The 288,358-nt window shown below is 41.0% G+C and overlaps 5 protein-coding genes, 2 long non-coding RNA genes and 1 pseudogene across 42 annotated transcripts in view; 3 read left to right on the forward strand and 5 right to left on the reverse strand.

The window, feature by feature from the left end:
- Nucleotides 1-4,515: 4,515 nt before the first annotated feature.
- NAP1L1 (nucleosome assembly protein 1 like 1) lies at nucleotides 4,516-32,374 on the reverse strand. 22 transcript variants are annotated; one of them, XM_088676847.1, is made up of 16 exons: nucleotides 31,753-31,805; nucleotides 30,611-30,769; nucleotides 22,134-22,172; nucleotides 19,349-19,437; nucleotides 18,294-18,348; nucleotides 12,786-12,927; nucleotides 12,507-12,587; nucleotides 11,166-11,291; nucleotides 9,984-10,055; nucleotides 8,578-8,717; nucleotides 6,542-6,687; nucleotides 6,413-6,432; nucleotides 5,927-6,049; nucleotides 5,345-5,377; nucleotides 5,193-5,243; nucleotides 4,516-5,070 (listed from the first exon to the last, which is right to left on the reverse strand). In XM_088676847.1, the coding sequence occupies exons 2-16, from the start codon at nucleotides 30,643-30,645 to the stop codon at nucleotides 5,035-5,037; spliced, it is 1,188 nt and encodes a 395-aa protein (XP_088532973.1). In that variant the 5' UTR covers nucleotides 30,646-30,769; nucleotides 31,753-31,805; the 3' UTR covers nucleotides 4,516-5,034. The 22 variants fall into 22 exon arrangements, with proteins under 22 accessions (XP_088532973.1, XP_060135656.1, XP_034983062.1 ...); XM_060279673.2 differs by having other exon boundaries at nucleotides 11,166-11,294; XM_035127171.3 differs by having other exon boundaries at nucleotides 18,294-18,396.
- Nucleotides 32,375-50,283: 17,909 nt separating this feature from the next.
- LOC148684584 (uncharacterized) lies at nucleotides 50,284-56,352 on the forward strand. The gene is made up of 3 exons (XR_015951762.1): nucleotides 50,284-51,032; nucleotides 53,568-53,716; nucleotides 55,800-56,352. It is a non-coding gene; the product is annotated as an uncharacterized LOC148684584 (long non-coding RNA).
- Nucleotides 56,353-69,950: 13,598 nt separating this feature from the next.
- Nucleotides 69,951-142,135, reverse strand: OSBPL8 (oxysterol binding protein like 8). 12 transcript variants are annotated; one of them, XM_088676866.1, is made up of 26 exons: nucleotides 141,744-142,098; nucleotides 129,690-129,764; nucleotides 127,320-127,407; nucleotides 123,293-123,329; nucleotides 117,508-117,645; nucleotides 103,282-103,721; nucleotides 100,869-100,939; nucleotides 98,659-98,754; nucleotides 96,477-96,578; nucleotides 94,388-94,591; nucleotides 92,304-92,388; nucleotides 91,355-91,523; nucleotides 87,525-87,750; nucleotides 86,248-86,432; nucleotides 85,373-85,454; nucleotides 83,679-83,777; nucleotides 82,123-82,219; nucleotides 81,780-81,878; nucleotides 80,531-80,628; nucleotides 78,312-78,401; nucleotides 77,680-77,816; nucleotides 77,204-77,389; nucleotides 76,813-76,900; nucleotides 75,913-76,012; nucleotides 75,545-75,647; nucleotides 69,951-73,976 (listed from the first exon to the last, which is right to left on the reverse strand). In XM_088676866.1, exons 6-26 carry the CDS (start codon nucleotides 103,415-103,417, stop codon nucleotides 73,841-73,843), a joined length of 2,589 nt encoding a protein of 862 aa, XP_088532992.1. In that variant the 5' UTR covers nucleotides 103,418-103,721; nucleotides 117,508-117,645; nucleotides 123,293-123,329; nucleotides 127,320-127,407; nucleotides 129,690-129,764; nucleotides 141,744-142,098; the 3' UTR covers nucleotides 69,951-73,840. The 12 variants fall into 12 exon arrangements, with proteins under 12 accessions (XP_088532992.1, XP_088532994.1, XP_088532990.1 ...); XM_088676868.1 differs by lacking the exon at nucleotides 129,690-129,764 and adding an exon at nucleotides 124,457-124,513 and having other exon boundaries at nucleotides 141,744-142,042; XM_088676864.1 differs by lacking the exon at nucleotides 129,690-129,764 and having other exon boundaries at nucleotides 141,744-142,102.
- A 17,228-nt stretch (nucleotides 142,136-159,363) lies between these two features.
- Nucleotides 159,364-207,607, forward strand: ZDHHC17 (zDHHC palmitoyltransferase 17). Its single transcript, XM_035126738.3, has 17 exons — nucleotides 159,364-159,452; nucleotides 169,751-169,854; nucleotides 172,261-172,383; nucleotides 174,307-174,384; nucleotides 176,965-177,109; nucleotides 179,705-179,769; nucleotides 181,190-181,352; nucleotides 190,150-190,275; nucleotides 190,631-190,773; nucleotides 192,331-192,431; nucleotides 195,082-195,206; nucleotides 197,654-197,716; nucleotides 199,241-199,334; nucleotides 200,216-200,299; nucleotides 200,518-200,675; nucleotides 202,444-202,538; nucleotides 204,572-207,607. Exons 1-17 carry the CDS (start codon nucleotides 159,390-159,392, stop codon nucleotides 204,708-204,710), a joined length of 1,869 nt encoding a protein of 622 aa, XP_034982629.3. The 5' UTR covers nucleotides 159,364-159,389; the 3' UTR covers nucleotides 204,711-207,607.
- On the forward strand, nucleotides 161,895-163,796 carry LOC118077747 (pancreatic progenitor cell differentiation and proliferation factor A pseudogene; annotated as a pseudogene). Its single transcript, XR_015951763.1, has one exon. The product of XR_015951763.1 is annotated as a pancreatic progenitor cell differentiation and proliferation factor A pseudogene (transcript).
- A 937-nt stretch (nucleotides 207,608-208,544) lies between the features above and the next one.
- On the reverse strand, nucleotides 208,545-226,525 carry CSRP2 (cysteine and glycine rich protein 2). Of its 2 annotated transcripts, none has more exons than XM_035126739.3 (6): nucleotides 226,456-226,525; nucleotides 216,219-216,337; nucleotides 212,800-212,968; nucleotides 211,100-211,229; nucleotides 210,645-210,738; nucleotides 208,545-209,920 (listed from the first exon to the last, which is right to left on the reverse strand). In XM_035126739.3, the coding sequence occupies exons 2-6, from the start codon at nucleotides 216,328-216,330 to the stop codon at nucleotides 209,844-209,846; spliced, it is 582 nt and encodes a 193-aa protein (XP_034982630.3). In that variant the 5' UTR covers nucleotides 216,331-216,337; nucleotides 226,456-226,525; the 3' UTR covers nucleotides 208,545-209,843. The 2 variants fall into 2 exon arrangements, with proteins under 2 accessions (XP_034982630.3, XP_088532997.1); XM_088676871.1 differs by lacking the exon at nucleotides 226,456-226,525 and adding an exon at nucleotides 224,675-224,741.
- A 12,197-nt stretch (nucleotides 226,526-238,722) lies between these two features.
- Nucleotides 238,723-250,358, reverse strand: LOC148684585 (uncharacterized). The gene is made up of 3 exons (XR_015951764.1): nucleotides 250,126-250,358; nucleotides 239,876-239,989; nucleotides 238,723-238,858 (listed from the first exon to the last, which is right to left on the reverse strand). It is a non-coding gene; the product is annotated as an uncharacterized LOC148684585 (long non-coding RNA).
- Nucleotides 250,359-278,294: 27,936 nt separating this feature from the next.
- Nucleotides 278,295-288,358, reverse strand: part of E2F7 (E2F transcription factor 7) — a 24,615-nt gene continuing 14,551 nt past the window's right edge. Inside the window, exons 9-13 of one of the 2 annotated variants that reach the window (XM_088676873.1) lie at nucleotides 287,015-287,081; nucleotides 285,419-285,899; nucleotides 284,188-284,425; nucleotides 283,125-283,552; nucleotides 278,295-281,877 (exon numbers count right to left, since the gene is read on the reverse strand). In XM_088676873.1, coding sequence (XP_088532999.1) covers nucleotides 281,701-281,877; nucleotides 283,125-283,552; nucleotides 284,188-284,425; nucleotides 285,419-285,899; nucleotides 287,015-287,081 — 1,391 coding nt within the window. In that variant the 3' untranslated portion in view covers nucleotides 278,295-281,700. Of the gene's footprint in view, nucleotides 281,878-283,124; nucleotides 283,553-284,187; nucleotides 284,429-285,418; nucleotides 285,900-287,014; nucleotides 287,082-288,358 lie in introns of both variants that reach the window. The other variant, XM_035128547.3, reaches the window with a different exon arrangement.

The following is a 288,358-nucleotide window of genomic DNA, read 5'->3' on the forward strand; positions in this document are numbered from 1 at the left end:
CCAAACTTCGGACCTCCAGATGTTTTGGACTACAATTCCCATCTTCCCCGACCACTGGTCCTGTTAGCTAGGGATCATGGGAGTTGTAGACCAAAACATCTGGAGGGCCGCAGTTTGGGGATGCCTGCTCTAGATGCTGGAGGACTCCAACTCCCATCAGCCTACAGCCACCATGGCTAATGGCCAGGGATTATAGCAGAGGTCCCCAAACTAAGGCCCAGGGGGCAGATGCGGCCCAATCACCTTCTAAATCTGGCCCGCAGACGGTCCAGGAATCAGCATGTTTTTACATGAGTAGAATGTGTCCTTTTATTAAAAAATTCATCTCTGTGTTATTTGTGGGGCATAGGAATTCCTTTTTTTTTGTTTGTTTTTTCAAAATATTGTTCGGCCCCTCACAAGGTCTGAGGGACAGTGGACCGGCCCCCTACTGAAAAAGTTTGCTGACCCCTGGATTATAGGCACTGCTCCAAATAGTAAGAGAATGAGTTATTTTAGCAGGAGTGCTGGAAAAAGCCTTTTAGAGGTATCTTTTTCAGAGACTCAAAGTGGAAGTAGTCAAGATTCCTCTGAATCTATTTCAGAGGAAGGCTGCATTCTTCTACTTTGCACCAAGTGATAGACCAACAACAGGAAAATCAAAGAAAGAATTGGATACAAGCCACCACTTTGTGACTGAAAAAATACAGAAGAAAAAAAAACAGAATTGTTGCTTGCACCCAAGTTATATCTGTCAATGGTCAAGGAAGTGTACAAATCTACGTAATCATGTGAACACAGCAGCTGAGACTTGGATCAAAACACCCTTTGCGCAACTCATGCTTTCTGAAGCCTCTAAATACCTTTGCTAAAATAGCTCTAAAATATATGTTGAAGGAAGCTACAGCATAATCCTTGCTAGTGAAGGAAGCTATTTCATAATGCCTTCTTAAAAATATAGAGTACCAGGATTTCCAAATGCATCAAATCCTTTTGCAGACCCTTTTTATAACTTGAGAGCCTACATTGTTTATAAGCAGCAAAGCTTTTTAGTTAAAATTGTAAAACCCGCTCAAATTTACCCTCTCCCTCTGCCCATCTCATAGCTCACCCCTTATTTCCACTCCCATTTCTCTTTTTAGTCCACAGATCTTTCTGATTTTAAAGCATGGTTAAATCCCCTTTTCCTCGTGCATCTTATGTCAGCCTCGTTTTGCTGTTCTGCTCATCTTACATAGCCTTGTTTCTATTACTTATAGCAGAGTTCAGCAGCAACATCTGGCTGCAAAAATGGGTGTCAACTCCCTCATACACTTCTGAATGCATGTATTAGCATTCTGCCACTCCAAGCTATCAACATTTATTTAATTTCCTCTGTGGGGGAAGGCTTTATGATATGCAGGTCTAATATAACGAATTCTTCCTGTACAAGGAAACAGCACCACTCTAGCTACCCATGGCAATCCTATATAAAATGTCTTAACATTCATAAAGCAGAATACATTTGGTAGGGATACTTATTCAATACCATTTTAAAATTCAACACATCCATGAGCATAGCATATATTCCTAAAAAATATGTTCGGGTTCCATGTTAATGGAAGTAAATGATGTTTAGACACACGGATACCTCATTATTTGAATTTGTGGCTGGCTAAATTCTGCTAGATTAGCACTTTCAAAAACCATAGTTCAACCAGCTTTGTCTGCATCTTCATATCAGATGCATTACCAAAACAAGCAGCAAGCCTAAGTAATTTGGCCTTGGATACTGTAGCACACAGACGCCCTCTAGTGTCAAACTAAATTTTGTGTGTGTTTATGCTCAACATAAAAATGTGGTACACCTATAGCTCTCACTTTAACTGTTGTGTGCCATAGTAAAAGTGTTTCCCCTCCACTTCCCAAAAAGTCTTCCGTACTCAATGTACATATAACCCAGACATCAAATCGTTTTGGCCAATGAAGGCTTATGCTAGAATAATTTATTTTTCACAGAGGAACGTAATTTGGCTGTTTTTCCTGCAGCAGATACAGCCACTTGTCTGAAAACTAAACATAGCACCAACAAACCCCAACAATCTCTAGGATCCTGTAAAAGCCCCTGCTTCAGCAGTATGCAAATTGTGATACTTACTGCACTTTCCATTCACTTGTCAGGTAACCCAAAGGGCTCATTTGTCAGTGATCAAATACGAGCGGTATGTACAAAACATTCTTAAATGTCACACTTGAAATATTTCATCTGTTAGGAATGTTGCAAAATGTAATTGCTCATATTAATCTGTGCAAAATGAATTCCTTTAAAAGCAACTCAAAGTGCATGGAAGTTGCCAAACCTGTATTGGGAAATGTTGAACTTAAAACGAACTGTAATTTCAAAGGCGTGGCTGCTTGTCTTTATCCTTTCCTGCAAACTTGCCTATTTTGTTCCTTGTGGAAAAGCATAGCTACCAGAAATACACAAACAGAACATGTTACTTGGAACATATTTACCTTGGGCCAGATGTACAGGGAATGGAGCCTTGACGAATGCCGCTACATGGAGTTAAAACTGAATTTGTTCAGTTAAGAGCCTTTTTAGTGACTGCAGTTGAACTTGTGCCTACAATCTGTTGCACTGCATCAGACCACCCCAGCAGCCACCCTGTAACCAGCTGAAAGTTATTGAGCTAATGGGTTCACAGCTGGTACTTGAGGGAGTACTAACAGAAGGCACCTCCCATCCTCCTCTGAAAGAGGGAACATTTCTAAGGAAGCTGCAGGTTCTGAGACTCATTTTTTCCACTGAATCTGCTTTGACACAGGATCAATACGCTCTCTAATAAGAATCTAAAACTCGTCTAAACAGTGATGGTACTGCCTTTGAATAAACAATGTTTCAATCTTTTCCACACATAAACTGTGCACAGCCTTTGGGGAATTCCCCCTCCCATGCTTGTTTGCTTCTCACATACTCTTCCCCCCCCCCAAAAAAAAACCAATGAAGGGTAAGATATAGTTGGGAGCTTTTTGTAGGGATTTTCATGCTTTTAAGAGTTTGGCTCCTGCACCCACTTTTCTTTATGCTGCATTTCTTCTTGGGAGCCCAAGGTCTATTTCTGGGATTCTTGTATTAAGAGTAGGCCTCCCAGTAAACAGGAAAAGATATATATTCAGCAGTGTGGGAGTAAAATATGTATGTAGTATGAAAATACATTTGTTCCGTAAGTGGTGAAATATAACTTGCTGTTCTGGCAATTGTGATATTGGTGTGAAAAACCTGCCATGTACTAAAGACAGGGCTGGCCCAAGACATTTTGGCACCTGAGGCAATCCACAAAATGGTGGCTCCCTTCCTGCCAGGGAAGAAGGGGTGAGCAAAGATCGACATTGAGGGGGGAAGAGAAAGTTCAATATCAGGATCTGCTGCCCATGTGGACCCTGCCACCTGAAGCAGTTGCTTCATCTTGCCACATAGGTGGGCTGGCCCTGGTTTTGCAGAAAGGATTATGTTGTAAGGCTTAGGACTCCTATTCAGTTTCTCCTGACTGTGGTTCCTCTTGCTGTATCAGGTGCCAGGCAAAAGGGTTTTTCCATCTTTCAGAAACATCTTTTTAGGTGGCACTAGAATTACAATAGAAAGTAGGGCATCAATAGCCTCAGAGCATTCACCAAAACTCTGCATCTCTGAGTTTGCCCAATTATCCTGAGTCTGACTAGTTTTGACACACTACTTCTAAAAAAAAGTAGTCCTGGACAAATTGTAAAGTTTGGAAAGTTTCAAGCTGACTGGATGTTTATTACTTTGGGTGTGAGAGTTTACTTCTCCCCAACGCATATCCAGATGGAATGTAAGTAAGTAGTGAAGGAAAAATCAAATGGTATACCTAAATTGGCCAACCTTCCAGGTGGATCTTCTGATAAACATTGGATAGTACAGCCGAGAAGTTTGTCAGACAATCACCAAATTAATTCAAAACTGGACGTACAAAATGTATTTACTGTCTGGGGCACACTGGAGATTTAGATAGGATGAATCTCAATTCAGCTACAAGTAAAGACCATGTTAAACTTTAAAGAAAGGAGTAATTGAAGAGGTCTACCCTCTGTGAAACATGCCAGAGAGAAGTACCTAATCCTATAACCTTATTTCAACAAACCGGGAATGGGGAACCTATAGCCTTCCAGATGTTAAACTACAATTCCCATCATTCTTGATCACTGATCATGCTAGTTGGGATAGAAGTCCAAAAACATATGGATGGTCAGAGGTTCTCCTGTTCTACTTTTAAGGGAACAAGGCAGTTAAAAAGTTATATATTATTACTGGAGCTTCAAAGTTTCTAGGCAGGAAAGTGCTACAGGTGTGGTGCAAAAGTCCTTTGAGATAAGTTTATGCAAGCATAATGAAACAAACTTGTGCAGGAGTACAACCCTGGAGGCATTTCAATGGTTCTTGTGCACATAACCCTTGGGGCTGGTCCTGTTCAGCAAAAACATCCTAGTGATACACTTGTAAGATTTTTTTTTTAAAGTACACAGGCACACAACTAATTTCTGAAAATACTAGGTTTATTCACACCCCAGTGGTAAACAACCTTAATATGATGTCTCTAGTTTTTTTTCCTGTAGGTCACCATCACAAAATACAAAAACCTAGAGCATAAACAAGCAGACAGTTATGAACGTCCAATGTGGTCTTGATGGAAATTGACAGATTTGGTTGGTTCTTCAGGAAAGGAGGCAAAGATTGGTCTCCATCAACAGTTCTGGTATCTTCACAGCTGCAGTCTAATAGCTACATGACAACAGACTTCACAAGAACCAAACTATATATAGCAATGAATTAACTATTCATGCTTTAGGGATTTACTGCATTCTACATTTTGGCAGAAAAGTACTATTAAAATGCTAGGTACAAGGAACCTACATTTTAAACTGGTTCTGTCAGTTTGTTTTAACAAATTGTTTACTTAATTCTACCAAGATACAAAACATAAGGCTGTAAGTAACTAATAGTTGTGTTTAGGCTATTACAGTGCAGATAATCCTCAAGGCCACATACACACTGTTTCACTGCTGCTTGCATTCTGCTGGGTTTTGATCCTTCTGTTGAAGAAAAAAACACACCAACAAATATATCAGTGTGAAGACCACAGCTGTGCTACAGGACTTTGATAACATTATTGGAGGGAAATGATTTACAAAGATCATACGTATCAATTACTTACCTTGGGGTCATAATCTGGATCATTTTCCTCATCCGCTTCTTCTTCCCCTTCCTGAAATATACAAGATATACATTGAATGCACACTTGGTGTCATAAAGAGCAAAGTGCTACGTTTTAGCTACTGAAACCAGTTAAGCCACCATGAAACTCACCTCATCATCGGCCTCCTCACCCTCTTCGTCATACTGGGGGGGAGAAGGAGGGAGACAAAAATGAAGATAAGAGGACATTAGTACAATAGCTTTATGGACATTACTCTGCAAATTAGAGCTTTTGAGTTGCAGGTATTTCCAGACATACAATGTTAATTTACATTGCACAGGAGCACTTTGCAAAGCATGGGAACTTTTAGCAAAAACCAAATTAATGCCACAATTCTACATACACTTAAACCTTAGCATGAAAACGAAATCTGCACTCTAAACCCAAATTTCCTTGACAGCTAGTTATTGTGCGTGCTTAGGGGGGAAACTCATTCTGATTGTGTCCCAATTCGTACTTTATGTGTTCTAAAAACAAGCTCTTGCATGAAGAACATAAAGCACCCAGCCTGAAATTCAGCCCTACGTGTAACCGTACAATCTAGCACCGTAACACAACATGCACTTTGTTCTATGTCTAATTCTATTAAAATTAATGAAATCTGCGTGGTAAGTTATAGCTCTGTTTAAGCCCTTAGGTACATCTACTGTTCCAAGATAATTTTGGCACAGCTGAAAACAAGCACCACTTACATCATCATCATCATCCTCAATGGCTTCTCCTGTGAAATACAATACTGATCGTGGAACTATGCGCTCCCGTAGAAAGTGACCAATTTCAAAATCAGCTGCCAGAATTGCTTCAGCATCATCATCCTGCACAGGTAATATGAAATCAAAGCTCTATGAATTTGCATTTAGGAAAGAAAATGATACCATTCTATGACACAAAATTTGTCTAAAGCCATATTCTCCCCAATTATTTATAACAGATTGCAAAATTAATTCATTATCTGCAAAAAAATTAAACAAATCTTTATTTGTACCCCGACTGAGTGATGAATTCTCAATTTTGGTCACTAGAAATAACACATTTAATTTGGGTCTGAAAACTTGAAATATTGCTTAAATCATTTCAAATTATGTTAAAGAAGCCTTAAAAATGTTCTCTTGCTACTGCTTTTATCTTAAATATTATCCAAGTTATATTTATTAGGAAATTAAACTAGAGGGACTTACCAAGTCTCCACTTTCAGGAACTGCAAAGGAAAAGTAGTAAGATATAGGATTATACTTATTTTTAAAAATCCACAATATTCAGATTTTACTGTAGTAATAATAATTAAAAAAACATCAGAAACCATTTACCTTCAGGAGGACTGAAAAAATTGAAGAAAGAATCGTTGGAAACTGTTTTTGTCACTGTTCTAACTGTTCCACGCCCCTTGTGCTTCTGTTTCTTTTTGATAGTTTTCAAAGTAACATTTTTTCCCTTTTTCCAATCTATTTGGCACCTATGAGAAAAGTAAATGAATAAATCAAGGATATCCTTATACAAGTACTGGTATTTCAGCTAGTTTAGAACACTGGTAGTTAAGTACTTGTGGGGCTGGAGTCCAATTCAATCCTATGAATAACAAGCCAGTGTTAGGCCTGTTCTTATGCTATTTTTTCCAGAGCTGTCTAGTACGAGGAAGAAAGTAACACCTGAATTAAATGAATCAATTACATTTTTCTTTCCCTCTGAACATTATTAATATTTATTGAATTTATATACCGCCCTATACCTGCAGGTCTCAGGGTGGTTCACTGGGGGGGGGGGGAATCATAAAACCGCAAAATATGTGGTTTGAAAATGAGTTCTCTCATCATACAGTATTTCAACACATATCCCACCTGCAATACATCTGAGCTGAAAGGCTGCAGGGTCTCTCTTGTTCCAGGACATTCAGTCCTCCAACAGGGTGTCCTGATCCCTTACCCTTAAACCCCCTATTTGAATCTTCTCCAAAAAACCTCTCAAGTGTATTGTAGGCAGCACTGTAGTATCAAAGTTCGAAACTCTGCCTCTAATTACTTCAAGTAATGCTGAACATGCTGGGGCGGGGGGGATTCCTCTGCCTATGCAGAGAAGGTCTGGATGTTTTTAAGTAACCATCTTTGAACATACAGATGTTTTTAAGTAACTTCCTTTGAACATGTTGCAATACAAGTTAGTTTGTCTTTAGGTTGGCAAGACAAAGCTGGGTGGATTAGTATCTAGGCAATCTTCACTGAAGTGATGATCGTGCACAGGCAGGATAACAAGCGCCATTCAACTACCAGAAATTAGGTTCATAACGCTGGTTCAAATACCAGGATCAGAAGAACCCGACTTCAAAGCAATGCACAAGACCCTAAATCAAAAAGTGAGCAATCTCAAGCTGAACCCCAGCATCCTTCCCAACATGCATATTACACAAGGAATTCAGCATATAGGCAAGGCATTAATGCTCCTAGAGGTTAGGAGAGATAAAATTGCTAATTAAAATGTAATGGTGAATACTGCAAGGCCTTTAATTTGGGCTGGACTTTGGTCATGAGTAAGAGTCAGGAAATATCTGTGAATTTAATTACACTTAAGTGAAATGGTTTGTACCAGGTTTAAATGTTTGTCATTTTCTTCACTGTGATTGCTGGGTGTAGAACATGCACATATAATTCATATCTATCTCTCTTTAGAGTAAGGGGTATATCACTCACAAGTGAAAACATTTTGTGTCCATTAAAATATCATCGATTGTACTAAAGCAAATTTACATTGTGAAGTAAGCAGGCACACATTTATAAATACCCATACTGACTTCTACAGAGGCCCTGATTTATGTGCCTCCACCTTCAGAGGCAAGATGGGTGACAACAAGTGAAAGTTCTTTTCATGTGATAGCACATTGCCTATGTAAAACTCTATGTTTATTTGTCAAGCACCTACTTGCTAGCCTTTAGGTTGACAGCTAAAATCTTCTTTTACTTGAGAACTTAATAGCAGCTGCTATTAGTGGAATTTATGTTACTCTTTGTTTTACTTTGCCTCACTTTTTAATTTACTGGATTGTCATAGTTAACTTGTATATATTCTTACAATATCAGATTTTGACCTCATTTGCAAACGTGCCGGTAAGCCAAGCAGCTAAACTTTGGTTATAGCTCTTGGTTTGCCTGGAGAGAGCTAAACTATGAATGTGAACTTGAACAAGATGCTAAGCAAAACTACAGCTTGGCTCAGCAAAGTAGCAAAATGACTGGGCTGCTTTCTCCTTTTGAGGAGCCTGCAAAGAGTTTGGCTTAGAATTACATGCAAACTGGGCCAGTCTCATGTTATGGAAGACTGTCAACCACTTCTTTCAAGAGAACATCACACTTACCCTGTGCAACCCATAATTTCTGGTCCATCGAAGGAGAAAGGATCAGAATCATCAGGTTCTGACCTCATTCTGTATGTTTTTGTCACCACGTCATTTGTGAAATATTCATTGGGTTCAAAGTGGAACTCTAATGTGAAAGTCTTTTAAATAAATAAATAAATATTAAGACAGTGTTAGAAAGAAGTGAATGATGCATCATTAAGCACCACAGGCCAGCTATCCAGTACAGTGGTACCTCGACTTACGAACGACTCAACAACTGAATTTTTCGACTTACAAATGGGGCAAATGGCCGCACGCTTACAAATTCCTCGACATCCGAACGGAAACCGCAGCAGTTTTAGATAGGGTTTTTTTGACTTACGAATTTTTAGATGGGGCTGCTTCGAATTACGGTTTTTTCCATCTCCAATGCATTCCTATGGGAAATCGCGTTTCCAATGGCGCTTTTCGACTTACGAATTTTTCGACCTATGAAGGTGCCTTCGGAACGGATTAAATTCGTAAGTCGAGGCACCAGTGTATGTCTAAACAATGGAATTCTTTAGTACAATGAATCAGCAAACAGTGCTGCTTAAGTTCTATTTCTTGCTCAAATGGATACATTGAATAGAGCAGCCTTCTACAACTTCAATGTCCTCCAGATGCTTTGGACACATCAGCTGACTGGCTCAGTTGGTCAGAGTGTGGTGCTGATAACGCCAAGGTTGCAGGTTCAGTCCCCATAAGGGATGGCTGCATATTCCTGTAATGCAGAGGGCTGGACTAGAGAATTTTCAGGGTTCCTTCCAACTCTATGATTCTATGACTGTAACTTCCATCAGTCTCAGCCAGCAGGCCCATAGGTTAGGAGTTGGAGTCTAAAACATCAGGAGGGTATCAAGTTGGGGAGAGCATGTCTACACAATGTTTTGTTATACTTCAAAAGTATAGCAAAACCGTTATACTTAAATTTTGCAAAACAAACACGTAAATGTACATTTCATTTTCTGTATGGCATTCATTTGTGTTCCCCATTTTTTCAGGGAACTTACACTGATGGGATCTCATTTTCAGTAAAGTTCTCATTTAGCAATGCCCAACTGAAAACACAGATCTTTATAAAGTTCTTATGTAATCTTCACATTTCCCTATTCATAATACAGTATATCTTTTTCAATCGAGCCAGTCCACACATTCAGCTGCAAATCAGATAAATCTTTGCATGATTAAGTATCGAAATCCTACATATGTAACTCAACCCTTAGTTTCAGTTAACAAGTCATGTGGACCATAAAGTTTATGGCTACTACAAGCGTAGAATAGATTGCAAAATATTCAAGTGTTGCAGTTGATTACTGAACAGTACTGAACAGAAGCATAATTTATGTATCTCAATATTCAATGCACTCTCATCAAGAACTTACCATAGGCTGCCCAGCCTCTGAAAACTTCACTTTAATATCTTTCAAGTGTTTCAGAATTGGTTCATCATGTTCCTACAAAAAACATGACAATTATCATGTAGCTACAAAAGAGGAAAAAGCAGTGTAAAATAGCAAAAGGAAGCAAATACCAATAATCTGGGGTGAACATTTGATTCATAAATCTGTATTTCAATCCTAAAGCTAGTTCTCCAGGTAGTGGCAACCATTGAACAAGTATTCTCATAAAACACAAGCTTCTGAAAAATGAAAAGGCATACCACATGCCCAGGGCTGTATGTACTTTGCAATGTGATGCAAATGTGGAATGTGATATTGAGTGAGGTATCCAGCTTTTCAAGAAGCATAGTGTTTGTTGTATGACATGTTAATTTTAGCTCTTATGACAGCTTCTAATGTAGACTCATGTTCAGCAATGGCAGCTGAATAACATTCAACATAGATGGTAGAAAGTTCAGAAACTTAAGAGGAATTCACTGCCACAGCATGTAGCTAGGACCACTAGTTTAAAAAGCTTTTAGATTGGAACTTGATGTCCATGAAATTAACTGGGTCATCCATGTTCAGAGGCAATATGCCACCAAATATGAGATACCAGAGACAAACTTTAAATAGCTGCACCCTTCACCCCCTACTTGTGGGTTTCCCAAAAGGCATTGCTGAAACACTGTTAGGAAAAAAATATTGTACGAGATTCCACTGTAAACTGATCTAAGACACCTATGTCATGTTCTTATGGTGTAGAATTTTGAGTACATAAAGGCAAGACAAAAGAGCTATTCCAGGCCCGTCCAACAGATAGATCATGAAAACAGGGCTTTCGTTCCTAAAAAAAGCTCAACAACTTTGACCTGAACCACAAAAAAAGGGGTAGACCACTGCCAGTTTTTAACTCTGAGTTGGCTACCCCTGATCTATTCTTTCTTAATGTTTTTCAGAAAAAATGGATTACTGGATTACTAGAAACTAAAGCTGAATTCCAGAAAAGAAACCAGGCTCCTTAGAGTCTGGAACTAAATTCTACTGTAAGTGGACCCACTTAAATCAGTGAACCTGGGTTGTCATGCCCATAATTTTCAGTGGGTCTGCTCTAAGCAGGACAACATTGGATGCAACCCTTAGCTTACCAGCAAAATTGCAAGAAGTTAAAAGTCATTCTTTTACCTGAACCATATCACTGAGTAAGTCAACGTTCTTGAACACAGTCAGCCAAAATTCAGGAATTCCTTTAGGGTCATCTTTTTCTTCGTCTTTTTTCTCCTCTTCAAGCTTGGCTTTCTCTTTCATTTCCTCCTTGTTAAAATTAAGAAGTTACTCTTTCTAAAATTTGAGTGCTGCACACTAACCAAGAGATTTAGTGTTATACTAGTAACCACAACAAACAGGAAAACCTTCAAATAAATACTATCAGATTAGTGGCTGTATACTCCAATATTTATGCAAGACTATTACTATTTAAAGCTACACAGAACCTCTCAAGGCACAGATAGGATATAAGAACACTTTAACTGTTTTAAATATGAGTTGTAAAATGTTTTATGTTGCATCTGTACAGGAAGATTTCTGGCTGTCTTGTTTAAATTACATACATACATATATATATATATATATATATATATATATATATATATATATATATATATAAATAAAATATGGTTCAGTATGCATATAATAGTAAGCCTAATCATGGCTTACTATGGACCATAGCTTGGCGTGCTATGGTCCATGGGGTCACGAAGAGTCGGACACGACTAAACGACAACAAAACAACAAATCAGGGCTTAGTGTGAATGCGCTCTCCACTGGTCCTTTTGCTACTGTACTGATGTGCGCTAAACCATGGTACGATGTGCTGACCGAACCGAGGCTCTTTGTTTGTTCCCATGAGTTATAAACCCCCAAACAAAATTTGGTTACAAGCACATGGTTTCTCTGGAGGAGGCAAACCATGAATCCTGGTTCACACAGCACACTAAGATGAAGCATGGTTCTCCCTGGAGACCTAGAGATGTGACGATAGACTGCTTTGCCTCTTTTCTTTTGGCAAATGTTTTGTGCCACTGGGGAGGTGGTAATTCTGTATTGGTTTGTTATGGATGTTTATATGTGATACCAATAAAAGGTTTGATGGTGAAGCATGGCTTAGCTCCTGGCAGCAGCAGAACTAAGGAAGAGTGCAGCAGCTGCAATCTGCTCTTTGGGAATCCACATGTTTGCACTAAGCCATGTCTTATCTTAGAGCCACATGTGAACTGGGTCACTGTGTTTAATTGTTATAAAACACCCAGGAAATATTTATTGGTGGGCTGCTATATAAATCCAATACAAAACAACATCAACCAGATAAAAATGTTTACTAGCCATCAAGGGGGCAAACAAAGACTACTTTACAGAGTTATAAATTGAATGATGTGTCTGCATTTACTACTAGAATACGTCTACAGTACTTCAAACTTGTAAAGCACAAATACACAATCCTGCCCCCAATCATATTTATGTACTCACTGAAATTTCTTCTTCAACATCTGTTTTCCATTCACATTCTTCTTCAGTAGGTTCATAAACTGCATTGATGATTTCACTCCTCTGGAAGAGTAAATTGTTTATTCAGGTAGCCAGGATTTAGTTTGACCCAATACCCAACAAAAGCAACAAACAAGTGGTGGTTTGTTTGTTTGTTTTGCAAATAAAAGGTTGCAGAATTACTGAACCAGTGGGAATTTGGTCCCATTTGACTCTGCACAATTAAACTCTCATCCCTAGAGGTAAAAGTATAAAGATTACCTTGTCAAACAAGGGCTGATAAAGAGCAGCATATTTCCTTTCCAATTCATGAACTTCTTCATAGAACTTTGCTTCTATCTGTGCACATTTAACTTGAAGATTCTTGAGTGCATTTACACGTCTCTTAACTACTTTAGGCAAGCTGAGGGGGGAAATAATACTGCATTGTTACATCAATGACACTCATGTGGCTTCATTCTCCTAATAGAAAGTTTCCTTTAAACAGGTTGGATTATGCTGTTAACTTTTATTTCCAAGAGCAATAGCAGAGCAAAATTGTGAAATTAACACAAGACTGATTTGTAATTTTGAAAGTTTTATGGATATTAACATATACAATATCAATTCTGAATCACTTCCATATAGAACGAGATAGACCCCATAATCGCCCCTCCCAGGAAATTCCTTAAGTGTTTCAGACATACTTGAAGGTCAACCATATTTCTTTGTAAAAATATTATTCAATTTGAACACAATTGTTAATATCAATTATCAACTGAAATTTCAGAATTCAAGGCATATTTATGTTTTAGAAACTAACTTTTAAAATAACTTAATTTAGCACCAGAAAAGACAGGTTTAACAACTATCTGTGACTTCTTTGCAAGTAGTATATTAGGTGCACTCCATGCAGTTCAAAAGTTAAAGTGACATGACACTAACTCAACTGAAAAGTTGAGTAAACACAGTAAAAGTGCCGCTCAGGTCAGCTCATTTTAGGATAAAGAATTCAGCTGAGTGTTGAACATTGAGAGAATTTTGGAATTCTCTGGATTCTAAGAACCCACTGTTTTCTTTAATAATTCAGCACATACTGAAGTAAAAGTGAATTCTGGCAACGACCAGGCACAGACAAAGATCTATTACAGTATTCTGAGCTGGTAATTTTAATTTGTGACAAGGATAACAATTTAACAGGGTCAATCCCAGATATTGAAGTATCCTGGATGGAGTCCAGCCTGGGCCACCTTTAACCGACTCATCATGCCCCCTAGCCTTACACTGATTAAGTAACTTCAGGCTTCAGGTGTGCTTTGCACATGTCAACTTTCCAAAGATCACTAGTCAAGACTTAAGCATGCCTCTGGCGCCTCGTCATATACAAGCAGAAGACACAGAAGTACAGCATGATCATTTCCTTAACTTCTCCAATACTGCTGTCTCACCAAGCATGTCCAATAGCCAATTGCTTAAACCCTGCAGCACCAATGCTTAGGACAAAATTTTCTTGAATAGATGAGACGTGTTTAAAAAGAACATCTATACATACATACATACATACATACATACATACATACATACATGCATGGACACACACACACATATGCAATGATAGTGATAGAAGTTCCTGCAATGTTATTTCATTCAAAATATTAACATTATACACCTACTTTTTTCTCCACCCCCACCCCCCATTTTCAGATTTTAAGTTAGTCTTGGGTGGACTTAAGGACAGGTAGTATGCAAAAGCTCCAAATTCAAACGCTATCTAGGATTTATTTATATAGAGAGAGTTCACTGTAGTCAAAGTTAGATAAAAACAATCTGTTACATGATCCCCAGGATTGATATACCAGCACACAACTGCTTTACATTACAAGCTATGTCAGTATTAGGTAGAATTTGGAAGCAAAACCTTATAAAGCTGCAAGCCAGTAAAATTCAAGGTTAATTTTATATTGTTGTATCTGTTCACACCAAGTTGATACATAGTATGAAAGTTGCATATTTCAATATTGCTGCCAAAACTACAGCTTCTTACAGAAACCCATTCATATAACTTCATTTGAGTAATAAATGTGAGTGGACATGTGCCTTCTTTCATATTCAGGCCACTACTCACCTTCCTGGATGTCCAACACCAGACATCCAGGAGAGGGCTCCAGTTCTTAATGAGACAAGGTGGTCAACGGGTGGGGAATTTTAGATAGGAAATGATTTGGCTCAGAAGTCTACGAAATTGAAAATCTAGTAATTATTTCTAAATTTGATCACTATATATAGCTTAGCATTTGCATATTATCCTTGCTTTCAGTTATTCATATCCTATTTTTGGTAATGTGAAAATGTTTTGAAGCACTACCAAAACCAGAAAAGAAAAAAAGATTGCAACACATTACTAAAGCAATTTTACAAGCTGCAGAAGTGAGAACCAGGTTTGCTGTGAAGGCTATTTTAAAAAGGGGTAAGCAATACTCTTACAGAAACCTGGGGGGGGGGGGGAGTACCACATGGCGATATCTCCTGCTCCAATCAATGGGACACTCTACTGTGTCTATCTTTTTTCAAAATTGGGTAACTTTGCTGCCTACTCTGTTTGGGCTAATGTGGCCTATACTGGTCAATCACAAAAGCAGGGGGAATTAGTAAACACACACAAAAAGGGGGGAAATACAAAAATTCCTCTTTACATAACAAGAAATCAGGTTCTTAATAACTGCTCCATATTAAATCATACAAAAGTAGGGCTGTATTGATGGGTATTTTTTATCTATATGTGTATGTGATACTCTTTTTCCAGAAATCCAATACCAATCATTTTTGCTTCTGAGGCACTGTGGAGTAATTAAACTACTGAAGAGCCTTTTTTACAACAGGGATTCCAAAGCAGCAACTCACAGCTGGTCATAGGATGGGTTTAGGGAGTGGGAGCATCCAGATTTTGCGTGACTTTAACTTTCATCGGATATGATTTGCAGCCAAACAACACCTGAAAGTTACGATGTTTGTTACCTTTAGTTTATGGTCAAGAGAAAAACATTTAAATATTTGTAAAGAATATTAAAAGCAGAAGCTGTGTTTCCCTACAATTTTTAATGAGATACCTGTTTTTGTTTGGCTTCAGTTAAATTTCTTTAGGTTATGTTGAAAAAACAGAGACCAACAAATAATGACATAGAGAACTTCTTGTTCCTTTGCATTTTTCATACTGCACACCAACTAAGAGCCCCTGTTTGCATGAGTAAGCTGTTACAAATCAAAGGTAAGTGACATTTGTCCTCTGAAGACTCTCTTTGCAGACAGGTTTGCAGTGGGGGGAAATGTCCTATTTCCAGACATAGTTTGAATCCAAACACTGCCTGTAAATGGACCAAATGGGGTTCACTATCAGTGCCAATAAGCAAATCAATGCTGATAGTGAGCCCATTTTATGCTGTCACCTGATGGCTTAATGACAACAGGTGATTGACAGGTGGGCGCCCCATTAACTGAGTAGCAGTTGGGCCAGCCTAAGGGTAGTTAACACTGTGCCCTCAGATACTTGGACTACAGCTACCACCAGTTCTAGCCAGTATGGTAAATGGTCAGGGATTATGGGGCACCAGCCAGTTATATCAGCTGGCCAGGGGACAGTGGATGACTACTTACAAACGGGAAATGACATAGCTGAGCTTGATATGGGAGACTATATTTCAGTGTACTAGATCAAGTTAAAGATTGACAAAGGAGTAAAAGTTACAGTAATAAATTAAAAATCTGATGAAGATGAATTTCCTTTAACTTGCTACCTGGGACTTATCAAGGAGTTATTATTAGATGGTTATAATTATTGTGTGTGGTTTCTCTTTTTTGTTATACAAGATAAATGAGCATGTATAGGGAAAAAAAGGAGAACAGAAAAAGGGCTCCCAATTCTCCATCTTTCAGTTTGTGTAACAGAGAGTAGCTTCTCTTGAATCAATTTAGGCAAGGAATACATTGCATATTCTATAGATTTAGTAGTCCAAACCTGCCCTTCTAGTTCATATTCAGAGGAGATCTCAAATATGAAATGCAAAAGACATCTACAAAACATTTTAAGATCAAGCGTACATGCAAGTATTAGACAAAGCTCAAACACAGTACCCCTGTTAATTTCTTTTGCCTCAAATGCTTTAGTTGACATGCTATATAAGCTTTAGGGATGAGCTACTGTACTTGAAGTGATGAAGAGCTGGCTTTTTGAAAACTCTCTCAAAAAGGTATAGTATCTCAGTGAAAGCACAGCATGAAACTCAGTAAGGACTTGCTGATCTTGGATCAAGGACCTTGCAGGTTACTTAAATATGCTACGAGAGAAAAGAAAGCAAGTTCATAGCAGATGTGAGATTGTGGCCAGATATTAGATGGTGTGGGGACTTTTTTATTCACAGCAGCAGCTCTAGGGTGCTTGACCTTTTCTTTGCCTGCCATTTCTGCTCCAAACTGTCTGCCCAGTTGCTTCCCTCCTCCACTTCTACGCTTGCATAGAAGTAAAATGCTTATGTGGCACCTCGGGATGGGACACCTAAGAGGCTTTTTGGAACAGAAAAAGCCTGGAAGTAACAAACCAAACATGCCTCATTCTGTGGTCAAAATTGCAGCTTCCCATTACATTTTTAATTCAGAAAAACAGTTATCAGAGAATTATAGACACTTGCATGTAAAAAGGAAAAGAAAGGGGGGAAGAAAAGAAAATTGCTGGTGCTTCTTGGGGACAACACTTGTACAGATGTCTTCCCAAAAAGTGAGAAATTTTCTTTATTGAAGCTCTATTCAAATGCATACCTGCTTTTTCCTTTTTTTAAAGCAATTCTCACATTTTGGATTTATCTAAAGGACATATAATTTGAAACTCGTTTCCTTCCTCCAACCTAAAAGCAGTATATTCTACCCAGCATCCACCAGTCCAATCTTGCAGATGAGCTCAAGGTAGTGTTAACTACATTAATACTTTCCTGAAGCAGCCCACAAAATGCAAGTGATGGAGATCACTGCCCACTCAGCCGTGAGGATTGTTACTACGTGCACTACCTACCTACCAAAAACTTGTGGCTCTCCATTGTGTGGAAAGCAGTAGACTTAGGGCCTATTACACTGGCACAACGTTCACTTTTATACCTGAAGCATGAAATAGTACATGGGTGGTGAATTTTCAGCAGTATGGTCAACTGGTTTCAGTCTTCCATCCACACTCTTACAAAATGCACACCAATAAAATTTTATCACTTTATTACAATGATTTTTTTTCAGGAGTCAGTGTAACCTGAGATAAATCAGAAGATACTCAAGAGGGGCAGAATGTGCAATATGGAGCTCACACGTATGCTCTGCTAATTTCAAAGGAAACAACCTCTGTATATGTCTCAAAAATGAAATACCTGTACAGTAAATGCTGCTCAAATATACAACACCCACAAAACAGATGTGATTCAGCAACCACATTCTGATCTTCACTACTAAAAGTGCAATTGTTTCCATGTCCAACAGAGTTCAGTTAGACTTATTCTCAAGCTATATATATAACTGCAGCCTTAATTACTGTACTTAAGTTTTCTAAAGCATCAGACACTATTACTCTCTCAAGCAGATTGTTATGTCCTGATTTTAGACTACCATCCAACATCACTATTTCTAACCTGTAGGTCATACTTCTGTACTTAATATTGCAGAACAATGACCATCTAACATAATGCAAACAATTTTATCTAGTAAAGAGGTAAGAACAAACAAAGAGAAATTAATATAGGTAACTGCAGAACACTCTACCTCTCTATATATCCTGTAGGTGTTCCAACCAGACCGTCAAGTCTTTCCTGAAGGGCTGCAAGAATTTGAGGATTCTGCATCATTTGTACAGTCAGCTGGCGTGCTTAACAAAACAAAACAAGTTTTAAAAACCACTATTATACTACCCCATTATGAAATTTTAGCCCAGCGTTTGCAATTCAGATTTTACCAAGAGATATAGCATAAAATATCAAGATTTTGCATCTAGAAGTCAGGCATCAAAAGAAACCTGCCTGAACAAATCTAATGTAATAGCAGAAGGATAAAAGGTAAAGGTAAAGGACCCCTGACAGTTAAGTCCAGTCGCAGACGACTCTGGGGTTGGCAGCACATATCTTGCTTTACAGGCCGAGGGAGCCGGCGTTTGTCCGCAGACAGTTTTCCGGGTCACGTGGCCAGCATGACTAAGCCGCTTCTGGAAGCCAGAGCAGCGCACGGAAATGCCGTTTACCTTCCTGTTGGAGCGGTACCTATTTATCTACTTGCACTTTTTGGTGTGCTTTCGAACTGCTAGGTTGGCAGGAGCTGGGACCGAGCAATAGGAGCTCAGCCTGCCGACCTTCTGATCGGCAAGCCCAAGATGCTCAGCGGTTAGACCACAGCGCCACCTATTTTTAAATGTCTACCTCCCATGTTAAGTAACCAAAAGAGGCAGCACATATAATTAGGATACATAAGGTTAAACACACACCTCAAGAGCTGCAAAATTAAAAGCTAAATATCTATGTTTATAAAGACAGCAATCCTATACACTCTACTTGGGCACCAATACTTGCCTCCAAGTAAGCATGCACAGGAAAAGCTAGATTATAAGATGGGAAACAAAAATCACACTAGCATTTAATACAATGACAATTTTGCCTAAAGCATTTAAGGTAAGCATTGCACTAAACAATCAATTTGTTTTCCCTCTGAATGACAAGATCTGCTGAAGGTGAATATTTAACTAGCAGGTATCAGACTGAACCAAGAAAAGCACTTTTTCCCTTATGCCTACAGGAGAAAACCTTTGCCTGGGCTCATTTCCCCCTTACCTTTACTGTTAGCATCTTCTCCAGTTTCTTCCTCTTCTACCTCTTCAACATCTTCCATATCTTGCTGGTCCAGCTCAGCCTGTTCTTTGCTATTAAATTCCAAGTTGAAACAGGAATTTTAATCTCTTTAACCCAAAAAATGTAGTATGAAAGTACATCTAGCAAGTTACCAATTCAGATTTGATCTAGCATATTAAAGTTCAGAAAATGCCCAGAAGCTAGTGTCTTTCAAACCATTTCCCTAATGCACACCCTATATGTTATCCCTAAGTTGGCATGGACTTGAGTTTTTTAAGGCTCTCATTGCAAAAGCACATGCAACCTGCAAAAAGCCAGTATAATCAGAGACAAACACTGTTCTATTAAGGTGTATATTAATGACCCATAAGAGGCACTCTGCATGACAGATATGGCCAATGATTTCTTCTCATCCCCAATATCCTAACTTTCCCTCCAGTTTGATTTAAAAAGCAATTATCACTGGAGGAAGAGGAGAGATGCACACTTACTCCAGAGAACCTTTGGATAGTTTGCAATTGCATGTATGTTACTGGAAGGTGTTAGGTGCAGTGTAAAGCAGATAAATTATGTGACCTTTTGCAAAAAAGAAAAATCTAGTGAAAAGTATTTTAAGCTATTATTTACACCAGAGATCTATCACAAGCAGAAGGAAGGATATAACTTTTCAAACCCTTTGGCATCAGGAGATTGAGCATAACTGTATAATGGTCACATCCTGACAATAAGCCACACTAATACTTCTGGACTGAGAGCCACAGCACAGCTTAACTCAGGCATCCCCAAACTTCGGCCCTCCAGATGTTTTGGACTACAGTTCCCATCATCCCTGACCACTGATCCTGTTAGCTAGGGATCATGGGAGTTGTAGGCCAAAACATCTGGAGGGCCGCAGTTTGGGGGTGCCTGCCTAGGACAATTCAAGAAAGCAAAATATTTTTTCTTGTTTTCCTCCTCTAAAAACTAGGTGTGTCCTATGGTCAGGTGCGTCCTAAGGAGCGAAAACCGTGGTACTTACTCCACACCTGATATACAACATCAGGTGTGGGGCACATGGCGTGGCTAGGAGAAAATGGCTTCGTGGGTCAACTTAGGACTCCTAGCAAACACAATCTGCCCAGCAGGCAGAGGGAGGGCTCCTTCTCCTCTAGCCTGGACAAAAGCAAATGTCAGTGTAAAAGAGCATGAATCTAAACATTTTAATTAAAGGGAGTATCTGCACAAAGTTCGAAGCTTGTCAAATTCTTCTACATAAGGCAGGCCCACCAAGAGAAATAAATTCAATTACATGCTGCAGAGGTTTTATAAACACACAAAGGGAGTGACTTGCATTCAGAGTTCATAAAGGGGATGCCTGGCTTAACTGGTGGGCAACAGAACAAAGATTTGTCAAGACCCTCCAAGAGTGATAAATAATTATTAGAATCTGACTTCTACAAGTTGACTGTTTGATTTTTTTTAACTTTATTGAGGGAGGGGATAAAGTAAAATTTGTACCGTTATTCACAACTTACAATCAATGTTCTACATAGACATACTGAAAATTAATTGATGTTCTACCTTCCTTGCATAAATGTTTCTACTTGCATCTTTCCCCAACTGTGCACTACCTTGCCTTTAGCATCAAAAGCAACTGTAACTGACATTTTCAGAAGGAGGTAAGACAACACTGTCTTTCTGATTTAACATTATTGTCCTAACTGAAGAGAAAACAGACAGGTCCAAAAGCAACACTGCTGGCTTTAGACATGTTAAACATCCCAAATGCACACTAGAATGGGAGTTCTGACACCCTGTCCTCACTGTGACAGAACTGAAGGCATGCAATGTTCTCTAGTTTGCACCTGATATGCGCGTCTATTGGGTAAACCACAAGCCTGCTTGCAAACAGCTACATAAGAAATGACCAGCACTTTCTGAGTCCTTTCTGAGTATGTGGTTTATAATTACTGCCAACCTTTTAAGGGACCAGGAACCATATGTACAATTAAATTGCTATGACTCAGTCAAACCTGCTGGATATGACCCTAAGTCCCAAGTAAAGTTTACTATGAATATAGTATACACTTTGCATAAATGTGCAATAACATTTAATCTGTTTTGCCATAGGAAAAGCACCAAGAGAGCCCTTACATGCAGGTCTGATACACAGGAAAAAGTGAGTAAAAACTGTGCAGTTCAGGTATGTCCCTCTACGTCAGGCATCCCCAAATTGCGGCCCTCCAGATGTTTTGGCCTACAACTCCCATGATCCCTAGCTAACAGGACCAGTGGTCAGGGATGATGGGAATTGTAGTGCAAAACATCTGGAGGGTCGAAGTTTGGGGATGCCTGCTCTACGTGGACTGCCTAATGTTGCATCATGTGCATGGTCAAAATAAGTGGTATGTATTTGCTCCTCCAACATAAACACTGTTGGTCCTTGGATAAGTATCTGAACTAAGTCTAGGATTAAAAAGTATTGCCTATAAATTTACAAATTTGTATTAACAACTGTAAGACCTAGAACAGGCATGTCAAACTTGCGGCCCTCCAGATGTTTTGGACTACAATTCCCATCTTCCCCAACCACTGGTCCTGCTAGCTAGGGATCATGGGAGTTGTAGGCCAAAACATCTGGAGGGCCGCAAGTTTGACATGCCTGACCTAGAACATTGTTTTCTACTAACTATATATGCCCTTGTAAGAAAGAACACAATTGCAGATTTCACACAATAGAACCTTTTAAAGCTAGAACGACACATTAGCCAAAATTAAGCATGCTTACTTGTCAATATCTGCCATTTTCCCAGACCTCAGAAAACCTCTAGAAAAAAACAGAAAACATTATTTTACATTTAGTTGCAGCTTAAAAAATAAACAGAATAAAATAATAAAACAGGATTGGACCCTTTTATAACGCCTGTGGGAAACAGATATTCAGTCTGAAGTTTTGTCATACTGTCAATCATTTCATATTCTAACATTACAACTAACGCCAGAGACTGCTTGAAAAAGCTAATGATTGTACAACATTACTACTACTTAAGTCCAATGTGTCTAAACTTTGTATTCCCACCCCAAAATCATATACAAAAGGTTTTAGCATTGCCAGGTTTGTGCACATTCTGAATTACAGGACTATTTGTCAGTCAAGAGACAGTACTATTTAAGGCAAATTCTTCCACTGCAGCCATCAGATGGGAGACCACTTAAAAGGCTTCTGCATGGAAGACTTAACATTGTAGTCTCACCAGGGCTGATCACTCAACCAGCCACCATTTATTGTAAGGTCTCCAACTTCCAGCCGTTTTGGGCTATGTGAGGCATGTCCCATTTCAATTCCTTCTCTGCTGTTGTTTTCCTTCTTTTCACAAACCCCTCTCACCCAGATCACCTATTTGGTCACATCCTTTCATACTCATATGAAATAATCCTGTACCTAGTGTCACAGGCCTAAGATTCAGCAGATGAAGATACAAGATTTGAAGGCTTCTGCATGATACAAAACCTTTTATATGGCAGTATTTCATGTTATCTGGAAGCACAACTTTAAACACTATGTTTAAATACTATTTTAAATACTATTTTCATTTCATAATCTTAGGGTGTTTCTTCTCACATCTCATGATATATACATTTTGGAGGATAAATTGCAGCATTGTGCATTATCAGCATGAGAAAAATTATGGTGACTCTAAGAAATTCAGGTGTGAACTGCATGGATATAACTACAGGATCCCTGTGGCTATGCTGGCAAAAGAAAAATGTATTGTTAAGGAAGTTGCTGTCAGCAATTTCCATCTACAAATTGATAAAATGCTTTCTTACAGCAGAAGTGTGGAAATTTTCCAGGTCCGTGGACCAAAATAAAGGGACCCCTGACCATTAGGTCCAGTCGTGACCGACTCTGGGGTTGCGCGCTCATCTCGCATTATTGGCCGAGGGAGCTGGCGTATAGCTTCCAGGTCATGTGGCCAGCATGACAAAGCCGCTTCTGGCAAACCAGAGCAGCACATGGAAACGCCGTTTACCTTCCCGCTGTAGCGGTTCCTATTTATCTACGTGCATTTTTGACGTGCTTTCGAACTGCTAGGTTGGCAGGAGCTGGGACCAAGCAACGGGAGCTCACCCCGTCACAGAGATTCGAACCGCCGACCTTCTGATCAGCAAGCCCTAGGCTCAGTGGGGTCAAAAATTATGTCAGGTGATTTGATGTTTGGTGCTTTGAGGTCCTGAAGTTGGACTTCAAAGCACCTTGCAGACAAGCAACACACTGATTAAAGGGGAAGTTCCAATCTCCCAGCACATTGCTGACTTCAGGACTCCAATGCCCAGCATAACCTTTTTTCCCTTAATGAATGGTGACATGGACCATTCATAACGTAGGGACATTCTTCACAACTGTAAGCAGGGCAATGGGGCGGAATAAGTGAAGACAAGCTACAACATTTAACTAACGTTCACTGCTCCTGCTCAAGCTGCACAGAAAAAGCATTTTGGTTCCTGAATTTTTTTCCAACTGTGCAGATAAAATAGAATTGATAGAACTCTAGGCATGGGCTTCCAGGTGGTGAAGATATCAGTCAGCCCAGGCATCTTCATGTGGTTACAAGTGGTCAATGGCCCGGTGCAAATTGAGCTTGGTGAATTTCGAACACTGCTCTTCACTCTGAGTAGATGCTCTGCAAGCCAAGCCATCAGATGCATCTTAAATGGGAGTAACAAAGGCCATGGAAGAACTTCAACTGAGCCCCCTGGAGCACAGGAGTAACTGTTCTTATGGTTGGAGTACAAGTATAGAAGCAACAGTGGCATGGCATAGGATTTATCAAGAGTGCCTGAGTCTTCACTACCTCATCAATGATTGCATCCCCAGAGATGAGTTGCACCCAGCAACTTCCATTTTATTTTAAAAATAAAAATATGTAAGGATAAAAAAGAAGAGTGAATAAGAGATGGGAAAGAGAGCATATTCATAAAGTATGTACAACTGAGCCTTGCATGCTAGCATAGCTGCCAAGTTTTCCCTTTTCTCGCGAGGAAGCCTATTCAGCATAAGGGAAAATCCCTTTTAAAAAGGGATAACTTGGCAGCTATGCATGCTAGGGGGTTAAAAGCATGTGGAAATTATTGAAAGTTCTCATTTATTCTTGACAAACTTATGTATCTGCAAGGATGTGACCTTACCACATTTTCAACAGTGGTATTCAAGAAATGATTCTGCCCCTCATCAAAAACCCTAATATCCACGAATCTTCCAGAACTACAGTTTCTCCGTCATTCATTCCTTCTGCACTGCAGAGCAAGTCATTTAATCTCTCATTGGAATTCTCTATCAGAATTCTCTATCAAGTATTTTCACCCCAGCACTAGGACAAAAGCAGCAGTGATATTCAAGAGACCTTCAACTGAGATTCCAGAACAGTTTTCTGCCTTGCCAGAGTTGCTGGCACAAAGTAGCAAGACATGCTGACAATGCCAGGGTTCACTCTGAAGCCTTGCTTGGTAGTGTCATCAGGCTTTACCAATGATGATCAGAACAGCTGCTTATAAAGACCAAACCCGAAGTTCAAACTCTCATTTCTTAAGCACAGTTAAATACACTTAAGTTAAACTTGGAGGACAACTAAAATATTGATATGAGGAATTAAGTTACAAAAGCACTTCTATATTAATGGAAGAAGTGAAAATAGATGCAATACAATAGAAGCAGGTTCTCAGCCCAATGAGCAGCTCGTTTCATCCTAAAAAATTTCTTGGGGGTAAAATTATGTGTGTCAGCCAATCTGCACAATGCTCAAGTCTACCAAGACTTGTGGTAAAGGAAGACATAACACTGATTCCCCCCTCCCCTTCCTTGAAATTCTCCTCACTGCCTTCAACTGGACTGTACGTTTCCTCTTTGAACTCTTGGGTGGATGGGGAATAAGTTTCAAGTTTGTGACAGTAGCTGTCTTACTTAGTGAAAACTTTGTAGTTTGATGGCCTTCTATAAAACTATTCCTGGTACAAGTTTATTCTTTAGAAAGCAATCTGCAGAAGTCAATGTATTTCAAACAAAAGTCAAATAATAACATTCAGACTTTGTCATTGCTCTTGCTAGAAAAGGATAATTAACACCAGCATGGTACCTTCTCTTTAGCTTTGAAGCAAATCTTATCTGTGATGTTCTTGGGCAGAGAGGGAGAAAAAGTATTGTTATATATACCTTATGGTTTGAAGTCTAAAGGCAGCTTAAGAAATGAAAATTGAAGCTGAATGGAAGACAGCATATTCAGCTAAACACAAAGGATTGCCAGATCCAGTTGCTTCAAATGCTAATTCTATCTACACTTTTCATATGAATTTCTCTTTTTAAAGTAAACATATACATATTTGACAAGGCAATTTGCTAAGATGATATGTCAACCAAAATGTACTAAAGAACACCATTCAAACATTAAATGGTGTAGAAATATTAGTTTCTGAAATCATGGGGGGTGGATGGGGGGGGAAGATAAAATGCATTTCCTAAAAGAGACTTTAAAATATTTAGAACAATTTCCCCCAAATATTTTATGTACATGTTAAGATGGTCTCCCTCTGCAGTCCCCTACTATCCTCCCATTGGCTCTTGAGGGTTACCCAACACCCAGAGCAGATTTTGGGGGCACATGGGGTCTGCAGGAGACCAAAAGGAAGGGTAAGTCCCACTTGAATGAGCAGAAATCAATTTACAAGCATGCTGATGCTACTAGATTCATATCTAGTTTATGTATAAAATAGTACTTGGATATACTTATGGGGGAAAAATACTAAAAATTACAACAACATGCCAGAGTCAAGATTTGTATGCTGCTGTACCCCAACATAAACAAGACTAATATTCCCAGTTAGTAAATAGAAAGTAAATCAATAAAATGAAAATTAAAAACCATCAGTTACGGTGAGCAACTAATATATGTATTATTGAGAAATAGAAATAGTATGCAGATCTCAAGATAAAACACCCTGAAAATTAATATTTCTATGATGTAACAAGCAGGTCCGATTAAGAAAAAATCAGTAATGATCCAAACTTTATTACTGCCATTACACCCTTTTAAGATGACAGTATCTCACACAGAAAATTATTTCAGTGGATGCCCCATAGAATACACAGCTCATATACTACACTACCCAAAATCCAAAACTTGTACAGTGGTACCTCGGGTTACAAACTTAATTCGTTCTGGAAGTCAATTCTTAACCAAAGATGCACATTCCCTACATAGACCTCCCGGGGCCCCAGAAGCAGATTACTTTCGTATCCAGGGGCAAAGTTCGCAACCTGGAAAACCTACTTCCAGGTTTGCAGAGTTCGTAACCCAAAGCATTCGTAAGCAGGATGGTTCGTAACAAGAGGTACCACTGTATTCCAATTCACTTGCACCAGGAAATCAAAATGACCATAACTTTGTTTTTTCACCTAGGTGCTTGAAATCTGGAGATAGAATAGCTGCTCAAAAGGATAAGATTAACCCTGCCAAATTTAAGACTAGTAGCTCTAGGGGTTTTGTGCTAGCAACCTTTGAAAGTTTGCTTTTTTGAAAAAAATTAAAATGCTGGTGTATGCACTATTATACTATATGTGTGCTCCTTGTGCACCAACTGTACACAATGTACTTACAAGACTTACCGACACAAAAGCACAAATAAAGAGACAGAAAACAGAACACCGATGTAAATAAAATGCAAACCTAACCTTAAAAAACTATGGTCCAAATGGGAGGGGTGTATGACACTGCTTAAGTAGCTAAGACAAAGACAGTGGTACCTCAGGTTAAGTACTTAATTGGTTCTGGAAGGCCGTACTTAACCTGAAGCGAACTTAACCTGAAGCGAACTTAACCTGAAGCGAACTTTCCCACTGAAAGTGGATTAATCCGTTCCAGACGGGTCCACAGAGTACTTAAATTGAAAGTATTCAACCTGAAGCGTACTTAACCCGAAGTATGACTGACTGTATGTTTAAGTTATTGTGTAGGTATGGGACTGGGATTGATCAAGAAAGAATGGGAAATGAATAAGCCTAAGGATATGTAGAGTACTGTGCAGGAAAAAGAATATAAATGCCACCAAACGACATCTAAGAGTCTGAACTCCTAAGAGACAATGCTGGATGAGATTCTGACCCTTAATGAGCAATGTCCTGCTCCTCTCCCGCTCCTACCTCACCTGGATGTTCTCCTTATATGATGTAATAATTGCACCACTTTGGACAGAGTCTATCTGGAATTTTGTGAAACTGTTTTGAGCTCCAGATCAGCACATATCACTACAAATCAATTTGGGTCTACCTGACATGTTCTATAGCTGCCATGACCCTATCCAGATTCAGCACAAATCAGTCTGATTCAGTTTGGGATTCAAACAAGTCTGTTGTTCAATCCTAGCTGGGAATGTTACAAGTTGTAGTCTATATATCTGACAACCACTATGTTTGCTACCCCTGTTAAGAATAAGAACTATTTCTTATAGCTATTTGTTGCATATTTGTTAATAATTTTATGGCATAAATTGTAAAAATCTAAAAAATCAATAAATATGTATTGGTAAAAAAAGAAGAACTATTTCCTAGGGCTTCCAAAGGGACTGCTGCCAATCATTGAGAAGTAACAAAGTATATTCAAGAATACACTAAAACCCTCAGATACATTCAATCAACATGCACTAGGTTAAATGTTCCAACAGACATTTCAGTGTAAAGGGGGATAGCCTCTAGAAGTGGACGAAGGCAAAGGACAACCTGAGGTGCAGTATGCAACTAATTCCTCCACCTCAAACTTTCACACATTATATTCTCTTCCTGATATTCAAGGCATCCAAGTGCCCCCTCCTTGTTTTCTGAGACTTTCCCCAAACATTTTAGTCACAGCTCACACAATCCTTACTACAACATAAAGATAGAATTCCTGCCAATATAATCAATAGAGAAGTATCAAGTTGTAAGGGAAATAATTTTATACTTAATTGAACTATGAAAACAAACTCATATCAGGAGACCTTACTGGTGAATAGAACAAGCTGTGACATTGTAGTGTGCTACCAGTATGTTAAAAAGACTAGCGGAAATACTTACACTGGTCATCAAAGTGTAAAAAAAAGTGCTGCTTTCAAGATGGTAAAAAGAGACCTGGAGTTACTTTGTCAACAAAAAAGAACTGCTAAAGAACAAATAAGAGTTCAAACATAAAAGAGTTACTGTATACTGTATGAACTAAAGGCAGAACAGCATCATAGCAGGTGTGGCTGTATTTTGGTTTCAGTGTTTGGCCAGTTCTCTCTGTCAATCTCTGTCAACATTATCCATAGTTTGCTGCTGTGACACCTTCTTTCAACTACTGTATTTTCCCCTATATTAAGCAGTTTTATAGTAGATAGGGATGCACTAGAGCAGGCATGGGCAACCTTGGCTCTCCAGGTGTTTTGGAACTACAATTCCCATGCTCCCTAGCTAACATGGCCAGTGGTATGGGATCATGGGAGCTGTAGTTCTAAAACATCTGGAGAGCCAAGGTTGCCTATGCCTGCACTAGAGCCACATACCCCTTTTCTCTACTGGGATGGATAAAATTATTACATCCCTGTCACTGTACTAAATCACTGTACTAAGGTAAACTAGGATTGTCATTCATTTAAAGGTACATGCATGGTGCCATTTGCAATCTTCTGAGACAGGGTAAGTAGACCACAAGCACATGCAGAGGGATTCCCCCCCCCCATGCACAAGTGCCCTGCATCCTCATGGCACACATGCATGGGGACAAAGAAAATGGAGGTCTGTGCAGAACTCAAATACTCCTGTTCAGCTCCCGTCACCCATAGGTTAAGGAATGTAAACAGCTGAACAAGATAAAAATCATACAGGGCTCCTCCATTCCCTTTTGCACCTACACACACAGCATCTGTGCATGCACTGTCACAGAGGAAGGGGAACAGGGATCTTCCATGCCATATTGTGATACCTCTTTCTTATGGGCAGAGCACCTACATAGGACTACCAATCTCAAACAAATTTCAATGCACACAGCATTGTTGAAATACACATTTCACATACACATACACATCTTGAGGGGCCTAAGAAATAACCACCATCACTTTAAACATAACCCCATTACCTAGTCCTGAAGAGCAACTCTTTATCTTAAGTGTGAATGTTTATTATTTACTTTATTAAATCATACTTTATTAAATCCTGAAGCACAGGAACACCTGAAGGGTCACTTTTGCAATTCTTATTTGAACTACACAGTGGTAAGTAATATCAATTGTATACCCCTTCCAGTTTCGAGCCTTAAAAGATATGCAAGCAAAGCATGGTTAATCCTATGCAGACCTATGTAGAATTAAGCCACAATGCATTCACTAACAGCACAATCCTATATATGTCTACTCAGAAGCCCAGCCAACTGCACCAGGGCTTGCTCCTAATTAACTGCTAAAAGAATTCCAGCTTTAGTGTTAAAACACACAAAATGGGAATCTGTTAAACTGATTAAACTGAGACTTTGTTATTCTGAATGTTTTATCATGGCCTGCTATGAATATCTGAATAACATGGGGAACAAAGTGCTTTACAATTCTGCAAATCCATCCTCAAACACCTTAATATTCCCATCTTACAGAAGAGTAACTGAAGCAGAGACTGGTGACTTGCTTGAGGTTACCAAGAAATCTACAGCATGTTTTTACACTGCCTATACTGCTGTAGCAATTATACTAAGGCCACAAAAATTGATATTAGCGTTACTACACAAAATTTAAGATTTGGTCGGGCACACAACATGGAGCCCAGAAAGGCCACTTTTGATCTTTAAATCCCTTGTTTGTGAAAAACTCAATATCCATTGTTCAATGAGATCTTCAAAGTAAATACGAACCTTGAAACCCACTGTTTGGAATCAAAGCCAATTTTAAAGCCCGATTTGCTTGGTATTTACAATTTAATAAAAGCTACCAACTCCAGCTGAGTGTCAGGCCTTCTCAGCACTTATCTGACCATCTCTACAGGCTGTTGCTGGATGTTAAACAAAGCCTACAGAAAACAACCATGTCTTGAAGGTCTTCCTTCCAACAACAAGTTTTTCCACTTTGCCAGCCTATCATTACAGAGACAAATCCGTCTTTTGCTGCCTTTTCAGACCCACTTTTAACCTAACCCACAACACGGACCCTTTTTAAAATATTTTACGTGGCACGTTTCTCCGTGCCCATAACCCACCGCTTCAAGAAGAGACCCACCTCGGATCAGACGCAACCCACGTGCGATGATCCATCTGCCAGTTGAAAACCAAGGCGGCAGTGGGCAGTACCTTCAAGACCCTAAGCCGCCGTGCCTCCGCCCAGCGTCATTCCCCGGGCCCTCTCGTCTTCAGTGCAACCCACCCAGGCGACTGTAAACTAACGATATAAAAAGAAAACCTCGGGTTTTGTGGCACATTAAAAAAACACCTAATAAAGGACGTTTGGAATAATTTAAAGGCAGCACAACTACCCCCCCCCCCGAGCCCAAAACGGACGGTATTTGTTACACTTCTCAAAAAGAGCAAAACGTCCATTTTTATTCCCACGCACTCACCCTGCAACCTTTCAATCTTCAAGAGTGATAAGAAAAGCACAAAAAATGCGGGAAACCGAGGCCCGCGGTTGTTTACTACCCGGTGAACGCAGCCTGGCCGGGCTCCGCCGGTGGGCAAGCCTTTCCTCGAGCAGCACCCAGCACTCCCGGAGCTGCTTTGGCCGGTCTCGCCTCTCCTCCGAACAGAAGGAAGCGTGGAGTGACTCTCAGCCTTCCCGCCACAAGCGCCCCCTCCCTCCAGGCCCGGCCCAGGCGCGGTGCCTCCCCTTCCCCATCGGGCCCTCCGCTTCCCTCCCGCTCCTGCGCCCTTCCAACTCGCCACAGTCGCCGCGAGGCTTATTTACGTTTCGGCACGACAGCGCCGCGACTCCTTTCTCCTCAACATGCCTGAGGCAGGCAGGCGGGCGGGGAGCCGGAGGCCGCCCAGCCAGAGCCCCGTCTTGTCCCCACGTGCTCGCCTGTGGCTCAGCCGGCCAGACTAGGCCAAGCCGGGGCGGCCCGCTTGACCGCAACCTCGCCCCGAGGGAGAAGCGGAGGCGGGCGGCCCTTTCCCCGCACGTACTGCCCCCCCCCCACCGAGAACGGCCACGATGGGTGAAGGTTCCCCGCCAGCGGAGGGGCCGCCAGAGAAGGGGGCCGCCTCCGCTCCCTTCCTGACTATTTTCTCTCCCTTCCTCCGCCTCGGAGCAGAGCGCGAGATCCCCTCCAAGCCAGGGCAGAGGCTTCCCCTTCCCTCCCTACCAACCGCCTCCTATTGTAACAGGCGGCCCCCACCCTCCGAGCCCACGCGCTCCGCTTTACCTACCTGCGCGAGGCCGGGTCTCGCAGTGACTCAGGAGCGAGGGAGAAGCGCCGCGCGGTTGGCGGTAAAAAGACCCGAGCTCCCGCCGCTCGCGCTCATATAGAATTAACGTCACCACGTAACATCCCCCCCCTCCTCCTCCTTCCCCTCCTCCTCTCTGTCCTTCCCCCTCCCCTTCCTCTTCCCGCGCGCCCCTGTCTCCAGGCAACCCCGTGCGTGCGCGCGCCTTGGAACGGCGAGCCTTGCTGCCTAGTGACAAGCAACGGACTCTTCTTACTCTCACCTCTTTCTTTCTTTCTCTCTCTCGCCCGCCAATCAGCCCGCCAACCAAAGTCCCAGCCAACCACCGAGCCCGGGCGCGAGCCAGCAGGCCTTGGGCACGCCACAGGCAGGCCACGTGGTCCCAGGTTCCCTGAGACAAACAACAGAGCGCGAGCGCGCTTGGGTGTGTGGAGCGTGTGCGTGGAGTTGAGGGGGGGGGAATTGAAAGGGGAGGGAGGATTGCAGCGCCGCGAGCCCGGGCTGACGGGCAGTTGGCAAGGAAGGGAGAGCTGAGAGCTTGGGGCGCGCCTTGGGTGGTTCCATCCGGCCCTGCGTGACGGCCAGCCTGGCTAATCCTGGCCACAGACTGAGCAGCGCTTCAAACACATCCTGCCTGCGTTTCTTCTGTGCGCTTGCATCCATCGTGTGTACAGACAGGAGGTGGGAAGGGGTCACATGCACACGCGCTGTACACAGTATATACACACACACTCTCTCTCTCTCTCTCTCTCTCTGTGTGTGTGTGTGTTATAGAGAGAGATCTTCCATTCTGTCCCATTTTGGCGCTGACCTGGTCAATATTGCCATGTTGGCCTGTTCACCATTATCAAAGTCATCATTGGTACCATCCACAGACACAGTGCATTACAAAGTGTGAGAAGACAGATCTCTGCTCCAAAGAGTTTCCAGTTTGATACAGTGCAGGCAGCAGAGGAACACGGAGCCAGGAGCAGAAATTGTGTTTATTTTAGTACTTAAGCTTGATTTCAGGTCAGTGTGAAATTAATTGTCCAGGCTTCACTCAAAAAAGTGGGTTTTGAGAGAGATTTCAAGGAAATAATGCAGATGTCCTTCTGGGTGTCTGTTCTAGGCCAAAGGGTCAGCAAGGGACAAAGGATGGACTCATTTGAGGAAGCTGGAGACTTGGGACAATTGAGGATTATGGAGATGGATGAGTGAAGGTCATAGGGCGCCATTTTATCGCCAATGCTTTTAAATAGCTATATAAATCTGTTTTCGGGTGGGAAATCATCAGTATGCTGAGGACACTCAGCTCTACTTCTCTATTACATCTGAATCAGGTGAGACTGTGCAAGTCCTGAACCAATGCCAGGATGCAGTGGTGAGATGGATGGGGGCCAATAAACAGAGTTTGAGTCCCGGTAAGATGGAGGCACAGTGGGTGAGTGGTTTCTGTGTTTAGGAGACAGGTAAAGTGCCTGTCCTCAATGGGGTTATGCTAAGGAAACAGGTCTGAAGTGTGGAGGTCCTGCATCCATCTTTATCACTAGAGGCCCAAGTGGTCTCGTTGGCTAGGAGCACCTTCTATAAACTTCATCTGGTAAGATAACTGCAGCCATTCCTGGATCAAGATAGCTTGGTCTCTGTGCTTCATGCATTGGTAATCTCGAAATTACACTACTTTATGTGGGACTTCCCTTGTGGGGAAGTCACAATTTGTGTAAAATGCAACGGTCTGGCGGCTAGTGTGGGATTCCCATCATCAGTATATAGCACTTCTGCATAAGGATCTGCATTGGTTGTCTAAATGTTAATGGACCAAATTCCAGGTATTGCTAGAAGTATATAACACCCTGAACAGGTTGGGACCAGTTAATTGAGGCACTGCATTGCCCCATATAAATCTGCTCCATCATTACATTCAGCCAGAGAGGCACAGTTAAGGGTGCCACGTGATGTTTTCCTTGCTTCTACAAAGCAGAGGACATTTAGTGTCTGCACACACTAAACTTCTTGCCTATTACTCTTTAGCAAGAATCATTTCATTTCAGATGGCTACTTAAGTCTACTTAAGGATTTTTAAGATGTGTAGCTCAATTCATCAGTTATTGTGCATCATTGTCCAGGTATTGGCCAAGTATTTTTCCAGTTTTATGGATATGTTATGTTCACCTAGATACTTTGTCCTGGACTTAAGTAAATAGGCAGGGATGTACAGGATTCAAAAGCAGAGCAATCAGAAAGGGGCGAGGCCATGAAGATTCTAAGCAGAGGTGTTGCATGTCAAAGCAGAGTGCTGAATAGACAGGAGGGGACCAAGGTGAGAACAGAAGACAGGAGAAATTTGCAGTGCTCCGTCTTAACATCTTGATTTTTTAGTGTTAGGTATTGTGGGGAGTCTCATATTCAGACATTTCTTCTGATCAGTTTCCTGAACTGCATATGCACTATGTCCAGCTTTTTATCTGCTGTATAAATGTCTTGAGAAAGCTAGAGAGTTCCAGAAAAACGTCTACTTCTGCTTCATTGACTATGCAAAAGCCTTTGACTGTGTCGACCACAGCAAATTATGGCAAGTTCTTAAAGAAATGGGAGTGCCTGATCACCTCATCTGTCTCCTGAGAAATCTCTATGTGGGACAAGAAGCTACAGTTAGAACTGGATATGGAACAACTGAGTGGTTCAAAATTGGGAAAGGAGTACGACAAGGTTGTATATTGTCTCCCTGCTTATTTAACTTATATGCAGAATTCATCATGCGAAAGGCTGGACTAGATGAATCCCAAGCTGGAATTAAGATTGCCGGAAGAAATATCAACAACCTCAGATATGCAGATGACACAACCTTGATGGCAGAAAGCGAGGAGGAATTAAAGAACCTTTTAATGAGGGTGAAAGAGGAGAGCGCAAAATGTGGTCTGAAGCTCAACATCAAAAAAACCAAGATCATGGCCACTGGTCCCATCACCTCCTGGCAAATAGAAGGGGAAGAAATGGAGGCAGTGAGAGATTTTACCTTCTTGGGCTCCTTGATCACTGCAGATGGTGACAGCAGTCACGAAATTAAAAGACGCCTGCTTCTTGGGAGAAAAGCAATGACAAACCTAGACAGCATCTTAAAAAGCAGAGACATCACCTTGCCGACAAAGGTCCGTATAGTTAAAGCTATGGTTTTCCCAGTAGTGATGTATGGAAGTGAGAGCTGGACCATAAAGAAGGCTGATTGCCAAAGAATTGATGCTTTTGAATTATGGTGCTGGAGGAGACTCTTGAGAGTCCCATGGACTGCAAGAAGATCAAACCTATCCATTCTGAAGGAAATCAGCCCTGAGTGCTCCCTGGAAGGACAGATCGTGAAGCTGAGGCTCCAATACTTTGGCCACCTCATGAGAAGAGAAGAATCCTTGGAAAAGACCCTGATGTTGGGAAAGATTGAGGGCACTAGGAGAAGGGGACGTCAGAGGACAAGATGGTTGGACAGTGTTCTCGAAGCTACGAACATGAGTTTGACGAAACTGCGGGAGGCAGTGCAAGACAGGAGTGCCTGGCGTGCTATGGTCCATGGGGTCACGAAGAGTCGGACACGACTAAACGACTAAACAACAACAACATAAATGTCTTAACAATGCTGATACCACCATCACAGAGTGCTTATGAACCCAAAGAGTGCATTCCCTTCACGCCCTTGAACAGCCACAGCCTAATTCACATCTGGTGAATCAGGAGTAATAACCCCCTAGATGATTTCAAAGCAAGCTTGAGCCCTGCTGCTTTCTACTACTGAGCTGCTGTTGTTGTTTAGTCGTGTCCGACTCTTCGTGACCCCATGGACCATAGCACACCAGGCACTCCTGTCTTCCACTGCCTCCCGCAGTTTGGTCAAACTCATGTTCGTAGCTTCGAGAACACTGTCCAACCATCTCGTCCTCTGTCGTCCCCTTCTCCTAGTGCCCTCAATCTTTCCCAACATCAGGGTCTTTTCCAGGGAGTCTTCTCTTCTCATAAGGTGGCCAAAGTATTGGAGCCTCAGCTTCACAATCTGTCCTTCCAGTGAGCACTCAGGGCTGATTACTGAGCAGTTACGCTCAAAATACTCCTGACATACTCCATCAAGCCTTAATTTGCAGTAAGACTCAGCATCCACATTGCCTTTGTTTCAGGACTCAGCCCTTCCGCTTTGTGAAGCAGTAATTATTAAAGGTACTTCTACACAGAAGCCTTCTGCCAGTTTCTTTCTCCCCTTATTCTGCTTTAATCTGGATCGGGAATGGCACACAGCTTTTTGAATTTTAAGTACAGTATTCACGGCTGCTGTACCCTGTCCCCACTAGTGCATGACTCAATGTGCCTGTTTTGCATATGTCTACCGTCCCCCTTTCTTAATGCTTCCCACTGACTATCTGCTTCACCTCATTGAGCGTATGTACAAATCACAAAGCACAGCAGGAACTTTGGAATTGTATGCCCACATGAAGTTCACTGTTGTACAGTTGTCGCTGTCTGCCCACACTTATAACTCATGCAGCACCTATGGTAGCGGATGGAGGTGACAGCTGGACCTGAATGTTTTTTCATGGTGGAGTAGAACTTACGCTTCATTGAAAAGCCTGGCGTGCCTCTATTATTGGCGGCACAATAACTCACAGGACTGTGGAAGATGGTTCAGTAAATAGTCTGTGGCAGTTGTGGGGCATCAAACATGCTCACTTTTTCTTGGCAATGAAAATGTTACATATATAATCAAGATAGTAATTCAGTGAAGGACTCACAGCACCTTCCCGATTGTTCTTTACTTCCCGACTGATATTTTTAGAGCAGAGGCAGATTAGTGATTCATCAGGAAACAAGCTACATTATAGTTTAATAGAGCCCCAGTGATGCTATCACATTGCAGGGGATTCAGTTCCCCATGTAAGTTTAAATGAGATTCCCACCCATCTTTCTTTTTTCACTTGTTTCTTTTGTGTTGGCAAAAAAAGAGTAGTTTTCCACACAAGGGGACACAACAGTCAAGTAGAGAAATATAGGTGGAACCTCTTGGAACATCATGAGAAGAAAAGAAAAGGGAACAAGAATGTGGTATGGAGGGATGAAAAGTTGAAATGTGATTATACATATATATTTTTTGACATAAATACGAGTTTCTTTAAAATATCTATCTCTCACTAGTTTTTCAACTCTTCAGGGACAAACCATGATTCTTGCCTTAACACCACGAGGATTAATTATTCACACAGGGCGTACAGTGCATAGAGAAAATCAGAAAGTGGCATAAGATGCAAAACAGTGCGTTTTAGTAGCTTTGGATAACAATACTAAAGTGTGACACAGTCCTCCTCTGGGTCAAACTGCATGTTTTATGCAAATACCTCTGATGAAGCTTGACAGGGTTTGTTTGTTTCTTTAATGAAAAGAAGCATTGGAAGGATGCATTTTTGAATGAAGGCGTGGGGGTAGCCAGCGAGCCTGGCACTAGCATGGTCTCTGGGTGTTAGCGGAAACCAAGTCGAAACAGATTTGCCTTGGGATGACCACAGGGCTACAAGCAACTGTTCTAGTCAGGTTTGGGGATAGTAATATGAGAGGAGGATAAAGGGTAACTGGAGAGATACAGTAGATGTTAGAGAAATAGACCTTGAACAGTTATTACAAGATAGAATCATAGAGTTGGAAGAGAACACAAGGGCCATCCAGTCCATCCCCATCCAGACCAACAAAAGATGCTACAGTATAAATTGGTAGCAGACATCATAGAAATAGGACTGGGAGACTTCCATGTCAGACTGAGCTGAAGGTCGTGGGTTAGATATGAGTCACTTCTAGATGACAAAGTATTGATTGAAAGAAAATTGCTGCATAAATTTGTTTTCTCGGTGTCTACAGTGCTATTCAGTCTGAGTAAAACAGACTCATCTAAACCATATGATACAAAATATTTACTGTGTTTCAGGATCAATACCTATATCATCCTAGTACTGTCCAAATTACTGCAATTGGAACTGCAGATATTACACAATAAAATGAAAGTGGTTCATAAAAAATAAATAAGATCAATGTGCTGGTGAGGCATGTATAATATAGAAACATGCTCAGTGTTTATGTGTACAGTTTAAATGCTAGAGAGCAAGGGAAAGGGGTAATGCCTTACATTTTGTCACAAGCTGACTTAAGAAACTCTCTATTTTATGTATTATTGGTTTTGGGGGGGGGTTTTGTTTTGTTTTTTTCTTTTGCTGGTCTACGACCGTAATAAAGATATTATTATTATTGTCGCAAGCTGTTAAGAATCTGACATATAAGATGAACTGGCCTGCAGTAACTTACCCACAACAATTGTTTCACATATTTCCATTTGCAAGTTGTGCAGAATCATGAATTTATCAAACTGAACATATTTGTATGATTAGCGTTACATTTTGTCAGGTTTTCAAATTCAGAGTCTAATGGGCTGAGTTTTGGGACTGGGTTGCAATATTCTTCTCCTTAGTAAACTTACTTTATGATGCACAGCAGGTGTGAGAAACATTTGGACCTCCAGATGTTATTGAAAACGCTAATGGCATGGGATGATGGGAGCTATAGTTCAGCAACTACTGGGAGCCCAAAGATTCACACACCTGGCATACAGCTTGCAGCTAGTTAGAAAAGAAAGCTCAGATGATGATAAGCAGCACCTTGTCAAGTTCCCTTGACTGTAAACTTTTCCAGATATCGTGCAGAGTTATGTCATCATAGACAGTATTAGTTAAATGGCATGCCAAGTGTGCAACAGCATTCCAGCGATGGATGCACTGTCTAAGCCAGCAAAGCATCACATTTCATCAGCTACGAAATACAGCTCATCTGTCACTCAGAAAATGCAATAACTCTGCAACAGAAGAATGACCTCAAGATAGAAGGCACTAGACTATGCACAGCAAAATGAGTAAGCAGATTTGCATTTGTTGTGCTAAAATCCGATTGATAATGCTTCGATATATATCTACAAAAGACAGACATATCCTTGTGCAAGAACCTCCCTGTGCTTGCATTGACCTTGTCTCAATTATATCGGGTTCAGTGGTAATATTAGGGGTGGGATGAATGTGATATGATGTCATAAAACTCTCTCCATGTCAAATAGGTTTTTACAGTCTCAAAACCTTGCCACTTGCAGCATGTCTCAGAAGAAAGAGGTGGAAAGCATATATGGCTTGTTGGGCTCAATCAGCAGCTGTGGTTCCTGCTTTGGCCATCCACTACCAATAGGGTGTTTTTTCCAGCAGAAGGTGAAGAAGGGGAGCATTTTGAGAGGAGGCACATGCCCACCTTTAGTAACACTAGTAACACTACCAAAGTTTTGATGGACAGGTTCAAGACTTGAATGCTTAATGGCAGACAATAAACTCTGCAACTTCAAATACACCAAAAGAAGTACAGTAGCTACATTTTCATATACGTACTCCTATGGAGTCCTGAAAAGAGATTGAATAAGAGCAATGGATGAGCTCTACCTTTCTTTCACTGTCTTTGAAACATCCAACCTTCTCTTGGCTGCAAACTACTAAGAAGCCACTGGCTGAAATGTAGATCCTTAAGATTTCCTCAGGAAGAAAGCTCAGTTGGCTCTGCGGCTCTTACTCAGCAAAAAAACACACCCCTACTTGATATTGTGTAGAAAGTTCACCTTTTAAAACTTGCTGGTTCAGTTTCTATCTTTATCCAAAGCTTATCAAATGCCTCTTCTTTTCGTTGGTCTCTCTGATCTGGGAACTGTCGTATCGTGTGCTGCTATCATAAATTATTAATTGGTGTTATAATTCAGTAGGCTCTATTTTTGAAGTTTGATTAATTCACTGCCTTTTTGCTTTATTATTTTAACTGCAGTGCGCCATGCTCAGATTAATATTTAGCATTGGAATCTCAGCCCTCTGGCATCGCATCTCAAACTGAGTTCAAAGATTTATTGTTTATTTTAAAGATTTATATCCCATCTTTTCATTTAAGTGGTCCTTAAGGTGGCTTACAACTGAAGAAACTACACAGTGGAATAAAAAGCTTTTTAACTCCTCTCTTGGTGGTAGAAAATTTGTTTTGTAGTCTTACAGAACGGTATATAAGTAAAAGGCAGTCTGGAGGGTTTCCTAAAATAGTTCACCGTCCAAAATTTAAATGCTAATTTTCTCTGAATATTCTCTGAGTATTCAGTTTGAAATACTGTAGTCTTTCATATTGAAGTTTATTCTCAAATGGAGCTTTGTATTAAAGTCAAATTTCATTTCACATAGTTAAGAATAAAAAGATTATATTTCTATGCATTATTGCCCAATTCATGTAATTGACTGGTGAAGCCAGGAGACACACAACATGATATGTCTTACTCCATAAAATTCAGAAGTGAGGGGGTTTTGGCCTTCCAAATGTTGCTGAATTATTATTATTAATTATTATTATTATTATTATTATTCCGCCCATCTGCCTGGGTTTCCCCAGCCACTCTGGGTGGCTTCCAACAGAAAAATAAAATACAATAATCTATTAAACATTAAAAGCCTCCCTAAACAGGGCTGCCTTCAGATGTCTTCTAAAAATCTGGTAGCTGTTTTTATCTTTGACATCTGATGGGAGGGCGTTCCCCAGGGCGGGCCCTCCACTACTGAGAAGGCCCTCCGCTTGGTTCCCTGCAACTTGGCTTCTTGCAACGAGGGAACCGCCAGAAGGCCCTCGGTACTGGACCTCAGTGTCCGGGCAGAACGATGAGGGTGGAGACGCTCCTTCAGGTATACTGAACCAAGGCCATTTAGGGCTTTAAAGGTCAGCACCAACACTCTTCTCAGCCCCAGAACTCTTATCATCCCCAGAAAGTATGACCAGTGGCCAGAGATGAAGGGAGTTGTAATTCATTAACATCTGGAGGACAAAAGGTTCCCCACACATTGCATACATGATTCTCTCCAGCATACATGGTTCTCTCCAGCCCTTTTTTAGCACAACAATCTATGTGGTTGGTTAAGCTGAGATAGGGTAGGTTAGTTAGAGTCTCCCCAGATGTGCTCACTTAGTAAGTTATTATCATCCTATGCATACCCCAAGGTCCATACAGAAGGGGTGCAGGAAAATGACTGCACAACAATTCCAACAGCAACAATCCAGCGAGACACTCAAACTCGTAGCTGAACAGGATCTGTGCCATATTCAGGTGTACACCTTGCACCTGAAGCAATGGTCTCCTTTGTGTACATTAGTATACTTGAATAAAATAGCTGTTGCATTAAGATTCACCTTATCCTAATGCATTTTTAAGGTGTATCGTCTGCCTGTAATAAAGCTAATTGATGTTACTCAGCATCCTTATGTCAAGGATGGCATTTCTTTCTGACTCACTCTGGCTATCAGATACCTAGGCTGATAGAAAATAACCCTGCAGGAATCTATTTTTGTAGCCATGAAGAGAAGCAAAATAAGCTGGAAGGGGCCAAGCTAGTACACACCATGGAAGAGCCTTCCTCATCCTCATGCACTCAAGATGTGCTGGACTACAACTGTAGCCCTAACTACTGTGCAAGCAAGCCACTTTCTGCCCATTGTGACCACACATATCTAGAGAGCCAGGGAGGCTGTTTGGCAGGACAAAATCAAAGCGAGGGGTTCAGTCGCTTAACCTCTAGTGCGCACAATATTTGCTCTGCAAATGTATTATTGTGGGATGGATGTGTGAACCCTATTGGTTCCAGTCTATCATCCATTTGGATTTGCCAGTTACTTTTTTTGGACCTCTACTGGTCCTCAGTTTGTTATTATGGATCTGGGTATGTATTCTGCAAGGGTGAAGGGGGGGGGGAAGTAAGGAGAAACCAATATTACTATCTACCTTCATTGACCCATATGATTAAAATAACAAACTACAGCTCACATTTTAAGTGTTTGGAGGTTTCAGAAATCACCAAAGAAAAGTCAAAAGCAAGCAAACTCTGGGATCACACAGGGAAGATTGGGTACAATTCAACGTTAGGAGATTGTTCCATCAGTGAAAGCATTTCTGCTTGCCCAATAGACAAAGAATATATTTGAAATAAGATGCTTAAATCATTACTGAAATAAATACCTGAATGTGTTGGGTACTGTCAAAGGTGCAAATTGAGGGGAAAGGGAGGAGCCAGAGCTGGCCAAGGTATTTTGCTGCCCAAGGCAGAGTAGCAACTGGCAAAATGTCCCCCCAACAAATGAAGTTGCATACTACCTCAGCCCAGACCAAGTTATTTGGGCACCTGTGACAGAAAACCCCACAGGCATCTCTCCTACTCCCTGGCAATAAAGTACAATAATTACAGTTTAAGGAGCTTGACATTTTGATATCCTTTCATGTCGTCCAAAATCATCTGCTCACCTTACCTCATAGTAGGGCCAGTGAGGATTACATACCGCTATGCCTATTTGGTCCCTCCTTGCATCTCTCTTAGGGGAAAGCCTCAATTTTCTCCCCCAAAAGAGCTTCCAAGGCAGCCATTTAAATAAATAAATGAATGGTTTCCAGGCAAGTCGAAATGGGTGCACTGTCGCTGTTCACCAGTCAGCCTGCGAATTGTGGACTTATGTTTCTTTTTGACAAATATCTGGAAATGAGAAGAAAGAAGGTGTTTTGTTTTCTGAGAATTGTCTTAAAAAAGAACTGAGATCCCACAGTGTGTGTGAAGAGAAAGCTTACGCTGAAAATAGTATTTAGAGACAGTGGTTGTGTCTCTAAATCAGGCATCCCCAAACTTCGGCCCTCCAGATGTTTTGGACTACAATTCCCATCATCCCCGACCACTGGTCCTGTTAGCTAGGGATCATGGGAGTTGTAGACCAAAACATCTGGAGGGCTGCAGTTTGGGGATGCCTGCTCTAAATCAATCAATCAATGATACACACACAGTCCCTGGCCTAGGAAGTGTTTCTCTTCTTCCACCCCTGCGGGTACAATACCACACAGCCTTAAGGTTTTTAGAAGAACTGGTGGTACTCCAGTATGGGTCAAAATTGGGTGGGAGAGGGAGAGAGGTGACACTGTAGGGCCTCCTCTGCTTCAAGACCAGCAATTTTTGGCTTCTCTCCTTGAAATCACTTAGTTCTACCTGGTCAAACTCTGAAATGTAAGGAACATTGTCTTGAGTTTGCCTATTTTCTCCTCCTGCTCAATCCCTTTTCCTTTTGTGCCATGTCTGTTAGATTGTCACTCTGAGGGCAGGGACTGTCTCATGACTGCCATTTATAAACCACATTGGGATTCCTTATTCCAGAATAAATAAATAAGTAAATAAAATCTGACAAACCACTGAGACAAAGCCACAAGGCAGGGCATTACATCTTCATGGTCTCTGTAAAAGGCAGATTTTGTATTTATTTGTTTTACAGACAGTGCCTCTGGAGGTATTCTGTGCATTGGGCTACCTAAGCCACAGGTTGCAAGGAGTTTGCACACCTGGGGAGACAATTTATAAGTGATAAAACAGAAGACTATGCAATTAATGCCTTCAGTAAAGCTATGCTATTATGTTTACTAAAATCATCAAATGGCCTATAAAGGAAATCAAGCATCTGTCAAATGGCCATATTTTAAAATCCAGGTATGTTCTTACAACAACCAAGGAAGCAACAGATGGATGAAAGACTTGACTTTCCTGCACAGCATTATAAAAAGCTTGAATTCTTAGTGATAGGACTCAAGAATAGGTATATTTGCATTTAGCATAGCTTTTGAGTTTAAATATGAAAGAATGATGATCCTATAGTAATATGCTATTCATCCAGCTGTGATATTAGTTTCTGAAATGAATTCATAGTGTGGTGGCAAAATGTAACTGTTCCTTTTGAATGCATTACTAATCATTATGAGAGAGAAGAACTTACTATTAGGATCTCGCACAATGATGAATTTTTTTAATAAAAAAACACGAGTTCACAGCAACACAACCATATTATTATATGTATTTCCTATTGTTTTATAGCAGTTATTTGCTGATTGCATTAAATATACACACACACCCACACACCCCTTTTGTTTCTTCTTTTACAGATAACCCCAATTATAAAACACTCTTTTTAGGCAAGAATATACAGAATACATTATTTTGGAATTCCTCTGTCTTGGCCTACTTAGCAGGCATATGAATAATAACTGCCTTTCTCTCTAGAACTATCCTTTGTAACTGAGCATTCTGAGAACTAGTATTAAACTTAGCAACCCACAAGCGCCATAAAAGCCTCACACACCGCAACAGACCTTTCTCTCTGAAAGTGGGTGCATCAAACAATCTTACAACTAGAGTTGCTTCCACAGATTCCTTCTCGAAAGTTGCCATGTTTAGCTCATTCACTTTTTATGGAGTATGCAAACATTGCTATCAAACCATTACAGTCCAGTGGTTTCTGTGTTGCACTCCCGTGTTATTTGTATGTGCAATATAACACAATTGCAGCATCAGCCTGTCCAGTGCAGGCAGCAACCTGTTAGTTTCAGAGCACCTGTAACTTTCAGAGCTCCTGTACCTTAGATTAGAAGTCTCCTGTTTGCAGGTTCAGCCCATTCTAATGATCAAACAAACAAATTCTTGGCGATGGCTGGTGGATTACTGATGAATAGTCTTTTTATTGTCAACTGAATAATTTCTCTCAATTGTCGTAGCGTAAAAACCTAAGGTCATCTCAAGGAAGCTGAATGGTGTTGAATGTTGTGAGTTTCAGGACAGCCAGAATTGAGTACTGTACTTTTTCTCACAGCACATAGTTAGACTGTGATTCACTACCACATGATGTGCTGAGGGCAATCACATTAGATAGCTGTAAAGGTGGATTAGGGCAATTAAAAGGCTATATCTATCGCTGCTATACGCTATATATCACTACCCCAACCATGATCAACAGAAATAAAAACAGAATAGGCAAGAACTGCACAGAGAAAACTTAGAAATGATTGTTAGAAAGGACTTTTGCTGAATGGGACTTACTTTATTTTAGAAAGCTCTTGAACATGGGGAAATGAATCATTAGATAATACAATCCTTATTAAGTGCTGTGTTGAATGCTCGTATTATGTATTTATAATATTTCCTACCTGCCTTTCAAGATCCTTATAGCATAGGCCCATTCCAGCTAATTGAAGCAAAGCAATGCTTCAGCAGTGCTAAAGGTCTCCACTGTGGAAGAACAATCGACTTTTATCACTTCTGATCAGAAGAAACCTGATAAGAAAAATGCCCAGTCATCTGAAGCAGCTGAGAAATAAAATAATACGTGGGTGCACTTCTAGCAAGCATTATATAAACTGCTCTTGCACCTGCAGTCATACAGTATTAGGTAAAGAAGAGGGATCAAAGCATAAAATAAAACAGTTACTATAATTACAGCACAGTTCTCTCTGCAGGGTTGTCCCACACTGGTGAGGTAATATCAGGAGGGGCTATGGGGCGAGCAAGTGATGCCTTCAGGTGTTGTGGAGCAAAACTCCCACCAGCCCCAGCCAAGATGGTGAAGGGTCAGGGATAACAGGGTAGCTGTAGCACAACAGCATTTGAAGGGCAGCACATTGATTATCACATCACTGGAGTCTCGCCATCACTTCAGAGGACAAATCCTCTTTGGAGCAGTGGTAGATTCTGAAGTGCTGTTACTCTTCATGGCAATCCCCACAGCTACACCCCTACTAAGAATATATAACAAAAAATGAACTTTTGACCAATGCAGACATGATGGCTTCAATACCAAGTAAGGTGTCTTTTTGTTTATAGGTTTTATAGCCCCCTCCCGATTCTACACACATGGGCTCTTGTAGCAGGTCGGCACAAAGGCAACAAACAGATATAACAAATACATTTTAAAACCAATAGTCACAAAACATTACAATCGTTCATTCTGAGCACACTGTTTCCCAAAGGCCTGCTAAGACAGAGGCCTTCAGCTGCCACCAAAAAATATTCAGAGTCCGAGACAACCAAAGCTTATAGGGGGGAGTTTTCCAGATTTGGAAATGTAATACTGCTAAGAAGGCAGTAGAAGGGGTTGGGGAGGGAATGAGTTATTTGATCAATGCTGTTCAACAGCAATAGACACCAACGAAGAAACAGGAGTATGCTGAATCCCATTTGTCTAGGGTTGCCAGACTCAATAGAGGACAGGACTTCTGTGCCTTTAATTGCCCTGCTCTCTTTTGAGTTTGGAAACCTTAAAGAGAAAGCAGCGGACCCTTTGTTTAATTTCCAAGCAAAGGGGCTGCTGGTTTCTCTTTAAGGTTTCCAGACTCAAAAGAGAGCAGGGCAATTAAACGCACAGAAGTCCTGTTCTCTACTGAGTCTGGCAACCCTACATTTGTCTTGAGCATAGCTTCCAAGTTTTCCCTTTTCTCGCGAGGAAGCCTATTCAGCATAAGGGAATTTCCCTTTAAAAAAAAGGGAGAACTTGGCAGCTATGGTCTTGAGACACATTTTCAGATACTTTCCTGTTCTTTGTTAGGCATCCAGCCCTTTTCAGTTATAATGAACATAGAGCAGCTGACTGTATTGAACACTTCACTGGCTAGTTAAGCATGCAGTTAATTGTGGGATTTTAAACACCACCACCCCATATGTGCTGCAGGTAAATCCTACGAAAGCCCATTTAATTAAGTGATTGTAGCAAATCATGTAAAAGACTTTTTGTTGTATTTTAAGCAAACATTACATCCTTAATGCTTAAGAACTGAACATGTAATCCCTCATTACACAAACACTGCCTTTAGTTACTCAGATATTAAAATTTAATTTTCGTATAAAATCCTTCATTATTCATTTGCAAAGAGGCATTTGCTTAATTAGAGCGAGTTGGTTCAGTCACAGCAAGTGTAAGGATTCAAGTTGAAGATCTTCAGAATATTCAGCTATTGCTGAATCTCCCTCCCTTGCATTAGACTAGAGCAATAGAGGCAAAATTAGTTTGTTTATGCTGCATGCAAATCTGTTACAATCTCCATTTAAAAAGCAATATACATAGATACAGGGAAAAGTAGTACAGAGCAATTAAGTCCCAAATAGTGGCTGAAACCTGAGACCTAAACAAGATTTTATAAGGTCTGAACTAGCGCCCTAAAACTAGAGGTTAAGAGAGCAATAGCTCCTTATCTCCTACCCATATTTCCCCAAGAATGTTTAGTTGAAGAAGATTCATGTTATGGTGACATCATTGTACTCAGAGCTCCCTGCGCAAGTAGCAGCCAGTGAGGTGGAGTGGGAGAATTTTGAATGTAATGACATGCTATGTTAATGGGGAAGCATTCTATCAGGCTGTGCAGCAAGGGAGAGAGTGGAAGCAGAGCTATTCCATCGACTTGGGAGGTGGCTTTTCCTCAATGGTCACCTGGCTACAGACATTCCATCAGGCTGCAGACATATTTCTGTACACATTTCTTGGCTGGAGAACGGAATTGCAGAATTCATATAAGAATAAATTTCGAAAAATGGTTGTGTTTTGGTTCACATATTGTTTCCAAAAATGAGAATTGGGTAGATTTGCCTTTATATGTTACCTGAATGGAATTTCTCCCCTCACATCCCTAAGTGTAAAGGTAAAGGTAAAGGGACCCCTGACCATTAGGTCCAGTCGTGACCGACTCTGGGGTTGCGCGCTCATCTCGCATTATTGGCCGAGGGAGCCGGCGTATAGCTTCCAGGTCATGTGGCCAGCATGACAAAGCTGCTTCTGGAGAACCAGAGAAGCACATGGAAACGCCGTTTACCTTCCCGCTGTAGCGGTTCCTATTTATCTACTTGCATTTTGACGTGCTTTCGAACTGCTAGGTTGGCAGGAGCTGGGACCAAGCAACGGGAGCTCACCCCGTCACAGGGATTCGAACCGCCGACCTTCTGATCAGCAAGCCCTAGGCTCAGTGGTTTAACCACAGTGCCACCTGACACCTGTAAAAATACCATATATATACCTATATGCTGAAGAATTATCTTATCATACTTTGCAATGCAGAGCAGCTGGTATTTGATCCCAGCTCCCCCTCCCCAACCCATTCCTGCTTAACTGAGAAGCAGAAACTCACACAAGCTAGGCAAAGGGAGAGGATTGTGGGGAGCAAAAATGCAGTTGGACACTCTGCACACCCAAGTGAGCAATGAAAAGGCCAATGGAGCATTTTAGGTAGACTTTTGGATGTGAGTATATTGCCATTAGCATTTAATTCCTGTTGTTGTTTTTTTAAGTTCAGAATATTTACAGAGTATCATAGTGACTTAGGGGGAACTGCCACCAGGACTTATTAAACCAATCATCTGGAAATCCCTCTGATGAGTTCCATTTGGGAGGAACACGGCCTACTTTTCTAGCAGGATAGCCAAGGATTCTGGGAGCTGGGTGGGCAAAGAGTAAAATGAACCCAGATCTATTACAAACAGGGGTGGGGGTGGGGAAATTGGATTCAGTTAGCATTTAAAGGAGAATGTATTTAATTTGCCTTTCTCAAAACAGTATGTGAACTGAAACAAAGTTATCTTTCCAAAGTTGTACATGTCTGAATTTCTTAATTCAGTTCTCCTGCCTATGGGTTCAAAAATGCACATGCTAAGGCAAAGTGTGCGTAAAAATGCATGTATTGGTGAAAATGATTTGCAAAAATGTGTACATTAGGCCAAGTCACATACAAATATGAGTATATTAGAAATTTGCATTAAAATGCTGAGTATTTTTTAGAAACAAAATAATAATAATGAATGAATCACAATTGGATATGCAAACATGGAGAGCCAAAACTTCAGATTGGAAAAGTGAGAAACAAAGAGAAACCAAAATTGGCAGATTCACCCATCCTTAACTACCAATCACCCGTAGGGTGCCTTCATGATGAAACCTGTAGCCCAAAGTTTGAGAACCATTGTTCTAATGCAATCTAATGAATTTCACAGGGGAAACTAAGCTCACATCTCCTCTCACTAGGATAACTCTCATGGGTTTCTGAAATGGTTGTTGCCGTATGTGGAAAATTGCTGGGTTATTTGTGTTCTAAGAGGCCTCTTCTTACAATTCCAGAATTATGAGGAGCTTTGCAAAATCACCATACATTAATCTTACTTTTATCTCATTGAAAATGCATTTAGCATGAAAGGCTTTACCAGCTGCACAGTTCCCCTTCCAACTGTTAACATTAAAAGATTTTGACAGAGCCCTGTCATGGACACAGTTCAGCCTGAAGCATCTTTCAGCAGCCACATCCTCTATGGGCTCCTGTTAAACATTTGCATAGCTTTTTTTGGTAGAGGAAAAATAAGTGTTGCTCCATCGACACTGGAAGCACAGCTAGGTAGTTTTAGACCCTGGATTTACTTGGCGTTGAAGGGGAGGCCCCTTAGACAGCCATCTGTATTACCAATTTTGAAGTGCACGGTTAATGTTAGTTTTGTTCCATTGTTGCCCAACAAAGAAGAGTTGAGCCCAAGGCGTTCAGTACCTCAGAATTAGGTGTTCTTCTTTCCTTCCTTATTCAGATATCAATTAACAGACCATCAGGGGTGAGCAACATAGCACAGCATTTATTTACAAATGCTGGGTGTGGTGTTTTTTATAAAACATATGTGTATTTTTTTCAAGTATAAACAACCATGTACAACCATGGAAAATGGCAACAAAACTTGTCGTCTCACCAGTAGTAGCCATTACACCCCACCCCAATTTTCCTAGTGAGAGACTCCAGAAGTTCTGGGCATAGCTGCCAAGTTTTCCCTTTTCTCGCGAGGAAGCCTATTCAGCATAAGAGAATTTCCCTTAAAAAAAGGGAGAACTTGGCAGCTATGGTTCTGGGTGCTTTACCCAGCATTCAGCTTCCTTGGAATGAAGGTCAGTGGAGACTGTGGTGTCTTCAGGATATATGGTTTTATCACATATATACGAAGTGAGCATCAGATGGGAGTATTAACACAGCATTAACACCCCAAAGGATCTTGCTTCTCCATTCACTACTGCTTTGGACCCAGAACAGAGCAAGGCACGTGTCTTATGTCTGCAGCTCCTAGCATTCAGCTTTTCAAGTGAACGCTGAGAAAAGAGGGAGCTGTGGACCTCTAGGGCAGCTGAGAAGGAATTATAAGACTACAGGGTCCTTTGTTTCAGCCTTTGTTAGACTGCAGGAATAATTCAGCCAGAGAGTAAAATTAAAGGCTTCCTTAACTGGAGTGTCACACTTGCACAACAAGCCTACTTCCCCAAAAGAATTGGGCATTTTCAGGTGGGGAAAGGTTGGAAATGCACTGAACAAATTGTGCATAACACTTGCTTGACGCCATGTCATCTAACCTTCCTACAGACAGGAATAAACAAGTCATCTGGACATGACCAGAGAGAGAGAGAGAGAGATTCCTGATATGTGGGCCATTAACAAAAAGCTGCTTATGGGATGCTTTTGCTTTTGCATCTGCCATGGAAAGATCCTGGAATTCATGCTTTAAATTTTGACGTCACATGTTGTGAATAAAGCCGATGGTGGAGAGGGGGGGGGAGCTATCCTGGACCACAGGTCAGTCTCTCTTGTTTTAAATGTCAGGACTTAGTAATAAAAATGTATAAATAGAATTCACCCGGATAGATCACAGAGGAGAGCAAAGAGATGGTTGCTATTTGCTTGAATTCTCATATTCAGCTAAGTGATGTTGCCATTCACTCCCGAGACATCCAGAAGGCAGCACAATCCCATATTATATTTCCATACATGTTGAATATTCACTGCCCAACAGGATAAATCCCAAATGGGCAAGACTGACCATACATTGTTCTGATCATCTTGACGGAACCAAGAGTTGAAATCTCTTGCCACATAGCAGTCCCAATCACTGTGAGGTTATACTGTTCTATTTAGAGAAGGAGCGACTGATTACATATATTGCATAAGCAACCCCTGATGCAAAGCAATAGCCTTGGAAATTAATGCTCAGTGTGGGTGGTGTGTCATGACAACAGCTGCATGGATCACTAGGTCTCACCTTCCGTGTATTAGCATATCCACAGATCTCAGGGACAAAGTGCCTTTTGCACACAAATGCATGCTTCCGTTTTTTGTTTAAATGGAAAAAAGCAGCTTTGGTAAGGCGCCTTTCTTAAATAAAGGAAGAGAAGGGAAACAGGAGAGTGTAACCCTTTCCCCACCAATCATTGATCAAAGCCATTCTAGGTTGACCAAGTGTTTTTGCCAGAACAGTCACACTTTTGGGGCTCTGCATTTGGTGATAAGACCCTGCCAGATCCAAAATTTTGAATTGCTTCTCTCTGGCAAAATGAAAGGGGAAAGTTCTCAATGTGAGGTAAGCAATATACCGTACTTTCTTCTCAGCTCTGTTATGATCACCTTGAAAACACCACAGACCCACTTTTTCTTCATAACAGGAATAATAGGTGTTGCCCAATCACTCCTATCAATCTTTGTTGTCAATCCACTGGCGAGAGCCAGTGTGGTGTAGTGGTTAAGAGCGGTAGCCTCGGTTGGGCTAGTCACACTTCTTTGAAGTCTCTCAGCCCCACCCACCTCACAGAGTGTTTGTTGTGGGGGAGGAGGGGAAAGGAGATTGTTAGCTGCTTTGAGACTCCTTCGGGTAGTGATAAAGCGGGATATCAAATCCAAACTCCTCCTCTTCTTCTTCTTCTTCTTCTTCTTCTTCTTCTTCTTCTTCTTCTTCTTCTTCTTCTTCTTCTTCTTCTTCTTCTTCTTCTTCGTCACTGCCACTCTGAGAGCAAGAGGTACCTGTCAGGTTTTCAAAAGCTTGAGTTTTTGCTCTGATTGTCAAAGTGATGCTAGCTTAATCTCCTTAAGGTGTCTAAATGTCCCTTTGAAAAACTGGTGCAGCTCCAGGTAAAAAGCTATTTCAGCTGCTTTGTGAATTGACTTCCCAGTGAAACTGGAAATCCTTGATACACGGCCAGTCCAATCTAATATAATATTTAACCAGTTTTGTCCAAACAGCACTAGTCTCCTTGTCAAACACGGAGATCTTGATTGTGACTACAGGTGCTTTCAAATGAGTGCCAATTATGGGATTGGTGTTTTTCACACATGAAAGGTTTTTTGCTTTTATTTTTTGCAGAGTCCACACAACGTCATTGGCATCAAAATGCCAGCCACTATTTCCCTCCATTTAATTCGGATTAACCCTTTTCGAGAAAAATCCATGCAATGGGAGGAGGAAACAGAAGAAAAGGGGTGAAAGAGGAATGTGTGGCCATGGTGCTTGTTTGCGAAGCCATAATTTGGGAAACCATAGACAACTATTTGTATGGAGAGACAAACAGGATCCTTCTTGAGGCTTGTCAACCACTGGTAGTTAGAAAGGATGGTCATATTTCATCACTTATTTTTAATGAGGGCTTTTTTGTTTTTGTTTTGGGCCATGGCACCCGTCAGCAAAAATGGCTTGGAAGGTGGGAAGTTCAAAGCTCATCAGTTTGCATTGTCACCATTCTGAGCATGAGTTCATGTAAGAGATTGTGTCAACAGTTGATGACTCTAATTAAAACTGATTACAATCAGAGCATGTTTGATGGGGTTATAATGTCCAGCATGTATGTACATCTCTGAAATCATATACCAATGAAAAAGAAAAAAATGTCACTTGTGCCATTCAATTAGTCTTAGCATCAGTTGCATTTAGTTATGTATTCTCTCACCTACAACTCGAATCTGAGACTATTAATGTAGAGGCTGAGCAATAAAGTAGGACATATCTGCAATCATGACTCTGCTTTTTGTTGTCAAAGTGGTTGTTTTGCTCTCTACTTGATGGATGGGAAAGTAGATCAAACTTTACTGATTCATCTTCCTGGGAGCATTAAGACTGCTGGGCCAAGTTGTTTGCCGATACTTAACTGATTAGCCTACTTTCCCCTCCATGAGCTGGAAACGGTTCCTTTGATTTAAAAATGCAGTCTTCTTTTATTTGACATCTGCCAAAAAAAACCCAACACAAACCCCTCCTTGCTACAAAAGCTGAAAGCACTCACCACAGAGTTGTCTTCCTAAAAGCATGAGCAATAATAGTGCTTTGAAGTCAACTCACACAGTTCATCCTCTGTAACAGTATGGATCAAATGCTAAGTCCAAGTGCTTGGCTGTGGTCTGTTTTAAAGTGTCCTGTGCCTTTGGATCAATTGCATTTTGTGTAAGAGCATCCCTTTCCCCTCTGATCCATTTTTAGCCCAATTAAGGATATGGATTAGGCAAAAGTTAGCATTCATACAGTTCTTTGAATATTCATAGCATTTCATGTGTATCATCTACGACGTAATCCTTTCAACAACCTTATATGGTAGGTCAATATTATGCTCCCAGTATTGCAGGTTCAGTGGTGGGATTCTGAGGCTGAGATGGTGAATTGCATATGGCTACTTACTCGTCCAAGCTTTGAACTGGGAACTCCTCAGCTCATACTTTTAAATACTTCTTAAGCCCATTTAATGCACCAGATGTGTGATGGAGTACAGGATGTGTCCTAGTTGCATGGAAGTCTAGGCATGAGCAGTTCATGCCTATCCAGGCGGCATGGCCCTACCACCTGGTCATCACATGAGCACTCCTTTAAGCAGGTAAATGAGGCGTTCATTTCTTTAAAACTGCTTCTCTTCTCTGTAAGAAACTGCTAGCTATACACTAACAAAACCACGAGGCACATTGGTGTTGAAAACGTCACTAGAAGGTGCATATACCAGTACTTGTACAGTGAACCTAGAGAATGGGCAAATACTGAGAATTTGGGATATGGTAACTTAACATGATGCATGCATACCTTGGTAAACTCTATTGGCCATATGTCACTGTCATCATGATGCCTTCTGCTTTGGGATTTTAGGAAGAAGAAGCGGGAAGTGGGCAGATCTCCCAGAGACCAGGGAGCATGGCTAGCTTCTCCTCTGAACCCAAGCTTGCTGAGGCTATGGGAGACGCAACAAGAGACACTATTGGGATGCAGTATTCTGAACACTCTCCATCAAAGCTAAGGTGTATATATGTGTAAATAAAACTATATAATCTTAAAGACACTGTAGTCTCCTCTGTGCCTCATTTCTCCCAAAGGAAACACAAAACCTGGTTAAGTGCCAAGACCCCTGGAATCTGACACCGCTTGGAGATTGGTGTGTCCCATAACAAAGCTGCGTGCATGTATGCTCTTTATACAATCTAGCACATTCCTGCCATGAAACTGGAGGGTGACAGGAGTGAGGGTTGAACTGGGACACTCAGCATTTGGCACCTTGCCTCCTACACCACCAGTACTCTGGCCATTCTGCAAACCTATATACTGTAGAGGGTCACCTAGGCAGCAGTAATCATCAGATGACATCCCCACCCCCCAAAAGGCCAATCTTGACCCACTTTGGCCTATGAAGCCCTGGCTTCAGGGCTTGGTCCATCAGTCCAACAGCAACTTATTGTTATGAATAGCTTCATACTCCTAGTGCCCTGCCTCATTTGGGACTCAACTTTTGACTATGCCTGTTTGGATTACATCTGCCTTTGCCCTTTGGCCCCTGTCTTGCTGCTTCGGGCCTCAGCCTTGCCTTTTTGGACTGCACCCATGTCTTGTCATCTGACAACCAGAAGCATACTCTTGATGACAGAAATGTTATGACTGCATAACAAAAGTTGCCCATTCTGCTTCCCCGGCCATCTTGACCATCTGAAAGCAGCAGTAAATAAAAGCACCACAGATTCAACTCAGAGAGAGAGTCAGGATATTGGCTTTCAGTTTTTAAGGACCTTGCTATCAGAATCCTTCATGCCTTTAGATTCTCCAGAAATTATTGCGGCTACAGGTGTGGTTCAGGGACACGGGTGGCACTGTGGGTTAAACCACTGAGCCTAGGGCTTGCCAATCAAAAGGTCAGCGGGTTGAATCTCCGCGACGGGGTGAGCTCCCGTTGTTCGGTCCCAGCTCCTGCCCACCTAGCAGTTCAAAAGCACATCAAAGCGCAAGTAGATCAATAGGTACTGCTCCGGTGGGAGGGTAAACGGCGTTTCTGTGCGCTGCTCTGGTTCGCCAGAAGCAGCTTAGTCACACTGGCCACATGACCCGGAAAAACTGTCTGTGGACAAACGCCGTCTCCCTTGGCCAGTAAAGCGAGATGAGCACCACAACTCCAGAGTCGTCGGCGACTGGACCTAATGGTCAGGGGTACCTTTACCTTTACCTTTAGAGGTGTGGTTGCCCTCGAAATCTGTTCAGAGACTTCAACTAGTGTGTCAGTCCAATTTTTAACAAGGCAGATTTAAGAGGCATATTACTTTGCAGTAGTGTTCCAGTCACCATTCTGATTTTACCTTATAGATTCCCAGATGGCTTCGCCATGCGGCAACTTTCCTTTCTCTCAGTGTCATGCCTGCGGTTAGTGGAGGGTAGCTTCTCAATGGCACCTTCTGTGTGCTCACTCTCAACTGAGAATTGAGGTGCCACCACTACCCACACACCTCTCCTTTAGAATTACCTTTAAAAGCCAGGTAAAATGAGGCAGCACAGTACCACTTGAGGGCTCCCTGTCTTTTGCATGCATGTACTGTATGCTTTACAGCGAAGATATTTAAAGGCTAGTATACTTTTTGAATTGTTAGCCTTCTCTGAAGTTTGAGAGATAGCATGGGTAAAACAAAAACAAGATCAAGAAAGAGAATATATGGCCATATGTGCCACCCACATCATTACACGAAATTTGGCAGATTTAGTTAGAGTAGTGGACTGAGGGCAGCTGTGCCTCTAGATCAGCCTTGCCCAGCTTGCTGCCATCCATATATTTTCAGCTACAACTACCATCAGTCATTGCCTGCACAGCTACGCTGGTTGGGGTATTGCAATCAGAAACATCTGGAGGGCATCTGGAAGGCTTAGTCAGATCCTGAAATCTGAAATAGTGCCTGGGTAGGCTTGTGAGCCATGTGGCTCACGCCTTGAGAAATGCTCTTCTAGAAAATTAAATAAATTGGACCCCTTGCATATTCAAGCCTACCTGGTTTCAGAAATCCTTTCCAGACTTCAGAGTTGGTGCAGATTATGTCATCACTGCTAAATTAGGTATTTTCTTTGTTGCAGGCTGGAAACCGGAATCATCTTTCTGCTGGGTCAGGCAAGTGAGGCAAGTCCAATTACATTTATCTTGCTGAAAAGTTTCCTTTGTCCTCAGGAGCAACAAGGTGACGAGAAACTAAAGCTGAAGAAGTCATAGGAATATACTTGGCATAACAGTGATAATATATTTGTGGGTTGAAGAAACAACGCATGATAGCACAATATTCACGATTCCTACCAGGCTAATGTACAACCTTTATGGCCTTTTAAATAAGAGAATAGAAATAAGAGGAAAGATAAATGCATGCTTATTGAGAATGCAGTCCTTGCAAACAAACCTGCCGGCACCATCAGTTTCTTGAGAATTGGGACGCTTTCTCTAATGCCTCAGTGCAAAGCAATGTTCTCTTGCCAAAGCATTTCAACATAAATATTTTAACAGTAGCTGGATGGATAGGAAAATAAACCATGAAGTTCCCACCTCTGGTTTCCTGCGTCCCCTTTCCTCTGTATCACCTGGATTCTCTACAGCCCAGACAAGCCTGGATTGGACACACTCAATCAACCCAAGGTCCTTGACCTTCTGGAGAACCTGAGCCTGTTAATCCTTATTATTCCATGCTACTATACCACCACATACCCAAATCTCTGTACCCAGGTCAAAGAAAGGCAGGAACATAAAGTGTACCATAAAACAGAGAGCATTCTGTTAAAAAGGGCACACTGCTACTTAACTAAATAAATAGAAGACCTTTAAAACTATCGATACAGAGACAAACGACAGTAAGCTAGTCAGTAAGCTTTAAGCATCTCAGTTGCATCTGGGAAGAAGCTGAAATAGAATATTTGCTGTGCATGTAAAAAGCTATTGTACTAGAGCCCATTTTAGGTTGGATTCCGACTTAGTCAGAACAGATCCACTGATAACTATGGGACATAAGCTAGTTGTGATTAGCCTAAATCCCGTTGATTTCAATAGGCCCACTCTAAACAGGACTAGGCCTGAATCCAACCCATTGTCTAAGTGGTTTGCCTCTAGGGAAAGGGTAGCAGAAGTGGTTCCCTTCAGGTGTTGCTGGACTACAGCTCCCGTCACCCCCAACCCTTGGCTGGGGCTTCTGGGTGCTGGAGGCCAGCAACATCTGGAAGGCACAACATTGACCACTCCTGCTCCAGAGGGTTGCTAGAGCTTTGCAGGGCAGTGGCAACAGGAGCTGACTACAGTCTCCATCTTTAGCTCAGGAGGTAGACTTGCCTGAAAATGCAGAGGCCCCACCCTCATTTGTATTAGCCAGCACGGGGCTCAAATCCACAACCTTTGGTACTCTGAGCACCACGTTCTGAGCCAGTCAGCTGCAGGAGGGAAGAAAGTGTGGGTGTTCTATTATCTATCCCTACTGTTTCCAGATAAGGATGATGAAAATGCCTGTCTGTCCTGGAGAGCTGTTTCCAGTCAATATCAATACTGAGCTAGATCGCTCAATGGCATAAGGCAGCTTTCTCTCTTGGGCTTCTTGTGTTTCTATTCAAATAGGCCTGAGCAGCTTTATGGGATCAAATGGGACATGGTTGACACAGTGTCTATCCTAGTTGAGCAGGTAGATGCAATTGTACCCTCTTGCCACCTGCAGTGGCAGCACTGAAACATGGGAAAGAGCAGACCAACAGCTCCCTCCACTGGCAAACTAGCATTGTTGCGGAGATTAAGGCTCCTGTGTAGGAATGGACAAACCTATGGTATGTTTCTATTTTCCATGGTTCCTCATTTTTCCAAACTTAAGTTCAATTCTCTACATCTGTTTGTTATCTTTTCAAAAAGTAATAATGAAAATGCATTTGAATTTTAGTGTGAATCTCTCTTAATATACGCTTTGGAGTGCAATTTTGCCTAATACACAGTTTTGCAAGCAATTTCCCTAAAGTGATGCATTTTGTATGTTGTTTCTATCCAGTGTGCACATTTTTATACACACTTCCCCAGGGAATTCATTTCTCTACATATAACTTGGCTGCAGAACTGCACTGCAAAATTTGGAGAAGCGTGAATTTTGAAGAGCAGTGGCGTTTTGGTTGGCATCATGTTTCAGGAAGAGCAGGTGAATTCAATTTTACTTTAAATGCAAACTGAATTGAGTTTCTTCTCCCTCCCTACTCTTGTGTCTGTGCGGAGCAAAAATGTGAGGACGTCTTGTTCATTGCAGCATTCTGAAGCAGCACTCTGTGGCCAACCACAAAAGCATCACCGTGTACCATACAGAGTTTTCATTTATTTTGAGAGACATGCAAAACAATTTCTACTTCCACAAAATGACATTGTGAGGCATTAGAGGAAACAGTTTTACAACCCGCTATTTTATTTGTTTTGGCAGTCAATGTTCCTAAAGCATTTCCAATATAGAATTTTTCTAGTTTATATCTGCATAAACAAATTGTTCATAATAGAAACTTATGAAAGACATTTAAAAAAATCTCCCAGGGGCTGGCTAGTCCTGTACTTTTCTCCTTCATGTCCTGTTCTTATCGTCTGATCAACCTCATTGTGGTGGTCATATACACTTTTATATTCTGGAAACTTTATAGCAGAGATAGCATTACTACCGGTAGTTTCATTCAGTTAAACTCATATCTCTCACAGCCCTTCTTTTTATGCTTCTGCCCTAAACTTGCTATTCTGGGGGACTTGAAATCATACTAGACATAAAATCACAATGTGCCATTTGTTGTTGTTGTTTAGTCGTTTAGTCATGTCCGACTCTTCGTGACCCCATGGACCAGAGCACTCCAGGCACTCCTGTCTTGTACTGCCTCCCGCAGTTTGGTCAAACTCATGTTCGTAGCTTCAAGAACACTGTCCAACCACCTCGTTCTCTGTCGTCCCCTTCTCCTAGTGCCCTCCATCTTTCCCAACATCAGGGTCTTTTCCAGGGAGTCTTCTCTTCTCATGAGGTGGCCAAAGTATTGGAGCCTCAGCTTCACGATCTGTCCTTCCAATGAGCACTCAGGGCTGATTCCCTTCAGAATGGATAGGTTTGATCTGCTTGCAGTCCATGGGACTCTCAAGAGTCTCCTCGAGCACCATAATTCAAAAGCATCAATTCTTCGGCGATCAGCCTTCTTTATGGTCCAGCTCTCACTTCCATACATCACTGGGCATCAATGTGCCATTTAATTTACCACAATTCTTTTAATTTCCCTTAAAATTCCTACACATGTTCTGTCTACGTGGGACCCTCCAAATGAGCTTGTCTTTGGACAAAACCCAGTAGTAACTCTGATGGTAATCTACCCAGAAGAGATAATGAAAGACAGGGTTGTGATTTGTGGGGTTTTGTGTCTCCCAAAAGGCAGGAGATGGAGGATGGTGCCTGAAGGGAGGAGGCCATAAGATTCCCCTCTGTCTCCCCCCCCCACTGCCCCCCAGGACCAGGAGGGGACTTGAAAAGGGGCATCAGAGGAGGGAGGGAAGGAAAGAAAGAGGGACAGAGGCCAGTGTTGCCCGCAGGACCCATGACCATCATTCAAGGCACCCCAGGGTGCCACGGCACACTGGTTGAAAGCCACTGGTCTAGACCAAGGATGCCTAACCTGCGGCCCTCCAGGTGTTGCTAGATTCCAACTCCCATCAACCCCAGCTAGCATGGTCTAAAAATAAAGGGGCGTATGAAATCCAGCAACATCTGGAGGTCCAGAGATAGGGGGGCACCCCTGCGCTAACTGAAGATTTTTTTTTGTGGGGGATGCAGAATCAACACTAGAGCATTTTCTTCCCCTGTGGATATTGTTCAGGGCAATTATTGTAAGCACTGGATAATATTTAGCATTCAGTAATAATGACAAAATAACATAGAACATGGCTTCAGTTTCATTTATATTTTTCAATTTAAGCTGTACCAGACAGGAATTCTTTCTCTCGGCAAATTAGCTAAAAAAGAATGCTTAGCTGGTGAAATTGGTGCCTCATAAATTTATTAAGCAATATAAAATCAGATCAGGCTCGATGGCTTTAGAGATGCATTCCCCTGGAACTTGTCTTACTTCCTATCCAATTATTAGCATTTCAAAGCTCCCGATCTCCCTTTTGAGCTTCGTAGGAAAGGTTTTTATCTGTATATTAACTTTCTCTACTTTGTAGCTGTGGGATCTCTCTATTTTAGCTGCTAGAAACAGCAACACTGTGTCCTAAACTGGGGTTGGAAAGCAGGCTAGCTCTTTCAAAATGGCTCCATGACCTAACAGATATCATTACAGTAAACCTAAACTGTGCAGGGAAAAGAAATCCCCACATGAGGGATACATGTTCAATGTGCTTTGCTTAATTTGGGCTTGGGAGATTTACTTGGGCTGTGCACTGGATTTGGCTGAAACCCAAATCTTGAATCTGGGGCTGCCAGGAGATGGGGTGTCAAGTGGGGAAGCGCTTGAGAAGGGGCACCCTACAAGACTGAATATAGCTGAATCTAGCCTGCACATATCAGACTTATTCCCCATCAGCTGATGTCAGTGTTGCATTTCATATGGAACCTGCTGGATTGTGGTTTCATCCACCCTACTCTGTAATGGTTAAAGGCCACACCTGCCAATGGCCTGGGGACTTTCTAGCCAATGGTTGCCTCCAATCCAGGTTCAGTGATAGTTGATGGGTGGTGCAGCCTGAAACCTTGTGGAAACACCATGGAATGAGTCCATGGCTAAGCGAGTCCCATGTCATAGCAAAGTCCAGTTCTCAAATTTCAAGGGGCTCATAGGGTCCCTTGTTCCCTTTACATTTGTTGTGGCTCCACTGACTACTCTTGCTAGAAGGTTGTGAGGAGCACAATCCAAAGCTACTCTCCGTTAACGTTTTTTCAGGTGGGAACGGAACCACTAAAGTTCAGTGCCACCAATTCCCATCCTACAGAGTCAGTCCAGGAGAATGTTGGTATTGAACACCACCGAGAAGTCAAGCATTATCAACGGGGTTGCAGTAACACTCTCTTGATAAAAGCCATTCATCACGGTGACCAAGACTGATTGGGTCCCAAAGCCAGACCTGAATTTGGACTGAAATGGTTCAAGATCATCAATGTCTTCCAAGAATGTCTGTGGTTGTACTGCCACCATCACTATTAGCAGCTGGCCGATAAATGTGCAGCACAGTTTTTCAATTGTCCAGAACAGGTTTTCTTCTTTAGGCATGGATATATAACAGCCTCTTTTACAGTCATTTAGAGAAAAGATCCTGTCTACTGTATCAAGGGTTGCCAGTTATAGTTTACTTCTGTCAGCCTCTCTGTATCTAATAGTGGGGTGGGAGAGCTGGAAAAAAAATCACCTACCTATGTACTATCTGAAACCAAAGCGGTGCATTGGTTGCCAGATGTGAAATATATTGGCATTATTTTCAGCAATCCCACCCCACTATAAGGAATGTGACTAAATAAACATGTGGTTAACTCTGATAACAGCCACAGGGTGATTATATCAAGCAATTGGAAGATACATATCTAGTTTCAGTGCTTCTCAAATAGTTTAGATCAGTGGTTCCCAACCTTTTTTTGGCCATGCCCCACCTAAGCATCTCTAAAATCCTGATGCTCTCCCTCTGTGACATATAATTCTTATTGTTCAAAAAGTGAACTCCTATTCACATGGAGGAAGCCTAAAACGCTATTAACTTGGTCTAACTCATTCTCAAATTGCCCCCCGTGTAACCTCCCTGAAAACTTTATAAATCAGGATGAGTGCTGAGTAAACAGGTTGTCTAGAAGTGAGTTTCATCTATGCACCTTCAAGAAAACACAAATATATACTGTATAAGGAATTTGGATCTTCTTCTTTCTTATTGGAAGCATGACTTAATCAAGATGAATGGGTTAGCTTTAGAGTGCTATCATACTACAGCCATCTATTAAACAGATGTTGTTGTGACTCTGCTGTCAGATTTATTTATTTTTTAATGCAGCTAAGGAGATAAATACTGTGTTGTTGTGCTGGAGTGGGATTGCTAGTAAAAAATCTGGATGAGGACAGAACTTACGCACATACTGCTAAGGAGAGGTCATTAGGAGGACTCCAGTGATCATTAGCAAAATTAGGCTGTAGCTTTTTCATTGCTCACAATTCTTTTACAGTAGCCTTGCTGCATAGCAACAAGAAAGATCACACCATTAAGTTTGGTGGGAGGGAGGGATTTTGAAAGCATTGCTCTTAGCAAATCGCAGCATCGTTACATAACTGATTTCACTTTCAGCTGTTGCAACCAATCCTTTTACGATCGCTCCTTCCACAATCATCATTCAGTTTAATGCCTGGCAAATATCGAGCCTTTTCATCTCTGTTCTCAAAACCGTAATGGATATTTGTATTCTGCACTCGGTCTTTGTTTCCTCCCTTGTTTGAATTGCGAATACTTGCCGGGATATTTTGTTTTTGTTTGCCATACTATTATGAATTCCATGTCTCAAGCTGGTTATTGGAGTGCACACAATAGTGAATTGCTAATATTTCCCCTCTGATGCATATTTTGCATTGAATTCAAAATATTATTAATCTCTAGAATAAGAAGTAAGTACCTGCAAGCAGGACCTGAGCACAAGATCACTCCTCCTCCTGCGGTTTCCAGCAACTGGTATTGAGAAGCCTTCCTGCCTCCGACCATGGAGGCAGAGCATAGCCATCACGGGTTGCTTGTGGTTGATAGCCTATCATCTACGAATTTGTCTCATTCTCTTTGAAAGCCATCCAAGTCAGTGGTTATTGATTTGTTTGCATTAGTGGATTTTGCAACACAGTCCTGGGGAGGATCCCTTAGAAATAAGTCCTACAGTGTAGAAAGGAGCTTGCTCACCTCTCGGTAGGTGTGCATAGGATTGGAATCTTGCACACATACCTGGGAATAAGTCCCACTTTTTACCCATTTCCTTGCTGTTCATTCACCCCATACTTTCCAAACTGCAAAAAGATCTTTAATAATAATATTAAAAAGTGCTTTAACTTTAAATGTGCTTAAAGTTCCGGTATATGCTTGAATCCCTCCTGCAAAATACTGACAAGTTGAACTTGCAGGGGGGAAACTTCCCTAAGAGCATTTCTTTTAGATGCATCTCCCAGCCACCTATACTCAGACAGGGAATTCTGGTATCTCTTCTGCCCCAGGAATATTTGCTTCTAATAGATCTCAATGACAGGGGAGATCTCAAATCTCATTCCAGGACCTACACTTAGAGCTCTTTATTGCACTAAAATGGCAGGTGCAAATCATGCTGCATTGATCCTGCTAACTCCTAATGACCTAGCCAGTCTCCATCAACTTCATCATTTCAAAGAGAGATTTGTTATCTGCTCTTAAGCTTCGTGCAAGTACTTTGTGAAGCAATGGGGATAATTTCCCATCTCTTGCTACAGTGCCTCTAACCCTCAGTTTGCTCTAAATAGTAGAAGTAAACATGCAATGATGGAGGAGAACAGGGGCCATGTTATGCTGTGGTCCAGTGCTCTCAAAACCCAGATCTTTTTTGCTAGACCTGGGGTCTCCTGACCCTTCCTGTTTTCCAAAAAAAATATTGCTTATAGGCAATCTGAGTGCACTACTAACTGCTGTGTCAGTGAAACGACAGCCACTCTCCATCTTAATTGACCCAGAAGCCTTTGCTTTAGTTTTAACATGTGCATTAGCAGCAGTTCTTGCTAATAGACTGAGAGGTCATGTGGAGGGCTCAATCCTCTCCTTTCCCTTCCTAGGAAGTGTGGGATAACACTCGTTCTGGCGTAACATCACGTAACATCCCTTAAATCAAATAAGAATGATGCTCCATAAATAGATTGCCTTAGAAACCAACTTAGTTTGTTCTTGGTATAAGCTTTCGTGTGCATGCACACTTCTTCAGATAAAAACCCCACCCCACCCTCCCACTACCGGTATATATAAAGGTCTGGTGACTTCTGTTTCAGTGTATCTGAAGAAGAGTGCATGCACACGAAAGCTTATACCCGGAACAAACTTACAGTAGTTGGTCTCTAAGGTGCTACTGGACAATTTTTTTATTTTTATATATATTTCGAATGTGTCAGACCAACACAACTACCTACCTGAAGCTAGATTGCCTGGAAACACCCAAAGTGTACCAGGCCCAGAAAAACCTGCAGGTACTCATAGCTCAGAGTACATCCTACAGTGGACTCCCCTGCCACCCACTCAGAAAACCAGCTTACATTCGCATCTATACATACAAATGGATACATGAAAATTTATGTCATGATCTGTGCCCCAAATATTTTAACTACTGTATCCCTGGAGAGGGAGGTATTCTCCCTCCCTCCCTCCCTCCCTCCCTCCCTCCCTCCCTCCCTCCCTCTCTCTCTCTCTCTCTCTCTGTTATCTCTTTTATTTTATTTTCTTAATCCCATGTGATGTTTGATCTAGAGCTGGAGAAGAGGAATACACTCTAAGTTGAAATAGCTTTTAATATGTTTAGTATTGGTAGCCTTGCACTCTTCCTTTTTCTTCTTCTAGGGAACAACTCTTACCTATCTTTCCAAATATGGTGAAATTTAACCTATGAAACACCACAAGGAATCCCCCAACATCCATCAATAGATGTTGTGTCAGCAGAATAAATACATTTTTGGAGAAATTCAGAACACCTATAACATGCCATTGACTTGGTATGTGTTGTTTTGAACACAGGGAATTGGGTATTCATTGAAGTTTTCTGTACCCAAGAAGGCAGTCAAACTTTTCTTTCCTGGGACTGATTCAAGTAATTTAAAAGGAGAAAACTGTTTTTGATCCAACTGTGTGATGGAAAGCAGACTTACTTGCATCCTTGTTTCATTCCCATGTTATGATTCTGCTAGGATGAAGCTCATAGAATTTTGATTATATCCACATTGTTGGAGTTTCATATATCAGTGTGCAATGGTCCCCTGACTTATATTGCTCATTTCAGAACTGAGGCAGAAGATTTAACACCGCCGCGGTTTCCGCTTCAAAACAATTGTGAATGTAGATGATAACAGATGGGAGTGTTCCTCCCGAGTGCATGTTTGTGCCAGATATCCTCTTTACAGCTTGTTCTGAATTGCCTAGATTACAAGAGCTGCTTAATTCCAGTGAAGGTGAAGAAACAAATAGGATGCAACATGAAAGGCAGATTCTGTGCATCCTAATGAATTTGCTCTGCTTATGTAGAGAAGAAGGATAAGTGACAGCTCAGATGGGCAGGCAAAGAGGCTGCTTGGTAAGGAGAATGAAAATTTTCTAAAGGCTGCTCTTCTCTTGAGAGTAATAAAGAAAAGAGAGGGGCTGCAGAATTTAATGAGAGGCTTCCCTTCTTAGATCTGATAACTGGGAGGAAGGGATGTAACACATTTGCCACTGGGGCTGGGGCTGGGGCTGTGAGAGATATCAGCACCAGCGACCCAGTGAAGAAGGCATGGCCTATGTGGGGCTAACACCTATCTGCTTCAAAAGCCAGGAGATTCAGCTGCAGAATGCAATTTTCTGGGGCACTGGGAAACAACGGGAAGGGGAACTTACGTACACCCAGTGCTTTTTTTCTGGGGGGATGTAGGAGTACGCATACCCTTAAGCATTTTGTGAACCTAGGTTTAGCCTTGTTGAGGGGCAGTATTTCAATATGAGTAGGAAAATGAGAGTACCACTTAACTTTTTTTAAAAAAGAAAAAAAGCACTGCATACACCTTTGCCCTGCTGTGGTGACTACTGCACAGTTGTCTGTTTTATTGTGTATTAAATATATTGTAAGCTGCCTCAATAAACTTTCGTTAGTAGGCAGGGCATAAAGGTAAAGGGACCCCTGACCATTAGGTCCAGTCATGACCGACTCTGGGGTTGCGGCACTCATCTCACGTTATTGGCCGGGGGAGCCGACTTATAGCTTCCAGGTCATGTGGCCAGCATGACAAAGCCGCTTCTGGCGAACCAGAGCAGCACACGGAAACGCCGTTTACCTTCCCGCTGTAGTGGTTCCTATTTATCTACTTGCATTTTGACGTGCTTTCGAACTGCTAGGTTGGCAGGAGCTGGGACCGAGCAACGGGAGCTCACCCCGTCACAGGGATTCGAACTACCGACCTTCTGTCCAGCAAGCCCTAGGCTCAGTGGTTTAACCCACAGCGCCACCTGGGTCCCTGGCGGGGCATAAATACACCAAAAGTTGGGTTTTTATTGTATAGTTTTACATTTTTTTATTGCTGTGAACCGCTTTGATATACATTTTAATGGCACAGCAGTACACAATTTTTTAAAATGAATAAATAATAAACTACTGCTGAATCTTCATTGCTCAGCTCCATAGACCACCAGTATATATAGAAATGCAAAATAAATGGGGAAATCCACATCAGTTTAACACAGGCATCCCCAAACTGTGGCCCTCCAGATGTTTTGGCCTACAACTCCCATGATCCCTAGCTAACAGGACCAGTGGTGAGGGATGATGGGAACTGTAGTCCAAAACATCTGGAGGGCCGAAGTTTGGGGATGCTTGGTTTAACATATTTCATCAAATAACATGCCTTCAAAAAGGAAATACTGTATTTTTCATTCTAAAAGATGCACTTTTCCCCTCCTAAAAAGTAAGTGGAAGTGTCTGTGCGTATTATGGAGCTAATGTGTGGTCCCTAGAGCCAAATTGCCCAGGGGCAAAAAGCAGATCGTGCTTTTTTTTTTTTAAAGAAAGCGCTAAAGGCTAACAAGAGGGAAAGAGGGGTGTTGAAAAGAAGCTGCTCAGCAGCTGATTGCAAGAGATTGGGGAGGGAGATAAGGGACGCTAGCTCCCTTCCAGCCACCCCCTTGCCCAGGCCTCCAATGTTGAATGTTCTGCAGAGTGAGGCTGTTTCTTTCCCCAGCAACATGTGACTGGCTGATTATCTGGCTGATTAGATTATCAGAAGCTGCAGAACTGTGAGTTGAACAGGATTTTTTCCCTTTGCAAAGTAAATTCAACAACTTTGAGCTGATCCTTTAAAAATGGGGCTTTTCCTCTTTGCAAAAGAAGCTGCACAACTGTGAGCTGATCCCCAAAAAACAGGGATTTCCCCCTTTCCTCCTCTGAAAACTAAGTGCGTCTTATGGTCAGGTGCGTCTTATGGAGTGAAAAATACTGTACATTATGTCCCCTCTCCTGAACAAAAGGGACACTGATGCCTGCCATTAATTAGCAGATAGGTACTGCAGGTATGATAGGGGTTCTGTACCCCCTTTAATGCCTGTCAGAGACTGGCTGGATACTGAGTAGTGGGCTGGATCCTGACTTGGAAGAAGGGATCAGTGATCTCGGAGAGCCTGTGACAGCCAGGAGACAAGAGTCAGAGGCAGGAGAAGCTGCAGGATTGGAGAGTGAAGAATGGGTGCAGAAGTAGGGAGAGATAGGTCAGGCTGGTGTAAAGGCTTCCACACCTGCTCCTGCTCCTGCTGCTGCCCCCACCTCCACTGCTTTACTGTCTCCTAGGGCCAGGCATATTTGGTTGGTGTGAGGGTCTTGGCGGCGAGCCCTTTAGGCTCAATTGGCCGTTAGGCATTGGAAATTGCATTAGAGCTGAGGCGAGTAGGTAGTGCCATCACCTGTCCTGCAAATGGATGAGTATTCTGTTAAATGATTTAGGGGATGTGGCCTGGTCTGAAGCCTGGGGAGGTTAGGGACATAAGGCACGCCCCTAACGGTGATCACAGGAGGAGTTCCAGTTGATGTACATCACTGCGCTCCTTACTGGTGGTTAACTCTTCCCAGACGTCCAACACATGGGTTGGAGTCGGACATAGACGGTTAGGGTCCAATGAGCTTCTCCCCCAGCCGCCTCGCACACGGCCGGCATCGGACGGGGCTTCGGAGACCTTCTCCAAAGCCCCGCCGCATGCCGCCGCCAGTCCCCCAGAGCCTATAGGAACACATTGATTAAGTTTCAATGCATTCCTATGGGAAACTGGGACTCGCTAGACGAAAAATTCGTTACACGAATTGACCCGTGGAACGGATTAATTTTGTCTAGCGAGGCACCACTGTATTCACGCTTCAAGATAGCATGGTAAGCCTTCCAAACACTGCCATTTTCAGTTATTTTAGCACTGAGTAGGTACATAGGATCATGTTGTAAATCTGCAAAGAACAGAGCAATAGAGAACTTCCGATTATCTGTGTATGCACAGACTATTTTCCTAGCAGATTTAACTCTCCCAGATTGGTTTTTTGTTAACACAACAGTGACTCACTGCAGAATGTGCTTGAACACCAATTAGAAGCATTGTGTGTCTCACTAAATGCTGCTGCGCAACTATCATGCATACCTTGCGATTTTCAGACCTTCTCCTTACAACCCTGAGTGAGAGTCATATCTTTCTGACCATTTACTGTAGCATTTTCAGTGCTCTGGAAAGCACAAGTACTTTGCTCAAGAACACTAAATACCAACCCAAAGCAAGTAACAGAGTGCAGCTGAAGAGCAGGCCGCTTCATCAAACCAACCCAAAAACTTCTCTTGGCAGCAGGCAGTAGAAGCTGGCAGAATCCTGAGGTAGCTCCATAGTAAACATTGCCCTAATAATAATAATTTATTATTTGAACCACAACCATCTGACTGAGTTGCCCCAGCCACTAAGAAGCCTAGGAAGGCCTGAACAATTGATTTCATGTGACTTGCAAAAAGCTCTCCTCTACAGTGGTACCTCGGGTTACAAACGCTTCAGGTTACAAACGCTTCAGGTTACAAACTCTGCTAACCCAGAAATAGTACCTCAGGTTAAGAACTTTGCGGCAGCAGGAGGCCCCATTAGCTATAAGAACAGTTTCAGGTTAAGAACGGACCTCCGGACCTCCGGAACAAATTAAGTTCTTAACCAGAGGTACCTACCACTGTACTGACAAACACTCTTAACTTTTTTTTTTAACAGTCATTAACATTTTCCTGTCGCTTCACACTTCATAGTACTATTTTGATGTTATTGTCCTTCGTGTGTTTCACTGGTTTCTGCAGTCCAGATCTTGAAAAGCCTAAGATTGATTTTGAGGGGGGCAAATCTCCCCCAGAAAGAGCAGGCTAGATAAGGTTTTGCTCAAGTGGGCACATTTTCATCAGTTGGACTAAGACCTGAGAGACTAGGGTTCAAATCCCAATGAAACTCACTGTGTGACCCTGGGCTAGTCACTGCCTCTCAGCCTAACCTACCTGGTTGTGGTGGTGGTGGTGGTTGTTTATTAGATTTATATACCACCCTTTATCAAAAGCTCCCAGGGAGCATAATAATAGAGCATAATCATAACATAATCATAACAGTCACCCCCCCCCACCTTAAATAGACCATAGATTATGCAATGGCCGAAAGTCTGGGTAAAGAGGAATGTGTTTTCCTGGCACCTAAAGACATGTAATGGAGCCAGGCGATCCTCTCTGCAAAGAGCATTCCACATATGGGGAGCCACCACACAAAAGGCCTGTTCTCATGTTGTAACCCTCCAAAATGCCAGGCAGGGTTCAAGGATCCTTTCAATTGCAGCAAATTAAATCAGCCCTGAGTGCTCACTGGAAGGACAGATCATGAAGCTGAGGCTCCAATACTTTGGCCACCTCATGAGAAGAGAAGACTCCCTGGAAAAGACCCTGATGTTGGGAAAGATTGAGGGCACTAGGAGAAGGGGACGACAGAGGACGAGATGGTTGGACAGTGTTCTCGAAGATACAAACATGAGTTTGACCAAACTGCGGGAGGCGGTGCAAGACAGGAGTGCCTGGCGTGCTATGGTCCATGGGGTCACGAAGAGTCAGACACGACTAAACGACTAAACAACAACAACAAAATTAATGTCATCTGCCCTTCACAATGAGGGGTGGGGATGGAAAGAAAGGCAAGCATGAAACTTTACCCCCACACCCTTTTGCAGGATTCCTATACCTTTAAAAGCCTGATGATGACAAGACTCCCACCCTGACAATGGGGAGTCTCTTCAGGATTTGTACCCCAGGCCTTCGCTTTGAAAGCCTGCTGGTTGGATAGCAGCACTGCAGCACTTGGGTTGAAAAACATGCATAGAGGCGACTTCTGGCGCTGCTGACATTTTGGAAATGGGCACAGCGGCATCGGAAGTCGCTTCTACGCATGTTTAATATTATAAATGAGTCTTCTCAAGTGTAGCAACGAGTTTTAGGTGCTGGTTTCAGCCATACAAAACAACTCAAGTGTACTGTTCTTGATCACAGCTCTTTATTTTATTTCTTCAAGTGTACAAAACTATTGACCAATGGTAGAGCTTTAAATTTACAAATGGCCTTTTAAACAAGTTGGAACTCAGCTGTACATTTAAGCATGCAACACACAATTTCCACTTCTTTCAAAGGAATTACTTGCTTCTCTTATCACACTGCATGCAGCATGATTTTTTTAAAAAAGAAAACAGTGCAATAATAATGCTACTTTACATGATATGTAGAAACAAAAAACTTTCATGAATAGGGTTTTCTTCTCTCTATATATAAAATATGTGCATTAACATTCACATTGTCTGACATAACTTCTTACTTTTCCTTACATATATTGTATGCACTGGATTAACCACTGGTCTGTACAGCTTTAGTAAAACAGCCCATTTTCAGTTAAAAAAGTGTAACAGTATAAAAATCCAAGCAATGTGTTAAAGTAAAAAAAAAATGTGGTGGGAACTGTGTGAAGCTCAAAAACTAAAGAATGTGAACAAGAGTTCAAGAATAGCAGAAGGCTTTATATTTAAAAGTGCTTTCCAGATTTGAGCCAAAGTTTAAATCCACTAAAAGTGATTTTTGGTTCACACAAGGAAGCTATTTGATTAGAAGTGTTCTTTTCCACAAGCTCCATCAAGAACTGGATACCGAATTTTCTTTCAATTCTTAGTAATTTTCCTCCTCACATCCCACACACACTTTTGTTCACAAAAGTTTGTTTTCTCAGAATGTTTTGACCCATGAAAACCAAAGTGAAGCCAAAATAATCTGTCTGTGATGTTATGATTTTTATTATGGCTATTTTTGTAGTATCACAAACAAAGCATTGCAGCTTCATTGTACAAGAAGACACACTCCAAAATATGGAGGTCTTGTTGGGTCCTAGTCATTACTAGTTATTCAAAGAAAAAAAAATCTGATGTGTTCTTCAATAAATGTGCCATATCTTTTTCAAATTGTTTGTCTGAAAGTTAATATTGGAAATATAGCAACTTCCAAGTTTAATGAATAGATATGGCACAACCTTGACAACATTGTTATCATAAACACACCTCATCTCTGTTTGAATTTCCATCAAGGCACTATTACAATACTCAAGTTTCTGATGGCCTGCTCTCAAAAGATGCCCAAAAATTGAGGATACAGTAGAAACATAGCAGTCACAAGAGTTTAGCAGTTAAGTATTCTATTTACAATAGGATAAAAACCATGAAGAGTTGTTAAAGCAAGTAACTACCATCGTGGTAGATGAGATGAATGTATTTAACTCTCATTCCATTTCATTAACATTGAATTGGCAAGAAGTTTTTCCTCAAAGGCACAGGAGGGCAGTGAACTGTAACATCCTTTGATACACACAGGTTAGCTGTTAGAATGAACTTTTCATGAAAAGGAAGCATGCTGTACTCCTATAAGGGATGCTTAATAGCTAAAAACTAACCTAACACGTGAGTTACAAGTTTTTGTGTATTGCCAGAACTCTATTTACTACTTACACCCAACACATTTAGTTTCTTTTTAGGTATGTGAATGGTTACATGGCATATTAAAGGCTTATAGTGCATTTCTTTTAAACAAACAGCCATAAATATGGCAGTAACAAGCAATTCTGAATATTTTCTACTTCTGTACATAAAATATACACAATCAAGTGAGAAATCAAGTGCTCTGCTTTAAATACTAAAAATTAACAGGGACGTCATTGCCTTCAGAGTTCTACAAACTGTACAATCAGGGTTTTTATAACTATGTGCAGAAAACAGTCGGTCTGAAGGAATTTAAGGTCATATACACATAGCTAAATATTATATACGAACAAACTAGGCCTATAATCAACCACATTGTATAAAAAAATTAATCAGGCAATAAATTCCTTTGTTTTGCTCACCCAAGGAATTCTGTAAAGGAGCAAAGCAGGAATTTAAATTTTAAGAGCTGTGCTTTTTATATTTGAGACAGGAGAAGACAGGACTCTTGTGATGTAACTTTGCCACAGAAAGTTTTCTTAAAAGCAAATAAATAAAGAAATGCTCCAAAGAATAAAGCAATTGAATACAATTTCCAGCTCTACAAAAGAAATGCACGAACAGAACATATGAGCAAGCAGGCAGGCGTGGAATATATTAGGTATGCACATTAAGCAGACAGGGGCCGAAGTCCAGTGAAAGCAAGTTAACATAACAGTGTTGACCACTGGGTATTGCAGTGTATGAACAGCTGGTTGTCCCAAATGCTCACTAATACATATAGATCATCAACCTCAGCAAAAATATTTGGTCGTGCTACTGTCACCGGAGATCTTTTACCAACTTGTATTTGTGACTATGACAGCATCCCAGGCAATCTGTAAAGCATCCAGCTATGCAGACTAAACCATCTGCTACAACCACATTAAATCTTAACTTTTGATTTGCAGCAATAGAAACCTGTTAATACACTGTTATGGAATTGTGTGTTAAAGGTGCACTATTTGATGCGTATTTAAAGATGATATTTTAAATTTGGATTTGGCAAAAAGTCCACAAGGCAGAACAAAAGGGAAAGACCTGAAAGACAGGAAAGACCAGGATGAGAAGCCTGTCCAAATATTTCTGGACTCCGAACTCTTCACTTTTACAGCCAGAAATGATGGGAGTTAAGAGTCCAACAACATCTGGAGGGCCATAGGTTCTCCATCCTATATAGGTCATATAAACAAGCAGAATAGCAGGACTAAAAATTGGTTTTGAACAGATTTGTCTTTTGGAAATTTATTTGAAAGAATCCAGTAAGACTTGAAGACTGGGTCTTTTCATTTACAGTGAGCGCAAGGATCTAGGCAAATGTTTATAAACAGCACTGTGTGGGAATTACCTGGCTCCAGGGATTTATTATTGAAACTCTGAGGTTGCTAGCAAAGACTGTATATTATAGCATAACTGTTCAGACACAATTACATTCAGATGGCTCAAATGGCTCCATTAAACCCAATGTTTGTTGAAAACCATGCTGGTGCTTCATTACCCTAGAAAGTCTTTTCTGGTATCCAACAGAACCGTTTTTCTACCCCAACAGTAACCATGGCTTCCACTGTCTGCACCTCAACATAATGAGTTTCTGAAACTGTTCACTGTATAATATACAGCACCTTGAAATTTGCCAACAGACAATGCTGTTTGGGAAGATATGAATTAAATGCTGTTGAGCACACAAAGCTCTCTCTTTGGACTGCTGTAATGGTATTTCTCCTAAATTCACTAATGCGATCAATGGAATTCCATTTTCATAAACTAAGGAAAACAGCAGATAATTAACAATCACAGAAATGTGCGATTAATGAAATGTTGGACTAACTGCGTAAACATCTTTTAATGGCAATGAACAACTGAGTAGTTTAATCTTTTTCCCACTATTAAGTTTCCAAATGAGTATCACTGGATATAATTTTCCTAATGAATGTATGAAGACCATAATTCCCACTAAACTCTGAAGACGTTTTAGGTTAGAATTCACTTGTTTTGTTAATATGACCACTGAAGATTATATGATTACAGTGAAAAAAGATATGTGTTTTTGAATTCCCAGACTGCTATATTCTGTACTGGTATTTATCAGAGCAGTCTACAACACTTTAGAATATGGAAGGCAGTTATCCAGCATTTTAAAGATGCAAAGAGAAAGGTACTGGTATGTAAGCATTGTCCATGTCATCTGGATAGGACGGAATATAACGGACATTGCTCCATGTGAGCACAGCCTTTTAAGGCCAAGACTTAAATCTTCTGTGTCCCCGTGTTTTAGATAATATTGCCTTATTTGTCGCCAAACCAAGATGAAAATATGGTCCCACGAAGAACATGATATTTCCACTTCATATATTCATCTGTCCAGTCATTCTATTTAAACCAGTAATTGATTGCAAGCTGCAAGAGAATCATCAGTAAAATGAAGACATAGTGCTTGAAGTTAAAGAAGTTATTATCTGGAGTCTGTGAGCTTGAAGTCATTCTGGTTCTTAGAGCTGTGATGTCCCTGCAAAAATTATGAACAAAGGAGGTGAATTCAAAAGGTTGCTAATTCTGAAATCAGCACCATAGAAGTTATTAAAATGTCACATACAGTCGTACCTCGGTTTATAAACACAATTGGTTCCGGAAGTCTGTTCATAAACTGAAGCGTTCATAAACTGAAGCGAACTTTCCCATTGAAAGTAATGGAAAGTGGATTAATCTGTTCCAGACGGTCCACGGAGTACTTAAACTGAAGCGTTCATAAACTGAAGCGAACTTTCCCATTGAAAGTAATGGAAAGTGGATTAATCCGTTCCAGATGGGTCCGCGGAGTACTCAACCTGAAGCGTACTTAGCCTGAAGCATGGGTGTAATTGGTTCCGGAAGTCTGTTCATAAACTGAAGCGTTCATAAACAGAAGCGAACTTTCCCATTGAAAGTAATGGAAAGTGAATTAATCCGTTCCAGATGGGTCTGCGGCGTTCGTAAACCGAAAATTCATAAACCGAGGTGTTCATAAACCGAGGTTGCACTGTACTGAATACATGGCAATTAGATCAGGATTTGTTCCAGCTATTTTAGAAATTCCTACAGTACTGGTTTTCACCAGCATCAGAGGCCACAATTAGAGCCTCGGAATGAAACCCCACGTTCTAAAAATGGGGGACCAGAGGGGGTGGGATTCACTTTAGAGCTGGCAGAAATATGTGGGCTCAACTTCTACAAGCTCCAACAGTGTAATATTTGGAAATTTCTGCTCCAAAGTAACTTTTTCAAAAGCATGTATTTGGCTATTTTGGGCATGAGTAAAGCAAAAGACATCTGTTTTAGGGATGGTAAAAACAGAACAAAAAGAAATACCAAGTGACTATCCTCTAAGCAATGCTCCTATACAGTTGCCATTAATTTCAAAGGGATTTGGCAAGAAACACACGTCAGATCGACTCCTTATTTAGAAAGCTAAAACAGACTCACATTTTTGGTCTGTGAAGCTTCAATTAGTTTCAGTAGTAGATCTATCAACTAAAGTTTTAGTTAATCTACCATAATAATAGTAATATAGAAAATTCTGGTAATCTACTTCTTCAATGTAGAACATTAGACCTAGATATTAACTCTCATCCCATAGGCAAAAATGCCTAATAACTATTCTTAAGAACCTAAGCGATCTTATGATCAAATGTTGTCTTGCTTTGGCCAAGACAAACACAAGAAACAAAATAGAGAATGAATATTGTGCAGATCTAGAGGATGCACTGAGGCACCTGAGATAAGTACTCCATGAAACAAACATGGGATTTTCCTACTACTGAATAAAACATGGGTAGAGACACAATAAAACGTGAATTCCTGGTCCACCCCACAAGTACAAAGAAACTGGTTAAAGAAAGTTCGGAGATTATATTGCGTTCATCTAAGAAACTGGTTATGCCTCACTAAAGAAGTCTGATTTACATCTTTGAGAACAGATGACCTACGAGGATGATTTGATATAATGTATTTATTTAGCAGTTGATTCACATATAAATAAGTGGTGTTTTTATTTTGAACAAAGCACTCACAGTAAAAACAGACAGAAAAAATACACACCTTCTAATGTCTTCTTGTGTCTCTCTTATAGAATCAATGGCACTTTGCAGTTCACCAAGGTCTAGCGTCTTCTTTCGAATTCTTGCACTGTGTTTGTGTTGCCCTTCAGAAATAATTAAAATAATGCAAGATAGGTTAAAGAATGGAAATCTTTAAAGAAGGCAAATGCTTTTAGTTCACCAAACAAAATCAGGCAACTTTTCTCTTTTTCTGCCTTTCATAGCTCAGGAGAAAAAAAACTGTTACCAATCCTAAAATAAGTGCACCATTTTACAACACAACCACTTCAGTCTAAAGAAGAACAAAGTAAAGGCATGTATCTACTACTGCATTCTATCCAAAAAGAAAAAAGGATAGTGTGAACTTACCTTCACTACCAGAGGAGTCCTGATTATCAGGTTCTGGCGATGAGAAGCCACTCTCCCCCTTCTTCGATTTTGCAGACCTCTTTATTTTTGCAACACTAACCTGCAATTCATAAGACATAATCTGCTCAGTAACAAGACAGATAAAACACCTGCTTTGATATTAGAAAGAGGTCAGTCTGTTCATAATTTTGACGAGGCATTGTGCTCTTTAGAGTGGTCTCTGTCAGGTTGGAGGGCTTGACTCTGGTTGTTGTGAACTTTGTGGGGTGGAAGAAACATCTGACCATATTATATGAGACTGTTTGAGGTATATGGAAGAAAGAGAGCCTCTCCTTCATAAGGTTAATGATCTGGGTACTGCTAGTCTGTTCTTAAGGGCTGCTCTTTGAGACCAAAACCTCTGGGGCTTGGTGTTGGGAGATTCTAGGGATATTTTTTGAGAGATACAAGGATTTATAAAAGACTGTGAATGCAGTGAAATAATACTGTTTCCACTAATGAGGCCTTTTCTTTTGGCCTGAAACTACAATTAAACCCAGTGAGGAGGAGGAGAGATCAACAACCCGCTTTCATGTTTGAAATGCAAGGTAAGGATGGGAAGGAGTTCTGCTGACTGCCATTTAGCTTCTTCAGTTCTGCTAACAGTGAACTTTCCTTGCTTATCATCAGGTAAGAAGGAAGGATTTCATTACAATTTTAATCTCTCTAAGGCACATAGCTGCCAAGTTTTCCCTTTTCCCGCGAGGAAGCCTATTCAGCATAAGGGAAAATCCCTTAAAAAAAGGGATAACTTGGCAGCTATGCTAAGGCAATTGGCCATGAGACAAATATTGGACTTTGCATTCTAAAGGATAATCTGCAGTTTTTTACTTGCCCACTTAATATCATACAAGAGCTTACCATTGGTGTCCGATGTCTGACTTTTGTTTGGATAGCACAATCTTTTTCAAACTGTATCATATCATTCAGTGGATCCCAAGGTCTTGTGCTGTGGGCAACAGAGAATGGACACAATGCAAGTTAAGTAAGTCTACTTAAAAAGAGAGAAATCATCCTGTTTCTTTTCAAAATGCAAGGTGCTAGCATTTCATGAAGAAGATCAAGACTGGAATATGCATCTTGTCTGATTTGGAGGGTCTCTTCATCTAAAGGAAAACATTATCTGATATATCTGCAATAAGGATCATATAGCCAAGAACTATAGCCACGTATTTAGTATGTGACAAGCTGTTTCAAAATTGCTTACTAGTACCATATCCCAAGTAGAAAGGGAAAGCAAACCAAAACTTACTCTGCAAATCTGTAGTTCCATTCCCCTGTGAGTGGATCTGGCTCAAACAGTTTGCATATCCACTCTTCATCTGCAAGTTTCCTTTCTTTGGCAGCCTTTCTCTGTGCTTCTTCAAGAATACATTTCTCCTGAGTTGCTTCTGATTGGTCTTTGCTATTTATAGCTCGGGTCACATGTTGCCAAAGTCTACCACATACAAGTAATACAACTGTTAGGAATCAGACACTGGTCCAAATATATTCATTGCAAGTTTATTTCTGCTGTATCATCTGAACAAAACTTACAATTACCACATAAGCTTGATTTCAATTTATTACCTATTTTAGAAATTACTTCTCCAATTTACTCCAACTCAAGTTCCTGTATTTTTTGCTGTACTATGTTTTTCACCCTCCACCCTTCCTGCTTCCAGCCATTAGCTGCATGATTCTTGCTATGTATTAATCTATAAGAAAACAGGTTTGATATGAACTTACTTCTCTGACTCAAAGTCACCTTGCTCATCAAACTTCACTGTGTATCTTCTTAATCTGCGCTGTCGGATCTCGGGTGTTGGATTCCAGAATGTCTCTGAAACATCTGTCTTTTTGTCCCTAATAATAACTTCACTGTCCTGTGATGTTTAACATATTAGATTACTTTGTAGTCAAAGAGTAAACAATCTTACAAAGTCAATAAGAACAAAGACCTCCTTCAGAATGTCACTTTTTGCAACCATGAGGTTTGTTCTGCCAGTTTGGCATACGTGGCTGGGAACAATTTAAAGTCAAATCTGAAAATAGATCTCTTATTTCAGCAAGAGGAACTTGATTTAAGGGAACCTGATTTACTTTCAGTCAGGTTTTGACCTTAGATGTAGTACTTCTGCAAAACTTTTTGCTACCAATGGAAGCTAGAAAACAAAGAATTTAAAGTGGAAGTTCAAACTTTCAAAAGGCCTCTAAAAAGGTACAATAAATATTTGACCTGAACGGCAATTAGGGTAATCAGAGGGGGATTGGGGGGGGGGAATGTGTCATTCTTAACAGCATTACGTACCAATAATTCAATGAATGTAAGAGAAATTTTAAATGGCTACCCAACATTTGAAAAGAAATATGCGACTCACCCAGTGGCCTTCCAGAGTAGCTAGCACTTCTTTTCCCAGTTTAATTTTCCCCATTATCTGATTAACACTGTCATTGCTGCCCAAAAATGGCTGTTAAAGAAAAAAGATTAGATGCTTGATAATGCTGTGTAGAACTTTATAAGATAATATTAAAACAAATGATGGTTTAATGAAAAAGTTCCCATAGTGCTCCTTCCTTACACCTATTGTGCTGCAGATGAAGTAAGCCAAAGGGAGGTTTGCCATGTCTTCTGAACCCAGGCACGTGGTTTGTTTATTCCCAAATCATGAGTAGAAACCAATATTTGTTCTGCTTGTGGTTTGTTTGGTGGGAAACAAACCAAAAGCTCATGTTCAGAGGACACAACAAGCCAGATTCTGGCCAGAAAATGACAGCAGTAGGAGAGCAGTTCTTTGGGAACTTCTGAGCAGCGTGCAGCAGCACGCTGCTCATTCACATCCATGTACTGTTTATTTAAAGTAGGGTTTTGTGTGACAAGCAAACTAGGCTACTAAAAGCTGCTAAGAGGTTTCTGAAATGTCAGCCTAACTTATTTCAAAGATAATGTCTGTCATCATTCCCCCAGAGCTAAGTTTCTTTGAGAGATATCCGAAGAAAATTATCCACAAAGAAAAAATTATGCTGGAAGTGCACAGTACACATCATGACTACCGCAACTAATAACTATGGCACTATATCTGAGCTACAGAAGTATTAAATTTACTTCTTCATTTTTATTTAAATCAGTGCTGGGGGATCTATGGCCTCTGGATGCCATTCCCATAATCCCTGGCTGGGGCTGATGGCAGTTGGTGTCCAACACCATCTGGGAGGCAGCAGGTTCCCCATCTCTGGTTAAAATGAATGGATTAATATAAAAGTCTCGTTTTTCTGCATAGTTTCTAAATAAATGTTATGAACTATTCTACTGATTAAAAGGGATGCGGGTGGCGCAGTGGTCTAAACCACAGAGCCTAGGGCTTGCCAGTCAGAAGGTCAGCGGTTCAAATCCCCGCGACGGGATGAGCTCCCGTTGCTCGGTCCCAGCTCCTGCCCACCTAGCAGTTCGAAAGCACAAGTAGATAAATAGGTACTGCTCCAGCGGGAAGGTAAACGACGTTTCCGTGTGCTGCTCTGGTTTGCCAGAAGTGGCTTAGTCATGCTGGCCACATGACCTGGAAGCTGTACGCCGGCTCCCTCTGCCAATAACGCGAGATGAGCCCCTCAACCCCAGAGTCGTTCGCGACTGGACCTAATGGTCAGGGGTCCCTTTACCTTTACTGATTAACAAATACAGCTCACCTTTGAGTCAGATTTTTTAAATAAAAAAAACCAGAGTGTGATTTTTTTTGTCCAGAACTGTAATATGCTTAAGATTGTGCTGTTTACTCAGAAAAATGTCTCACTGAGTTCAATAGGTAAGTGTGAAAAGAACTGCAGGGCACTGGGGGGTTTATTATAATGATTATCACCATCACCACTAATGTTCAAAGATTGCTTCCAGCATTTCAAAAATAAACTAGGCTAATAAAAGAAGTCTCATTTCCTCTGCAGAACCAAAAGAATGAAACAAAATTAAAAAACTCCTTCCAGTAGCACCTTAGAGACTAACTACAGGTGAAACTCGGAAAATTAGAATATCGTCGAAAAGTGCATTTATTTCAGTAACGCAACTTAAAAGGTGAAACCAATATATGAGATAGATGCATCACATGCAAAGCAAGATATGTCAAGCCTTTATTTGTTGTAATTGTAATTATTTGTCGTTAGGCAGGTCAATTATAAATAGAATGTAATTAAAGAAATGTAATAGCGATGTTTATTTTTGTATTATTGTAACTATTTGTTTTATTACTGTGGAATTTCCAAAAGAATGCATTTGTAAAAATTAAAAGAAAAGTAAAAAAATAATAAGCTGCATTACTGAAATAAATGCACTTTTCGACAATATTCTAATTTTCCGAGTTTCACCTGTAAGTTTTTTATTGATATGAGCTTTCTTGTGCATGCACACTTCTTAAAGCTCATACCAATAACAAACTTAGTTGGTCTCTAAGGTGCTACTGGAAGGAATTTTTTTATTTTGTTTCGACTACGGCAGACCAACATGGCTACCTACCTGTAACCAAAAGAATGAATGCACTACTCTGTATGAATTACATCTCTACCCATTTTCTAACCCTAAATCCTCTGGTGCCTATAAACAGGTTTGACTAACCTTTAGCTTGAATTCAAGTGCTGCACTGTATCCAGTTTTCTCACATGTGATGCTAACAGTTCCTCCAAGCTCTAAGGTCATTGTGCCATACAGAATTCCTGTAAGAAAGAACTCGCTTTAATTCTAATTCTGCTACAAAGCTACCTCCATTTTGTACTTCCATTTCTACCTACATATAATGAAAGATGGTATACTAAAGCCCATGCCTTTTGTTACATTGCAAGAAAAATTAACTGACTGATGGATAACAAGAGGAAAAATCCACCAACATGGCTAATCCTTTTCTTTAAAAAGCCACTGTCTATCAAAGGCTCATAGCCCTCAAGCAACAAACAAAGTCAGCAGAAATCTTCAGCTGGTTAAATTCAAAAATACTAAAATCCTCGTTGGAAGACATTACTTATTGGAAGTAATTATTTAGAAGACATTTATTCTACTGCTTTATCTTCTCTGCAGAAATTCAAATTGTTTCAAGTTCAGATATGCATAACTACTGTGTGATAACCAACAGCACCATATACGGAGTAACTCTGCTGATTTTAATGAGTCTGCTGATTTTAATGAGTATGTAGCACTGTGTCCTTCATTGTCCTGTTCTTAGGTATACAGAGAATAACCTCCAAATGTCCCAGCACTGTGCAAAGCTCAGTATGACCTACAGCTATCAATTTCTCTCCCCTTGGAGACTCACAACCCTAATCTTCTTTTAGAAATGATCCAAACTATCTGGACTGTTCTTTCACATAGAGGGCTCACTTTTGCATTGAGTAGGAGGGTTTTAGCGTATTTTATGCTCCATCTATCATGTATACCCCATTATTCAATCTTACATGAAATAAAGGACACGGCTGAAGGAAGAAGTGGCCTTTGTGGAGCACAACTAAATATTTATTGAAGGATTTTTGCAGACAGGATGTGTCTGCCAAATTAGGGAAGGACCAAATTTCCACCCAAAAATGATTTTTTTGGTGTGAAAATTGGGATATACTCTGGTCCATGATTTCTCACGGGCCAAAACAAGCAACAGTTATTTTTTAGCAATCATTTTTCTCCCTGAGTTATGGTTATGAACAAAAGAAGAAACAGTAGTCATTTCTTCTCCAGTTTCTTCACTTAATCATACCTCCATACAAGTCAGCCCAGACTTTGTCTCATTCTCAAGCTATCTGTGCTTGCCAGAAGGCAGGGAAAGCACTTGTAACAAGAATGGATAGTAAGTAGGTTGGATTGGCCAAACTGGTATTTTTACCTTTACAATGTGCATATGGCATGGTCATTACATATTCCTCTCCTCTGTTTAGGAACAGCAGTCGTCCTTCACCATCCAGAATGGCAGATAATGAATTTCCTGACAGACAATAAAATGTTAAGATTCAAAGAAGCACATCCAGAGAGTGTACAGAATATTTACAAGACTAAAGAGTGTCCTCACAGAAAATTCTGTAGACTAATATTTATTTAAAAGAACTATGGCACTCTTTTTTCTGGAGAGAAAGCTATTTCAATTCATTTTTATTTAACACACTTTCATCATTAAAAATAGGCACATTTTTGTGCTTTGTGACACTGAAAAAACTAACCCAAGATCTTACCGTAAAATTTGGATTTGGCCAAGATATTACCACTAAGGCAAAATCCATCCTTTCGATTGCTTACATAGAAGGCAGATATTGGAGGATGATGAGATACCTGTTGAAAGCAACATAATTCAATATAAGCAGGTGAGTTGCTGTGAAAATCTGTGGCAACAAGCAAAGGGTGTAGAAGAATTATAATTTGGACTCCTAATCACTAGGCAAGTGGATGTAATTCACCAAATATGCAGCTAAACACCAAATATTATTGGAGATACTTGTGCAAAAACATGACATCAACATAATTAAACTAAAGAACTAACCAAAAACCTGTGGTAGTTATGACTGCTGATAATTGGCTTATTGTTAAAGAGAAAGTAATAGTTACAAGTGAGTCAAACTGAGTTACACATGCACATACCTCACAATTGCATTTCAAGCACCAGTTTTACTACTAGACAGAGCCACCATCTTTTCTTAACAATTACTTATTATTTTGCCCTTGAATTAGCATTCCACTCATAAACTCTACTCTGTTGTAGAGAACCCATCAAACTTGAGGTACTCAAACATATATCCCGAAAGAATATTTACATATGGGCTAGAAAATTTGAGAACTGTAACATGTTATTCTTAGCAAAATAAAAAAATTCCTTCAGTAGCACCTTAAAGACCAACTAAGTTTTTATTTTGGTATGAGCTTTCGTGTGCATGCACACTTCTTTCAGATCTGAAGAAGTGTGCATGCACACGAAAGCTCATACCAAAATAAAAACTTAGTTGGTCTTTAAGGTGCTACTGAAGGAATTTTTTTATTTTGCTTCGACTCAGACCAACACGGCTACCTACCTGTAACTAGAACTATGTTATTCTTAGTTAAGGTGGGAAGTACAAACAAGTCGTATCCAAATATAGAGAATCGTTCTCAAACTTCACAAGTCAGTTCTCAATATAGACACATATATCACCACAACGCTTTCCTTCAGATTACCCAACTTTGTGAAACAAGTTTATGGGTTTCGAAACATCACCAAGCATATCAGAAAGAACCTCAAGTTTTTCCTCAGCAAAGACTTGGGATGAAGTTGGCTGAGAGATTCCTGCTGACATTTGAAGGAGATATCCAGAGTGTCACATGGAATATTTTGGAATCAATGCCATCAGCAATGGAATCTGTCTAATCTGTGCAGTTAAGATTCTTTTGGAAAATACATTTGATGTATACCTCAAGTCTGATGAGTCTTCCACCATAAAAATTGCAGTCCTGTACACCACTGTATGCAAGATTTATATGAAGAGAAACCAGTCACTTGTCCTTTTGGTGTTTCCTTCAACATAGGAAAGAGCCCTATGCCTAAAATAAGAAGAAGTGTAATCTACCTGATATCCCTTAAACAGGAAAGGAAAGAAGGAAAAATAAAACATGCTAAAATAGAAGTGTTATGGTTCTGTTATGCCAAGCTCTCCTCTGGTCATCTTCATTTATTTGATGATACTGTAAATAAATACAAAACTTGAAGAAATGCTAGTAGTTATTTTTTTAAAAACCATGTTTGTTACATCTTTGGTAATACCTGTTCAGCTATATAATATGTCTTGCTATTTGTTCTTGGATGAACCCACAAGCAACGGAAGGTCTCACCGAGGATGGGGTTGTAGGGTTTTTTAAGTCCCTGAAAAGAGAGGCAATATTTGCTAAGATAATACATTGCAACTGAAAAAAGAAGGGCCTAATAGTTTTCAATTCGTAAGTATTTAAAGGAAAGCCCTACGGTGACATTCTCTCTCAGGATAAGCTATGGTAAATTTCATATTTGTAGGGCATATAGAGGCACAGCAACTATGGAAATGTATTTCAGTGACTCACATTACATTTTATTAAACTAGTCCAGTAGTCAAATCACTAGACAACATTGCCTGCCAACTTTGCACTGTAGTACCACAGTGCTCACATCAAACATAGAGAGGCAGCATTGTGTATTTATTTGACCATGTACTAGTTGCATGTACTAGTTGCATTTTTAATCCACAATTCCTCCAAGGAGCTCGAAGGGGTTTGCATGGTTCTCCCTCTCCCCATATTATTATCACAACATCCCTGTGAGGTAGGTTAGGCCTTTACCAAAGCTGCCATGGGCTTTGAAGAAACTCAATCTCAGGACGCAAGGGAGAAACGTGCTAAGAGAAAGGCACGCGTGGCAAATCCACACCGTGATCAACTCCCGCCTGGAAACCAATGTCCCCACTGTGGAAGGGCGTGTGGATCCAGAATTGGCCTCCACAGTCACTTACAGACCCATTGTTAAAATCGTGTTTATGGAAGACAATCTTACTCGGCTATGAGTGATCGCCAAAGAAGAAAGGTTAGGCTGAGACACTGGCTGGCCCAAGGTCACCAGTGAGCTTCATGGCTGAGTGGGGCTTTGAACCCTAGTCTCCCATGCCTCAGTTCAACACTATGCCACGCCAACTCTCCAAATGGCATGTATTTCACAGGGACCTTTGCCATAGCTGCTATTTGGTTTCTGAGGAGTGAGTCAACCAGACACAGAGGATTATATGATTGCTGTGTATTAGTTGTACTAGCAGAATGGTTTGCGCAGCAGGACAGAAAGCCAGGATTGTTCTCGCAGGTGGTTGTGCAACAGACTGCTGTAGCCCTGATACTTCCTGATGTACAACTTGCTGCACAACAAGCTACTGCTAACACAACTATTGTGCTAGATTTTACACTGCACAACCATTATTCTCACCCTTAAGCTCTCACAAGAGCTGTCACTATTTGGGGGCTGAGGGTAAAACTGACCAATGGCCCACCCTCCAGAAGCCACATGGTATAGTGAGCATGGTCGTGGCAAAAAGTTTTCATGGTCACAGAAGACCTTTATAATCAAATTAAATTTTTAATTCAGGAAGGTGAAGAGTGGGAGAAAAAGGACCTCTTTAACCCACCCTGCCAGCTACAGATATAACCAACAAACACCATGATTAAACCCACCACCCTACCGGCTTATTATACTAGTATCCAGTAATAGTAAAAATAATAGTAGTAGTAGTAATAATAATTTATTTATTTATTTATTTATTTATTTATTTATTTATTTATTTATACCCCGCCCATCTAGCTTACATGAGTATATAGTGGGTGGTATACATGAGTATGTAGGCAAATTTTGATCTGTACCAAAGTGTTATGGGAGTGGGAGCAAGTAAAAAGAGTGAAAGGGGAAGGGATTTGCTACCACAAAAAGTGTTTGGAAAGTGTTACCTTTGGCTTTTTGTAGAATCCTGACAAATACCATTTCACAACTTGTTTCATACGATTGTAAGCATTCTCTTCAAGGGCAGCTCTAGAAAACAAAATTTGTTAGGCAAATCTAAGTACTTTTTGGATGCAGTCTTTATTTTAATTAAATAACTATGTACAATAAAATTTCAAAACTATTCACATGTGGAGAGAGTAAAAAGCAGATCTTGTCTGTACACAGTAAAGAGCAGTGTACAAAAGTGTGAATAAGAACTAATTCAAATACAAGATGGAAATACAATTTAAAGCCAGTATATATATATATATATATATATATATATATATATATATATATATATATATATATATATAAACTATATAACTATATATATAACAAGGCAGAAGACAAAACAAGTTAAAACTAAAAAAAATATCATGTACAAACTAGAAATAATAACAACGCTAAAATGCCTGAGCAAATAAGAAAGCCTTCTCATAACAATGAAAAACTTGCTGTGTGAAGTCCTTTAGAAAGAAATTCTAAAGTTGGGGCAAAGTCTAAAGCATAAAAGGCCCTCTACCTTGTAAAAACCATAACAAACCCCTAACTAAAGGCAGTACTTGCATCAGCACCTTTCTTGGTGCTCTCAAGACATGGGCAGGTTGGTGTGGGAATAGACACTCCTTCAGATACATGAATCCCAAGGTGCTTAGGAATTTAAAGGTAAGCCCCACAAAAGAAGGGAAAATTCTAGGGGCTAGAAGTATGATTTATTGCAGGCCTGACAAGTTTTACAACTTATTAAGAAAGCAATGTTAAAAAATGCTTCTGAAAACAAAATATTGAGCGGATACATCAAGTTAGTTTTTATTGTAGAGGAATGAAATCAACTCACTCAGATAAGAAGTCTGCATGATAGTAGTAATCAGAGAGTTTATCCAAGAAAGAACGAGTTTCCAAAATAAACGTGGGCAACACCACCTTGGAAAGGTCCATTCCTGGGCGTACTTGTTTTAGTAATGTCCATATCAAGCTTTTGTTCTCTTCTGATACTGTTTCTGTTTGGGAAGCTTCTCCTGCCTTCAACAAAAACAAAGCAGAATAGAACATAAACATGATACTAATTGAAAGAGCACATTTGCAGAAGGTATTTGGTTTCAGTCACCATGGTTTAAAATTGCCAATGCCTTCTCTATGAATTCATATTTATTTTGCATTGGTCAGAGCCCATGTTTGTCAGTAAACTTGCTTTACCCACCTATCAAAAATACATAATGCTCCAAAGAACAACTTAAGAGAAAGCACTCCAATTGTCTCAACTGTGCGCAATTTATCCCTAAGCAGTTTTGGGTTTTGGTTTTGTTTTGTTTTGAATTAAAACCCGGAGCCTGCAACCCTGAATGAGCAAGGGCCAAAACACAACATGTGAAGCAATTCATATGCTGCACTTAGGAAATGTGAACTATTTTTTTATAGAACACCAAATAGCTATTTATCAAACCAAGGCTAGATAGCCTGCAACACACTATAACTTCCAACTCAACCATGAGATTCAAAATTTCTGTTTTACTTTGATTAATGCCCTTGGGCATGTCCTCGCTGCTATAATAATAATAATAATAATAATAATAATAATAATAATAATTTATTTATACCCCGCCCATCTGGCTGGGTTTCCCCAGCCACTTTGGGCGGCTTCCAACAGATACATTAAAATACAATAATTTATTAAACATTAAAAGCTTCCATTATCAGTTGTCAATCTAGAATAATCTCTGTTTACCTTTGGGTCAGTTTAGTTGAATGGCTGGCTCTTAGCGTTTTTATTTGTCAAGTTATTTCTACATCTGCGTCAACTTTAGCCAACCATAGTCCCTTGGCCAAATCCTACCAGTTTCTTCTGCTTTTTATGGTGGCCTCTTATGCTTAGATATGCTTTAAAAATTAACCTACCAAAGCAATTAATCTACCAATGGTCTGAAATCTGACCTACAGCTAGAGGGACATTACCATAGACAAGAAAGTGTGTGTTAAAAAGGCAAAGGAAACCATTTTGCAATTCGAATGTTTCCAAACTGACTATGTGAGGCCCCTCCAAGGTACAATTTTAGTTTCAAAATACTGTGTTAAAACCAAAACATTACTACTGCATAAAAACACTTTTTTTTTAACCTCTCCAAGCTCTTCGTGAACTTCTTCCAAATACGTTGTTTCCTTGATATGATCAGGTTCAGGGTCAATGTATGAGTCATCCTGCCGCTCAGATGTGTCAGTGTCACTTTCTCCCAAGCCATCATTATCCGATTCATCGCGATCATGATCATTTTCCCTATCTGATTTATCAGAATACATATCTGGATCTTTGAAGTGATGCCTTTCAATTTCACTATCATTTAGCCTACAAAAAAGAAGAGATAGGTTTCAATCCTGGGGCTTTCCTTTATACAATTTAGCAACTCAACTCAACTTATGGCTTTTGAATGGTCAGTTCAGTAAACATTAGGCACGATAAGGTCAAATTTAAGCACTTTCTGGTCTTACTTAATGGAAAAACTAAAAGCACATTTAAATGAGTGGGACATAGGAAAACTTAAATTTGGCTGGGATCTATACCAAGTTTTAATTCATGCAACTGCAATTCCAGACTTTTTCCATATGGTTTCACCTCTGTTTATACTATAGCATCATTACTTTATCACTAACCAAGTAACTATGCATATAAAAAGATCTGCAATTACTATAGCTTAGACTGCAATTGTATGTTTTTGCTTAGGTTTTATAGCAGACCTTACCCCATAGATGCAGAGAAACGACCCATACTTTCCATTTTAGATGTTTAAAATACCTTTACATTTATACTCGCACATACATAGGTAGTGATCAAATTAAGAATGTACTTAGCTTGCCAATTAAAATTGTAGATATCATTTTAGTATTAAAATATATAGCATTTCTTGCAAAATACATCAATATGAGTTAATACAGAAATGTTTGTACAGCTACAACACTGCAATTAAAGAAATCATTGCAATAATTTATCTTTGAATTGCTACAGTCACAGTGTGGGGTCTTTTAGCAGTTCAAGCCACTGGTAAGTACCAGCATTGTGACTCACAGCTAACTCAACCAATCACCGCTCTGTAGTTTGTTGCTCCTGCAGTTGTACTGAGTGATTGAAACATGCCAAGTGAGCTGAACAGGAGTAGTAGGACAATAGTTTCTATTTGTAACTGTTTCATAACTTCTGGCAAAACAATAGCAAACCAGTTCCATATCATGAAGAATGTTTACTACAGGCGCAAGCCCTATTCCAGAACTGGTGGTACTTAGCTATTTAAATGTGCTTGGGAGGGATAAGATTGCAGGCAGCTCCCCATTTATGCACGTTCAATATGTGCACAACTGTGTATATGGAAGTGACCAGGAAACGTCATAAAGACATCACTGAAATGTCACTAAAAAAGCAGGGCAGGGGGCAGAAGGGCGGCTTTGCAGGCTTTTCCAATGGCTTTCAAATATACACAATTTCACCGACGTGTGTAATGCCTCGGAATGTAACCCCCGTGTAAACTGGGGGCTACCTGTATAGCCTCAAGGTACGGTAGAAATGGCCAGGAAATTCCATTTCCCAGGTCCCCCTACAAGTCAGCTCTATAATATTGATAACTGTTTTGTTCCTAGGGGATATTTTTAAAGGAAAACATTACAGTGGTACCTCGGTTTACGAACACCTCGGGTTACGAACTTTCGGTTTACGAACCATCGAAACCCGGAAGTAACCCGAGGTTTCCGAGTCCTATGGAGGCCTCCACGGAGGCATCGGAGCGTCCGCGACTGGGACGCAGCCACAGAAGCGCTCCGATGCCTTCACGGAGGCTAACTGTGTGGAAAGGAGCCCTGCGGCTGCGGCCGCGTCTCTTTCAAAGCGGGTGGGGGGGTCCCTTTGGAAGCGCTTACCTCGCGCATAGAAAACAGCGGTGAGAGGCTTGGCTGCGCGGCGGTGGCGCTCGCAGCTCTCCTTCCCTCTCTACGTGGTGCCAGCCGGGTGACCTTTCTCCTCCTCAGAGCAGCCGCTACCACCACCAGGCGCCAGGACTGGCTGGGGTGGCTCGTGGTGCGCCTGGCTCTGCTTGGAGCGGCGGCGGCAGCAGCAGCGGCGGCTTCTCTCAAGCCCGAGCCTCTCCACTCTGCAGGGGCGCAACGGTGAAGGCCCGGCCTCGCTTCTCTTGACCCCTCCGCGAGGCCGGGCCTTCACCGCCGCGCTCCTGCGACGTCTCTCCACCTTCGCCGTCGCGCTCCGATGCCTCCGTGGAGGCCTCCATAGGCCTCGGAAACCTCTTGGCAGACAGTGAAATTCATGTTAAATTGAAGCTTTAGGGGGTGTTTTTCATCGTCTGGAACGGATTAATCCACTTTCCATTATTTTTAATGGGAATGTTTGCTTCGGTTTATGAACACTTCGGTTTATGAACAGACTTCTGGAACCAATTGTGTTCATAAACCGAGGTACCACTGTATTGTGTTAGCAGGGAACAGCAAAAAAGAATTGTAACATTGATGAAGGGTGCAGGGCCGGAGGCGGCTTTCAAGTCATTTATTTGCCCATTTACCTTGTCTACAGGGACCCTCTAACAGTGTTAGAAACTGAGATATGAAAGCATCTTAAACCTAGCTTATGGGCGCAACAATGGAATGTCTAGGCCAGGGGTCCCCCAAACTACGGCCCCCGGGCCGGATGCGGCCCAATTGGCCTCCCAATCCGGCCCGCGACGACTCCCGCCGCCCGCTGCCCACTCTTACGGCGCGCGGCGGCGATCTTTAAAATCGGCAAAAAATCGCCGAAAATCCTTTGTGCGCATGCGTATGGGCCTCTCCCGACCCAGAAGAGGTCATTTCCGATGCACTTCCGGGTCGGGGGAGGCCCATACGCATGCGCACAAGCGATTTTCGGCGATTTTTTCCCGACCGTGTGCGTGTGCGCATGCGCACGGGCGCGCACTCCCCCGCCCTCCGGCCCACTGTGTGTGCACTCCCCTGCCCTCTGGCCCGCCGCGCAGTCGGCGCAGCGGGCACCGGCCCGAAGCCCGGTAAGTCTGGGGACCCCTGGTCTAGGCGCAATTTTTTAAAATAGCAATACAAAGCTGAAAATGAATGAACTGCAGCTAAAATATTATGTTCATTTTTCACATTGTCTAGTCCAGACATCCCCAAACTTCGGCCCTCCAGATGTTTTGGACTACAATTCCCATCTTCCCTGACCACTGGTCCTGTTAGCTAGGGACCATGGGAATTGTAGGCCAAAACATCTGGAGGGCTGCAGTTTGGGGGTGCCTGGTCTAGTCCTTCCCCTGCCCCTAATATTCTTAAGAGGGTCTCTTCTCCAGTCTTCAGAGAGTAGCTGGAAGTGGGGAAGCAGAAAAAGGTCCTCCTTTCATTCCACTCTGCAGTTTTAATCCGAAATCTTAGGTGCAGTACTGCACCCAAAGCTCAGAAACTGCTTGCGCATTAATGAACTCTTCCCCGTCACAAAATGTGCCCAGACAATGGGAATTTCGAACACTACCCTCTAGGATAGGTATCCACCAGCCTATGAAGAGAATATGAGGCAGGTAGTGTAAAAGAAAAAGGGACGGATGAACTGTCTCTTCCCTCCAACTTATGCTCTTCCACAACCATAAACTAGCACATATATGAACACAATTGCATCCTTAAGCATATCTGTACTCAACAGATTAACATGTGAATATATAAAGAAACTAAAAACTTACTTTTAGATACCATTATTTTAATACCATGTGCCTTTTTTGTGTGCTTATTTAAAAATTCTAGTGATATTTTCAGTAAGTATAGCAAGCAGCAGTTTTGCCAAGACAGTGAAAAAAGTAACCAATAAAAGAAAACATTGGAAAACTATTTAAACGACAGTAAGAATTTAACCTTGGAACAGCCATCATCACACCCCACCACCACCACAATAAAGGTTATAAATCTGAACAACTTACGGGAAGCTTTCACTACTATGCACGTTGTTTGCACGTAGCAGACCATAGAAAGACACATGTGCACCATCTGTTAAGGTCACTTCATGCTCTTTACCTTCTCTAATCATTGTGCGCTTGAGCAAACCTGAACACTTCAAAGCCAGCTCCAATGCATCCATCCAACACCTACCTAAAAATATATATTTTTTGTTAGTATAATACCCCATGTTACTGAGTTCACCATTTGAATAGTATGCTAGATCTGCATTTCATATGGGAGTAGCTTTAAAGCACAGAACCAAGATTTTATATCTGACCTCTCAAGACCAGAAATGATTTATCTGTGCTCTTTCAACACATCTTATAGCCAGATTCCAACTATATTTTTTGGCTAAGTCTCATTTACTTCAGCAGGACATGATTTTATTCACGTATGCTCGGGACTGCAGCACTTGTAGCTTCTGATATACCTGGGGGGGGGGGGGAGGCACTGAACTTTGGGCTGCATCCAAAGAAGTCTTCCACTGTTAGCGCAAGGAGTTCCTCTCCCTCTTCAATTTCTGCACATCCCCCCTCCCATCTGTTCTCAAGGTCCCCCCCACCCCCCAAAAAAACCAACAACTATGAAGTAGAGGCAGGAATCTGAATATATAGTCACAGAATCAACGAGTCATGTACATTAGATCAGCTGTGCCTTGTAAGTCTTACAAGGCTGAAGTCTTTCTGCAGGGAAGCTGTACCTATATTGCACTATCATTGTATTACCAAGCTCTGGTTTTCATATTTTTTTAATCCACATGTATCCTACTGTGAATACTTTGAGAAAAAGAAACCTGGGGCCAAAAAACAACTGGGCTACACATGGTGTTGCTGGTAAAAAAAATTTTTTCCTGAAACTGTTTAATCACATTAGGATTTACTGTGTTGCCCTTCGCAGAAAATGTTATTTACAGAATGTGCTTTTATTTACCATCTGATTCTGAAGCTGCTCGGATGATCAAGTAGCTGCTGGGTAACGGTTGTGTTATGGATCCAACAGCTTCACCTTTAGGACCCTTAAAATACAAACAATATAGATGCAAGAGTTTTAGATTAATTTGAAGGCACAATTTTAATGAAATATCTAGGATTCTCTGTCAATCAGCAATTGCTATTGCAATAACTCTATGTGACCAATGGCCATACTTCACTGGAATCTGCTCTTCAGATTAATTTTAAAAATATCCCCTATTTTGGTCCCCCACCTCTTAAAAGGTCTTTAGAACTAAAAATTTCCAGGTGCTTCTCCCACTCATGCCTGTATTATTATTATTATTATTATTATTAAAGAAAAAACATTATAGAGGCCACAATGTTGGTGGCATTAAAAACTCAGATTACTCATTCATGTTGGAGTGGGAAGCAAGAAAGCAATGACAGCAAGAATACGTTTAAGTAGAACATGCAGCTGGCAAAGAAGAAGGGCACAGCCAACACCATCTGTACGCTCTCTTTCTTCAATCACTGTTGAGAAATTGGAAGGTAGCTCAGCTACAAGAAAAACATCACACATTTCAGTCTGGAGAGTTGGAATGATCCTCATTTGAAGCTCATGGACTCCCAAATGTGTGTAGATAAACAGGAGGGGGTGGACAGAGCACACTACAACTTAGTACATAAGAAGAGTCTGCTGGATAAGGTCAATGGCCGTCTAATCCAGTATCCAGTAAGTGGTAATCCAGCTGCCTGTGGGGAGCACACAAGCAGGACCTCAGTACAAGAGCATGCTGCCCAACCTGCGACTCCCAACAACTGCTGTGTCTGGGAGTGGAGGTGGAACACAGCCAACGTGGCCAGTAGCTGTTGACAGCCTTCTCCTCCATTAATTAATTTATTTAATCTTCATTAAAAACCATCTAAATTGATGACCATCACTTCCTCCTGTAGAAGTGAGTGAGTTCCATAGTTAACGATATGCTGTGTACAACCTTTCCTCATAAGGGAGTTGCCCCATCCATCCATCCACCCAAACATTGTGGTTGGGTTTACTGGTTAGCATCTGGAATATTCAGTATCAGAGCCAAAAGCCATAGAAGTTATACTGCCTTGTGTATCAAGAGATCCAAACCTCACAAGTGTAATCATGGCTTCTCACAAGAGATCCATCCACAAATGGGTTGGGCCCTTTTTTGTTGTCTTGGGCAGTGTTTCCCAACCTTGTGCCTCCAGATGTTTTGTGACTACAATTCCCATCATTCCTGACCACTGGTCTTGCTAGCTAGGGATGATGGGAGTTGTAGTCCCAAAACAGCTGGAGGCACAAGGTTGGGAAACGCTGGTCTTGGGGATGGCGGTATATGTAATTCAGGTGATGCCTTTGTTCCTAATATCCAGGGCTGATTTCTGCTGCTAACCCATTTTTAAGTGAACTCTAGATGGGGTATGGAGGCACTTTGTCCTCTCCTGGTTCAATCTTCTAGCCTCCTGTTGTATCCACCCACTCTTATATAATCTCTTGGTAATCCCAGTAAATTTACAATGTAAGCAAAATAATACAAATATACATTAGGCCAATAAAAAGTAACAAACATAATTCTCACAATACACACGCTAAAATAGGAACTTAAAACAGCAAAATAAAAATGTGGCAATTTTTGATGTTTTAAAAGAGAATCTTCCCAATACGATTTTAAAGCACAAATCATTAAAAGGCCTGAGAGTATGAAAATATATTATCCTAATACCTACAAGATAATAAAATAGGTACCATTAGGGATTCAGGAGCTGTTATACAGCATTACTGTGCACATTTTATATGTGAAAAGATTATGATTAGTGGCTGCTTTCACAATAAAGACCACACAGGATTATGCAGAGGGCCAATACTTCTCTAATGCAACCACATCAGGGCTTTGGGATGTCAGAAAATCAAGCAAATTTAGCAAAGGGATAGCTGAGCTGACAACTGAAAGCACACTGAGATCATCAATATTTAACAATGCAGATAGGTTTAATGTGTCATTGGTGTAATGTTCTATTCAACGCCACCTGCATTAAGAATACATATTCACTTACCTTAACAGCCCAGATGGATTGCTCCAAAGGATGGAAAAGTTTGAAACAAAATCCATCCTTTTTTGAAGGCCGCTCAATGAGTTCACAAGCGTTCAGAAGTACTGTTCCCACCCACTGGCCATTTTTAGGAGTTTTGTAAATAAGCAGTACTCCAGGTTTCAACACACACCAAAGTTTGGTCCAGCTTTTCAGTGTACCTCGAATCTTAACAGAAAAAGAGAGAGATTTTTAATTTTAAGTACATTTTAAGTACATTTCAGTCCCAATCCCTCCTGGCCAGGCAATAAGACCCTTCTTACAATATACACAACCAGTTCAGAATCACAAAAATGAAGAAGAGCTATTCAAATCTCACACAAATACTTATAGGCACAACACATCTTAATAATAATAATAATAATAATTTATTATTTATACCCCGCCCATCTGGCCGGGTTCCCCCAGCCACTCTGGGCGGCTTCCAAAAAAACAGAAATTCTAAAATACAGAAATCCATCAAACATTAAAAGCTTCCCTAAACAGGGCTGCCTTGAGATGCCTTCTAAAGTTCTGGTAATTGTTGTTCTCTTTGACCTCTAGTGGGAGGGCATTCCACAGGGTGGGTGCCACTACCGAGAAGGCCCTCTGCCTGGTTCCCTGTAACTTGGCTTCTCGTAATGAGGGAACCGCCAGAAGGCCCTCGGAGCTGGACCTCAGTGTCCGGGCAGAACGATGGGGGTGGAGACGCTCCTTCAGGTATACCGGACCGAGGCCGTTTAGGGCTTTAAAGGTCAACACCAACACTTTGAATTGTGCTCGGAAACGTACTGGGAGCCAATGTAGGTCTTTTAGGACCGGTGTTATGTGATCTCGGCGGCCGCTCCCAGTCACCAGTCTAGCTGCCGCATTCTGGATTAGTTGTAGTTTCCGGGTCACCTTCAAAGGTAGCCCCACGTAGAGCGCATTGCAGTAGTCCAAGCGGGAGATAACTAGAGCATGCACCACTCTGGAGAGACAGTCACTGGGCAGGTAGGGACTCAGCCTGCGTACCAGATGGAGCTGATAAACAGCTGCCCTGGACACGGAGTTGACCTGTGCCTCCATGGACAGCTGTGAGTCTAAAATGAGTCTTAATGTTTGTATACTGTTAGTTGAGCGTAACTAGTAAATCAAATTACCAAAGGATATCAACTGCACCATGCAGACAGTATTCTTCTAAAATGAAAACTAATTTACTATGTCAGAAGTTATTTTACATTTTACATATGTAAATAAATGCAGAAACTTGGGGTGATTCCCATTCCTGCAGAATGTGTCTCAACGGATACCAGTAGACTACTGGTTAGGGAATGTACTTGAAATATGAAATGCAAGTTCAAATCCCTAATCAGAAACGAAGATCACTTTGTAGCCTTGAACAAATCAAACACTCTCAACCTAATTTAACTTTCATGGGTTTGTGAGGATAAAACATTACATTTGTATCCTGCTCTTCTCAAAGGCAATCAATCACTGAAAAAGTAGTATGTTAACAGCCCTTACACTTTAGCCAATACAGGAAAAAAGGTATAAACAACAAGAGTCCAGGTAGAATATTTTATTGATCAGCATAAGTAATTTAATTCTCCTACAACATGCAAGAAACACACTGACATTAAGCAGCTTAGATTATTTGATACCCGTGCTACTTTTACGTCCTCCTTCCAGGAGCTATTCATATCATCATTGAAATTCACACATTTGAAACTCCCAGAGCTTTATGCTGTGATGTATGAAATGTGGCTTGATGAGTCTGCAAGAAGGAATCTGTTTTAAAATAACAGTTTCCTGTTTCCAGAAGAATCTCTCATAATTCACATTTAATATAAAGTGATCACCAATTCAATTAGTCACTGCAGACAGATGTAGCCATGGCAACCACTGTAAAGCAGTGGCAAGGTGTCCCCGTTGGTTCCCGATGCATCAAGTACTGAGCCTCTGGGATATAATTAATGGAGTTTTTTCTAGTGGTAAACATCAATCAGCAACCAACTAGGATCTGAATTCTTTTACATTCTGACAAATAAACAACAGCTACAACTTTCACTCAATATTACGCATAATTCCTGACCTTCAGCCAGTCAGCCATAACAATGACTGATGGGTCTGTGATTGTGCTAAGTAGTTCTTTTGTGGCTCTTTTCTTCTCTTCCCTGTAATTTTTCTTTTGAACCTGTAAATAATGAAAGAACAATAAATTCAGAGGGTAAGAAATTTAAGAAAATGGAAGTCATGGTGCTATAAAAGCAAAGGTCAAAATGAACTGCAACATGCTTAGGTCAATCCATAAAAGTATGAAGAAAGCAAAACCGTTTTAGGACAGATGTTTTATGTATCAGAAGAAGTGGCATTACATAATACTCCCTTCAAACCAATTTCATATAAAGCAGGAATGGGGAACCTATGATCCTTCAGATATTAACTCTACAACCTCCATCAGCCCCGGCCAGCATGGCCAATGGTCAGGGATGATGGGAGTTCAGCAATATTTGGAGACCTGAAGTAGGGGTGGGTGGTATATTCATGTTTTGTCTCTTACTGCTATGAACTCCAGAACGCAATAAAGGTTTCATATTTTTTCACCTTGTTGAGAAATACACTGCCCAGCTTGCAGACAGGAAGCAACACTTTACTGCAAAGTAAATGGCCAGGTTTCCTGCCTGCCCAATCTGCAAGGCATAAGCCCCTGCCACCTGCCAGCTGGCGTTGCAGAGTAAAGGGCTTTACTTTGAAGTAAAAGCTGCTTTCTGCCTGCACAATCTGCAAGGCGCAAGACAGACCCAGCATAGCAATAAGCTTCCCTGCCAAAGCAGGGAAATTCCGATCAGCAAATATCCACGTGGCTTTGCTCTTGCTTTTGTTATGCAGGTTTAAGGCACACACCTCACCTCTTGCTAGGAAGAATAGAGACCCAGCTTCCTGGCTGATCTGATAGCAAACAATGTTTCTTTCCCCCCTCATAAGATCCACATGGCTTTAAGGCCCACACCAGGCTGCTTGCTAGGCAGAATAGACACCCAGCATATTATCAGGCTAAGCACGATATCAGAGTCTCTACTCTGCCTAGCAAAAGCCCTGTGGATCTTATTTGCTTGCTTATTGGAATCTTCAGTCGTCAGCAGTGCTGTGGACAGAGAATTAGCAAACAAAAGTTTCTTCTTCCTGATACGATCAGTGTGGCTTGGCTTGGCTCCTGCTTCTGTTCAGGCAAGGAAGCAACAATTTACTTTTGCAGTAAAAGCTTTATGCATTTGGAAACTAAGGTGCGGATTATGCTGATGACTGGGCTGCTGCTGCCAGTTCAAATTTTAATTGCTGGTTTTAGATATATAGTGATGCATTTTAAATACAGTGGTACCTCGGTTTATGAACACAATTGGTTCCGGAAGTCTGTTCATAAACTGAAGCGTTCATAAACTGAAGCGAACTTTCCCATTGAAAGTAATGGAAAGTGGATTAATCCGTTCCAGACGGGTCCGCGGAGTACTCAACCTGAAGCGTACTTAACCCGAAGCATGGGTGTAATTGGTTCCAGAAGTCTGTTCATAAACTGAAGCGTTCATAAACTGAAGCAAACTTTCCCATTGAAAGTAATGGAAAGTGAATTAATCCGTTCCAGATGGGTCCGCGGTGTTCGTAAACCGAAAATTCATAAACCGAGGTGTTCATAAACCGAGGTTCCACTGTATTGTTTTTAAGCAGTTTGTTTTTATCATTCTTTATTCCATGACTGGTGTTTTTAAATGTTGTAAGCCGCCTTGAATTCCAACTTGGCAGGATATAAATATGTTACATAATAAATAAATAAATAAATATGAGAGGCAGTGGGGTGGAACCGATGGAACGCTTTTCACTCAGCAAAGTAGTAATGGGCTGGTAACACATTTAATATTTCCAGCAGAAACAAGTCATGCCATGTTCAAAGTGGTGGACAGCTTCTGTGCATCCCTAGCAGCAGCAACAACCAGCACAGCATATATACTTTATCTGTAGCCTAGTTTTACAAAGGTGGTGAAGTCATGTCTGGGCTACAACATTTTAGACCACAGATGGGAGTTAATAAGGTTGAATAATACCTGCATGAAAGTGAGCCCATAAACAGGCTTACAAACTCACTGAGAACTAGGCCTGCAGAGGGCAAAAATAAAGTTATTGTGTATCTCACATTTATCTTCTGAGGCCACTGAGAGGTGTCGTATTCCATAGCCAAAAGGCTGGAGACAGTAGGTTTTCTATCCCGGAAAGCAACTCACCTTAAGAGACTCCTTCTTTGTGAGCTTGGTAGTAGAGGAGCTGGGGGAGGATGCGGTGATGTCCTTCTCAGAGCCATTATAAAGCTTAGATTCTGACTGAAAATATATATAACACAAGAAAATAATTAATGAAGGATTAGAGCAGTTGCTGTTCAGTCAAACTTCAAGTGAAATATAGAAGCCATGAGTTTTTCAGGTTGCTGCTTGCTCCCTTTATGTCACTTCATTTAATCAAGGCATAGAAAGAGCTTGTAAATGAATCCTTCATGTGGTGCTTCAAAACATTGGCTTCTTCTGCCGTATCATTTAACAATAACCCAGTTTGAAGAAAGGTGTCTAAAACTTGACATTGTCCACTGAGCTTTACACATGCAAACACAAATAGCTTTTCTTGTCCAGTGCCACCTATGTACTTACTAACCCCCTGGCCCATCAAGGAAAATATAGAATTTCTCCAGACTAAGGTCTGTTTCCTGAATCTGTTATATCGGTGTTATTCAAATACATTATTACAGCCTGCTTTCCCCAAAACACAATTACTTCTAGAGATCCATAACTTCACCTCACTTAAGTGCCTTTAGCACTGAAAATAATTCTTTATTAAACATGCTGCTGTGGCATCACATGGCTTTTATTTATCCTGCCTTGAAAGTTCTAAAAATGGTTTCTCTGCATGTGCCATCCAATAGCTTGGGGAGAAAACAGCTTGGGAATGACAGGTGAACCCTGCAGAGTTGCAGAACTATTCTAGCAGTCTATCATCACTCAACATTGGTTGATAATGTAACCAAGTTAACTCATTAGGAACTTTTCAGCATCTTGTACTGGCTAAAAATAAACTTTGGATGAGTTACAAGGCATTTGTTACCCTGTATAGCAAAACATGTTTTATTGACACAAATTGTTTAATACTGAGATGCCCAGGAACCAGCCAAATCTTCTGGCTAAATTTAAGGATACCCCCCCTCCAAAAACCCTATTTTACTAAGTTTTCAGAGATAGACAAAGGGTGGGAGGGAGAGAGAGAGAAGCACACACATAAACAGCCACCAATCTCAAGAAGATGAGACAAAGCTCATCCACTAAGCTCAGTCACATGTACACATATGAAAGTACATACTTTCTTAACCTGGGTTTGGCACAGTGAAAGCTTTGGTCACCTTGGCTTTCTATTTGTATGAGGAGAGGGACTCCAACCTTGTTGATTCTCCTTGATCTCTCAACGGCTTTTCATACCATTGACCATAGTATCCTCATGGACTGGCTCCATTAAACAGAGGTTGGAGGCAGTGTATTATTGTGGTTCGGTCCCTATTTGATGGACCAAGTTTAGAGAACAGCTCTGGCAGATTTCTGTTTGTTCCCATGGCAATTATATTGTGGGGATCAATTCTGTCTTCCATGCTAACACCTAAGGGAAGTCATTGGGTGCCATCATCAAAGGATTTTGGGCGAGTCATCATCAAGGCACTCTATATCTTTTCCATCAGAAGCAGATGAAGCTGTTCAGAAGCTGAACTTGTGCCTGGGGAGGTGGGAATGAGTGGGTGGTCTGGATGGGAGCCAAAAACCAAGCCTGAACCCTGAGAAGAGTTCTATGGCTTGGTAGTTTGCATCTTGTTCAAGTGTGAGTTGCATTCACCATAAAACATATAGCATGTAGTACATCAGAACCTGCAACTTACCCAGGGGTTATGTTCCGGGGATTGCGCCTAAAGCCAAAATCGTGTATAGTGAAAATTCATTGGATTCAACGGCAGAGGGAATTGCCAAAGTCATTTTCCCCAGAACTCCGCCCCCTTTCTATTTTTTAATTGCCATGTATATAAAGGTGAATGTGCACAAGTTAAATGCATGTATGTTGCAGGTTTACTAGTGGATGCTACCATGTCACTTGCGGCACCTGTGCCTATTGCCAGCTATGGATAGTTTATCTAAAATAATATGCCTCATACTTAATTTAACCAAGCAGCTAATAGAATTCACTAGAGGCCCACTGGACCTCCTGAGCAGCCCTCACATTTTTCACAAACTGGCTTTAAAAACAAATATTGGTGCTTGCTTTTGTGCTATAACCAAGAATTACACATAAACATAATTCACCTTGCTATTTAAAATAAGCCAAAAATGAGATAGGTATGGAAAAGATTAAATCAATTGCAACCACATGTCCAAGTTCACTTAGATGCATCGGACAGAACTATGCTTACCTTGCTTTTTGACATTGATTGTGTAGAATCATCTTTACTTTGTGATGCATCATCCTTCCCTCTGTCAAAACCTTGAAGAGAAATGGAAATGGTTGCAAAAATTCAGTGTATTCCATATGCCATTAATGTTGAAATCCTAAATAAGACAAACCTATTAAAACTCTGACCAAATATACTTAAGGACATGGTGTATATGTCATCATTTGTTCACCAAATGTTTTCGTAATTCCTTTACAACTGGGATTTTTTTATATATATTGAAAGCTGTGTTGTGTGAGACCTAGGGTCCAAAAGTGGTTATGCTCCCAACCTACAAAATTCAAAACATGAATGGTAGTTATCAACCCTCTCCCAATTTAATACATTTGTATTTTACCTTCCAGGCATTCAGAGGTACCTCAATTACTCAGTTATATGAAAATATCCAACTACTAGTAGCACGTAGTGCAACATAGATAAGCACAGAGAGTTTCAGTCCACAGGAGAACTGGTTTGCCAGCCCACCCCCAGGTTACAGCAGCTCCAACAATGCAAAGCCTTCTCATCAGTCATCAGAAAAATAGGATGGAAGTGGAATCTACCGTAATAAATTCATAATCAAGTAAGCCACTAGGATTAGGCATCATCATATTCACACCATACTACCACACACATCCAGGGATGTGAACTGATCAATGGAGCATAAAACAGAATGAAGCAGAGCTTGTGCAAAGCCAAGTAAGGAGAGTAGTGCTAACAAGCCGTTTCTATTCCTTGTGTTAAAAAAGGCAGATCGGAGTACCGGTAACTACATTCTTCAAAGAGGCAAGTGCATTCACTATGTTAATCAGAAATTCCTCAGGAAAGTATTAGCTGCAAATGTTATCTTCCTGGTAAACTTACCAGGAACTTGGGAAATTCCCTAGAACAATTTGGGATTAACTGAGATTTTGCAACAACTTCTAGATGCACAGACTTTCTTTGGACATTTGTATAGCCATGGGGCAAGGGCCAGTGCGCAACATCTTACTGCTCCAAGCATTCATGTACCTTGTGATATGTCTAGAGAATGGGGCTCATGACACCACAATTAATGTCTAGGGTGCTCTACTCTTCACACAAAGTCAGTGAGCAAGTTACATGCACGTAAACTGGTTTTTAAAAAGAAAGAAGGAATGTGAATCAAATGCCAACTACTGACTTATTCAACAGCATGAAAGTCAAAATAACAGATACTGTGTATCCCTCGCCCAGATAATTCATGTAAAAGGCTATAATTAAGGTAAGGTTGCAGGACCCAAGTTAACTACACTGCATTGCATTTGAGATCTAGCGCACATATATCTCACTTTGTCATCTGTGAGTATTAAACCACTCTAAATGCTAAACTGGACTTTCAGTAAGATATGGCAAAAACTCAGTAAAAATAACAACATACATCCTTATGAGAGTTGTTATGCAACTTACTGGCTTGGGTTAGATATCCTGAAAACCAAAACTATGAAAAGGAAACATGCAATGTTATGGTTACATTCAGAACTCTGCAATAAGTGACTGAAGCTGCAGTTATACAAGTACAGCAAATCTACTTGTCCTTTGTTTGTTGTATAAACATTTATTACTTACACAAAAAAACATGAAAAGAGGGAGCATTATTTCTAGTTTCCAGGGGATTCACATCATGTTTGTGTTGAAACTACTAACTACAAAAGAAGAGGTAGACAACTAATAGGTACATTAAAATGAAATTAGCTTGAAGGTTGCATTGGTCTTAAATAAACCAATTTTTACAGTAGTACTAACTCACACATTTACAGTAACCTTGCAATTGTGCATTTTCAAGACTGATCAAGTCCATTAGAACCAATGCAAACTAGATATACAACATTATGAGTATTTCCAAGTTATTATTAAGGAATGTAAGGATTAAAGGACATAACACTGATCAACATGGCCTCAAATTTTACATTTTAAGATTACTTCTAACAGTCAAAAGTCCTGCTATGTTGTCTACTCCAGATTTCAAAAGGACCTGCACCTAATTAGAAGCCATGTTTCATTAACTTGAAAATCATTTGGTTGTAGATTCCAGTATGTTGAAAATTCTCTTAAACTGCAGGTAAGAAAAACACCACCCATATTCAGTCAAGTATCATTCTCATTATATAATATCATCACCATCATCATCATGTACAATCACACACAATCTACAATGAAGCACTCCATTCTTTATGCTGAAGTTAAAGAAAGTGCTGCCCGAGAACACATGCCAACCATGAATCATTATTTCCACATCTCATTTTATTTTATTCAACGTGAATCCAGCTGCTTTTGCAGCTTAGAAAATTGCTTTAAAAAAGAAGTAGTAGTATTTTGTAGAAGCTTTTACAAGAAATATTTTCATGAGAACATTAAAAAGTGAGACAAAACAAACCTCGGAAGACTGGTGAAAGTGCATTGTATCCTCCGAATGAAGCATTCCGGACAAGTTTCCGACCATCAGCCCGTGGAGGCAGCGAAACTCCAGCACATGAAGAAAACCTACGTCGGTGTGGACCTTCTGCCTTCATGAGTTAGATGCTCTGTATAATGATTATTTTCATTCAGAAGGATGATGGGAATAAGAACGTTGCAGAAAGTCTTTTCCCGTCACATTCAGATTAGCAGCATGCAAGACCCACAAAGATCAAGTGCCATGTGCACACTTTGAACAAGGAGAGATGCCAGAGGCTGTTGAACTTTGTAACCAAGCTAAGAGATGTTTATGAATTCAATCCAAGCTGCTACCATTCCTCCATCAATAACATGTCATATTTCAGTCAGCGTGCCCCGAGACAAGCTGTTACTCCTCATTGTTTTGCAGGCACCAGACAACTGTCATGACAAAGTACATCAGAATGGAGGAGTTATTAAAGAAATTCCTTTGCTGCCTAATCATTCAAGCTCTATTTTATTGCACACAGAACAATTATGAGTATATTTCTAAAATTCACTCAAGAAAATTAAGAGTACTACTGAGAATCAGAGAAGGAATTTCCATTAAAGTATTTTCAGTACTTTTTATTGTGGATTAAATAGCATTTGCCAGCAAGAACTCACATAAATGGCTCTGAAAGAAAAAGCACTGCTTCTGAATGTAGTATTAATAGGCACATTAAGGGTACATTTTAGTGATACAGGAGTCAGAACTTCTGTCAGAAATTTCCAGAATTTACACAGAGTAACAAGTATCAAAAAAGTGTAAAGTGTTTATTGATGACTTTGCTTTTCAACATAATTAACAACTCTAGAGAAAGGGGGTCACTTTTCATTAAATAGTCTGACATGTTTTCAACATGTTTAAATACAAGCTATGGTATTTGCTCAACACTACACAACAACAATACTCAATAAATATGAGTAAAAATGTTATCTTTAGAAACCACAGGCTAACTCTTTTAATGGAAACAATTGAAACAGAATTTACGCTTAAAATTTCATTCAAAATTTTGCAAGCATTTGACTGCTTCACTTGCTCATCATGCAAATTAGTTAGGTGGTCAGTTTTGCCTGCTTTCCATTCGAAATGTCTAACTTTATACAACATTTTTTATTTTATTTTTAAAAAAACCCTTTCAAGTCAATTTCCCCTTGCTTTGACGAGTCATTTAAAACAGAGATTCTATAGCTGAGATTCAAGGTTGTTTTTTAAGCCATCATTTTGCCTGAATTCACAAAATTAAATATAGCAAGAAATCTAAAAGCTTGTCCAGTGGGGAAAAAATTAAACCAATAAAATACTTTGCTTATATCAGATGATCAAGAAAATTCTTAAGATTTCAAACCACTTAATCTCACTGACTAACAAAACAGAAATGACTTGGATCCAACTATTTGTACCATATAACATATTTTTTTAAAAAACATTTCAGTTTAAATCTGGCAACTGTCAGGTTTAAGCCATACAATAAAAATATATTACTAATACATCCCTCCCTGACCTGATGGGGAATCCTCATCCTGTGAGCTCACACAGAAGGTCACACACATCCTATTAGACTCCTTTCCCTCCTGCCTGCTTTTCCAGTGCCAAGATTCTGCAGTAGGATATTCTGCTTTGGATACGCTTCATACATCTCACTCTCAATTTCTCACGCTGTATGTGAAATCCATATAAGCCAACATATGGACACAGCTTAGATCCCCTTAACAGCTAGAAAACTGCTAACTGAAAGCTATGACAGAGCTTAGTTCTCATAGGTACAATCTGTTATAACCTTTGTACCACAAAGGCTCACATTATATTTTTTCACTTTAATAATGGGAAATGCCATGCTATTTAAAAAGAAAAAAAGTGCAGTTTCACTATTTATTATAATGATACATATTATAATATTAACACACCCACAGAATCTCTTCTTGAGCGTAGGGATCTAAGGACGGAACTAGAGGTTACAAGAGTAACAATGGTTTCCTTAGCAACACCAAAGTGGGAAAGGGAGGCACCTGAAGAAGAGAATCAGTGGGGTGGGGGAACAACAACAATAATAATAATAATAATAATAATAATAATAATAATAATAATTTATGGTCAAAGACCAGCTCAGTGGGGTAGTATTTAACCCATTCTCCGTCCACCAGTTCTACCCTACAAATCCACATCCCACCTGGCTATTTAAAATTTGTATCTCCCCAGCCAGGCCGTGAAACTGGAAATAAGCTCAACAGGGAGAAAACCAAGAATATTTGTGAAAACAAATCACCCTGCATGGGAGGATTAAGCACCCCTCTCCCCTCCCTCTTGCCACTGACCCTCCTTGGTAAGTGCCTCTTACCCTATATACGCTTGGTAGCCATGCAAACACAAATGGACGGTAAACATTCAAAAAGGAGTGGACCCCAAATCTGTGTCAAATGGTTTAACTACTAAAAAAAACAGGGTCCCCACCCCCATTGTTCAGCCCTGACACTTAGTTCCAGGCTCCGAGGGCCTTCTGGTGGTTCCCTCATTGCGAGAAGGGAAGTTACAGGGAACCTTATTGGTGGTGGCGCCCGCCCTGTGGAATGCCCTCCCATCAGATATCAAAGAGATAACCAATTGTACGACCTCCCATAGATATCTGAAGGTAGCTCTCTTTCGGGAAGCTTTTCATGTCTGCTGTATCGTGTATGTTTTACATTCTGTTGGAAGCTGCCCAGAGTGGCTGGGGCAACCCAGTCAAGATGGGTGAGGTACAAGTAATAAATTATTATTATTATTATAGATAAACATGAATCAAGATATCTGGTGAGAAAGCATCATCATTATTAAGTAATGTAATTTTGATTCAATATTCTGAAGCAGAAGATTGTTGTGGTTTGGTTGTTTTTTACATCTATGCTACAACACCAATATTTTCTACAGATTTTTCCTCATGCGTCACATGTTGAACTCATACTAATCCCTATTATTGGAGCTTATTTCTGCTTAAAGAGGTCTCTAATCACCTGGTGATTTGGCTTGGAAAGGCAGTTCGCACTCGAGCCTACTTTTGCCGAGATATATACATGCCTGTGATGTTCTGCTTTTAGCTGTAGAAAGAGACTTACTTGCAAGATGGAATGTTCCATTATGACAAAAAAATTCTGACACACAGAAAGGCACCATAACAGGGGCAAAGCTACACTTAATCCTTCTTTGCAACATCTAGGTTTCTATAGGCAAGATGTGTGTTGTTTTAAACTTGAGCAACTTTCCATCATATGAGCCCTCATTTGCAGTCTGAAACAGTACAGTATAACAAAGACACAAATTTGCCACTTTTAAATCTCCAGGCCAAAGCTGATAGTGGAACACTACTGCCCAAACTTAAGTTTTTATTTATTTATTAAATAAATAAATAAATAAATAAATAAATTTGTCACGTATAAAGTGATGAACTTTTACATATATCCTCCTTGTATCAATTTCCATTGTCAAGTCTTTTTTATATCAGCCTTATAGCAGCTTTACCTCTAAATCCTACATACCTTTCTCCCTTTCCTTATATCCCTGCTCCAAATTCCCAGGCCTAACTTCCTCACCATCTATCTTTTTCCTTCTTCCTGATATCTTTATTGATCTCTTTGATCTCTATCTTCCCTTCCTCTTTTGCTGCCCTGCCCTCCTGAGCATTCTCTCCATCAGGAAGGCAGCAAGAACAAAGTGCAATGTGATTTGTTTCCACTGTGTATTCTTATGTCAATATGATGGTTCTCTTTGCAGACTTTTTTTTACACTGTGGAAACACATTTCAGTGCCAACAATATTCCATTACTCTTTCCTATAACCCACAATACACAGCTTTTGGCCAACATCCATTCTTGGTATTTATTTTTATTTTTTTATTTTTTGCTACTTCCTCTGTTAATTCATATTTCTTACTCAAATGCATGGTGCATTGAAAGGCGTAAGAACCTCACAGCAGTCATAAGATTCTAGAGGAGAATACGGGCTCAGCACTCTTTCACAACAAAACATACGTCCTTCTTTGACATTTATATGTTGCCTATTCAACGCAATTAAATCTAATGTTATAGGGAAAGGGTTAGTATTTTGAAAAATATTCATTAAAAATAGTAAAGATAAAGCATCCTCCATCTTGTGGTCTGGCAGGGGACAAAAGCCAGGAGAACAGCAATTTGAGACAGAGATGCATGCAGAGCAGCAGAAATTATCATCGATGCTCCTCCAAGGTGAATTCAATAAGGTAATCAACAATGATAGCTACTTAACAATTATTATTTTATTTGTTACATTTATATATGCACCAGTTTGCTCCAGTAAAAGTATAAGGTTTGAATATTGAAACATGGTGACTTAAGCAATGCAAAGTTTCAGGACCCTAAAAACAAGTTATCTTACCATTGGATCATTTAAGGCTGCAATCCTAACCACACTTATATGGGAGTAAGCCCCCTTAAATTCAATAGGATATACTTTTAAGTAGACCTGGTTAGGATTGTGCTGTAAGAAAATAGGCTACTGTTCCAAAACCTCATTAAAATGCAACTGAGGCATGGTTGAATTCGACAGAAAACACAATTAGTAGTATAGTTTCTGCACAGTATATTGCAAAAAAAACCACAAATGGGTGTCAATTATTGTATGCACAGAAGTAATCTTGTTTCAAGTATAAAAAAACATTTGCAGTGGTTGTTGGTAAAAGAAAAAAAAGGGGGGGGAATCCCTTCAACCACTCTGGTGACTGCTATCTTGAAAATTCAGGTTCACTATTATGATGGTACTGTTCAGCCAGTGAGACAAAAATCATACACTATTCTCTGTCTAATGAAGCCCAAAGAGCAAAGAAATTGTAAGGATTGCAGGGTCATTAAGGCTATGAATACAGAAGGCGATCAGTGATAATAATCAAAATGTGTTAGCCATTACTTTCAAAGCCTTATATCAGGGTTCCCTAAAATTTTTTGGGCTTGAGGACACATTCAGAATTTTGAAAAACTGACAAGGGTACAACCACAAAATCACTGCCATTGATGCATAACCATTCACAAAATGCCTCCCATTTAAGATCACCCTCTCCAGATTAAACCCCCTCCAAAAACAAACAAACACAAAACCCTATCTCAGAATCTTCCCCGTCAACTCTATCACAACTATACCAATCATGGTCACTCCTTTCCCTCCTCCAACTCCCCCCCCCATTACTTTCACCTCCCCCTACCCCCATGTCCTTGCCAGAGCAGGTGGAAGTGGCATTTCTGTATGGGAGCCACAATGAATTTGGGGGAGTCTATAATGCCCACTTTGAAAGGATATGGGAGCTAAGCATCCCCCATACAGAAGTGCCACCACCCACTTGGATGAAGAGTTATTTGACTGGGAGACAGCCTTTGCAGGTAACCTGGGCATGGAACTGCAGATCCTGATGCCTGCAAGTCCTGCTTTGGGAATGCCCACCCAACACTGCTTGTTACTTGCACAAAGATAGAACTGATGAAGACTCTTCGCTACAAGACTGTAGCTAACAGGATCAAGAACAAGAGTCTTGGCTATGGGGGTGAGCAACACTGATGCAGAATACCTAACAAGCAGGGTCATTTTGGTGTCATATACAAAATAAGGTTATTCCAAAAGTTTTCAGCATTGCTAAGTCACTATTTTGGCATAAGCTTTGCCACAAAAATCACTATAACCATTTGGCTAGAACACTATGCTTAAGTAACTGATAATCTTTCTTTGTCCTTTTGTTTCTCCCTTGAAGTATTACAAAAATCAGTGTAGCTGAAAATGTTGAGAGTTTCTGATGTATTTATATACTTTTTGTAACGATGACATGCCTATGCTTTTCAGTTATGCAGAAATAACATTCACATATGTTGCTTATTTGCATCTAAAAGAACAGCTTCCAAAAAGGATTCCCTAGGGGGTCATTACTGAACATCACCAGTTTTGATATTCAGCATGATTTTAGTCATTTTTATTAGTATAGGAATAATTCAAGAGCTTTGTCAGAACAGATAAAAAATCTACCCAGTCCAGTATTCTGTTCTCACAGCGGCTGACTAGATGGCTATATAGAAGTCTACAAACAAGTCATGAGTACAACAACTCTTCCTCCTAGTTGTTTCCCAATAACTGATGCTTTAAAACTATTGAAATCAAACATAATTGCTCATTTTCAAAATACATTTGGTGCTCTGTTCCCGACAGCTATTCAGTTGAGTTTGAATTACATCAGTAGTAGCTATTTTTACATTTAGCCCTAATTGTAATGTAACATGGCATATTGCTATACATATGCTGCACTTGTTAATATGGCTGTGAACAAATTTTAATCTAGAAATACATTAAAGTTCAATTTCATGTTTAAAATGCAAATTTTCTACTTCAAAATAAAAAAACATAAGCTGAAATAAGAGCAAAATAAGACATAACCTTGACATGTTCAACTTGAAATATAAGGGCTTTTTGAAGCAGGCACCAAAAAATTAATCCTTTTGCTGCTGTAACAGCAACAGATATTAGAACGTGTCAGATATTTAAGATATCCAAGACAGCTCACAAAATCAATTTGTGACTCTGTGTTCATCCTGAGGCAGTGGTGGGGTGGAGAGTCAGCTTTAATAGTCCCACTACTGTCAAACCACTTTTCCGGTTAATATGATTAAACACTACAACACACAATCTTATTACATCAACAAACCTACCATAAGAAAGAAACATGTAATTAAATCCACATTACCTACATCTATGTGCAACATGTAGGCTTCCTCATGCAATGAGTTTGTTTGGAAAACAAAGTCAGCTGCTAGTAGCCATCAAGCTACTGCTGTATAATATGCAATCCAACTTAAAAGATATTTAGATATACTTGCCTTTAGAGATGTGTCTTCAACTCACCCGAATGGAAATCCAAAACACAAAAAAAACTGTATATTACAAGAATGGCAAACTGTTTTACAACCCAAAAACTAGTATTCCCAAGGTTGACAGAATCAATGCAATCTCAATTTCTCCTGAAGCACAGTTCCTCTTAGTACATCAGGCTACTGCTCAGGCACTTTTTATAAAAGCAGCTTGCTTGGCTGTAGACTTGCCTCTCAAACTGCTCTATTCCACAGCTCCTCCCACACACTTGTTGACTACTCAGGTTTCAGTTATTTTATCCCAAGCAAGACCTCTGAATTACAAGGACAACAGATTAGGCTCAAATGGGTCAAACCGGCCAAATTTAATTCCTAAAGAAAGATTTGTTGACAAGTCCTTTCTTTACAACAAGGGAACAATAAGCCAAGACAGAAAGCTCTATTCTAATTATATATCCAGGGTCAACAAATACATATAGAGAGGAAAACAGGATCTCAGCAGCGGCCTTGCCACTGCTTTGTGCATATTCAGGGGAGTATCTGCATGGCACCTTTAACACATAGGGTTCCTCTGCTAATACCCAATCAAAATGGTTGGACACAGCACACACAATTCTGCTCAATGCATTCTGGTAGATACTTTAAAACTAGTTTAGACAGTTTCAGCAAAACACAACAATCCCCAAATAACCCACAGAGAGCTTGCTTATCATGATGGGGGGGGGGTTAGATAAAATATGAGGCATGGTATAAGAACGTAAGAAGAGCCTGCTGGATTAGGCCAATGGCATTATGTTCTCACAGCAGCCAACTGGATGCCTGTGGGAAACCTGCAAGCAGGATTCTCCCCTCCGGTGGTTTCCAGCAATTGGTATTCAGAAACATTACTGCCTCCAACTGTAATGAGAAAAACTTTTCTCTATCTACTTCCTTCAAACCATGTGTAATTCTATAAACTTGTGTTTTATTTAGTTTGGACTTTTGTTACAATGTGCTTACACAGTTTTCTCATCTACCATTGCATTGCCCTGTCACCCAGTGGGGCAAGGGAAACTGCAGCCTGATTTGATCAGATTCATATATATAGTACTATTGCTACTAAAGTGCAGGTCTTTGTAACCTTAATTACAGAATTAAGAAAAAGCTGAAATCCAGGATCAGTGCTGTGCCGTGTCTGAAATGCTCCATTCTGTATTGCACAGCATGTAAATGACGACTCTGTAACTTGGTTCCACTCCCAGTCATTAACGACAACAAAAAACCCATAAGGTGGCAATCTTTTAAAGAGCAGTATATGAAAGGGATCCTATCTGAGAAGAATGGAATAGTTAGAGCTGCAGGAAGCTTATGAAACATCATGCCACAGGACATGTGGATACCACCTTCACATATTTTAGTGGTAAATGGATTTTACACTGTGCAAGCACAGAAACACGTTCTGGTACAATACAGGGATGTTCCCCTCCCCCAATCAAAGTAAGATATAATGGTTTGAAAGGAAAATGGAAAATATTCTAGTCCAATGCTCTGCCCCAATGTTTTGGGGTTTGAGGAAATAAAACCAAGTTGAAAGGAAAGAGGAAGGTGTTAAAAATATTTAGTTTTCACGCTTTTCTAGGAACTGGTGAAAATCTTTGAGTTGCATGTGATTTAGGCTTTATGTGCTATCCCTGGAATGTAACCCCCACACACGTCAAGAGTTGCCTGTACAAAGCCCTTAAAGAACTGGGTCCAGTGTACCTTCAGAACCATTGAAATCATCTGGAGGAGCACTGTTAATTGTCCCCAATGTTACAAAGGACTGACTGACTACAATTTGAAGTTGGGCATTTAGTGTTGCTAGTCCATGGAACACTCTTCCAACAGAGATGTTTTGTTCTCCCAGTTGTTTAATTTTTTATTAGTCTGTTGCCTGAATGATTATCTGCATATGTATTTTAATTTCTGAATGATTTTCTATGTTTTAGAGTGTAGACTGCCCGATATATTTTATGAAATGGTGGCATAAAAGCCCTTAAATAAAATTCCCCCAAATACCTACATCTGACAAAAAACACATTCCATTCCATTCCCCTATACTGTTAGACAGATTGATCCAAAACTACAATACTGTAAGAATTCCTTAGGTCTGTTGTTCTTCCCAGTTAAAGGGCTGTTCCTTACCCCTTGGCACCCACAATTCTACTCACAATAAAATCATTTTATTCACTTAGAATGCATAATACACAATGAGTTGCTGTGTTAATTATAAACCAGTCAGATATGTATGTACAGAGGTTGCTGAGATTGCAAATGCAGGAACATGCATGATAATGACTCAAAGGCATTCCACTACATTCAAAGACATGTGACTCAACTATAAACTGTTCTTAATTTCCATGTAGTAGATGGAGCTGGCTTTCTGCTAGCTTGATAAATGTTAACCAATTTAAAATTAGCAATATTTAAGCAGGCATTTTACAAACATAGTTGTCTAAAATGTTGGATATCAGCTGCATAGTAGCAATATGAATGTTCCTGCCTACTGAATGTATTAGAGAAGGTTAAAATGGTTAGTTGAGCAGCCACAATCTCTAAGAAAAACTTAAACAGGAGACCAACAGAAATTAACGTTTTAGAATTTAAGTTTATTGTCGTTTTCCCAATATTTTTATAAAACAAACAGGACACAAATAAACAAAGCCAGCTGAAAGGAAGAAAGAGAGAATAATAATAATAATAATAATAATAATAATAATAATAATAATAATAATAATAATTTATTATTTATACCCCACCCATCTGGCCGGGTTCCCCCAGCCACTCTGGGCGGCTTCCAACAAAACATCAAAATACAAAAATCCATCAAACATTAAAAGCTTCCCTAAACAGGGCTGCCTTAAGATGCCTTCTAAAGGTCTGGTAATTGTCGTTTTCTTTGACCTCTGGTGGGAGGGCATTCCACAGGGTGGGTGCCACCACCGAGAAGGCCCTCTACCTGGTTCCCTGTAACTTAGCTTCTCGTAGCGAGGGAACCGCCAGAAGGCCCTCGGCACTGGACCTCAGAGAAAAGCAAGAGTTCACTTATTAGGGGAAAGGAGCCAAAAATAGATACAAGAAAAAATCTGTTCACAGAATTGAAGAGGTAACTATCAGTTAATGGGTGTTAGTATGGCAGGCACTCAAAAGGATGCAGCACTCAAGACTTCTATTCTTTGGTAAGCAGATGCAGAGGATTTGTTCTTCAAGTATTGGAGCACTAGCAATTTTAACAATAGCAGGGCATGAACATCTACCTCTTGTGGGCTTCTGAAAAGCCTCAGACCACTGAATATTTCAGAAAGAGGTTCATGTAGGAGATCTTAGACCAGTTTTCACTTGATTTATCTGAAAGCACATCTCTTCTAAGAAGAAAGCCATTACTGGGCATTGCCACATCATGTGTAACAATAAGTCAGGGTTGAATCCACATTGCCAGCTTTTAACTTCCAAGTTATTGTTCTGAAGAATCAGAATTGTGTCAAGTCGGCTTCAAACATCAGTTTTTGTTGTATTAAATGCAATCAAAAGGTCCCGTGTTGAAAAGCAGATACCATAGTGGCAAGAGCTGGTGTAAAAGTCCTCAAACGGTGGCCTATAAATCACAAGCTCAATTCAGGTGATCCATAAACGGTTGCAGAACAGTGCTTGGTCCTGCACTTGATTACTATTTTTCTGATGGAGATCAAGGTTGTTTTGACTCCGCTGGATTATCAGACAGGGAAATCCATGATTTTCACAATATGACGCTGATTTGATTATGCTAGTGCTAAAGAAAATGCTCTTAAAATAGGAGTTGTGCTATGTGCTTTGATTTGATTAATAATAATAAAGTAGTCAGAGGCTAAAAAAGCTTGAGAACAAGAACCAATGAACATCAGCTCTATTTTTCTCTTACAAGACTACATTCAGCCTTCCTTCCACAGTAAGCTAGCAATACTTGCATTTGAAAAAGTATGGTACTGCCTCAGAGTCTGTAACAATCCTGGAGGACTTGATCAGTCTTTCTTGTACTTAACAAATCAAAAATACCTATGCACAAATGACTCTTGTAGAGTGTCTAGATACCAAACCCTCTTGAGAGGAATGTAACAGAAAATGAAAAATTCCAGCACATAAACACCAATACAGCTGTTCTCAGTAAACCCAGTTGTCCCGCTATCTGTAAACATGGATTACACCAAAGCATAACCTTAGCATGGTTGAAGGAACTGAAATGAAACTACCCTCTGAGAACACAGCATGCCCCTTTGGCTACCACTACTGTGGGGAGGAGCAAAGTTAGTTCATCCATAATGTATGGATCCAAAAATGACCTATTCTGAGAGCAGTGACAAATAAAAAGTTTATAGGATAGCCCATGAAAGTACCGTGGATAGGGGGGGCCTGCCATTTTGGGTAGGAGAAAGTAATTGGTCTCACAAGTGAATTTGCAATCTAAAGAGGGAAACACATGAAGGGTGGTTACAAAAATGAGACATGTCACTGGGTCTGGGAATGTTACAATGCAGTGGAAGGTGAATAGATGTAATTTCCCCTTGGAAAGTTGTATGACATTGAGGATATGATTCTGCAAAATTGGCAGAATTTTACTTCATCTCTAAGCTGTGAGAGCCTGTTAATAAAGCAACCACGTTTCTCCATATGAACTTGAATATCCATATGTATATGGCTCTGTGTCCTTCCTATGGCTCTAAGTCAGTCCCAGAGGAGCCAGGGACCAAAGCAGAGGGAATAAAAATCAATGGTGTAGTATTTTTTCAATGAATTAAAAAAAAGGTCTGAATGACATTTCCACAAAATGTTGTGAATACTAAATTTCCCTTAATTAAGTATGGTAATATTAAATTTGGGTATCATTTGGTATAAGGATGTTAAGAATATAGTTTACATCTCAACTGATCAATATCTCTGCCAGAGACATCGTTTAAGGAGGCATCTGTATGTAAGTGATGAACCAATCTGACCACTTCTCAAATGTTAATATTTACACAGGCATTTCATTTTCATCTCATGAAAACAAATTGTTCTGGTTTGCTCAGTAAATGCCAAGCCCTACTTCGATCTATCACTCACAGGCATTTCATTTTTGTTTGATACTCTGTTTTTGTGAGGATGGGGCTGTGCCAAGACAGAGTGAAGCAGAAAGGAACAGCTTTGAAAAGAAGAATCATAGAATTGTAGACTTGAAAATGGCACCAGACTGGAAGTGTCCTCACTCAGGAAATGCTTAAGCAACACAATGAGTTTCAGACTAGGTTGCTGGGACAAAACAGTTGTCGTTATTTAAGTATAATGAACCATGATGCATGCTAGAAATAAATTATAATACAGGTCAGGGATACCAACATGGAACCCTCCAGATGTTGTTGGACTACAACACTCATCATCCCTGTCTACTGGTCATGCTGGCTGCTGCTTATGGGAGTTGGAGTCTAACAATCTCTGGAGAGCACAATGTTGACTATCACTGTTCTAAGTACAGTGGTGCCTCGCTTAACGAATGCCCTGCTTAACAAAATTTCCGCTTAACGAAAGGTTTTTTCTAGTGGAGGTTGCCTCGCTAGACGAATTCGTTTTATGAAAAATTCGTCTAGCGAATCGCGGTTTCCCATAGGAATGCATTGAAATTCAATTAATGCGTTCCTATGGGCAAAAAAAAAATTCAATGCCTTCCTATGGGATTCGCTAGACGAATTTTTCGTTATAAGAAAAGACCCGTGGAACGAATTAAATTCGTCTAGCGAGACACCACTGTAATCTGAAATGTTACAGGAAGAAAGAAACAACTTGCAACTTTCTATATACCAAGTTCAGCTTGCTTTACCTGCCCATTCACTTCAAGTTTTGCTCAAAAAGGCTGCATAAGTTTACAACAATACACACACATATTATTCTACAGACAACTAGCCATAAAAAGCCAAGGGTCAGGGCTAGCAGTGACAACTGATAAAAGGAAGAAAGGGTACCAAACAGACACGTTCAAGCTAAATATTCTCTAAAATCGTCATAATGCCTCTTTACAACCCATCTCACTATGATTTTGAAAAGAAACAAAAACTAACTGGAATTAGAAAATTTGAAATATTTCCATTTTCTTGGGAGTTTATTCATCTTGCATTTGGCCTGGAAACTTGCCATGCATAATCTCTGCTACAAAAAATGAGCAGCACAACAGCACAAGTTAAGGTTTCTCTCTTTATCAATCTGTGCATCAGAAAGCTGGAGAAAAGATTCCCCAAAAGTAGAATTGCTCTTCCTCAATTCAAAGAAGAGTTCTGAGGCAACTGAAAGCAGCTAAACATTTACAGCCCAAATCCTTAGCATTTTCTCAGAAGTGTTATTTTGGGCAGTGAGGCTTGTTCCTGGGTAAGTGTGCACAGAATAGCAGCCTTACAGCATACAGTATGCTTACTCCAACAGAGATCATGCAAGCGTGAATAGGACTAAAGTCTTAGAACACTATTTAGCAAAGGGCAGGCTAATCTACAAGCCTCCAGATGTTACTGGATGATATTTCCCATCACCCCAGTCAATGGTAGTTCAATGGTAAGGAATGTGTATATTTGTAATCCACCAACATCTGTTCCCACCCCCTAATTTATGCAGAGGGTATTAATTCAACCAATTGGTGTTCTCTGTTATTAAGAATCATTCTAATCAATTCAGATCTGAATCACAAGAGTGGAAACTGTTCACAAACTGCAAGGAATTTCAAGCGGTACAAAGCACAAATTCCGAATTTTAACTTTTGACTCTTCATTCTATTTAAAAATTTCAGAAATTTGAATAGCCATTAATGGTGTACAAAACTGTCTTACAAATGCTTTTAACATGCATACAAATGCAACCTGAAACAGTAGACTGAAAACAGAAGACATAAACTTGCACATTTATTAAGGTAAGAAATTATTTTCTGAACCAGATGAGAGGCAAAGAACAGAGAACAATTTTCAGCTCATCTAAAGGATTCCACATTTTAAAACAGTTTTTACTGACATGTAGATGAACACATTTGCTGCAAGTGCTGCAGTAACTATTGAAGACACTATGGGCTGTTTTCAGCTAACCTATTCCACTAGTGGAAGCCTGTGCAAGGGCTCCCATTGGCACAATGAAACTTTCCTCCCTCCTTTTATCCCAGATCTGCTCTGGAAGGTTGGGAGAACTCCCAGAATAGCATTGGGGGGGGAGGGGATTATTCAATCAGACAAGCAGAAATGCTTGTGCTGATGAAACAATCTATTTAGGGCTAGGTTGAATTCCACCCTTGATCCAGTTTGACATTCCAGTCATCTAATGAAATGCTTCTTACCATGGCCATGGACTGTTCCTGGACTAAATGATGGCTGCTGTAGATCTTTGGTTGGAGTAAGATAGCCTTCTTTTCCTTGACGCTGGCTCATCTTTCCTGGACTCAGAACATGAGCTTCATCATTGTTTGTTACCACACCTGAAAAACAAAGAGGATTATTAATTAATTATTCACTGCACATGGTGTTTTACAGAGTACAGGTCCATCCCCAAGGAGAAACAAAGGAGGGAGGCAAAGCGAAAGCAGGGTATATAGGAAAGCAATATGCAGTTCTTCCAGTCATGTGTGCTTAGGCCAAGTTACAGTATGGCATGGGAATAAGAGGCTTACACCAATGGCTTCACCGAAATGGTGGGATTTGTGGGAGGATTTAAAGGAAAGTAAGAACGCACAGTTGTTCTGGGAAATGGTTGTAAATATGGGAGAAAAGGGTGGCATCTTTTGAGAAAGCAGGATTTCTTCAGGGGCTGGAGCTAGACGAGGTAAAATCATGGGCAGGGATGCATTGGCTATAAGAGCGGGAAGATCAGGGTGGACACATTAGTCCTCACAATGGACATGCTATTCCTCACTGCCTACAACATTTCATCAGTAAAGACATACAGTACAAATGTCTTCCAGTGTTACTAAGAGTAAAATGGGATTTGCTGCCCCATGTGGTCATCCCATGCCACTCTGATAACTTTAGAATATCATTTCAGGCACAGGTCTATGAACACAGCTGCTTCCCATTCCCGAGGTCTATAAAACTTCTTCAAAAATCAATTTCAGAATTTCTTTTGCGCAGCATTTTGAGTCCTACTTGTACTATTAATCACATCTTCCTATAATCTTTAAACCAAACATTCCCAATATTAAATTTCTAAAGCTAACAAATAGTGGTACCAACAAACTGGACAGATCCTTCCATGTTCAAAAAATGAAAAAGTTATGTCTTAGAGTTGTACACCTTTTAATTAACAGCTTAAGTAATACCCAACCTAACACCCATTCATAGATTCAATACCAAAAGAGTATAGCTTTTTTAGAGCATCAACTTCAAATCTAATAAAACGTACATGTTTATTTTTTAGATACTGCTTGCTGTCTTTTTGTTAATAAGAATTGCACGTTCTGATGTCATGTCATGTTGCTTCAAAGCCCCCACTTTTAAAATATTTCAATACTGCTACATTGCCCTCTAGAGACTTCACTATGAAAGTGCAAATTTCTTCCATTTTTCCACCAGTAGTGATTCTGTTCTGCTCTTGGAAAATATCAAACTCTCAATATTAAAATATTCACCATAAATTTATTGTGGTCAACAGACCAGAGATAAGACCAAAAATAAAGCCATACAATTTACCATACTCTTAAGCATAGGATAAAATGCAAGGCAGAAGCCTTGGTAAAGCAAATTCTAAGGGATATTTCTTTTCCAGACCTTTTGGCTTACTCATCCACAACCTGCTCATTTTGTTCCTTAGACTTTTTATTATTATGCTCCTTTTAAGTTAGCTGCTTATTTTAGGAGTATTTTAGGAGTATGCATGTATTTTGGCTTTTACACATAATAACCAAGAGGTAGAATCTGTGGAACATGTTCCTTTTCTTTTTGTAATGTTTATGCTGGAGCTTATTGGCAAATGATTGCCCAAACTGGCTGAACTACCTGTAAGGTCAGCTCCATTTTACATAAAATACTTGCTGGTATATAAAATCTCAAAGGCTTCAGCCATATAGGTATACAACCATACAGACTGGATCAGGCATCCCCAAACTTCGGCCCTCCAGATTTTTGGACTACAATTCCCATCTTCCCTGACCACTGGTCCTGTTAGCCAAGGATCATGGGAGTTGTAGGCCAAAACATCTGGAGGACCGCAGTTTGGGGATGCCTGGACTGGATCCTCCCAAGCACACCAAATTAAATGACTCCAACATACAGCTGTGCAACACACATAGGCATGAAAGCATCCTAGTTCTCAATGAGTTGGTAGAATGTCTGAGATGTACCACTTCCAAGTGGAAACTTGCATGTTGAATATTTTAGGATGCAAGTAAATCCTATCCACATAGAAAAGCAGGAATCAGGGAGAAAGTTGCATGGGGTATTAAATATTTTTCAGATGGAGGAACATTCAATTCTGCAATTCCCCACATGCACTTAGAAGCAGAACATCTCAGAGATTCGACCCCCTCAATGATAATTAGGGCGTAATTACCAAGACTACTCTACTGTAGAGAAGATCCTGACATGACAGGTTAAGCCACTGATTTATCTGCAAAATTTAAAAATTTAAAAAAGAATCCTCAGATCTCCCTTTGCCAGAACCTCCTATTCTTCCTGGAGATTCAGCAAAATCTCGTTTTCCTCAGCCTCTTTTACACACAGCAACCACCTATCCTTTGCTTCCCACTCAATTCAACCTCTTTCCTTTGGGAAAGCAGGGGGTCAGTAGAGATTTATCTTGCCTAGGTTGACTTGAGCTGGTCATGCATAGCATACTAAACTACCCAACCCTGTCCCAGTTACAAACATAGCAATATAAACCCACTGCATCCCCTAGTGGCAGTTGTCACTCTGTATATATGACACAAACTACACTTTTCTTCATTGATTCAACGTAGCAAGTGAAAAACATTATAACACCACACAAGACTTTAGGGAAGGGAAATGAATTAAAATATATACAGTATTTGATTTTTCATTCTGAACTTTGAAAGGCTTGCATCCCACCCCCCTCCCCGAATCCTCCATTTCAAATTACATATGGGTAATATGAGTCATGTTGATTTTTATAAAGGAACAGAATTTGTGGTTTTAATATATTGCCTCACACCTTAATTACAGAATGACTCCCATGGCTCCATAATATAGTCCTAATGTGGGCAGTAATTATAATAAGAAATACACCTAGTTTGGTCTCATACTTAAAAGGAGAAGGCTTAGCCCACTAGAAGGATTAGGTATCTAGTTATGAGGTAAAGTCTTAGATGGGAGTTCCTTCGGAGATGATATTATGCAACCATAAAAGTTTTTAGTTGCTTGAAGCCCACTTGCATTCAAAGAACAAGTGAGCTGAGCTACCGCATTGGTGGGAAACTGTGGCCTTCAGATGTTGCTAGACCAGGGGTGGCCAACTTCCAAGAGACAGCGATCTACTCACAGAGTTAAAAACTGGAAGTGATCTACCCCCTTTTTGGGGTTCAGGTCAAAGTTGTTGAGGTTTTTTTTAAGGTGGAAAGCCCTGTTTTGGGGGGTTCACATAAAAGTTGTTGAGCTTCTTTAGGGAAGAAAGCGATGTTGAGCTTTTTTATTTGAAAAGAAAGCCCTGTTTTTTGTGGTTCAGGTCATTTTAGGGGTGCAGGGCAAAGATGTTGAGCTTTTTTTAGGGCAGCCAAAGTTTTTTAGCTTCTTTGGGCGGGAGCCACTGATCTACCGGTGATCTACCACAGACGTCCAGTGATCTACTGGTAGATCACGATCTACCTGTTGGACACGCCTGTGCTGGACTATACAACTGCCATCATACCTGACCACTGGCCATGCTTGCTGGGGTTGATGGGAGTTGGTGTTTAACAGGTTCCCCATTCCTTGGGGTACAATCTGCTAGGCAAGGAAGGGAAATCCTCTTCTCGACTTGCAGTCACACACACTGAATGTGGATACTGATAAGAGATCCCAGACACTAACATAAACCAGAAAAATAGGAATCCAAACTCTCACCCCTCACTTCCAGTAACATGATTTACTGAAGAGGCACCTTTCAGTGAAGGTGGAACTTCCAGGTGAGACAGAACTGCTGCTCCTATATAGGGCTCAGTCTAAGACTAACTGCTGCTGAAACAACATCTGAGCAGGGGCAAACTTTGAAAATATGGCACCCTATGCAAGGCTAAAATTTGTGGATCCGCCCCCCCCTACCCAGTTGTGACTAGACACTATCCAATAGGAGCCCCACAAAGCACTTATGACTGCATTCCATTTAGCACTTCCCTGGCAATCTCAACTGAGAAGCTGGGATTGGGTGAGAACAAGTGACAAAATATTGGTGTTTGAATGTTGAGTAAATACAACGTTCATACAGCAGAAATTCAGTTAAGAGCAGATATATTGATTGCCGCAACTACGGTATACACTTTGCTTTTTTAAAATGAATACAGAGTGCCTAAACTGTTTAAGAAGTACAAATTCAAAACAGAAATTCAAACAATGGAACTAGTTGTGTGGAACTTTGGATCTCAGTCTCTACATATGATGTCTCAAGACTTTTCCAGTACAAAAAGGAGCTTGCCAACTTTGCTCACCATAGTAGTGTGTTACAATTAGTTAAGAGAAAAGCTCTTCAACAGAATGGTGTCAGCTATCTGAGAAGGCTTTAGCAGGCAGTTCCTTTTAATTGTATTCCAACAGTAGTGCTAAATATTGCTTATTTATAGTCCCAAGAGAAACATTTGATAGCTGCCTATATATTTTTCATTTATCTCTCCAATATTGGGTTATATCCCCAGCACAGACCACCCACAATTTTGGGCAGGAAACTACCAAGAACCCCTGGTCTGGAACAGGAACATGGTACTGAATCAAGGCCTCTCAGCTGCTTTCTCTTCAAAATAGGAGCAACAGTTATAATGCACACTTTTAAAAAGGCTTAAATCAAGTAACACACTGTTTAGCCCCAAAATAATGCCAGGATGCTTTGCTTTACACAGTAATCCAATTAGAGCTTACCAGGACTGCATAGGCTCCTGGAAAGGAGCTCATCCCTCTCCAGTCCTTGTTTATTCCCACATTGCACTGAGCTAATCCATGGTTTGGCAAAGTGTGGTGTTCAAACCTGGGCTCACAGTTAACCTCTCATTTTGTTAATTTTGAGTTGCAGACAAGAATAAACCCTGGCTGCAGCTCGTGGCTAGTTAGGAGAAAACTTCGCCACACACTAGGGTTTCGGTGGCATGCTAAACATGGGAATAAAAAAAGCTGGAAGAAGCAAAGCACCTGTGACTTCTTTTCCAAAAGCCTGTGCAGTCCCACAGCCATAGTTTGGCTTACTGGGTCATGTAAACTAGGCCAATGAAATTTTCTTCAGAACTATTGCATTATGCACATACAAACTTATGCAGATTTAAAGCAAAACTCAGATGATTAATTGAATAAGATTTCCTTCATCAAGCAACAGCACTGCTGTAATAAAATCAGAATACTGAGATATAGCCCCACAAGAGAACCTTAGTAAATTTAAATAGTTAATTAAACAAAAAATAGCTAAGATATTTAAGACAGCAAGTCAATATAGAACAACCCAATTCTGTGCTTTATCTATTTGCAAGATCTTTTATTTGTTTACTATCACTTGGATGGCTACTAGCTTCCACTTTGCTATTAAAACAGGGAGATTATCACCAACAGAACAAGGTTACTAGTCACTACAGTACAGACTAAATTATACTGGACTCTAATCAACAGAGCCATATATAGGTATTCCATTTTGAGAATGATTTAAATTTAGTATTCCAACTTTCAAAAAACCTAAGGCCCCTACTATTTTCACATTCTTCTTTGTGTATTTTCTTCACTCACAGCAGACCTAAGCTTGTGTGCATGTGCACACACGTGCTTGCACACAAATGCGCAGTTTCTGTAGTTCAGCTATTCCACCTCCCGCTGCTACTTTGTGTCTGATCATTCTTTAAAAGCTCGGCACTTGACAGTGTTAGTCTAGTGGAAGAACCTAATCATGTCATGATCTGGGAACATGAGAATATAGCTCTTCACGTGTTGTAGCAGAAATCATTTACTTACTTGAGGATCCCTGGCAGTCTTTGATCTCATCATGATGCTTGAGGTGATGTGCAATTGAGTACGCAGAACAGCAGACAAAAGCAGCAAGGCCAAAAATGGAGAGGGGGAATACAGCAGAGGCAGCCACAATTAAAGGCAAGACAGAAAAAGGGAAACAGCATGTTAGTTTGAAACTAAAAATAAAAAATGCACATCAGTCCTGATTAATTTTCTTAAGAACAACACAGCACCAAAAAAAGAGAGATAAAACAAAGCACGTGTGCTTAGCAACAGGCCATTATTAGCTTTGCTACAGTTAATGAATGACTAATTTCTCCAGAAGTACAAATATTTTTCAAAATTATTTTTCATTTATCCAATCACATAAAGGAAGTTTAACTTTCATTCAATCTATTAATAGTAGAAAGTAGCAGCTTTCGACAACAGCTAACTAAATTCTACAGTATAATATTACATCAAATATAGTGAGTTATAATGGAATCTTACTCTAATGAGGGAAATATGAGATTCATACAATATTGTCAAGTATATTATTAAAAATACAATTTCAACTAGGGATAATAATTTCTTCCAATAGCAAACTGAGATAGTTGAATGAATATCAATTTGGAAGCAAAACAGGGTAACCCAAAAATGGGGGTGAGGTGTGTGTGGGGGGTAGTCCATAGGCAGCCTTGGGGAAGTGGGTGGGAAAAAAAGTTTGAGGAATAATAGGCAAGGTTAAAAAAATACTCCCTTCCTTGAACTACAGTGATAAGTCAAGGCCAACCCTAACATTAGGCAAAGTGAGGCAACTGCTCCAAGCAGCAGTAGTAGTAGTAGCAGCAGCAGCAGCACCACCACCACCACCACCACCACCACCACCAAATGTTCTTTCTGAGCAACTCCCATTTCCATTTGTTGCTACACAACCTCTCCTGGGTACCTCTAAACTGGCATGTTGTCTGCTATATAGTCTAAACTTGATTCGTACCTACCTAAATAAGCAACTGTCTAAATAGTTGCATGGCTGAATATTTACTTGATCTTTGAAGCAACCAATGAACATCACTATGACATTAATGTTAAATACAATAATAGTAGTAGTAGTAGTAGTAGTAGTAATATTCAATATGCATCTGAAATTCATTATGCTTAAACTATGGTGTTAACTAAAAACCTTACCTCAAATCTATTAAAATACTTCCTTCTCTGTTTAAAGATTCCTGTCTGTTATCTCTACTAAAGGAAAAGAAAATGTACCATATTAAATCAAGTTGGGGGGGGGTTAGCATAGCTCAGTGGTAGACTAGGTGCTTTGGTCTCAGGATCAATCCCTAAAAACTCCAGATAGGGATGAGAAACATCTCTGTCTGGAATCCTAGAAAGCTATTATCAGTCAGTGCAGACAATAGTGAGCTAGATCAGGGGTAGCCTTCAAGTTGTTGGTGAGGGCTTGGGGGAGTGGGGAGTTGTAATTCAACATCTAAAGGACACCACACTGGTTACTCCTGAGCTAGGTGGTTCTTAGGCTGTATAAGGCTGCTTCCCATGTTTGAAAAACTGATCATGACCCGCTTTGAAGTGGGTCAAACTAGCAACACTTTTGCTAAGAAAAGTAGGAAGATCTGCACACAGTCAAAAATAAAAAATAATGATCAGGACTGTGTCCCGTATTGCAAATAAAAGGTTATAAGCAAGTTCAGTATCTGAAAAATTTGAAAAACAACTCGCTACAAGAGAACTTTTGCCTTGCACTGGTGGTAACATAAATAATACGTTCAAGATTATGGAATATGTTTGCCCTGATAATGTTATGGAGGCACTTTGGGACTGTTTGAAGTTAGCATAACACATCTGAACGCAATGCTACACATTTTAACAGACTTTTATTTTACAGTTATAGATTTAAATAATAATAATGGTAAGTCAAACTGTCATGAAACAATAGATTGAGTGTTGCAAATCAACTAGAATAATCACTTGCTAAATGAATGTCTTCCTAGCTCATTGTGAAAACTACATGTCATCTCTCATGCAACACTTTGAAGGAAAGAGGAGGAGAAAGACAGAAATAGCATTTTAAGCATAAATGACTCAGATGAGTCTTACAACAGAGCATCTACATTATCAGTACTTACATGATAAAATAGAGCAGAGGATAGTCTAGCCACTAAGACCTCCACAAGCCTGTACAACTGAGCAAATGCCAACAAGAGAAGCACTGAAATGGGAAAGCTGAGTGAAGCAGATAAAAGCTGATCGTCCAAGATTATTGTAATGGCCAGTATGTAAATATTTCAGCACTGCATAGCTAATCACTTTCAAGGAGCTCCTAAGCTCCTAAGCAACAGGCTAACACACAAGTTTACTGAGGTCTGCTACTGCTATATTGTATTCGTGGAAAAAAATCCTATATACTGTACAGCCTCAAACTAATTAAAAGAGCTAAACTACAATTTGACATATAAAAATCTCAGTTCATATTATGTAGGAAATAAGCAAGAATTTAGTTTTTCAAACTCTTACAATGTGGCAGTTTACTTGTTGAATAAATCAATTTATATAGAAGAAAAGGACTTATTCAAAAACTGGGATTCAACACTTTCTATCATGTTGCTTACCTAAGTAGAGATTTAGTTATTTCTTTCACTTGTTCATTTAAAGATTTGAAGCTTTAAATTTACAAGTACAGTGGTACCTCGGTTTATGAACACAATTGGTTCCGGAAGTCTGTTCATAAACTGAAGCGTTCATAAACTGAAGCGAACTTTCCCATTGAAAGTAATGGAAAGTGGATTAATCCGTTCCAGACGGTCCGCGGAGTAACTGTTCATAAACTGAAGCGAACTTTTCCATTGAAAGTAATGGAAAGTGGATTAATCCGTTCCAGACGGGTCCGCGAAGTACTTAAACTGAAGCGTTCATAAACTGAAACATGGGTGTAATTGGTTCCGGAAGTCTGTTCATAAACTGAAGCGTTCATAAACTGAAGCGAACTTTCCCATTAAAAGTAATGGGAAATTAATCCGTTCCAGATGGGTCCGCGGCGTTCATAAACCGAAAATTCATAAACCGAGGTGTTCATAAACCGAGGTTCCACTGTATATTCCAATTTGATTGTGTTATCTCACAGTCTTACTTCCACATAGTTCAGGAAAAGCAGCCCAATTTTCAGAATGGCGTTTTGTTTAACACTGAGATCTTCTATGCTGCTTCTATGCTTTTTCTGTTCTAATAATATTCCAAATCTTTGCAAACTACCACATGATGGCGGTTGCTTTCACAGTTCTTTATCTACCACTACCATTTCCTGTTGCAGTTGCTATATATTCTGCTTCTTGTGTAATCCTGTTATTTCTTATTTCCTACCACGTTCAACATGAGTTTTCTACTGGACAGTTTAAACCAGCTGTCACCAACCTGGTGCCCTCCAGAAGTTTGGGGGTACAGCTCCTGCCAGCCCAGCCATGCTGATGAGAGTTTTAGTCCAAGAGATCTGGAGGGTACCAGGTTCGTGACGGCTGGTTTAAATTAAATCGGAAGTGTGAAAGGGAAAAAGCAAGCAAACTGCAAGAGTTTATAAAAAGTATATTTGATATTCAATATGTTGGGAAGTTTTTACATTGTAGACACACAAGTTGTGAAACACTGGAAGGTTCTACTCTATACTTTCTACTAAAATTCATCTGCATTTGTGGTTTAAATTGCTACCAAAAGAACAAAACCATCAAAGCATTTCCCTCTTTTTTTCTTTTTTGAGGGTAGGGAATTCTGATGATGATATGTGCTCAAACCTCAAGTAACTCTCTTTTACACACTTTCCCAGTGGGGAAATTTTTTGATGTTTATTGTAAAAGGGAAGGGGCACTCCTATTCCCACTTACCTGAGATTAAGTCCCCCTGAACTCAATGGAATTACTTCTGAGTAGACATGTTTAGGATTGCAATATTACAGTAGTTGGTTGTGAAGCTACATGGCTGTCTGAGGAAATGCCCTTTCTTTAGGATTTTACCACTGTCAGTCACTATGTACAAATTTACTTACCGAAGTTCTATCCGGCTCCCCTTCAAAGCTAGTTGTCTCCATAATGAAGCAGAACTTGTCTTTCACTTAAAGTCCTTCCATTCTGTATCTATCAAGAAAAAACACACCTAAAATTAACTGTGAATATAGGTAACATATTGCAACTGAACGAATTACCTTTGATGAGTAACACAGCAGGACACATTGTTCACCACCAATACAATTTATTTCTAAAAATAAATAAGCAGTATTTGTAGATTATATACTGCTGACTTTGTTAGAAAATAAAGAAAAGGTAGATAGGTGAGCAAATTTTGTGCTCCAAAGTATTTACACAAAAGCTAACTGGATACAGATCACTATTCAGTAATAGGCTTTGTGAAGATGACTTGACTCCCAATTTAAATCAGTAAGTTGATGAAAATAAGCTGATGATACAATGAACTAGCTAGAATCAATTTCAGAATTCTTTGTAGTTCAGTGGTTGTCAAAGTGTGTGGCAAGCCACACTGGTGTGCCAGGAGAGGATAGCAAGCGTGGCAGGAAAATTCAAGGACAATCGAAGAAATATTTAAACATTTCAGTGTAATATAGCATATAGTATCAAAATAGTTGTTGTTTTTTAATTTGCAGAATATGGATAGATATGTTTTCAAAATGACCGCAAGAACATCAAGTGTAGGACGGCCATATATTTGGGATTCATCCTCCGAAAATAGCATCCTGGTGGATTTTTCAGAAAGCGATTAAAATGTCCAGGAAAATCTGGGTGTATGGAAGCCCTTTTTTTCGTTTTTCTTTTTTGGTGAATTTCCTAAAATATAACTCAAAAAAACCTCAGCAACTTTTGTGTCTGAATTTTAACTTTTTGAAATATGGCAATGCTAATCAAGTGATACTACAAGCTCACATGTCTCACCGAGTTTGTATAAATAAGGTACATATGTAAGAGGCTCGTTTATCATTATATTTTGGGAATGATTCATGCTTTATACTTCCTGGGTGTCCAGGATCATATTACAAAGTAATTGTGTCCCGTGTTATAAATCAAGCACTGTTAGGAGCCGTTTCTATTTGCTTTCCAATGTATCCATAAAAAAAAAAAGTTTGCACGAGCAAATATTTTTTCTGAAAGTGTGGCCCAGAGAAAAAAGTCTGAAAACCACTATTATAGTTGATGTTTTTAGCTTTTGGGAAATCATGAAAGGACTTCCCCTCAAGAAGTTATAGGAGCAAAAACTGGGGGAAACATAGAAAGCAGTTTTGAGCGTAATTGGTGCACTGGGAAGTTGGGGGTTACAACTGAGGAAGGAAAGGTCAACCCTACTTCATCTAATGCAATCTCCATGAAAATAACACAGCCCTCCAGCAATAATGTTTTTAAAAAAGCTAAAGCTCCAAGTGGTGTGTTAAGTGAAAGAGAGGAGGGGTGAATGGGTGCTATGTGTAGGGTTGTATGAATGCATGTGTGTGTACAAGAGAGGGAATTGGGTTCATCTAAAACAGGCATGTGGCCCCCATAAGGTTAGCTATAAGGGGATGTGGCCCTCAGGATGAAAAAGGTTTCCCATACCTACTGTAACCAATTTGCATATAAATCCCTTCTGTTAAAGAAGTTTCTAAGTACCATTTCATCATCATTATCAATGCCAATTAAATTCCCACAATCCTGTGTATGCCATCCTCAACAAGTGGTCTACAGTATCTGCAGCCATGATGTGAACTGCTTGCAGAAATTGTTGTTTCCACTAAATTACAGTATCTGTAATGAATATAAACGGTACTATCCAATAGTACTGAAAGCACAACACACAGAAATGTTTTGCCATTGTACAAGAACTACTGACAGTGACTAGTGCTGGAAAGTTTATAAATCCACCCCTCCCCTATAAAAGAAGCCAAAATAATTTTGTTACTGATGTTAGCAACAACAGAAATGCCATAACAGAAATAAGATTCTTTAAATCCTTAAGATCAAAGAAGTAAGATGGTAAAAGAAACACATCCCAGCAGGAAACGTTTCTTTCACTCTCTCTAATAACACACAAACTTTAGATAGATAGATAGATAGATAGATAGATAGATAGATAGATAGATAGATAGATAGATAGATAGAGTTGTCAAAAGCCTATTTGCATCAATGTATTTAAGCAATGCCAGGACAAAAACAAATCAATAAAAATCTACGCAACTAACAACCCAACCATAATCATATTTACTCTGAAGTATTTTACTTCCGAAGTGCCAGTGCACATAGCATTGCAGATCAAGGTCTAGTTGCAGTATAAAGATCCCACCCCAATGAACCACTGTTTATCAATTCAGGAACAAGCCTTGTATCTTTCCAGTTATTCCTTCCCACCTTCCATCATACACTCAACATTAAGGTACCTGGTTTGTAAAGCCAGTTTCTTGTGTTGTCTGAACCATGAAACAGTAGTTTTAAGGCTTGCTCCAAATCAAGACCTGAAAGTAGAATCAGATCCTGGTTTGAAATGAGTTTTTTGAGTTCAAACCTCCTAGAAAACTGTATTAAAGAAACCAGGAAAATTCCATCAAAGGTGGACACACAAAGGGAGAGGGAAGGGTTAGGAAAAACATGTGAACACTATCATTATCAGATGAATATACTAATGTCTGCACTGGGCCTAAAGAAAACTTCAGCTGAATTTAACTTTCAGAGGTAATGCCTCATACTTATTGCACAGAACAGGCATAGCCATGATTATTTTGTTCCGAACAGCAGTGGAGGCCATGGTAATGTTAGCAATTCCCCCACCCCACCCAACAATGTGTTATGCTACAAGTTCGTGCATCCATGCATTTTGCTGTAACTCCACCACAGTTCAACCACAGGATCTACCCCAATAGGTTATCTATGTAAAAAAGAAGAAGAATGGGATGGATTTGATATTGCCTTCTGGAACATATCAAACCTATATGGCCACCAAAATGAAATTTGGATTAAAATATAAATACTAAAATAGAATGGTCAAATTTCATGTTATTTCAAAGTTTTAAAGTTTAGTCATTTGCTTAGGACAAAGGACTTACACATTTGGGGACAGCAAAGGGTAGGGATTCATTGGTTTATTCCAGCCTCACATTTAAACCACAAAATCTAGACAAAATATGTATTTTAAAATGTATTTAATCTCAATGCATGCATGCTAAACATATTTTACAGTGGTACCTCGGTTTATGAACACAATTGGTTCCGGAAGTCTGTTCATAAACTGAAGCGAACTTTCCCATTCAAAGTAATGGAAAGTGGATTAATTTGTTCCAGATGGTCCGCGGAGTACTTAAACTGAAGCATTCATAAACTGAAGCAAACTTTCCCATTGAAAGTAATGGAAAGTGGATTAATCCGTTCCAGACGGGTCCGCGGAGTACTCAACCTGAAGCGTACTTAACCCAAAGCATGGATGTAATTGGTTCCGGAAGTCTGTTCATAAACTGAAGCGTTCATAAAGAAGCGAACTTTCCAATTGAAAGTAACGGAAAGTGAATTAATCCATTCCAGATGGGTCCGCGGCGTTCGTAAACCGAAAATTCGTAAACCGAGGTGTTCATAAACTGAGGTTCCACTGTATATTAAAATATGCATTTATAAAAGATTTTTACACTTTAAAGCTGAGAACTGTATCACAAAATTTTAAGAAATGCAAAATCTGAAGATACTTATATTCCAATCAGTGTATAATTCCAGGAGCTGTGATTTAAGTCAGTTTGCTTAAAATGTGAGTCAAACGAAGTCTCCACCATCCCCAGCAAAGGACTTCAAAATAGTCACTGCTTGGTCATGTAACATATATTTCTTCTCCAATCAGTTACAGAGAGAAGATTCTGCAGGCAAAAATTTTGGCTGTATATTCTAAAAATAAAGACAATTCTAAACAATGATAAATGCTCTCTTAGCCAAATATATTTATGCTTAACTTCACTTAGGCAGAAATGTAAAATTCAAATTTATAAATGGAGAAAAAATACTACACTTGCTCATCCAACAGATGGGCATTTACAAGTATTTTCCACATTCAGCAATTAAGGCTTAAGTGAGAGGAAAATGAAGTAACACCTCCAACGCTTTCAACATGCAACTGCCACCTATTTCTATATACTGTTTATAATTAACCTGTATAATCATTCAGTCCCAAAACATGAAAATGCAAATTGTCATATTGTATCTTCAGAAGCAGAGGAACAGATATTTGAATTCTTTCCCTATGCATCCCATACCTAACCATTAGGCAAATTCCTAACACCATAGTAAAAACACCTTTTGTCAACCAGAGGTTGCAATATGTAGTAATATGTATTTACTGTGAATCCCGTGGCTTACCACATTTATAAAACTTGCATGGTCACTTATCCATTTAGAACTACGGAAGTCTGCAAAATTACAATGTTTTTCATTCACTCAGATGAGACGTATAAGCTCATTTACTCAGAGTAGTTTTCAAGCAAAAGTTGCTTCTCTATTCACAATCTTCCATTTTTAAAATGTTTTTTATTGAGCTTTTAAACAGCACATATGAAAAACAGAAATCTAAAAATGATATCCAACAGTCTCAAACGCAGGAAAGTTATCATAATATAACCTTCCCTGTTACCTGGCAATAATGTTACTTCCCTTTCCTTAAGAATACTTCCAAATATTTCTGCTCACCTCCAGGCAGCACTGAGGGCAGCACAAGGACTTGAGGAGGGGGTCAAATTTAGGCCTCACCCATCCTTCACCCCCGCAACATGTCAGTGTGTGGCCCATGAATTCTGTGTCAAAGTACTCTTACAGTCCACTTCGTATGAAAAGTTGAGCCAACCTGATATAGATAATTCAGAAATAAGCAGTTCTAGTGGTCAAATAATTTCAGCAGAGAAGACATGGCTGCTTGTTTTTCTGACTGCTATAGTTTATTTAAAGTCAGTCCTTATGGGCTTCAAAATGGCCCAAGGAACTACAATGAGCAAGCTTGATTTGAGTGCTGCAAACAAGTTAAATACATGATTAAACATGGTGTCTTTGAAGTCGTACCCCACAAATCCATTCAAACTGTTATAATGGAAGCAGTAACAATGTGGGTAAACGTGGGAAAGTCAGAAAGTAATTATTTCTGACAAAACTGCTCCTACATTGTGACTATAGTATGCAGCATAGCTTCCACTGCATTTTCAACACAAATAACTGCTGAAATATTAGATGTTAAAGCTTTCACACAATCACAGATCAAAGTCAGCAATGCGTTATAAATGAGCAATTCAATTTATTACTGTAATTAATGAAAAAATATTACTGAAAAAAATCTATCAAGAAGAAGGTAAGACTATAAACAGGAACTAGCTTTAAGGAAGATAATATTACCAATAAACGATATCACCCCTTTGGATAAACTACATAAACTACTGGAAAGGCTTATAATTAGGGTAGCCCTGTTACAGCCTTGGGCTTCTTTGGAATTACTGAAAATCAAGCTTTCCAGCTTATCGAGACAAATAAAGTGGTAAGAATGAGAGGCTGTCATGTGTTAATTGGGCAATGAATCAGAGTACCAAATCACAGAGATACTTGTGACAAAAATGTTAAGCAGTCATTCCAAAAAAGGCATCCCATATACTATGTGCAAACAAGTACAGTACTTTGTATATATGTCACCCATTCAGGATACCCCATTTCTAGGAGCTCTATTACCCTCTCATGAAGGTGGAGAGCAGAATTCCTATGCTCATAAAGATGATCACTTAGCAACCAAGTAGCAAAGGGAAATTCCAGGAGGACATTTACATCTCCTTTGCCAAACAGTAAACTGACTCTTCATAACAATTCTGGCATGCGGCAGCTCCCACAATAAGCTGAGAGACCATGAGGCTTGTAGCAATATGCAGCTTTTATTTTCAGGCCAAATCATTTAGCAGATAAATGTTTGAACAGAAAAGAGACAATGCCAAACTTAATGTCTCAGGATTGCTCAGCCGCATAGCACACTGCTTTGACTCCCATAGCTCATGAACATAAGCTTTGAGCGTTGTTGTTTTTAAATACAATCAAACAGTATATAATTTTTGTGAACCAGATAATAGGTTTTACCCCATTTAGCAGCCATTTTGCTTGGGTTAAACAAAAATGAGTTCCTCTCATATTTCAGAGTTCAGGGCAAATCACACTGCTTTTTACTCTTCACCATACAGAGATACTATGGGACGCAGGTGGCGCTGTGGTTTAAACCACTGGGCCTCTTGGGCTTGCTGATTGGAAGGTCAGCAGTTCGAATCCATGCGAGGGAGTGAGCTCCCATTGCTATGTCCCAGATTCTGCCAACCTAGCAGTTCAAAAGCACACCAGTGCAAGTAGATAAATAGGTACCACTGCAGCAGGAAGGCCGCTCCCTGCAAGGCCCTTTCCACCAGGCCTAGGGGGCAGGCCCCCCACCTACCAGCCCCACAAAAGAGGCTCCTCATGAGGCCAGAAGAACATCGCCCGGCTATTGTTTTATTGATTTAGTATGCTGTAAACTGCTTTGAGATTTTTATTAAAAATATAAAGTGGTATAGAAATTTAATAAAATAAAATAAGGTAAACGGCATTTCCATGTGCTTTAGCTTCCGTTGCGGTGTTCTGTTGCACCAGAAGCAGTTTAGTCAAACTGGCCACATGACCCGGAAAGCTGTCTGTGGAAAAACACTAGCCTGACAGCGGAGATTAGTGTCGCACCTCATAGTCACCTTTGGGTGGACGTAACTGTCCAGGGGTCCTTTACATTTACCTTACTATGGAGTACAGTCCAAGCTGTGGACATGATGAGCAGGCTACAAGAGATATAATGGCAACAAGATAGCACAAGAACAGCCTAAGTGAGTCTCCATTGTTTTTTATTGTATGCTGAAAAGTTTCACTAACAATAAAAAAAAACATGGAAGTCTCTTGCAGTGAACTGGAGACTTTCTGCAAAAAAGAAACAACCATACCTCTAGGCAGTTTATTGAGCAACCTGCGAACATTTTAGACAAATTCAAATAATCTGTATAACCTTTGATCCTGCTTGTTCCTGAAAAATACATAGCTGTGGGCAAACTAGTGAGCAACTCACAAATTCTTTCCTAGCAGAAACTGAATACCACTGACAAAATATTGTACTAGGTTAGTGAGGTCTTGACACAGCCTTTTTCTTAGCCATTGCAAAGATTTTAATAATAGATAAATAAAACCATCAGCAGATAGCAGAATTCTAAGAATTAAAGATTTTTAAAGATCAATATAAATAAAAGATCTTTAGTGCCAAAAGGGCATTAAATTTGACATCAGATTACCATCTCCAGGGAGAGAATGCCCCACACAGCACCTCTGCTGCAAAAGCCTTCAGATAAAGGGGAGGTGGGGAAAAGGACAGAGGAATTCATGTGTAGGATTAAGAGATCACTATTACTACAAATGCTACAAATTATAGATTCATTCTACTCTGCCTCAAATAATACACACCAAGATCCTTTAAATGGCCAGTAACCACTTTCTTTCACTTCTCTAACAAGTGGGCAAAGACAGTAAAATAAAAGAGTCAAGATGAAAACGAGAGAATGGAAATGAAACAAGAGCAGCTAACATATGCAGAACAAGACACCATCAGCAGAAACAGGATAGTAGGAAGCAAAAGGTAGTCACCACTGCCTTCAACTTTACAAATCCTTAGTCAACAACTAGCTTTATACAATTTTAAACAGAGGAACAGAACCACATAACAATGACTTTACTAGAAGGAGAACCTCCAAGACATACTTTTAAGATTGTCTAAAAGCTATTTGCTTTGGAGCACTTTTTCTGGAGTGAAGCCAATGGCGAACCTTGCCGCTTGGCTGCCCAGAGCGGCAAAGGCGGAGGCTCCCCTTGGGAGCGGGGTGTCACGACGCATGTGTCGTGACGTCACGACACATGCGTGGTCCGTCCAGGCTGGCGCTGCTGCTCCCGCGTAAAGTTCCGCGGGAGCAGCAGCGCCAGCCCAGCTGCCGCTCGCACACACCAGCCCGTAACGGGCTGACTGCGCATGTGCAGCATCCCAGCACGTATGGAGTGTACGGTGCGCGGGGGCGAGGAAGGGCGGCCCAAGTGGAGCCCCCCCCCATAGTAGAGCCCGGGGCGGCCCGCCCCCACCTTGCTATGCTACTGAGTACAGCTATATATCCTGGTCCCCATCATTGGACTTGGAACTGTCACCACAAGCGGGTTATTTAAAGGTTTTATTTAGCAATTCAGTACAGCATACAAACTTAAGCCTTCAGGTTACAATGTCATAAAGCACAGAAGACCTCTAAGGTGCATGACTAGGTATTGCTAAGACGTTTATCCAACAAGTGACACATATCCTAGAGTCTGCTTATGCATGCATGGGCATGACTATTTGTGCAGCAAGCAGCCCAAGTCTGAAGACTGGCCAAGCAAATGGGCACGCCACTGAGCAGACTGGGCATGCAGCACTGGCTTGAGCCGGTGCTGATGCCCTTGAAGATGAAGACATCAAAGCTGGCTCACTATCCGTTTTCTACCCAAGTGCCTCTCTCAAAGCAGACAGCCATTCCCTAACAGGAAAAGGCTCTCAAGCCAGCTCACTTGCAAGTACTGAAGCCTTCAGGAGGCCCACAGGCAATTCACTTGAGCCCTCCTGTGGATCTGAACCTCTTCATCCCCCAACTTCCCCTGGACCACCCACTTCTTGGGTTCCTGAATCATCAATGCCCAACCCACTAGAGCCCTTGTCCAGATTGGATTCCTCCAGGTCCCTGAGCTTCTCCCTTTCCTCCTTTGAATGATACCACCCTCTCCAGTAATTCTCCAGGCAACTCACAACACCATATGGACTTGGGCATTCTTTGTGGTAGCTTACTCAATCGTGAGATCAACTTGCCTTACTTCTCTTACCTCTCAAAGTTTATAAAGCAAAATAAAAAATCAAGAAGGCTGTCAGCTGCTAAATTTTAATGAGTTTTATAGACAGCTAGTTCATTTTTACTTCTAACTGATTTAGTTTAGTTACTTTATTTTTATTTATTTGTATAAGCATTTCACTATTTTTGTAATCCACTGCAATAATATTCCATGTTAGTCAACATAATAAATAAAAACATAGGATGAGTCTATTAGCATAACATAAAATTATCTGTGTATATTGCAGCACATGCAGCTCCTCAAACTGCCACGTGCCTTTTTTCTGCTTTCCACACTTAAAACTAATGTTCTTAAACTGGCAACAAGCCTCCTTACTGCTAAATGAATCTGCAGTTTGAGCAACAGTGCTGCAGGATCTTTGCTAAGATATCATAGCAAGTGTAAATTTTTCTGAATAATCTATGCAAGTCAGCCAAGGCAACCATTTCCCAAATTATTTCCAAAGGCGGCAAAAGTAGAATAAGATCCTGAAGACCTGATAAATAGAGTAAAGTAAGTTTACAGACAGTCCTCAAAGCACTTGTACAGATAGAATCCCCAAAGGAAAAACCATTTGAGAATTGTAAGCATATGCTGAGAAATTTGAAACTTAATCAACACCTTTAAGGATGGGAGGAAAGTAGAGGAATACAAAATAATATTAAGACAAGGAATGAATGGTTCCAAAGGCACTAGAGAAAACTATTATACAAAAATATTATCTGAAAACCATAATATTTAGGGAATCAGGAGCAATGAAATGTTACATTTTACATCAGATAAGAATCTAATCTATGTAATTCAGTGAAAGGGTGTTTTTTTAGTGCATATGAATTGCACACTCTAGACGACTGAGCTGCAGTCTAAAATTAAACTAGCATATTGTTCTGTTGGCTGCTACAGATATTTGCACAGAAGTGGAACCAACCAATATTTGTTTTTGGTTTAGAGTTATGTTCTTCAGAGAGCCAAGATCCAGTTGCATCCTTTTGGGGATTCACAAAAATGCCAGCAAAGGAGATAAAGAAAACAAATCACTTGTAGTATGTGTGCAACATATGTGAAATGACTAGTTTTCATGAGATTTTTTAGGACTGAGGGCCCTTGAAAAAATGTAACAAAGTAAAATTACTCCACAGGAAACGAAAACAATGTTTGCAAAATTTCTAATGGAATTATAGTACCCCAGAAATCATTTTACAGTGAAAAAGATAAAAAAAAACCTGCATCTGTCAAGACTTCCAGATATATTAAAGGTAGTGTGTAATAGAAAAGCAAATGTCAGCAGTCAGACTTCCCAATCATAAGCTGATTCCAATATACTTGAAAAAGTAGAACTTGGAAAAAGGATACTGGATGTAGAGTCACAAATTAAATCATACTGAAACTGAATTTGTACAAGGAAATCCTGTCTGCTCTCAAATAGGAAAGAAAAACGTTTTTGCTACATGGGGGCAAAATCACTGAGATTTCTGAGAAAGGCAGTCCAGTGGGGAAAGATATACCTCAGAAAGACATCCAACAAAGAACAAAAAAATCTTTACTGGGGTATCCAACAGAGAAGCATATACAATCACTGTTACTAAAGAAATGAGGCAGCAGGGAGAATAGAAGAAATACAGTAAATGTGGGGCAAAGGAGATAAATACACATATTACTGAAGGACACATAGCTCATTCTGACAGTCAGCCCTCAAGCACCTGGGCCATCACAGAAACAGAACTATACACTTGCATGCACGCACTCAAAATCCTGTCTTTTGTACAATTATTTTTGAAGACAAGCACATATATTATAAACATCTATGCTGAAGTATTCTTCCACAGCTGTATGGTCTCTGTAGTTACAAAAAACAAAACAGACGAAGCAGTCTCCTTATTAAATTCAATAAACTTGTGTTGGCATGGAAATGTGCAAGTTTTTTAGTTACACAGAACCATGAAGCAGAAGTGATCTAGTTCACAAGTTCACAAAAATCAGGATTAAGGTTTTAATCACTTTAAACTGGCCTCTTCACAAAACAGTATTAGTTGACCAGACAAAAGAGATTTGTGTATGTAAATAAGCTCCATTTTTACAGCTCAATTCAGTGCTAGTATTTACCACTGAAACCCTAAACAGGGCCAAGATATTTGAAATACTCCCTTCTTCCATATGAACCTGCCTGTCGGATAAGATAATCCAAGACACTGCTGTATACCCTACCACCAACAAAGGGTTAGTTAGCAAAAATATTGTACAGGGCCTTTTCTGTGGCAGCACATTGCTATGGAATTCTCTTAATAGGAAGGTCAGACGGTCTCCATCACTGGCCCCATGACATGAGAACGGGCTATGTATTTTTTTATTCTACTTGCCTTTGGTTTTTTAATTTGAGACTGAAAGTTTAACTCTGGTCTTTCTGGTTTTTGATCTTCTAATCCTGATATTGTTTAAATTGGTTTTTATTTCATTTTAACTTTTGTAACCTGTCTTGGGGCCATTATTAGGGCAGAAAGGCGATATATCCTCAAATAAAATGTTTGTTGTTATATGCATCCCAGTTGTAACGGAAAAATTCACTGGATCATGGACACAATACAGTAATCAATGCTGTTTAATTTATAAAAGGTGAGCCAGTGGTAATGAGCCTCATTTCCAGAATCAAGCACGAGCAGTCAGCAATGTGGAAAATGGGATTTAAAAGGAGTAAAAATACTCCTTCCCTGCTGTCATCACTGCTGATAATTCTCTTTTCCCCACCCCTATTAAACTTCCTGTTGTCTTTCTCCTTTCATATGCCCCACTGCATTTTTTATGTTATTTTTTAACAGCTTGAGTATCCAAAAGCTAGGTTCTGGTGAGGTTCCCAAATAAAAGGCTATAAAACCCTTGCACTTGCAACCTACCTCAAGTTGGTGACACTGCCAGTAAAAACAGCCCTGCCTCTACAGATTCATGCAAACAGAGACCTGTTCATTGCCACGACAACTGGCAAATTATGTAGGCATGCATGCATCATGCTGGATTCACCACAAAAATATATCCTCCTGCACCTGCAGTGAGTGCAAAAGACATGTTGATGTTTGCTAGGATAGAGGCGGCATAAGCACAGGGGAGGTTATTTTAAACAGTCAAACCAGCTATAGAGTATTCTTAAACCTGGCTTGGTACTAAAAAATTGCCCAATCTTGCCAAACACAACTGCAGATCATATCCAGAAAGTCTAGCTGGTCCTCTGACCTTGCAACAACTCATCCTTTCCTCAGATGTTTTACAACTTATTTTTTCCATTATTTTCTGTAGCTGCAGAATTTCTGAATGGTGCAAGGATGCACCAAGAACAGAGGGAGAACTTCTATTGATTCAACTCTGTTTCTATGATATAACACCAATCACAAAATCTAAAGTGTGAACAAAATCATGGCCTATTTAGAAACATGTTGTTGGCATCTGTCTGTTTCCAGAGACAATAAAGTGCACCTCCGGGGTTGAAGTCAAACCGCTGCATTGGCAGCACCTGAGTGACCTCCCTAGGATGCAAGCCTGAGCAGTGTGTATGGGGGTCCTGGGCTGTCCAGAAGAAAATATCCCTCCTCTTGGCCTTGATGATGTGGTCCAAAGGGAAGGAAAGTAATACGTTTGGCACCAGCTTGGCTGCAGGAGTTGACAGAAGGAGGCGTACAAGGCACCATCCAATTGTCTTAGGGATTCCACTCCAGATTTGTGTAGGATTTACTCCTTAGCCTTTTCATCTCCCAAAGATATCCCGCAAAGCAGCAGACGTTTAGAATCATAGTTTTCCTTCTCTTAGATGGGTTACCTTCCAAGGTTGACAAGCCCCACCTGTCACTCACTTCCCTCTGCAGCACATGAAGAAACCGCTTTCTTGACCATTGGACCTGTTATTGGTCTCATCCTCTCAATCTGCTGGAGCCTATCTTTGAAAGCAGGGGAAGTCCCTAACTCACTGAGGGTTTGAAACACACCAGTTATACTCACCTGGTTTAGCAGGCCAGTAGAAGCTGTTCCCTGGGTGTGGTCACTGTCACACACTGACAGCTTCTAGGAGCCACAGGTGAGAACTGAGTGCAGGGTGGGGACAAAGGGCACAACGTGCCCCACTATAGCAGGCATCCCCAAACTGCAGCCCTCCAAATGTTTTGGCCTACAACTCCCATGATCCCTAGCTAACAGGACCAGTGGTCAGGGAAGATGGGAATTGTAGTCCAAAACATCTGGAGGGCCGGAGTTTGGGGGTGCCTGCATTAGAGGTAGTATTCCCCACCACAACACCCCATTATTACCCACAACACCCCATATACCCCTTCAGAAACAAACACTATATAAATTAGAGGGGTGTGCTGGCACAGAAATTTCATAGAACCAACTAGAAATTGCATTCATAATTATTTAAGAGCACATAATACATACTCAACTGCATAATAAATAACCTAGCTGCTGTCTAACACTCAGACTCCTAGTTACAGGTAGGTAGCCGTGTTGGTCTGACGTAGTCGAACCAAAATTTAAAAATTCCTTCCAGCAGCACCTTAAAGACCACCTAAGTTTTTATTTTGGTATGAGCTTTCGTGTACATGCACACTGTGCATGCACACGAAAGCTCATACCAAAATAAAAACTTAGTTGGTCTTTAAGGTGCTGCTGGAAGGAATTTTTAAATTTTGTTTCGACTCAGACTCCTAGTAAACAACTGACCAACCCACTTGCACAGGCTTGACTAATTGGAGGAAGAAAAGCAAGTACTGAAAAATCCATGTCAAGTTGTGGGACTGCCAATTATTGGCAATGACAACAACAAGGTAGGGTGTGATTACTTTGCAACTTATATGGCACCACCCTATCGCCTGGTTTTCTTGCTTAAGCCTCTTGCAGCACCTTCAATTCCCCTCCACCCACAAATTGGTTACATATATATCCCTTAGCAGCTCTGCAGAGAGGGGCAGGGTAACTGGCACCCTTAGTTATAGGTGGAGGAAGCCAAAGAAAAATTGCCTGATTGCCCTCTATTTACAGGAAGTTACAGGAAACTGAAAACACGTGTTATAAACTGAATATATCAACATGATGAATTCAAGTAGGGTAATGCACATTAAAATGTGCCTTGTCAGGAACCTTTATTCACCTGACCTATTGTTACAGAGATAAAACCCACGTGGGCAAGACCAGAGAGCAGATATAAGAATTAGGACTCACTCCCAGGGGTTGCCAGTTTCCATCGCTTCCACCCCCGCTCCCTTGGGCCACAACAGCTCTTTAACTTTTTTTTATGACAGCAGCACCGGCAGGAACGGAGTCCCCTCTCGCCTCCGTGGCTGCTGTCAAAACCCCCAGGGCTGGGAGACGTGCCCAAGGTCACGCCGCGCCGTGCCCAACCCGGGAACCCCCTCCTAGAGACGCTCCTCTGAATGCGCAGCCGCCCCACCGCCTTCCCCACCGCCGCGAATCCTCACTCTGGGCCAGCAAACGCCCAATGGGACAAGGGCGCCCCACGGCTCGCTAGGGCAACACCCCACCCCCGTCCTTCTTACCTCGGTTCCCAGGGGTCCTCGGGCGAAGGGGCGGAGTGACCCCCTCCGTCCCCCGGACCCGCCACCCCCGGAGAGAGGGGCCGGGCCAGAGCGACCAGAGATGGCTTGAGGAGGAGAAAAGCGGAACGTCGCTGAGGGGAGCGCTGCCTCTCCCCCCCCCCGCCCGCTTCACGCCGCCGCTCGAGCTGACTGAAGCCGGTCGGCCGCGCGCCCGCCTGCTCGCTCTTCTCCCCCTCCCTTCCTCACTCGTCCTCGCGGACTCGGTGCCGTTGCAGGTTCGGAGTCGCCGCTTGATTCTCTCATCAACGGCCGCCGCGCTCCCTCTCTATAGCTTCCTGCGCACAGACCCTGCTGTGGAAGGGGACCGGCGCGCGGCGGGCGGGAGCGGCGGGGGAGGAGGGAGCCTTTCGCGCGCAACCACGCCCTTCTTGGGGGTCACGTGATAGGGGATCCTGGGCACGGCGCTGAGGTAACTGGCGGAGACGCCGCCCTCTGGTTTTTTGTTTTGTTTTGTCTTTTTTTTTTTAAATCTTCTGGTTCTGCAGAGCTACATGCAGGCGAGCAGAAAGGCCTCGCGCTGTGGGCCCGCCCTTTTTGACTCCCGATGTCCCTGCGCAGAACAGCCTGGCGAGAGAATACGTACTTGGACCCAGTTCTCACGCATATACATACACACACACACACACACACACACACACACACACACACACACACACCTTTCCCCAGCTCAGGGCTTCGGGGGGTGGTGATGCTCAGGGCGCCACCATAGACAGAAAAGGCATTTTTTAAAGCTCTTGCTGCAGTCGTCGCAGCAGGACATTTAGCCCAGATCAGCACCCCCCCCCCCCGTCTCCCTCTCATCAGAGGATGGCAACCTCTGGAACGGCACTACTAGGTATTACTAGGGAAGATGTGGAATAAGCTAAAATAGTCGTTATCTTTTTTCCAAAAGTCCCCATTAGTTTTCTTCCATTAAAACAATGTTTTATGTAAGAGCTGTTGCTAAAAGCAAATTTTCGCTCATTCATCCGGGACCTGAAATTATGTTAACTCCTTAAAATTAGCAAGACACCTACCTGGCTCTGTAACTATCCAGCTACGGTAGCTGCTACTTCCTACCTATACATAGCAGAAATCATTATCGGAGTTCTTCGTGTTTGATCTTGCAGCCCCCTCCTGGGCCCCCGAAACTTCTTAAAACACTGCATCTTTCGGACAAGCCGCACTGATTTGGAAGCATACTCTTTGGATGCGTGATTCTCTACACTGCCCCCCACGCCTACTTTTATATCTAGCTTAATAGCTAAATATACTTGTGTAATGGGCATGGATGGCTTAGTGATGGCAGGTTAAGACTAAAAGCTTGAGAAGAGTTATGTGTGCTTAAGCCTATTGAGTTCAGGGGTTTTTGGCACACCTCTCTTGATAGGATAGGCTTGGACTGTACACTATAGTTGGTGACTGACTGATTGATGGTTGTTAGTTGCTAACTGGACACCCACCTACGGTACTGTGGTGTGGTCTGTAGAAATAAAGTTTCACAGTTTTCCTTCTTCGAGATGGGCTACCAAGTTGAGTTTTTGTAGAAGGTTTCCGGAAAGAGGTGGGGAGAGCTTCAAGAGAATGTTTGCTTTCTTACCACTGTTTTATTGGGCTAACTTATACTGCTGAGAGCAGCTATATGTACAGAATTAAAATACAGTATAGAGGCAAGGAAGTGCCACCAGATCGCAAAGCATGTAAGGTGAGTGGGTGTTTTTAGTGTTTCCACTAATATGTGAAGGGAAAGAATTAAGAAACTGCTCCTTCCCTGCTCACACGCACTAGCTTAAGTGAGGCTGGCTTTACATAACATGTAGAAGAGAGGCTGGATCTAAATGCAGTAGTATGTGGTGGTAAAATGAACTACCTTGCCAGGTTGCAGTTAGAGCAGCATCCCCAACCAGGCCCCCTCCAGATGTTTTGGACCACAACTGGCATCAGCCCCAGCCAGCATGGCTAATGGTCAGGGCAATGGAAATTGTCCAAAATATCTGGAGGATCCCTGTTGAATAAGGCTGAGATAGAAAATTACATCCTGGACACCTTAATAGGATGGGTTGTTACAGCTTTTACTGTGAACTAAAAGGTTGCTTAACACCTATAGACTCATAATTCAGAAAACTGTTCTGCGTTTTTGGCCTTTATAACAAGCTTTCCAGCTCAGCAACCTTTTCAGTAAGCATTTTTCTGTTTTTTTCTTTGTGATATGACTGCAGCACAAAGACTTCATTATCTGATTCTATTGTTTGTTTACATCACAGTTCTGTTCCTGGAAGACAGGTTTTGCTGTCAGTGTATTTTATTAATAATTCTTCCCTTAAAACAAACCTCTATAAATAAAACTCCTACATAAAAGAAATCTTACCAAGAGTCAAACATTAAATGCTCTCCAAGTGTAAGATTTCAATAGATTTGCTAACTCCCTATCTTTACAGGTAGGTAGCCGTGTTGGTCTGACGTAGTCGAAACAAAATTAAAAAATTCCTTCCAGCATGCACACACAAGCTCATAGCATAGCTGCCAAGTTTTCCCTTTTCTCGCGAGGAAGCCTATTCAGCATAAGGGGAAATCCCTTTAAAAAAGGGATAACTTGGCAGCTATGGCTCATACCAATGACAAACTTAGTTGGTCTCACGCAACACAGAGGTGATATTTGGAACTTATACAGTATTTGGTGATTTTTTTGTTTTTGCGACTTATTTGGTGATTTTGTTTTTTCAACTTTTTCCGGTTTATTTGTTTTTGTGACTGTGTGGAACCCAGTTCAGGTACTGTATTTTCAGAAGCACTCTTGCAATTTGATTTTGTGACTGTGCGGAAATGGATAAAAGCTGCAAAGCCAAGAGAACCATTAACAGAACAACAAGTCCATGGGCTTGTAAGTGAGTAGTGATGATGTGGAGGAGTTGGTGGAGGCCCACAAGACTGAGTTCACCACAGAATAACTTCAAAACATTCTGACGGAGCAGCGACAGGCAGCAACTGATAAAATATCTTCAGAGCAGGAGGAGAGCAGAGAAAGTGTATCTACTGCAATGATCAAAGAAATGCTTGCAAAATGGGCTGGCGTGCAAACTTTTGTTGAAAAAAATCACCCTGATAAAGCTGCTGTAATTCATGCCACTTACACTTTCAATGATAATGTTATGTCTCACTTTAGACAATTTTTAAAACATCGGAAAAAGCAACTCGCAATTGAAATTTTTTTAGTGAGGAAAAGAATTAGCCGGTCTGAACCAGATGTCAGTGGTTTTTAAAAAAGCAAGGGAAGGAATGGCAGGAGAGGAGTCACCGATTGTGATTCTAGAAAAGTATCCCAACACCACCACCCCCAATCCAAACAATGACTATCATCAGTGCAGAAAAAAATACATTTTCATTTTTATCATGTACAATACCGTTTTATTTATTTTACAGTACAATACGTTGTTTATTGCTTTTATCTTATGGATCAGTGGTCTCGTTAGATAGTAAAATTAATGTTAAATTGCTGTTTTAGGGTTTTTTAATCATCGAACTGATTATTCTGCATTACTTTCTATGGGAAAGCACACGTTGGTCGTTGAATGTTTTGGAAGTTGAACCGACTTCTGGAACGGATTAAGTTCGAGAACCAAGGTACCACTGTACTGTTTTCTCAAGAGGGTGTGAGACAAGGATGGACCATTAGATGGACAAATATATTCACTTCTGAGCTTCTGAGTTGTTTGTACTGTATCAGTTCAACCTAAGGAGAAAATTGGACAGCCCAGCAACCATTGATATTTGGAATTCATTCCGATCCTGTTCCTTAAGAGATACTACAAGCAAGTTTTAAAATAAATTGTACTTAATATTTTGAAATTAAAAGGGTGTTAAAAATAGTTTCATAATGTTTAGCTTTGGCTAACCTATTTGCATTTAAGTAAGTTGTAGAGGAGTTGCTGACAAACATCTGCATGGGTGTTCCGCTCTCATCTAGTACCGGTAGCTCAAGTGATGCAATGCTAATCTTCTAATTGAGAATAATAATGTTTATGAAACTTCATTAGAGACCTAAATGCTTAAGCATACTACTTACGGTAAGTGAAACTGATCAGAACAAAAGCAAGCAGGAAACCGGACAGAGCAATTCTCTTCTCACATTGCACCAGCACCAAACATTCACTAAGCACAATGTCAGATGAGCAGCTCTTACATTCAATGCATGCTAAGTCTGAGAGAGGAGAATGAAAACACACAACCAGAAAATCAAACATTTCCACAGCCCACCAATCGGGGACTGTTCCAGCGACATTGCCCACATGCAACACTGACATGAACTCTCAACAGTGGGAACATGTCCCCAGTGTCATATAACACACAGCAAGCAAATATTGCCAGAGCACCAATTCATCAACCCTAGGGGCAATGCCAACAATACTACTTTCAATTCCAAAGCACCCTTACAAGCATTCCAATCTTCTTCATGCTCCTCACAACCACAACTTTGGAGCAAAAGAGATTAAGAGGGGAATATCTGCTGTTGCACTGAATGCAATGATTTGGAATGGAATTTTTTTTCTCCTGGATCTGGGGCTAGTGTAAAGTCATAGCTTTGATGAGGGTGTGGCTGAAGACAATGTTTGTGGGTCCCATGTAAGTGTACTCCTCCCCTGTGCCACTCAGTGTAATGTATGTCGGGGGGGGGGGCTGTGTTTCATTGTAATGCTTTTTGGACCTCTTTAGCTCCTGTGCTTTGCAAGCCCCAGAGCTCCAAGATGAGGCCTTTTTTGCAGTCTCATTTTATAGCACTAAATGACAGTTGTGTTTAAAAGGCCTGCTACTTCATCATGACACACTCATGACTCCATTTTCTGCCAGCTGAGTGTTCCAGCTGTAATCCCTCAGACAACAGATCTTCAGTACTGTATAAGATTGATTCAGAAAAGTAGAAGGGACTGTTGCTGAGTTGGGCACATTCATTACGGTAATTCTATCACAAAGTAGATTCCATTCTCTTAACATCGCTGGGTTGTGTGGATTAAAAAAAACATGCGTCTTAGAGCAACTGTTAAAATAGTTACTCATAATGAGGGAAGAGCAAAATTTAGTTCACATGACATCATAAAGAAATCATATTAGACCTGAGTGGTGTGATTTCATCTCTTTATTTCATCAGCATGAGTTACACTTCTAACAAAAACACAATATAATAAATTCATTTATAGTCCCTGGCAGCACAGAACTGAGAAGCCAAGAGCCTCAGCCTTTCAGATCCTGAAATGTCAAAGTCTAATACATAGAATTTTTCAAAGTAGTTAGATTGTGTGGATGAGGATCAGTGGGAAGAAGACAACCAGTAGCCACAACTACTTAGAAATACAGCTGGAAACCACCCTATTAGTTATTTGTTATGAAACAAATAAACAGACCTACGCAATATGAATAACAGATTTCCTTAAAAGTGGGGGAAATATGCTTTTGACTGGCAACAAATACATACATAACCCCCATTTGCCTTTTTCACTCAAAAGGCTATGTGCTAAAGTTGCCTGTTTGGCATAGCTGCCAAGTTATCCCTTTTTTAAAGGGATTTTCCCTTATGCTGAATAGGCTTCCTCGTGAGAAAAGGGAAAACTTGGCAGCTATGCTGTTTGGAGAGGAGAAATCTACTGTGACTTTTAAAAAAACAAAAGGCAAGCAGAATATAACAAGTGAGTTTTTGTCCCCACTGCATTTTTACACTAGTAAAACCATTGCTTGCTCTAATTTTGGTTTGGTGTGGCTAATAAAGGCAGAGAGGAGGCCGCTGGCTGCCCTCATTCCAGGAATATCCCAGTGGTGAGTGGACACAGCTTTTACAACCCAATTCTGCGTATGCTTACTCAGAAACAAGTTCCACTATGTACAACTAAGCCTTTTCCCAGGTCTGTTTCATTGGATTGCAGCCACAGGAAAGGGAGAAAGCCCTTGAGTGCACTGTCTCCCTCATTAAGACTTAATGCTTCCTTCCGTAAAGATTTCAGTATCTCACTGACTGCAGGAAAATACATTATTAAATTTTTTACACACTTCCAATGTGGCAGTTAATATTTGTTAGCCAACAGTGAAATTTTACGAAATCCAGAATCAACACTAGTACAACAGCATACTCTTTGATGTGGGACAACCGCACTCAAATCCCTTTAGATTCCGTGACTGACTTGGCAATGTGTTGAAACTTTTTGTACTAATAAAACAGGGATTGATGGACCCCAAACCATCATGAGGTCTAGTGACAAAGTAGAAAAACATTGTAAATACAGTAAATATCTCTTGGGCTCAAGATTCATTCTCTATTGTGCTTTGTATTCAGATATCTTGAGAAGTGTGCATGCATACGAAAGATACCAATGACAAATTTTGTTGGTCTCTAAGGTGCTACCGGTACTGGAAGGAATTTTTTTATTTTATCTCCCTTGTTGCACTAATTTGCCACTGGAAACTACTATGAAAGTCCTGCTTACCTTTCTCCAGTCATGGATATTTAGTATTACTGCATTGGAATAAGCTCACTTCTGAATGCTTCTACTCATCCTTCCCTACTCATCCTTCAGTAGAATTCCTTCGGGATATTTCATACACAAGAGGAAAAGACAAATTCCAAAAGTGAAGGCACTGAAAAGCTGAGATTGCTGGCTTCTCAGCTGTAACCAGGGGACATGGAGGTCATTTATTATTGTACTGTGTTTTTGATGAATCTTGGAACACTTCAGATATGATTTGGTTTGTGACAGGAGTGGGGAAACCTTTTCAGCCCAAGGTTTTTATTACATTGTGGAGACTGCATGCCACTGGTAGGCAGGGTGAGAGGTAAAATGTGGCCAGAGTAACTCCTACCTTTGTGGAGAAAACTACATTCCAGTTATGCAAGTGTTAGCAGTTTCTATACACTCACCGCTCACATGTACATCTTTCACCCAGGCAAGCAAGAAGCATTATTGCAATTCAAGGACACATTAGATGATTAGAGCTAGGCAAAAATACTTGAGAAGGATGCAGATTCCTCAGCCCTTGTTTACTAGGACATTAGCTTTTATATTCTCAAGTCTACTGCATCAGATGTATGATGAAAATGGACATCTGTACACTGGGAGTGAGGGACCGTGAAGGATTGAACAAATTAAAAAAGATGAGAATGAATGATAACATGAATGAAAAATTACTTCCTAGCTAAGAAGTAGCTGTATCTGAGCCATTTTTTTTAAAAAAAAACACAAAACATTTTGTATTCTGCAGGCAATCTCTTCTATCATCCCTGACAGAAGAATTGCTGAAGAAGAGAGGTAAATTAAGAAGCTCTACCAGGAAAGACTTCTGCCTAGGACAAAAATAATAATAGTACTTACTTTAACCACTGCCTTTTTCTGGACAAAAAAATTGGAAGAGGTTGGCAGCTTGCAGTTTTGCAGTAAGCTATCAGGTCTGCTTCATATACAGTACTGCATTTGTAAGGTAAAATGATTTTGCATGTACATGTGAAAATGTAAAGGATAAACATGACAAGCTTGTTTGAACTTGTGTCCTGTATTATACAAATACACCTGCCAAAAACCTTCTCTTGGGTTTCTGATTAGCTTACCCCCATTGGCAAACACAGGTGTGTTTTAAGTAACTATCATTTGACTGGACCCAGTGTATTTTCTCATAAACCTGATTTTATACGTACCTCGGTTGGTAAACAACTTCATGGCATGGAGCAGAAGCACACCAACCCTCCATAAGCAGATAATGTCACCTGGGAGCTGGGCACTCATGTGAAAGACTGGTTGCATGAAAGTCCCAATTGTGTGATTCTTCTCCCCACCTTACATTTGTTGGAAAGGTCTCTTTTGAGAGAAGGGTGAAAAACCACATGCATAGGCTCTCTACATGGTCAGTGCTTGGAGCACCCAGGTTGCAAGTGATATTATTTGTGTGGGAGATTAGAGACACACCCATGCTATTTCTCCATCATAAAAAGCCAATTATTAGCTAAAGTATGTGTGAGCCAGGCTGCAGTCCTATGCACACCTGGGAGTACATCCCAGTTAACACACTTCGGATAGCTACTTAAGCATCACCAAAGAAAAAGAGAAGATATACATCACTCCTCCACCCCCTGCCAAAAATAGAGGACACAGATTTGCAAAATTTCTGCATGGACCAATGTATATGTACTGATGGAAATTTAGAAATAATTACTGTAATTTAAATAGAAATGCAACAACCTCACCACCGTGGGGAAGACACCGAACAGATGACTGTGTGAGCATGTCTTATGGACAAGGCTTATGCAGGAACACAAATCTTTTGTTTTGTTGACATGGGACCTTGAGATTTCCACCATTAATTACATAATATATCTCATTACTAAGGTCTTTTGTATGCTGGCTTGGTACTATACAAAAAATTCACATGGCTAAGAAAATGGATACAAATTCATCATGGTTTAGCTGTGTTTTGATTGAGTGATTAACCTAACCAGTAGATGCTAAATATCTAAACATCCTTTACCTTTAACATATCCTATCTTAGGGTTTTTTTCCTATTTAGCTGCTATAAACACAACCTCTTTTCATAATAATTTTTTTATTGTAGAACATTGTTTTAATTCTATCTGCTTCTGAAAGCTGCATATAAGATTATTTTATTTTATTTTATTTAAAAAGGAGTGCCATGGCTCTCATCTGACTATGATGGACATTATCTGATTTCGACACAGTTATCATTTCTGACAATTCGGCAAGATAATTCTAGTTTTCCATTATCCAATACCAAAAGGAGGTCCTTTCCTCCAAAACAATCTATTTTAGCTGCAGCTAAAACAAAAGATTTTTTTCTCACCAACATTTATCATGCCATATTCCCTGTTTCCCCAGTCAAATACAGTCACCTCCACATGCACAAAGACTTACTTGCTCATAGCACATGACATTTCCATCATATTATATTTAGCTGTTGCAGCAGATTATTAATTTGAGAGCCTTGATGAGATGAATTGCTTGGCAGCAAAGACACAGAGTACGCCTGCTTCTCCTTTTCCAGCTGCTGGACTCAAGTAGCTGTTGTTTAAAATCTGTTTTATCATAATTTAGCTGTGTTGAAAATGAGTTTGTGATGTTTTCACATATTAAATATTTCTGTAGCTGTGTCAGTGAAATTACATATTTCAAAAGCCAATTAATCAGTGACATTGGCCTCAGAGTACTGTACTGCTATTTTTGCCTCATCTTATATGGGATAAACATGGAAACTGTTATGAGGCTTTCACTGTTAGCCTCCATTTTGTGCTCAGGGGTGAACCAAAGATGGGTTTGACCTTGTTTATAATCTTGCCATTGATTTATCTGTGCTTGACCTTGCCAGTAAGATCATGAGGATCCAGAAAGTTCATTTGACTCACTAGAAAGCTATGTTGCAATAATGGTAATAAGGTACTGGTGAACTAAAGATCACTTTCATATGCAAGGCGCAAGCTTCCTCTACCACACAGAAATTCCGTAGAAGTGTAGAGACCAGATAAAACAATAGCATGTGCAAGGCAACAAAAAGCCACTTGCCATAATCATTGTTCTTGATAGGTAAATCCATTCAGGAGGACTATACATAAGGTAAAACCTTCCAGATGAGTCATCCTTGCTTGCTTATATGCCACAGTCTACCTCTTACCAGACTGGGATGCAGGTGGCGCTGTGGGTTAAACCACAGAGCCTAGGGCTTGCTGATCAGAAGGTCGGCGGTTCGAATCCCTGCGATGGGGTGAGCTCCCATTGCTCAGTCCCAGCTCCTGCCAACCTAGCAGTTCGAAAGCACATCAAAGTGCAAGTAGATAAAAAGGTACCGCTACAGCGGGAAGGTAAACGGCGTTTCCGTGTGCTGCTCTGGTTCACCAGAAGCGGCTTTGTCATGCTGGCCACATGACCTGGAAGCTGTACGCCAGCTCCCTCGGCCAATAATGCGAGATGAGCACCGCAACCTCAGAGTCGGTCATGACTGGACCTAATGGTCAGGGGTCCCTTTACCTCTTACCAGAACCTTACCCATTACATTACTAGGGTAAATCCCCACCAGTATTTTTACCCAGTCCCCTTTAATGCCCTTATTTTGATTGTTTCTTCTCAGTCATCATGCCAGCTCATGATGATGCATTATTTTTTACTAGAAAGCTTATGCTTTGGGTACCTGCCTTGAGTCTTCTGGATAGGTCAGGCTATCCATTTAGATAAATAGTATTCTGGAGTAGCAACAGGAAGACTTGATTTCTCTCCACCCCACGTTCATATCATTGACATTGTAAATGAAAACATATTCTCCAATACAATGCATGTGTCTGTGATTGTTTTGGGTTCCACAAGAGGAGTAAAGTAAGAAAATTCAGAATAGAGATAAGATATTATGCTTTCCCTGCTAAATCCCAAGGCACAATGCTTTGTTCCCCCTTGCTCTCTAAGTTTGCAATTAAGTTTGTGCCAATGCATATATCAGCTTTCCTGATAACGCGAGTGAGTGGATGAGGGGTTTTTTTTTTACAACTTGGCGTCACAGCCCAGACTTTCTCGCTCAGATTTTATCCAACAAGAACCTTACAGCAATCTGATAGGAATTAGTAGAAGTCAATTAGAAAATAGCCCATAGAGCGCTGCTGAACATCTGCTTGGAGACTTCTACTTTTTCATGCAGGTTCACAAAGTAATTTGCTGATAACTTTCCATTTTAAAAATGTTGCTGCTATCGCAGAGCTCAGCAACTCACTTTTAAACATTGTTTACTTTAAGTGATGTTCCTTTGTGGTTTTTCTCAACAACACCCTTTATTGATGCTATGGATTGGCAGCTGCTGCTTCGTTCTTTTATACTACTCTTGACTGCTGTGCTGCAGTTGTGTGAGATTTGATTTTCAATCTGAAAGTTGCCAATTCAACGTGGTGAAAAGGTCCACAAATGTAAGTGCTGCTGTGCGCACTCATTTTTCATGACTGTTCAAAGCCCCTCGATTTGCTGCTGCTTCAGCACCATATTTTTTTAACTGGGAGTATTCCATTATTTTTTACATTACTGCATTTACAGTATTCACTTATTCTGCATTTATTCATTTATTCTGGACCGGGCAACAATTGATGGCCATATTGTTGGTTCAATTAAGTCAGTGACATCTCTTTTCTTGTTTTACTATTTAGATTTTCTGTTGATGATCTGCAGAACTTTGCAAATGAGCCATGACCCTTTTATATAAAGTTATTTATAAAGGCATTAATGCAGGCATCCCCAAACTGTGGCCCTCCAGATGTTTTGGCCTACAACTCCCATGATCCCTAGCTAAGAGGACCAGTGGTCGGGGAAGATGGGAATTGTAGTCCAAAACATCTGGAGGGCCGAAGTTTGGGGATGCCTGTATTAATGTATTGTTATTTCATAAAAGATTGGGGTGGTGTACAACAGAAAACACCATTAAAAACAATACAGAGAATCATTAAAGTGACTGGCTAATAAAATAAAATAAAAATAAGAAGCAGCATTGGCCTGTGGGCATCAAAAGGTCTTCCAAGAGACACTGAAACTGTCAGTGATTCAGTTGACTATTATGTTTACATCACTACTGGAAAGAAATTTGTTTGAATTTTCTGCAGGCTGTCTCTAGTATAATGTTCTCTTGAGCATGCTTTCTATGTGTTATAAAGCAGCAGGGAAACCCAACCCAGATTTCAAGCAACTGTCACTAGCTACTCCAATTATCAGTGTGTTGCTTGCATCAGCATTCTGCTTCTTTTTTCACTATAGAGTGATGGATATATTTGTTGTTGTTGTTGTTGCCCTCTGCATTTTGCATGTTTCAGCCAGGTGGAAGAATTAATCTTCTCTTTGCAGCTGGATGGAGATAACAAGCAGCCTCTGACAGTCTGTTTCACTTACAGCCCCCCCCCCCCCTATCTGTAGTACTTGCTTACATAAACAAAATATTGCTAGGTAGGTACAGAAGGTGCATCTGTATTGAGTAGATGTTTTTAGTAGTGAGGTTTCCCTCCACTATGCTCGAGGCATTTCCAACATTGTTGGCACCAATGTCTGTCAGAATCTATAATAATTTCTACAAATATAATGGGCTATATTAGTAATTCCTTTTGTTCAGAAGAATATTTTATTTTTCAGTTAGCCATGGTGTTTAACCAATTAAATCCAGCACATGTCATTTATTGTTTGGAACATTATCACTCCAGCAAAAAGGAGAACCTCTAAACCCATTTATGTACGGTAGCTAGCAGCATCACTGCAAAGAGACAGCTGGAATTTGAACCAGGGCTTGGAAAAACCCAATGACCAATGGAGGGGGTAGGAAGAGTGAAAAGGGAGTGAGACCATTAAATTGTTCAACAGCATGTCTATTCACAAGTTCCATTGACTTAAATGGGATTTATTCCCAGGTAGGTTTCTACACACTATAGGATCGCATCCTAAGAATCTAAAAATTGACCACAATTACGGTAGCTTATAGTATATGGCTTACTGAGTAGTAAGGGAGACTTAACAAGTAATTGTGGTTTTGCTATTATAAGAACAAGCCAGTATGAGCCTTGGACTTGCACGCTGTTCCTTGTCCATCATGTGCAGGAGAAAGAGATCTAAAGCTAAAGATCTAAATGGTGGTTTGTTGAAGTCACCATTTGTTGACAAGTCAGGACAGCAACTTGATCCTGGTTCAGACTAGGACCAGTGTGACCTGTGTTTGGGGGTGGGGGGAGATCTCTACTCAGCCATGAAGCTTGCTTCATCCAGTTCCTCACCCCTGCTATTGTCCAGATCCAGAAGTTGCAAAGAGAAAGTATTTCTCTATTCCACAGTCCAGCAGGTGGCAGGCTATTCTCAGTAACATTGACAGACACAATAAAGGATTCTCTTAATAATTTATGGAGGGTAACTGTATAATCTTTCCTTACATTGCTTTGAACCCTGAATCCACCTCCTTAAATATTCAAGAAGACATGCCAGGATTCTTGATGCATGCCAGATGGGCGGGGTATAAATATATTATTATTATTATTATTATTATTATTATTATTATTATTATTAATATTTTGTTTCTGTTGTTATTTTGGAAATGTCTGCCTTTCACACTGCACACATTTACTGAGAGGAGATGCTGGTGCAACATCTGTGTAGCTGGGGCAAACACAATTGCTTGTGTGAAGCAAACCTCACTCTTTGCATTCATAGTTGTGATGGATTGCGACAAGCTTCCTTTACAAACACAGGATTTCCTTCAACAGAGAACAGGAAGAAATGGATATTGAAACATGGTGTTGAAAGTATAATCTTTAGATGCATGGGTGTAGACAGGGGGGCAGGAGGGGGCAGCTGCCCCCCCCTAGAAGCAAAAAATTATTGTATTTTACAGACCATAACCAATACCCTGTTTCTCATATTTTAAGGCATCCCCATAAAATAAGCCATAGCAGGATTTTTAAGCATTCAAGGAATATAAGCCATACCCCGAAAATAAGACATAGTGATAGGAGCAGCAGCAATGCCGGCCGCGGCAGGAGGAGGAGGAAAAAAATAAGACATCCCTTGAAAATAAGCCATAGTGTGTTTTTTTGAGGAAAAAATAAATATAAGACGTGTCTTATAATATGAGAAACACGGTACTTTGCCCCTCCAAAAACTGAAGTGGAAAGGGCTTTGCTTTAGCAAGAGCAGCTCTCCACTTGCTGGGGGCGGGAACACAGCTGTAACAAAAACACATCAAATAAATAAAGCAAAGTGGCTACCAGTACTTAAGCAGTTAAGACAATGGAGCAGAATATCCCTTCAGGCAAGGTCCACCCTATTCACCCTATTGTTATTCAGTGGGAGTTGTTAATGGGCATTAAAGGGATCGCATTAACAGTTCTATTGGCGATTTAATGAGGGTGCAGAGGATTCAATTTGACTAAGGTGGCCCTGCAAGGCTAAAAGGAAGTGAATAAGAAGGGGGGGGGCTGTAGCTTTGATAGACACAGTGATGTTTATAAAAAGCATTGGTGTTCCAGTCTGCCCCTCCTCCTGCATCTGTATACTGTAAATCAGGGGTGGCCACCTCCCAAGAGACTCTGATCTACTCACAGAGTTAAAAACTGGGAGTGATCTACCCCCTTTTGGGGGGGTTCAGGTCAAAGCTGTTGAGTTTTTTTAAGGAAGGGAAGCCCTGTTTTGGGGGGTTTAGGTCAAACTTGTTGAGCTTCTTTTAGGAGGGAGGGAGGCCCATTTTTGTTTAGGGCTTCAGGTCATAGTTCAGCTTTTTTTAGGGAGGAGGAAAAATTTGGGTGAGCTTTTTTTAGGGGTGCCAGTGATCTAGCAGTGATCTACCACAGACATCCAGTGATCTACTGGTAGATCACAATCTACCTGTTGGACGTGCCTGCTGTAAATCAAGCAGAGAGAAAGCTGCTTACAAGGCTCCTGTACAGGTGTACCGGTATCTTCCTCTTGCTGCAGAGTTCTAGCATCACAGCGTCACCCAGAGGCACCCACAAATGTGAGTTATCCCTCTCTCTATTTCTTCCTTCCTTTCCTCCCTCTTCCATCCTCAATAAAATACTGGGGGGGGGCAGATAAGCCCCACATAGAAAGCCCATCAACATGGGGGGGGAGGACTCTTTAAAATACAGTATTTACCAGTAATTTCTTTTGGGGGGGGAGGCACCTAGGCCTCTAGGAGTTGCTGCTATGCCTAGGACAATTCAAGAAAGCAGAATCATGCATATGCTATGGTAATATATCAATAGAATCATGGAATTGTAGTCGGAAGGGACCACAAGGGTCATCTAGTCCAACCCCCTGCAATGCAGGAATTTTTCCCCAATGTGGGGCTTGAACCCACAACATGGTTGAAATATTATGCTGATATGCAGCAACGCCTCGGAGCCATCGAGACTGCGGCCCTGTCTTGCCTCGCCCTCGCCTGCCCTGCCACCCCCTCTCCCCTGCCCGACCCTCCCATCCTCTTGCTGCAGAGTTCCAGCTTCACCCAGAGGCACCCACAAATATGAGGTATCCCTCTCTCTAGTATTCCTTCCTTCCCTCCCTCTTCCATCCTTAATAAAATACTGGGGGGGGCAGATAAGCCCCACATAGAAAGCCCATCAAAATGGGGGGGTGACTCTTTCAAATACAGTATTTACCAGTAATTGGGGGGGGGGGGAGAGAGGCACCTAGGCCTCTAGGATTTGGCTGCTATGCCTAGGAGTAGGACAATTCAAGAAAGCAGAATGATGCATATGCTATGGTAATATATCAATGGAATCATAGAATTGTAGTCGGAAGGGACCACAAGGGTCATCTAGTCCAACCCCCTGCAATGCAGGATTTTTCCCCCATGGTGGGGCTTGAACCCACAACATGGTTGAAATATTATGCTGATATACAGCAACGCCTCGGAGCTGTCGTGACTGCGCCGTGCCTTCCCTCGCCCTCACCCGCCCTGCCACCCCCTCTCGCCTGCCCGACCCTCCCGTCCTCTTGCTGCAGAGTTCCAGCATCACAGCGTCACCCAGAGGCACCCACAAATATGAGTTATCCCTCTCTCTATTTCTTCCTTCCCTCCCTCCCTCTTCCATTCTTAATAAAATATGGGGGGGGCAGATAAGCCCCACATAGAAAGCCCATCAACATGGGGGGGATGACTCTTTCACATACGGTATTTACTAGTAATTGGGGGGGGGAGGCACCTAGGCCTCTAGGAGTTGGCTGCTATGCCTAGAAGTAGGACAATTCAAGAAAACAGAATGATGCATATGCTATGGCAATATATCAATAGAATCATAGAATTGTAGTCGGAAGGGACCACAAGGGTCATCTAGTCCAACCCCCTGCAATGCAGGAATTTTTTCCTAAGGTGGGGCTGGAACCCACAACATGGTTGAAATATTATGCTGATATGCAGCAAGGCCTCGGAGCCGTCGTGACTGCGGCCGTGCCTTGCCTTGCCCTCGCCCACCCTGTCACCCCCTCTTGCCTGCCCGACCCTCCCGTCCTCTCCAGCCAAGCAGGGTAGCCGCCGCCGTTGCCAGCCCCAGAAGCACAAGGTGGCCGCTGCCGCCGCTGCCGCCACCACGATGTCGTCAGGCCAGCTGGCCCTGTAGCCCCGCCCACGTTCCCACTTTGTGGCCCCGCCCCTGAATGATCATGGCTTGCCCCCCCCTAGTTTTGATCCTGGCTACGCCCTTGTTTAGATGGCAAACAGTAAACAGAGCCTTTATATATGTTCAACAGGAGATTGTACCCTGTACAAAGAAAAATAACACCTTACATTGCATTTATTCAAATGAATTACCACTTTCCGGCTAACAATGAGGCTTTGTGCATGCATAGAGCATGGGCTGGACCACAGGACAAACTGGCTAGCCCCTGCCTGTCATTGCCTGGAGCGGCTACTGTGATGCTGGCCTAATTACTGGGAATGGAAAAGAAGCAGATCATAAAGGTTGTAAAGTGACATTTTTAAAAAGATTAAAAGGGACTTTACCATTAAGCATAATGAGACAGTTGCCTCAGTTTTTGGGTGTCAAAAAGGATAGCAAATTGCTATCTGTAATATTATTATTACAAACACTTTTCTGCCTCGGGTGCCAAAATTACTTGACCAGCATCCAGCCCATCACCACTTCCAAACACTTAGTTGGAGTTAGAAAAGTGTTGGTGAACTGCACTGAAAAGGGCAGGATGCGCAAGTGGGACATATAAATCAGGATGAATTTGGGATAAATGTGCATTGCTGTGTATGAGGACAGAAGACAAGGCAATGAAATATTCCAGATCTGGTTTGTCCAGTGAATAAACTAGGTTATAGAAGTAGGGTAGTCTTACATAACGGATTTTGCCTAGCCCTAGGTGGGGGGGGGGGTGGTCAGGCAGAAAAAGAAGGCAACTGGGGTGAAACTGCTGAGTAAATGGAACTGCGAGTATAGGTTTTAATGGAAGCAGTGGGTCTCAGCTGATATCGGGATAACACTTCTTATTAACTTCTAGCCTAGGCAGTACGTGATCGTGATTGACTGTAACAGCACTTGTGTCAGTAGTCACCGATACTAAATAAACGTTGTTGTTGTTTAGTCGTTTAGTCGTGTCCGACTCTTCGTGACCCCATAGACCATAGCACGCCAGGCATTCTTTAAATGCACAATTAAAACGTAAGGTCGGACATTTTAAAACACCATAAAAAGTGCAAAAACTTGCTTTTGGGCCAACAGCATGTTGGAAGCCCCAACTCTTTGCTGCCACTGACATGGCTTGACTCGCTTGCATGACCTGTGTGTGGGACATCCTGGCTTCGGGGGTACCGGCCCACACATGGCACCTTTCTGAAGCACCTCTACATATGGGCCGCTGTCATTTGCTTTGGGTGACGTGGGTGGACCTAGGGGGCCTTCCCCCCCACCCCCATCTAGGGCCCTATCTAGAATCCACGCGCAGCAAAAGCACGGGCGTGAGCGGGGATCAGCGGCTACTACTGGAGAGGGTTCGCTTCCTCTCTCGCGCTCGGCTATCCCTCTCCTCCCCCCCCCCACCGGCGCAGAGCGCGAGAGAGCAGGAGCGAGGTCGTGAGGGAGCGCGTTACCCGGCATGCAGCGGGAGGCGCGTTCGCACCAAGATGGCGACGCCTCTAGAGGAGTACGAGAAAGAAGCGGGCTGCGTCCCTATCCTGCACCCTGAGGTGAGGCCCTGCTGGCTTTAAGGCCTCCCTCGCAACCCCGTCAGCCTGGAGAAGAAGCTGGGTGGCGGCGAGGAGGAGGAGCAGGAGCGGAAAGTGGCGGCGGCAGCGGAGGCCTCCGCCCTCCTCTTGGCACTCCTTTCCCAGGCGGGGGCGGAGGTTGGCCCGGAGGCGCGGGCAGGATTGTCTGGGAGGGAGAAGCAGCGGCGGAGGGTGCGCCTTGGCCCGGGCTGCGGGGAGGGGAAGGGAACAGGCTGGGCAGGCAAGCTCCCTAGTGCCCAGCAGGGGTGGGTAGGTAGAGGACGAGGCTTTGCCCTGTCTCCCCGCTTTCCTTAATTCTGATTCCCTCACAAGGATATTTGGGGTGGAAACTGGATGGAGCTGGGCAATCCGTACCCCGTGAGCCGCCTTCCCTTAATTATACATAAAGGAGCGAGGGCACTGCAGGTGCCTTGAGTTTACTTTAAAAAGGGGGGGAAAGGGGGGGGGGTCCTGAGACTCAAAAACCTCAAGAGAGAAGTATCACACTCCTCTAGTTAAACGCTGAAAAAGGCTTTTGAACCTCCTAATGGCCCAAGCCCGCAGTTGCACAATTTAGGGGCCCCCAGGGCAGCTTTCTGGTTTGGCTGTTCTCTGCGTGTTTGGGTAAAAGGATTCAGAGCTAGATTTAAACAAGAGCAATACTCTCTCTGGTCTTGTGGAGTCATTGATCTCCCCTCTCCCTTTTCACTTTACAGTTTGGGGCTTATTGTGGCTTACAGCTTGGTCCTATAAATTAGGGAACAGAGAGTGTGGTAGCTCTCTGAAGATGGGCATATTTATTATGGGATATAAACTTTTGTTAATCTTTTAAAGGCGTAATGTATTTGTTGGTTTTTAAGACACAGTATATTTGTTAGCTTTTAAAGGTGTTACAAAGTTACTGTATGTTTTTCTCTCTGACAGATTAACACAGTTTCTGGAAGTTGCATTAGTTACAGATAATTAGTTATATACTGTACTTACAAAGAATAGACCTCTTTGTAAGATTTACTGGCTTCCAGGCAATCAGTTGCTGGGAAACACCAATTTCTTTTCTACTTTCATAAGCATGACTATCAGGAAGATGACTGCAGTGGTGTTATGGGCACCTAATGAATAGTGCTCTATGTTGTCATTGATAGGTGTCTTAGTTGTTTCTCAGTTACCTGCCAGTGCACTTAAAAATGCCAGTGCACTTAAAAAAACCCAACTCCAATTGTTTCTCTGTCCATTGTGCTTTCCTTTCTTTGAAAGATTTATATGTCTTCTACATTTTTTAAATCCAATCTAGTCTTCCAGTATAGCAGGGACATTTTATATTTTGCTGTTCAAATGCTGGTGGTGGAACAGTAGCAGAGATAACCTGTACCAAGAAAATCCCTTGGTAGTCATCTTATTTTGAAACTTTAACTTGTCAATATTCTAGTACTGAAAATCTAATCACTTTATAGGGCTGCAGCCCTATAATAAATGGACTTGAAGGCCATTTTTGTAGGTTTGTAGCTGCTTCCTACATAGTATAATGAAGGACATGCTTTGGTTAATTATGTCCCTAAAATGTGTGCCAAATATCGGTGTGTTTGGGTTTGTTTTTTACTGAGCAGATGGTATTTTTCTTAGTCAACTTATTGAGCATTTGTCTAAGACTGTATCTTAAATTTGATAATCCTTTTCCTTTTGATTTCATCATTGAAAGATTACGTAATTGAAGGTATACAATAAAATATTTATTGTAAAAACAAATAAAGTAACAAGTAAAGACTAATAAAAAGAAGTAGCAAGACATGGCTAAGAAAATGCTATGCACTTGGGGGTATTTTACATAGCAATCCTATACACCAATTGGGGAGGGGAGCTAGGGAGATCACCACTGTGCTGGTATAATCACCACCATAGACTGCGTATGGTCAGCCCAGGAAGCAGATGGGTGACACAATCAGAAAATTTAAAAATGGCATATAAATAGCAGATATGTGCCCAGCACCTCTAGAAACATCAACACAATCCACTAGTTGGGAACTTTGCCAGTGAGAGTGCCAACATGAAAATGAGCCAATGAACTGTGTTGGATGTTAGCTTGTTTCAGACAAAGAGTTAACATTAATCACTGTTAGTTTATACAATACAACAAACTGTGGTTAAATAAAAAAGAAGCAAAAGCTTCCAAATTTGATGCAGCTGTACCAGAGGAAGAATGAGAATGATGGAGCATGTAAGAACATAAGAAGACTGTGCTGGATCAGGCCAATGGCCCATCTAGTCCAGTATCCTGTTCTCATAGTGACTGACTGTGGGAAACCTGCAATCAGGATTCAAGTACAAGAGCACTCTGCCCTTTTGTGCTTTCCAGCAACTGATATTCAGAAGCATTGCTGCCTCGAGTCTAAGGTTCACTGCAGCTCATTCCCATCATGCTAAACTGTGGTTTAGCATGATCCCGAACACAGTCACTGAATGTCAAAAAAGAAAAGGGGGGAAAAGAAGACAAATTTTGATTATAGTATTGTATCTGGGCCTTTGTTCTCAGCAATGTTCATGCATGGTGTAGTTAAGTATCTACAGTTAATGAAAGCCATAATTCTTTTTCTGTGTAGTTATTTTCATGCTCAACTACAAGTAGTATTTTGTTGAGAAAGCCACATATGATACATTTAAAGGCTATCCGGTCATTGAATGTTGATTAACCTTTTAATGATAGCTAAATAATTTTAATGATGGATATATAATAAGGAAATGATAAACGAATGGCCGCCAACTTGAATGGGGATTAGACAAATTCATGGTGGATTGATCTATTAATAACTGTTAGTCATGATGGCTATGTTCTACCTCCACAGTCAGAGGCACTATACCTGATGCTAGTTGCTGGGCATCACAAGTGGGGAGAGTACTGCTCCACTTGGGTCTCGCTTGCAGGCTTCCCATAGGCATGGTAGTTGGCCCCTGTAAAAACAGAGTGTTGGACTGGTTAGGTGTTTGGTTTGATCCAGCAGGGCTCTTTTGTTGCTTTTTCTGGTATGAGACCTGGCAGAGGCAGATAAGAATATTTTGTTCCAGTCTCACAACTTCAGAGGTAATTTTAGAGATGGAGCATATGGACTGTAGACACAGAGATGGTGTGAGACTGCCAAGTAAATGGAACTGTGAGTAGGGGTTTTAATGGAAGGAGTGGGTCTCGGCTGATATCAGGATAACACTTCTTATTAACCTCCAGGTAGTACGTGATCATGACTGTAGTAGCACTTGTGTCAGTAGTAACTGACACTAAATAAATGCACACATTTTTAATTGCAGAATTAAAACATAAGTTTGCACATTTTTAAATACCCTAAAAAGTGCAAAATTGAGTGACTCTTGCTTTTGGGTCAATAGCATGGAAGCCCTAACTCTGTGCTGCAGATGACTGGTGATTAGCTAGAATGTAAAAGTCCCACACCATTAATTAATTCCTGACATTAAACATCAAAGAGCCTTGAGTGTGCAGGTATATTTTTAACAAACACAGAAATATCCTCAGCATTTGTGCTTATTGGAACTCCAAAAAGAAGTAATTCTATAGGAAGTGGGCAGCTATGGAGGACAGACCCTCCCACTAGTTGTTACTAAACAAGATTGTGGCACAACAAAAAGGGCCTCTGAAATCCATATACGCCTCAGTGTTTGTGTGTGTGCTGGAGTGTAGTCCTAGTATCTCCTTTGCAAACGGGCTCCATCACCTAGCGTCCGTGCCCCCCCCCCCCGAGCCAGGTCACCTGTGGTCTGAAACAACTAGGATTTTGCTGAGCACAGTCTTAAAGGGTTTACAACTTCCACAAGAACAAAGAAACATGGCAGCAATGCTGCCAAGTGGCTCCCTTGTGGCAACCCACGCCTGCTACCAAAGGTGTCTGGGTTCCATTTCCAGCAACAGCTCCTGTGGAAATGCTGAATATGGGGAAGTCATCCCTCACCATCCAGGTTTCTCCAAGACTGATCCTGGGCACTGGTGGGCCAGCTTCTTCTTTGGAAAGACGACCCACCCAGTCATGACAACTGTGTCTGAATCCCCAGAGATCCCAGGAACTTTAAAGGTGGTGAACTGCATGATTACATGTGGCCTGGCTCAGGATGTAATGAGGAAGCGCTATGCCAGTGAGCCCAGCAAACTGAACGCGGGTCCCACTGCATGAGGTGGCTGACTGTCCCTGGATGGACGCTTCTGACTTGAGCACTAGGAGGCAGAACCCATTTTCCACTCCCCCTTCCTGTAGAGTAGAGCAGGCTGCTTTGAGTACTTATTAGATGTACGTAGGTTTTTATAAAAGCAAAAAAGGTAACAAAAAGGGAGGGAAGAAATCTTCTGTACCATCTTTTTCTACAACTTTTTTTTTTGTCAATGCAGCTGCATCGTCTCCCCTCTCTCCCCACCCAACAAAGCCTTATTAACACTTAATTCTTGTTTTGTACTCATCTGATGGAAACTAAAAATCCTGAGCAACCTTCTAAAAAAAGGGGGGGGGCGCTGCAGTTGAGCACAGTGCTTAAGCAGGGTAGTAGGGCTCCTGCAGGTATTTTTCAGAGGTTTATGGGTTAAAACCAAAACCTTGAAGTTGACCCAGTAGTTCATTGACAGTCACTGCAACTCCTTAATGAGTGGTACAATAGGTGCACAGTAGGACACTCCACCAAGTAACCTCACTGCAGCACCCTGTACCAACTGCAGCTTCCAAACCAACCTCAAAGAGAACTTTGCATTGAGGGCATTATAGTAATCCAGTCTCTGGGACCCAAGTGGCGCTGTGGGTTAAACCACAGAGTCTAGGGCTTGCTGATCGGAAGGTCGGCGGTTCGAATCCCTGCAACGGGGTTAGCTCCTGTTGTTCGGTCCCAGTTCCTGCCCACTTAGCAGTTAGAAAGCACATCAAAGTGCAAGTAGATAAATAGGGACCGCTCCGGCCGGAAGGTAAACAATGTTTCCATGTGCTGCTCTGGTTCGCCAGAAGCAGCTTTGTCATGCTGGCCATGTGACCCGGAAGCTGTCTGCGGACAAACGCCGGCTCCCTCGGCCTATAGAGCGAGATGAGCGTCGCAACCCCAGAGTCGGACACGACTGGACCTAATGGTCAGGGGCCCCTTTACCTTTACCTTAGTAATCCAGTCTAGAAGGGTCAAAGAAGCCAGGCTGTGATGGTCCAAGACTTGGAGCATTTGATATATCAGCCAAATCCAGTAGAAGGCACTCCTAGTCACCATAGCCACTGGACTCCTATGAACAAAGAAGAGTCAACGGTGCACTCTCAAATGGCATATGCAGTCCTTTACAGGAAGTGCAACTCCATCTAAAATAGGTTGGGTTCATTACCCAACTCCTGGATTGGAATCCACCCACCCATAGTCTTGCCAGGATTCAGTTTCAGCTTATTGACTCTCATCCAGTCCATTTCTGCATCTGGACCCTGGTTTAGGCCTCACCTGAGATACAACGGAACTGAGTATCATTAGCACATATGATATTCAAGCTATTTTGTTATACAAACAACTTCAAACATGCTTCATGAGATGGTAAGTAGTCTTGATAAACACTTGCGTTTATTTAACAAATGTGACTAAGATCCTCTGTCTAAACTTGGTAGCTCCAGCCCATGTCTGCAGTGTAAGAACTATCCCTGCAAGGTACTGTTTAATTCCTGTAAGTTACTTAAGAGTTGGCTTGTAAAACATTCATTTGCCTATGTGCACAAAACATTGGTGCATGCCATAAAGTTTTTCAGTGATCTCCTTTCCATTGTTCCCTGCTGGACAGTTGCTTTTATGTCAAAATAGGCTGCACTGATTTAAATAAAATGTGATGAATGCTAGAATAGCGGTCAGGTTTTCTGTTGCAACGAAAACAACAGAGGGTTGAACTAGAAAAGTGAAACTAAAACCCAAATAGGTTTTTCCATGTGTGCAGGCTGCTGCTCAAGTGGAATCAAAAGAATTGCTGGATAATTTACCTGCATGAATGTACCAGGAACTCTTTGTTTGCAAATGGCTGTGAAATAGCACTAGCAGCTGTTCTAATTCTTCACATAGCTCTTTGCGTTTAACACAGGGTTTCCTGTGGCATATTAAAGACTGTCTGATACTGTTTGTAGTTTTGTGTGGTGTATGTAGAGATGGAAGAACCCTGCTCTTTTATTCATGTGTCCCTTCCATGTCCCCAACTTCCTTTTCTAGTTGTGTAGCTGCTTCGTAACTGCTTTCCAACCTCCACTGCCTCCCATTTCTGAAGACCTACAGTAGAGAGTGGGATAGTTTTGGTGGGGCAATGGAATAGGACAACGTTTCTCAAACTTGGATCTCCACTCCACTAGTTGGTGGGTCTCCACTCCACTCTCCCTGACCACTGGTCTAGCTAGCTAGGGATGATGGGAGTTGTAGTTCAACAGTAGCTAAAGACTCAAGTTTGAGAAACACTGGAATAGGACAATGGAACATCAAAGATCTACATCTCTGCATGGGTAGGACAACAGATAGCAGTCTCTGTCCTTTCACAAGTAGCTTGGTCTACTTCAGGCATCCCCAAACTGCGGCCCTCCAGATGTTTTGGCCTACAACTCCCATGATCCCTAGCTAACATCTGGAGGGCCGAAGTTTGGGGATGCCTGGTCTACTTTATGATGGGGAAGGATGCAGATTTCAGTTTTTCCTGGAGACTGCTGATAACTTTCTCTAATCCAAACACTTTTTAGCAGTTTGTAAAATAGAATGGTATTCTTGTCTCCATATAACAGATTAGGACTAGGATGAGATTTTTATTTTTATTTTAAAAAAGTGTAGATTGCTCAATTTGACAGAGATTTGAAGCAAGGACTTCATGCCAATATAATGTAGGATAATCGGTCACATTTCAATAAATATGAAATTTTTCTACTTCCATCTTTTACTGTTGTTCTGGGATGACTATACAAGTTTTTCCTCTAAAAACTATTTAGTAAAATGCCTTGGTCTGGCTCGCTGCTGAGAATGGTAATGATATGCTGATAATGTTAATAATACACTACATAGTTGAGCATGTGTAAATCTTACTGAAATCAAGAGAGTTTAAGCATGCTTAACTGTAGATTCTATTATACCCAGGTTTTTGGTAAAGTCTTTGTTATATTTCCCCCATTGAAATTTATGCCTCATGAACAAATTCTATTCTTAGAAATTTAACTAAATCCATATGCTGTTAAAAAGGTGTTCTTAGTAAACAAATGTTTACAGATGTTATGTAAGTATAGAAAAACAGTTTGACAAGAATACTTGACCTTTTTAATACTTCTTAAAAAACATAGATTGACACAGCAGATTCTACGGACTGGTGAAGTCAATAGAGGAAAATCTCCCATTGATTTTAATGCATGTGTATTTCAGCTTGAATGAGTAAAATTTAACTAATATGAATGCTCCATTAAAAAAAAGTGACAGCTTATTCCATGCCATCCATCTGTGCATGAAATCACATGATCTTTCTGACCTCCAATTGCAGTGTTTGGATTAAAAGCTCTGGTCATGCATCTGTCCATCGCTTTGTTATGTAAAAACAGCATAAGCATATTGGAGAATGTGCAGGATTAATCAGTTAGTTAAATGACTGATTCTTGCTGAATAAAATTCCGCTATTGTTTTCTATTAGTTTATGAGAATTATTTTTGAATATTTGAAAAAATGCAATTTGTTAGTGCTGTTTGCTTTCGAAAGCACGTTAAAGTGCAAGTAGATAAATAGGTACTGCTTTAAGCGGGAAGGTAAATGGTGTTTCCGTGTGCTGCTCTGGTTCGCCAGAAGCAGCTTTGTCATGCTGGCCACATGACCTGGAAGCTGTACCGGCCAGTAATGCGAGATGAGCGCCACAACCCCAGAGTCGGTCATGACTGGACCTAATGGTCAGGGGTCCCCTGTACCTTTTTCCTTTACTCAGCTGCTATTCTGTTAGAAAGGTAGTAGCCACAACTCTGCCTAGTGGCACCTCATCTCAAATAGGCTTAATGCAATAATGTATCGATTAGTGTCACTTTTTGTGGTCACCAGCAAGGGTAAGAAGATCCTGGAATTATAATAGATTGAGTTATTCTTGGTGCTCTGGATGGAAAAATGAAAACAATGATGCAGTGTTTTTCCATTTCCTTAGGAAGTGGAATCAAGATGTTCCTTTAGGTACTTGCAATATGCAGTCTGCTTTACATTTGCAGCTTCTCCCAACTGAATTTGAATATTTGTCACTAGACATTAGATGGATTTCTCATCCTGAAGGATTGGTTATCATCTATAATTGGGTTTGAAATGAACAGATTCTTGACAAATAATTCAACTGCCAGGTACCCTTCTAAATTATCCAGTAGCAGAAGAAGCTGGGTTATCTTACTGAAACATGCATATAAGGGAAGCAGTGACTCGTACTAAATCTCCATTGTATGTAGGGATTGGCCCATTTTACTGTTCACAACTTTCCCTAAATTAGGGGTGACTGATAGAATGCTGTAGAATCTTTTCCATCAGTCTATTTTGTGAATTCATCACTGGCATTGGTTGTGGTTTCCAATTTCATTGAAGGGTTCTGTTACATAGAAAGCTTGGAAGTTTGGAAAGCTGTGGCACAATGCAAGAGATGAAGATATTCTGTGTCTGCTGTGTAACTGTGTATTCCCTTCCTCCTATAGTAGTTGTTTTAAACTAGTTATCAATTATTTCAAGCAAACCAAAATGATTTCCTAAAATCTACATAAAAAAATGAAAGCTAGTTGTGTTGGTCCATGAGAATAAATTCCAAAATCTATAGTTAGACAGTATCTTTATTAGGACAAGCCAAAAAGTCACACACATGTGTGACAAGCTTTTAAGTTGCCATACTCCCTGCTTTGTGTGACATCTAGCCAGAGAACTTGAACACTTGCCATACTTTTGTGACATTTCCCTTTTGTGACATTTCCAAACTCTGGATTTTTTTAATTCCCCCCCCCAGAAGCTAGTGCATCTGTTAAATCTAAATCCATTTTCTGTCAAATGTCAACACTTGCATATTGTTCATATATAAGGTAAAGGTAAAGGGACCCCTGACCACTAGGTCCAGTCGTGACCGACTCTGGGGTTGCGCGCTCATCTCGCATTATTGGCCGAGGGAGCCGGCGTATAGCTTCCAGGTCATGTGGCCAGCATGACAAAGCCGCTTCTGGCAAACCAGAGCAGCACATGGAAACGCCCTTTACCTTCCCGCTGTAGCGGTTCTTATTTATCTACTTGCATTTTGACGTGCTTTCGAACTGCTAGGTTGGCAGGAGCTGGAACCAAGCAACGGGAGCTCACCCCGTCGCAGGGATTCGAACTGCCGACCTTCTGATCAGCAAGCCCTAGGCTCAGTGGTTTAACCACAGCGCCACCTGGGTCCCTTATTTACTCTCTCTCGTAACTTACACAGGTTGCTATTTAGAAACCAATGCCTTAAATAGTATAATCTGCACTGAAATCAACATAGAATTGTTGAAATAATTCTTTTAAGTCAGGGGTTCTCTAGGGCCCACTAGAGGTGGCTGAAAATTGCTGATGCCCACCAGTCACAAAATGGTGGTGCAGTGACACAGCCAGTCTCAACGTATTGGCAGATGGAAGCAGAATGTGGCATTATCAGTTGAGAATTACTGACACCATTTTGTACTGATATATAATCCATCTTTGGATATTGCTTTGCCATAGTGTTTTCCTCATGGCCAGGAGTTCCATAGCTCAGCTTTACTCCATTCAGTAAGAAGGGGATAGAGAAAGAGAAGAATCCTAAACCAGTTGGAGGGGTGTGGTGATCCCTTGGTCTGTTACACTACTAGAGAAGCCTCAGGAGTGTGATTTAAAGAAGATTGGGAAACTGACAGAAAGAACCACCTTGTTTAGGAACCCAAGTATTAGGAACTGAGCTGTAACACCTATATAATTAGCTTAAGAAACTGTGGATTTACCACCTTGTTTAGAAGTCTGTAACATTCACTGAATTTAAACTGTATAAGTTTAACTGTTTCTTGATAAAGTTCTAGCTCCCGGCACACTTTTTTTTACCAGTTTTGCTCTAAAACAAAATCTTTCTCTTGCTTAACTTCCCTAAGTCTCCAGGTGCCAGACTTTAAATAACCATAAATTAGCCCGTAGTTAAGATGGGGTTCACTGCAACCACTCTGGGGGAACATCATGCTGGAATGGATGGACCAATTGCCTGATGCAGCAGAGCTTTTCTTCTGTTTTAGAAATCTTAAAATGAATCTAATAGTGTAATGAACTTCTTTTTGTAGGAAATCAAGCCCCAAGCACATTATACCCATGGATACAGTGAATCTCTTGGGCGCAAAAGTCACATTGATGATTATAGCACATGGGATATCGTCAAAGCTACACAGTAAGTGGGTTCATTTGACAGCTTGTCTATGTTGGCACCATGTGGAAAACAATCCTCTGAAAATGTCTGCATAAAGGTTTTGAGGAACGGAATAGCAATTTTGGACTGGTACTTCTTGAAAAGTCTGTGGAGGAAAGAATAGTATGCAAACACACCTCAGTCTTGTTTGTCTGTAGCTTCAGTTTAAGAATCCAATAATGTGAGTGTTAAAATAATTAGAATAAAAGCATCACAGAGTATATTTGCCCAGTTACCTTTTACCAGTCCTCTGTTCGCCACCCCTACTACCCGCTTCCTGCCAGCTACTTAACACACTATTACTCTCCTAATGCTGCAGCTGTTGCTACCAACTGTTAAAGTGAGAAAGTAGAAAGATGGGAGGGTGGGTGTCCAGTCCTGGTATTCAATGAAATGTGGACATGTTTAAGGGGCTGTGTTCAGTGTAGGAGAGACTAACCCAGCACAAGCGGAAACAAAGGAAGAGCAAACAATCACTTGTGCATTGTGGAGTTTTGAGAGGACATTTACTGAGACCTTTTGCAGACGGAGGAAGTATTGGCAGACACTGGTGCATGTAGGTGATACATTGGTGACCCCTGCACTACAGCATGGAAACAGTACACCTTAAGGGATGTAGCTATTTTTCTGCCTTCTCTCATTTCTCAGATGTGATTATATTTAACTTGAATCATATCTCTTCATTCAAGCAGCTACCTATGCAGAGTGCCACCAACAGCAGTTTTAATAATGGAAGAGCCAAGAGAATAGGAACTTGTATTTAATCTCTTCTATATTTCCCCTCTCTTCATAGTCTAGTATTAAGATTTACTTAATAGAATCATGGTCATGCAGAAGAATATGCATTGTTCTTCCCATAGCAGTAATACTAGAATAAAGGTGTTTGTCTTACAAATGTGATAACTTGGAGATGAAAATGAGATAAAATTGAAGATGAATTATCTCCCTTCTGTTCCCAAGATCCAGTTTCAGGTTGTAAGTTAAACTGGATAACAGCTGGAAGATGATTTCATGCAAATATAAATGGTGATGATAGTGTTTTACCTTAGGATATTGGTAAAAGCTGTTTCAAACTTAAGAGAAATGTGGAAGTGAGCACCATCTAATGTTTTGCCTAAAAATAGCAACAGTGTTTTAATATCTGAACACTAATTTTCTTCTCTGCTGTCCCTGAACAAGCTAAGATTGTGCATTTAGTTAATAGTAAAGCCCAAAATTAATGGTTTACAGTAGATCGAAGGTTTATGTTACTTTTGCTTTGGTTATGCAAAGTAAACCTGAATTTTGCATTTGAATGTGTAAAAGTAAACTTGAAAACAATTTTGTCTAAACTGCAGAAGTATTATGGAGTCTTACAAGGCACTGTAATAAGTTAGGATACTTAAAGTGTGGTACAGTAAGTCTGCAACTTGCATGCATTTAACTTGTGCACATTCAACATTACCTGAGTGGCAAAAAAGAAGAAGTAAAGAAAGAGGGTGGGGTTTGGGGGGGGGGAATGACTTTGGCAATCCTACCTGCCATTAAATCAAATGGATTTTGACAATATGCGATTTTGGCTTTAGGCGCAATCCCTGGAACATAAGCGCCACATAAGTTGCAGATCTACTGTATATTCAGCTGAAGAGCCTTTTTTCTTTTCATTCTATGGAGTACTGATGCTTTTGCCATTGTGAACTCTTGTATTTGAGAATTACACACACTGTACTTTAACATATGGTAGTTGCAATGGAATATGTTTATGTGTTTAGATATTTATGTCTCTCTTTCTATACATATACATATACACATTTATAGAAAAACATACCTGAAGAGCAGAAATGTAGTTGAGGGTAATTAATCATGGGGGATATCCAATGTTTGTCCTACTTGGAGTAAAACTATTTAAATCAATGGGCAGGTAAATTTTCACTTATTTCAGTAGGTTTACTCCAGGTATGACTTAATTAGATCTTGCTCCATTTGCTTAAGTATTTAGAAACAGTAAAATGCAAGGCTTGCAATAGTATCATAAAATATACATTCTTACTGTGATTAATCTAATATGACCAACAAATTTGGCCTCACCTTGGTTTCAGTGCTGACAATGTATTCAGTTTTTGTTGAAATAATTGATTGTGAAGGGCAAGCACAACTTGACATCTGGGACCTTGGAAGTATGTGAAGGGTAGATTGTGAATAAACTACAGCTTGCACCAAGGAACATCTGAGGAAGGAAAATAAAGTAACTGAGCTCCATGGGGACACACTGGTTTTTTTTAATAGATTGTGTCCTATGTTTTTAAAATCACAGACGCAGTATATTTAAAATAAGTTATTAGGATTCAAATCTGCTTTGCCTTTATTAGTCCAAAATATCTGATTATCATAATAGAATCTTTTGTCTAGGTATGGAATTTATGAACGTTGTCGAGAGCTGGTGGAAGCAGGCTATGACGTACGGCAACCAGATAAAGAAAATGTTACACTTCTTCACTGGGCTGCAATCAACAACAGATTAGATTTAGTGAAGTAAGTAGTACTCTCCTACCAAAATGAATTCATCTTTAGAAGCATACATCAATAAAACCCTGCTATATTAGAATAAATGAGTGCATTAAAGACAAGTAATTTAAATAGTTATGACTTTTTATACTGCATGGTTTTGTGTTACTCCCCAAAGCTTCATTCTACCAACTTCTGCAGGTACAAGAGTGTGACCCTTCTTGGCCACATTGGTTCCTTCAAGGTTGCATTACCACAATGCACTTTTACGTGGAGCTTGCCTTGTGGCTGACCTGGAAACTGCAGTTAGTGCAGAACGCTGCATCATGATTACTGATGGGAGTGAGATTCTGTCAACATATTATACATGTGCTCAAAGATTTGCACTGGCTGCCAGTTTGTTTCTGGTCCAAATTCAAGGTTTTACTAATTGTATATAAAGGCCTTAACAACTTAGGGCCAGCTTACTTCAAGAATCACACAGCCCACACATGCCAAGTTGACTGCTTATATCTGCAGAACTTGCACTTTTACAAGTGCCACGTAGTATTTGTCCTGCATTTGCAAGGAGTCGCTGTTTTAGTGTAGCAGTACATGTCCTTTGCCACTCCTTACCTATTGATTTTATGTATGTGGTAATGATAATTATTTCATGTGTATTGTTTTTAAATAGTTTTGAAGATGTTAGGTGTGTTTTAACTACAATTTTATGATACATACTGCTCTGATTAATAGTTTTTTTTAACAGTATATTTCAATTTTCCTGTGCAGTGATGTTCCATTACCTGTGTTAACTGATCTGAAAAGGATCTGCTGTTAGGCAGGTCATCAGAGAATCACAGAAACACTGGTTAGTGCCGAGGGGAACATGGACCATCAACAGACTTCTTATGCAGCCTCCTAATAGCTATGGATTTCACTAGAACTGTGGATATCAGTTTGCTCATATTAATGAGCTCTATGGAAATGCAATTTCTGAGATTTTATTCATAAGATTCCATATATATATATATATATATATATATATATATATATATATATATATATACTGTATATATACTGTATATATACTGCATATATAATCTATGAACAATAACAAAAAACTTCAAGAAAGCAGAATAGGGAGACCATTTTTTAAAAAAATAAGATAAATGTAGAAAAACAACAAATAAAAAACTTTGCTTTTAAGGCCCCAAAGAATAGAAAGGAGTTGTTTTGACACTGAAAAGATAGATCAGGCATCCCCAAACTGCGGCCCTCCAGATGTTTTGGCCTACAACTCCCATGATCCCTAGCTAACAGGACCAGTGGTCAGGGAAGATGGGAATTGTAGTCCAAAACATCTGAAGGGCTGAAGTTTGGGGATGCCTGAGATAGATGCATAGGCAAGCATTCTTGCGGGAGAAATTCCATAAATGGTGTGTCACAATGGAAAATATCCTTTCTCCAGTCATCATCCACCTTATCAGTGAGGGGCACTCAAAAGAAAGCATTGCAGATGTACAAGGAGGTTGATGTTGAACACTGGCTTTACACTGCCCATAAGATTTCTGAGGATGCTCCTTGAGTTGTGATGTTTTAAATTGCAGTGTTTCCTCTCTACAGTGGATATGGACTTGTGTGTGGTGTGATTTTCTTTCCTCAGTCAAAAAGTAATGCTGATGGCATGGATACTCTCCCATGTCAAAACTTTTTTCCTTAGTTAATTGCTGTATATTAAAATAAATGATAATTATAAATATGTTATTTAACCTCTAGTCACTTTAAAAGTACCTGGTTTCTCCTTAATTTTAAGCTGCTGTTATAAAGGAGAACATAATTACCGGGCAAGCTGTGAAATTATATTCATTTCCATAGTTACTCTTAACGTGTTACACCTCTTTATAACCATGTCTTTAATTACTACCAGTATCTTGCATTACTACATTTGCCCCTGTTTTATGACTGCAGGTACTACATATCAAAAGGTGCTATTGTTGACCAGCTAGGAGGGGACCTCAACTCCACACCACTTCACTGGGCAACAAGGTGGGGAAGATTTCAGCATTTTTCTCTTCAGTTTTGTCAGAGGAAATTTGTTGATTATTAAATACTGCATCTCAGAGGACATTGAAGAGCTGGAAAAGATGCAGAAAATGCAACCAAAATGATCAAGAGGCTGGAGAAATTTCCTCATGTAGAAAGATTACAAGTTTGGGGTTTCTTCGTTGAGGCAGGAGGGAGATAAGGGGTGGGGGCAGGCATGATAGGTGCAAATAAAATTATGCAAGGTGTGGAGAAAATGGATATGAAGATGTTTTTCCGTTCTGTCATCATGCTAGAATCTGGGTCATCCAGTGTTGTTGAATGGTAAGTGAGTCAGGGCAGACAAAAAGAAGTACTTCTTGACAGTGCATAGTTAAACTAAGGCTTTTATTACCAAAAGATGCGGTAATGGCCACCAACTTGAATAGCTTTAAAAGGGGATTAAGCGAATTAATGGAGGATAAGGCTATCAATGGCTAATAATTCAAAGTGTTGGTGCTGACCTTTAAAGCCCTAAACGGCCTTGGTCCTGTATACCTGAAGGAGCGTCTCCACACCCATCGTCCAGCCCGGACACTGAGGTTCAGCGCTGAGGGCCTTCTGGCGGTTCCCTCACTGCGAGAAGTGAGGTTACAGGGAATCAGGCAGAGGGCCTTCTCGGTAGTGGCGCCTGCCCTGTGGAACGCCCTCCCAGCAGATGTCAAGGCAATAAGCAACTATTTTACTTTTAAAAGACAACTGAAGGCGGCCCTGTTCAGGGAAGTTTTTAATGTTTGATGCTGTATTATTTTTAATATTCGGTTGGAAGCCACCTGGAGTGGCTGGGGAAACCCAGCCAGATGGGCGGGGTATAAATAATAAATTATTATTATTATTATTATTATTATTATTTATTATTATATTAATGATGATTCTATATTGCCTTCAGGATTGGAGGCAGCATGCTGCTGATTATCAGTTGCTGGGGAACAACAGTGACAGAAAGGCACTTTCACTCATGTCCTCTCTTGATTTTATTTATAGATAGTCTGTTTATAGATAGTATGAATATATTTGTATACTGCTATTCAAAACAAAATACAGTATTTTAAAATCTGTCACGAGCATAGACAATAAAAACCATGTGGAAGTTTTAAAAACAGATTGGTTAAGTTACAGAAAGATAGAACTTCCAGGTGCTTGACTGTCCAAATTATTAATGACTAGAAATACACCAAATAAAATTCTTACCTTCTGTGTGGCTTTGACAAGAGGACAAGTTGATTTAAGTAAATTTAAAGTAGCTTATTCTTGAGCAGTTAAAAAAAATGGGGTGGGAGGATGTTTTTGAGTTCTTGGAACAAAACCCAAAAGTAGAGTGCTATCCACCCAGGATTGTGTGACTCGAATAAACAGCTGGCACAAATGTGCTCCATCTATTGCATTGTGTGGCTTATTCAGGTCACATCCTTGCCATACATTTAAAGCACTCTTATACCACTCTTATAAAGCACTCTTTATACCACTTTGGCAGTCATGGCTTGCCCTGCCGCAAAACTCCTGAGGTACAACAAACACTGAAATAATGGGCTAATGCTGCCAATTTCAATACATGCTTAGTCAATACATGCTCAGACTAAGAAAACTCTGAATATAAGAAATTGAATATGTAAATGTATCAAAGCCGCATGAGAGAACCTTGTGTAAAAGAACTTGAGCATTGTGGCCTAAACCAAGATAAGTGGTTTCATACAAATTTGAATGCTTTAAACATAACTGAAAGCAGAAGGAGAAACTGAAGAAACCCGTCATATGGGCGAAACAGGCGAAAAACGCCGGCAGCCTGTTACCATTGACACCTCGTTCGACCTGCTGCCACTTTGCTGACCGCTATATAACCTCAAAGACCATAAAGACTGGTTTGCCTTTCAGTATTTATTTGTATATGCTATCTGCTTGACGTTTGGTTTTGGTTTCTGTGTCAGCGCTTGTACATGGTTCTCTTATTGTTTTCTTTTTGTACTAATAATACTTGATTGAAACTTGATTGAATCTTGTGCCCTTGCGTGCTGCTTGTATTGTATTGGGCTTTTGCAAAACTCCTGAGAGCTGTAATTTGTTATGAGTGCTGAGAGTTGTTTGGAGTCACCTCCAAGAGCTACAACTCCCAGCACCCACAACAAACTGCAGTTCTCGGGATTCTTAGAGTGAAGTCATGGCTGTTAAAGTGTTATAAGATTGCTTTAAATTTATGGCATCAAAATGACCTTGCTCTTATGAGTTTACACTACCACATTTTTTTCCATTGCATCTTCTTTCTACTTCTGGAACCATGTTGTCTTCCTTAACTTAGGACAAAGTGTCTAGTGGATAGATGTCCCTGCCAGATATCAGGGGATCAGATTCATGTTTGCTTCCTTCTATATGTGCATTTTTGTACCAAAATAAAAATAAACCTATGTTGCTTAACTAGGATTCAAAATAAATTGCAAACCCTGTTTTTGAGTTCTTATTTTGTTGAACCTTAATATTTGTCAATGTAAAGTTCTTAATGTGGTTTACTACAGTCTAAAGCTTTTTCAATCTTCTTTCTTATTATTTCAGACAGGGTCATTTATCAATGGTTGTACAGCTAATGAAATATGGTGCAGATCCATCATTAATTGATGGAGAAGGATGCAGTTGTATTCACTTGGCAGCTCAGTTTGGACATACCTCGATAGTTGCTTATTTAATAGCCAAGGGGCAGGTATGTATGTACTTAACTTTCTGTAGTTTTTAGTGGTGGTAGAATCTAAAGACCCAGTCTTCCTGGGTTTTTAAAACACATCTTTATATATCACAAAATGAAGTTGTCCTCCAGATTAATAAGCTACTATTAGAGCTGTAATTCTTTGCACACTTACTTCAAAGTAATTCCTGTTTAACTCAGTAAAAGTTGTTTCTGAATTAATCATGCTTAGGATTGCACCATCAATTTTGCATTGTTTGAATAAAAGCCCTTGATCAGTTGTACCATACCTATGCAGTAGGACCTCCACATTTTACTCCATGTTTCTCTCTGAGATCTTCATTATTCAAGAATCACATACAGTAGCACTTTGGCTTACATTACCCTCGGGTAACGTAAACTTTGGGTTGTGAAAGCGGCAAACCCGGAAGTGTTTCGCCGCGTGTGCATGTGCAGAAGCGGTCCCTCCGGTTGCGGAAACCTCAGGATCTGACTGGAGCTCTGGAATGGATCCTGTCCACAACCGGAGGCACCAGTGTTTTATTACAGAATTTAATTAGGTGGAGATAATTGTTTTGACATTTTTTTTGCCAAGACATTCTACTGGTAAACACTAATTTGTTCTCCTTTTCATTGATGATGATGATGATGAAGAATATAATAAGGTCAGTAAGTTTTTGAGTGTTGCACTTGTATTAAAAGATAAAGCAGTCCCTGCCTGAAAGTGCACAGTCTTAAAAAGAAAAGGGATTGGGAAGGAAAATAGAGTATATCTAGGTAAAATTTCAATGTGTAATAAAAAAAAAAATAACGTTAAGGATGTTCCATTCTTAAGGTACATTGTTCATGTATGTCTCTGGTTTACCTAAATCTAAAGGGTGGGCATGTGTGGGTAGGTAGCTATAATTCAAATGTATTTTCTCTTCAGAAGTGTTAATGACATTGTATCCGATGTTAGTTAACATGGCTTATTCCAAGTACAACTTGGTTGGATGCAATCTGTTGGGTTGTGTCTGACCAAGTTATACTCTGAATAAACCCACTGACATTAATGAGCTTTAGTGGGTCTATTCTGATGGTCGGTTTACAGACCATGTTGCATCACAATTTTTTTCCTGCTGCTGATTGCTGTATATTTTTCTTAGATTTGTATTCTAGATAGTGCATCTGCTTAATAAAATGCATGTATGAAAAGGTCTGTGCAGATGCAGCACCGTGCTTTAGCAGTCAGAGTTGAGGTCTAGCAGTATCAACAAAGACATTCCCCCAGTTCAATTCCCTGTCGTAAGTCATCCATCAAGGTGACCAAAGCTGTCTGTTTCCCATAGCCAGGCCCAAAACCATATTGAAATGGATCTAGATAATCCATCTCAACAAGAAACCCCTGGAGCTGAGATACCAACACACATTCCAGTACCTTGCCCATAGATGGGGTATTGGAAACTTGCTAATAATAATCCAATATGGTGGGATTCAGGGAGGGCTTTTTCAATACATATAGGTCTTATAATTGCCATCTTTAGGCATGCTGAGACCCTGTCTTGTTTTAAGCGAGGCATTGACCACTCCCTTTTATCCACTCGGCCCATGGCCCACTAGCCCTTTAATGAGCCAGGAAGGGCAGGGATCTGGCACAGATGTGGTAAGTCTCAGATTTCCAAAGAACCTCTCCACATCCTTGAGCTGCACAAGTTGAAAAGTGTTCATTATCATGGGACAAGCATGGCTCAAAGTTACATCTAATGGACCTGTATCAAATCTTCATGGTTTTTGAGTTTGTCCCTGCATATGCAGATTATTTCTGAAGCATCTGTGACTCTTAAAAAGATTGAACTGTAGATTAACTTTAACCAATATGATATTGTTAAACATGAGGAATTTCAGATTATTGTTCACATCCAAAGATTCCTTTAGTCAAGTTGCCAAAGTCTTGTACCTATGGAGTGGAATATTCTTGATTCTTAACTTTCTTACATTACACAAGACACTATGATGTATAACAAGGTTCCCTCCTCTTTGAAAGCTATTTGAAACATGGCATGGAAGCCTTCTGTTCAAGAAACAGAAGTGGGTCCACAGAACCAGCTGAACATTTCTTTGGATCCTGCCCAGTGTGATTATTTTATTCCTCCTACTTCATTGTTAATTCTGATTGGAAGATGTACATATTATTATTTGGGTAGTTCATTTGCAAAAATGGCAGAGTTGTAACAGCAGGTGGTGCTGTAGCATATATTATGATGTTTGATCTCTTATATTACATGCATACAGTGTGGTTTATTATGCATTTTGCAGTGTGTGAAAACCTCACTATTTAATATATTTGCTTATTTACATCACTGTACCAGTGCACCATTTAACAGAGATGGGAAACATGTGGTCTTCCAGATGTTCCTGGACTATAGTTCACATCATCTGGGGCCATTGGCTATGGTGACTGGGGCTTATGTAAGTTGGGAGTCCAACAACATCCAAAGGACCACAGGTTCCTGCCCCTGGTTTATAATGATTCACTGACCCCTTCCAGACTAGACATCTGGAAGTTTGTCCTTGATATTTTTTCTTCAACTTCAATAAATGGGCATGTCTGATTACTGTTGCTCTTTTCATCAGGATGTAGATATGATGGATCAAAATGGAATGACTCCTTTGATGTGGGCGGCTTATAGAACACACAGGTAATTTGCTCATTCAAAACTAGACCAATCTGAAGCTTTTTGTATTAATCAAATAGAATAATGAACTATACAAAATGTGTAATATGTTTTTACCTTAGAGTTGGTTAATCTTTTTTGTTATTTACTAAAAGGGAGCTTTATTTCTAAGAATTCATGAGCAATTGAGCAAGAAAACTGATTCAGCATTACAGAAATGTCACACTGGGACCAACATTCCTAGCATGTTTTGTTGAAAATATCTGTCTTTGTGGCATTTACACAAAGTGGTTGTTTTTTTTACACACTTTCCTTCCCATTAATCATCTTCAGAGACAGACACAAGGTATTTTCTAGGTTCAGCGCACCTCCCCCATTTTCAAAATTTGATTCTGTCCCAACTTTAGATTATTATGGAGAAGAAGAGTCAAAATCTTTGAACTACATCCAACATTAAACGTACAGTACTCACAATAGACCCTTTTTGAAATGAATGGACATAATCAGTTCTGTTTTTCTAGAAAAAGAAGTGCCGTAACTCACCATGAACACCTCCCTTGTTCTCTTACAATGGCAGTGGCACCCACCAAAGGTGCTGTAACATGACTAACCTAGCCCTGCTAATTTCAGTAGTCTACTCTGAGCAGAAGCTGGCTATTTTTTGTGCTTTCTGAGTAGTCAAATTATTCTTCAGATTTTACTATCACCAGTATTGTCTGTGTTAAGAAAAATAAAACTTTTGAAAAGGGGCTAAATAGTAATACTGTTTTCGAAAGAAGGCACATCACATTTTGAAGGCAGGTCCAATTGTATGCCTTCTAAACCAGGTTGGGGGTTTTCAGACTATGGTCTGTGGCTGTGAAGTACACACAATTTTAACTCTGTGGAATTCAAATTGTAATACAATGAAATAAAGTACAGTATAAGAAATAAAAGAAGTAATGCAATACATTTAAGAATCATACGGCATCTAGCACATAGCAGTTTGGGGACCACTGAACTATGTGTTCTCACTCCCTCCCTCTGTTAATATCCTAGATATAAGCTGAAATGTCATTTTTGTGATTTCATGTTGAAATTGACCCTTGGGCATCTGAGATAAGTAGGGGGAAGAATATTAATTCATGCAATGCAGATCAAATATCTAGTCTTGTCTTAAAATTGCTAATGACCTTTTTTTTAACTGCTTCTGGGATATAAAATGCTGCCTCAGAGAGTAAAAAAACCAACCCTAATCATTAACTCTTATTTTATAGAGTATTTTATAGAGTTCCATGGAAGAAAATCCCCTCCCCCTGCTCATTAGTGCTTTTAATACTGGAGAAAGAAATCTGATTAGTATTGATCAAATAAATTATCTCCAAGGGGATCTGATCCCTGGATTAATATGAAGATAATGATAAGTCCATGTTTTTATGGATTTAATTTTGCTTTCATTTTGCAGTGTGGACCCTACTCGGTTGCTACTTACTTTTAACGTCTCAGTGAATCTGGGAGACAAATATCATAAGAACACAGCACTACATTGGGCAGTGCTAGCAGGAAATACCACAGTGATTAGTCTTCTTCTAGAAGCTGGAGCAAATGTTGACGCCCAAAATATCAAGGTAAATCTATGTTTGTTTTAACAGAAACCTGCACATTTTGTTGGTTGGTTCTGATCCATGTGAAAATCAGGTACTCCTGTTCATACAACTATGGGAGGTTCTTCCACTTGCATCCTGTATATCCATGAACCCTCTTTCCTCTTACTCTAAACCCATGCTCACTGCTATGCTTTTCTACCCTCAGTCCCTACCATTTCATGCACACTCCCATCCCTCCCTCCCACACTCGTGGTTTTACTACTCCACCTTTGGTCTTTGAGCTGCCATGACTTGGATTGAGCTAGTTTAACTCCCTTATCTCCTTGAGCCCTTTCACACTTAGCTTCCTGCCACCCCAGTTGTATCCAACATTGGTTATTCTCAGAATAAACCAAGTTACCGGTAAATTAATGACTAACCTAAATCCAGTTGGATACAACCCAGTGTTTATAACATTGCTTTCCTACAAAGCAATTTTCACTTAAAATTTTCTACTGTCAATATGCTTTCATTCACTCCTAGATCTCCCTAAATACAGCTCCTCTAGTCTGGAACATTTGTGTTTTCTCTTCAGCTAATGGCAAGCAGCAGTATGCCATGGTACCTTTCTGCAGACATACTTTTTTCTTATGAAGCAATGGAATACCATTAAAAAGAAACAACATATAAGAACATGTAACCACATACATAAATAAAGTACCATATTAATACGTTATAGAGAAAACTCAGGAAGCTTTCTCCATCTTGGCAGATAAGAGTTGCAGGGAGAATATTTGATTTAGACTTTGAGATGTTTGAACTGAAAACTCCTATTCATAATATTAGTAAAATGCTGCAGGCTACTGGTAACACTTCTCAAAAATTTGAAGCAGGTACCTCTTGGAAGGCAAAGGCAGGCCACTTACACTTGATTGCACCAGGAAGATAAATAATCCCTCCCTTCTAGTCAGTACAGTACTGTAGAAGAAATTATGGGTCTTTGTGCCTTTTGTTGACTCTATATTGAGGATTAAAAGCTCTCTCTATCTCTTTGTTTGCAAGTATTGTGCAAAATCGTAGGTATTCTGCCATTTTTTGCCGGCCCATGCTGTTTTGTTCCTTTTACCTGTTGTTTTTCTCTTTTCCTTATCCTTAATAGACCCAGGGTAGAGTAAACATATATCTGTGTTGTCTCTACACCCTAATCTGTGCACGATGGACAGTACACATTGGTTCTGCTACACTGCCTGTTGGTAAAAATATTGATGGGTTGATACAAAATATTGCCACCTATTAAGAATACATAGCTATTGTAATCCAAATGCATCTAGGACAGCAGGTAAGCTTGCCATATTTCAAAAAGTAAAATTCCTGACACTCCCAAAGAAAAAAAACTAGGGGGAAGGGGGCAGTGGCACGGCCTCCACCCCAAAACAAAAAAACCAACCCCCCCCCAGCATCTCCAAGAGCTGATTCTTCTTCTTCTAGCAGGGAAATAAAGGGAGATTCTTTGTTGAGAGTTCCGCCCTCCCCCCTGCTTTAGGAGGGTGGGACTGATGAGATAAGTTCCTTTGGACCTGCTCCAGAGCAGAGTAGCCACAGGTGTCCTTTCTCCTTTTAGACAGACTCCTTGCCTCCTGGAAAGGGGAGTGATTGTCTTCCTCAAGGCAGCAGCCATGGCAGCTTTGAGAAGGTAACACAGCAGCTCTTGAGGGAGGAGGAAAGTGGGGGCAGGATAACTGAGTCATCTTTATTTTCCTATCCCGGCGGTTGGTGGGTGCTCAGGGCTGCTCTTGCCCTCTTTCCACAGTCCTCCACGCTCCCCTCCTCCTCCTCAGCTGGGGTTGCTGCGTGTGAGGAGGCTGGGGGGACGAGTGTGCTTTGGGTCTCCCACATAAGAGGGGACATTCCTTCCACTACTTGGGGGGTGGGGTGGGAAGAAAACAGAAATAAAAAACCGGGTTTCCATAAGTACAGGAAATTTCAGACATCTCTTAAAATTCAAAAAAATCCCCCAGGACGCCATTTTAGGCGTCCAATTTCCTGGTATGTTGGGAATTTTCCAGACATATAGCAGGCCTACCTGTAGGGTACAGGCAAGTACTAGTTGCAGCCAGCAAAATTCATGCTCCTGGGGTGACCTGTTGTAGTAGTTTGCTTTGTGCTCCTTGAAATTGCAAAGCAAGTGTTGCAAGAGTAAAGAATACACACCTTTACTCATTTCTTCTTCCCTATCCCATCTTTAGAACTCTTGCACAATGACTCATCCTATGTTACCTCAAATGGCCCATGGTGAGGGAAGGAGAAAGGAGGTTGCAAAAGTTTGAAAGTGGCCTTTTTCCTCTCTTTTCCCTCTGGGCTGTATAAAGAAGGCTGGGAAGAGAAGCAAAGAAGGCAATGGAATTCATCATTGCCTTCCCTTGGCTGAGTGCCTGCAGAGCTAGTTGCTGATTTACATTTTTAGGATATCTAAAAAGTATACTGGTCCTACTCTCAATAAAACACTGATGTATATTAATGCAGAATTGGATTTATGGAATATGAAAAAAGGTGACTCCTTGAACTGTTAGCTGTTGCGAACTATGTGTTGTGAACTGCTTTTGACTTCTCAGGACATTGTGTCTTCAAAAAGAGTAATTCAGTTGAAGTGACACATTGACCATCATCTTTGATTGTATCTCAGGTCTGAATGAGCTTTTTACTTCAAATCTCCCTTTATGGTGTGAGCAAACAAATCAGGAAACCTCTAACTAACCATAGCTCCCTATTTTCTCCAGGCTGGGAAAGTGTTCTCAGGATGTTACACCAACTTGAGTGTGTGCTTCTAGAGTCTGCCTGATTCAGAGCAGGGTCTGAGGCTGAACCCACTTCACTGTTGAAGGAAAATTTAAAAAATGATGGTACCTTTCTTTCCCCCCTTTTGACAGAACTGGATGTAAAATTTGCAGGTGTTGTAGCCTATTCAGAGTGGATAAAGCCGGCAAATACAGGCAAATAGGTCTAGGAGATTTAGTGTGCTCCTTTAAATTGTATTTATAGATAATCTTCAGTGTTATTTTTTTAAAACAGAATCAGATAAAATTTGTTCCTTTCTGAGGGGATGACTCTTCCTGCAAAGGGTAGCTTTTGGGGAGATGGCTAAAAGAAAAAGATTCCCTCTGTTCCCCCTAGTGTTTTGTCAGCAATTGTTATGAAAAGGGGAGGTATGAACCCCACTAGGTTTAGAACCTGCCAAATTGTAGACAAGAAGGTTTTTGTACTAGCTGCCTTTAAAGTTGATTTTTGAAGGGTGGGGCAGCTGAAGGATTCCGTTTTCTCCTAGTGGTTTTGTTTATGGGCACCCAAAGCAGCAAGAAAAGTGATTTGAGTAATAGGTTGGCATGGGAATTGGAAGCATTCATCTGGTGGATCCATACTTCCCTACTGCGTATCCTGCATTGTTACTGCCTGAGCTTCTGCTTTTTTGGGTGTTTGGGGGGGCAGCTTGAGAGTAACTCTGCCATGTGCACTTCTTGCCCTTCCTGATTGACTTGTTGGGCTCTGCCTCTTCCCTAATCAAGAGGACTGGTGCTGCCTGTGCAAGTACATTATAAAGTTGCTGGTGATGCAATGCCTTGGAACCTTCCTCCTACTCAGCTGCTTCCTGCAGTGCAGGCAGATGGCATAGTTTGGGTCCACTGCCAGCTCAAAGTAATGCCATCTCTTGTGCTCAGTGTGATGGGCTGGTGGCTTTTCACAGGGTGAGTGGTGGTAGTATAGGAGAGAGAATTGCTGGTTGCTGTTCCTTTTCCTCCCCAGCACCCACCACTGCCATGCTGCATCTCTTGAGGAAAGGATACTGAAGGTCATCATCATTATTAAGAGGGTTTGTAGCTCACTTTTCAGCTGAAAAGGCTTCTAGAGTGGCATACATGAAATCAATTAAAACAAGGCTACAGGCTTGCAATCTACAAAAATATGGTGCACAAGGAAAAGGGGAAGGAAGAGGGAAGGAAATCAAAGCCAGTCATTAATTCTTAAGCTGTTGTTCTTAAAACGACCAAGCAGCACAGTTCAGGGGTAGGAGGTGACTGATCAAGCTGGTTGTTGGGAGTGATTCATGCTTCCCATCTGTCCCACTGAGGCAGTCTGGCTGCTCCCAGGTGACAGGTGAGATATACACTGCACCTGACATCTCCTCTGGGATACCCTGCTCAAGTTCCACACCTTACAAGCTGACCTTGCCAGTATTATCCAGTGGCACAGCCTTGCCTCCTGCTTAACAATAAGAGTGGTAGTTGTGCTGCCAGACTCTGGTGTGACGCAACTCATCACTGTTGCTGCAGTGGAGATGTGTTTTGAGTTTGGTGGTGGGGGAACTCAGTATGACCAGTGCTGCTGCCATACACCTCTGCCAGTGCTGCCACAGAGGTAGACATACCATGTAGCTCCACACCAAGTCCAAACACACAAACTGAGGAAAGCCTGCTATCTAGCAGGGAAGTTGGCTAAATCTGGCAGTCATTAAGGTTGTATCAGCCCCATCTCCCAACTTCCCAAAGGTGGTAACACCTTTCTTGGCTCTGTGGCACTTATCTGATTGGCTGTTTAAAGCCACCTGTCAATCAAATCTTACTTGGGTTGAGAACCCTAAAGACTGGAATGTTACCAACATCTTGTCATTCATCACCCTCCCCTCTGACCACCCAAGATACTGCATTATTTATGATGAAGGCCCTAGCTTTGTGAGTATACAGATCATTGACTTAGCCTGTTTTTCTAAAAGGTTTTCCTTATTTCATAAAAGCACCATTCTTCCTTTCCCCTTTGTTCTCTTACCACCATCCTTAATAAACTTCTTAAAATTGACTGTTAGGTTTCTTGTGTGTGTTTCACACTACATGTGGTTATCAGAGGAATTTGACAGAGAAAAGTAAACTTCCCCAGGCTGCAGTGAGAAATGAGTGAAAAGTTGGATGTTCTCTCTGCCTGAATTTGCCTTTTAAGCTGTCAGGAATGTCATTTCAATTTGATTGGGTTGAAATCAAATACCGGTAGCTGTTTTTAGTTTTAGCATAGAGTTTCTAGGCATATGGCTGGGTACCTTGGCCAGTGTATAATAGAAGTATGTAATGAAATAGTCAAGTGAGTAGTAGGGTAGTTTGGCAAGCTTCTTCCCTGTAGGTTATCTCAGTTTTTTCATGAGTATCATCTCGGCTTTCTGCTGTCCCAGGGCGTCAGGGTGGGTTTAAGTATTTTCTCTCTCTTTTCCCCTCTCTAAATTGTAACAGATACAAACATGTTGCTGGTTGTTTGTTACAAGAGGAAGCCTGTAGAATCTTAAGCACTGCAACAATACCCCATGAACTGTGGTATACCCTTTGAGGGGAGTAATAACGTGTTTTTTTGTAAACCGTTGCTTTATTTCTGGCTGTGCCTTCTGACACTCATCTGAAATTGAAGGGATAAAGTTGCTGTCATTCTTTAGCCTTTTAAGGGTCTTCCCCCCCCCCCCCCGCTTGATCCTTGAAAGGCGTGATAAGTCTTAGAATAAATTATGACCTTACGTTACAGAATTCTTTGTTTTTACTGGAACATCTCCTCTGAGACACTTTTAAACTTAACACTTAAAAAGAAAAAGAAAAGCCTGCCTTTTTGATTGGATAGCAAGTACATCATGACTTCAGTAACATAAATTTCTTTTTGAACAGGCAGCATTGTGCAGTATTGCGCCTTTGTTAGACATCAGGGCACTAAAGTGAGCAAAAGCATGCTACCTCTTTTTTTTAAAACTATTATGAGAGGTATCTTGGTGTGATCTAATTTAAGGCCCAAGTTTGGATATAATTTTATTTCCTTTTACCTTGGATATTGTGATTATGGGGTGTGAGCAGGAAAAATAATAGGAAAGTATGCATACTAATAGTGAATGTGCTACAGGAGTGGCTTTAAAGAACTTGCTAGGTAAAAATACAAATATACACTAGAAGCTTATGTTAGGAAGGTTTTTGGTGATTCAGATCTCATTTGCTATGATATAGAACACAGTGCATGTTCATAATTAATATATAGTGCTTTTCCTGCAATATATTTGAAAGAAAAGCAAACATGTCTACTTTTAACTTTGGTTTTGCAACTCTACCGGTAGTTATCCCTCTAAAAGGAACCTGTAATTCTACTTTTAAGAGTCACCTATTGTATCCAGTCACACAGCTGACAATAAGGCTTCTGTCAGCAGAACTGGGAGGGAGGGAATTTTCAGCAGTCCTCCATTCCCTGCCCCTCTCCCCACATCTGCTCTGGAGGGTTCCCCATCCATGGCTTCATATTATTGAGAGAAGCCTCAAATTTGGTTAGTTGATTTGTATGGTCTCTCTATCATCTATATCTATCTATCTGTCTACAGTATCTATCATCTATCTATCTATCTATCTATCTACCTACAGGGTGCGTCCTTTAAAAGAGGCCCCGTGGATACAGAGTACACAAGTTTCACGGGGCCTCTTTTAAAACTCTCCCTGTATCATTGATAATTGTTTCCAAAGCTGTGCAAATGTAGGAAATGAGTGGATGTACTGACTAGCAGGGCATTAGCTGCTTTTGGGCTCATTTCTTTTGCTTCTGCTAAGGAAAGTCCTGTTCGGTAAATTGATATCTTTGTGGCCTAAGCTTTTTCAATGCACTGTTCAAGTAGAAGGAAACTCTCCCCTTGGAGACCAATAAATATTGTTGCCTGGTTTTTGCTTGTTTTGAATTCCCCAGTGATGATCATTGGGCTAAATTTCCAAGTCACCCGTAAGGTTTTGGTGCACAAATCCTATCAATAGAAATTAAATGCCTAACTCTGATTAGGTGTCTAGTCTCTACTGATGCTGGTATTCAAACGTGTACTCCTTGGCATTTGTACTCTTGTTTCAAAGGCTAATTGCCTTTTCTTGGGTGATTTTTCAGTTTCTGGTACCTGTCTCGTTTTTTTTTAGGCGGGGGCCGAACGATGGAGGATTCAGCCATTTTTCAAGCCTCCATGAATGCTTTGTTTAGGAGGGGAGTTATCTTCAGTAGAAGAGTGGAGGAGTGCAAAACAGGAGCTGGAGGTACCTTCAGTTGGTTGTTTTTTGCCTCCTCTATACTACAAGAACAGTCACAACATTTTCTTTCTTTCTTGAGGTGTAAATCAGCAGTACTGTTCTGTAAGAAATCACTGTGATAGATTTAGGGTACAACCCCATATATTGTGAGGCAATTTTCAGTTTGGGGTTTTCTTTTGATTTTTAGATGGGGAGGATTTCTACAATAGAGTGATCTAAAGGAACTACCTTGCTCTGAACTCATGCAATTGGAGTCATAACTTCACATATCTTTGTCCTTTGACATTGTTATTTTTATGCAAAGTGGGTGGGGCCTGCTCAGGGAAGCGACCACAAATTTTCAGCAGTGCATGCACTTGGGGGGGGGGAGAGAGGAAGAATGGAGAATCACATTTGCCTAAAATACCTGTAGATAGGTACCTGTTATAGGACATTTCGTTCAACCTTCTGAATTGGGGAAGAGATTATAAAAATTAGTCATTGCTTGGCTCGTAAAGGTACTTCTGAATGCTCGGTGAATAGTGCAAACTGCCAACCAGGTATCCGCAATCAATACATTCATTTATTTCATTTTTTAGACGTTTAGTGGTGGTTGTTTAGAGTACTTGTGGAAAAACCTACCTGTTTTCAGGTGCTTTTAATGTGTGTGCCAGATCCACACATGCAGATGTTCCGTCTGCATACAGGTGGACTGCCTCACCTACCTGTCAGAATCCCTTGCTGGATCAGTGATTAAAGGAGGGCAAGAGGAGCTTCAGAGAATGCTTAGCAAATCATTCTCTGAAGTACATCCCACCCTGCTTTTAACAGTGTTCTAGGACGTGTAACAGGGAGGGGGCACTCAGAGAGTGGTTTGCCAACATTCTCTCTGAAGCATCTCCCACCCTCATTAAACCTGGAACAATGCTAAAATGATGGGGCCATCAGTAAGCAGGACCACCTGTTTAGTGCTGAGTTTGGGCAAGCCAGAGAGCATGCCTGAACTCAAGAAGAACACTCTCTTCGCATTTGAGTAATCCTGATTAGCTCTGGGTCCCCATCAAAGGCTTCCAACAACCACCTGGTTAAGGCTTACATACATAGAATCCTACAAATGTGTAATCTGTACACAGTGAAAGATATATAGAACATGCTGATAGAACCTACCGGTAGGTGTGTAGAACTCTACCCACCAAAGTATTAAATCCAAAATGTGAAAATCTTATAGGAGTAGGGTAAGTATAATTTTGATTTTTCACTGCATGTAAGTGCATCAGAACAACAATCTAATACACACCTACACATGCAGTCCCCAAGAGGTACAGATTGAACATCTGCATCAACTGAATGTACATGGCATTGATAACTAAGCAATAAGCATTGTTCACTGTTTGTGAAATTCCATGAATGGATATTGCTGCTTGTTAATGTTTGAGGGAGAACCTCTTGTTCCAAACTAGAAAGCTAAGCAACTTTTAAACTCCCATTACGGTAATTATTACATATGCACCCTAAGGATAATGAGTAAACTCATTGTTTCAATACACAGAAATAGCAATGGTTTTATTTCATTTTATGAAACTGATTAAACTGAGAAAATATTGGAAGAAAGTAACTCTCCATAGCATAAAATAAATTAGCAACCAAAATAATGCTTTATAAGAACAACAACATAGTAGTATTACATGTTTTAAAACTCTTAAGTAGTTTTAAATGCTTAAGTTACTATTTCTAAAAGTGAAATTGTGCTTTTTTCCCTTTTTAAAATTGTTAATCTTTCATACTCTTAACAGGGTGAATCACCACTTGATTTAGCAAAGCAAAGAAAAAATGTTTGGATGATAAATCATCTACAGGAGGCAAGGCAGGCAAAGGGATATGACAATCCATCATTTCTCAGAAAGCTGAGGGCTGATAAGGTGAGAAGAATCTTTAAGTGATGACTCATGTAATGTGTTCTTTTAAAAATAATTTCTGACCCTGCTTAGTTGACACCCCACTACAGTTTGTACCAGGAGGTATTGGGAGTCTTGGACTTATACATCTCTCCCACCCCCAAATTTGCCATTTTCTCACTGCAGCGAGGAGTGATTGACCAATCCTAGGCATCTTGCATTTTTCTGAATCTAGGATCCTTCCTAGTCTTGCAGGATAAACCCCTCTTTGTACATATTAAACTTGCTATGAAGTATCTGAGTGTTAAAACAAAGCACTAACTTTTATAAAGTTCATAAATATCCAGGTTAATTAATTGTTGTTTGTCTTTTTATGTAGGAATTTCGTCAGAAGGTGATGCTGGGAACACCTTTCCTAGTTATTTGGCTGGTTGGGTTTATAGCCGACCTTGATATTGATTCTTGGCTCATTAAAGGACTAATGTATGGTGGTGTTTGGGCTATGGTTCAATTTCTTTCCAAGTAAGTATTTAACTAGGGAATATGTTGGAGTAGATAGTTTGGTTTTACATAAAATACTGACAGATGTATAAAAGCCCCTTTCTTCGGAGGAAATCTTTTACCTAATTCACTCTTCCATTAAATTATTGTTCAGGATAAGTAAGGAAAATTGTGTTTTGATGCCCTTCCATCCTGCCTTCCAGTTGGTTTATAGGAGACCTACTGTGCTAGATTGAAGTGGCATTCATATTTTAGTTCTGAGCAAAAAGAACCTTAAATACCACATCAGTCACATTATGAATAATCAACTACTGTAGATGTGTTGTATGAAAATGTGTCTGTCTGCCCAATGTGTCTGTTTCCACTTTCACAAACCAAATATTGAAATCCCTCTATAAAATGATTAGCTTATTTTCTATAGAAATAAAAATACCCTACTCTTCTATTTCCATAATGTAATGGTCTGTAATAAGCAGACTTCTTTGAGGAGGATATTTTGGGATTTTTTAAAGGGGATCTTAGTATTCAGTGGGTGGATAAAAAAGACAAGAATTATTACAGGCAATGCCCAGGTAGGCACGTTCGAATGACACTTGATCGCGCATATGTACATGGCTCCGAACCTGGAAGTAGCCCAGAAACATCACAAAAGGGGCGGGGTGGGCTTACACGGGCTCCACTGACAAGCACGGGGGTTCGGGACAGAAACCCTATGCAACACAATGATAGCCTGTACAGTATATAACTCTTAATTTTAATGGCTCTAATTTTAATGGCAAAGAGAAATGCATTCATAGTAAGAACATTATTAAACAAAGAAAGTTTGCATGGTTGAGTATCTTAAATTTATTTATTGTCAGTGTAATATGGCACATGTCAGATAAATATTTTAAACACTGGAATCTCTTGTGTAAGTATAAGAGATTATATTACTATAGCTCATGTTCTGGGTTTGGCTTTTGCTTCAAAGTCTGTTAAAATAACTATCATTTTGAGTTTTGCCGAGTGTGCTGTTCAGCCTTATTTTTAACTGCTGTCAAAATGTGGCTTTAGAAGAAAACTTTATTTCCAAATCTCCTTTGACAAAACACATACAAGCAGGAGTATGAAACGGTTTTAGATCTGGTTAGGGGACAGCATATGTAATATGTATGCAAGTAACAATTGGGAAAATTGACCTAAAAAGCAAAAATTACAAACCCAAAAAAGTCAGTCTGTTCAGGCGGTCACATAATTTAAATTAATAATTTAGTGTAGTGGTTAACAACTCCTGAACTCTGATCGTGCATATGTAAAATCTTCTTCATTTGAACATTACAAACTGAACAGATTCATGTTCTGAACCTTGTAATTATGAACTCTTGCAACATTTTGAGGTCTAAAAAAGTGCTTGCTGGTTGTTGAGTAATTTAGATTATTAAGACCTTTTGTAGCAAATGGACAGGTTATTTAAAGCTCTAGCGTTTGTTTCTTTGTTTCTTTGTTTTTAAAAAATCTGGCTATATTTACCAGTTTGTGAATGAGCTAGCACACCCATATTTGAATATGTAATAACCTATTATGTTCTTTGTTTCACAGATCATTCTTTGATCACTCAATGCATAGTGCACTGCCTCTTGGAATCTACCTAGCAACCAAATTCTGGATGTATGTGACATGGTTTTTCTGGTTTTGGAACGATATCCTTTATATTGTGCTCAGCATTTGAATTTTTTTCATTTTAGTGAGTTATATTCCAGTGCTCACATTCAAGAAAATTAAGAGGCTAGAATTTTAAGAAATTAAGAAATGGAAGTTTTAACAAGAGGATGTGGAAGTTTTATGGTTCAGACAGGTCATGGAAAAGGGTTAAGGGACTTCAGTGAAGCTGAAGCAGGAGACAAGTGAACACGAGAGGGAGTGAAGCATGACAGTAAGTAAAAGGGGCCAGATGGAACAAGTAAAAGCAGATAGTAGGACATACAGATTGAAGGGGACAGACTTAATTACAGGCCGGGATAGGGAATCTGTTGTTCGATTCCCATTATCCCCAGACAACATGGTTGTGCATACATGGTTGTGTATACCCATTAGTTAAATTACTCAAAACACAAGCTCACAGGTTTTATTGATTTGTAGCAAAATAAGTTAAAATGAGATGTTTTTGAACAAGTCCTTAAACCTAGCAATATTTAGTCCTAGTCTTCTACCCCCTTGCTTTCAATCTCTTCATTTTCTTTGGCTCTACATAAGTGTTTCCTTCTTGCTCATGCTGACTTTGCTTTCTCAGTAGCTGTGCTGATTGTCATATCCTGATTACTGGCTCCTTCTGAAGTTAATATTTATGAACATTTAATGACATTATAGCAGAGTGATACTACATTTGCAATGTGGGTGCTGCCAAAACAGTCCCCTCTAAATCCTACATGTCAGTTTACTTTAACTGATTAATGTTGCCAGCCTCTATTATTAGTTCTTCTAGCCATTCAAGTTCTGCTGTCAGTCAGCTTGTCTGCAACTTGTTAGAAAAATATATATGACGTGCTCTGTTTTATAGAATGAAGTAGAAAAATTGTGGTCAGGGTATGAATTTACTCTCATACGTCTTACAGTTGGATGAAACCAATTGCATCAGAGAACAGTGCCTTCTTTGTAGGAAGAATAATGTGATATCTGACTAAATGTCTCTGTGGCGGCCTTTTATAAATATGCTTCTGGAATATGTTTTGATCAGAAATAAAAGGGCATCCAGATTGGTTAATTTAAATGTCTAGAATTGACCTTTAACTTGTCACTAGAATTATGATGAAAAGTAATATTTTGGATTTACTCACTGCATTCCACTTGGGACTCTTGAGGTCTGTTTAGTTATTTCTGTGCTGTCTAGGATTGCCTTCTAACCTTGCATCGAAACAAGCTTTGATACTGTTTTATAAACCTTACATAAGAGGGAATCTGGTTAGCTTCAATAATAGTCTACAACACCAGGAAAGACAACCTATAAAAGAGAGAAATTTGTGTTGGATGATACCATGTGATCCCCCTCAGTACTCTTACATACTTACCATTATTAGGAAAAAGGATATGTTGTCCTCTATTCCTGTTAAAGCAAGTGCTTTTCAAGATGTCTGCATTTCATGTAGCAAGTGTTCTTAACTTTCCCCACTTACATAAGGTCAGAGGCCCAACCACAGAGGTAGTTATGTTACCACATTGTGTAGAGCACTAAAAGCAAGCAAATGTGACCGTACAAGGGTAGGGGGGAACCATCTAATCTCTTCCTTTGGCTTGGACCTACCTCTTGCTTCTTAGTCACAGGAACATACTGTCCAGTTTTGAAAGCATCTCTCTGTCAGAGGTTTAATGCCAGACAGACAATTAAGGACATCTAGCTTTTTCGTAGTAGAACATAATACAGTTTTCTCTGCTAGCTTCTTTTTCGTGGTCTAGACATGTTGAAATGAATGCTGGTACTTGTTAAAACATGCAGTCGTACCTTGGTTTTCAAACAGCTTAGTTCTCAAACGTTTTGGCTCCTGAATGCCGCAAACCCGGAAGTGACTCTTCCTGTTTGCGAACTATTTTTGGAAGCCGAACGTCTGACTGGACTTCCGTGGCTTCCAATTGGCTTGTAGGAGCTTCCTGCAGTGAATCAGAAGCCACACTTTGGTTTCCAAACGTTTTGGAAATTGAACTTCAAATTGTAAAGCAGCTGGAATTCAAATACATACTGGGGAAAAAATCCAAGGGGCTGCAATTTATTCCAACATTTTCATTTCCAGATAAAGTACATGTTCCTTTTTTCAGTAAATTATTAAGGGGGAAGAAGAGGAGGAATCTTTAACATGAATGTAATCCATCCCCCCCCCAAGGCGATTATTGTTGTATTCATCATTCCCTGTATAATCTCTTTTATTATAAAGAGTTTTTTGTGATTTAGCTGGAATTTCAGGCCACTAATAGGCATAAACATTAAAAAATATATTAAAAAATGATTGACCATTTGAATGTTTTATGTCAGAAAATGATTTAAAGAGATATAAAAGCTGCAATCCTAAACACATTGACTAGGAAATAAGCTCAACTGAATTCAGAAAGACTTTTGAGAGAACATGTATAATGTTGCACTGTTAATTTTGGAGCTGTCAAACAAATTAAGAGAAGATGATACACTTGAACAGCATATAATGACAAAAAAGGATTATTAGATGTCTTGACATGCATCTAGTATATTCCCTGTGAAGTGCATTAGCAACAGAAAAGTGTATTGCAGAATTCTATTCTTATTTTCAGATAATAATTATTTTTAACAGGAAAGAAAATATATTTAAATTCCTTAACATTTAATACATCTAAATTTTGTGTTCATCCACCTTCCATTTCTTGCTAATAGTGTTGCACTTTTCTACAATTTTGGAAAATCTTGGAAATCAGACCCAGGAATAATTAAAGCCACAGAAGAACAAAAGAAAAAGGTAAAAAGCAAAACAGTCCATTCTTGTTAATGGTTGAAGATGTTGTTTAGATTTTCTATGTACGCACTCAAAGTGTTTTCTAATCAAAGCAATTACAGGAAAGTGTCCCCCGCCCAGCCTCCCACAGAGGGGCACAGGGGGCTGGAGGAGACAGAGAGTTGCTGAAAATTGCTTCTGTCTCTGTTTCACCAAGTTCTTCCATTTAAGATCATCAGAGGTAATTCTAGTCTAAGCAGAGTAAATGCTTGAGGTCAGTCAGATATTTCTGGTGTTTGTTTAAAACATTGTTTAAAACATTCTCTCTTTCACACACACACGCACGCACACACATACACACACAGTCTCTCAAGTCTGCATCTTCCAAGAAATAATTTGGGAAAGAGTTGTGGCACCTTGAAAGTTAAGCCCAGACAAATTACTCATCACATGTGTAATTGTTTTTGGACCAGTCAAAAATGAAGGTGAAGAGGTCATCCTTGAAAGGAAACCAGCATGTCCAGAAGAAGACTAGGCTGTAGACTCTCTTTCCTGATATAATGTCCTGTGTATTGGGAGATTTTAATGTATACCAGCTATCCTCTTCATGTCACAGCAGAACATAGGGTGGTAACGGCTTCAAACTGAATGCAAGGGGATACATTTTTGAGGTTGGAAAGGGTATGCCTGTTACTGGAGCAGCTCAACAGCCCTAATGCTGGTGCAATCTTGAGAAGCAGCCAAAAACTACTGATCTTGGTGCTGGATAGAATCGCCTTGTATCTTCGAGGCAAGTGGAGCAGAACCAATTACACATGTGTGTATGTAATAGTAATAATAATAATAATAATAATAATAATAATAATAATAATAATAATATTTTTTATTTATACCCTGCCCTTCCCAGTCAAGACCGGGCTCAGGGCGGCTAACAACAAATAATATCAACACAAATATAAAAGAAACAATTCAGTTAAAACACAGATTAATACAATGTTAAAATTCAATTTTAAAATTAAAAATCTACGAATAAGATAAAACCATTATGAAATAAAACCTTAGGGGAGGGTAACCGTGGGGTCAGACTGCGTCAGTCCGAAGGCCAGACGGAACAGCTCTGTCTTGCAGGCCCTACGAAAAGATGACAAATCCCGCAGGGCCCTAGTCTCCTGGGACAGAGCGTTCCACCAGGTCGGGGCCAGTACTGAGAAGGCCCTGGTCCTGGTCGAGGCCAGCCTAGCCACCTTGTGACTCGGGATCTGCAATATGTTATTATTTGTGGACCTTAATGTCCTCTATGGGTCATACCGGGAGAGGCGGTCCCGTAGGTACGAGGGTCCTAAGCTGCATAAGGCTTTAAAGGTCAAAACCAGCACATTGAACCAGTGCAGTTGGTAAAGCACTGGATGAATGTGATCCCGCGGCCGGGACCCCGTAAGGAGCCTCGCCGCAGCATTCTGCACCCGCTGGAGTTTCTGGGTCAGTTTCAAGGTTCAGCCCCGCGTAGAGCGAGTTACAATAATCAAGCCTAGAGGTGACCATCGCATGGATCACTGTGGCCAGATCAGGTTGAGAGAGGTAGGGGACCAACTGCTTAATGCGGCGAAGATGGAAAAATGCCACCTTGGCTGTGGTTGCAACCTGTGCCTCCATGGAAAGGGAGGCATCCAAGGTTACACCCAAGCTCTTGACAGAAGGGGCTGACACTAATTGGGCCCCAGCGAAAGATGGAAGTTGCCCCCCCCCCCGCCCCATGTCATCCCGATCCAGCCAGAGGACCTCTGTCTTCGAAGGATTTAGCTTCAGCTGACTCCCACGTAGCCATCCAGCCACAGCTTCCAAGCACTTGGTCAATGTGTCCGGGGCCGAGGCAGGACGGCCATCCATCAACAGATAAATCTGGGTGTCATCAGCATATTGATGACAACCCAGCCCAAAACTCCGGACAGTCTGGGCAAGGGGGCGCATGAAGATATTAAAAAGCATTGGGGAAAGGATTGCAGCTTGCGGGACTCCACACACCAAGGAGTGCCGCAGTGACAATAGCGCCACCCTCTGTCCCTGACCTGAGATAAAGGAATGCAGCCATTGTTGGACTGTACCCTGAATCCCCACGTCGGCAAGGCGGTGGTCTAAAAGCTCATAATCAACCATGTCGAAGGCGGCTGACAAGTCTAGAAGGCTCAGTATGTAGGCTCAGATGGTTCTGAATTTCTTTGAGGTGAATAAAATGGCATGAAGATATTTTTGCCCAAGCTTGAGATGGTGTTAAACTAAACACGGAGTGTGTTAATAGAAGTTGGGATTTCCAGTGGGGTAGCTTTCCAGTAAAAACAGCCAAGAATCTCCTGGCACCTTGAAGGCTAACAAATTGTTTTATGACATAAGTTTGTTGACTAGAGTCGACTTATGAAGCATGTATGAATATGGTTCTTAAATGATTAAATATTCTTATTTTTGCTTTTCTGCAGACAATAGTGGAACTTGCAGAGACAGGAAGTCTGGACCTCAGTATATTCTGCAGTACCTGTTTGGTAGTATGCTTTTTTGCTTACATGTAATTAAATTACCAATTTTAACATCATGTCTGTTTAGAAAAAGAGTGTATTCCTTGACCTTGTGATATTCATACAGGGTATAAGTTAGCCTCTGCCAACTAAAATACTAAGCCAGCATTTGGGCATTTGGGCAAGTATTTAGCAGGAGCAATACAAGAGTTCCTAGTAATTCTTATGGTTCTTGTTGTTCCCATGTATCTTAATGACAACCCTAGATTAGAATCCTAAAAATAGGAGAGAGAATAGGACTACTTCAGATTGTGACTAAATCAAAAAGTGCATAGATCTCCGTGTGTAGAGCAAAACCATGGAAATACTTCCATTAACAACTTTAGATTAAATTTACAGTGCTATTTTAGATACACACACATCTTATATTGGATATTTTGTAGGAAATTTAGTTCAGTTTGTGATGTGTATAAAGTAAATATCAACATTAGTTATCATCAACTGTCACTTGAGTAAAAGTTTTGCCTTATCTAAAACATCTGTAATGAAGTAAGCAGAATGTGCTTTATATAATAATGTTCTCAACATATACAGGAATTGTGAGATTGTTATGATACATTTATATTCCTATCCAGAATCTAAATTCATGCAACTCTGGACTCTTTAATAAAACCTTTAAAACTATGGTAAATACCATATATCATGTTGCATAAATTATTTGATACTATAATGGTATTTAAAAACTTGTTGCTCTGTATGAAAATCTTTTAAGAACTTGAGATATGGTGAAAGATAAATTTTCTCTTACTTTGGGACATTGATAAGATAGTCTTCACAGATCTGAGTATTTTGTATTTCATACAAATGTGTTTATTCCTTGATAGATACACTATTTTTAAAAATGCAAATGTTAAATGTTGTAGGTGTCATTCTCAAGATAAAATGTCTTTTGTGTGCTGACATTTGTTTTGATGAAATGTTTTCACCTACAGCATTACAACAGTGTTGTGCTCAGTTTTTTCTATATGGAATATAAATTATTTATGCATCCACCCATAAGTAACTGATCTAACTGCAGACGATAAAAATCACCAAAATACTTAATCTTTTGTAAACTCTGCAAGCTTTTCCATCAGTATCGTCATCAGTTTGTTTGATCTCTAATTCAGAGTTTCAGTGTCGGCAGTAAACAACTGTGGGAAATTCTGTTTCGCAATGGAAAGGAGGATTTTCTTGTGTTTCAATTTAATTGAGATTGGCGATTGCAAATGCTGTAAGACTTGTCTATAGTATATAAGACTTGTCTAGTGGGTGTTTGTGACAAATACAAAGCTTCCGTTTAGAGGAAAGTTAAAGTAAGGGAGGTATGTTTTTGCTAGGTGAAGCTAGTACTACAGGCTCCACGTGGTTACATTCTTCAGTTCTTGGTATCATGACATGCATGAGTAATAGAAGCAACAACAATAGCAACATTGTGTTCAAAATTCATATTAAAGATTGATAATATGAAAAGTGTGTTACATTGTATGCATATAAAAATCTGTTGAGCAGATACGGAAACCGGTGAGGTCCAAACACTGTGGTGTGTGCAATCGATGTATAGCCAAGTTTGATCATCACTGCCCCTGGGTTGGTAACTGTGTAGGTAAGTACTGATAAGGAAGAGAAAATTTCCATCGCGTTCAGCTTTCATTCTCAAATAGTATGTGCATTTAGCATATGTGCATTTAGTATGTATTCATGTATTCACCACTGCTATCAGACCAAGAAGATGCCAAACATTTTTATTGTATAGTTTAGAAGCATAAGCAAGCTCAGCCCAGCCTCTTGACCTCCAACGGTCTTCGTCACTGGGAGCTAAAGCAGTATAGCAAATGAATACAGCAGAGAGCAGGGTTTGGTTTTTTTGTGGGGACACAGATTTTTCATGTGAATGTTTGGTAGGTGATCTTGAAGCAAGTATGGTAAAAACTTAGTTTTGAAGCTAAGTCAGGGTGTTTAAGCTTTGCATTTGAGGCACTTCCAACTGGATTCATCTCAACAGAATGCCTGAGCATTTTTAGAGACCTGATTTGTTGCTCTTTTTTTCTTTTACAGTTTTATGATGCATTAATGGTTTTATTGTGTACCACTTTCATTTTTTTGAGTTTGTGGTTTATAAATATTCAAATAAATAAATTTCAGGGTAATATTAGTATTCATAAACATATGAAATAGTTTTATTTTGGAGGAGAAAAGGTTACTGGGCTGAAGGTCAGCTTTATATTGTATATTTGCATATTGCATATTTATGCTCACTTATTCATTTACTTCTTGAATATTTCCTAATTCTTTCCCCAGGGGAGCTTGTGCTTTATTTGCAAAGCATGTGATGAACTGCATTGCCGTGCTGAAATAAGACTCTTCTAATCTTGTGGCAGGGAAAGCTATGCTTTATATATTCTGTATTACTAGAAGCACCCTTTCTGGTCTCTTGTTAAAACGGCATTAAAAACAAATACATTTACTTCCATTTTTTCTTCTCAGGAGCTGGCAACCATCGTTATTTCATGGGCTATCTATTCTTTTTACTATTCATGATTTGCTGGATGATTTATGGATGTATCTCTTGTGAGTATTGTTTCCTGAACCATTTTCTTAATGCCTAGTTTAAGTCCTACTGTGCCTGCAACCTGCATGTTCTGTGTACCTTGATTGTTGCCTGGTAGGGTTTTTCTTTTCTTATAAAAATGCTTTTGGAAATGTTCCCCATGCAACAGGCCCTGTATTCCGCAGGCTCATGTTCAGGAACATTTTCTAATGCAATGATATGTATTTTTTAATTCCAGACTGGGGAATCCACTGTCACACTACTTACACAGCAGATGGATTTTGGACATATATTACACAAATAGCCACCTGTTCACCTTGGATGTTCTGGATGTTTTTGAATAGCGTGTTTCACTTCATGTGGGTGGCTGTGCTGCTAATGTGTCAGATGTATCAGGTAGGAGAAAGCACTTAATATGCAAACAAGCAGGGTTGCATTCAACAGTGTTGCTCACTGACAGTAAAGCAGTAAGGCCAGTTGAATAGGGACAAGAGAACTTTAATTTCCCCACCCTTCCCCTTGCACCCAGCCTCCTAAATCTGCTTCAGAGGGATGGGAGATTCTCCAGAGCAGATTTGGGGTTGAGGGAGGGCTGCAGAGGAGATGGGAAATCACTGAAGATTGCTTACCTCCTCATTCTGTTGACAGAACCCTTCTTGAGAATCTGGGGGTTAATTCCATTGCATATGTGAGGATCTGAATGCGTATTGAAGTCCTTGGCTGTTTCTCCAATGCAAAGCATCAAACTTGCAATGCACTTATTTCCCAAGCCTTTGGGTGCTACCAGGTTTGATTGCCAGCAATATGGAACTTGGTTGGGTTTGGTATACAAAAATGTTGAAAAAATAAGTGGCTAGTTTCGGTTTTCATGTATCTTTTATCATAAATGATCATGAGTGACAGAAACACACAGGAGAATAGAAAAGACTTGGCGTCAAGTACATATTGGATGCAGCTGTTCTGCTGGCAAGGAATTTGCACCACTGAAATGCAATTGACTGTTTTTACACAGTCAATAAAGACTTTACCCAGGCAAGTTCAGAACATGCAAAGTCTCACTAAAGAAATTGCTCCAATTATCCATTCGTGTTTGGGGGTGAGGGTTTGCTTAGATAATGAGGGTCAGCAATTAAGACACAAAAAGAAACTATTGTTAACTGGGACTTCCTGGCATGTTTCCTCACTTGCGGAAATGGAGGAGCTAAGATCTTATCTTGGATTATTAAGATGTACTATGATAATCCAAGCACAGCCTATTTGTGTCAGTGTCTCAAAATAATAGGCAAAGTAATACATAATACTAACAATGTTTTGTCAGGTAGGAATAGGAAAATGTTAACATGGACAGAGTCTAATCATATGGTAAACTTTCTCTTTAGCAGGCCCGAAGTTACTGCTTGACTGTTTTTGAAAATAAATCATTGAACCTGTTAACTCACAGTTATTATTAAGTTCATCATGGTTCAGAGCAACCATCAGTATACATCCAGTGTATCAAAGAGGTTTTTTGTGCATTAACACCAAACTCTATTAGCATGCAATACAGAAAAAGTGTTCCATTTAGCTATAACTTGTTTCATCTTTGTACTAAGCTGTCAAAGGTGGTCTTGAAGTTACAGCAGATCAGTTCTGGCTTCAACCTCCACTTTCTGCAGGGATTGCCTATGCTATAGATTTCCCTATAGGTGTTTTAATAGTGCATCTTATTCCAGTGGGCTTTAAGTCACTACCCATCAGCTGATAGGTTCTCACTTCAAGGCCATTTGGATTCACTGCACTATTGAGTTCAACAGGCGGTTTGCTGTGCTGTGGAGTACCCCATGGGAAGCTGCATAGCACAATGTATCCCAGCAGGCCTGCTGATCCCAGTAGACAGTCGATTGGTGGTGATAGTAAGTCTCCCTTGCTAATTAGCATTTGGGAAAGTACTTTAAGGCTCCCTATTGTACATTGGCAGCTGCATCTCTACCTGCCGCACACCTAATGTGTATATGATATCAGATGTGGGCAGATGGATATGGTGGAACCACTTTGTGGACCAAATTGGGACCTGTGCCAGGCCTAATAAGACTTATGGGCTAGAAGCTCCCCATGCCTCCTTTAGTGGGTTTATATACTACATCTTCAAAGATTCTGAATACTTCCCCTCCTCCATTTCTCCCAGATCTCTTGTTTAGGTATTACTACAAATGAAAGGATGAATGCAAGACGATATAAGCACTTTAAAGTTACAACAACATCTATCGAAAGCCCATTTAAGTAAGTACATAGATAAAGAAACCTGGAAATGTGTTTATACAAACATACGGGTGGTATTCACAAGTGAGGGAAAGCTTAAATGGTACATGTGAACGGATTCTGTGTGCTGGGTTGTTTCCCCCCTTCCCTAAAAGGTAGCCACAGAAGATGTGAATCTCTTTCCTCATGTTCCCAGGAAAGCAGCTGAGTTAGGGGTGTGATCTTGATTGGGGAAACGGTTTGAAGGGTATTGAAGTATTTTTTTGTTGTATAGTTACTTGCTCTGGGAATTTTATACAAATTGAAATCTGGACTACAACTTCTTAAACAAATAACTGGAACATGAGCAGAAACACATTTCTTTTTAGCACCCTCAAATTCAAAACAAAACAAAATCCTAAAACTAAAAAGTATACAGTTCATTTTCTCTCTCCTTCATGCATATGCATGCATATGCAAATATTTACCATTTCATATTGTTAACATACTTGGATTCTCTTGGAAGCAATTGCGCCATTAGTACTGACATGCACAAAAAATCCTAGCTACCTAGTAACTTTAAAAATAAACATTATCATGAATGAAAGAGTATTCCTTAGAAAAAAATACTTCAGAGTACACAGACATCTGCTTTCTCTTTCCCTAATTTGGTCCCGTTTTCTCTTCTCTACGATCCCATTAATAATTGACAAAGACTCCTACATTTTTTTCTTTCCCCAAACCTCTTTGTCCCATTCGCCCTGCCTTATTCTTCCTCTTGTGTATCTTTCTTCCTTTGGAATTAAGGGCACCAATAGTATGATCAAACAGCAGCAATCTAATAACATCAAAAAGTAAAAATCTAATCAGCAGTCTGGTTGCACAGGCTGCAGTTTCTAGACTGTCTTCAAAGGTAGCCCTACATATAAGTTTTCCAGTAGTTGTCTAAATGAGGTTACCAAGGAGGAAGCCACTGAAGCCAGATTATCCATATTCAGAGAAGGATAAGGAGTGGGCCATCAGACAAAGCTATAAAGACACTCAAGCCATTGAGACCACTTTTGTCTCTGGCAATAGTAATTGATCCTTGAGAACCCGCAAACCACAGACCTGAACTTTTAGGGCAGAGCTTTCCAAACCATGTGTTGCGACACATTAGTGTGTAGGTGTGCCATGCAAACACACCCTACGCTCCTCCTGGGGGAAATGGATTAGTTTAACCTCCAGTTTGCTAATAAAACTGAATTACTGTGCCACAAAATAATGCATGTCTAAAAAGAGTGTCACCAACATAAAAAGTTTGGAAAGCTGTTTTAGGGGGAACATGACCATATCCAGAGCTGTTGAAAGCAGCATCCAGAGATATAGAATATCTGATGAAATAATGATCATACCCTCACTTGTGGGAGTAGCCAGACTGTGCAACCACCCTTAGATATGTGAATTGTGCTCCATCACAACCATGAATTCACTCAGTTCTAGCCAATTAAACTGGGTATTTGTAATTTCTCACATGTGCTATGTAATCAGTTCTTCCCAAAACCCAGTACACCAGGTCAGAAGTATTATCCCCATTATAAAGGGGGTAGATAAACTGAAGCCAAGAAATCATAGCTTCCCTAAAGCTTCCTATTGAGAGTTTAGAACAGGCATCCCCAAACTTCAGCCCTCCAGATGTTTTGGACTACAATTCCCATCATCCCTGACCACTGGTCCTCTTAGCTAGGGATCATGAGAGTTGTAGGCCAAAACATCTGGAGGGCCGCAGTTTGGGGATGCCTGGTTTAGAACCCTGTGTGGCTTCTTGGTTGATAGCTGACGCTTTTTACTCCTCGGTAGCAGTGAATGTTTCTGGTAAGTATCAACAACCACAGTTCCATAGCTGCCAAGTTTTCCCTTTTCTCATGAGGAAGCCTATTCAGCATAAGGGGAAATCCCTTAAAAAAGGGGATAACTTGGCAGCTATGCAGTTATATGTATTGAGGGGGGGGGAGTCCTCCTTAATGTTAACTAACATCGTTGCACTTGCTGGACTAACTTATATTTATGTAACCGTTTTTGTTTGTATTTTTTAGCCATGGATGCATAAGAAACATTATAGACTTCTTTGAATTCAGATGCTGCGGTCTTATTCGTCCTGTTATTGTGGACTGGACAAGGCAGTATACAATAGAATATGACCAAACATCTGGAAGTGGCTACCAGCTAGTGTAACACCCACCTCCAAACCTGTGAGCATATCGTATCTGAGTGGTGCCTGAAAATTTGTTTCTCTCAAATCCACATCCCTTGAACAGTAGCATGCTATGAATAGAGCTAACAGTGAATCTAATGGTACCTTCTCTACATCAGTTTTATTAACAGATGTAATCAAAGGACAGAATAAACTGCCAATCCTGACAACGAGGAGGAAGATGAGAAAGGGATTTTAACTGTCCTTACCGTGGGAATGATTCACAAAGACATATTCACGCCATTTTATTTCCTTTTAACTGCTTTCACAATGGAGCATGAGATTGTTAAAATACAAACATACTAAAGTCATGCTGTGCTGAACATTAAATATTTATTTCATAATTTGAACAATTTCATTGGAATTAAAGTCAAATCTTACAAAGCAGCCAGACTTTGAGATCAATGTATTATATTTCCTGTAATGGAATTTTTGTACAGATTTGCTATAGTATTATGTGCATTGAAAATGTGCATTCAGTACTCCGAAGAATCATGTGGTCTTATTGGGAATCCACCATAAAGCGTGAAGTTGTTGGAAGCAGGATGCAGGTCACAAAACTGTTACGTAAATGTAATGGCTGTTGGCTGTTAAAGCTGTCTTGTTTCTGATATATTGAATTACTCGTAATAAGCCTTGTGTGAAGATGTATATTTGGGGAGGGTGGGTGAAGTTGCACAAAATTACATCTCTCTTGTCCAGTATAAAGCCCTACTTAGGTGCATGATACGACTTTTGAAAATTAGACCACATAATAATCTGCAAAAACTAAATAAAAACGTATAATATATGCAGTCAGTGAAATGCTGGTACCTAAGTAGTAGGTACAGTTCTGCATGTTGTAGTCTACAGTCATTGGAGCATTGGAAGATGTGTGAAGCCATGTAGGTGGAACCAAAGAGTGAAAGGGCCAACTCTCAGTAATAGGGGGGCAGGGAAGGATATGACTGCAGTTAAATTGAATGTGGCTGCTGGAGAAGTAAAAACTGATTAACTCTTTTGCTTTACATAAAATGATGGAATTCAAGCTAAAGAAAGTTATAATTCCTTTGTAGCAGATTTAAGTGGGGAAAAAGCATTACATGGCTTCTTGAAGAATATGGTAATGGCAAGTGGGAAAACACCCTTAACTTTTGTTTGTCTCAAAGTTACCAGAACCAGATATATTTGAAAGGTAAGGAGTGGTATGGAGTTGCATTCCAGAAGAGTTTTATGTTGTTGAATGTGATGCACTGATTTTATGTTACAGCATTTTTATATATTCCTTGTGAATTATTCACTGCTTCCTTAACTATTGTTTACAGAGAGGCTTGAAAAATCTGTTAAGTTCTCTTTTTAAGTGCTGTAGCAACATAGTGGTTCGAGAATCCTGTGAGGGGGATTTGGGGAGGGGACCTTAATACAGTTGATTGAGACCAGTGTAAAGAATGTTTTATCTGTATATACATAATTTATCAAATAGTTTTCTCTTTGTGAGTGTGTGTGCGCGTGTGTGTGTTAGTATATTTAAAAGCTGCTCATTTCATTTTATCCAACCAAAAATGTAGGAAGATATCTAATGGGCTTGTTAGTAATGATCAATATTGCTGTTCATAGGCACTGTACCCTGCAACTTCACTGCATGTTTGATGCTTGGCAAAACTAGCATTTCCTGTAATATGCAGATTACAGGTATTAAAGCAATCTAGTGGTATTCCCGCCCCTTGCCTTAGTAAGAGGAGCAGTGAAACTGTAAATAGTCGATGTTCAGTATTTTCAAGTAGGCATTTTCCCTCTAGCTGTTTCTTTGATCACCAGGTGTGCATAGTTTGCAAGTACCAGATATCAAGATTTACAGAAGTGCAACATTAGTGTACTTGAATGTTTAATACTGGAAAAATTCAACTTGGTCTTTGACACACTATTTTTTAGGGAAAGAGAATGAAGTTGGGTACAAGAGGCCTGTGCCATTTTGTCAGATACAACTTAGAACTATAATAAGAATATATTATTCTTACAACACTACTTGTAAACTAGTTTCAAGCTGAACATGTTTGAGCAGAGCCATCTATTTCTTATTTTACATTACATGGAGTTGACTCCCTTTTGGAGAAAGTATAGCTCTGCAGAATCTCATTTGATGTTGAAAGCCCTCCGTAATCTATTTGCTAAATATATTTCATAGCTCCAGAAAAATCTGTGTAACATACATCTATATTTCTTTTGCAAGTTACAGTAATGTGCACCATATGGATTCCTTGTACAAATAATTGTGTCCTTGATAGTGAAAATAAATCCTACTTCAGTTGAGCCAAAATACTTGGTGTAAATTTTGCTTAACTGTATGCTGCAAAATTGGCAAAAAGAAAATATAATAGACTTAGAATTGCCCAGACGAAAGTTCTACATCTGAGGCAGCTAGAATAATTCTAGTAGTCTGAAAAAAGGAGGGGTATTTTCTGAAATCTGGCAGATTGGGGGTGGGGAGTATCTATGCAGCATTTTTTCTACCAAGAACTCTGTTATTTATTGCAGCAGACCACATCATTCTAGAGGGCTGCATGAAAGCAATCCAAATATACCAGATATTCATTGATCTATTCAGAACAAGCACATGAAAAATTTGTTTCTGCCCTAGATAAGCTATTTTCTTTTTGCAGGTTTTAAATTTCTCAATGCTCTAAGTTTTTTTTAACAGGTAATATGCATAAGAGCATCATTATTTTTTTAATTTACCTTATTTATAACTGTGCCAAGCATTATTTTACTACTGTCAAAATGTTGATGTATTACATGGTGAACAAAATCTGTAAAATGTTTAATAAAAATAGCACTCCTTACATAAATTAAAATTGTCATTTTTTTGTAAGTTATTAATCAAATAAATACTTGTCTCCTAGATGCTAGCATTTGTCTTTACTTCAGCAAGTGTTTCTTGTTCTCACTGTTCTCCTGCCCAAAACACTTAGGAGATCGGCTCCTTTTCTGCTAATTAGGAGGTTACTCCAAAGAGCCCATTGCTACCTCAGTAAGTAGACTAGCAGAACATTTTTTTCCCAGCATTGGAGTTAAGTCCTTACAGCAAAAATTTGCCAACTTTTCATGTTGGTGACACTTCGTAGACATGTATCATTTCACCACAGTCATTGGGTTTTCCAGCCTCTGGAGGAGCGTGGGGAGCATTCATGCGACACACCTACATGTTGCGAGACACAGTTTGGAAAGCTCTGATCCACAAGTTATTCTTGAACCAACTTTGTACTTTCCCTCCTCCCCCAGCCTTTGAGAGCCAAGCTCATGCAGGAAGGCTTTAATAGCAATTATGCCCTACAGCAGGGGTGGGCTAGTTGAATCAAGAACTGGTCCAGGTCTTGCACTGCACCCACCTGATATCACGTAGAGAAGAGGTGATTCAAAGTTAGAGCCATGTCTCTAATTTTGCACCTTCAGCCTGAACTGAAAGCCGGGGAGGCAAAAGAAGAATTTCTGAAGTGGGTGACAGTGCTGCTTTTTACAATGAAAGAATAGTAACACTTACTGTGGTGCTTAGATCGGGAAGAGCAGATCTCTAGTTTGTCATGTAGATGCAGTTTGGCCAAAATGACTGGTTAAGTATTGAAAATAGCTTTAAGTGTTACTAGTGCATAAGCATTTCTTGCTCTTATTACAGTATTGTATTTTATCATTTTGCTAAAGCTGTATGCCCTAGGCCTAGATTTGTTAATTATATGGTTGTAAGAACACACAGTTAAAGAATAATTAGTACTCTGATTTGGGGATCCTTGTTCAGAATTGTGCTGTGCACACAGTTGACGTTGAAAGGAGATATGAAGTCATTTCTTTGGCAGCCTAACCATTTATTGTTGAGACATGCATACTTTATCCTTGCTTCAGAAATTTCAAAATGACCCACATGTACATAAGCATACCAAGCAAACTCGCATGGTTAACAAAGCAAAATAGCATCTTGGCTTGAAATAAGATGTTCATTATCCCAGTTCATTCTGCAAAAATAGCAAAGCCCATAGTTCATATATACTTAGGTGTCTAAAATCTCTGTAGTGAAGTCTACTATGGAGCAGCGATATAGGAACAAGTTACCAAATGAATAAAATCTGACAAAAATGGTTTTTGTCTACAACACAAGAATAAACTGCTTAACAAGTGAAACCTTACATTTCCCTACGCTTTCTAGTTACTGTCCTGTCTGCTTCTTCCCCTGTCCCCAGAAATTAGTGCCTTGATGAACTGCCTCATCCACAATCTTGAAGATACCCTAGTAATTGGTTGGAAGTGCTGGTCCCTTTGCAGAAGTCTGAATCACAAATGACATTTTTGTTACTGTGTATATTCTAAAATGGCCAATTATGGATAGAGCAGCACTAGTTGTAGGGCTAACTCTACAAGCAATTCAGAACATCAGTATTCAAACAGTAATAACAAGATCTGAGGCTTTCTAGAAGTTACTCCAGACTCTTAATGTTCTCATAACCGCAGTATTTATCATAGACTTGGATCTTATAGTAAACTTGAGTTCATAGAGTTCCCCCTGTGCTCCATCCAACCACTTTCCGTGCAGCTGAAATAGGAATAGCGAAGGAGAGGGGAGGGAACTTCCTTGTGAGTCAAGCCATGTTTTTCCCCTCAAGTCTCTCTTTAGGATACCATTAATTAGAATAGCCAGAGTAGAGATCTAAACATGCAACTGAGCATAATTGGGAAGGTTAATGCCTGAGCAGGGCTACTGCAAATCTACAATGTCAGACTTGGCTATAATGGATTTACATGCTTTTTACTCCCAGTCTTCCCATTATCTGATGAAGTGTTTGTTTAGGCAGCAAGCAACTCATACCATGCTTCAAATGTTGCAGGTAAAGCAATATATAGATGCAGATCTGTAGGCAGTAGAAACAGAACAATTTTCTCCAGGGGGCCTTTCGACACACTAATCTTATAAACACAAAGCTTTTCTGAACCCAGTTGACAGTGCATGTAAAAAGTGTGCTTTTAAGGCTTGAGAAAATGCAATACTTTAAGACAAGCAACGGCATAGGACACTAGTTATCAGTTTCACAGTAATCAGTGGCATTTAAGTTGTAACTATAGAACCATTTCAGTGCAATGGCACTAACGAATCATTGAGCGTGAACCAGAGCACCAGCTCCCTGCCCATAGCCAAATCCTTTGGGGCCAAAGTTCTTCGCATAACAACCTGCAAGGATAAATAGTAGACTATCAGTTCAATTTTAGCAACTGTATTGGTGAAATAATAAAATCAGGTACTCAAGTGAGCAGATTTACAGAACATTTTTTAAATGAGTTTCTATTGTTATCCAAGGCAAAACTATTCCTTTATTATACCTACAGTGGTGCCTCGCTAGATGAATTTAATTCCACAGGTCTTTTCTTATAACGAAAAATTCGTCTAGTGAATCCCATAGGAATGCATTGAAATTTTATTTTATTTTTTGCCCATAGGAACACGTTAATTGAATTTCAATGCATTCCTATGGGAAACCGCGATTCGCTAGACGAATTTTCGTAAAACGCATTCGTCTAGGGAGGCAACCTCCGCTAGAAAAAACCTTTCATTAAGCGGAAATTTCGTTAAGCAGGGCATTCGTTAGCGAGGCACCACTGTATAGAGCTGTCACTTCAGAAAGAAGGAAAGTTTGCTATACAAATCCTTTTGGCTGGTGTAAAATAGTATTCCCTACACCATCCACAGCAATGATTAAAATTACTTCCTTAGTTGAAAACCTGGTACCTTCATTATTATTCCAACTATCACTTAAATTGAGAAAATATTTATCCACTTAAAGAACAGTTGCAGAATAGATTCCTTTGACCAGTTGGTCCCCCCCCTTCCTGGAATCAAACCATACGACTCTTCACCGGAACAAGCCATTTTTATGCCCTTTGCCTTAACCTCTTACCTTTGCAATAGATTTCACCGTCCTTCTCTGTCAGAGTTGTTGATTCAAGACTTTTCCCGCACTTGGCACAGCGAAAGCAGTTTTTGTGCCAAGGCTAGATAGAAAGAGAGCACATTTATTTTAGGCTTCTGTATTGCACCATTAAAAATTACAAGCCTTTATTTTCAAGTAGGCATTACAAAAAAAAGTTGTCTTCTTAGAGTTATCTTATTTTTCATATATGAGCTTGCTCTATTAGTAAAAAGAACTTAACTACAAATATTTAAGAAACTGGATTCAGCTGGCCACTGTCTCAAGACTACGTATCTCTTCCTCCTCAACGAGATCTACTTGCTCACCTCTTGTAAGAGAGCAAGCTACCCCACTCTAACAACTCAAGATTTTATCTACAATTAATGAATCTGAAAAGTGTCAGTGTTGCTTGGCAAGGTATTTGCAACGCTATGCCACCTTACCTTTCCAGCTCCTATTACTTTCTCGGCTGCATACACAGAATCACCACACCTGGAACATTTCTCTGCTCCTCCAAATTTTTGGGCAAACTTTGAAGTATTTGGACTTGTTGTAGGTCGGTGAGAAGGTGCACTAAAATAAAGTAAAGGTGCCCTAGCGTGAATATCCCATTTCAGTGGAATCCATTATTTATTATTATTATTATTATTATTATTATTATTATTATTATTATTATTATTATTATTATATTTGTGTCCTGCCCTTCATTCATAGATCAAAGGGTGGTTCAGAGCATAAAAATACAAAATAAAAACAACAGGGAAAAACCCCACAAACCAATAACCTGGTATAGATGCATACTAGCCCATAGTTATACTTCTATATGCTGGTGCACTGAACTCTCACAATGCTGTTGTAATGATTTCCCCTCAATTTGCACCTGTAATATGAAAGAGGTTTTTAAAGACAGCCATGTTTGCAAATTATCCCTTAGTTTGAATAATGGCTAGGATTACAAATATGCACTGCTAAAAAAATGTACTTATTTAAGAGTGCCTCGCATCAGGATTTTTGCTCTAAAGTTCATTGGAATTTATAAAAAACAACCTTTATCGAAAGCCCACATCAATACAGCCTCGTTTGTGCCTGAAGTTCTGGCTATAATAAAGACTGCCACAGCATTCCCTGTATTCTTTAAAATGCATGCAGCCTTTCTACAGATTTGAGGGTTTTTTTTTGCCTTGTGGCTTGTTTGTCTTTAGAACAAATCCCCTGTCATTTGGGGAGGTGCCCTCACCAGCAAAGTATTCTTATCCATTTAGAGGGCCCTGAAAATCCTACTACAATCAATGAGGTTGTGGTGGACAGCATCGTGGCTTTTCATTTTATAGTGAAGGCGTTCTATAGCTATAAATTCATCTTTGAAGCCTTCATCTGAACAGAAGGAACTGCTCAGCATCCAACATGTTGAGACTGTTCAAATGAAATACCAAGCCTTGCTCATAATTACTACCCCCCCCCATGCTCCTGGCTTACTGAAGCCATAACTGCTTGCTGCTGCACAAGCCAATGTGCACTGGTTTTGATTCAGGAGGAAGCAACTGAAACCGAGTGCATATAGAGAAGAGGAAGTGCGCACAAGCGCAATTCTCATTGTGCCCAAACCATGGTTTGGTGTCACATGTGAATCATTCATTGGTTTGCCCCATCATATATATTAGGCTGGATATTCATGAGATTCTAAAGCAGGCATCCCCAAACTGTGGCCCTCCAGATGTTTTGGCCTACAGCTCCCATGATTCCTAGCTAAGAGGACCAGTGGTCAGGGATGATGGGAATTGTAGTCCAAAACATCTGGAGTGCCGAAGTCTGGGGATGTCTGTTCTAAAGTAACATAACTTTATTTAAGAGGTAGACCCTTAATTATAAAACACTTCCATAATAAACAGCTGAGAAAACTGAATCACTATTACATGCAGAGAGTAAACCAGGGTTGACTCCTTTCCAGAGATGTTCGTTTCCTGGAAAGCTAATAACTAAGGCATAGTTATATAATCAGAGTGAACTCAACCATTCCACCATTTTGCTTAGGGACAATACACAATACAGACATCACAAAAGCATGGCTGCAGGCTGTTTCCTGTAGGGTCACACTGCCAGCAGCAGTTACAAGTAGCTCAAGTAGAATGCAAGTTATACTTACTTGTCATGCTTGATGCCCAGCCTCTCCCCTCTGTCCATATTAAGAGTGCCTGCTCCTTGGCCATAGCCATAGCCTTTTGGACCATACTTCTTTCCATAGCATGATTTGCAGTAGACTTCTTCATCATGGATGGCTACTGTTGTGCTGTCTAAGTTTTTCCGGCAGACCACTGAAAAAGAAAGAAAGAAATAATTTGCTTCTTCAAGAAACTGATGCCTACTTATTAACAGAAAGGAACATCAAGTGCCAGGGGGGGGGGAGTGCCTCTGGTAGTTCTTAAACCTTAGTGGACTACTGGAAAATGAAAAGAGGGGAATGTTTTTGAATTGCTGGATTATATTTTGCTCTATGGAGGGACTTGTCCCTCCTTCCCATTTATAATTGTGACATTTACAGAATGGAAGCTTGATGCAGTTTAATTAACAAGGCTGAAAAAGAAGCCAGGAACTGAGGTCAGCAATTTTCCCTCCTGCTTTTTAAAAACCACACAACATGTTTAATTATGCAACAGTTCCCACTTTTACTTTACAAAGTATCCATATCTAGAGGCACTAAAAAATAATAATTGGTGCACTTTCTACGGGTACTTCATTTGAGAGACTTACTGGGAATACTGACCCACCCAACTTAAATCCATGTCCTGAATTACCATTAGTAACCTATTTCTGCTTTTACAGTTTTTAAGTTGCTTGTTCTGTTTCCTGGGAATGAGGCCAGAATTTCTCTGTTAATGAGAAAATATGGGTAGTTCTATATGAGCACTCAGCGCAATGGAGTCCATGTGCTCTCCACCATTCACATTCAAGAAGTTTACTTCAGGGCAACATGCTTTAGTTAACACCACTTCAAAATTGAGTATTGTTTTTGCATATCACCAGAAACAGGCAGTTCAGAACTCACCTAGTAAGAAATTTATATATATATATATATATATTAGATAGATAGATAGATCTATAAGAGTGCAAGAGCTTTTGCATTTAATGGTCTGTACCATGGGGTCACGAAGAGTCGGACAAGACTAAATGACTAAACAACAACATCAGAACATAATGTGACATAACAATAGGTGCACAAATGCAGTCAAGATCACAGCGTAGAGGATTGACACCAGCACCAGCCATTCCTCACACCCAATGAAAATACCCACCTTTTAACTGGCATTGTAAAAGTTACAAAGATAGAAATGCATTTCTGCTCACATCTAGTCTGTCTGCCCATCGCTATTCCACATCAAATGTGAGTCAAGCTGCATTACAGAAGTAGATTCTATTGTGTGTGTTTTTGCTTCCTTTTGAAGCAGAGCAGTGCCACACTTTGGGTTTTGACTCCTGTAGTTGAATTCTGTAGTGTACAATGTGTTCTATGATAATCTCACAAGACACTGTTTAGTTTCATGAAAAGAGTTGTCAGGAAAAGTCACGCCTTCTAACTAGGAGGGCTCTCGCCTTTAATCCCAGATTTGTAGAGGCCGAATGAGATAACCAATTCCTTCACAGCTGAGTTCTTTATGCATCCTCAGAAACTTATTCCTTCATATTTTCCATGTCTAAGCCTAAACAGGAAGAAGCAACCCTGAACCTAAACTGCAAATAATTTGAGCTTATTCTGTTACCTTCCCAGCCTTGCTGCTTAGCTCATTGACTTTCTTGCTACCATGAGGTTTGACAGCTGTTATCAACTGCCCTGCTTTTCCTGAAGTGCAGCTACTGAAAATTCCAGGCCCTGCCTCCCCCACCCAAATTGCTTGTTGCTCTTACTAATTTCATGACATGAGCTTGGGTAAACTACAATCCACGTTTAATGTCACAACAGTATTGCCTCTTCTTTGTGGCAGCTGCATCACAAAGCAGTTATTTGATGCAATCCTTTGCTTAGTATCTAATGAACAAGCTTTTTAATACAAAAATGCAATTCTTCAATAAGCTGTTGGCCTGAAACATAATCGCGTAGACTCTGCTCATTTAAGACAATCAACAGCCTCCCGTGCCAAAGCCCAACAGAATTTTGGCTCCACTGTGCTGAAATAGAAAATCAACCAGATCATTCAATTAACTTATTTGGTATGGATGAGGAAGAGAGCCAACTAATGAATTCTCACAAAATGATCTTTGAAATGTAAACTGCTGGAGCAGCTTACAGTGTGAAACAGGCATTTTTATGGATTAAACTTGGTATTTTGTTAACATGCTTAATCTTAGAATATAAATTCAGCTCAGAGCCAACTGAAATGGTGGCTTTGACTTGAAGTGAGCTACGTGTGGCCCTCCAGATGTTCTGAGGCTACAACTCGATTGGCCGTGCTTGCTGAGGCCAATAGAAGTTGCAGCCCCAACACATCTGGAGGACCATAACCTGCCGACCACTGACCACTTTCATTTGCAAAGATGGTGATAAAGCTCCGTCTTGAATCCCACTAATTCTAGTCCTTTTAATACTCTCAGTACTAGACAGAATTGGTCCACTTCTCTTGCAAAGAACAGCTAGATCAGCTTCTTATTGTTCATGTGCTCAGTTATATGAGACATGCAAGTAGGTCCACTTCCTGTGGTGGTTTGAAAGTGCTCTCCTGACAAAGGCTACTGCATTCCTCTGCTGAAGATACAGTCCTCTCGAGTCATCCTGGGAAGAAAGGAACTCAAGGTTGCTCAAGGCAGCATAGATAGTGCTTGGTATTTTACACTCTTTGCTCCTTGAAGCCATAAGATGTCTGTCTTTGGCAGCGTTTCTCAACCGCTGTTCCGCGGCACACTAGTGTGCCGCGAGACGCTGGCTGGTGTGCCGCGACGTGCGGCGACGAGAAGGGCGATTTTGCAGCTGCAAACTCCACCTCCCTGGGCGTCCTATTTCTTTGCCCCTTCTAGTTTCCACAGACCAATCAGCTTTCATTATTTCCATTTTCCCTATGCCTCACGTGACAGGATCATCCCAGAATCCTTTAGCCAAGATGGCAGCCCCCAGCAGCTAATAGTGCCGCACGTGTGTCTCAAGTAGCTACTTTTAAAATATTCAATCTCCATCATTCAAAAGGTAGTTTGTTGCTAATTCACGGAGGCATGAAGACCAAATCGTCCTCTCACAAGTCCGAGAACACACACAGGGTAAGATACGGGACGGCGGGGTCGGGTGGGGTGGATCAGAAACCCGGATCTTTTAAGAACTCGGCAGCGCTGACCCGCCGGAAAGCAATATTTGGCAAGTGTTTCTTACAGTCATAATTATAATATAGGGCGGCACAGAGTTAATTTTTTAAAACTTTTTTAATGGTGGTGTGCCTCGTGATTTTTTTCATGGAACAAGTGTGCCGTGGCCCAAAAAAGGTTGAGAAACACTGGTCTTTGGAGCTGAATAGCAAAACCCATGGTCCTGCTACTCACGACTTGCATTGCCCATTCACTGTTTCAACTGAAAAGAGTACTTACTACAAAGAAAGCAGCATTTGTGGAAGCTTTTCCCATCACATTGAACTTCTTCTGCATGGTACACTGTTCTGCCACAGGCCCCGCACTTGTTGCCACCTCCCCAGTTTGGCATTTTGAGTCTGCAAAAGAGACGCTAGCAATTAGCAACAAGGTAGAGGTTTTGTTTCCACAGCAGGAGCTTTGCTAAGATTTGTAGAAAATAACAAAAACTTTTCTAGAACGATCTTAATTTTTCCCTCCAACTTCCACTCCATCAGTTTTTGTTTTAAGTTTTATTAAGGATTTTTGTGTGTGTTACAAAACAAATGAACATAGGAGGGTATGTCTATCATCTCCAATTTCAATTCCTAAGAGTCTTTTTCACATTTAGTAAGAGACACTTTTGTCATAGACATCTTGCTGCTGGGGGTAAGGCGAGACAGAGAGAGATGGGGGAGAGATTTGGGAGTTACAGCCTGGAGTAACTGCAGGCTGAGGTAAGTTTTCATACATTTCTCAAATAGCAAAGCCTTCATATTAGGTTTAAGGGAACAAATCATTTGTCATGCATAGATTTCTCACAACATCGTAAGAGCATTCCATAGATATTCCCTGTAAGAGAATGATTACAGCAATGTGATGAAAGCAGGGTTGGGAGTATCCACTGGAGTGCAGCAATTCTTCCAGACAACTCCATCATGCTCAGAAAGCAGGGGAGTAACCTCACCCTCATTCACACAACTGGAACCAGAAACAGTATGCCCCAGTGCATGTTCTCTCTCACTCACACACATCTATTTTCCACTCAGCAGAGGAAGTGAACATGTGCAGCACGCCATACCCCACTGGAGGGGTGCAAGGGACAATAGCAAATGGCCCATTCTCCTAAATGCCTCTGGTGCAGTCTTCCTAATCCAACATCAGTAAACTCTCCACAGCTCCCTCTTCCACTGAAGAGAGAAGGATGCAAGCTGGAACCATGAGCAGATCCTGAAGGCTCAAAAGAAAATATATTTGGAGGTGGAAAGGAGCAAGGAACGTTATTAAGCTCTACTGACCAAGGACACAAGATTACAGTGGTACCTCTACTTACGAATAACTCTACTTACGAATGTTTCTACTTATGAATGGAGCTTCGTCCGCCATATTGGATGGGTTTAGATAGGATTTTTTCTACTTACGAATTTTTAGATAGGGTTGCTTCTACTTACGAATTTTTTCTCCCAATGCATTCCTATGGGATTCGACTTACAATTTTTTCCGACTTACAAATGTGCATTCGGAACGCATTAAATTCGTAAGTAGAGGTACCACTGTAGTTTTGAGAGAAATGCCTCAAAAACACAAAGCCAGTTTCTATCCTCCAGTGGGGGTTAGCACACAGCAAGAAAGTGTATAAAGGTAAACAAACATTTTAAAATATTGTAATCTTCCTGGGGTGGGTATTTGCTTAGAAAGGTGTATCTAAACTTTTAATATTGGTAAATGGAACATCTCTATGTGGCGAAAAGGTGACCTTTGTTTTCCATTTTAACACACAGCCCAAGAACAAACAAGGAAAAACTTAAAAGGTGCTTTAAAAAATCTTTTAATATGCCTGTTGAAACACAGCTTCTGCTTGCTTAGCAGGGGCGATGTGGGGCAGAGAGAACATATGTCCCGCTGAACATTTGTCTAGTGGGTGAGAGAGACAACTAGAAGAGAGCTAAGTCAAGTGAAGTCCACATTGGAAGCAGTAATTGCGCCCAAGATATCTTGGCCTCAAATGATTGATACGCAATGAAGCTAAACTCCATCTGAGCCACTGATAAGGTAATCTTGTTTGCCCGTCTTCCATGGGCCATTAATTTTTGAATGGATTTTTTTTCGATTTCACTCTACCGTACTACAGTCATACCTTGGTTGTCGAACAGAATCTGTTCCAGAAGTCCATTCAACTTCCAAAAATGTTCGACAACCAAGGCACGGCTTCCGATTGGCTGCAGGAGCTTCCTGCACTCAATTGGGAGCCGCGGAAGCAGAGTTGGATGTTCGGATTCCAAAGAACGTTCTCAAACCAGAACACTCACTTCCGGGTTTGCGGCATTCGGGAGCCAAAACGTTTGAGTTGCAAGGCGTTCGGGATCCAAGGTATGACTGTGCTAGATTTTGAAGCCAATTGTGAGGTCTGTTATAATCTCATTTTTCCTCTACTATATTAGGAATCTTATTTTATTTAATCATGTTAAGGACACCATTGTGTCCTTCACAACTTTAACAACTAACTGGTTAAAATTGTCTTCTCTCAAATTAACCTCTTGCTTAGTAAAGCTCCAAGGGCACAGCATTCCAGTCACCAGAAAATAATGATACCTATCCACACATCCTTATCTAACAGCTCTTTTTTCGCGCTGGAGCATCATTCCCTCCTCGCCCCCAGAATCCGGGTAACCGAAAAGTCCCTTCGTGGTTGCCATCTGTTCTAAGCAAAAATCTGCTCTTATTCCCTTATGGGGTACACAAGAGCAATATTGGGTTCTCCATCGGTCGGAGAATATATAACAGAGGCCAACCAGAGAAGTTTGAGAAGCAAAGCCTTTATTTGCTGTTGCAACAGGGTCCTTCCCCTCACGCAGGAGAACAAGGAAGGAACCCAGAACAAAAGAGAACCTCCACTTTTATCAGTTTCCCCATCACCAAGAAACGCCCCCAATACATCATTCCTACATCACAGCTATGTAATCAATACCTCACAAAAAAGGAGGGTTCAAGGTAGAAATCTGAGCACTTTTGACACCTCTCCTAGTCCTCCTATCACCCCTCCCAGGTGTGAATTCCTAAACACAAAGAGAAATTAACATTTTCATAAGAGTTGATCACTATCTTTTGTTCAGAGGAGTCTTCCATTGTGAATGAGATACCATTGACAGGGAATTATGGCTCCCAAGTTGCTAGTCATGTGGAAATGTGTGCATGTGCTGATCCTTAAGCCTTCCTTAAGGCAGGGTTGAGTCCAAGCGGGAGGGGTGCGGGTCTCTGGAGTGGAGCAGAGGCGAAGAAGGTGGTGTTGCGAGGGATTCTGGGTAACTGCAGCTGTCAGGTTCGGTCACCCCTCTCTGTTCATTAGTAATGGTGTCCTGCAACCCCCCCCCAATATTATTTTATAACACACCCATCCACAAAGTAGCCCTTTGGACAAACCAGACAACGTAAGACAGAAGTTCACAGATGAAAGAGTAACTGCAACCACTTCCGTTGACGCTGATGCTTCAAGAACACATATTGTGTAGCTGAAATACTGGAGCTGCCGCCTTGCAGACAAGGCTGCTCTGATACACAGTTCTCTCTCTCTCTCTTTCTCTCTCTCTCTCTCTGTGTGTGTGTGTGTGTGTGTGTGTGTGTGTGTGTGTTTTGGGTCGGGTCACATTGTGAACCTGGCCCAACTCCTAATGATTTTGGATAAACAGCGAAAACAACAGCAGCCAACTCCTTTAAGTGTACAAATGAAAGAATCTTTCTATAAATCATTGCTGTTCTATTAGCTTTTTCAGATAGCTTGAACCCAAGTTCAGCTTAGTCGTTATGGAGAGAGTGACCCAGAAAATCTTACAAAGCAGAGCTGCACAGCTCAGTGACCATTGTCTAGAGTAAACCATTATTGGAATGTAGGAAAAGAAGATTAATGATTAATCCAGATCAGGACATTTTAGTGCATTCCCTACCCAGCAATTACAAGTCTTCTTCTGCATGACCCTAGTAGCTCCATTTTAGGTAGCAACATTAATATTAACACATCCCTTTAAGAGTCCTCAAGAGTTTAATACTGCTTTTCCAGTTTTTGGCATTATATAGTGGTCAAGATGAGGTTGAAATGGTTACTTGTGACATATACTGTTATTTTGTCTTTCTTGGCACCACTGGAATCTAAAATGTCGGGATTCCATTACATTTATCCAAGGGTTTGGCTGCACTACCATGTAGCAGCTGATATCAATCATAGCAAACAGGACACTAAGACGGATATAAGCTGCATTCCTTTCTCCAGAACCTTGCAGTACAAGATTCCTTCCCACTTTATAGCATCTCCTAAAGAGAAAACCCACTAGGAACTTTATTTTAAATGGGGTTCTGTTGTTCCTTTGTTGGCAACCAACTTTAATGTGTATGTATAAGTTCATTTCCTTCCACTTTAAAGACCACATACTCCAAGGAATTCACCTTGGCACTGGTAACCTCAAGACTGGATTATTGCTATGTGCTCTACGTGGGGCTTCACTTGCACTAAACCTGGCAGCTGCAGCTGGTGCAGAATGAAGCAGCTAGACTGGGGTACCCCATCAACACCACAGATCCTCTGCTGAAGAAGCTGCACTAGCTGCCAAAATGCTACCAGGCACAATTCAAGGTCTTGTTTTTAATATTTAGTGTCCTAAACTTGAGATGAGAATATCTAAGGCATCGTCTTGCCCAGCAACTGTGCTCCTCAAATAGGATCCTGCTGAGAATACCATACGTCTGACACAGAGGTTCAATTAGTCTGCACTGGGCTTTTAGCCCCAACTCCCTAGATTCATTTTTCAGCCACAATCAGACAGGCACATAGCATTATGATAAAAAAATTCCTTCAGTAGCACCTTAAAGACCAACTAAGTTTATATTTTGGTATGAGCTTTCGTGTGCATGCACACTTCTTCAGATACCGTGCATGCACACAAAAGCTCATACCAAAATATAAACTTAGTTGGTCTTTAAGGTGCTACTGAAGGAATTTTTTTATTTTGCTTCGACTCAGACCAACACGGCTACCTACCTGTAGCATTATGATATTTAGGCACCTACTTTTTTGTTTAGGAAAGCTTTCCTTGAGGTGTCACCCAGTTATTTATGAAAGACCAATTCTCCATTTTCATGAAATGTTGTTGCTATTTTTAAGAGTTTGTTGAATTGGTTTTATTGTGCTTCTGCATTTTATTCTGTATTTTACCCTGTACGTTGCTTCAATGGTTTTATGCCATAAAGTGGTCAACAAATGTGTACAATAATAGTTATAGTAATGGACCCAGAAATAGCAAAGAAATGGTAACTGGCGGGTCTGGCTATTTCTCTTTCCCATAAAAACGATTCTCTATGAGTAGGCTGGCCCTGCTTTTGGTACTCATTCCACAAACAGAACAAGTCATCAGAACAAGATTGCACTGGGAAACTTTTGCATTTATATTTGCATGCCATATAAGCACATGTGGCAAGTGTAGCATCATTTTATTCACTGACACAGCTTCTCAGAACTGCACAACCACTATACATTATTTCTGCACTACTGTAAATACTAATTTTGGTACAGAAGAGGAAATAATGGCGTTGAACCAATTTTATCAACAGGTGTCAGGCGAGTTGACTTCTAATACGCAGCTGCCTATTTAAACAATGGCAATTGAATTGGAAGATGTATATTTCCCCCCCCCTAAATATCTTAATGGAGGGCACTTGATCAACATCCATTATTAACACCAATATCTATACTTGGGCTTTACACTCAAGATGAATGTGTTTAATATACGTCCAGATTTGGTTTACTATAGTAATTGTTTCTGCTTCTGATTCAGTTATTAATTTGTTTCTCTAATGTGCCCTCAGCTAGTAATGGCATGCCCATAACGTATTTAAGAACACTGCAGGAAACCTTTGTATGATGTGGAACCAATTGTGCTCTGCAGCATGGAGTTCTAAGCTACCATTCTTCAAATCCTTTCCCTAACAATACAGTGCATTGATACACCTGTCAAGCAGTATTCACTAATGCCACCTACCTCGATGCCTAGCAGTCTCCCTGCCTGAACTGCCAGAACTGGTCTCAGAGGCCATGTTGAGGACTCCCAGACTGCTAGTTGTGGAGAACTTCAACATCCATGCCAAGATGACTGGCTCTGGGGTGGCTGCCATGATGACCGTGGGGTCATCATGACCCAACATGGTATTGGCCACTGCATGTAGCAGGTAACACTCCGGACCTTGTTTTCTCTGCTGGGCAGGAAGAGGGTGCTATTGATATCACAATCCCTTGTCATGGTCACATCACCTCCTGTTGAGATTTAGGCTTCCAGTACCTTTTCCCTTTTGCATAGGCCTAATAGGATCCCAGTGCAATCCTAATAGGGACCCAGGTGGCTCTGTGGGTTAAACCACTGAGCCTAGGGCTTGCTGATCAGAAGGTCGGCGGTTCGAATCCCTGTGACGGGGTGAGCTCCCGTTGCTTGGTCCCAGCTCCTGCCAACCTAGCAGTTCGAAAGCACGTCAAAATGCAAGTAGATAAATAGGAACCGCTACAGCGGGAAGGTAAACGGCGTTTCCGTGTGCTGCTCTGGTTTGCCAGAAGCGGCTTAGTCATGCTGGCCACATGACCTGGAAGCTGTACGCCGGCTCCCTCGGCCAATAATGCGAGATGAGCGCGTAACCCCAGAGTCGGTCACGACTGGACCTAATGGTCAGGGGTCCCTTTACCTTTACCTTTAATAGGATGGTCCACCCTTCAGAGGCTGATAGATCCAATGGGTTTCCAGACAGCTCTGGGGAATTTTTTGGCTGCTATGATTTGCACTCCTGTCAAAGTGCTGGCTGATCTCTGGTACCTTCTAATGGCTTGGGCTGTTGACATGATCACTCCTGAGCAACCTCTCCTGCTTTGTAGAGCCCTTTTGGCTCCTTGGTATACTCCATACCTTCAGGCAATGAGACAAGTTGGAAGACAGCTTGAACACAAATGGAGGAAAACTCCAGTTGAATGCAATCTAACACTGGTGTGGACTCACCATCAAACCTTCTCTAGTTGCAGTGAAAGCAGCAAACTATGCCATCCACCAGACCTTTTCCAGATAGTGTGGGGCCTTTTACGGTCTGGTCCGAAGGAGGTGGTAGAACAGATGGTAGCTTGCTGTCACTTGTTTGCAAAGCATTTTAAGGATAAAATCACCTTGGACCTTGACTCCAATGTTACAACAGGTGAATTTGAAGAGGTGTCCAGAACACTGTCTAGTTTGGTTATGTTGACTAAGTTTCAGTAAGGATGGATAAGGTGTTTGGGATCAGTCAGCCTCTTGGCTGTTTAAAACTAGTAGGGAGGAGACAGGTGACTAGGCCAGGGAGATTATTAATGCTTCTTGGTGAGACAGGGGGTCCTTGCCTGCTTGAAGGAGTGGTAAAAGCAGTCCTCAAAAAACCCTCCCCCAGTTTGGAAAATCTAATTACTAGCCAATTGCTAATCTCCCCTTCTTGTAACAGTTCCCCATTTGTGGAATGCTCTCCCCAGGGAGGCTTGCCTGGTACCTTAGCTATGTATTTTTAGGTGCCAGGCAAAAGAATTCCTCTTCTCTCCGGTCTTTGGCTAATTAAGCAACCTATGGCTTTTTAAACTGGGAGGGTATTATTTCTGTTTGTCAGTATGTTTTATATTTTTGTGTTTTCATATTGTAAACCACCCTATGATCCTCGGATGAGGGTTGGTACAGAAAGTTAACTAAATAATAAATAATAATGCAGGTCTACAAGAAGAAGGCACTCACGAACCACTTGCAGGAGAGACTTCGGAAACCATCAAGCAGTCCATCTCAGAACACAACTTGCTCCATTTGAAAAATCTCTCTCTTCAGAAGAGATCTATTGTGGATTACAACTCTAGAACTATTCTGAAATTCCTGGCAAGCAGAAAGTGTCTGCTAGTGGGAACAAGAAGCCAGCTTTGGCAAAGAGTTCAGTAGGAGATCTTTAGCAAATTGGCATTTCTCAGGGCTAAACTAGATGCAACCTTACTTGAACTGCAATTAAAATGCATATTTAACAGAAAGATAAGCAGCAGCTGCAAAATCAGGACCAAAATTACAGGATGCAATTTTTTTTTAAAAAAAAAAAACACCTCTCCTTACGCTGTCGTTCTGAGGAATACCTCCCTGTCCTCATGAAGCTACTGTCCCCTGTCCCCGTCCCGCCAAGGAGGAAACTTCCATTGCTAATTTCAGAAGGGGGGGACCAGCATAGCTAGTGGTCATTGAGAGCTTTATTCTCAATGAATTTGTCTTATGTATTTACAATTTCAATGCCAGTTCTCCCAGCTTGGAGGGATGTACTATTTGCTGTGCAAGAAAAGAATGACCCTAACTCCTTACAGATTCTAGATCTCAGTAATTCTAGTAGTCCCCACACATTTGATTCTGTTTGTCCAAACAATGTTGTGGTGCTACTATGTCTGTGTTTTTGTTATTTTAATTTGTGGCATATAATTTTGCATCGTAAACTGCCTTCCTTGAGTGTGACAGAAGGAAAGGTAAAAATGCTTTTAAAAAATGTAAATATATTAATTGTTAAACTTAAAAGTGTAATCCAACAGCAGTCACAGAGAAGGCAATCTAGGATGGAAAATATTCTACACTGTTCTACAGGATAGTATCCAGGCTGTTAAACAAGTTTGAAGAATCAGGCATTACAGATCCAAGGAATTATGCAACTACCTTCAAGGGCCAATGGGATTCAGTTTTCCATTTCCATCCTCCTGACTCTTGCAGTTCATGACAGAACCTGTTCTAGGGGTTGAAGAAATAAAAATCTGTTGCAAAAATGGGGAGTTCCCCCCCCCTAGAAGTAATTAAGCAATTATGGGGTTATAAACCCAAAAGCCATAACTCTTGCATCTATTGTTATCTGTTACAATATTTTGTACCACCGCTTTTCAGTCAAAAAGCAATTCGGAGCTGCTTACAACAATTTCAAACAAAACCCAAAGAAAATGGTTTAAAAGTGTGGAAGAAGGGGTAGTGAATGAAGTTTACCAAATCCTTGCAGCGAGGGAGACAGTTATGCATTTTGCCTCTCATAAGGGCTTCTTGAAAAGCAGAATACTGTATACTGGCCAAGATTACTACTACAATGGCATATAGCCAATAAACATTTATACTTTCTAAATTCTATATATCCAGACACTGGAATAAAAAGTCTCCAGAGTCACCTACTTTAAATGGATTTTGCAGCAATTCTGTTCCACTTCTTATGTCAAAAGCCATACACTCATTTTTAGAAGACTAAAAACCTGCCACTAGCATATCTTCAACCTGGCAGTAGCTAATTTTAGGGTCAAGACAATTAGCAAGCAGGTGACTTGAACTTGCTATCAGGGCATGTGACTTGCAACTAAATCCCATTACCTACAGCATTTAGCTTTGCACTAAGGGGCTTATGACATGTAGCTGGTCTTTTCCTAATTAATCCATGCCTATTAAAAGAGCCATTTCACAAACTTGGAAAAACAAACTGCTGTTCAACAAGATCTATAAATGAAGCAGAATACCTACAGCGTAACATGGATATTTACCAAGCAGTAGTTTCTTCCATTATAGATTAGTATGCAGGGCCAACCTGGATAAGCTTTTAAGATTTGCTTTATTAACAGGATAGCAGCCAACTATCCATAGGTATGTCCCCAAGAAACTCTACTACCCAATGCACATCAAAGGGAAACCATTTCCAGACAAACTGCTCGCTCACATCACATCACATCATTTAGAAACAATAAGTGCGCTGAGTAGCGTTCCTGCTTTCTCACCAATAAGCCACTTAGCGGCAGTTACTTTACAAATGAGCACAGGGAGCTGGGAAACAGAGCAGTTTCCAGGCAAGAGTTAAAAAGATTCCTTTAACCTCATTATCTCACCCCACCCGAAGTTCCCAGTGAAACTTTCCCAAAAGGTGCTCAGGAGCAGAAGAAAAGGCTGCCATAAAAAGGATTTTAATTCAGAAACGTTCACCTTTCCAGATACACTGGGCCCTGCTGGGCACTATATGAAAAGCTTTGAGAGAAGCACAGCTTTACAGCTGGGTTAACACCCGGCTTCAATGAACTGCGACGGCTGTGCAAAGTGGAGAGAAGCGGCAGGAGAAGGGAGAAGATAAAATTGCCTCTGACTAGGCACTAGGGTTATGACCCGTCCATTCTAAGAGAGACCACGAAAACACGGGAATACACTGAACCCGACTCGCTTCTCGGAGCATGTGCAGAGATTTATACTCCTCTTCTTCCCTCCGCAGAAGAGCAGCAGCAGGAGCATCCACACGCGCGGAGCAACAGAGCCGGGCGTCCCAGCTCCAGGGGTCGTGGATATCATGCCCACCGTCAGGAGGCGCCAGCCCAGCGTGCCCCCCCCCTTAAAACCTAGGAAAGCGAAGCGCCCAGGCTGTGCAGAAAGGCGAGACTGTGGAGGACGAACACAGAAGGGGAACAAAATCAAGCGAGTCTTACCTGGGCGCGCGGCCACCAGCTGCTTCAGAAACTCTTTCTCCCAGGGCTCCCCACCAACTCCGCCACAAGTGCGACAGAAGAAGACAGCCGGGTTTCCCTTGCAGCTGTTTATAGCGTCCCACAAGGGGGCGGTGCTGCGACGGAGCGTAGCCAGGCAAGCCCCTTCCCTTCGGGCCGCCCTTTCTCTTTCCGCCCTGCGCGCCCTCGCCTTCCCTCGCTCGCTCCCGTTTCGCGTTCTGACGGCCCTCAACTGTTCACACGTTCCAGCGGCGGAGCTGCAGACACCGTCCGCGGTCCGCCCATTAGAAATAGGCCTTTGATGTTTTCCCCCTTTTACAGTACAGACTTGAGGGGGGAGGGCTGAGGAAGCTCGACATGCATTGCTTTCCAAAGCAGAGCCTTTCCTGAAGATCCAGACTTCTCTATATTATAAAAGTCCCAATGAAATAAATAAAGTATTGTGTGTCTAGTAGTCGGAATTTGTGGTGGGGGTGTTTTTGCTGCTGCTGGACAAGGGAAATTACACTCTCTTCTCCATTTGAGTGTTGCCTGCCGGCTGGAAATAAAGATTTGAATTGGTGGCTCAACTTGGAATGTCTTTTTTCTTTGTTATGGCTTACAGCTTAAAAAGTAAAATCCTTAATACAGACAGAAATGTTCTTCCTTCATTTGACATCTGTCAAGTGTCTCTAAATTATGGAGGTACCTTTCTCCTCAAATACCAGAAGACGAGTCAAACGTGTTTCTTGGGGACAAGCAAGTGAAAGCAGGAGAAATAGATTGCCTTCTGAGCCCTGCTTGTTGCCTTCCTGAAGGGACCTGGTTGGCCGTTGTGGCAAGCACCGTACTGGACTACAGTATTGTCCTTATTATTGTATATTTACAATATTTGTACGCTGCCTTAAAACATAACGCTCTCTGAGCGACTATAACTTCCCTCACCCGCTGCCAGCTTGACCACAGTTCAAAATCTGGGTGGCACCAGGTTGGAAAAGGTTTCTTTAGAGTCTGGCACCCAAGATTTGGGAGACAGAGAAAAAACCTTAGCCTACACACCGGAGAGCTGCTGTGGACTGAAGCATATCTTCCGGGGCAAGGTGGACCAATAACTGGATACACCAGAAGTGCTGGGCTTTACAAACCCTGTGCTTGGGAAATGCCAAGCACAGCGCTTCCAAAGCACTGCTGGTGTTTGAGAATGCAGCACCAAGCACAGTGCTTTCCAAAGTGCCCAACAATCAGCACTTAGGGTCTGCAAAGACCCTTTCAACCAAGCCAGGCCCTTACCTGCCCCTCCCACTTGATAGCATATGATGTCAGGTTTAGGGCAGGTAGGTGTGGCTTGGTCGAAATGGCCATGCAAGCTACATGCAGAGGCCCAGTGGGCCACAGGCTGTTCCCCACTGTAGTTTAGAGGTTGAATTTCCCTAGTGGTAATATCCAAGTTGAGGAGTTTTCATCCAGCCCTTTGGAAAACGTAAAGATAAATATTGTTGTCCTTCCCCCCAAGAACAATGCCCTACCATTTTATGAACATTTTCTTTTTGAAATTTCTATGGAGGTCGGGTCTTTGCACAGCATCAAATTAATTTAAGATTAAATAAAAAGAATTAGAGATTAGATCAGGGATATGGCTCCTCCTCCCCGCCACACACAGTAAGACTACCTGCCCTGCAGCTAGACTTATCTTCATGATATACTAAAAAGCCCTAATTCAGTCTGTAGAGGGTGGTGCCAAGTTGCCAACAGAGCTTTTGAGGATCAGTCTTTGTATCAGCTGAGTATTTCTAAACACAAAGCTCTTTTTGTTTTATTTTGTCACACAGGCATAACTTCTGAATAATGCCGCAATAGAAAACTATTGTCTTCCGTTGAAGGTAAGTATTTTCATACGAAACATGTAATTGCTCTAAGTGAAGAAATTTTTTTTGGGGGGGAGACCAAATTGCAGAGACCAAGGTAATCACATTTATATAAACAATGAATGGATTGGTGTATAAAAGGCACATGGATAATAAGGATGAACGCTAATATGCTTTTCACTCTATATGTGTGTGTGTGTGTGTTCTATGCACTTGGGAAGCTCCTGAACAAGCTGTTTTGTTTCCTATTCGTGATACATTTAAGGGACATGTACAAAATTAATGGCAGTATTTGAGTATAAATCTCAAGTCAGGATAGGGTTGCCAGACTCAATAGAGGACAGGACTTCTTTGCCTTTAATTGCCCTGCTCTCTTTTGAGTCTGGAAACCTTAAAGAGAAACAGCAGACCCTTTGCTTGGAAATTAAACAAAGGGTCTGCTGGTTTCTCTTTAAGGTTTCCAAACTAAAAAGAGAGCAGGGCAATTAAAGGCACAGAAGTCCTGTCCTCTATTGAGTCTGGCTACCCTAAGTCAGGGTAAAATCCACATCACTTGTCCTGCTGTGGAAAGATGAAAAAATCAAGAACCCTGGTAAATTTATACCTTCAGCCTCTTTGGTTTTGCACCTAGAAGCAACTGTTGCTGGCCTGCCCACTTCCATTTTGCAGAATAGTCCCATTTTCATAGGATGATGAGTTGCTGGCCATGTACACTGTACCTTTAAACCACATTCGCCCCCACCAAAAATAATAATTCTGGGTACTGTAGTTTACCCTTCACAGAGTTACAATTCCAAACAACCCTTAACTACACTGCACAGAATTATTTGAGGGAAGTAATGTGTTTTGGATGTGCTTTTAAAGCTACAGTACATGCACAGCCACTGAAAGTTACCCCATCCATCTAGCAAAGGGAAGAGGAGCAGAATTGCTTGCCTTTTTGTGACCACCAGCTTGGTGTGCTCCAGGCACTGTTTGGTGCATCTGCAGCCCTAAGTCAACTTCCTCAGCTGGTATCACCACAGTTCTCGGCTCAGCGGGCTCCTACTCCTACTCTCAGCTTAAGGCCAAGGCCATGGCAAGTAAACATCATAAAAGCCTCTAAATTCTGGGACAGTGCTGTGAAGAACCTCTGTTTTAATTCCACATCTAGGTGACTACAAAAAGGCAATGCTTCAGTGGTAACTTAAGGTCTCTAGCATGGACACAACCTTGTTAAAACCGAGGCAATTATATGCATTCGAGTAATTTCAAATCTGTTATCGGCTCCGGAGTTCTCCAGGTTGATTTACAAACTTGTTTCAATTAATATGGTGCTCTTTATATCCTAGCATCCATCACACAGTACAGTAAAATGTACAGTAAAATGCTAAATGTGACAAAAGAATGCCAGTAGATTGGGCTAAATAACAGTCTTAAAGGTGAATGATTTTGTCGGTAATAAAACTTACAGCCTCATGAAGAACAGAGCTGCTTGTTAAATGTATAGAGTACAAAGTTAAAGAAAACTATTTCAGCACCTTAGGAAGCATGTTTAAAGAGATGATATCTTTTTAAAATTCTTTTTAAAAATTTGCCTGTAGTTTAAGCTCCACTTGAGATGCTAGTAGCTACATGTAAGAAGGTGAGAGCAGCATGCAATTTATATGTAATCCTAAATGCAATTAGAGAAACAATGTGTTGTGCAGAGCGCAGGTACAGATGCTATCATGGCACCTGAATGTGATAAGCACAGCAAAATAAGGAGGTTATTAAATTAAAGATCTGAGAACCCTGGATGGAGCTCTTTGAAAAGCTTAGCCCAACACAAGCTCCATTGAAGGAACCTGTTCCACAGAATTTCAATAGCTCCAGTAATCATTCACAATAGGGAATATAATTTAGGACAAGGTATTCCTCTAAAAAGTTGAGCTTGTTTTATTAAATCATTTTAATATTGTACTGTGAAGAACTCTGTTAGCTAAAACAGTGATGAATTACCTTTGGGGAGGGGGGGAGTCTCCAGGGTGTGACTGTTTTGTGGTAGGTATTCAAGCACATGCTGGAACTTTAGGTGTGTATGGTTGATGTTTATTAAAGGTCTCTGTCACCCTAATGTAACAAACCCACTTTGTTGAAAGTGATGGGGAAATGCATTTTTAAATATGTGGGATGAATTTTATTATTTATAGCCCGCACATCTGGCTGGGTTTCCCCAGCCACTCTGGGCGGCTTACAGCATATCTAAAAACATAATAAAAACATCAGACATTAAAAAGGAGCGTCTCCACCCCCAGCGTTCAGCCCGGACACTGGAGTCCAACTCCAAAGGCCTTCTGGTGGTTCCCTCCCTGCGAGAAGTGGAGTTACAGGGAACCAGGCAGAGGGCCTTCTCGGTAGTGGCGCTTGCCCTGTGGAACGCCCTCCCAACAGATGTCAAAGACATAAACAACTATTTGACTTTAGGGAAGTTTTTAATGACTGGTGTTTTAATGTATTTTAAATATTCTGTTGGAAGCTGCCCAGAGTGGCTGGGGAAACCCAGCCGGATGGGCGGGGTATAAATAATAAGTTGTTGCTGTTGTTGTTGATATAAAAACCTCCCGATACAGGGCTGTCTTCTAAAAGTTGTGTAATTCTTTTATCTCCTTGACATCGGAAAGGGGGGGGGTAGTTCCACATGGAGGGTACCACTCTGTACAAGCAAATCAGGATGAAAGCTCAATAAACAGGTTGTCTGGAGAGGACCTTAGTCTAAGACTGCATTAGCTTTTATACTGTAACACTGTTAGAAGCTGGATGTAGGGCAAAAGTCAGCAGTCAGAACTGGGCAGAGCCATCTTTGCTCTCTCTCAACTGTTTTCTCTCCCCCTTGCCTCTCATCCACTCAGCAGGCTTTTGGGGTCGGTATAGATTGCTCTTGTCAGAGGTCTGATTGACTGTTTACAAAGGCCCATCTGTTATAGGCCTCCCCCAATGTTTCCCTGCTTGCTCTTCTTCTCTCCCTCCAGGTTAAAGGTTGATACCGGTAGCTCCTGGGCTAAAACTTAATCTCTCTGAAATTGCCCAATTCTGCTGTTGATTGTGATAATTTAGTTAGTGCAGTTCAACTGGCTTAAAGAGCTTCAGCCAGATTGTTGTCCAGGGCGAGTTACAGGAAGCATGCAACTCCCTTGTTACCACAGTGCCACAACCTAACAGTCTGTTTCCAGGCGCAATTGAAAGTGCTGGTGATGACTTATAAAGCCCTATAAGGCTTAGGTACAAGGTATCTGAAATACTGCATTCCCTCATACAAACCTGCCTGGGCTCTGAGATTTATTGGTCCTTCCCTTGATCCTGCCACCCTCACAGGAATGCTTGGTAGGAATGTAGGGCCTTCTCAGTGGTTGCACCCAAACTCTGGAACTTTGCCCTTTTGCCAGCAGGTGAAGACCTCTTTATTCCAACAGGCTTTGGGGAAATTACTGTTATTAATGAAAGGCTGGTACTGTGCTGTCTATATTATAATTAGCTGTATGTTTTGAACAGATTTATATGTGTGTGTTCAATTATTTTTAATGACAAACCCCAAGTTTTTAGCTGTTATTATTTCATATGTCACCTTGAGCCCCTGTCAGGGAAAGAGGTGGAATAATAATAATAATAATAATAATAATAATAGTAATAGGGACCTATTAAGATTGGTTCCACTGCACAGCTTAAATTCTTCTTTTTTTAAAAGCAAAATATCTGTAACTTTAGATAATAGAAACAATGTCATGGGTATTAGGTGGGTTGGACTAGATGACCCACATGGTCACTTGTAACTCTACAATTCTATGATTCTATAATATCTAGTTTTCCTCAGATATTTCCAACATGCAAGTTGGCCTTATGGCGGGCATGTGGGACTCTGGCATTTCCTGATACTGTACCAGGAAGATATAGTTCAAAATCCCTTTGCAGCATAATTCCACACTTGCTAATCTTAACCACTGCTTTGAAGGGGAAGGTGAAATAGGACCACTTATTTCTAAAAGGCAGTTATACTTATTCTGATGGTGTACACATGTTAACAGCTTTAATCCTGTTTAGGAAGGTCCTGGCTAAGTTACCTGTTTATATCGGCTTCTATACTTTCAGTATACCCTGGGAAAGTAACATGTATGCCTCTTCAGCAGGAAAAATATTGTGTGGAGTAGAGGCAAACATACTCCGCTCTACATTAATGTGGCCTGTCGGGTCTTGAATTATGGACGAAAAGGTGATGGCATCCTTAAAACAATCCACAAGTGCCAATCCTTGACTCCACTTTCAGTTAATCATGCTGTCTTCCCCCAGCAGCCTTCTAAAAGTGGCTGCCATCCACGAAACTGATTTAAGGAAAGTGGGTCTACTGTCTATATTAGTCAACAGGCTGCATAACAGAATGATGGACACAGGCGGCGGCTCACCAGTGCTGGGCCATTTAAATTGCCTTAGAATACAGAGGGAGCCAGTGGGAGCAGGTGGAGAGGAAATAAAGAAGGAGAGAAGAGACAAAGCTTTTTCTGGAGGTTGCAGAAGGGACAGGGTGGGGCGCGTTGCTATGCAGGTACACAGCCCTATCTGGAGATCTGGGAGGATAAAACTCTGCCCCAAGGGATCAACAGCTTAAGTGCTTGGTCATGCAGGAGGATGGGGGTGCAGTAACTACTGATGTGCAGCTGGAGCAAGACCTGTTGCTCAAAGACAGGAGTGCCAACTTGGTCCTGTGACTGTGGGTGCCCGGGGCCATGGATGCCATGCAGCGTTCACTCATTTGTGGGTGCTCAGCCTCTCGGGCACCCAGGGAGTTGGCAACCTATGCTCAAAGGCTTAGTATGACCTCAAGGGAGGAGGCTGTCCAGTGAAATAGCTCAGGAGCTGGTGGAAGCTGGTAGTAAAAAGGTAAAGGGGTAAAGGGGCCCCTGACCATCAGGTCCAGTCGTGTCCGACTCTGGGGTTGTGGTGCTCATCTCGCTCTATAGGCCAAGGGAGCCGGCGTTTGTCTGCAGACAGCTTCCGGGTCATGTGGCCAGCATGACAAAGCTGCTTCTGGCGAACCAGAGCAGCGCACGGAAATGCCGTTTACCTTCCCGCTGGAGCGGTCCCTATTTATCTACTTGCACTTTGATGTGCTTTCGAACTGCTAGGTGGGCAGGAGCTGGGACCGAGCAACGGGAGCTCACCCTGTTGCAGGGATTCGAACCGCCGACCTTCTGATCAGCAAACCCTAGACTCTGTGGTTTAACCCACAGCGCCACCTGGGTCCCCTACTGGTAGTACTACTGACTTAAACGGGCTTATTTCTGTTTCACCACCTAATGACAGAAGAAGGAGTAGCAGGTTGATGTTCTCTTGCTGGCGAGCCAGATGACAGCTTGTCTTCTTCCAAGATGCTCTGGATTGTGTACATGGTTTCCCATCCCTCTTTTTAACCTACCGCTGAGAAAGACAGGTAGACACAGACAGGCTCAAAGTGAGTTTCATGACTGAGTGGAGAGTTGAACCTAGGGCTCCTGAGTCCTGGTCCCACATGCAAGCCACTACATCCCACAGAAACTTCTGTTTCCTGCAGTTTATACAATGCTCTACTTCTTGACTCAGATATTGAGGTAAAACATCTTTGTACCAAAAAGAGGACTTGTCAAAGCAGCACCTTGGCAACAATTTCCACTTACTGTGAAGAGAACCGGAGTAGCCGAAGAGTGACAAGGACAGTGAGAGCTTCTTTTGTGTACTGATGATAATCTGTTTTCAACACTTTGCTCCGTACAGTAATTGTCCTCCAGCAACGCCATCCACTTAGAAAAGGGAATAGTTATGTAACACTTACTCCTATAATGCTGTACAAAGGCAGCTTTCTGTGGCTGATCAGAGCGTGTACAGTGCATTTCTCTGTAGTTGGAAAAACTTGTATGGAGACTACTCAGAAGAAAATAGAGCAAATGCAGTTTCTGTGGAAATAATTTCTAATTGTATAAATGTTCAGTAGGCTAAACAACAAAAGGGATAGGACAGAACAATATTTTAAGATACACTTTCACTGCTATTTGGTCATGCTGCTATTTCCTTGTTGAAGAGATGGAAAGTCTTTGCAGTATTAAACAACAGAAACTGTCACGGGTCAGTGTTTGTACCTCTCAGTCAGGACATGGAGTAACCAAATTATTAAATGCAGTCCTTGAACTGCCCTGGGCAGCTACTGATTTACTTTGTGAGCACCTGCCAAAAGTTGGATCTCTACTTCTGAATCTCCCAACTCAGGGTTGTGCAGTTATGTCATTCTGGGAATGCCTTCACTCAGAATTTGGATTGATTGGTCTGGGAAATTTAGCCACATATAAACCAGCATGCTTTGCATGAAGAGCATGCTGTTTTGGCTAGACTTGACTAGGTCACACCCCCTCATCTTGGGTGATGAAGGGTCAGCGATTTCTTTGTTCACTCTCTCTTCCACCATGGCAACCCTACCAGATAGGATGTCTGAGCTTGATCGTTCCAAACTTAGACCGTGTGTTCAGAAACCTCTATATCATATTTTGGAACACATTTATTTTGGAAGGCATTTGGCCTGCACACTTTACTGTATGATAGCTTTGGTGTCTGAATATTATCCGATGCTATCTTTTCTAGCTGCCTGCATGTGTGTTACCTTCATTGTCACCTAAAAGCTTTAATAAATAGCTGAGTGATCTATAGACTTTCTATTACCTTCACCTGTAAGAAGTGTATTCCCTGAATGCAAAATAAATTTGTGCAAATGTAAAGTTTATAGAAGCTGATGTTGCAGGAAGAACATTGAATAGCCTTTGATATATGCATAATAAAGCCTCATTTACTCAAAATCCCCAGGTGTGCAGAGTAGTGCAGGCTTTCTGCTGAAGCTCTTGGTCGAAATAAATGCTGACAGTTTAAATAAAATCCTCTCTCTTTGTTGAAATCCTTTGGAAATATGGCTTACATTCCCTGGAAATGGTTTTGAGCTATTATTCTTTCTATTCTGCCCCCCCCCCGCTTTAGGCTACAATCCAAAACAACAGTCCACAATATTTCACAGTCCTTTTCACACTTACCTGGGAGTAGCCCTAATGAACTCAGTGGGACTTATTTCTGGGTAAAACTGAATAGAGCCACCACACTAGCGGCAATTCTCAGAACTCTCCATAGATTTTTCTAATTACTTCCTTCCTATCGTTTCTTTCCCCTTCTCCTTTTCCTCCCTTGAAACTATCTTAAGCAATATTTGGAAAACAAACAAATCCAGATGTTTAGACAATCACATTCTAACCATCCTGCTGGACACACAATACAGGGTTAAAGAATTTTCTGCTACAGTTCTGTTTTACAGGTGTGCTGGAGAATGATTTTTTTGTTTTAGAGGATCTCGATTCTCGCACACCTTGCTGAACTGAGGATCAGGCCCCAAGATAAACAAGCTAATGATTCATTTTAAGAAGGTAAAAGCATGGAACAGTACAGCCCTGCCATATCAGATTAAGACACATCTAATCTAGCATGTGGGAGGGACGTGGGTGGCGCTGTGGGTTAAACCACAGAGCCTAGCTTCCGGGTTCAGCGCCAGCGCCGATCGGCGGGGTTTCGTCTCGTCTCCGAGACGGCCCGTCCCTGCTAGGAGTGGGGAGGGCAGCGAGAGCGACGCTGCGCCCCTTAGAACCTCGGGAAGGGCGTCCCGGGGGCAAATTTGCTCGGCACAGCCCCAATCCGGACTCCCCAACCCTTCGGCTAGCTCTAATAAGAGCTCCGGAGCGAGGAGGGTAGAAGTCGCGGGGGCCATTTTGAGCGGCAACGTTATTCTAGCAGGGAGAAGCTTCAAGCCGAAGGCGGAGAGCGCTGGATTCTTCCGAAAATAAAACGATTGGAAACAAGACTGTAAGTAACCTCACTATTTGGATTATAAAACAATTTGGATCTGGGAGAGAGGGGAGAAAAGAGGAAGCCACCCCCCCCACGGCAACAAAAGAGACAGTAAATAGAAACCCGAAGCCGTAAACAGAAGATTTGCAATTCAAAAGGATCCCTCAAAGGCATCAAAGAGAATCTCCCCTTTGATGCAGGGTGAAAGGGGAGAGAGACTGTGGTTGTGAGTGCCCTGCAGCAAGAGGTAAAGACTAAGAAAAACCTTTCTTTTCCTCGGGAGCCGGCAGCCCAGACAACCCAGTGAGTTGATCAGGATTTATAAGTCAATTTTTATTTCACTTTGTATTTCTGGACTTTGTGGAATTTCTTTTTTGGTTTAAATGTTTGTGAAATGTGAGTTCGAACTTTATTGTTAATAAGACTTGAAGAATGCAGCCAGTTTGTTAAAATGGAGTCGAGAAAATAAACTGTGATCATATTCCACCCCACGTGACAAGTTTTGACCTTGGCAGGATTGAACTATGTCAACAAAAAAGTGTTCCCCTGAGTTCCAGCGGTCTGTTTTGACCTTAATGTGGGAAACAAGAATAGAGCTATGTCAAGAGGAGACACGACGGCAAGAGTTACAGCAACAATTTCAGATGGTGATGGCAGAATATGATTTTCTAGAAGATGAAGCTTTTGACACTGAAAAAGATGAATGTGAGAATGACAATGATGGTGACTGTGATTTGGAAGGAAAAGATGAAGATGAGGACTGTGATGATTCAACACAAAATGAAGCACACCACGAAAAAAATGATGACTTTACTCTACAAAAAGTTGGATGGAGTGCCCTGCCTTTGAGGGGGGCACGATTGGTATTATTGGAACTCCAGAACGCCCACAGGGAAGAAGGAAAAAATATGCAGAGAAGAGAAGAAATTCAGGGGTCCTGTATGGTGGCCTGGATGGCAAAAGACTGTAAACAGGGGGTGGGGTGAAGGGAAAGTGATGTTGTGATTATAAGGATGGATTAACAGGTTTATAACTGGTCTGCTGATTATGGAATTTGCTGGATTGGGGGGGTGGAGCCGGTAATCGGGGATGTAAGGTTAAATTGAGAATAGTTATAGTTTTAAAAGTGAATGGATTTTGGAAAAATGTGAAAATATGGAGGCTTATAGAGGGAGTAAAAATTAGGCACGGGAAGATAAAATGGGAGTTTGATTTTTCAGTGATTTGAATATTAGATGAAAATGTTAACAATTTATTTATAAGTTGTATAAGATACAAAGGTGTATTTTTATAAAGTAAGAAACTGTTGCAGATGATAAAAAAGGGATGAAAACCGGGGAAGGGGGGGGGAGGGGAAGCCCACAAAATATGGTTTTACAATTATGAATGTAAGAAAATTTTTTCTGTTTTGTATTGTTTTTTTCTCTTTTTTTGCCCTTTCTTTTTTCTCTTTTTTCCTATTTCTATTTTTCTCTTTTTTTGGTATGACAATAGATGGTTGGATGGATGGCCTCCTGCGTACTGTCCTGGTTTGCTGGAGCTCCCTGGTGGCAGGGGGGGGGCTTTGGGGTCAGGGGAGGGGGAGGAGGACAGAAATCCAAGCATAAAATGGACCATCTCTGACTGTTCACATACATGGGATACTTCTGTGGCAGGGGAGGACCCATGTGGGTGGGTAGGAAGGAGGTGGAAAAGGTGTTTATGTATGTACCGTGTTTTTTTTTTGTATTTTGTAAAATTAATAAAAAGTATGTTTAAAAAAAATAAAATAAACCACAGAGCCTAGGGCTTGCCGATCAGAAGGTCAGCGGTTTGAATCCCCGCGACGGGGTGAGCTCCCGTTGTCCAGTCCCTGCTCCTGCCAACCTAGCAGTTCGAAAGCACCTCAAAGTGCAAGTATATAAATAGGTACCGCTACAGCGGGAAGGTAAACACCGTTTCCGTGTGATGCTCTGGTTCGCCAGAAGCGGCTTTGTCATGCTAGCCACATGACCTGGAAGCTGTACGCCAGCTCCCTCGGCCAATAACACGAGATGAGCGCCGCAACCCCAGAGTCGGTCATGACTGGACCTAATGGTCAGGGGTCCCTTTACCTTTTTAATGTGGCCAACCAGATGTCTCTGGGAAGCCCAGAAGGCAGGACATGCATGCATGTCTTATTTTAGGATGTTCTAGTGTAAAAGGTATATATACACTTTATGAGCTTCGTTGTATTGCTTTTCTTACGTGGAATAATATGTACTGCTTTCTTTGCTCCTCCTCAATAACTCCCTTCGCTTTCTATTTGTCTGTATCACATATGACCCATTGTTCCATTTTAGTTCTTCGTTGGATACACACACACACACACACACACACACACACACATAACCTGTTCCCTCCTTTGGTGTCGTTTATCCTTTTTTGTGGTTTATGGCATTCTTCCCCTATTTCCTAATATAAAACAAGCTTTATTTAATTTATAAATCCTGTTGCTCTCACTGCTTCTCCAGTGAGAGTCTGCATTTGCTGCTGCGCTTTGTACATTCCAAGTTCAATTACCTACCTTAGCCAGATCAATTCTCAACTGTGTAGTTAAGAGTGCTTCTTGCCAGGTTCAGTTGGAGGTTGTTCTCAATGAATACTAGGACCCCCACCTTTTTTCCATTTTGGTTTGGAAGAAGAATTCCCCTCCTCATTACCTGGACAGGAAAAAAATACCGTAATCTTGATTGTCTACAAGATTCAGCAGTTAAGTTGACACTTCTTGTTTAAGATAATGTTTTTGTGTGAGAGTAATCTCAACTGTACCCTTTGTAACAACTACCTGAAGCACTTGATTGGTCACCCCTCTCCATAGCTGTCAAGTTCTCCCTTTTTTAAAGGGAAATTCCCTGATGCTGAATAGGCTTCCTCGTGAGAAAAGGGAAAACTTGACAGCTATGCTCCTCTCACTGTGCAAGATGGAGTAAGGCTAACCATTTGGAAGGGCAGCCACAGAAACCAAAGTATATCAGTAGTATATCAGTAAAGGTAAAGGTAAAGGCACCCCTGACCATTAGGTCCAGTCGTGACCGACTCTGGGGTTGCGCGCTCATGCATTATTGGCCATGGGAGCCGGCGTATAGCTTCTAGGTTGGCAGGAGCTGGGACCAAGCAACGGGAGCTCACCCCGTCACAGGGATTCGAACCGCCGACCTTCTGATCGGCAAGCCCTAGTAGCCAGGCCTTAATGCTCCTGTTACTCAAAACTGGAGAGGGGGACACGCCAAGGTACACCTGCCCTTTAGCCTTTGATAGTTTTTAGCGACAGGCTTTCTGCGTACAGTTGTATGTGTGAAGTGAAGGCATCGATGTGACCCAGAACTCCAGTTGCCCATGCTTCCCGTTCATGTAAAAGCCTTTGCCACATACAGCAGTCTGCATTGAAGCCCCATCGCGACAGATGGTTGCACTCTTCACACAAAGGATGGGGGTCAGGGCTACTCCGCAACTCCTTGCTCCTGTGTTGAGTAACGCAGGAGCATTAATCCCCACATAGGACTATGAACCGCAGGTCTAGCACATAGGTTATAAACGACACTTCTAGTAATGATAGTCACAAACCCCAGGGGCACTGCAGCGATAACCTATGAGGACCTGTGGCAATTTCCATTCTGAAAGCAATTCAGCCTTTGTTGCAATGTTTCCCCCCCCTCAGAGCTGGGAACTATTCTTACCTTAGGTTCATGCCCTCTTAGTCCTCTGCTGAATGCTGACTCAATTCAACATGTAGCCCATATCCTTTTTCTTCTCTTTCACAGTTTTGAATGACTCTCTTTTTTTCTAACGAACTGAAAGGGAGAGGTTCATTTACGATTTCAAATATTCCAGAGCAAGTCGCTGCATTGTTCACATCTGCTTGCAACAGTTCATTCCCCCCCCCCCGCTTCTTTAAAGCACAACACACTCTGTTGGACTGAAAGTCCCTGTTTCCAATTCAGTTATAAAAAAAAAAATACCGAAGACTATCTGGACAAATAAATGTATAATGGAAAACACAGATGAAGCATAATCATGAATTATTATGTTTTAAATATGACTATATAGGTAATTAAGGTTATAGAACGTAGATATGCCTGCTGTATTTTTGTCTTAAGTAGCCATAAGTCATAGGGAAGGGATTGTATTTGATTATAGGTGTCTATTATTGTTGGCAAAAATGAGATACTTTCCAGAGCTGCTCAAAATACAGAGCACTGTACTTTTGGGGAAATAGATAAAGTCTTCCATTTAATTTTATTTTTTATTTTTTGGCACTATACGCAGCTATTTATGAATTTCCTTTGTTCTGTTTCTGACTTTCTGTTGACTTTAGATTTGCTATGATACGCCAGGGCTTTGACTATTCTGAACACTCCCTCCCACAGACAGTATTAGGTGTACTCTTATTAGTTGGGGTCTCAGAGGGTTTATGTGCACGGTGTCTTCAGAACCCGTGTAATAATGTACCAGTTTCCTTGCAATGCCAGTATTCATTATTTCGGGAGTAGGAACTGTCAATCTTGCTACTGTCTTTCAGTATCAGGTACACATTTAAGTTATTTCCAGACATCTCAGAAACTATTGCTCTAGGCCAGAAGGAAATTTTATAGCTTTTGTTTCCTGTGGACAGGACTCCCCGTACAATTTGCAGAGCAAGTAGTGAAAGAGGGTGGTGAAGAAGATTATGCAGGGACCTTGAATCAATCTTAGCCAGATAGCTAATAAAACAATATACAGACTTCATATAAAACACAAACACACAATACTTAGGAATAAGTCTATTCCAGTAAACTCTTGTTTCAAAATGTGGCTGATGCTCAATGTTAGCCCTACTCTAACAGGACCACTGAAATCAATGGGCTTAATTTAAGTTCATTATTTTCAGTGCATATAGTCTGAGTATGACTTAAGTTTCCTGAACAGATATTAATCCTAATTGCCAAAGGGGATGTGAAATAGGTTTGGAAGTGCCACCAGGAACGCAGCTTCCTGATCCTTAGTACAGTTTCCATATTCCAAGCACTTCTGCCATGTGAATTGACCTAGAAACTATCTCCACTCCTAAACTGAGCATGTGGTGCAGGAGCAGGATATAGCCCAGTTCATTGGCCAACCTACTTTTTTGTATTCTTCACTGGTGCAGCAACTGTTGCTGTTTGTCTGAAGTTGTCTTTTCAGGATTGTCAGCTTTATTTAGTTTTCACAATGCAGACTCCAATTAAGCTCGTTGTCTTGAACTTTATCCCAGTGATCAATCTGGATGTCACTCATTTTATGCACTTCAGCTATATTCCAAGCTTGGTGCTGTTTCCTGATATTGAGGGAATTGTGTGTGACTTCCAGTTTAGTGATGATCTGTTCACAATTTCTAGAGTTGATCCCTCCCATTCCCGCTGAGCAGACTCTGAAAATGAAAGTTGGAAAAAAGTAGAATTTCTTCAAAGTTTTGTCTTCTTCAGATATAATTTTTCTACAACTTTTTTTTAAAAAAGAAAATATGTAATACAAATTAAGAAGGCAACACTTTCAAATGAGGGAACAGTTACAGGCATGTAACCGTGTTGGTCTGCCGTAGTCGAAACAAAATAAAAAAATTCCTTCCTGTAGCACCTTAGAGACCAACTAAGTTTGCCATTGGTATGAGCTTTTGTGTGCATGCACACTTCTTATCTTAGCGCAAATATATTGTTCAAAATTACAAAAACAATCAAATATTTGAGTTGATGCATACACAAAAGTAAATGCCCAGGCTATATCAGCCAAGTGAATAATGAAGCAAGGAGTGGGAGAACTGAGCTAGAAAAACAGAGCAGAGGAAATGGAATGATGCTGTATGTTAAGTAGACATGCCTATACTTGGAAGGAACATGGTAATAAAAGGGAATCAAGTTGACATTGGGCTTAATTTTCAGGGTGGTTTCCAGCTTACTGCACTCATCAGCTGAGTATATTCAATAATCGCCTCCCTCCTCCTCCTCCTTGTCCAGCCACTGCTGTTTGTTGGCTGGATATGGGAAGATTTTTAAAGAAAAACCTGGACTATACAGCGGATGAAACAGATCTTTATGGAGGGAGACAGGGAAATGTTGACCCAACGTGTGGCAGTGAATACTATGCTAGGAAAAGTGTTACGGATTGTGCAAGACGGCATGCAAGCCTGAAGTTCCCACGTACAACTCTGACACCACTCCTGGTCTCTTTCGACATTGAGACCTGGGCATGTCCCAAAAACTAGCACTTTGAGCAATCAAAGAATACCTCCTGTTAACAATTCAAACATGCTTATTGTAATAAGAGAGTATTAGCATAAAATAAAATTGTGTGATCTTTGGAACAGGTCCATAGGGTCAGCAACCACTATAGAAAAGGGCATTTCCCCCTCACTTTAAGGAAGAGTCAAGAAGAATTATGGGAGTTGTAGTTCAGCAGCATTTTAGAGGGGCAAAAGTTCCCCACTCCTTGCCTAGAAGTTTACATTTGCTGTGATTTACTATGAATCTGTTCTATTTGGTACCTGATCCATCCAACTGTGCTTCTTTAATAAACTATATTTATTTGCAATTGGACATGGATTGTAATTTGACCTAGAGCTAGGGAACTCGCACAAACTGGTTAGCTTTTGGGATCTTATGTTTTTATGGAGGCATTTTTTTCTGATTCCTCCAACACACCTTGATGGGCTCCAGGTCAGGGATGGAACCTACACAAGGCAAGCAAGCATTGACTTGAGGCAAGGTTGGACTCAAAGTGGGCATAAGGCAAGGCAAGAGACAAGGTGCTGCACCATATTATGAAACATGCGAAAGCAAGGAACAAGCTGAAACTGAGCCCTTACAAGATAAGTACCAGTAGCAGCAGGTGCAGCCTAAGCACCACCTTTCCTGCAACATTCAGCCTTCTCTATCATCACCTACTGTGTCAGGGCAGGAGAAACTCTGGTCTGGCTGGGCCTTTGGCACTGGAGCCTCCCAAGTTTGAGCAATACAATGCTGTATCAGGCCCATGGCAACAACACCAATGGCTCTTCTGGTTGGACATATTTCTGGGGCTGACCTCTCCCTTCTGCTTCAGAGTCCTTGCCCTCATCCCCTGAAGATGAGGAATCTGACTTCAGGGTTACGATGCCTACAGCTAAATCTGGAGTTCGGTAGAAAGTAAGGCAGTGTGGTTATTATTAATTGATATGCTGCTTAATGCCAAAATAGGCTTCTAAGCTGTTCAGAGATGTATCAGTTAAGAGTGCTGGATTAGGACAGAAGACACCCAAGGAATTTACTGGGTGCCCTTGGAGCAATCACCATCAGTCTAACAAAACCCAAAGGGTTGTGGTGGGGATAAAATTAGGGTGGTGTGGGAGAACCATATATCCCACTGAGCTTCTTGGAGAAAATGACAGGGCCTACTTCAGAGCAGAATTGTTGCCCTGCCATCCACAAATTAAATGTGGATAGGATTGCAGCACAAATTAGTTCCTCAGCTGATCAGTGTTTAAAAGTTCAGTTCAGTTTCTTTAACTGTGAGTCATTTTCATATGCCTTTTATTCACTTCCAGCAAATTTCCCTTGAAGCTCTTATAAATACCAGAGCCAGGCAGCCTTTGCTAAAACTACAGCTGACATGTTTTAACAATGCTTGCTGGAAGTGGTGGAATAATCTGAAGATTTTTTCCGATGCGACTCACCTTTCAGTTCAGGAACCAATTTTGCTAAACAAGATCCAATTGCATGATGAAAATCTTTATATGTTTCTTCTTATTTTGGATTTACATATTAAAGTTTTTCATATTTCTTAATTTTTCTCTGATTTATGTAGCACTTTAGATAATATTTAGGTATTTGTTTTCATTTATTAAAATATGTTTAGTCTGCTACCATGGGACCACCAAGGGTGGTTAATAACATTAAAAGCCAAAGGAAAGTTGATAAACATAAAAAACATAGCACCATTCCATACATGTCTACTCAGAAGTATAGCTTCAGTGAACCTACTCCCAGGTAAGTCTGCACAAGGTTGTATATTGTTGTGGAACAGCAGCATGAGTGGCAATAGCAAATATTAAAAACAAGTGAACATCATAACCACAAATACAAATAGTTGCTTTCATCACAGAAAGGCACATCTAGAAAAGCACAAGTTGCACTTGAGGACTTATAGAGAAGAGGCTAGTGAATTCTCATAGTCAGATGTTCTACAAGCTGGGTGCAACTACTGTACGACAAAGACCCTGTCCCTCATGCCCATCAATGGCACCTCAGATGGAGGTGGAACACTCAGCTGGATCTCCAGGGCAGGCAGACATGTTCAGGCGGGTTCTGGCAGCCTTCTAAGCTACCTATGTTCTGCTAGCCCTTACAGATTTCAACAGCTAGATGGGGGGAAAACATTCTGCCAGCACTCATCATGGACTAGTTCATTACATGGAATGGAAGCTGAACATCTGAAAGGGCAATAACCCACCCCAATCTCAGAGCTGCATGAAATTCCAGGGGTTCCAGGTGCTTACCCAGCGTCTGTGTTTCCTTTTGGGAATAAGGCACAGCGGAGAGTGTAGTGTCTTTATGATACATGTTACAGGTAGGTAGCCGTGTTGGTCTGAGTCGAAGCAAAATAAGAAAATTCCTTCAGTAGCACCTTAAAGACCAACTAAGTTTATATTTTGGTATGAGCTTTCGTGTGCATGCACACTTCTTCAGATACACACTGTATCTGAAGAAGTGTGCATGCACACGAAAGCTCATACCAAAATATAAACTTAGTTGGTCTTTAAGGTGCTACTGAAGGAATTTTTTTATGATACATGGTTTATTTACACACACATACACCACGCAGGTGGCGCTGTGGTCTAAACCAGTGGTCCTCAACCTTGGGCCTCCAGATGTTTTTGGCCTACAACTCCCATGATCCCTAGCTAGCAGGACCAGTGGTCAGGGATGATGGGAATTGTCGCCTCAAAACATCTGGAGGCCCAAGGTTGAGGACTACTGGTCTAAACCACAGAGGCTAGGGCTTGCTGATTGGAAGGTTGGCAGTTCAAATCCCCGCGATGGTGTGAGCTCCTCTTGTTCGGTCCCTGCTCCTGCCCATGTAGCAGTTCGAAAGCACGTCAAAGTGCAAGTAGGTAAATAGGTACTGCTCCGGTGGGAAGGTAAACGGTGTTTCCGTGCACTGCTCTGGTTCGCCAGAAGTGGCTTAGTCATGCTGGCGACATTACCTAGAAGCTGTCTGTGGACAAACACCAGCTCCCTCGGCCTATAGAGCGAGATGAGCGCAAAACCCCAGAGTCGTCCTTGACTGGACCTAACGGTCAGGAGTACCTTTACCTTTATATATAACCTGAGCCTACGATTGAGGGGTTCACAGCATTAACACCCCAAGAGGTTCCTGCTTCTCCCAGTTCATTCTTCCTTTGATTCAAGCAGAAATCAGCCATGGCTCTCTGATCATCTGCTTGTTGTCGTCTCCCCCCCCCCCCCGCAGCTTCTAGCTCACATTGCAGCAAACTCTGGCCTTTGTCTTTCTAACTGACAGACAGTTGAGGGATGGAGACCCATTTATTTGCCCTCTGGCACAGAGTCATTCCTGTTTCCCTTAATGATCCAACTTTAGCAAGCTATTACCAGGCTGGCCTGACTATTCCAGCAATTTAATCAGTGCTGGATCCAGGATTTAGAAGGGTGGGGGAGGCATTCAGCCTGACGCCCTGTCCCCCAAACTCATAGCAATATGAAGAGAACACAACAATTCAGATAATAGACTTTGATCTTTGTGCAGTATTATTGCTTAATATGTAGGCAAAAACGACCTGATGAATAGCCCATCCCATTATTTTGTTTTTATTAGAGCAGAAATATTCTTTTTAAAGTGCCCTTGCAATTATGCATCTGCCAGGTAGCATGAAAAGACTATTCTCTCCTAGTCAGGAGATGGACCGGAGCTAAACTGATGGCCTTCATCAGATGTTGCTGGACATAATGCTGCCTTTCATGGCTGTTACATGGGTCTGTTCCAGAAGCACAAAATGAAAGGTAAACAAGATCACAAGTTCCAGGAGTCATTGGTTCTGGTAATGGTTATGCTGCCTTTTCCTGTGCAATTTACATCTCTAAATGTACACTTGGGGAATCAATTATCTGTTGTGCCACAGCATAGTAATTTCCTATATAATTTCATCCAATTGCTAGAGGAACTCATTTTGGGGTTGGAACAATTGTTAATAAATCATTAACAATAATTAACTTTGAGGTAACAAGTGACAGCTAATACAGATTTCTGGACTACAGTGTTGCCTTTGTAGGCTCCACATTAATCAAATTGCTGACAGGAGCGGTTGACATCAGGAGTGTTCGAGGGGAATTCCCCCCTCCCTCCTGTATCTAGAAATGCTAAAATTCCTCCTCTATTGTAGTGATAGAGCAAATACCATTCCTCCTCTGTTCAGTGAAGAATTAGATTGCTTTGGGGTTTGTTTGTTTGTTTGTTTGTTTGAACAGAGAGAGACTTCAGCTTAATTCAAAAGAGAAGTGTTAATTGCATGATTCCCCCTGAATGTCCACTATCAACTTCTTGTGTGAAGCACTATAGGCAAGATAGACGGAAATCCCTGGTTTGTGAAATTATTTCCACCCCAGTCTAAAGTAGTCTGACAAGTGCAGCTTCCCGGATAACAGGGCTTTAAAAGCTGCATGGAAAGTGGGAAGAGGAGACGCAAGTGGCTTCTGCATCATCTGTTTTCCTTCTTTTCAAACATAATGCCTAAAACAAGTGTCACATAATGTTCATTCCACACTTTCAAGGAATCAATTCTTCAGTGTCGCAGCACCTGCTCTCTCGAGCTCCTTGCCTATGAATATTAGGTAGGCAGCTTCTCTGTTTTGTTTTTTTGGCTCCTGCTAACAAATGCTTTGTTTAGGCAAGTAAAGTTTAGCACAAATGTTTGCTTTTCATGTTTGTTTTTATTGGTATTTTTAATGAATATTTTATATTGTTTTATGTAAGCTGCTTAGAGGTATTTGTTGATTAAATGGCATATAATCCCATTAAGTAAATAAAACAAAACAAGTAGTACTACTGCCCGCGTGCCAACGATAATCTATCCCAAACACATATAAATCCCATTTATTTTAATGGGAGATTTACGGACACACATATAGGGCATTAAAACTGTTTAATATTGGATGGATCATGCTGCCGGTATGTATTTCTTAAAACCAAAATGTTGCCCATCAGGATCTTTCATAGTAAATTGCCTTATATCAGATTAGACTGGAATAAGTGTTAGTGTTGAAACAATAAGGGGAGTGAGAGATGCTACAAATAATAGAAAGGAACAATATAAATGATTTAAGCAACAAAACAAAAAATTGTGAGTTTTTCAACTAACTCATCCTATCAGCCAAGGACATTTGGCTGCATAATGGAACTTCTCCTCTCCCGTGTTAATCTGTTCTGGGTTCCTCCCAAGCCTCAGCAGCAGATTTGGGAAGAATGTGGGGCATGCACAGGAAGAGTACGGGGAGTTCCACTGCACAATCTTAAAAAAATGTATAAGCATGGATTACTTGGAAACACTGGCCTGCGAGCGCTCCAATCGGAGAACAGCCTTTACCAAAGGTGTTGCGGACTTTGAAGAAGTACAAACTCAGAACGAAAAGAAGAAACGAGCTAAGAGGAAGACACATCTGGCAAACCCTCACTGTGTTCAACTCCCACCCGGAAACCTACGACCCCACTGTGGAAGGACGCATGGATCCAGAATTGGCCTCCACAGTCACGGTTAAGACCATTTCCATGGAAGACAATCTTATTTGGCTACAAGTGATTGCCAAAGAAGAAGGAGGAAATATCTCCGTCATGGAGTGACTGAGAAACTCATATTTAACATTTACATTTGCTTAGATAACATGTAGGTTATACACACCTGATGCCTGAAAGACATAATAAAATAATGCTAGGGTTCCTAGACAATATTTGTTCTTATCTCACCATTCTGGAACCCTGTCTTCTCTTTGGTACTCACCAGTATCGAATCCAAGGCCTGTGCTTGCTGCCAGCTTGGAAGCCATGCCTAAGTGCTAATACTCTTTGGCTCTGGAGGCCTGCTCCCTCCCCTCAAGAATCTCTGCATGTAAGGATATTTTCCAAGCCCCTGCAGGCAATATTGAATCTGTCCTCTGATGTGCCAGTAATACTGGTGTTGGATTGGAGAGCAATGTGTTTAGCAGAGAATGACTGGCGAGCACCAGGATTAACAGATTAGCCATTGGGATTAATTTACTTAGAGAGCTAAACTGCTTATAGATGTACCTCACAGGGTAAAGGGACGTTTAATTGGTTCACACTTGCCAAGTTCCGAGATGCTACAGCCCTATTGCTGCACAGCACTGCCTTTTGTTAACACTGTTGCTTGCCATGCAAATACTGGCTTTTCACAGATTTCCCCTATGACATCACTGCCACATGCATAATATCAGACTTTATTAATAGTACTGCTGTTAATAATGGAGCGAAGGAGAATTTGCCACTAATGGTCATGTTGCCTAGACAAAGGCTTCAAGTAAATGGATTCCCAAAGGCACAAGTTTTCCACAGCCTAACTGGTAAAACTTAGTAATACTGAGAACAATAACAACCATTAACAGTACTGTAATGCCAAATGCCATCTACAGTTAAGCACATCTACCACAGCTGCGCTTGTATTCTGATTTTTCATAAATCTGTGGTGCTTGAGTTCGCACAGCGGAACTTCTGAGACAATCCAGCATGCGAACAGCCTCAGGAGATGTGATTAGCTTTCAGAGCTATAAGAATTCCTTACAAGACTTTCTTTGGGAAAGCATAAAGTCACCTTGGTGTCTTGGGGTTCTTCTATTAACTGGAAACCTGACACTTGGGGAGCCCACTGGCCGATATTCTATTTTAACTGCACTGCATAAGCCTACACATGGCTACACAAGAGTAAGTGTCAATCCCATTCCATTCAATGAAATTTACTTCCAAGTGTGCCAAAGGTTGCAGGCTCATTGTGTGGCTGGGGCAACCAACTCAGATGGGTGGGGTACAAATAATAAAATTACTGCTACTACCACCACCACCACCTCCTTATTAGGCATAAAGGCCTGAAAAATAAAGACATGAAGAAAGGAAAATAATGTTTGTTAAAACTTCATTCATTATTTATACATTATTAGTTCTGTGGAATGGGACCCAGGTAGCGCTGTGGGTTAAACAACAGAGTCTAGGGCTTGCTGATCAGAAGGTCGGTGGTTCGAATCCCTGCAATGGGGTGAGCTCCCGTTGCTCGGTCCCAGCTTCTGCCCACCTAGCAGTTCGAAAGCACATCAAAGTGCAAGTAGATAAATAGGGACCGCTCCGGCGGGAAGGTAAACAGCGTTTCCGTGCGCTGCTCTGGTTCGCCAGAAGCAGCTTTGTCATGCTGGCCACATGACCCGGAAGCTGTCTGCGGACAAACGCCAGCTCCCTCGGCCTATAGAGCGAGATGAGTGCCGCAACCCCAGAGTCGGACACGACTGGACCTGATGGTCAGGGGCCCTTTACCTTTACCTTAGTTCTGTGGAATAGCATTTCTGTTGAGATGCAACAGGCACAATGGTTTCTGAAAACAACTGAAGACATTTTGGTTCTGATGGGTTTTCCCAATGGGTCTCTGCCACATGTTGTTGACTTTGTATTGTTTTAAAATATATATATCTGCTGTTCTCTGTGTTGTGCTTAACACACATAGAACACTAGAGCAGCCTTGCAATTATTCACTTATAAACAAATTCTTGTGTCTGTAAGAAATATTATTCAAATATGACGATTCTGTTTGTTTTGGTGGTAATCAAAGGAACAGCATAGTCTAATGCCAAATTGGCAAATGTGCAATGGCACATCATGACGACAACAAAGTAAGCAAAGAAAAATTACTGATGGATTGCAAACTTACTGCAGTTCCTGTTGCATATTTCACTCTCCTGAAGAGATCAGCAGATGTCATCCAAAGTGCAGTACTCCGTTTGTCTACAATCTCATAACCATTTCAAATGGTTCTGCAAAGAATAAAAATCATGTGGCCCCTCCTCAGAGCATGAACCGTTTACTCTGCTTTGGCAGCCATCGGTTCCTGCTTGCCTTTGGGCTTCCTTGAACTTCTGTGGACTGCACTAAATGGAAATAACCGAGAAAGGAATAGAACGGAGGTGAATGTGAAACAAAGGGAGCAGCAGAAGGGAAAGCCCTTTGAAACGCACGTCAAAACTCAACATGGAGCAAAAGCCAGCCGTTGGAACTGGAAAAGGTTGACAGTGACTCCCTGCCCAGATGAAGGCCGTCTGTTCTTGCATTTTGGCTCTACCTTCTAGCTGTGTACTCATTTCAACATTCATGTACACCCCACCAAAGACGCAAATCCTGACTGCAAGGTTGCCACTCTTGGAATCCTTTGGGAGGGAAGGGTAGGATAGACATTTAATAATAAATCAGTGTACATGTGTACGTTTTACTAGGTAGGAATTCACAAGGTAGGGATATCCCTAGGTAGGGATATCACAAGAAGCAGTTCGGCAAATGATGCTTTTCTTGGCACAACTGGGAAATGGCTTGCTGAATTTCTGCAGAAAAGGACACAGGAGCCTTACCATAAATAAAAGTGGATGATCCATATATGTGTACCTATGACTTCTTTGTCTCAGTCATTCCTTAAACTACCGTAGCCAGATGTTACAGTTCCATATTTAATGCGATTTTCTTTTCCTGGAATAAATTTTTCACCTGGAGGAAGTATTCTTAGCACAGTTTTGAAAATGACTTCCATTCCTACTCCAATGGTAGTATGAAAGAAATCTGTCTGTGAGGTCTAGTTTATAGAACTGATGGTAACTATTTACGTCACAAACTGCTAAATTTTCCAGAACTTCCTACTACTCAAATGCTAAAACAGAATGTTGAATACGCACTTGGGGAACTTTCATCCCTTTACAACAAGATTACCAGATAACGTACATAAAGTGGGCTGAATTATCATACTGTAAAAATTCCCAAGTATTAAGTATGATTATAATATTTATAAACCAGACTCGACACAGCAAAGTCCTTGTAACAAAGTCGCTTTACATTTCCGCAACTGAACTGCTATTCTTCGCTTAACACGCACAGCCCACGCATTCCCTTTTAAGAAGAAATAAAATACTGCTTCTATTCTAATTTACATAAGTTTTGGACCTTTCCAGAATACCCTTCATTTTCTTATTAGATCCCCCACTGCATGTATAATTAAAGACAAATCAGATTAAGGTGATTAACATAAATTATAAGCCATTTTACTAATTTCTAAGGGCATATTCCTGCAAGGGATAGCAGATACATTAGAGGACTAATTAGGCCAAAATTACCTTTGCTAATGAATCTTAGCAGTCATTAAATCCTCTAATGAAAGGGACCTTTTTTGTGTGTGAAATAGAGGTTGAAGGTGTAATTTGTCAAATAGCCTGCTGTAAATCCTCAAAATCCTTTAAAAAGATTATTCAGGAATGTCCATCCTTGAAAAGCACCATTTCTGTTAAATTCTTTTTGCCATTTGTCCTTACAGTATTAAGTTGCGTATTTTGATCCCTTTTTCCCTTCAAAGGCGGGTAGGTCATTCCTCCAGCGCCACAGTACAAAACTCCAATCAAACAAATGTCTTTGGCATGACAAGAAATGCTGGAGTCCCAAATAACACCTGTCACGATAGGTTTAGATCCAGTAGAAAATCTGCTTAATGCAGTAACTCTTGCACAGGACGTAGAGCTTCAGAAAGACCACTTACAGTGCAATCCCACAATGTATCAGAGATTATCTTACTGTATTATTAATTAATGTATTATTTATTAAATTTTGCTGTATAGTGAATAAAGAAAACACAGGCTGTAGCCTATAGACTCTAGCGGGTTTCAGCCTGGGTTCATTCAGCCTTGCACGATAGGTTGCACAGGCCGGGTAACTTCTTCAAATTTGAGGTATATTTTCTCACACAGTGTGCATGCCTTTAGATGGAGGCTTTATAATGAAAACGAAATGTCCAGATTCGTTTTCAATATGTGTGTGATTGGCATATTACGGTAGTTTTGAAAGATTTGCTCCCCCCCCCGCCCACCACAGTTTTAAATATTTATGCCTAATCATCTGTTTGACATCCACACCAACAGGCAGAACTTGACAAAATGTACCTGGAAGTGTTTTCCCTTCTCCCATTCCCTCAATTATTGACCCTTCACTATCTTTTTCTGTCCTGGATATGCATGCAGGTATTTATGTACTTTTGGGGGGGGGGGAATCACCCAAATGGTTCAAGAGCAAATGTTACCAGCCCTTAGTTATCATAACAGACAAAATGGAGGCTTGTGCTTTTTACAGGCGTGAGGGCTGTTAATACCCATCTCCAGGTTGTTAGGTTTTTTAAAACAAACAAACAAATACAGAGGTCTTAATGTAATGTTATAAATGTGCACATCAGTACTTTTGACCATGGAATTATTATGAATGGTGTGGCTTGTTGTTTCACTGCAGTTTACATAAATCTTCCATTAGTGCAGAATATCTAATGAAAGTTACATCATTAACATATTCATCATTAACAGATTCATATACGAACAACTCCCTACTGTTCCTACGGTATATGAATAGAAAGAGCCTTTCAAATGAACTGCATATGTGCAAAACAAGGAATTCCTGCAACAGCCATAGAGATTGTGATGTCTTTTCTTCTCAGTCTTAACACTTTCAAAAGTTGGCAGTATGTTGTAACTGTTCTGGTTCTCTCCCTGTCCTACTACACCTATGCAAAGAAAGGCTAGTAAAAACTTAAACATTTCAGTTGTATAAATACCTAATACAGTAGTTTATAACAGATGTCACAATTTCTAGAGACATCACAATAACCATACGTTACTCAGAAGTAGGCCTTGCTGAATTCCAATGCACATGTACTGGATTGCAAGATGGCTTGTTCAGAGTTGCTGGGAGTTGTAGTTCTGTGAAGGGTAAACAGGAGTGCCCAGAATTCTTAAAGGGGGGGGGCACTGGATTTGGCCAAATCCTGAACCAAACTGGGTTGATTTGGATGGAACTGGGCTTTGGCCAAGTCAAGTGAAGACAGCCCCAGACTGCTCCAGTTTGGACCTCCTGGAGCTGTCAGGTGGTGGCATGTTCTGCAGAAAGAGCGAGCTTTGGCTGCATGTGCCTGTAACCAACAGGAGACCACACACCACACACAACATCAAACTCAGCAGGATTGAACCTGCTGCTCATCATCCTGGTACAATCCTTCAGGTATCTTCCCCTCCACCCTCTCAAAATAAGGCTTTTCTAATTTCATCAGCATCAGTTGGAAATAAACTACTGCAGGATTGGCAAACACATGTTTTAAAACGGTTTAAGTCCTCCCAGTCCCCATTCTTAAAACAAAAATGATTTAAGTAAAAAAAAAACATTTATTTTACAAACAAGTGATTTTTCTGCCTGGAGATGGATGGGAGGGAACGTCTTGGCCTTAGCAATATACATAGTTTTGGATTCAGTTTGGCTGAGTGGTGCAGAGAGCAAACTGGCCAGAGAACAGGAGGTTGATGGAAATATCTCCAGGAGTCTCTTTAAGTACAAATGGAAGAAATACAAGTGTGGGAGGGACAGGAAAGGGTGTGGATTTGAGCTGTGGACAGTGGAGAGTTTAACCAACTTTCCTTGAAATTTCACTTGGGAGAGCAGTGTTGCAGGGGGCAGGCCTCTACTCATGCAAATGGCACACACACATTTGTAGCAATTCTTGAGCAGCAGTATTAAAATATGGTGGGTGGAAAGTAAGAGGGACATAGTCTGCTCAGAGGAGAAGTACCTTGCTGTTATGTACTGAGCTGCATCCTAGAACAATAGGATTCAGAATCAGCGGGAGCTACCCAATCCAACTCCAGGTGGAAGTGAATCCGCAACCTGATTGGCCTGCTGGAGCAGCCAATCAGGCGGCTGGCAGAAGTGAATCTGCTACCTGATTGGCCTGTAGGAGCAGCCAATCAGGCTGCAGGCAGAAGTCAATCCACAATATAATTGGCCCACAGGTGTAGCCCTGAAGTAGCCAATCACGCAAGGCCCATTGTGTAAATAATGTATATAAGCAGATGGTTTTGGGAAAAGAGCCATTTCTTCTTCTCCTCTTCTCCTTGATGACTATGAGCTGAATAAAGAGCATGAAATTCACTCTCGACTCCGAGTACATTTCACTTACCTTTCAGTATTATTCTAGTAAAGGTAGCCAAATTGTGGGAAGGTTTGCATTGATGGTTTCCACATGTACGATTCTCTCTCACACACCTTTTCTTCAAAACGCTTAATTATTATTCACTAGTGCCCTAGAGGATATCTGGCTATGCTGCATGTGAATGCTAAGCTATACAGTACAACAAACAGAGCAGAAAGCACAGCCCTCTGTTTCTGGAGAACACCAGAAACATTTAGGTAGAAAAATGCATCAATAATTGCAGTGTAATACAAATGCAGTTGGCTCCAGGTTTGAGGGAGTCCTGGGCAAAGTGTCCTCTCATGGGGTCTCCCCCAGCATTCCAGTCTTAGGCTTTTGTGGAGATACTTGGCAGCGATGGTGAGTGGCAACAGCAGTGCTCTGAGCAGTACTGGACAGCTGGGTGATCTGGCCACCCTTTACATTTTCCAGATAGCCCTGGAGAACTGCTTTTACCATGTACCAGCCAAGGGGGTTGAATTATGCCATATTTTTCCAGGGTACTTGCCTCCAGTGTTGAACTTTTCGAGTCCTTTAGATATGTAAAAGACCTTTAGATATGTAAAAGCTGCCCAGAGTGGTTGGGGAGACCCAGCCAGATGGGCGGGGTATAAATAATATATAATAATAATAATAATAATAATAATAATAATAATATTGAATATGTTATACTAGTTAGCTTGGGAATGTACATACTAATATGCCGTTCATGTGTAATATGTAATACTCAATTCTCCATCTCCTACTTAAGGTCGGGGGGGGGGGTAGAAATGTAAATCACTATGAGCAGGTAGTACAATGGTACTTTGGGTTACAAACGCTTCGGATTACAAACGCTTCAGGTTACAGACTTGCTAACCCGGAAGTAGTACCTCGGGTTAAGAACTTTACCTCAGGATGAGAACAGAAATCGCGCAGTGGCGGCAGCAGGAGGCCCCATTAGCTAAAGTGGTACCTCAGGTTAAGAATGGTTTCAGGTTAAAAACGAATCTCCAGAACGAATTTAGTTTTTAACCAGAGGTGCCATTGTATTATTGTTCTTATTATTTTTATGTGTGTAATGGGTGCTTTCTAGACATAATTAACTGAACAGACTAACCGAATCCTCCATCTCCCCAAAAATTTATTAAACTTTATAATAGTAAACATGGTAAAACAGATAGAAGTTTTGATTAACATAGTTTCCCACAACACATTAAAAACCATGATATAGTGGGATTATAGCACCCATTATCCAAATATTTGGAATATTTTGCTTGGACCCATAAACTTTTCATGTAGGAAGCAGTCTTTATGTATTCAGATTCTAGTCTGGATAAGGAGAGGATTTATTTTTTATCTTAACATCAACTGCAATTTAACCAGGGTTGTCAGGTTTTTATTGGCCCTGTTCCTGGGCATTTAATAGTGGCCAGAAACTGAGAACGTTAGTTAGAATCATAGAATCATAGAATCATAGAATCATAGAGTTGGAAGAGACCACAAGGGCCATCCAGTCCAACCCCCTGCCAAGCAGGAAACACCATCAAAGCATTCCTGACAGATGGCTGTCAAGCCTCTGCTTAAAGACCTCCAAAGAAGGAGACTCCACCACACTCATTGGCAGCAAATTCCACTGCCGAACAGCTCTTACTGTCAGGAAGTTCTTCCTAATGTTTAGGTGGAATTTTCTTTCTTGTAGTTTGAATCCGTTGCTCCGTGTCCGCTTCTCTGGAGCAGCAGAAAACAACCTTTCTCCCTCCTCTATATGACATCCTTTTATATATTTGAACATGGTTATCATATCACCCCTTAACCTTCTCTTCTCCAGGCTAAACATACCCAGCTCCCTAAGCCGTTCCTCATAAGGCATCGTTTCCAGGCCTTTGACCATTTTGGTTGCCCTCTTCTGGACACGTTCCAGCTTATCAGTATCCTTCTTGAACTGTGGTGCCCAGAACTGGACACAGAATGTTGATGAAGCTTTGATGAAGCTTTCTGCATAGTTTCATTCTCTTCTTAATTTTTGTATGTTGGGGTGCTGTTAAATATATGGGAGCAAGATAAAAAAAAGAGCTACCCTCTTTTAAAGAAAATATTATCACTGGAGACTGTATCACCAGTACTTATCCTTCAGCAATTATAACAAGCAAGTTTGTCTCTTTATAAAGTTGCGGTAAAAACCCCTATTTATTTTCAAGTTTCTCATTTTAAGGTCTTTCTAATTCATGGGTTTTGTTCTGATTTGATACTTGTGATAAAGCAGGTTCTCACTATAGGGGAGAGCATGGGTTGCGGAAGGGTTAACAAGATGTCCCAGGGCTGTTGGGGGCGGGTCAGTCTTGATGACCTTGTTGTGTTTTATTGGAGGGTTGGTTGTTGCTGGGGAGTTTTAATTGTTGCAATTTCGTGATTGACAATTCTAGTCTTATTTAAGCTTAAGAAGCAGTTTGTGCCTCCTCTCTGCTCCTTGCTTTGAATCTCCCGCCCGCCCTCCGCTGTGTTTAGGCCCCTTGCTTTGACCTTGCAGTGCCTGTCACGGGGTCGCCTGTATTCAGGGGCCTGGTAGGAATTTTGCCACTTGACTGATTGGTTGGTGTCAGGTGGTTTTTGCCTACCATACTGCAATTAGCCACAACTTGTAAGGTTGCGGTTAGTCATTGGTTCAAATAAATTGGTCGAGGGGTATGGATTTTGGCTGGGCCTGACCCTCATGTGATTGCTGCTGCCATATAGAAGTATTCCGTTAAAGGAATCCTCGGCTGTACATGTTTGTCTGTTTAACCCCGCTAGGGGACAGGCCGCGCATGAACCACGGGGAGCATCTGAGGAGAGGACAATATGAAGGGTGTGTGCCCCCTGCCCCGTCCTCTCTCAGGGGATGCTTACTTACTGGCTCCTCTACTAGGTTAGAGGGGTAAGATCTGTCCCAGGCGGGGGACAGATGGCTGGGGAACCAATGACTAAACAACCACTCACATTTGATTTGTAGTTTAATAAAGTTGTGGCCAAAATTAATGCCAAAAACCCTTAAACAAAATTTATGGTGTATTGTGTGAGTTATTGGGGGGACATCTTGGTACCTTGGCACGCAAATCTTAAAATGCATGTTTTGTGCAATGCTCTGGAAATTTCGTGTCCCCCCCCCCCCCCAGAAATCTTAAGCTCTACTTAGCTGTATGGCTGGCTGTTCTCAATATACACCTTGAGAAATCAATATCCGTATTGGATTCCCAGTGCATGGTGGGAGTGAAACAGATGATTGTGGGGCTTTTCTCAATGAACATTTCACATGGTGCTTTTAATGAGGTGAATGTTAATCTCAGCATCGGAAAAAAGTGACCTGTGAATTGGCTTCAAGTTAATAAATGTCAAAAGTATATAACCATGAAACAGCTCCCTATGAGCTTTTCTTTAAGAGGGCATTTAACTGTACTTAAAATAAAATGGAATGAGCTGAAACTGTGCTGTGCTGACTGATCAGCATAAACTAGAGAAGTCCTCTTTATAACTGAGTCATCAGTCATGCAGAATTACAAACTGACACAATCCTGGAAGTGATATTCACTTATCAGTCTAGCATAAGGGTACCAGACGTCCCCGTTTCCCGGGGACAGTCCCCGGTTTTACAAATCAGTCCCCGTACAAAATCCATTAAAGTTGAAAAGTATCCCTGGATTCATTGGGGGAAAAATGGTAACCATAGTCTAGCAAGTTCATTGTCATATAACATACTGAAATCTATATGTGTGTGCATGTATGTGCCTATATTTGCATATGCATGTATCCTAGTACAGTGTATTTTAGTTGAAATAAGTTTGATTCATCTTAAAGTGTTCATTTTGGAAATATTATTGTTTTCTGTGTAGAAATAATTCCGGCTTCAATCCTGCTCATATTTATGTGACTGATTTATGATTTATGTGTGCTGCTTATGCCATGGGCTTCAGACATGACTTTAAATCAGAGGACAGATATATTCAAATCTTGAGCCATAATGAACTGCAACACTGGTGCAAATGAGTTCCTAAGTCTGTTTCTGGCTAGGACAGGGTTCTAGATAGCAGGAATGAGAAACACATGGCTGTCCAGATGTTCTTGGACTCCAGGTCCTCTCAGACTCAGCCAGCATGGCCTATGGGAGTTGTAGTCCAACAACAGCTTGAAAGACACAGGTTCCACATCCCTGCTCTACAGGCCTGGCCTATAATACTTATCCAAGGATCACCAACCGTAAGTGCAAAACAACCTTCATGTGCCATGGTTCTTGTACTTCCATGCCCTGTCGGCATCTTTACAAGGATCCACAGATACAACAGGAGTGAGGAGATGGTACCCCTAAAATGCAGCTTTTGCTATATTTTTTGTTAGATGTCTATACTGCTCTTTATCTGAGGATCTCAGGGCAGTTTATATACAAACACACAGAAATACATACCATTATGTACCTTTAGGTGCCAAGCAAAGACATGCGTCTTTAACTAGGCCTTTGGCTAATTGACACCCAATGCCCTTTTAAATGGGTTGTGGACAGGGCTTTTTTTCCCAGCTGGAGTTCACCAGAACTCAGTTCTGACACCTCTCAGGTGGGCGCCATTGTCATTACAATTAGGTTGTTTAATTAGCCAAAGGCCTGGGAGTTGAGGAATGTTTTTGCTCAGCGCCTAAAGATATTTAACAAAGGCACCAGATAAGAATGGTAGCCTACACCTAAGAAGGAAGCTCCATTTCAGGTTGAAGAGGCAAAAAAAGAGGTCTCTGTTATGGAAGCCAGGAAGTCAGCTCTTGCTAAATCCACTGAAAGCTGTCTCATTTGTGTAAAATGCGCACTGCACAACATTGTCGTTCTTTCCCCTTATTACTTTTTGAAGTTATACTTACTCAATCAAACAAACAAACAAACCAAAAGCACCAGACAGAGGACTTCTTTTGAAAGCTAGGAAATAAAATGTTAATGAAACATCTCTCCTGCCTTCTCTTCCCTCCCTACAGCGACCAGAGAAGAAGTTGAAATGCCTTGGGGCTCCTGCCAGTGAGGCCCCAAAGACAGGCTAATCTCCCTTGCTTACCTGCCTGGATAGCAGGAAGATCCACATTTTAGATAACAAATTCTCTCTTGCTATCACAACCTTAAAAACTTTCAGTACCCCAACAGCTATCAGGCAGCAATAACATATTGCTGTTGTGCTGATTATTAAGTTCAGATTTGCCCATAAAAAAATGCTACTAGCCATTTTAGGAATTAGGACTCTCTCAATCCTCATTGAGAAAGAAGTTTCAAGTTTTGACTCTCAGATGCCTCCTTTCTCAAACCTTGCTCTGTTAGGCTGTAAAAATACCAGCTGGGTGATTAAGATGGAAACTCTTTTGAAAAACAAGCCTGCTGGTTAAAATGAGGCCAGAACATCCTGGGAGACAGGTGTGAGCAGAATCGCTCAGGTGCCAGCCTGACTGAAAAGATTCCTTGAACTGTGTGGCAGAAGGCAAGTGGAGGTGAAGGGAACGCCAGCATTCTTTTTGGTACAAGAAACACCCAGTTCTGTTGATGGAGGTAGAGAATACCTGTGTATGAGTAAGATAAGGAAAGAAGCCAACAAAGGCAGCTCTGTTAAAATCATGCTGCCAGATATAAAAGGCAGGAAGAAGGCCTTAAAAACCTTTCAAGCTGCAGGAAGCATTACATATGATGGTAACAGGTTTCTGACTTCTTGAGTGGAGCTCTGTGAGGCAGACAAGACAAAAAGGAGGGTTTGTCCTTTCTTCCAAAATAAAAATAAAAATGGAACAATTGGCGGAAAGAGACCCGAAGCAGGCTTTCAGTCTTGTAAAACTCCATGGCCGCAATCCAGAGAGCTGCTATAACAGCAGTCGAAAAGCCTGGGAGTGCTCAGTGGGATTTAGGCTTGATTCCTTGAACAGCAGCCCCACCACCCACAATAAGGTTTAAATTCCCCCTCAGTTTCAAAAGTGCTTTGCCATGCGGTGGTAATAATGGGTTACTGCTCGAGAAATGCACATGTCATATATGCCCCACTGAGCAGATTGTGAGCCTTGATTTGCAATTGCGGAATATTTTTTCCCCAGTGCATATATTCTGACAAAACTGTTTTTGGCATTACTGGTCCTACCTCTTGTTTGAAAAGTAGCACCACAATTGGCCCATGTGGTCTCTTCCAACTCTATGATTCTATAAACATATTTTGTTGAAACTCCCATTGATTTCAGTGGAATTTAGGATAAGTGTGTGTGTACACAAACACTTGTCCTGAATATGTGTGTGTGTGTGAGTGAGAGAGAGAGAATTTCATTCCAGTTACATTTTCCTGAAACCCTACTTGGTTTCTCATTCCCCACACATGTACAAAACGGTGGTGATATCTGAGATATCATCACATAGAACTCATCTATTTCAAATTAGCATAGCTCATTTGTAAGTGTAATCCTGTTTGGTGCAGCCTCTCTGTGGGATAACTATAGCAGAAACCTTTTCCACCCTTTTCCAGCTGCCCAGAAGGGATAGCTCTGAGGAGACTGGGAGGTGATTCCCAGGAGAGTTGAATATTAGCATAGACAGAGAGAATAAGGAGATTACAGAAAAAAGGGCAGCAGAAAGGAACCATGGAGAGAACAGCAGTCACCTCCTGCTCCCTCACAGCTGTATACAACCAGGGTTTGTGTGACAGAGCCTGAGGCATAGAACTGCACAACCCAGGACTGTGTAGCGAGAGGCACATCAAAGAGACTTTTAATGTTATTACTAAGTCTAATGCCATTACTGGATCCTGTTCATTCCTGTTCTGTGGCTTAACTTTACATTGTATACCTACCTAGTTGTCCTTCTTGCTTCCTCCTGTCTCTGAAATAAATCCTAGCTTCTGTTTATTCCTCTTCTGCATTCCCCCTGGTTCTTTTCCCTACACAGCGTAGCATTACTACAATGCAGAGTCCATTAAGACACCACCCACAGGCCAAAGCTGCTTTCACATGACTAGTTTGATCTGCAGCGCAGATAGAAAACCTACACATATATTGGTTTAGAATGTGCACGGCATTCTTTGGTCTCTCCCACAGAAACAACATTGTGAGAAGGTAGTACGGGGACAGCCAACACAGTGCCCTACAGCTGTGGTTGGTTGGTTTCATAAATTTTATATACCGCTTGATTGTAGGGAACCTCAAAGCGCTTTTCCAAAAAGATGAAAAAGATCACTAAAAAATAAATAAATGCAAACATAATCTAAAACGTGTTCTGGGACTACAACTCCCCAAATCCCTGACTTACTGGGGTCATATGGGGGCTGATGGGAGCTCTGGTTCAACAATATGGACACCATGTTAGCTACCTGATTGGAGGAATGGTGGGATAGAAATGTAAATAAATAAAAAATGTTTGAACCATGCATTTGAAGAACAAAGGGAGCGGACAACAGACTTGTAAATTCGCCTGTACAAATTATGTGCATTTGCAATACAGATTGGTTGTTACAGAAGAAATTACATAATATAAATATAATATAGACCCGCTCTATGACCCTCCAAAGACAAACTGCTTCTACATTTCTGAAGGCATTCATGTCAGTGTTCATAAGAGTAGGGAGGAGCATGCGGGTGGCTTTCAGATTGTTTGTTTGAATTGTTATCATTTGCAGGATATATGGGACCTCTGTTCTGATATCAACTTTCACACTAGCACAGAAGTTTACAGAATGTACGAAATACGCATTTCCTTCTTTTCTTACCAGATGTATATTTTTACTATTTAAAATGGCTCTTTGGTGATAGGATATGCTTCCTTTCTAGGTCTCTTTTATCTGTTTGTTTGTTTAACTAGCTTGTGAAGTCTTGAAAAACTGTTGAAAAATAACGCTTTTATTACTTTTAACGCTCTCCTTGCCTTTCTACAAACTATGTTCAATGTTTTGCTTGTACTGTACCATTGGATGCCATGATATATTTAAATCCCATGGCACACGTGTTATTAATGTGTCTTGATATCAAATCCTTAACTGTCTCTCTTTGGGCTATATATATATATATATATATATATATATATATATATATATATTCAGTTCCGGGATTTATCCCCTAAGCAGCTTTCAACAGACATCAGAAAATGGTCATGACTTATAGATTTATAGAAGGCCGCTCAATAACAGCTCAGAAGCATAACATGATAAAATACAATTAAAAACCCTCCACCAATATCATAAAACAGCCTGCAGCCTAAACATTCCCATCAGAGAAAAAAATAGAGGTTCAAAACAGTAAACTCACAGCTTATTGTTTTTAAACCTGGAAGATTAAAAAAGTGTTCATCTGGCACTGGAGTCTCTCCGAGGTCATATCACAAAAGATAATGCCTTCTCACTTGGAAATTGACACATATAAGAGCATCTGATGCTTTAAAGAGATAAGAACATACGAATAATTCTGCTGGATCAAGCCAGAGGCCCAACAAGCCTAAGCATCCTGTTTTCACAGTGGCCAACCAGATGCCTATTGGAAGCCCAGAAGGACTTGAGTTTAATAGTACCTGCTCCACTTGTGATTGCGTACACACATGCTAAATCCTGTCTGTGGTGCCTACCTGCTTCCGCAATAAAGAGGTAAGAGTCAAGAGTATGGATTAAAATTGGCCACAACTTTATTGAATTCAAGAAGTGGGAAACTTGGCCCAGGCCTTGGCAGGTAACCCCCTCAGCCTGTCTGGCTGAGGATATGCAGGCTGTAAAGGGGACTGTAAAGCGCAAACTTACACAGCATGCCCTTCCACTAACCCCATCTGGGAGTTTGACCTACGAGCCGCCGCTCCAGGGCCAGGGACTCCCGATTTTTTGCCCTTTTAGTGGGCTCTTGCAACACCGCCGCATGGGAAGGGAGCCCGATTGCATCCCTCCCAACTTGAAGATAGACAAAAGGAAACCTTGCCAAGGCCTAAAACCGCCACCCGAGGCCCTTAAGGCCTTGCCACCAAGTCCCCTTGACTGAGTGACCATGACCCATACTCTGCCGTGTCCGACTCTTCGTGACCCCATGGACCATAGCACGCCAGGCACTCCTGTCTTCCACTGCCTCCCGCAGTTTGGTTAGACTCATGTTTGTAGCTTCGAGAACACTGTCCAACCATCTCTTCCTCTGTCGTCCCCTTCTCCTTGTACCCTCAATCTTTCCCAACATCAGGGTCTTTTCCAGGGAGTCTTCTCTTCTCATGAGGTGCCCAAAGTATTGGAGCCTCAGCTTCAGGATCTGTCCTTCCAATGAGCACTCAGGGCTGTTTTCCTTAAGAATGGATAGGTTTGATCTTCTTGCAGTCCATGGGACTCTCAAGAGTCTACTCCAGCACCATAACTCAAAAGCATCAATTCTTCAGCGATCAGCCTTCTTTATGGTCCAGCAATTGGTATTCAAAGGCAAAGGGCCTCTGAGAACTGAGGGAAACCATAGACAGTTTGAATAGTAGCCATTGATAGTTAATTCTGCCTTCCTTCTCCTGTATGTCTCACGAAACAGTCTCCTCCATTCCCCAGGTGTGTTTTTGTTCCGTTTCTGAGGTGGAATGTGATTTACTATAATTAAATATTCTTAGGAGACAGAATTTGCCTCCATGCCAATGTCTAATATAATTGAGATGTTTTAGATTACATTTTAAAATTGAATTGTGTTTCAGTGAAGTGTGATATATTTAAAATTCGATAATGTTTTCTGTCAAATGGAAACTCAGCACCATGTTGTTTAAAATCAGGCACCTGGTATATTATTTATAGCTAAAAATTCTTTATCTATGACATTTAGAAAGTATTTTAAAAAATAAACAAACATTAATAGCCATAGATATAAATTTACACTGCAATACATTGTTATCTAATTAATGTTTATGTTTTTGGTAAATGTGTTAGTTGTGCTAGATAGTTTTTCATATGGCTTGATAGATGATCAAGGAAGTTCATTTCTCCAAAAATATAACCACCGAAAGAGAGTAAAAAAAAAATCTAAACTTAAGGAAAAGGGATAGTTAATTTCATAGTCGTGGCATTATGAGCCTTTATTTCATCTGCAGAGTCCCTCCTCTGAGAATCCTCTCTCATTGAATTTTGGAGCATGCATGGAGAGGGCTTTTCCGGTGGTGGCCCCCCAACTGCAAGAAGCTCTCCCCGGGGAAGTTCCTCTGGGGAACTTTGCATCTTTACAGTGCTAGACTTCTATTTTCTCCCCAGCTTTTAAACAGATTTGAGCATTTTCGCCAGTTTATAGTCTTTTGTCAGCCATCATTTTAGTTTATAATTTATAAAGGTTGTTAAATCTCAGGCAGGGATTTGTGTTGCACCGTCATGTCGGTGCTCAAAGAAAAGATTTTGCAGTTATCTGATGATTTTTGAATATTTGTTTTATATGTTAGTGTTTCTACTTGAATGTGTTATATGCTGTTTATTCATTTAAACTCACCTAGAGGCTTTTTAGGAACAGAGGAAGCTCTCTTATAGAGAGGCAGACTTTTGGTTACACTGACTGCCAGTGTCTCTCCCTACCTGGAGATGCTGAAGATTGAACTTGGGAGCCTGTGTGCATGGATAGCAGATGCTTTACCACTGAACTCTGGCCTTTCCCCACTGACTTTTTGCGTACATGATCTAATTTTTTTTAAAAAAATTCCTATTATTGGCATCTAGGTCACTCAGGGGACCTGGGCCACTTGCTACCCTACCAGCATGCTGGGCTTGTGGCATAACCAGTGCTATTTTCTAGAAAGGTGCTGGAACTCACCACAAATGCCTCCCTTGTTCTCTCATACAGTCAAACTTTGGTTGTCGAACGTAATCCGTTCGGCTTCTGAAATGTTTGACATTTCTATGCCTCCTGCACTCAAGCGGAAGCTGCGTCGGACGTTTGGCTTCCAAAAAAGTTTGAAAGCCGGGACATTTACTTCTGGGTTTTCATCATTCGGGAGCTGAAACGGAACCATTCAGGAACCGAGGTTTGACTGTAATGGCAATAGCGCCCACTTGAGAGGAACTGAGTTCTGGTGAGTTTCTGCTGACAAAAAGCCCTTGACGAACGCTGGATTTGGATCGCAGAGAACCAGGTTTCAACTCCCATGACATTGCACCGCTTACTGCTACTCAGTCCAATGTGCCTCATAGAGTTGTGGCGAGGATAAAATGGAGGCGGGAAGACCCATGTTTGTCACCTTGAGCACCCAAAAATATGTGCTATAAGAAGTACAAAATAACAAACTTTTATTTGTCTTCTCACCATGCCGAAGCCATTTTAAAGGATCAGGTTTGCCAGGCTGCTCCCCTCACTGTAATACGCATTTCCTCTGAATGATAACGAAAAGACATTTAACTTCTCTGCTAGCGCAGAAGCAAAGCTGCACAGCAAGTGAGTGCCACATTCAGCCCCCTGGTGGTGCTATAAGGACTCAGAGGACAATGCCACCAAGGAAAAAAATCCGTTTGTAGGATCATGTTGATAACTTGCCTGTAGTTCCGGAGGCAAAAGGGTGGTTGTGCTCAACATCCATGAATTAAGGATGGATTATTATGTCAGAAGCCTGTCAGGGAAGCAGAGCTAAGCAGAGTAACTCTTTGTTGTAACTATCCATGCCAGTGGCTCCCAATGACACCAGAGGCTTGTTTTACCAGCCTTTCTGTGTGTGGGGGGTTCATTATTATTTTTTTAGCCCCTGTTTGTTTTGCCTGACAGCAGGGGGAAGAACACTACAGTTAACAGCCACATAAAGGCAGCCAGATCACTCTTCACCACTGCCTGAGGCACTTTACATAACAAAGTAATGCTGATGAATATCCGCCTGGTGACAAAAGAGCTTGTTTTGATTTTATACGCTTTGTGATTAAAGTTCCAGGAACACTCTGCATTTAGGAGGCTGCAACACCAGGGGAAAAAAAAGCAAAAGCCTGATTCCAGTTGGTGACTTCTTTTGTCTTTTCTGTCGCTCAGCTTATCAGCAGACTTTGGTTTTCATAACTGGTTTGGTGTGGAAGGTTTTGGCCACATCCTGCAAGAGATGGATACAGGGTACCACCATTTACAGATTGTGCCAGGGGTCTTGCTGCCATCATTCATGCCTTTTTACCCAGAGTATGAACTGCTCCAGCTACTGAGGAGCTCTCTGTCTGCTAAGCCCAGCAATATGAGACTGAAAATTATTTGGATGATGCAAGTTGGTTCAAAAGTGGCTTTTCTGCAGTGGCTCCCCCGGAGAGGTTCGGCTGGCATCTTCATTATATACCTTTAGGTGCCAAGCAAAGACATGCATCTTTAACTAGGCCTTTGGCTAATTGACACCCAATGCCCTTTTAAATGGGTTGTGGACAGGGCTTTTTTCCAGCTGGAGTTCACCAGAACTCAGTTCTGACACCTCTCAGGTGGGCGCCATTGTCATTATAAGAGAATTCAAGGTGAGTTCTGACACCTCTTTTTCTAGAAGAATAGCACTGGTTGCAGAAGGAGGGATTGCAGTGGTACCTTGGTTCTCAAACGCCTTGGTTCTCAAATGCCTTGGTATTCAAACGCCTTGGTTCCCAAACACCGAAAACCCGGAGGTAAGTGTTCCAGTTTTCGAACATTTTTGGGAAACTGAACGTCCGATGCAGCTGTCAGCTATTGTTTCCGGGGTGCCTGCACCAATCAGAAGCTGCAACTTGGTTTTTGAATATTTCGGAAGTCAAACGGATTTCTGGAACAGATTAAGTTTGGCACTTTTGTTTTTGCTATTTGTTTGTTTGTTTTTGAGGCTTTTTCGGTTAATTTGTTTTTGTGACTGTGTGGAACCCAGTTCATCTACTGATTGATTGATTGTGTGACTGCGGAAAGCCCCCCCATCCAAACAATGACTATCATCAGTGCAGGTAAAGGGATTTTTTTTTTTAAAAAAATCATCTACAATACTGTCTTATTTATTTTATAGTACAGTGCATTGATTATTGCTTTCATTTTATGGACCAGTGGTCTTGTTAGATAGTAAAATTCATGTTAAATTGCTGTTTTAGGGGTTGTTTTCAAAAGTCTGGAACAGATTAATCCATTTTTGCATTACTTTCTATGGGAAAGCACGCCTTGGTTTTGGAACGCTTTGGTTTTAGAACGGACTTCCGGAATGGATTAAGTTTGAGAACCAAGGTACCACTTTGTTGGTTTGTTTTTGTTCATATTTTTATTGTATATTTTGTTTTTTTATATTGAAATTTTATGTTGTTAACCGCCCTGATATCTACAGGTACAGTATAGGGTGGTATAGAAATCGTCATCGCCATCATCTACAGTAACAGGTAAGGAGACAGTGATAACATATCCAGCCTGCTGCCACCTTCATTCTGACTTTGCTTTTGTGATCACAGCAGCCTGATCCAAAGACATGAAGGATTCTTTCCCTTCCCCCTTGCCCCCCTGGGAGAAAAAGCAATTGGAAATGTTTCAGCTGCTTTATGTCTTTAGGTCAGGGCTGCTGTGAAAGGCCACCTTTGTGGCAACTGCGGTGGTTGCTGATTATCTGCTCCGCACAATTTGTGGTGCTAGTTTTGATTTATAAAGCCCTTTATGGCCTGGCTCCAGGATATTTTAGCTAGCACTTCTCTCCATATGAACTTTCATAAGCTATATAAAATATATATTGGAAAGTTCCCACCTGCCCCTTATCTGTAGAGAAATGCGGATGTCAGCTTTTAGGCACAATTCAAGGTGTGGGTGATAAGCTTAAAAATGTCCAGGAAAAGTTATGGTGGCTAGCGAGTCATGCTTTTCTTAGCAAGGGAGATGTGCTGATTAGGTGTGAGTAGATATCTCTCTGCCCCTCCTATGGCCTGGAGGCTACTTACAGTGCAATTCCTAACCTCCAGGCCATAGGAGGGGCATAGGATAAGCTGAGAATGACCCTATACTGGGAGGGAAGGCTGAGACCCCCAAATTTGGGATCTGCCTCCCAACCTGTGCCAAAGTTTTTGGAGTGAATTGGACAACGTTGGGTTTTTGGCTGATACCTACGATCCATAACTTGAGTATCAATTACTCAGCTTGGGGGCACTGCAAAATGCAGGGGGTTAGTTTTGCAGCAAAACAACTATAAAACTTTGGCACAGGTTTGGAGGGGATCCCAAGTTTTGGGGTTCATAGTTAATGAAGCTCACACAGGCTGCACCAAGCAGAAAACCCTCAGAATGCAGAAGGGCAGCATTGGCTCTGGGCCAGCTGCATCTCTGACGCTTTATGCTACTTGCTCCACCAATCTGTTGCATGTTCCCATATTTTATCCTAATTCTGTTAGTAATTGCAGCCATTAATTAAAACAATCAATTACCTGGATCTTTTAAAGGAAAAATACAGGACACAAGGGAAAAGTCATCCTCTCCAAGGCTCAACATGATTTGCTAGAAATCATTTCTGTAAGGAATGATTCATGCATCCTGCAGCGTTTAATTTCCCTGGCTAGCAGCAAATTCCCATTTAGAACCAGGAACAACCATTAAAACGAAATAAGTTTAAAATGTGTGCATTTATCTAGTGCTGAATCTGTGAGAATATTGGCGAGAATTGTTTTAAAAGTCAGCTGTTGGACTTTGGCCTTGACGTTTCAGCTTGATTTAGTTTAATATGCTGCTAGTAGACTGTTTCAGCACAAGGAAGCAATAAGAAATATCGTTGAGAGCTATTGAAATCTTGTTGAGAGCTATTGTTTCATACTCCCTAAGCTCAATGAGCAAGACTATGATTGCATTTACTCCACATTTGTGCTAAAGGAAGTGAGCAGAAGACACTCACATGCTTGTGGGGCTCAAAGCAAGCCCTGCTCTCAACAGACAGAAGGCCCTTCGACACTGAAGAATTTCCAGAATAAGTAAGACTCCTAGTGGGCTAGGTGACCAGAGATAGGAGGTGATGAATACCTTGCAATTATGGTATAGTGGTTGGAGAGTTGAATTCGGACTGAGGCGACCCAAGCTCCAGTCCATGTTAAGGTAAGAAAAGTCACTGAGTCATCCTAGGCCAGTCATCATCCTTTAACCTAGCCTACCTCTCACGAGTTGTTGTGAAGGTAAAAGGGGAAGGAGAGAAACCGCCTGAAAGAAGGGTGGGGGGGGAAAGATGTGATTAATGCCAGCTGAAAATTGTTTGATCCAACAGGCATTCTCTGTGGACACACAGGGTTATGGGAAAGGTGGGTTAGAGCTGGCAATGTCTCATTTTTATACCTTCAAATGGATTTTTGAATGTTTGTGTTAAAAAATTGCAGAGTGCAGTTTTGTACTTCTCTGGAACTACCATTTTCAATCAGCTTATGGGTGGGCCATAATCCATACAATACGTAGAAAAGGTTTTTTTTAATAGGAACGCTGAGGTCATCTGACATTCTTTACTTAATATGTTTTGTATTCAGAGCAAACAGTTGAAAGAAACCAGTTCCCACTCCTCTCCGTTTGCAGAGCCGACATACCTTAAGGCAGTATGAAAACATTTGCTGTACAAGATCCATTGAATTGAATGGTGTACAAGATCCATTGAAATGAATGGGCAGAGAAGTTCTCCTCCACAGACCCAGTCCTCTTCAACCCTGCTCACTGAGGATATGTTCTCAGTGGATGATGCCCCCAATGAGTAGGACCCCTTCATTGATTTGAATTGAATATAAGTTTGGTGCCAAAGTAGACAGGGGGAAACACATCCGTGTGCTGGCAGAAGACCATCATAACCCAAATCTGATTTTGTTTGCCCATAGTTGACTTATTATGATAAATCATATGCTCTGGCTCTGATACTCAACTATAGGTGTTGAGGACCTGTGGGGCTCTATATATTGCTAGACTACAACTAGCTACAACTAGTTGGGTGAAACTCTTGACGAATTCCAAAACGCTCTATAAGTCAGGACTGCCAGGGAAGCAGAATTTTATTCTTCTTCAGTGATCTTTTCATAGAGTAAGCAGCATCAACTGATCATTGTTTAACTTGGTCTGTTGTTTGTTGCTGCCCTGTTTGTTTGATGGTCCATTTTATATGTAGTGTTACATTTTATGAATCAGTGGGTTATTTTTCTGTTATGTTTTGTACCCTGCCCTGGTCTCCATATAGAATTATAGATGAAGAATGGGTCATAAACATTTGCTACGAGCAAACAAACAAACCTCTGAGGCATTCAACTTTTCACTCAGAGGAAAAGCTTATGGCTGGAACTGCTTGATTATGGCGCATCACATTATTAAACAACTAAAATTGGATCAGTGGACCTGATAAATAATTGCCGCTTTAAGCAGAAAGGACAGAAACTTGGCCCACCTTGTAGCACAAATACATTCCAAACCTTCTCTATATTCTCCTTGTAACCCAACCCCAAATTGCTCTGGGGAAACTATGATAAATCTTTACACATTTGGAAGCCTGAATGCATTATCTTATGGCTGCTCCAAATTCTAAACACAAATCGGCTGCTCCATGCTGAGTCTATTTATTTCAGTTCTTTGGAGACTGATAGTCTCGTAGAATATATGTCAGGAGAAAGGGGTTTTTTTGCTTTTTTTTTTTAAAAAAAAGCATATTGAATTTTTTATTGTTCACAAAACATGAAAAATTGCAAGTTTCTTACAGAGTGGAACAATGAGAAGTAATCATTTGTGGCCTGTTCTTGCTGCTGGTATGGTCGCAATCAGAGAAACTGAAGCTTGTTGGAATATTTTAGCATGGCGGAGACAGAATTTATGCTGCAAGGGTTTAGAGATATGGTAACACTGTGACATTCACATTAGTTCACCTATTTGTTCAGAATCTGGAAAAATGCCTGAGCGGAATTTGCTCGATTTCTCCGTTTATTCTGCTTGGAGATGTGCATTCCTATCTATATTCCACTGCCTCTGAAAATGTGTGTCCCCCACTCCTTGTATTTTATTGTACAAATGGGGACTCAACTCCAAATGCACTTTGCAATGCACATGAGCATCTGGACATGCATATGCATCCCACAACAAAGGAATCAGCATACAAAAGCTATTTTTGTAGCTTTAGCTAACTGGGAGAGGAACCAGAAATCAGTGCCCTGTGTAGACAATGCTAAGTGAGATGGTCTGACTCAGTATAAGGCAGGTGCTTTATTCATTCCTCCTTTGGTGGATTAGAGCATTGGAATGCATCTTCCACAGTAGTTATGACAGCAAAGTGATCCTCTAGTACAGCAGAATTTGAGACACCTGGATGTAGGTGATTCAAACCAGCACTGGGCTCAGAATATTTAGAAAAATGATCCTCAAGAAATCATAACCCTCCATAATTGCAAACACAAGGAAGCTCAACATCGCAGAGGGCAAGCTTACTGCGATTCTGGAGAGACATAATAATGCATGTAATAAATTGTATGTAGGATTCCCCCCAGTGGAAGAAGGAAATACAGGGCCTTCTTTGTGGTAGCCTCTTCCCTGTTGTTGTCTTTTTAGAGATAGCCGAACAGTGCTTCATAAGGGCTTTGACATTTATTTATTTATTGGCTGGTTGCCTTTGTCCTGTTGGTTGTGCTGATTCTACTGCAGTTTACTGTGGTTGGTTTATTTATTTGATTTGTCAGATTTATTGGATGCTGTATTATTGTATTTTGTAAACCCGTACATATATATTTGACTATCAGCATAAAATAATTAAATTAATTAATATATTTATTGCAGCATAGAACTTTAGCAAGCAATCTCAAGTTCTTCTAGATATGTAAAGACTTAGAAATCCTTTCTTACAGTTTATTCTTCTTGGGTGCTTTAATCATGTTTAAAGGAAGGACATGTTGGGAAAGAAGGGACTCTAAAAGTCAGGCATATTTATGATCAAAGTTCTTGTGTGAAATTTACTTTCTAACATTTTCCAACATTTAGCAATTTATGCAAAAGGAGTCAGTTGACTATTAAGTTGGTGCCTAATTATAGCCATTCAAGTTTTGATTCCTGTGTGAGCAGCTGCACTGCTTTGTTATAAATTTGATGACCCTGTCATAATGTGTGGGAATTTAGAGGTTTCCAATGTCTTCATCAATTCTCAAATTGATTTATGGGTTACTGCTGATGCAGCCCATGGCTTCACCTGCAGCACCAAGGAATGTTATTATATAGAATCAATAGGCCAATAAAATGGGGAATGAAAATAAGAGATGCAGAAGCATTCTGTTACATTCAGTTCGTTTGAATGAAATTAGCTGAAACGTTTCCAAGCACAGGCAAGCACGAATATGCTACTTTCTGTACAGATTGCACAAAAGTTCTCCTGGAAATTGCATTAGGAGAAGCAATTTGGTGCTGCTAAAGTCCAGACTAGACTATTAAGTAGTTCCTCCACCCCCACTTCACAAAAATCTATTGGTTTCAGATTTCTTTGTGGGAGCAGTTTCAAGCAAACTATGTTTTGGTGGGTTAGAGAAATGATAATCTCGCACCGGCTTTTACTACAGCTGAATTCAAACCATTGCAAGCACTCTAGGTCACATAGCCTGTGCAAAACTGGAGGGGGTATATCCCCAGCTGTAGGAATGTCAAACCCATAGGAACCACCACCACCACCCCAAACAAAGTTGATGGGCATTGTGATTCAAATAGCGTGCATGCATTTTCATGTGATTTGATTATGCAAGGCGGGGCTTACCTCCCCTCCCCACAATATTGTAATCAAGTTGGTACGCCTAGCAAAAAATGGTACAGAAGTTCCATTGATGTCACCTGGCACGTTGTCATTGCAACAAAAAACTCAGCCCATAAAGTAGACAGGACGCTTTGAGAGAATTTAAGAAAACAAGTGGACAGTATGTTCCTCACAACATTGGATGTGTGATAATGCTAATGTTAATACAGTGGTAGCTCGGGTTACAAACACCTCGGGTTACAAACACTTTGGGTTACAAACTCCGTTAACCCGGAAGTAGTACCTCGGGTTACGAACTTTGCCCCAGGATGAGAATGGAAATCATGTGCCAACAGCGCGGCGACAGCGGGAGGCCCCCATTAGCGAAAGTGCGCCTCAGGTTAAGAACAGTTTCGAATTAAGAACGGACCTCCAGAATGAATTAAGTTCGTAACCCGAGGTACCACTGTACCCATATCTGCTACTGTTGTTAACCTGTATCTTACTAGTCACCATATCTGTTTGTTTTAAAAGAGAGCTCAAAAGATTGTCCCAATTTTGTGACTTTTTGGTTGGTATTTATTTATTTGCTGTTCAATGGCAAGATTGGCTTCTAAGTGGTTTTCAAAGTACCATACAAACTAAGTTGTTTCCTCAATTGTGGATTTTAGAGTCCCCCCCCCCCCTTATGGACCAGCATGGGCTACTTTTGCTTTTCATTTTATTATCAATAAAAATATTTTATTATCAAGAAATAAAGCATGCACAAATAAATGATTGCAATTGGTCTGAGGCTTAGAGCTGCAGGATAGCCAAAGGAGATGTTGCTAAAAATTATAGAGGGTCACCCAGAAATACCCAAACTATGGTATTTCTCTGCCCTTTTAAAAATATGCATGGTTAGTTTTCTAAACAAAATTTAAAAAATTCCTTCCAGCAGCACCTTAAAGACCAACTAAGTTTTTTATTTTGGTATGAGCTTTCGTGTGCATGCATACTTCTTCAGATAAGTTTAGTTTTCTAGTTTGTCATGCAAGTACTACTGCCATCGTGTGGAGAACCAAGACAAATTATTTGAATGGGGAGTGGTACAACAAAAAGAGAACAGAACTCTTGGAAGCCTCATGTCTCATTTGATCAAAATACTCATTTTTCTCCAGTGCCCAATATCTAGACCATACACACACAATTTACACAGGCCTCAAAACAATGGTGATGTTGCAGTTTCACACTTCAGGGAGCTTTTCTTGTCAGGCATTAGATCTACCAACATGTAGGGTAACTGTAGGCTAAACTAAACCAAATGTTTACGGCACATGACTTCTCCCAAGGAATCCTGGGGGTTGTAGTTTGCTAACGTTGCTGAGAATTGTAACTCTGTGAGAGTAAAACTACAGTTCCCAGGATTCCTTGGGAGAAGTCATGTGCTTTAAATATATTGTGAGTAAGCAGCCTATGGGTTAAGAAACTTTGTTCAAATAAAATGTGCTGCGCTTCTTTGACAAGTCTTATGTGTTCTTTGCCTAGGTTTCTTTTAGGATCATTATGTAACCCAGCCTATGCTGCTGGCAAAAACTTGACTGTCCTTAGATATGTATTGTTATAGGACTTGTAGATGCTAGAATTTAATTAAGGCTTGTGTGTTAAAGCTATGTATCAGACCCCCAGGTCTTGGAGTGTAATGAAGGCTAGTGTGTACTAGACACTTCTAATCCTTAAATTAGTATGCGAGAAAGACTAATTCCATAGGCAAGCTTCCTAAATTGTGTATTAGACACTTCTAGGCCTAGGAAATTAACATGTAAGATGATTTCCTTTGATGAGTTAGCCTGGGGTAATGGGTTGTTAACAAAATAGGATTAAAGGGGAATCTGGCCTCCCCCAGTGTTACAAAAAGCCGGGAATAGGTTAGCAAGAGATGTGGCTTGAGGGAGCAATGCAAGTGGCAGGGCAAGGATGCTGCTGTCCGTATGGGGGAATCAGGGGCCCTCTTGGGTTGTATAAACCAGCGTTTCTCAACCGCTGTTCCGTGGCACACTACTGTGCCGCGAAACGGTGGCTGGTGTGCCGTGACGTGCGGCTTGTTTCCCGGGCAACGGCAAACCCTCACCAGCCGGAAGCCTCGGCTCAAGGCTCGCGAGAGCGCAAACCTGGCTGACGAGAGAAAGCTCCACTTCCGCCACCCCCGCACGCCGTTGAGGGAAAGGGAGCCAGAGAAAGGACTACAGTTCCCAGGGGCTCCTTTCGGGCAACTGTTCTCGCCGCTTGCTCTCGCGAGATGGCCCGGCGCCGCTCTGTTCCCCAACCCCACCTCTCGCAAGTTCGCGCTCGCTTGCGGCGCGGTGGTTGAATGTGGGGCGGTGGCGGCGATGGCAGCGCGCTCCGCTGCCTCGTCGTCTCCTCCGACGGAGCTGTCCTTGTCGCCGTTCGTCCGGAAGCTCCGTAAGTGGTGGATCCTCCGAAGCCCCTCTCCCTTTCAGGCTAGCGGAGACGAGCGCGCTGGAGCCGCAGCCGCTGCTTCTAGGGGCACCGGAATGAGCGGCAGAGGGGAACTTTCTTCCAGGTGTGCCTCGTGATTTTTTTCTTGTAACAAGTGTGCCTTGGCCCAAAAAAGGTTGAGAAACACTGGTATAAACATGTAAATAAACCATATATCATAAAGACACCACAGTCTCCGCTGTGCCTCATTTTCCAAAAGGAAACACAGACTTGCTGTCAAGTGTGCCTGGAACTCCCTGGAATCTCACACTGCTGTAGAGCTTGGGGGTGGCATGTAGCAGTATATTTCCAGGCACAATTCAAAGGGCTGGTTATGAAGCTGTCTGGCTTAGGCCCAGGCTACCTGAAAGACCGTATTATCACATATGAACCTGCATGGGCTGAGAAATCTTCAGAGGAGGCCCTGTTCTCTGCCCTTTCACCATCACAGGTGGGGATGTGGGAGAGGGCCTTCTCAGTGGCTACTCCCAGGCTTTGGAATGCCCTTCCTCAAGAGGCCAGACTGGCTCCCTCATTGCTAGCAGGTGAATTTTTTTATTTCAGCATGCTTTAGGGAACCGACCTAATAATAATAATAATAATAATAATAATAATAATAATAATTTATACCCTGCTCTCTCCAGCCAAGACCAGGCTCAGGGCGGCTAACACAGATATAAATACAGTAAAAACAAAACAAAAAAACCCCAGTTGATTGAAATATAAATTAGAATACAGTTTAAAATGCAGCCTTGTTTTAGTGGTAGCCCATAGATCAAAGCCATAAGGGGAGAAAACGTCAAATATTCACCGGGGCCAACCATCCATGCTGGTCCTACATGGGCCAGCAAACAGAGCTGAGGGAAATTTTTTATACAAAATCGCATATACGGGGTTCCATCAAAAAAAGAAAGGGGGGGTTAGACTGAGTCCAACCCAAAGGCCAGGCGGAACAGCGCCGTCTTGCAGGCCCTGCGAATAGATGTCAAATCCCGCAGGGCCCTGATCTCCTGCCGTAGGGCGTTCCACCAGGCCGGGGGTCACAGCTGAAAAAGCCCTGACCCTGGTTGAGGCCAATCTAACCTCCTTGGGGCTCGGGACTTCCAAAATGTTATTTATGGACCTTAAGGTCCTCTGCGGGGCATAACAGGAGAGGCGGTCCCATAGGTACAAGGGTCCTAGGCTGCATAGGGCTTTAAAGGTCAAAACCAGCACCTTAAACCTGACCCTGTACTCCACCGGGAGATAGTGCTAAAAAGAACTTTTAATAGCACTGTGCTGTTTATGTACAGTGGTACCTTGGTTTCTGAATGGCTTGGCTCCCCGATGGTGCAAACCCGAAAGTAAGTGTTCTGGTTTGTGAATGTTTTTCGGAAGCCGAACGTCTGATGCGGCTTCCGCTTCAGTGCAGGAAGCTCCTGCAGCCAATCGGAAGCCGTGCCTTGGTTTTCGAACAGTTTCAGGAGTCTTAACGGACTCCTGGAACGGATTAAGCTCGAGAACCAAGGTTCCACTGTACTAGATTCCTTTACTAGAATTGTTAATTTTTATATCATTTTAGTTCTATTAGAATTACTTTTCCGCTGTTCTCTTTTATGTTTTTAGCTTTCTGTGTATTATCCATGTTTTTGAGCCACAGTGAATCCTAGTTCCTGGATTATAAACAAAAAATAATAAAATAAGAATAGTTAATAAGCCAACTTGGAATTTGCCCTCTTAAGTTTTCTGCAAGCAATCCATCCGTGGCTGTGTGATAGAATCTAGATAATCTTCTAACCAGGGAATAAACAGCTACTAGTAGCCTAGTACCATTTGTATTTGCCGGGGCGGGGGACTATAGGGGTACATAAATTGGACTAAAGATATGGTACTGGAGGTGGGCTGCACTTTTAAATCCATCATTCCATGCTGTTTTGTAAGCCTGAATTCAGTAGTGGACAGCATGGTTGGGCATCTCACTCTCCTAACCTCCACTTGGTTGCCACTGCTTAATGGGAGATAGAAGGGGAGGGGACTAGGCAATGGTAGCCTAGTGCAAATATGCCAGCAGAGCCAATTTGCACTTCACTGACCCCTCCACTTCCCATTAAACTAAGCAGCAGCACCATGACTAACCAGATTCAAGGTGAGCAGGATTGTATGTTCCTCCCCGCCCTGTTGCTGTTTGCTTCTCTGCAGAAAATATGGGGTACAATTTAGGCCAATAAAGTAGCCTAGGGCTTGTCAATCAGGTCGGCGGTTCGAATCCCCGCAACAGAGTGAGTTCCCATTGCTCAGTCGGTCCCTGCTCTTCCAACCTAGCAGTTTGAAAGCACGTCAAAGTGCAAGTAGATAAATAGGTACCGCTCCGGCAAGAAGGTAAAAGGCGTTTCCGTGTGCTGCTCTGGTTCACCAGAAGCGGCTTAGTTGTGCTGGCCACATGACCCAGAAGCTGTACGCTGGCTCCCTCGGCCAATAAAGCAAGATAAGCGCCGCAACCCCAGTCGTCCACGACTGGACTTAACGATCAGGGGTCCCTTTACCTTTACAATTTAGGCCAATAAAGTCTGGGGTTAAATGTCCCTCCTCTACTGCAGCTGCAACCCAAAGTGGATGCCCATGTAAGATGCTTTTAATAAAAAGTGGGGAGAAATGTCAGGAGACCTTATAGTGGACATGTTGAACTGGATCTCATTTGGCCCCGTCAGAGGGAAGAGATTCATAGGATCGCTGTGATCAACTGTGTTCAGAGCTGAGGAATTATTAAATACACAGTGGCTGGCAGTTTTGCAAGAAACAAAAAGATGCAATCCCTTTTACTTTTGGCTTTACGTTTATTATTTTACAAAGATTAGGAGTTATCTAATTTAAGTATAAAAATATGCCCCCCCCCGTTCAAATAGTGTGTGCTCTTAATAGCTTTGAATGCAGAGTGTAGCAAAGAACCTAAGACAGGCAGAGAGCAATTTCTAACCAGTGAAGACCTACAAGAAATTGAGACGTTAATACCAAGATAATAAACTAGCAGTGCAATGTTACAAACATGAAGCAGCTTTACATTATCAAAAACAATACAGCTTTTTAAATACAGAAATAGCACCTTTTACAAAAGGAACTGAGATATGTAAACGTGGTATATTATTCAAGTATAAGTTATACACACACTCTCCCCCCTGCAAACGGGTTAGTGCCATAGTACCAGAGTTAAGGTTTTTTCACAAGCCCTGAAACCCTGCACAAGTCAGTGCACAAGCACTTTGCATCTGTGCAAATGAAATGCTTGCCTCTGTTGAAGCAGTTTTGCCACAGATTCTGTGAAACAGGAGTTACAGGAGTCATAAGACAAAACTCCGCATTCCGGGTCACCAGACCTGCAGGCTCCTGCTTTCATCACCAAAAGCTGCAGTTTCACACTTGCTTCTGTTTACAACCAGTCTTTTAATAGTAAAAAGGTCGGCCCCAGAAGCAAACCTTGGCCTGTTCACACACCCACTTTGGCTGCCACCAAATCCAATTCCCCTCTTGCTAGCTATATGCAGCCGCTCTCACTTCATGCTGGTGCACAGAAAATTTGAATCTAGCTGATTCTCCAGTTCATGCAACCCGAGTATCTTTAGCCTCACTCTCCTCTCCCCACCTCGCTTGCAAATGCAGCTGATGGAGGTAGTGGCAAGCCTAGTGAGCCTACAGTCTTAAACTTCCAGCCTAGGGATCAAGTGGCAGAGGTTTGCAGATGTTCGTGCCTTACACATAGCTTTTTTGCCCCAGTAGTTCTGTGATGCTGGATGTTCAAACAAGGATGCTCAAAAGAAGCTGTGGCAATAGAAGGAATCAATCACTTCACCACTTCCTATCCCGTCACCAACACAGCAAAAATATGCCCAAGAAAGCAAGTACAGTCATACCTCGGAAGTCGAACGTAATCCATTCTCGAAGTCTGTTCGACTTCCAAAACATTAGGAAACAAAGGCGTGGCTTCCGATTGGCTGCAGAATCTGGAAGTTGCAGAACCTATGTCGGACGCTTGGGTTCCAAAGAACATTTGCAAACTGGAACACTCACTTCCAGGTTTGCAGTGTTCGGGAGCCAAAATGTTCAAGTCACAAGGCATTCAACTTCCGAAGTACTACTGTATTGGCTACTGAATGTATAAGTTCTATTGATCATGAAAAAACAAGACATACTGTCTTTTAATGTTTTAGAATCAAGAGTTTTTCATCGGCCTTAATCGCTGAGAACCACCCCTTTATTGCCACATGTAATGCCTGGAGGAGGGATTACTGTACTAATTAAGAGCAGGCACATCAGTTATCTTTATGTTAAGGGAAACAGTATCCTTTGAGCAAAAGTGGTACAAACTTGAATACAGTACACCAGTAAATCAGGCACCTGCCGCAATTATGCTTGGCAACAGTTGTTACTAAACAGTAATATTACACTTCACTTGGGAAAACTTGAATGTGGGTGAATAAAACAATGCATTGGGTAAAAGTCACAAAAACATGAAAATTCTGTAGTGTAAAAAGTTTTTTTAAGGTCCTCTTCCTTCATGTTCTTCAATCTCCTATTGTGATTGAACTAAAGAGATTTAAGAAACATTAAGTTGCACTACACTCCTTGTAAGGCTGTTATTGGTCTATTCTAACATAAATATACAATATTCCCAAATTATTTTGCAGTTCTAAAATTAATTACTTAATTTTCATAACACATTCATTATTCAAAACTAAATGAACCAAAACATATTGTCACACAAAACCATTGTTCTTTCTTAAACCTGGTGAAATGAAAGTTCAGAAAACTTTTCTGACCTCAAGAAACGTACATCATGGCTACAAAGTCATCCCTAGGTCAAAAAAGAGCCAGCCACACTATCTACCGGTATTTACTTGATTAAAAAATGAAAAATATCATGATGAATTTTCTTTTAAAATCAGCAATGAGTGTCACGTTAGTCTATGAAACTGGTGAAATAAATGCAAAAGTATGCATTGCCCAGTTAATTTGTAAAAAGTTAACCCATTTCCAGCAGCAGACTCTAAACTGACTTGTTTCCTTTCTATAGTATAAGTAAATGAAGAATGGCCCATAAATTAATGCAACGCTTTCACTGATCACGCCAAATTTTTTCTGTTTCCATGCTGGGCAACAGATCTTCTATTTTTTTCATCATCAATCCCAAACGCACCAAACCCGAAACTAAGTGTTCCGGTTTGCAAACGTTTTTTGGAAGCTGAACGTCCGACGCAGCTTCCGCTTGACTGCAGGAAGCTCCTGCAGCCAATTGGAAGCCGCAGCTTGGTTTTCGGACGTATGGCAATGTGATTGTACTGGCCAATTTGTTTTGAATGTTTCTGGATGATGCCAATAAAGGTTTTGATTGATTGATTGGTTTTCGAACGGTTTCAGGAGTTGAACGGACTCCTGGAATGGATTAAGTTTGAGAACCAAGGTACCACTGTATATTTAAACTAGGGATGAATTTCTACCATACACACTTCAGAGACTCCTTATTCTTGATGCAACCTATTACTCCCCCTACAGTGTTGGGGAAAGGCCTTTGTGTCAATTGATAACTAGCTGGTACATTTTGTGCAGAAAACAAGGACACAGAGAAACTACGAAGTTCACTAATACAAACCCCACTGAAATATTTTAAACTTCACAGTTGTTTTGGTCTTAAAGTATTTCACATGAATACATTCACTCCTACCCTAAGTTATCAGATGTCTCCGCTTTTAACAAGTGCAGGGGAAACTGTACATCAATAACATTCAAGTACTCCACAAAAGTCTGTTTTTCTGAAGTTGCAACACTTCAGTGTTGTAGCAAAGAAGCACCGGCTCCTACACTTTTTAAAAAAAAACTTAGAGGTCCCCCCTGGCCTAGCCTGCATACTTAAGCAGGATAGTGTGTTTGTAAAAGAGCATTTCCCCTATATAAGTGCTAGCCAGCTCCCCCCAGTTTTGGACTTCGGAACAGATCCTGGTAAACCTGCTCACATAACTGATCACTAATACGATTTCATAAACTCCCCAAATAGAACCTGATGCTCCCTTGTATCAGCTGGGGTGATTCACGAGGAAGAACGTCAACAGGGTAGCGGGCAAATGCACAGTGGGCAAGCGTGCCTGTTTTTAAAACCTCTTCTCTCCTTTTTATGTAATGACTGATTATTTCTGCAAAAAAAGTTTAAGGCTCTGCATCCTAAACTGCCCCTTAGTCAGAGCTGTTGCTGGAGATCTCTAATCTTCTTTGAACAGAGCTTGCTGTTCTGCTCTGGTTGCCTTCGCTTTTCCGCCATGCCACAGGGTCTTCAAGGCTGCCAGGGGTCTTGAAAAACACTTCTTGGGGTGTGGAACGCATGTTCTTAGGAGTCAGCGGGGCTGCAGAAGACTATTCGTAGGGAGAGACAAAAGCAATTCATTAGCCGTTTTCTCTCAAATCCATTTCATCTAGCTCAGAGGTTGTGGGGAAGCTGTGGCCCTTTAGTAACTGTGAGGTTACAAGTCTCATAATCTCCGACCCTTGGCTATTCCGGCTGAGGCTGTAAAGAGTTCAGCATCATTTTGAGGTTCCCTGCCTCTGCGATCACTAAAATGAGTTGCAGATTGAGGTTGAATGGAGCGAGCAATTTCTAGACGGTAGCCATGGTCTTATTACCGGTCTCTTTCCCCATTTAAAACTGTTGGTTTGTTTTGGTGGAGAAACCATGGGTGCAAGGAAGTTGGTCCCTCCTCAGCCTATTTGAATTTGACCACCATATAGAACAGAAACATTAATATTGGTATTGTATTGTAATGGAATGGTGGTGTCCCGTGTTTTTGTAAGTAATCTGTATAGTTGTATGTTTGTATGTATTTTTGTTGCGATATATGTATGTCGGTGGCTGTAATAAATAAATAAAAATACTAAAAAAAGAGAAAAGAACAGAAACCATTCAAATCTTGTATGAATGAATGAATGTATGCCACTATGAACAGTTCAGGACAACCCCTGTATTAGCAGCACTTATCCAAATATCTAATTATCCCAGCCTTTAAGAGGCTCCAGTCAAAAAAACAAAGCTGGACTCCACTCACAAGCGTTCCAGAGAATGATGGTGTTTAACATTAAAACAAGAGTGCTTAACTTTTAAGCATGCACTCAGTTGTACAGGATTGCATTAATTCGCCCTAGTTGCACGGTTCCCCATGCAATGAATTCCTTTACTGAAATCAACAAGAGAGTTACTGTGGTCTAAGGGTTAGTGTCAGATTAAGACTTGGGAGACCAGGGCTCAAATCCCCACTCAGCTATGAAACTCAAAAAAGAAAAAGATGGGATAGAAATACAATAAATACATACATAAAACCTGTGTGGGTCGTAAGGCTATGTATGTGCTGGAGCTTATTATAAAGATGCATGACTTTGCCCTGGGCGAGTGAGGGGAGGAGAATCTTAGCTTCATTTATAAACAAATGAATTAATAAATAGGAGTTGCCATTTACAAAATAATAAAATAAAACGCTTTGCAATGTTATGATCTTCAGCTGCCACAAAAGTGCCAGAGTTTTGAAATGTAAGGTGATTTGGTTTAAACAGATGCATTTTACACGCTCCCAATCTCGAGCTTCATTCACACCCAATCTTTGCATTCTCACCTGCTGGAATTTCAGGAGGGTGACTGGGTGCCCCATGCAAACCGGCGAGTCTGCTTTAACGGAGCTGCAGGCAGAGCCGAGGACGGGGCTCAGGTGTACAGCTGGCTGAATCTGCTGGTGCGGCTCCAGCGCTGGTAGCTGTGATGAATTTGGAGCGACGACTGCTGCTGGGGTCCCAATGAAAACAGGTGTTGTAGGTGCCAGGCCAGGCATACTGAAATTCACGCACGTGACATTTGGGAAGGAGCCGGCAGGAGCGGAAGAAAGTTGGCTTGTGACTGCCGGGGAGTAGATGAGAGGGAACGGTGCCAAGGCTGTAGATGGAACCATCATACAGGGAACGTTAAGCGAAGGCAAACGGCTTGAAGGCAGGTTGACGGGACCAGGAGCTTGGCTGGCAGGAAACAGGAAATTAAAGCCATTCAATCCTAAACCACAGAGGGAAGAACAGAGGCAGACATTTGCAGTTAGATGAGACAGTAACTGGCGGGATTCGCCTAGTTGGCGCCACCAGTGTAAGCCCTGTTCAAGGGCTTCTGCTTGCACAATGGCTCGTGTGTGTGTGTGTGATGAGAACCTCCAGACCAAAGTATTGGGGAAACAAGGCACTGAATTCCACCCACTGTATATCCTTTTCTCTTGAGAAAGGGCCACGGTTGGTTCATGGGCTAGAGGTTCTCCAGCTCTGCTGTAGATTACGTTGACAAACTACTGGCCCAGTGGCCATAGCAGCTGGGGCTGATGAGAGTTGGCGGACACAGCACCTGGGGCACCACCTTCCTCGCTACTCTTTCTACAGGGTATGAGTATTAAGCTTGAAAAATAAAAAAAATCTGGACAGCTTCTGCTAAGCTTTACGAAGTAGAGGAGATGACCTAGTAGACAGATAGCATGATTTCTCCATGCCATTCCAGACTTGGGGCAAGCTATGCTACAACAAAGGGGATAGGTAACAGTGAAAGGATTTAGATTTGGAAATTCTACCTGCCTAGTAATCAGTTGGCGTTTTGCATGCACCTAGTTTAAAGTATACATCAGTACCTAGTTCCCAAGAGTAGCTTACCAGCTGCATGCTGCACATAGAGATACTGTGGCAAGAAGGACTGCTTGCCATTTTCTTGAGAGACCTGTTCATTTTCCTTTGCATTTTCTTTCGAACACTTATTCCTTAATGGCTTTTCTTGCTCCCATGTTTCCAAAGATTTAGCAGCTTCTATAGCAGCAGGCACCCCTGCTTCACACTGGTCATTGGGACTGCAGTTACGATCTGAGGAAGATTCTGCATCTGTTGGCTTAGCATTCTTCTAAGAAAAACAAAAGTACAATTCATTTCATTAAATAAATACAAAACAAAACAGGTGCAGCTCTATTATGGGTCTAGGACCCTAGTACAAATTATGCCTAGCTTTGAAAAGTTAAAAATAGTTGATCAAGGGATGAATTTATCATAAAATAGCTTTTTTTATTAGGGTCCTCCCCTACCCACCAAAACCAAAAAAATCGAAATGAAGCTTTGATTTCCAATGCAGAACTGGCAGGAGTTAATTCATGCAACTAGCAAAAAATGACAAAGTAGTAAGAACCAATGAGTTGTTTCTGAAGGAGAAACAGCAAGGACTGCCACAATCTGGAACAGGAAGCTGGGTGACAATGACTTAGTGATAGCATTTTGCCCTTGCTCAGTCTGACTGATAACTTGGGAGTGATTTTGCATCCAAACCCACTCATTAAGGAATCCTTCTGCTGCAATGTCTGATTTGATTCACTGGAATGACTCATCTAGGCTTATTTGCATGGCATGTGGCAGATTGCGGAGGTGTTGGTGGACCGGTGCTTCTGAGCAAACGGTGGGGGCCAAATGGCATTTTGACTTCTTCAAGCTCTAGGAGATGTTTCGTTTATTTGCTTTCCTCTTCCAATACTGGAGGGATTGCACACAGAATCATAAGAGTTGGAAGGGACCCTAAGGAAGAGATTCCTGCAACACGCAGGAATACGCAGCTGTCCCATATAGGGATTGAACCTGCAACCTTGGTGTTATCAGCACCATGCTCTTAACAAACTGTGCAAGCCAAAAAAGTTCCTTGCCATTTATCACGTCTCTGTGATGACTTCTGCAGCACAGAGGGGAAGCAAATACCTCAAGCTTTACAGCAAACACATCAGGGGCAATGAATGCTGCCTAGTTCGCTGCAGTACACTAATTCGCCTAGGTAAGGGTCATTTCAAGTACAACCTTCCATTTCTCCTGCTGCAATCAAAAGCTGGATATTGGCCCAGTGTATTTCTCTTACCTTAGATACCACCAGTGAAATGGGACCATCGCTCTGCTCCAGACTCTGCCTTTTTGCTGTCGGTTCCTCTTCAGTGGGAGGAACACGCCACTGGGAACTCCTCTTCTGACATTTAACTAGAGACTCGGCCCCTTCTGATGGGCAGGGTGAAGCCTGGCCCTTGAGGTCCCAATTTTCCTTTTCTGGAGGACTTCCCCTTGAGAGACTCTCATGAAGACTGCCACACAGCATATACAGAGAGGGAGATGGCAAGTAAACAAAGGGTTGGTTGGAGAGCACAGTGGTTTTGCCAGCCTCTGACTTGGAAGCCGATAATGGCAGACCTTGGTCATTTATCCCATTTGATAGAGACGGCTGTAGCGTGTCTGAGCTTGCATTTGAGGAGAGGGGAGGGAAGGTGTTAAGACAATAGTCTGAGTCTCCAGGGAGAACAGAGAAAGGGGAAATGATGCCCAGGTTTCCTGCCGCTTCGAGACCTTTGCTGTAAAGACCAAGGGAGAGGTAGTTAGGCTAGAACCATGGCACATGCTATTCTTGCTCTGTTAAGAAAAACCTGATTTATTCTACTGGCTTAGGAAAGAACTAAATCACCAAAAGGTTTGCATACGTAACTGCTTCATAAACTACTTATTCCAGTTTATGATGGGAAAATCCAATGAACAAGATTAGGCCTGAGGAAGGCTTGTTGCAATTTTGTGACATGCTCTGAAGGCCTTCACACCAGAAGGGCGAGATATAAATGTTTCAATGAAAAACAAATTAAAATAAACAATCTGCTCCGTCACAAAATGGCACTGCCAATTAAAAAACAACAACCCTCCTACCACCATTGCCACAAGTTTTACTGGCCTCGCCTAGCTTCAGACACTAACTAGAACATTATATGATAAGTCACCATGTTATTACATGAGCAATTTTCTGCGCAAAAAGTAAAAGGGGTTTAAAATTTATGCTAGACTTGTAAGAGATGAGGAGAACTGACACTCTATAAAGAGCTGTGTGGCCAAGGTGCTAGCTGATCAGAGTTATTCATGACAACACTCACAATGACGAGTACTGATTTCAGGAATTTTATTTGCCTTATGAAATGAGCACTGGAGGCCAAAGAAGATTCTCAGAAAGCTGTCTCTGCCGTGTTTAAGTTTAAGATGGTGCCATGCACATTTAACTCAACTTTAAATTCACATCAAGGACCGCATCCTCGGATTTAATCCATCTCAATATTACACCTACGTTATCAGGATAAAATGGCCATTGGGTAACACAAGCTTTATTTAAATCCAGCTTCCTCTTTAGATTTGTTATTCAGTCTCTCCATGGTAGCATAGATAATTTTCGGAGGTGGCATTCATTATATTTAGGGCAACCAAAGCTTCAAATTAGAGAGCTTCAAAATGTCTAGCTTGTCTAATGAGCAATCCAACAGGAGCAGCTGCTGTAGCCCATGAAACTCTTTGTGAAACCTGCAAAGGCACAAACTGGCCTGGTCTCGTAACATATGGATGTTGCACAACAGCTATACTTGGAGGGCCGACGCTCATTTTAACGCAAACCATGGCTTTTGCAGAGTACCAAGCTTTAAAATCCACAACACACCTTGCGTCATCTTCCATCTTCTGGCAGCAAACAGATGCTAGATTTATCATTTTGGAGCAGCAGTCATCTGAAAAATGAAGGAAAAGCAGAACGCTGAATTAATTTCTGGTACCAACGGGTGATGGTTGTACTGTATGAGAAACAGCCATGCAAACACCCAATCATGTCTTCTCTTGAGAAACAACAAAAATTCACAGAGAGACACAGAGGAAGACAGGCAGCACCGTTGACGAGCGCTGTTTCAGGGACCATGTATATAGGATCTGGTAATTATTCATTTTCTAGGCTCCATCTCAGATGGGGCTGCAATGGAAGTATTGAGAGCATTCTTCGGCTACACTCCCAGTTCTTCCTTTGAAGTCACAACTTGAAGTTGCAATCACTAGACATCAGATCTCAGATGACTGTCACCCTCAAAGTATTTGCAGTAGCTTGGACACCGACGGTCCCTTCTCTAGCCTATATGAAAATACAGGTGTCCACAAATTTTGGCTGGCCATCATAGGCAGCTAAAACATCTGGTTGCCTGGATGCTTCCCCACTCGCCGCTGAGCTTGGGAATGCAGTATGACTGTGAGAACAATCATCTTCCCACACAGCTCTTTAGCATGTTCACGTTGAGCTCCTCTTCCAAAGCTAAGCATGATACAAAATCAAAGAATCATAGAATTGTGGAGTTGGAAGGGACCATGACGGTTATCTCATCCAACCCTCTGCAATGCAGGAATCTTTCGCCCAACGTGGGGCTCAGCCGCATGACCCTGAGCTTAAGAGTCTCATTCTCTACCAACTGAGCTATCCCAGGTCTAGGCCCAGCTGCACTTCAGAGATCCTTGAAGAGGCCCTGAAGAACATCACAACATAGATACACATTTCTTTTGAGCTGGGAGGGGGGTCCTGTGTAGGATTTTTCTTGAAGCTGTACCCTCCAAGTGTCTCTGAGGTTCAGTGGAATTGCAGAAACTATTTCCTCCTTCCTCTCCCAGGAATTTATGGACCCCCCAGTGAAAATGGTGGCCTGGAAAGATTTTTTTAAAAGTATTCTATAGCTTAGCCCCGATGCCTCCAACTTACACCCAAGCACAGGTTTTTTACAGTTGGAGAGAGGCAACTCTACCATTCTATTGTTCCATAGGCCAAGGTAACGCAGTACTTTCTGAGCTAGGTGCCGTGCACCAGGCAGAGATGGGCCAATTGCCGTTCTAGTAAAACCTTCAAATCACTTTATAAAGCTTGACAGTGCTGAAGTGTGAAAGTAATATAAACACGATTGTTCCAGCCAGCTCCATCTTACCAGTAACCATAAAATAATATGTTCTCTTTCCATTTAAAGGGCTTTAGTCT

Source organism: Zootoca vivipara, chromosome 9 (genome assembly GCF_965207765.1).
Source record: "Zootoca vivipara chromosome 9, rZooViv2.hap1.1, whole genome shotgun sequence".
NCBI lineage: Eukaryota > Metazoa > Chordata > Lepidosauria > Squamata > Lacertidae > Zootoca > Zootoca vivipara.

What these genes read in the sequence shown, in the direction of transcription:
- NAP1L1 (XM_060279672.2), bottom strand. Translation starts at nt 30,645, where the DNA reads ATGGATCATCGCACGTGGGTTGCGTCTGATCCGAG. An exon ending in AGAAGATGCTAACAGTAAAG is followed by an intron (nt 18,397 to 19,348) that starts GTAAGGGGGAAA and finishes TGTTTTGTTAAG; the next exon opens with CACGCCAGCTGACTGTACAA. An exon ending in TTGAGGATGATGATGATGAT is followed by an intron (nt 5,378 to 5,926) that starts GTAAGTGGTGCT and finishes TCTCCCCCCCAG; the next exon opens with TATGACGAAGAGGGTGAGGA.
- OSBPL8 (XM_035126743.3), bottom strand. Translation starts at nt 127,361, where the DNA reads ATGGAGACAACTAGCTTTGAAGGGGAGCCGGATAGAACTTCG. An exon ending in GCCATATGCACATTGTAAAG is followed by an intron (nt 80,629 to 81,779) that starts GTAAAAATACCA and finishes TCTTTCTTACAG; the next exon opens with GAATTCTGTATGGCACAATG. An exon ending in CTACTCTGGAAGGCCACTGG is followed by an intron (nt 77,817 to 78,311) that starts GTGAGTCGCATA and finishes TAAACATCACAG; the next exon opens with GACAGTGAAGTTATTATTAG.
- ZDHHC17 (XM_035126738.3), top strand. Translation starts at nt 159,390, where the DNA reads ATGGCGACGCCTCTAGAGGAGTACGAGAAAGAAGCGGGCTGCGTCCCT. An exon ending in TCCCTATCCTGCACCCTGAG is followed by an intron (nt 159,453 to 169,750) that starts GTGAGGCCCTGC and finishes TTCTTTTTGTAG; the next exon opens with GAAATCAAGCCCCAAGCACA. An exon ending in GAAAGCTGAGGGCTGATAAG is followed by an intron (nt 190,276 to 190,630) that starts GTGAGAAGAATC and finishes CTTTTTATGTAG; the next exon opens with GAATTTCGTCAGAAGGTGAT.
- CSRP2 (XM_035126739.3), bottom strand. Translation starts at nt 216,330, where the DNA reads ATGCCAAACTGGGGAGGTGGCAACAAGTGCGGGGCCTGTGGCAGAACA. An exon ending in AAGTAATAGGAGCTGGAAAG is followed by an intron (nt 210,739 to 211,099) that starts GTAAGGTGGCAT and finishes CTTTCTATCTAG; the next exon opens with CCTTGGCACAAAAACTGCTT. An exon ending in CGGTGAAATCTATTGCAAAG is followed by an intron (nt 209,921 to 210,644) that starts GTAAGAGGTTAA and finishes TTATCCTTGCAG; the next exon opens with GTTGTTATGCGAAGAACTTT.